Consider the following 286,570-nt stretch of genomic DNA (forward strand, 5'->3'; position numbering starts at 1 on the left):
TCACTGGATCGTCCATCTTCTGCCATCTGTAGGTGCGTAGTCCACAACAGTAGCAGACGACGGCATCGTGGTCTCCCGTGTAGAAGAAACCGGCCTTGGCGAGTTCCCTCGGTTTCTGGCGCAACTGTATGGGCCACCACCCAAACGTGCAGAGTCGTCTGTAGAATCTTCTCATTTCGGGTCGATGACAGAACAAGTAATGTCTCGAAAGACCATCGCCATCGGCGTCGTAGGCATCATCATCGTAGGGAGTCGAGTCCGTTTCTCGAGCAGCATCCGTCTGATCCATGGGTTCTTCGTCCACGATTTCGACGGGTTCACGGGTATCCGTGGGTTCTTCGTCCACAATTTCACCGGGTTCACGAGCAGCGTCCGCTTGATCATGTTTTTCTGGTTTGGTAACCACTCTTTTGCATTGGATCGTGTGTCTTGTGGAACATTTGCATACCAAGACATCACCGCTACAACTGCTGTTACTACTGCTGTCCATTCTCGAATATTCCGATGCCATGTCTGGAGCGCACATCTTCGCTCTGCAATGGTCGACTGACGAATGACAAACAGTTCTAAATCTAAGGTTTATATACACAATGTCTGAACATGTCCAAACACGTCCTCGTTTTTCCCGTGACGTCACCGAGCATGTCTGGACACGTCTAATATCTCGGATTGCATTCCGAACACTCTATGGCACCCGTCAGATTTTGATGATCTTCTCGTAAGTGGCACGGTATGACGTCTCTCAGTTCAGGCACAAAGTCGTAGATAGTGTCAAAACATTTCTGGAGCTCTTTCCACTGTTCGACAGTCAGTCGAACGCCGCGACGGGAGGGTTTCAGTTCTTGATCACAATACCACCACTGACGAATATCCATACCTTTGTAAATGGTCTCGACGTAGACGTTCCTACCAATATGCTGCGGTACACTCGATTCTCGTTTGAAGGTGGCCAGTTCTAACCACTGTTTCATCGTCAGAGAAACGCCTTTCTTGGTGGGAAAAAGTGTTCCACGGTCCTCGTCGAACTGACGAACGTGAATGGCAATGTCCCCCTTCGTAGCCACGACGTAGACGTTACCGCCGAGGTCTAGTTTGCATCTCCTTTCGTTTTCTTCGTTTTTGACACTGCCCTCTGTACTGCTTCTGTTATATCCCGATGCCATTTTCTTCTTTCCAAGTATAGCGCAATCAGACACAGGAACGTAAGTATCATCAACGGTATACGTCTTCTCTCTAGCAGTGTCGTTGAGCGAATGGCAAGCGTCCTGAATATGGGGGTTTTATAGGCCCCCCACGGTAGCGTCCCCACGCTATCTGGAAGTCAAGACGTGTCTGAACACGCTCTCTGGGGTGTCTCATGGCCAACGTCGTATATGGGCACGTTTCAAACCTTCCCCCGACATCTGGCAAAACCTTGGGGATTTTCCTCTGTAATTTTCCACTCCCCCGTTGACTGTTTCTCATTATGCAGAGACCCCCACTCATTATGCAGAGACCCCCACTCAAGACGTGTCTGAACACGTTCTGGGATGACTCATGGCGAACGCCTTATATGGACACGTTTCAAACCTTTCCCCGACATCTGGCAAAACCCCTGGAATTTTCCACTCCCCGTTGACTGGTTCTCCTTAATCAACCCACACCTGGCAAATCCATCTTGTCATCTTAACGACTTCCACACCATCTGTTTCCTGTACATCAAACGGCTGTCACAGTTAAATAAACACCCCATTATTCGGCACCACTCTACATTAACGACTTCCGCACCATCTGTTTCCTGTACATCAAAGGACCCCCGACGGTTAACACACCCATCAATCTTACCAACATCCGGTGTTTATTGACACAGAGAGGTCAGGTTCCCACAGCTGTCCAAGTCATTAACCCAGTAGCGTCCCCACGCTTAAAGGTCAGCCATCTGCACGACCCCGAGGTGCACTGACGTCATTAGGTCACTTAAAGGTCAGCCAATCGGAAGAGGCCACGTCCCTTAGAGGTCAACCAATCAGAGCGCAGGACAGGTCACGTGACCTAGCTCATTTGCATATTTTGGTACCCAACAGACGCACCTACTACTTCTAACGAACAAATGTACCGAGTTTCCTCTGAATACTACTATTAGCACAATTACCAAATGCTTGACATTCAATAGCCGATGAGTATCGTGCTCTAGTGGTGTCGTTAAACAAAACAAGCAATAATATTATCTTCTTTCTAATCACGACATCGCGTTATTGGAGTTATTAATCAGTGACAGAGTACGGCCTGTGTGAGCCAGTGTAATTGTCATGTGATCTGAGATAGCGCATTGCGAAATGTACACAACTCACACAAGAGGATTAAGTACTAGGCCCCCTATATAAAATGTGTTTTGCTTTGGTTTTCACTTCATATGACAGTGGATAGATTGGTTCAATGAGTGTTTACCGGATACCGTAAGTCATCTAGCTGGAATATTAATACACGTACAAAAGTTAGTTTGTTTTGTTTAACGACACCACTAGAACACATTTATTTATTTATTAATCATGTATCGGCTAGTGGATGACAAAAATTTGTTAATTCTGACATATAGGGTTCAGAGCAAACCCGCTTCATTTTTCCATAAGCAGCAAGGGATCTTTTATATGTACTTTCTCACATACCACGGCATTTGATATACCAGTCGTGCGGCACCCGTCGGGATACACGTACAAATTACTCTTAAACAGATTTGGGATGGGTTGTATTCTCTAGCAGAGCGCTCGTCTAAAGGTGAAATTAGTTGGATCAATCGCCACCTGTGTATCAGCCAGTTGTCTCTTCCCAGTTAATGCTCCACGACTGGTATATCAAGGTCCGTGGTATCTGCTGTCCTTCCTTGGAAAATGCAAATACAAGACCCGTTGTACGTGAAGCCTATGTGATAGCTACGGGTTTCCTCTTTCAATCTATAGTGGCCTAAAGTTATACACGAAGTAGTTGCAGGTTAAATTGTGCTAAGGTGTTAAACTTTTTTTCTTTATATTTTTGTATACCAGTTTATTTATATAGGCTGTTAAATATTGAATTGACGTCCGTATCTTCCTATTTGAACACGTACATTAGTGTTTATCAATTTTACATTGTCTGCAACAAACTGTTGTTGCTTGCTTTTTATTATTTATTTATTTATTTTTATTTATTTTAGTTTTTTCTGGGGGGTTTTGGTTTTGGGATTGCGTTTTCTTTTCTTGTCAATAATTTCAGTTTGGTTTGACGTAAAAAGAAAAGGAAATTTGTTTTAAAACTTAACAAAAATGTTCTATTTAATTTTTAAGTGCAGTTCGTAAAAAACATTGGTAAATATACAAATTAAATAGCAATACTTATCCATAGTGAATGTCTGAAATCTGAAATTATATTTACTCGCTTGTTTTATCATACATTCATAAGCCTACACAAATACTTCAAAAAGGACAATCATTTATTAAAGCGTAACAAAATAATAATCAAACAGAGAATTTAGCAGGACGAAGCCAATTGATAAAACAATCTCTCTCTCTCTCTCTCTCTCTCTCTCTCTCTCTCTCTCTCTCTCTCTCTCTCTCTCTCTCTCTCTCTCTCTCTCTCTCTCTCGCTCGCTCTTGCTCTCTTTCTCCCTCCCTCCCTCTCCCCCTCTCTCTCTGTCTGTCTGTCTGTCTGTCTCTCTCTCTCTCTCTCTCTCTCTCTCTCTCTCTCTCTCTCTCTCTCTCTCTCTCTCTCTCTCTCTCTCTCTCTCTCTCTCTCTCCACCTTTTTCTCTTCTTTTTGTTCATACCAGTATCCAAGATCAACCATGCTGACGTTTTTCTTGATGCTCATGACATGTCAAGTATTGTCAGCAGCACGATTTGACACCAGTGTCTACTCCGATCTACACGCCCGTGCTAGAAAGTACCTAACAGATAGAGGCAAAGAGGGCGGCAATGACATCACTCGTGATCTGACGTCTTCCCTCTCGCAGCTACAAGACGAATTTTCAGAAACCATTCCGCGAATACTGAATGGATTCCTCGATCAAGAAATTGTCAACGTGTCTTGGAAATGCGCCAATGACACCTTAACAGTGTTGGCTGGAGTGGAACAACAACAGACGTGGGCATTACGAAGTATATATCGACTTGCTTTATTTTATAATGCACCTACATGTATTACGTTCGTCGTGTTTATTCCTATGTTTATGTCCAACTAATGTGAAAGCATGCTGTCCTGGGTAACTAATACAACTTTGAGGCATCTTCTCATGCTAGTATACTTTTAAAGAGATTTGATGAATGCCAAAGGATAATACGCATACCACTGAGTAAAGCGTCACGTATTAAAAGGAAGGAAGGAAATGTTTTATTTAACGACGCACTCAACACATTTTATTTACGGTTGTACGGCGTCAGGCATATGGTTAAGGACCACACAGACATTGAGAGAGAAAACCCGCTGTCGCCATTTCATGGGCTACTCTTTTCGATTAGCAGTTAGGGATCTTTTATATGCACCATCCCACAAACGGGATAGTACATACCACGACCTTTATTATTCCAGTTGTGGAGCACTGGCTGGAACGAGAAATAGCCCAATGGGCCCACCGATGCGCATCGGGCGAGAGCTGTACCACTGAGCCACGTCCGGCCCCCGTATTAAAAGTGCACGCAGTTTCGGTCTGCACTAGTAGATTATGAATTAGTTAAGGCCATGTTTTATCATTTCGTTTTCTATCTTATAAATAAATAAAATGTAAGTATGTTTTTTTGACTGTTTATCCACTAGTTGAGACTCGACTTGAGTCAGGATGAAACCTTATTCTGTATGTCTTTAAAACAGTTACTTTGGTCTTAATGCTGTTTTCTTTATTTGTTGTTTTTTGTTGGGTTTTTTTTACTAATCTGGTTGTTTTCTTCAGTGTTGGATGCGATGGGCAAACCAGGAAGCGGTCTTCGTGATGGAAGTATTTTGTGGCTGGGATCTTATGACGAGTGTCTGAGCACGACTGCGGTGGACAAGGCACAGAGAACACTGTTTGACACTCGCTACTGCAGAATACAACTACTGCCAGACGCAGTGGCCAAACAGGTAGGTTCATAGCTGGTGATACTGCACTGAAAACCTATTTTATGTTCATAGCTGGTGATACTGCACTGAAAACCTATTTTATGTTCATAGCTGGTGATACTGCACTGAAAAGCTATGTTATGTTCATAGCTGGTGATACTGCATTGAAAACCTACGTTATGTTCATAGCTGGTGATACTGCATTGAAAACCTACGTTATGTTCATAGCTGGTAATACTGCATTGAAAACCTACGTTATGTTCATAGCTGGTGATACTTCACTGAAAACCTACGTTATGTTCATAGCTGGTGATACTGCATTGAAAACCTACGTTATGTTCAAAGCTGGTGATACTGCATTGAAAACCTATGTTATGTTCATAGCTGGTGATACTGCATTGAAAAGCTATGTTATGTTCATAGCTGGTGATACTGCATTGCAAACCTATGTTATGTTCATAGCTGGTGATACTGCATTGTAAACCTATGTTATGTTCATAGCTGGTGGTACTGCATTGAAAAGCTATGTTATGTTCATAGCTGATGGTACTCCATTGAAAAGTTATTTTATGATGATACTGCACTGAAAACCTATGTTATGTTCACAGCTGATGATACTGCATTGAAAAGCTGTGTTATGTTCATAGCTGGTGATACTGCATTGAAAAGCTGTTATGTTCATAGCTGGTGATACTGCATTGCAAACCTATGTTATGTTCATAGCTGGTGATACTGCATTGAAAACCTATGTTATGTTCATAGCTGGTGATACTGCATTGAAAGCCTATGTTATGTTCATAGCTGGTGATACTGCATTGAAAACCTATGTTATGTTCATAGCTGGTGAGTACTGCATTGCAAAACCTATGTTCATGTTCTAGCTGGTGATACTGCATTGGAAAACCCATGTTATGTTCATAGCTGGTAATACTGCAGATGAAAGCCTATGTTATGGTTCATAGCGGGTGATACTGCATTGAAAAACCGGTTGTTATGTTCATAGCTAGATGGGTAACTGCATTTTGAAAAAGTTATTTTGTACGGTTGATACTGCACTGGAAAACCTATGTTATGGTTCATAGTTGATGGTACGGTACTGAAAACTTGGTTCATAGTGATGGGACTGCACGGAAAAGCTGAGGTGATGTATTATAGCTGAGAATAACAGCTACCGAATGCTGTATAAAAGTATGGATTGGCAAAAGCTGAGGCAACTTGATACTCGGGGAAAGAAATTCGGTGGAAAAAATCTTTGTGGTAAGGTTGTTGAAAAAGTAATCCAGTTTTCTGCTCTCGTAACAGAAAATGAACCCCACAGACAGTTGCCAAGGACAGCATGTGGATGGTGGGCCAGACTAACGCCATCCGGTCGGTGCTCGCTCTCAGTCTCGTCCTCCGCATGATCTGTCTGACTATCTCTCGCTCTCTCGTCTGTCTCCGCGCGCTCTCTCTCTCTCTCTCTCCGTTAGTCAGAGATGGGGGCTTTCTTATTATATACAGTAATTATAGTCAAATATGTTTCATCGGTTCACTACTGAAACGCCACCCCCCACCCACCCCACCCACCCCCACCTCCAAAAATAACATGAACATTTCCCAGGGCAGGAGTTGGCAAAGGGACAGCAATGCCACCAGGCGCACTAACGCCAGCAATCTCTCTCTCTCTCTCTCTCTCTAATCTCTCTCTCTCTCTCTCTCTCTATCTCTCTCTCCCTCCCTCCCTAGTGTGGCCTCTCTCTCTCTCTCTCTCTCTCTCTCTCTCTCTCTCTCTCGCTCTCTCTCGCTCTCTCTCTCTCTCTCTCTCGTCTCTCTCTCTCTATCGGTAGTCAGAGATGGGGCCTTTCGAGGCAATACATTAATTATAGATCAAGATGTTTAATCGGTCACTCTGATAAAAACGCCAACCCCACCCCACCCCACCCACCCCACACCTCCAAAATAACATTTCCAGGCAAAATTCTTATAATCAGCTTTGGAATAATTGCTTATTTTAGGGAACGGACGGTTTTATGGGCCTGTTTCCTACTTTAGGACTATGTGTTCCAGATGCATGTGGTAACACTGATATAACGCTGGTGGCAAATGAATGTAAGTATATTCTAGTACTTTCATTCAGCAAATCTACACGAAAAAAAAAAATATTTAGTATATTGCCAACATGATATGTAAAATAGATCTTTATGAGATAATACTACTAACGCATGCGTAATGTTGCATATGATGTCGTGTATTAACGTAAAATACAAACACATCGTCAGCATGCGTGTATGTGTCAACAGGAACCTTCATGCGTTTAATATACACATATGTATTTGACATTGAAGTATGATATCATAATATGGGGAGCCGACATTGTAGTTTCATTCCGTGATGAGACAAGGGGCAAAATAAACATTTACTGAAACAGTTACTATTCCATTTTTCTTCTTTACAGTGCTGCTGCAATTGAAACTAAAAAATATCACCGCGCAGGTCATCTGCCAGGAGAGACAACTGCAACTAGACACCAAAGCTGTAGTGGCAATGTAAGTGAAAGGGCTGAAGTTTGTTTTGTTTAACGACACAAATAGAGCACATTGATTTATATAAATAGCCAGAAAACTAATCGATCCCACTCAGGCGCTTTCATAATTAACTCAAGAATATCAAAATTGTAATGTGCTGTTACTCGGTGTAAACAGTGGTTTCCTCGTGAATCCTTGGTGAAAACAAATATATAATATATTTAGAAAATATTAATTTTTTAGTCAATGTGGAGATGCAATTCAAATTCATGTGATTTTTTATAGGCCTGTAATTCAAGGTATAATTTTTACATTTCACAATAAAAATTAATAAAAATTGATTATGCATTTTTTGTATTACATTATGTACTGTTGAGAGAGCCCCTTTAACTAACAGGCATTCCTTTGATCTACAAAGAATCAGTGCACTGTTTAGGTTACAGGTTAGAATGTTCCATTACAGCTGCGTGTGCGTTATATTCGTTACGCTAATGGTTCTCGGGACAGTGTATGATGTGTGTATACAACAAAAGAAAGACGTCGTGTATCGGTCTAAGACCCCAACCGACAAAACTCCACTGCTGAATAAAGAAGAAGATTCGGAGAAGGTCACTATTAATGACGTTAATACCAGCATGTCTAGTACGAAGGTACACAGAAAACAGTTGCCAGTGACAGTTCCCCACGATGATGGAAAACCAGGTAAATCTTAGTTTGATGACACCACTACAGCACATTCATGAATTATTAATCATCGGCTATTGGATGTCAAACATTTGGTAATGTTGACTCTATAGTCTTAGAGAGGAAACCCACAACATTTTTGTTCCATTAGTAGCAAGGGATCTTTTATATGCACCATCCCACAGACAGGATAGCACATACCACGGTCTTTGATATACCAGTCGTGGTTCACTGGCTGGGACGATAAAAAGGCAATGGGCCCACCGACGGGGATCGATCCTAGACCTACCGCACACCAGGCGAGCGCTTTATTACTGGGCTACGTCCCGCACTCACCAGGGAAATGAGACAGACACAGATGGGGTGGGTCTCCCCGCACTCACCAGGGAAATGAGACAGACGCAGACGGGGTGGGTCTCCCCGCACTCACCAGGGAAATGAGACAGACGCAGACGGGGTGGGTCTCCCCGCACTCACCAGGGAAATGAGACAGACGCAGACCGGGTGGGTCTCCCCGCACTCACCAGGGAAATGAGACAGACGCAGACGGGGTGGGTCTCCCCGCACTCAACCAGGGAAATGAGACAGACGCAGACGGGGTGGGTCTCCCCGCACTCACCAGGGAAATGAGACAGACGCAGACGGGGGGGGTCTCCCCGCACGCACCAGGGAAATGAGACAGACGCAGACGGGGTGGGTCTCCCCGCACGCACCAGGGAAATGAGACAGACGCAGACGGGGTGGGTCTCCCCGCACGCACCAGGGAAATGAGACAGACGCAGACGGGGTGGGTCTCCCCGCACTCACCAGGGAAATGAGACAGACGCAGACGGGGTGGGTCTCCCCGCACGCACCAGGGAAATGAGAAAGACGCAGACGGGGTGGGTCTCCCCGCACGCACCAGGGAAATGAGACAGACGCAGACGGGGTGGGTCTACCCGCACGCACCAGGGAAATGAGACAGACGCAGACGGGGTGGGTCTCCCCAGTACTCACCAGGGAAATGAGACAGACACAGACGGGGTGGGTCTCCCCGCACTCACCAGGGAAATGAGACAGACACAGACGGGGTGGGTCTCCCCGCACTCACCAGGGAAATGAGACAGACACAGACGGGGTGGGTCTCCCCGCACTCACCAGGGAAATGAGACAGACACAGACGGGGTGGGTCTCCCCAGTACTCACCAGGGAAATGAGACAGACACAGACGGGGTGGGTCTCCCCGCACTCACCAGGGAAATGAGACAGACACAGACGGGGTGGGTCTCCCCAGTACTCACCAGGGAAATGAGACAGACACAGACGGGGTGGGTCTCCCCGCACTCACCAGGGAAATGAGACAGACACAGATGGGGTGGGTCTCCCCAGTACTCACATTCCACAGAATTTTCTTATTTTTTAATAATTTTACACATGTATTGCAAAAGAATTCATTGATCAGATTCTCAGGATTAAAGTTGAAGTGTGTTTTGTTTAACGACACCACTAGAGCACCTTGGTTTATTGATCATTGGCTATTGGATGTCAAACATTCGGTAATTTCCCAGGAATAAAGCAACTCTAATGAGTTTCTCACGACTGTAGTATTAATATCTAGAACAGCACTTGGTTTTTGCTTCATACTTGTTCGGTTTCTTGATTATGATATTTTAAAATTAACGGGAATCCTATGCAATATTAAGTTGTATGTATGAAAGTGGTCCTTACTTAAACCAAAGGGAACCATAGGCGTACGAACTCCCATTTTTGTAAGGGGGACAGGCTGGATTTTGCCCGAATTAAATGAAAATGCCCGAATCTGTATAACAACATTTATTCATATTAGCATTACTACCAGACAGCTATATAGGGTTACAAACGAATCATTACGCATTTTGACATGGATTACAACTAATTTTGAGAGTATAATGATGGAAATACATTGTTAAAATGATCTCAGATTAGCACATTTCCCCCGAATATCTCTATAATATTTGCCTTTGCCCGAATTTGAGGTTTTGCTCCAGCACTAGGGAGGCAGTTGCCCCTTGTCTCCCTGTCTCATACGCTTATAAAGGGAACAAAACTAGAAGTCATTACCAAGATTTTGAACAAATGGACAACCCAAACTTCTGAACGGTTACAAATATTTTCAGCAATTTGGCTTAAACTCCTTGGAGCCTTTTCCGTGTACACAAATGGCGCAAAACTTCTAAACACAGAGCAGCCGACCGGAAGTCTGACTGCCGTCCATGGCATACGATTCATGAGCATGACCTGGGTCGTCTTGGGTCACTCGTACTTCGTCGTGTTAAGTGTTTCAGGTAAGTAGTTTTCATTTTGTATAGGTTTAACATTGCTCAGACAATAAGGCTTAAAATAAATTAAAAGACATAGTGGTATACGATGAAAATCGAGTCGTAAGAGCGCTCAGACTAGCAACTTGACAGTCGTAAAAGTCGTGACAACAGAAAGTTGGACAACTCTGTGCTGGCAGTTGGTGATCTGAGAATAGTCTAACATTAGACGTATAGTTAATTATTAATCAGTCATCAAAACTCAAAACATTGCTCACCAAAAGAAATATTTATTAATTTATTAATTAAAATTCTTGAGTAAGTCGGCGGGAAAAAAGTTTAATTGAATTCAGTTTACGTCATGAAAGTTAAATGCCAACCTAATTGTAAGGGATGCTTATTACCTCTCTTGGCCAAAATTAAATATTAGTAAACTTAAATTTCTTTATTTAAAAGCATTATATAACAAAACGCACTTTTTAAATTTGTTTATTTACACTAGTTAGCAATTATAATATTTTAAGCATGCTATGATTATTATCATAATATTTATGAATACAACATAATATTATCATGGGGAGTACAATATATACATCGTGAGGTTTTAACATAAAACGTAAACAAGTATAATCTTTCTTTACATACATTTGATTTCAGGAAACTTACAACCATTTCTGAAAGAGTCTATATCAAACTGGACGTTCCACACTATACTGAATGCCTTGGTGGCCGTTGATACATTTTTCACAATGAGGTGATATTATCATTTCCTTTTTTCGTTTATTTCCAAGTTTATATCCACTTACGGTTCACGCACGATGTCCTTGGCACATTTGGTTATTTGGGATCCCTCCTCTGGACATTGTTAATAGTAATTTGTTAGTGGTTAGTAACAACGAAAAACAAAACCCACACAATCGGATATTACAAAATTGTATATTTGTCTTAATTCAAAAGTAAAAAACTAGATTTTTAAAATGTATGTATAAAGTAGCTGATCATGGTAACGTTTTTTGGTTTCACATAAACTCACGTTTGAGCCACTACAGACACTAAGACGACCAGTCGGTGAACATAATAATGTAATAACAGCAAAAGATTATAATTAATGTGTAAGAAAAGCAATACTTTGATAGCGGAAAATATTGCACGCTGTGTATATTTAACAAAGGTTAGTGCTTTAACAAGAGTTTCTGTGGACTGAAACGAGGTCTCTAATCTGCGTTTCAGTGGATTGTTGGTGGTGTATCTCATCATAACGGAAATGAAGAAATCAGAAGGTCGAGTCAACTGGGTCATGTTTTATTTCCATCGTTTCTGGAGGTGAGTATTCTGGTAGAAACCACCATACAATTTTTAATGCATATGTCGAGGCGCTACCCCTAGAAAGGTTTTCTTTGGTTGGTTTGTCTGGGTTTTTGTTGTTTTCTTTTGTTGTTTTTTGTTTGTTTTTTTGTTGGTGGGTTTTTTTAATTTGACATACAGATGTGAATTATGTGAATTATCATATACGAGTCCTTATCATGGTTTCAAAATTGTATTGTATTCTTTAACTATTTATACCCACACGTACTCGGCGTGTCTGTGAATATCGCAACAGTATTGGCCCCACGACCAAAACTGTAGGAATATTCACCGATATACCTTGCAAAGTTATAAATATTATATTAGTTTTCTTCCATTGTCACGCCATGATGATGACGATGATTATGATGATGATGCTGTTGATGTTATTATTAACGTATTATGATTACAGTTTAACTCCAGTGTATATGTGTGATGATGTTGATAATGATGATGATGACGATGATTATGATGATGATGATGTTGATGTTATTATTAACGTATTATGATTACAGTTTAACTCCAGTGTATATGTGTGATGATGTTGATAATGATGATGATGACGATGATTATGATGATGATGCTGTTGATGTTATTATTAACGTATTATGATTACAGTTTAACTCCAGTGTATATGTGTGATGATGTTGATAATGATGATGATGACGATGATTATGATGATGATGCTGTTGATGTTATTATTAACGTATTATGATTACAGTTTAACTCCAGTGTATATGTGTGATGATGTTGATAATGATGATTATGATGATGATTATGATGATGATGATGTTGATTTTATTATTAACGTATTATGATTACAGTTTAACTCCAGTGTATATGTGTGATGATGTTGATAATGATGATTATGATGATGATTATGTTGATTTTATTAATATATTATGATTAACGTATTATGATTACAGTGTTAACTCCAGTGTATATGTGTGATGATGTTGATAATGATGATTATGATGATGATTATGTTGATTTTATTAATATATTATGATTACAGACTAACTCCAGTGTGCATGTGTGTGTGTGATGATGATGATGTTGATGATGATAATGATGATGATGATGTTGATGGTAGTGTTGATGTTATATTGGTATATTATTATGATTACAGATTAACTCCAGTGTACGTGTATATGTATATGTGATGATGATGATGATGCTATGATGATGACTAACTCCAGTGTACATGTGTGTGATGATGATGATGTTATTAGTATACTATTATGATTACAGACTAACTCCAGTGTACATGTGTGTGATGATGATGATGTTATTAGTATACTATTATGATTACAGACTAACTCCAGTGTACATGTGTGTGATGATGATGGTGTTGATGATGATGTTGATGTTATTAGTATATTATTATGATTGAAGACTAACTCCAGTGTACATGTGTGTGTGATGATGATGATGATGTTGATGATGATGGTGTTGATGTTATTAGTATACTATTATGATTACAGACTAACGCCAGTGTACATGTGTGTGCTGATGATGATGTTGATGATGATGTTATTAGTATACTATTATGATTACAGACTAACGCCAGTGTACATGTGTGTGTGATGATGATGTTGATGATGATGTTATTAGTATACTATTATGATTACAGACTAACGCCAGTGTACATGTGTGTGCTGATGTTGGACGTCTGCCTGTTGCGCTATGTTTCTGATGGACCCATGTGGCCACAAGGAGGAATTGAACTAAACGCCTGCCGCGACACCTGGTGGACCAATCTGCTGTACATAAACAATTTGGTTAAGCGAGATAGCATGGTATGCACCCATATTTATTTATTTATTTATTTATTCTAAATGCGTCCAAATTTAAAACTATCAATTTGTAGCATATATATATACATAAAATTTACACTTCTTTCTTCCTCGTAACGTGCTTCTTTCCAGTATAAATCGAAACGACTTGCAGACCTATCTTGTATTAAAGTTGAAGCTAGTTTTGTTTAACGACACTACTAGAGCACATTGATGTATTAATCATCGGCTATCGGATGTCAAAACCTTGGTAATTTCGATATTGGGTTCAAGGCATCTTTTGTATGCACCACCCCACAAGCAGTAAAGGACATACCACGGCCTTTGATATATCCGTCTTGGTGCACTGGCTGGAAATAGAAATAACCCAATGGGCCCACCTCGCGTCAGACGAGCGCTTCACCACTGGGCTACGTCCCGCCTCATATGTTGTCTTAAGACAGTTGTATTAATAAGACAGCTAACGAAATCCGTCGATAAGGAAAACATACGAGTTTATTAAACCAGTAGCTACGTTTGTGTTTTTCATTAGTAAAGGATTTTATTGAGATGGACAATAGCCGATGATTAAAAATCAGTGTGCTCTAGAGGTGATGGGAAGCAGGGGCGGATCCAGGAAATACTGGGTGACTAAGGGGAAAAGAAGTAAGGAAGGAAATGTTTTATTTAACTACGCACTCAACACATTTTATTTACGGTTATATGGCGTCAGACATATGGTTAAGGACCATACGGATATTGAACGAGGAAACCCGTTGTCGCCACTTCACGGGTTAATTTTTTCGATTAGCAGCAAGGGATCTTTTATATGCACCATCCCACAGAGAGTGTAGTACATACCATGGCCTTTGTTATGCCAGTTGTGGTGCACTGGCTGGAACGAGAAATAGCCCAATGGGCCCATCGACGGGGATCGATCCCAGACCGACCGCGCATCGAGCGAGCGCTTTACCACTGGGCTACATCCCACCCCCTAAGGGGGAAAAGAGCACATGGACCAACTCGTGAAAAAGGGAAACCCAATGAATTGTTTTTATTTAAAAGCAAAAAAAAAAAAAAATAATAATAATAAAAATAAGAAAAAAGAAAAAAGAAGAAAAAAAACGTAGTCCATTACAATATAGTTGAGTGAGGGACGGACCCCGGATCCCTTCCTCCTTGCATCCGCCTCTGGGAAGCAGACGACATGTTAATGTATGTGTTGTATGTTGCAGTGTTTCGGATGGTCGTGGTATTTGGCAGACGACATGCAGTTCTACGTCCTCAGCCCACTCATCATTATACCACTGTTCTTGTAAGTACTGCTTTCAGGTGTCACATATAATTATGAAAATACGTCACAATATCCACGCGACAAAAATCACAACACACCATAAACATAAGTGTGCATGTAAACGTAAATCTACGACTAAACCACAATTCGTATTAAAACTAATATAGTTTGACGTATAGATCTTTCATTTTCTTTTGCCCTTAAAATGCTCCATATTTTGTAATGGTGTAAGTTTATGAGTCTAATAGAAAGAAAGAAAGAAAGAAAGAAAGAAATGTTTTATTTAACGACGCACTCAGCACATTTTATTTACGGTTATATGGCGCTTCCCACAGACAGGATAGCACAAACCATGGCCTTTGTTGAACCAGTTATGGATTACTGGTCGATGCAAGTGGTTTACACCTACCCATTGAGCCTTGCGGAGCACTCTAAATTACAGCAATCAATTCTTTATTCACCGTAAGCATAGCGGCTTATTGGTATGAACAAGCAACAATACTAGTAAACATACAATATCACATGTACATACAATTAGGATAATAAATAGAACACACACACACACACACACACACACACACACATGTACATATATATTCTCAATAAGGAGAATGTAAATTATAGTTTTAATAGGTAGAGTATTATATACAAATTGACATTCAAATGCAACATATTATATATCTTGATAATTCCAGTATATTTAGACTAAGGAAGTTCGAATTTTAAATGCTTTAAATATATATTTTCCCAATTTACACAATATATTTTTGTTTTTACTGGTCAGTAACTGTATAAACTTTAGCATAGATGGCCTATTCCAGTAGTATTTCTTTATATAATTTTCTCTTAAATCTCTGTACAATGTACATATTAATACAAAATGATATTCATCTTCTACATCTCCGCTATTACAATAAATGCATACTCTATTGGGACGACTTATTTTCTTATATCTACCAGTTTTTATTGCCAAAATATGTGAAGATAGCCTTAATTTCGTAATACATGTTTTATAAATATCAGGTATAGGTTTGACCAAGTATTGTTGAGTTTTTAAGTCTTCGACCAAGTATCTATACAAATTGCCGCATTTCACAGATGTATTTAGCTGATGGTAAAGATTCTGCAATGCTTGGTCAAAAATCCTTTGTTTAATTAGTGATAAATAATACATCGTACTTTCTACCAGATGATCCTGATTGTCCCAAATATAACCAAGCCCCAACTCTTGAAATGTTTTTTTAATAAAAAATACCCAGTTATTTGTATAGACGCAGCTAGATTTCATCTCACTATACATTGTACTCATTATACAATTATCAGTTTTGATCAGTTTGAACCAATATTTCATCATACGATAGGTACGTTCATGCACCAATGGATATCTACCTAATTCAAAATAAATCATAATATTGCTTGTACATCCTTTAACTTTTAGAACACTTTTACAAAAATCAAGGTGAATTTTTTCAATTAAATCTGCTTTTTGAAAACCCCAAATTTCACAACCATAGAACAGTACGCTAGCTACATACGTATCAAATAACGCCAACAATGAACTTTGGTTTAAAAACAAGGGCTTGGAACTTTTCTTCATTGCAAAACATGCTTTTCTTCCTTGTTCAGATATACATTTTATAGCATGTGAAAATTTGCAGGTAAAATGTAGGACAATACCAAGATAGTTAAATTGGTCTACTACTTCGACCGTGTCACCATCATAGGACCATTTTTCATCATCTAGTAATTTACCACGTTTTCTGAAAATCATAATTTTGGTTTTTGTTTTATTTACAGTTAAACCCCATTTGTTATTATAAAGGAACAATGTGTCAAGCATATGCTGGAATCCATATATACTTTCAGAGAAAATAACCATATCATCTGCAAAGAGTAACAGAAAAACACTGAGATCTTTAAACATAGTATCAGGGCAACCCTTAACAATAAATGCATTTTCTAGGTCATTTAGAAAGAGTGAAAAAAGTATCGGTGATAAAACTTCACCTTGCATTAGGCCAATGGTATTTTTAAAGAAATCAGATCTAAAACCATTTACATTTATGCAGGATCTAACACAGTTATACATAGATTTTAATACTTTTAACAGTTTGCCATTAATTCCGTACTTAAATAGTTTGGTCCACAGATTATATCGATTCACAGAGTCAAACGCTTTCTTATAATCCACAAAACAGCAATATAATTTACCATTATGTTCCAGAGATTTCATTATTATAGAATATAGCGAAAATATAGCATCAACAGTGCTAACTCCTTTTCGAAAACCAAATTGCGCATCTGTTATAATGTTGTATTCTTCTGACCACTGATATAACCTCTTGTTAAGCACACCGGTAAACAACTTAGCTAAACAGCTTACTCAGGGTTTGGAGTCGGCATCTGGATTAAAAAACCCATGCCTCGACTGGGATCCGAACCCATTACCTACCAGCCTGTAGACCGATGGCCTAACCACGACGCCACCGAGGCCGATGAGTCTAATAGATGCCAAACACATAAACGTACAAGTTAACTGCTAATTTTTAAACATAACTTTACGTGTGCGGTTAGCAATTGTATGTTTGTTACATTTCACACGGGAAATTACGTCAGTGTGGAAATAATTCCAGATCACAAAGGAAATAATTCCAGATCGAGAAATGTGACTGATTTTGCCAGGATCCGGTTTAGACAGGTTTCACTGTATATTGAGGGCCAACAACCACAACAGTCCCGTATTCAGAATGAATGAATGAATGAATGAATATTTAACGACACCCCAACATGAAAAATACATTGGCTATTGGGTGTCAAACTATGATAAAGTCAAAACATGAAGTGATGATCAACATCAATATAAAAATTCAATAGTCAAATAAAAACACAGTGTAAAGAACTGTGCAAAAATACAAATATCACAGATAGATAAAATTAAAATTTAGAGTAAAAGTCAGTATCACGTAAAAATTGTAAAACAAATTCTGGATGAAATCGAAATGATTCCATCACATTTCTCTGACCAAATACATCTTTCCGAGTTTCTTTCAAATACAAAATGTGGCGTACCGTCAGAGTACACGGACAGTGGTCACACTGAGGTGGAGGATCCTTCTTCAAGATAAATGAATGGGTTATGTAAGTACCCCTTATTCAGCGACAGGTAGCGACGCTAACGTTCACGAACAATTCGACTGCTCCCAGATGTTGTCACCGGGTTTAATGTGAAGAGCATTAAACTAGTCTAACGAACGTTTTTTTTCTTCCCCACCTTATGACCAAATTCTTTTAAAGGGACATTCCTGAGTTTGCCGCAATATTTAAGATGTTATCGACTAACAGAGACATTGTAACGATTGTAATTACATATCGAATATATTTGTTCTGCATAAAATATTAGTGGCTGTATATTAGACGTGTTTCTGATCGTTCTAATATTTCTACTAGGTTAAAATTTATTTTGTTTCCTAAAATATTGTTTTTTCGTACGTACGAAATTATTTGAAGACAAAATCCAGTTTGGGCTTCTTACAAATATTAAGACGGCCAGAAACACATTAAATATACAGACACTGATATTCTAAACAAGAAAATATATTTAACATGTAAGTTTAATCGTAGAAGTATTTTATTAGTCGGAAACATCTTACAATGCAGCAAACTCAGGAATATCCCTTTAAAAGGCAACCAAGAAGGCAAATTATTTATTTATTCAAATTATATAGCTTTGCATCATTTCTATTGATGTTAATCAAACGAGTTTGGTGATATAAATTGAAATATATTAATGGGTAATAAACAGGGCATTAAACGGGCTACCATTTCGTCCCTCGTGACATAAACATGATACGAAATGGAAGCTCGTTTAATATTCTTTAAGTATTATATAAATGTCCCACTGAAAAATAAATTTTTAAAAGAAAAGTATTCCAAAGAGTGGACTACTCTCATTTTTCGCAAGGATTAGACATAACCTGGTTGTCTACCCTTTGATGCGTTTTTGTGTGTTTCAGTCGTAAGTTGTTGGGGTTTGCAGTACTTGCGGTCTTTTTACTGGTCACCATAACATCAGCTGGGTTGGTAACCAGGTTGGTGGGTATTCCAGCGGGATTCGTGTATCAGACAAAAGGAGTGGTGTAAGTAGCTTAGTGTTCACTGTGTGTTTTATTAGATCAAAAATGCACGATGTGTCTAAGACTGTGAGAGTCAGAATTGTCACGAACTGTCGAACGACCAATTAAACTTTACCGTAGTCAGTTAGTACCTTAGAATGTTTATTTAATTTTTGTATGTCAACGTTAAAACTACAATATTTCGTAATTTTCACATTTATCTGTAATAGTTTATTACAAATTAATCGAGTCCACGCATAATCTTTCCATAATTAACTCTAGAATAATTATTTTAAAACGTCTTGCACTGGAAGAAAAGAGGTTTTTCCCGAATAATGTTTTGCTGAATACAGCATGGCCACTATCTTTGTTTATTTTGTCAGTTGACTGCAAAGAATTCTGAGTAAACTTAGTGTGCTGAATGTGAACGCATAAAACAGTGACGTCACTAGTTAATGCGTGTTACACACTCAAGATTTCTCTTTAAATATATATATATATATATATATATATATATATATATATATATATATATATATATATATTCTTTTTACAAGTAAATGGAATTATTTGGTTGTACTTTTTAAAAGCATATAGCTGAAGGTATAAACTTTATGTTTCAAAGTAAAAATTAATAAATATGTTTGGCAAAACCCCGCCATTATTGCAACTTTGACATGACACCTTTAATATTTTGTTTACCGGTAATGCATATTTAGTTTCAGACTGCTATCCTCGTTCAAACACACAATCTAAAAATGGGAATAAAACATATGACGGGGTGGTATTGAACGTTGGAGTTGGTGACGCATAACTGATGACAATTTAAACATTTTATTAAAATTATTTTCTCGACAGATTTGACCCATTAAAATTCAATGACTACTACTATACTCCCTATTGTCGGATGGGCCCCTATCTCGTGGGGATGGCAGCAGGCTACATTCTGGCAAAATCTAGCTGTAGAGTGAAAATGAACAAAGTAAGTATCATTATCCCTTTCGGTCTGTCATGATATGTATCATCGCGTTTTGCCAAAGGGCCACAATAAGCTAATCGAAAAAGCAATCAAAACCTATTTAGCCTAGTTAGAGACAAATATCTGTTCAGAGATAACGATACATGAGAGTTTTTGACAAATGAACCTGTCACGGGGATTCTATAATACCCGTAACTGAATAAAACACGATTGTCCAAAATCTCTCCTAACTGTATATCTATTAGATCTCTCTGTAACGGGCAGTTCAAAACCGCTTTGGCTCGTCTAGGTATGATCAGAGATACGATCTTATATAAAGTATATATTATTATAGCACGTTTAGTTCACTAGAAAACACAACAAAAACACAATACACTTTGGAATCTGTATTAACCTACGCTGACAAATGTACTGCCGCAGTAGTTAATTAATAACAACAATAATAACAACCCAGAACTGATCACTTAATTAGTTAATCTCTAGGTGTCTAGTTTACACAATATGCTAATCACTTCACCGTGACACAACACCCACACGTGTGATAATTGAGAAACGCTTCCAGGGGAACTTAATTAATAAAGGAATTACAACACTATTCCTAACTGGTTAATTTTTAATTAACCCTAACTACTCATTCAATAACCTTGTAATACAGACTTAATACTGGTACCTATCACAATAAAGACAATAACCTACAGTTTACCTAGGTCCTCTAGGATGACTGGCTAAGCTTTATATTACCAAATACTCGTATAATGTTAGAACAATAAGTCTACGATTTACTTCGTCAGATGACCGAAGACACTGTCTAAAGAATATTGGTATAATACAGTATTAAAATATTTAAAGTCACATCAATCACATCAAGGTTATACACAGAGCAGAAAATATATATTTACCAAAGTCCCGTCTGAACTAATATAGATCGTTCAGTGGACGACGTCCGTGATCCCCTGGAGCCTTCCTAGTTCTCCTCGATATATCTAAAACACTAGCTATTTATTATAAAATCAGAATATCGCCTGGGGGTACAAGGCGGTCCTCCCCCTATCAAGTGATATATCCCCAACTCCCAGAGACGCATTTTTCTCTTTGATCGCCAGACTTACTGACGCCTTGGTCGCCAAAATCACGGTCGTCGAAACCGCACTCGCAGAGGTATTACGTAACTACTCGCCACATGGCCTCCACATCTGCTCTGGGTGTGTATTAGGCGTACAGCTCGATGACCGTCGCGCAAAGGTATTACGTAACAATTTGCCCATCTGGGCTAAGTGCATTTGGAACTGCACACGGCCTTCTAAAACAATTAATATCGCCACAGGCGAAAACAAAATTAAGAGCATGTACCGTCACAGAACCTTATTTTTGTTTTTGGACAAACGTGTTTGAATACATGGCCGCTAATTCAGCATGTGTATACATTGACCTAAGCATTACGTTGTGTGGCAGCGCGTTTGATCACTTCCAGAGTGATTCCAATAGTAGTGGCAGAGCTTACCATGGTGTAGCCGACGCGTAGGCCTAATGCAGCAACACCAGCGCGTAGTCCAGTGGTAGACTACACTGGTCGATGACTTTGTCAGTGAGCCGGAGCGACATTGGCATTTTGTAGGTCATTTCAAAACAATCAGATTGGTAGTTGGAATGGCTCTGGAAGTGAATCAGTGCTCTAACACGTCACTTTTCCTGTCGTGGACGGGAAGTGCTGACGAAAGTCAGCACGTGTGTCCATGACAGGCGTGCGCTACAATTCCCTGCTCTGAACGTGCATGTTAAACACTTTGACCTTGACTTTGACTTGAACTGCCAATTAAGTCGCTTTGAAATTACCTACGTCTGCATATGCTAATGGTGCTTATACTCACTGCCTCAATGCCGAACTATGAGCTGCTAACATAAGACGCTGGACACTCACCTCATCTTATGTTAAGGAATGCGAGTGCTGGCCCGAATAACGTAAACCAAATTAAGATACGATAGCGTTTGCTGGGAAAAACTCATGTTGTTGGCGCGCGCTCGCCTTCTTCAACCCAATAGTGGTCTGTGACGGACCTAAGCCTCGTTTATCAGCAGAGGCGTGCGGGTTCCCATATTTGTAGGATTACAAACGAATCACTACGCACTTTTATATGGATTACAACTAATTTTGCGGGTAGAATGATGGAAATACACGATAAAAAGTTATCAGATTAGCACATTTTGCCCGAATACTCTATAGTGTTTGCCCGAATTTGAGGATTTGCTCCACGCTTATGTTTCGCCAGGTGGTGTCGCTGGGAGGTTGGTGTGTGGCCGCGGTGGCAGCGCTCGCTGTTCTGTACGGCCCGTACGAGTCGGCCAACGGGACGCCCATGACACCAGACGTTAATGCTTTCTACAACGCGGTGCACCGGACGGTGTGGGGGGCGGCCGTCTCATGGGTCATCTTCGCCTGCGCCACCGGCCACGGAGGTATGTCCAGTTTAGTGAAATAACTAATATGCATGCTCGCTCGCTCGCTCTCGCCCTCTTTTTAATTTTTAATCCAGATACCGACTCCAAACCTTGAGTGAATGCTCCGCAAGGCTCAATGGGTAGGTGTAAACCACTTGCACCGACCAGTGATCATCAACTGGTTCAACAAAGGCCATGGTTTGTGCTATCCTGCCTGTGGGCAGCGCAAATAAAAGATCCCTTGCTGCCTATCGTAAAAGAGTAGCCTATGTGGCGACAGCGGGTTTCCTCTAAAAAAAAGGTGTCAAAATTACCATACGTCTCTCTCTCTCTCTCTCTCTCTCTCTCTCTCTCTCTCTCTCTCTCTCTCTCTCTCTCTCTCTCTCTCTCTCTCTCTCTCTCTCTCTCTCTGTGTGTATGTTTCAGGGTTTGTAAACAAACTGCTGTATTTGTCTTGTGTTTCAGGGTTTGTAAACAAACTTCAGTACTTGTTCTGTTTCAGGGTTTGTAAACAAACTGCTGTGTTTGTTCTGTGTTTCAGGGTTTGTAAACAAGTTTCTGTCATGGAAAGGGTTCGTCCCTCTGAGCCGTCTCACGTACTCCGCCTACCTCGTCCACATGTTGTTACTGGTGACATTCGCCCTGTCCCAGCGAACACCCGTCTACATCAGTAATTTCAACATTGTACGTATTCGCACAGATTTACCTACATATGTTTTAGTGTTGTCTATGTGATTTAATGTGGTGGGGTGGGGGTGTTGGCCGTCTCCTGGATCATATTCTCCTGCGCAACCGGCCACGGAGGAATTTCCAGTTTGATATAGCATATGTCCACTGCACGCACGCACGCACGCTCTCTCTCTCACACACACACACACACACACACACACACACGGAAATATTTGTACACTTTGGTTGGGCGCAATTATTTTTCAAGCCTTTTAGTTACTCAACTACGAACTTGATCTTTCAGTTTGAGCGTATTATATATATTTAACGTATATCGATTTTGAGAACTTAATGGTGGGTAACTAGAACGCGAACTACACGATAGCATGGAAATTCGAATTCCAGTCTTTCTTTGGAAACGGGGTTGGTGACTAGAGGAAGGTACTTTGTAACAAGCCACGGCTCTATCAGTGTGGAATATGACCCTTGGCTTGCTAAATGCTCATTCGACTCTGTATTGTACAGAGATACGGCCCTTTAATCTGCAGTTCATTTTGTATCACAACTGATTACTTAAAATGTTCAGTTATCCATTGTTATTGTTAAAGGGACATTCCCGAGTTTGCTGCATTGTAAGATGTTTCCGACTAACAAAATATTTCTACGATTAAACTTTCATATTAAATATATTTTCTTGTTTAGAATACCAGTGTTTGTATATTCAATGTGTTTCTGATCGTCTTAGTATTTGTAAGACGCCCAAACTGGATTTCGTCTTTAAATAATTTCGTACGTACGAAAAAATATGTTTTAGGAAATAAAGTGAAATTTAACCTAGTACAAATATTAGAACGATCAGAAACACATTTAATATACAGCCACTAATATTTTATATGCAGAAAAATATATTTGATATGTAATTACACTCGTTAAAAAGTCTATGTTAGTCGATAACATCTTAAAACTTGCAGCAAACTTCTATTAATTACGTATATGTACATGTACCTGTATTGCCCGTCATCTTGTTTAGATGGACGTATCTGTTCTACATTTGTGGGGAAAGGTCCCAATATAGGCTTACGTCTGTCGACCAGTTCCTACCGTCATGTAAAATACGGAATAAATATTATTTAAAACAAATAATGATAGCCTTAATAATTCTGGAGAATCCGTTTACTCTAGCCATGGTCGTTGTGGATGCGACACACTTTCTCGCATACTCATTTATAAACAATCAGTTCTGTTGGATTCGTCGCCCGTTGTAATAGGTTCAAATTACCCCCCGGTTCAGGTTACCCCTAACCCTAACCCTTAACCCTAACCCTAAACCTAACCCTAACCCTAACCCTAAACCTAAACCTAACCCTAACCCTAACCCTAACCCCGGGGGTAATCTGAACCTAGGTTGAAACAACCCCCAGTAATCTAAAATTAGGTTCAAATTACCGGGGAGTAACTTGAATACGGGAGGAATTTGAAACTGGGACACCGTCCTCCTCTCCGTCCACATTTTACTAAGGGTGGAGGCTAATTTCCCCCCAAATTAAATGAAAATGCCCGAGTCTGAATAGCAACATTTATTCATGTTAACATCACTGCCAAACAGCTAAATAGGGTTGCAAACGAATTATTACGCATTTTTACATGGATTACTGTGGTAGGATGATGGAAATACATGGTAAAAAGGTTTCAGGCCAGCTCATTTTGTCCGAATGTCTCTGTCGTTTTTGCCCGAATTTGAAGATTTTCTCCAGCCTTTATGCACCTCTATATCCCCTCCACCCAAAACACACACACACACACACACACACACACACACACACACACACACACAATTTATCCCCCGTACGTATTAAAATGATAGAAAATTTAGATTTTAAATAATAACAAAAATAGCTTTGACATGCATGATAAGCTTGGGTTTTATTCGAATCTTGTTTTGTTTCTGCAGGCGTACCAGTTCTTTGGCCACTTAATAGCATCATATTCTGCCGCCTTCCTCGTCAGTCTTACCTTCGAATCACCCATGATGGGACTAGAAAGGGTTTTGTTCAAGAGGAAAACAAAATAATGAGCATTGTGTGTGAGACATTCGCAATCGGAAACTTCCGTCTCATTTATTTTTTTCTATTTTTTTGTGGGGTGTTTTCATAAGGCACATCGTCAAATATTACGGAAAGAAAGCAACTACGTATACGGGTCTGAATGATAGTAAGATGTGAGCGTGTTTATTGGTGCCAAAATATACTGTTCGCCATAGCCAATACATTTATCTACTTCTGTGCAATGTCAGGCGCGATTGTAGTAAATTGTGCAGAGGAGTCTAGACTGTGGTGGGTGAGGTTTAAGGAGGGGTCGGGACATGCTCCCTGGAAAATATAATACAGATTTTCTTAATTCGCATGGACCAGGGTGGGGTGTGGGTTGACCCCAATCCCCTTCCCTTGCACACACGCCTGAATGGACGCTGGATGTTGAAACCAGTATAGTCTACAATATACAACGCAACTACCAGTTCTGAAAGGTGTTGTTAATAATAACAATAATAGTAGTAGTAGTAGTAGTAGTAGTAGTGGTAGTAATAATTAAATCAGTTAAATGTCGCGGGACATACCTTTTCCCGCTAATTAAATGTAAGTTGTCATACGTTTTATGTTTGTACTATCTGGGTTAATTGTTTACATTATTTGTATCAGAAATGTTAACTATTTTTCCAATGGAATTTTAAAACTGGTACCGTATAAGATAACCTACTAGTATATATGCTATATTTACTATGTTAGTTAAAACGGTGAATAGTTTTAGTTGTTTTTACACTTTGAAAACAAAAGAAAAGAAGAAATGAGTGTAGCGCACGTTAGTAACCATTTGGCCTTCTTTTAATTATACATATTATTTTACAAGCTTGTTTGAGATAACTTCAAGTAGGTATTAAAAGCAGTGATACACACGTGTCAGCGGTTTGACGGCTTGTGGCCGTACACTTGAGAGGACTCGAAAACACAGCTTGGCTGGTAAATTCACTAATTGGCCATTGCCACCTTAGTGCTAATGTAACTTAATGAACGATAGTTTACAGACTGGAATAGTCCATTGCACACGATGGAGGTCGACTGTGGGGAAGTGTCACGAATTTGTTAATAGCTAACCTTTTTAAAAAGTTAATTATTATTACGATTGTCACGTTGTATGATTTTGGAAATATACTTTTTACTTTATTATTTTTCAACTTTTAAGTTTGTTCAATGGTTGCATGAAACACGATGGGAGTATCACCCCCCCCCCCCGTACACACACCTTTAACTCTGTAGCACATCCCGAAGGCTTACGCGGAACATTCTAATTAAGAAAGCTTTGTTTATTGGTTAATCGTTAACGCGGTCCTTTCTGATACAGTCGTCCATTACCAGAAGACAGAAGTCAGATTGACGGGCAATGGACGTATTATACCCATCTCTCTCTCTCTCTCTGACTGCATCTGTATGAACTTTCACGTGAGTTTTCCCATTTGTGAAATATAACCAATAACTCCACATTGGACAGTTATTATTTACCTGTGAGGTACGAGAGATATAGATCGGCTATGCCATGACGGAGATTACGGAAACTGTTCGAACATTCGAAAATGAGAGTGTGTTTCTGATCTCTTTGTTGGTCATGGTGGTTCTATCGCTAGTGGTTACAGGCTGTTTGTTCTGGGAGCTATGTGTTCGTAAACTGTACAGGAAACCCGCGCTGAGGTGTAACGCACGCGCATTAACATCACCAACAGACGTGAAGTCATCTCTAAGAAAGAAGAATAAGTGTAGGAAAGAACTGAGTGTGCGATTTAGCGATGAACTGGAATCGATATGCCTATCGGATATTTACGAGGACAGATCAATTACGGAGTCGGCGATATTTTTGTCGGATTCGTACGAAGGTAGATCGGTCACGGAGTCGGCTGGCTACAACGAGGACCAGGACCTTTCCGAGGTGTTCATGGTGCATGCGCAGGCCGCGTTCTCCCCGTATCACCTGACGTACACGACTCCTCGAAAGTCGACTGATCACGTGGACATCCCAAACCTGTTCAACTGTGAAATGTCTCCAGTCGACAACGAACCGGAGATCCACGAATCTCGACACTTTGACAACATCGACGAACACAAGGACAGTGGCCATTGCGTTGATGATGATGATGCTGATGATGACGATGACAACAATAGAACAGAAAACTGTGACGTCAAAATAGACCTATTTTTGAATACGTCATCAAAGTCCTCAACTTGTGACAACGCGTCTGATTGCGACAAAGGCATCGGTTCGCTGGAAACCAGTCCATGTTTCGTCACCATGGAACCTGCTACTGACGTCACGGCATGGCCGATAAATGTGGTAGAAAAACCTTCGCGTAGATTGTCGACGCCAAAACCGGAACTGGATGGATCATATGTAACACCGATTACACAAAAGGTGCGCGGCTCTGTGTCTTCGGTGTGTAGTCTGGAGTCCTCGTTGACGTGGGACAGTTACCCCTACCAGGAGAGAGTGAACACCTCCCTTTCGTGGGACAACTTCCCGCTAAATAGATCTAAGAACAGCAGTAACGTCGAAAATGTATGCAATTAAAAAAAAAATTTTCACTGGCATTTAAGTGCATTTATCCTAGTTCTTCTTTAGAAATGTATGGCTATGCGTATTAATGTAATAAATAACCTATTTGTAGCTGAAGTTTCGTGTGTACATATATTGACGTAAATAAAAACAATATTTATTTTGTACTTGTGTGACGTTTTGTCCATTATATATTAAGTCCAGTCAGTTTAAGGTTTAAAAAGGCCTAGCCTAGGGCAAATTGCAACATAATTTATTTTGTTGAAACGTATTCTCAAAGCAATCCTAGACAACATATTAAAAATGTACATTGATGTAAGGTCTCACTACACAGATGTCATTTGCCATTGAAACCCATGTTGAATTGCCCAACTTCAAATGAAGATTGCCAGTAGAACGGGTTCTCATTGGCACTAACAACACACACCATTGCGAACATACATTATGTAAGCATTTATTTTCAATCAAAAATTTAGAACATTTCCACCTCAGTTTTTTGCTATATGACCGCATCTGGTTGTAATACCGGTCTGAACAGGTGGTTCATTAACCGATTCACTCCGGCGGTCTGTTACAAATAATATTACAAAATAACATGGGCAAAATACAGCGAGAAGGCTTACCATTAAATATACATATTGTTTTAATTCTTCCCCAATTCCTAGAAGTGAATATGTGAACCACAACATGTGTCACAATTAGGAACTATAGTGGGCCGTGATCAATGAACTCTCACCCGGAGGTGATCTGTGTAGTGAGACCTAGGTCTGTATGTGTGTAGGGTGGGTTGGGGTCTGCTTATTTGGGTTACTGTCATTAGATGTACATGTACATGCATTTGGTGATTTCAGTTACTGTAGTTTAATCGTGGAATATTAAAGACGGATATTATTGATACATTTGATAACCACAATGTATAATTTACGTTAAGACAAAGGTGATTGTTCAGTGGTCTTATTTGTCGAAAGATGCCAGCAACTTGAGTGGGGTAGGAGGAGGGAGCGCAGGCCAGGAATTAATTAGCCTTTAGATAGAGTAAGAGACATCGCGAAATTGCTCACTTGCAGTTGAAAACCAGCGTTTGTAGAGCTTCGTAGAGCGACCGAACTTCAAACATAATGCATCTTCCATGACACCACTGACAAAATGAGTCTACATTCACAAAACGTGAAGACGAAAAATCACATCATTTATTCAATATACTTTTGGCATTCCATTCTTTACCACGTAAGTTAAAAATCTTTGCTTTCGGTGTCAAGATTTGAGCAGATGTGCACAATGTTTACACTCTACCAAAGAACCCATTTTAATCTGTAAACGTCTCTTCTTTCTTCTACGGGTATAATTGGCACTTCCAAAATGGCACAAAAAACATTTGAAACATCTGAAATAAAATATAGCACTGTTATCTGTAAGCTATTACGGCCTAAAAAAGTGGGTGTTTCAGGTTTTCCGACCTACCCTAATTTTATCTAGCGACCTTGAAATTTGTGAAGCAAAAAATATATTATAATAATAAATAAAATAATAATAATAATACTGATCCCTGATGTTTTGCAATCGGCCAACTAGATCGGGAAGACTTTGTGGATTGAAGATTATCCCGAAACCAATTTGTAAAGTAAAATATAGCCTTGCTGTTATTCAGCAAGTAGAGCGTATTCGTCTTACAAAAAATAAACGTGTGTTCGATATTAAAATTTAATAACTACACAACGTTTAAAATGTGCTGAACCAGCATTCCAATCCTTTTATGTTCTTACCTTTTCTAAACCGGAAGTCTTCCTCCCACTCTCCTGTTTCAGAGTCAAAGAATTCAGATGCATTTACTGACTGACCAGTTTCTAATGATTGTCCACCAATCACATGTATTCGCTTTCCTGGGGCACAAGAAAAAGACAACAAAATCAACAATAATAATAAGAAGAAAGCATATTAAAGCAATCGGAAATTAATTTTTGAAAATGATCCGAACCTTTTATTATGTTGCTAGACGTAGTCTAGTGGTAAAGTGCTCGCCTGATGCGCGGTCGAGATAGGATCGACTCCCGTATGTGGGCCCATTGGACTATTTCAGGCTCTAGCCAGTGCACCACAGCTGGTATATCAAAGGCCCGTCTGTGGGATGGTGCATATAAAAGATCCCTTGCTACCAATGGAAAGATGTAAGACTATATGTCAAAATTACCAAATGTTTGACATTCAATAACCGATGATTAATAAATCAATGTATTCTAGTGGTGTCAAACAAACTTTAACTGTAATCAAACTTATTTAAACAAACTCTTTGTAATTTATATATATATATATATATATATATATATATATATATATATATATAAAGGAAAATAACTTAAACTATGTTCTTGTGGTTTTATACAATTATGACAATGTTCTGTAATTAATGTGCACTACGTATTGTGTTCCATCCCATATTATAGCTTTAAGGCATTGTATCTTTTTCATTTGATTTTGTTCTTACATGCAGTTACGATTTAGGTACGCTATTCTTGGCATTTATCTTACTGTCTGGACTGTCTGCGGGTTAATGGTTAGTGCAGGGAAGGTTGGGGTAGTGGCCGTACACCTTTTTTTTATTGATCGGCCTTAAGGGTAGTAGGTACAGGGTTCGTATCCCGATACCGTGCATCCGTTTTTATTAGGTGGGGTTTGGGGGGGGGGGGGGTGTTTGTTGTTTTTTCTTGTTGTTTCTTTAGGGTTTTTTTAATTATTATTATTATAAAAAATATCATAAGGCAGACTTCCTAGTGAACCACTAACCTAAAACTACAACCCCGGCACTGTGTCGTGCGTAGATCATGGGCGGTAGTTTGAAGTTCCACGGAGTAACCAAGTCTTTGACGGTGCTCTCCAAAAAGGCGGAAACACGAGTACAAAACGAAAACACTTTTCTCCGAGTCGTGAACGATGGCTTCTCACTGGGATACGTCACTTTTGATTGAACTCCTGCAAAACAGATGTTAGCACAAACATATTAAATACAGCAGTCACACGGAAATAAATAAATAAATAAATAAAATAAATAAATAGTTTTAAGTACCGTGTCGTGAATGCATCAATGAGAATTAATATTTATTTATTATTTTTTTAAACGTTTTTGTTTTTGTCGGGGTGGGGTGGGGATGTAGGTTTTTTGTTTTGTTTTGTGTTTGTTTGTGTGTATGAACCTGTGTATGTTTGTTTCTCTCTTCTTTATTGATTTATAATTAAGTTCGCTTGTACACGGTACACATTCAGTGCCGGATCCAGAAAATCCTTCTTTTCTTTTTCCTTTTTTTTTTTTTTTTTTGGGGGGGGGGGGGGGGGGGCAGTGACATGAGACGGAATGCCATTGGAACTTTGGGGTAGGTTTGGAGGGGGGTGAAAATTAATATATAATAAAATTACAATGTCATTGTAAATCAAGATAATGATATAATCCTAGTGCAAGGCGCACATGAACCACACTTTCTATGTCCGTTTCGGACTAACATAATCCATAGTCCTTGTTCGCGTCAACATATTATAGTCGTATTAATGACGAAGTGACATTGCTGGTCCCAACCAGTGCCTTACGATTGCTATGTCAAATGCGGTGGTATGTACGGTTCTATGGAAATTGTATTTATCCATTACCGCTAATTGAAAAAGGTTGCGAGTTTCTTCTGAGGACAATGTGTAAGAATTAAATGTTTGTCTTCTAAAAACATGATTAATTTAATTAATGTGCTCTAATGGTGTCTTTAATTTAAAAAACAACCAAACAAATAAAAACCTTTAACTTTATTGCTAGTTCAGTTATGCATACCTCCAATGAAGTACAACACATTGTCCAGAATAGCGACGGCGAACCTGTCCATGGAACAGGGGAGGTGGTGGGGGTAATCTTCGTCCAGCTGACACCACTTGTGGTGTTCAAACACCCTGAAAGAAAAAATACATGTATACATTGCGTCTTGAATTGTCAGACTTGCCCAAGTCAAACCTGAAGGAAGAGAACTGTTAACGTATTCGAACTGGCATCTCAGTACAAGGTGGTGACTACTCCTACCAATAACTGTCAGGTTCTTCATCTATAGGAGGATAACCTTAAGTGCATAAGGTAGCCTTTTACATAAGGTAATTTTAGCGCTAAGATTACTCGTAAAACAGGAGAATACATCCTTGCTACTTCTACATTAGCAATGCCACTACCTAGCACGCTACATCCTTCTTACGTTATCTATAGGAGGACTGCCACTACCTACTTCTACATTGGGGCTGCCACTACTTAGCTCGCAACATCATTCCTACTTTATTTATAGGAGGACCGCCACTACCCATAATCTTGTTTCATTATATTGTAACTTTATCCAAATGTGTTACAATTTTGCAGATTAATCAAACTTTGTGTCCATTTTTACGAGTTGAAACTAAGGTCTGCGCCAAGTTGCCATTTCACACTCAATAACATTATTGCATTTAAAATATTCCAACAAATTAACAGGGTTTTTTTAACAACTCACTGGTAAGCCCGTGAGCATGCGTGAAGACGACGGGGAAAGGATAGGCACAAACATCTCAAATAAGCCACAGGAATGTTCCTCCACTCCTCCTGCAACGCCTGTGCAAGGTCAGCGACGTTACGCGGTGGTGGCTGGCGGTGACGTACATGACGTCCTAACTCGTTCCACATGTGTTCAATTGGGTTCAAATCCGTTGCAACGGTGGGCCAGTTCATAACGGTGATACCGGCTTGTTGCAGGAATGCCTGGGTAATTCTTGCAGTATGTGGACGGGCATTGTCTTGTTGAAACAGAAGGGGACCTCCTGGTCTTGGTGACGGCGCAAAAGTGGCTGAAGAACTGGTCTTAGAATAATGTCAACATAACGCTGGGCTGTAAGGGCATCGTAGACTGTAAGGGCATCGTGGACAATGATCAGATCAGAACAGAACAGAATTTATTTACACACTGGCCGTTCAGCAACGGCATAGGAGGGTTTCATATATATACATGAAGAATTTGGGATTTACAATATAAATGTATATATGTACACACATTCACTTCCTGAAATCACAGTTGATTGCCCCCCCCCCCCCCCCCCCATACCATCAGACAACCGCCGCCAAACCGATCACGTTCCCTCACACATCCGTCAGCGTACCGTTCATGGAGTCTCCTGTACACAAGTGCTCTTCCATCGGCAAAGGAGACAGTGAAACAGGACTCATCTGAGAAAACAATGCTCCGATAAAAGGCTGGTGGATGATTACTATTCTGGAGAGCAAATTGTAGTCTCGCAGCACGATGTCGCGGTGTCATGATGTTACCGTTGTACGGGCGTCTGCATCTGAGTCCAGCCGTTCTGAGTCGACGGATGACCGTCATCGGATGGATAGGCCTTTCATGACGTCCTGTCGTGTTGTTTGCGGTCATCGTCGCAGTTTTGAACCGGTCACAGAGGTAGTGTCATCGAATCTGCCGATCTTGGTGTGGGGTCGTAACGGGACGTTGACCAGGTCGAGGCCGATCACGGACACTTCCGGTCTGTTGATGACGTTCAACAAGTCGTCCAATAGTTGATGGATGGACTCTGAAGGTCCTAGCAACTTGGCTTTGCGAAGTCCCCCCTTGAACCATGCCCAGCGCTCGCTCCCTTTGTTCTTCTCTGAGTCGTGGCATTCTTAATGTGACAAGGAATATGACACCGTTACGTGAATTTTATGTGTCCACCTACTGGCATTTAACGTGCATTGCATGCAGCATGATTGAGCATGTAGTGAACACATTTCACACCATTTTGTGTGTTTCTGCTATTGTGTAACGAGAACAAAATCAGGCTTCCTCTCATAAATTGTTATTTAAGTTCAATAAATATATTTTTCATTAATCACAACAAAATATTGAAAAAAATCTGTTTGCGTTTTCATATATATATATATATATATATATATATATATATATATATATATATTTTTTTTTTTTTTTTTTTTTTAATTACCAGATATTATTGTGACTCCTGTCTCCATTATATCCCCCAGCACACATCAACTCGTTGTTGTAGACGACGGCGGCGTGGTTGGCCCGACCATCCACCAACATGCCGGCCTTGGACCACGTGTCGGTGGTGACGTCATACACCTCGCAGCGCGCCGTCACGCGCCCGTCGCCCTTCTCCCCGCCGGACACGTATATCTTGTCGTCTGTCGCGCAGACGCCGAACTTGGCGCGTGCCAGCATCATCGGACACACTTCAGTCCATAAACCAGTCACAGGGTCATATCTGAGAAAAGTCGAAACAAAAATATATATAATAGTAAACTATCAGAAAATTGTGTTAGAAAACGATGGAATTTCATCATCGATTCTCGGTCATAATCGTTTTCCACAAATCAATAAATTTTCGATTATGCAATCGGTTAGAAATATATAAACTATGAAATATTTGAATTATTAGGACCATGCATCATGGATAGACCCTATAAATCGTTATATTAATTTTATCTTTAACACCAGGGCCCCGTTTTATGTACTTAAGGTGATCTTAGCGTTAAAATTGCTTCGTAAAACGGGGCCCATTCAGTTTTCGTTTTATGTTCATTTCCATCATCTTTTTTTCCCGCGACAATCGATTATGATTATTTATAATTGATCATCACAATGGTAAAGCCCAAATGATCAGTTTTTCAGTATAATGGATCGCTGGAACCTCAATACCCGAGAATTCAGTATTGTGTAACTAATTCTTGTATACGTGTATTTTGGAGGTTCCTACGATCGAACCTCAATACCCGACAATTCACTATTGTGTAACTAATTCTTGTATACGTGTATTTCGGAGGTTACTACGATCGCTGGAACCTCACTACCCAAGAATTCAGTATTGTGTAACTAATTCTTGTATACGTGTATTTTGGAGGTTACTACGATCGCCGGAACCTCACTACCCGAGAATTCAGTATTGTGTAACGAATTCTTGTATACATGTATTTTGGAGGTTACTACGATCGCCGGAACTTCACTACCCAATAATTCACTATTATGTAACGAATTCTTGTATACGTGTATTTTGGAGGTTACTACGATCGCCGGAACCTCACTACCCGAGAATTCACTATTGTGTAACTAATTCTTGTATATGTGTATTTTGGAGGTTATTACGATCGCCGGAACCTCACTACCCGAGAATTCACTATTGTGTAACTAATTCTTGTATACGTGTATTTTGGAGGTTACTACGATCGCCGGAACCGCACTACCCGAGAATTCAGTATTGTGTAACTAATTCTTGTATACGTGTATTTTGGAGGTTACTACGATCGCTGGAACCTCACTACCCGAGAATTCAGTATTGTGTAACGAATTCTTGTATACGTGTATTTTGGAGGTTGCTAACATTTAAGACTTCACAAGCGTGACCTTGTCCCATGCTTATTAAATTCATTTCATTTCAACTTATTTTCGTGCTTATATCCAATTAAGGTTTAAGCACGCTGTCCTGGACAAATACCTCAGCTATCTCGGCTGTCTGTCTAGGACAGTGGGTTAGTCGTTAGTTGTTAGTGGTTAGTTAGAGAGAAGAGGGTATAGTGATCTTACCCACTGATTTGTTAAAACTCGCTCTGGGTGTCCGATGGCTTAACCACGACGCCACCGAGGCCGGTTTGCTTGTAAAACTAGATTCAAGACTTCAATAGAGTTTGAGACTTAACGTCATAGCAACGTCATGGCAACGTCATACCAATTGTATGCGAGTGACATCATTAGAGATTGAGTCCAGACTCTAAAACGTTTTAAAACCACGAACCCTTAACAGCTAGCGACTCTGACTTTAACCATGACCATGACCTTGGCACCGACGTAATATTAAGCGTCGTATTCCATTCACTGCCGTCTGCAGTCCCGTCAGAGATAAATATTGAATGCATGAGGGGCAGGAATTTCGTTAAGTGTAATCTGCGATATTCCAAATTAGTTTTTCAGTCATACTAAGAACAGAGTGCGGAAACGTGTGTGCTCATTCCCATATCTGCACCATAGTTCTACTTACTTTAAAACTGTGCGAAGGTGCTTGGCTTTGCTCTTATCGAACCCTCCAAGTACGTAGAGGTTGTTTTTCAACACGACAACTCCAAAGTGCGTCAAGTTCAACAGACGTTCCCAGACCGTTGAATGGATTTTATACGATTTCATCCGCGTGCGGTCTGGTGTCAGAAGTAAGTAGTGCACCTCCCCCGTCCCCGTCCTGTTGATGATGTAGAGCCGTTGCTCTATTCGGCCTGTATCCGAGCCTTGTCCGTCAACTGTCGGGTTGTCATCGTAAGACGAGTTACTCGATTCTGACACCCCTGGTGAGGTGCTGCTCACAATAACCTGTTGCGTCACAAATCCCGCCATTTTAACACGACCTGACCTGAATCCATAGCATATTCACAGTACCCATGTGTGTCTCTTAAATATCACTAGTGTTCCTGATAAAGCACTAACATCATATCTGGAAAGAAGAAAATTAAATGCGTTAATAAGAGAAAGAAAAGCAAAAAACCAAACAAAAAACTGTTTTACTGTTTATTTTTTAACTCGACCATTTTCTATAAAAGCAACCTGGATACATAATGTCCTGTGTTGGCATATCGGCAGGTCAGTATGGTTTGACATTTAATTTCTTTAGCGGGCGAGACGTAGCCCAGTGGTACAGCGCTCGCTTGATGCGCGATCGGTTTGGGATCGGTCCCCGTCAGTGGGCCCATTGCGCTATTTCTCGCTCCAGCCAGTTCACCACGACTGGTACATCAAAGGCCGTGGTATGTGTTATCCTGTCTATGGGATGGTGCATATAAAAGATCCCTTGCTGCTAATCGAAAAGAGTAGCCCATGATGTGGCGACAGCGGGTTTCCTTTCTCAATATATGTGTGGTCCTTAACCATATGTCTGACGCCATATAACCGTAAATAAAATGTGTTCAGTGCGTCGTTAAATAAAACATTTTTCATTTTATTTTTAAATGTCTTTCTTCTGATCTCTCTGACTGGGTAGGGGCGATACCTCAGTGGTAGATCTCTCGCCTGGTGAAAGATGAATAGCAGGATCGATCGGCTTCGGTGGCGCAGTGATTAAGGCATCGAATTATAGGCTGGTAGATACAGGGTTCGCAGCCCGGTACCGGCTCCAACCCAGAGCGAGTTCTTAGGGGCTTTATGGGTAGGTGTAAGACGACTACACCCTCTTTTCTCTCACTAACCACTAACCAACTAACAAGTAACCCACTGTCCTGGACAGACAGTCCAGATAGCTGAGGTGTGTGCCCAGGACAGCGTGTTTGAACCTTAATTGGATATAAGCACAAAAATAAGTTAAATGAAATGTGTGTCTTTTTGTTTTGTTTTGTTTGTGGGTTTATTTATTTAAGGATTCTTCTCAGGTCCCTGCCAGTGCCCCACACGTGGTACATCAAATACCTTGGCAATGGCGTAGCCAGAATTTTATATCGGGGGAGTGGTGGGGTGGTAGTAGGAGCCTATGTAGCATTAGTGCTCTCTCTCTCTCCCTCTCTCTCTCTCTCTCTCTCTCTCTCTCTCTCTCTCTCTCTCTCTCTCTCTCTCTCTCTCTCTCTCTCTCTCTCTCTCTCTCTCTCTCTCTCTCTCTCTCTCTCTCTCTCTCGTCGCAGCATTGTCAAACCGTCTGTTTGACTGTTTTCTGTAGAAAAACGAAATGTGATTGCGATAACGTTTCATTTTTAATAACCCTCAGTATACTTTGATTGTGATGCTTTATATATCCAGTTAAGGATCTGTTGGTACTGGGATGCGGACCCCAGTATATAATGTCACCTGAAGTCCATGTGTTTAAAACCACAGCGCCACACGACGGGTCAGCTGTGGCTACCGGTCACTTGATTATACACACATCTGTTACAGTTAGGGATCGTTACTCATAAATATATCATTTAAACGATCAGCTAGGAACAGTAGGATAAGTCTCCAGCAGACGGGAACTAAATCTTACTGAACTGAACCTATTTACTTTATAAAGCCTCTATTGTTAAATCTATGTGCGCCCTAATTTGTTTGTGCAAAAGTCAATCCAGGGACCCGTTCCACAAAGTTATCTTGGCCCTAAGATCACCTTAGGCGCATAACTAAGGTGATTTTAGCACTAAGATCGCTTCGTGGAACGGGCCCTAGAACTATTCCTGTCTCTAAACTTTGTTTAATAATTTATAGATTGTTAAATGTATTTATCACGCTGTTAAATAGTTCTATGTAAATGTTTTCAGTTGGATTAAGACATGGATTATTTGGGATATTTATTCAATACACGTTGAAAGAAATGCTCGAACAGGGCTAAATCTGAGTGATGCAATATATATGTTTGCAAGATTTAATAAATGTTGCAAACATTTAATAAACAAGTGTTAGCATTTAATAAATAGTCGGGGGCGGGTTGTAGCTCAGTGGTACTACGCTCGCTCAAGGCACCGTCAGTCTGGGATTGATCCCCGTCGGTGGGCCCATTGGGTTATTTCTCGTTCCAGCCAGTGCACCACGACTGATATCAAAGGCCGTGGTATGTACTACCCTGTCTGTGGGATGGTGTATATAAAAGAACCCTTGCTGCTAATCGAAAAGAGTAGCCCATGAAGTGGCGATAGCGGGTTTTCTCTCTCATTATCTGTGTGGTCTATAACCATGTTTGACACCATATAACCGTAAGTAAAATGTGTTGAGTGCGTCGTTAAATAAAACATTTCTTTCTTTCTTTCTTTAATAAATAGTGGATACATTTAATAAAATGTGTTGGAAAGTCTGTGATAACATTGCAGTAGTGGTAGCTTGTCGTTGTCACGACTCTTGACATAATTCTGACCTATAATATATTTCTTTTTTAAATCGAAGATACGTAGTAAGACAACAAATTTAAACTGTACGCCAGTTGAATTCTTTAAATAACCACCGATGGAAACCTCTTGTTATATTAAATAACATTTCTGCAAACATTTAATTAAAACAATAATAAAAATTTAAGTTTAAAATTTATTTGATTGGTGACATATATATTGAGTCTGTATTAATTGTGCTACACAACAATTACATCAATCAGTAGTTCATTTATAGACGCATTCAAATAAAATATGTACTTTAAATTGTTGTTTGAAAGTTTGTTATGTTTAACGACACCACTAGAGCACATTGATTTATTAATCATCGGCTATTGGATGTCAAACATTTGGTAATTTTAACATATAGTTTTAGAGAGGTAACCCGCTACATTTTTTCATTAGTAGCATGGGATCTTTTATATGTACCATCCCACAGACTGGATAACACATACCACGGCCTTTGATAGAATAATCGTGGTGCACTGGCTAGAACGAAAAATAGCCCAATGGGCTCACCGACGGGGATCGATCCCAAACTGACCGTGCATCAAGCGAGCGCTTTACCACTGGGCTACATCGTGTCCCTTCGTTGTTTGAAACGCGCCATGACGTTAATATTAAAAGACTAGCCTTGACCAGTGGAAAATAAAGAACAAACAAACCAAGACATCAATTAACTAATTAAGTTACTAAATATTTTAATTAATTAATTAACTAAATAATTAATTTGTTTATTTATTTGTTTATTTTTATTTGTTTGTTTTGTTTGTTTGTTTATTCGTTTGTATTTACACGCGGTTATGATAAATAACGTATGTATACTGACAACCGTTTTATAGGAGGGTTTTTTGTTGTTTTTTCACAGAAAAATGGATAGACCGAAAAACAGACATACATACATAGACATTCAGAACGACAGACAGAAATAAAGACAGACGGGATGACGGACGGACACATAGACAAACAGTCTGTAAGATAGTACGGTTCCTCAACAGAGAAACACAAATGGTTGTCCCATTTTTAAATGTAGGTCTTCATTATTAATCTGGGGTCAGGACGTAGCTCAGTGGTACGGCGCTCGCCTGATGCACGATCGATCTAGGATCGATTCCCGTCGGTGGGCCCATAGGACTATTTCTCGTTCCAGCCAGTGCACCACAACTAGTGTAACTAAGGCCGTGGTCTTTACTATCCTGTCTGTGGGATGATGTATATAAAAGATCCCTTGCTGCTAATCGAAAAGAGTAGCCCATGAAGTGGCGACAGCGGGTTTCCTCTCTCAATATCTGTGTGGTCCTTAACCATATGTCCGACACCATATAACCGTAAACAAAATGTGTTGAGTGCGTCGTCATTAAATAAAACATTTCCTTCATTATTAACTGTTAACTAACAATTAAATATCTATTTAACAAATTCCTAAACAACACAAAAACCGATAAGCGTGTCTTACCTGTAGGCTGCAGTGAGTCAACCACAGACTCGTTGGCAGGTATATAAATTTTTATTAATTGTGTTTATAGTTTCGTTTCGAAGTCGGGCAACAAATCATGGTCATCGAGAAGTTTCACTTTTCACGACACGGCTACGATTATAAGACAGTATATGTTACACACATTTAGAATCTACTTGCGACCAAATAGATATGAAGATATTATTTTTTATTTTTTTCGCTTGGCCGGCCAGGGATAAACAGAGAGATGGTTATATGTTCCACTTGAAACGCATTTAGTTTGTTATTAACTGTAGAAAATAATAAATTGTAATTGTTCAACGAAGATATGGAGTTAAAAATGAAGTCCCCCGAGTTTAATGATTAAGTTATTGCACCAGAAAAACACAATAACGGTTGACACAGTGGTGCAAAAGTGATAATCTATCTATCTATCTATCTATCTATCTATCTATCTATATATATATATATATATATATATATATATATATATATATATATATATATATAATTATGAATAAAATTAAAATAATAAAACAAACAAACAAACAAACAAACAAAAGCAAAAGCAAAAGCAAAAGCAAAAACTCAAACTCAAACTCAAACTCAAACCCAAACCCAAACCCAAAACCCAAACCCAAACCCAAACCCAAACCCCAAAACCAAAACCCAAAACCCAAATCCTAAACCCAAATCCAAAATTAAACGAAACAAAACGAAAACAAAAAGTAAACAAATTTAACAATTCGTTTTCAATTCGAATATTTTGTATATGGAAAGACAGACAGACGTTTTATTTTTAACGACACACTAAACCCATTTTATTTACGGTTATATAGCGTCGGACATATAGTTGAGGACCACACGGATAATGAAAGAGGAAAACCGCTGCCGCCACTCTTTCATGAGCAGCAAGGGATCTTTTATATATATCATCCCAAAGACAGGGTAGTACATACTAGTACCAAGGCCTTTCTTATACCAGTTGTTGAACACTGGTTGGTACGATAATAACCCAATGAGCCCATCGAAGTAGATCAATTTTAGATCGATCGTCTAGTCGTGTTGTAAAGCGCTCGCAGAATATGCGGTTTGTCTAGGATCGATCCCCGTCGGTGAGCCAATTTATAATTGCGCTATTTCTCGTTCCAGCCAATGCACCACGACTGGTATATCAAAGGCCGTAGTATGTGCTGGCCTGTCTGGGATGGTTCATATCAAAGATCCCTTGCTACTAATTAATGGGGAAATGTAGCGGGTTTCCTCACTAAGAATATTCGTCAATATTACCAAATATTTGACATTCAATAGTGGATGATTAATAAATCAATGCGCTCCAGTGGTGTCGTTAAACATAAACAAACTTTAACTTTAATGTCTTGCCTCTTTTTGTATATGGACATATACAATAGGTGAACGCAACAGTGTAAAACGTTTGATGATTTTAGCTTTTGAAATATTTTACTTTGAATCAAGGCCAGACGATATATAAAATAGATTAGCTTATTTCACAGTTATATTCGGGTGGTTCGCTCCATGTGGCCATACGGGTCTCATAAAACACTTTTATCTTTGTATGAAATAATCTCTTGAAATGGAAAACGTTGTATATCAGTTGTTAGTAAACAGTCGACGGTGTGTATTCATTGTACCCCGCTACCGCGCATTGACACAGCACATAAAGAAATAAAAAATGTTAGCGTTACAAGTCAATCGAATACAATACCACACCTTCTACGCGGGTGAATGCAGATGTTAGAACACACACAACTAACATGTTTGGTCAGTCATGGAATAACCATACCCAATTATTTTATATTTGATTCGTTTCGTTAAATGTTGAAAGGCTTTTTGACAGCTCGACTGCGCATGGTTGATTAACTCCATTGACCAATGGCTGCGACACATGTTGGACATACCTAAATCACGAACCTTTTATTCGTTCACGCAAATCCCAAGAGTTGCCACAGGTCTATATAACTTAGGTTTTGATTGAGATCAATAAAACATATAATAACTCAGTAATGAAAATCGTTAGTTTAATTTGGCTATGGACAGAGTAAAGGTAAAAATTAAAGTTTGTTTTGTTTAATAACACCGCTAGAGCATATTGATTTGTTAATCATCGGCTATTGGATGTCAAACATTGTGTAATTTTGACATATGATCTTAGAGAGGAAATCCGATACATTTTTCCATCAGTAGCAATCAAAGGATCTTTTGTATGAACCATCCCACAGACAGGACAGCGCATACCACAGTGGTGCACTGGCTGGAACGAGAAATAGCGCAATAGGCCCACAGACGGGTATCGATCCCAGACCGACCACGCACCAAGCAGAGTAGGATGCTCTCATATTACACATTAAAAAATTTTGTTTTTGTTTTAACGACTCCACTAGAGCACATTGAATAATTAATCATCGGCTATTGTATGCCAAATATATGGTAATTTTGACTAGTAGTCATCAGAGGAAACCCGCTACATGTTTTCATTAGCAGCAAGGGATCTTTTATATGCACTTTCACACAGACAGGAAAGCACATACCACGACTTTTGACAATTTGTGGTGATAACAGATTACTATCATGGTAAAAGATAAAGAAGAAGAAAGAAATGCTTTAATTAACGACGCGCTCGGCACGTTTTACTTATGGTTAGATAATTACAGAGGAACGCCATGCGCTACATTTTTTATTAGTAGCAACTGACAGCAAGGGATCTTTTATATTCTCAATCTTACAGACAAGATTGTACATACCACAGCCTTTGTTACACAAGTTATGGAACACTGGCTGAGCGAAGAAATAGTCCAATGGTCCCACCGTCGGGGATCGATCATAGACATATCGCACATCAGTGGAACGCTTTACCGCTGGGCTATTTTCCGCTTCCAGTAACATAATGTAGCGCAAGTGTTTTCATATGATGTAAATTGTAATTGTACAGGTTCTAAGATTCTTATCATTAGTAGTATTAGTATTAGTATTGTTCAATGCCTTTTTGAACTTGGTTCAAATTTCTCTGATTGATGAACCTAAAAGGTTACAGCTGTTAATGACACAACTAGAGCACATTGATTTATTAATCATCGGCTATTGGATGTCAAACAGTTGGTAATTTTGACTCATTGTCTTAAGGGTAAACCCAAAACTTTTTAGAATTCATTTTCTCCACAGACAGGACAGCATATAGCACGGCCTTTGATATACCAGTCGTGGAATACTGGTTAGAACGGGGGCAGGCAGTAATAAGAGAATGAGGTATGATTCTGCTATCAAAACACCTCATCCGAGCGATTTGCTGACTCAGTAAAATCACGCCCTTACTTTTTAAAATGGAACCTCGAGTACATTTTTGTTTTGTTTTTACAAACATTTAGAATAGATCACCATTTGCTGTTCCTTATGATGCGTCTACCGGCCTCGGTGGCGTCGTGGTTAGGCCATCGGTCAACAGGCTGGTAGGTGCTGGGTTCGGATCCCAGTCGAGGCATGGGATTTTTAATCTAGATACCGACTCCAAACCCTGAGTGAGTGCTCCGCAAGGCTCAATGGGTAGGTGTAAACCATTTGCACCGACCAGTGATCCATAACTGGTTCAACAAAGGCCATGCTTTGTGCTATCCTGCCTGTGGGAAGCGCAAATAAAAGATCCCTTGCTGCTAATCAGAAAGAGTAGCCCATGTAGTGGCGACAGCGGGTTTCCTCTCAAAATCTGTGTGGTCCTTAACCATATGTCTGACGCCATATAACCGTAAATAAAATGTGTTGAGTGCGTCGTTAAATAAAACAGTTCTTTCTTTTTTTATGATGCGTCGTTATTCTATTCCTCATCTTTGAATCTTTTATAGGAATGGCTTGCATGTTTGGCATAATGTGTTTACCAACAGATAGTTTTTAAAGTGCAAAACCTCATACCCAAAATATACCGTCAAATGATGTATAATACGCCCAAAATATACTGGGAAATGATGTATTAAATCCAGTGACTAAACAACCCAAACAAAAACAAAAACTGAAACAAAAAACAAAAAACAACAACAACAACAGTTTTAATCTACTGAGGAAAACATTGCTCATCAATTGTCCAATTTGTTCCTGCTGAAAGTGAAAGTGGAGACACGAAATGCATTATGACGTCTTATGAATTGTCTCGTCATGGTATGCCCTGTATTTCGAGAGTTAAGGGAAAACATTGCTCATCAATTGTCCAATTTGCTCCTTCTGTAAGTGAAAGTGGAGACACGAAATGCATTATGACGTCTTATGAATTGTCTCGTCATGGTATGCCCAGTATTTCCAGAGTTAAGGGAAAACATTGCTCATCAATTGTCCAATTTGCTCCTCCTGTAAGTGAAAGTGGAGACACGAAATGCATTATGACGTGTTATGAATTGTCTCGTCATGGTATGCCCAGTATTTCCAGAGTTAAGGGAAAACATTGCTCATCAATTGTCCAATTTGCTCCTGCTGTAAGTGAAAGTGGAGACACGAAATGCATTATGACGTGTTATGAATTGTCTCGTCATGGTATGCCCAGTATTTCCAGAGTTAAGGGAAAACATTGCTCATCAATTGTCCAATGTGTTCCTGCTGAAAGTGAAAGTGGAGACACGAAATGCATTATGACGTCTTATGAATTGTCTCGTCATGGTATGCCCAGTATTTCCAGAGTTAAGGGAAAACATTGCTCATCAATTGTCCAATGTGTTCCTGCTGAAAGTGAAAGTGGAGACACGAAATGCATTATGACGTCTTATGAATTGTCTCGTCATGGTATGCCCAGTATTTCCAGAGTTAAGGGAAAACATTGCTCATCAATTGTCCAATGTGTTCCTGCTGAAAGTGAAAGTGGAGACACGAAATTATGCATTATGACGTCTTATGAATTGTCTCGTCATGGTATGCCCAGTATTTCCAGAGTTAAGGGAAAACATTGCTCATCAATTGTCCAATGTGTTCCTGCTGAAAGTGAAAGTGGAGACACGAAATGCATTATGACGTCTTATGAATTGTCTCGTCATGGTATGCCCAGTATTTCCAGAGTTAAGGGAAAACATTGCTCATCAATTGTCCAATTTGTTCCTGCTGAAAGTGAAAGTGGAGACACGAAATGCATTATGACGTCTTATGAATTGTCTCGTCAATGCCCAGTATTTCCAGAGTTAAGGGAAAACATTGCTCATCAATTGTCCAATTTGAAAGTGAAAGTGGAGACACGAAATGCATTATGACGTCTTATGAATTGTCTCGTCATGGTATGCCCAGTATTTCCAGAGTTAAGGGAAAACATTGCTCATCAATTGTCCAATTTGTTCCTGCTGAAAGTGAAAGTGGAGACACGAAATGCATTATGACGTCTTATGAATTGTCTCGTCATGGTATGCCCAGTATTTCCAGAGTTAAGGGAAAACATTGCTCATCAATTGTCCAATTTGTTCTCCTGCTGAAAGTGAAAGTGAGTTAAGGGAAAACATTGCTCATCAATTGTCCAATTTGTTCCTGCTGAAAGTGAAAGTGGAGACACGAAATGCATTATGACGTCTTATGAATTGTCTCGTCATGGTATGCCCAGTATTTCCAGAGTTAAGGGAAAACATTGCTCATCAATTGTCCAATTTGTTCCTGCTGAAAGTGAAAGTGGAGACACGAAATGCATTATGACGTCTTATGAATTGTCTCGTCATGGTATGCCCAGTATTTCCAGAGTTAAGGGAAAACATTGCTCATCAATTGTCCAATTTGTTCCTGCTGAAAGTGAAAGTGGAGACACGAAATGCATTATGACGTCTTATGAATTGTCTCGTCATGGTATGCCCAGTATTTCCAGAGTTAAGGGAAAACATTGCTCATCAATTGTCCAATTTGCTCCTGCTGAAAGTGAAAGTGGAGACACGAAATGCATTATGACGTCTTATGAATTGTCTCGTCATGGTATGCCCAGTATTTCCAGAGTTAAGGGAAAACATTGCTCATCAATTGTCCAATTTGTTCCTGCTGAAAGTGAAAGTGGAGACACGAAATGCATTATGACGTCTTATGAATTGTCTCGTCATGGTATGCCCAGTATTTCCAGAGTTAAGGGAAAACATTGCTCATCAATTGTCCAATTTGTTCCTGCTGAAAGTGAAAGTGGAGACACGAAATGCATTATGACGTCTTATGAATTGTCTCGTCATGGTATGCCCAGTATTTCCAGAGTTAAGGGAAAACATTGCTCATCAATTGTCCAATTTGCTCCTGCTGAAAGTGAAAGTGGAGACACGAAATGCATTATGACGTCTTATGAATTGTCTCGTCATGGTATGCCCAGTATTTCCAGAGTTAAGGGAAAACATTGCTCATCAATTGTCCAATTTGTTCCTGCTGAAAGTGAAATTGGAGACACGAAATGCATTATGACGTCTTATGAATTGTCTCGTCATGGTATGCCCAGTATTTCCAGAGTTAAGGGAAAACATTGTTCATCAATTGTCCAATGTGTTCCTGCTGAAAGTGAAAGTGGAGACACGAAATGCATTATGACGTCTTATGAATTGTCTCGTCATGGTATGCCCAGTATTTCCAGAGTTAAGGGAAAACATTGCTCATCAATTGTCCAATTTGTTCCTGCTGAAAGTGAAAGTGGAGACACGAAATGCATTATGACGTCTTATGAATTGTCTCGTCATATTTCCAGAGTTAAGGGAAAACCATCATGAATTGTTCCTGCTGAAAGTGAAAGTGGAGACACGAAATGCATTATGACGTCTTATGAATTGTCTCGTCATGGTATGCCCAGTATTTCCAGAGTTAAGGGAAAACATTGCTCATCAATTGTCCAATTTGTTCCTGCTGAAAGTGAAAGTGGAGACACGAAATGCATTATGACGTCTTATGAATTGTCTCGTCATGGTATGCCCAGTATTTCCAGAGTTAAGGGAAAACATTGCTCATCAATTGTCCAATTTGTTCCTGCTGAAAGTGAAAGTGGAGACACGAAATGCATTATGACGTCTTATGAATTGTCTCGTCATGGTATGCCCAGTATTTCCAGAGTTAAGGGAAAACATTGTCTCATCAATTGTCTCGTCAATTTATTTCCAGAGTTAAGGGAAAACATTCCTGCTGAAAGTGAAAGTGGAGACACGAAATGCATTATGACGTCTTATGAATTGTCTCGTCATGGTATGCCCAGTATTTCCAGAGTTAAGGGAAAACATTGTTCATCAATTGTCCAATGTGTTCCTGCTGAAAGTGAAAGTGGAGACACGAAATGCATTATGACGTCTTATGAATTGTCTCGTCATGGTATGCCCAGTATTTCCAGAGTTAAGGGAAAACATTGCTCATCAATTGTCCAATTTGTTCCTGCTGAAAGTGAAAGTGGAGACACGAAATGCATTATGACGTCTTATGAATTGTTTCGTCATGGTATGCCCAGTATTTCGAGAGTTAAGGGAAAACATTGTTCATCAATTGTCCAATGTGTTCCTGCTGAAAGTGAAAGTGGAGACACGAAATGCATTATGACTTCTTATGAATTGTCTCGTCATGATATGACCAGTATTTCCAGAGTTAAGGGAAAACATTGTTCATCAATTGTCCAATGTGTTCCTGCTGAAAGTGAAAGTGGAGACACGAAATGCATTATGACGTGTTATGAATTGTCTCGTCATGGTATGCCCAGTATTTCCAGAGTTAAGGGAAAACATTGCTCATCATGTGTCCAATGTGTTCCTGCTGAAAGTGAAAGTGGAGACACGAAATGCATTATGACGTGTTATGAATTGTCTCGTCATGGTATGCCCAGTATTTCCAGAGTTAAGGGAAAACATTGCTCATCAATTGTCCAATGTGTTCCTGCTGAAAGTGAAAGTGGAGACACGAAATGCATTATGACGTCTTATGAATTGTCTCGTCATGGTATGCCCAGTATTTCCAGAGTTAAGGGAAAAATATATTAAGTTATACTACAGACGAAATCCTTCTGTTCTCAGATATATCCAGCTTATGTGTACTTAAAATACTAAAGATCTGATTAATTTGGGTATCGTAAATATATTTATTTTGCATACATATTAAGACAATCAGTTCTTGTTTAATATAATGGTAATAGTGATTTCCCTAGAAATTTGGCAAGGCGTGGCAGACCAAACACTTTTGGGGCATTTTCATCATTTTCGGGGCACTTGTATTTAATTAAAAATAGACAAAAATTAATTGAAATCAAATTTAAGGTAATAATATAATAAATTAATGTCAAAAGATATAAAAGGCATATTTTATTAATTAATAATACCTTTTTTGCTGTTTTATAAAGGCAATTTTAGAATTAATTACTGAAAAAGGCTTCTTTAATCTCAGGGCAGCGTGACGCTGATTAAGGCAAGATGGCACTAGACTATTGAGGCATGGTGCCGCACCATGCTAAAACAAGCTAGGGAAAACACTAGGTAATTACATTTCATATGTCTACTTGGCATACTAATTAATACATTCAATTTTGTGTAATGTAATAGTAACTACAATGCTTAAATCTGTTTGGCATACATAAGATATACACATTATATAATGTGATTATTAAATACCATAGGCATGTATTACAATTTATTATTATTATTATTATTATTATTATTATTATTATTATTGTTAGTGTTGTTGTTGTTGTTGTTGTTGCTGCTGCATTATACATATAAATCTTTTATTTGTTCTGGATTACCGAATGTATTATCGTTGTTATCTATACATATACATATGTATACCACTAATATACTGAACTTCAATGAAAATGCATCTCCCAATGATCAGTTGTTATTGCTTTATTGCTAAAAAAAAAACACCAAACAAACCCAACAATAACTTTAACCGTTATTTTCGATTCTGAGGTTATTTAACGCCTACAAGATAACATCTAGTTATATAAATAAAAAAACCCAGTTAAATGTACTATTATTTCTTGACTTATCGTTTTCTCAACGACATGACTTACTTACTTACTTAATAACTGGTTTAACGTGTCCATATACCACTAGGGTTTCGAACACGCCTATCCCGAGTCCGGCCTCCGATAGGATCGGGGGTCTGACTGGTAACAGGGATAACCTAACAAATAGGGGAAATTTTGAATTTTAACGCCAAAAGTATAAAAAGGGGAAAATTGGGGTTAAAACGTTTTGGTTGCGCCCTTAAAGGAAAATATCAACGTTCCTAACCTATATAAATTACTAATATAATATATTTTCGGCGCAAATTTAGATGGGCTGGTCTAAAATTAATACTAATTCTTAAACAATATTCATTAAGCCAATGGGAGGTTAAGAGGAAAGGGGCTGCCAGTCATATTTTAAACATTGGTGTGACGAGGTGAGGGTCGGGAGGAAGAGGAGGCCGGCCCTACACCAAACCTAAGGCCGAACCGCCTACGCATATAGCCCCAAAGAATGCCCTAACTCCCGGCATCCCATCACCCCCCCCCCCCACCCCCCACCGTGTCCAACCGCAGTTCAGTCCAATCCTGGCAGCCTACTAGTTGTTTAGGAAGTTATTATAACTTCCCAAACCGGCGTCACTCGAAGAGTGTCGCCAAACGGTTGTAAAAGTTTAATCGCTGGTGCCACAAGGGGAGTGGTGCAAAAAATCCAGCGATGGTTAATTTAATATTTCGTTTTAAATACCAAAACCACATGACTGGTGCGTTTTCACTGATGTTCTTTGTATATTATATTTGATATTTGATCGATGTAGAGTTTGACAATGGAATCCTCTTGTGTGTATTGTGTATTATATATTGTATGTGAATATCTCTTGTGCTGATAAGCGTGTAGCTTAAAGCAATAAAATAACTGAATTGTGTGCTCACTGCTAACATTTAAAACCTGTCCCGCACTTACAGTGCAGATTGATTTATTGTTCACTGTCTAGTTGATAACAAGCGAGCCAGTATGGCTTTGCTAGTGCAGGTTGATTGATGTTTCACTGTCTAGTTGATAACAAGCGAGCCAGCATGGCTTTGCTAGTGCAGGTTGATTGATGTTTCACCGTCTAGTTGATAACAAGCGTGCCAGCATGGCTTTGCTAGTGCAGGTTTTATTGCTATTTCATTTCAGCATTTTAAATGTGCGTGTTCATCTGGGTTATGGTTTTGGTTGTGCCTGTGTACTGATGTGTGGGCTTGTTTTGTAGGCTATTGTTTATTTGTTTATTTGGGAGCAGATTTGTTGTTACTAGGGTTTTCTTTGGGGGGAGGTAAAATTGTTGAGGGGGTTTTATTTTTAAAATATTAGGGTTTTTGTTTTGCCTACCACTTACGCATATAATCATGTATACAACAATTTTTTCATTTTAACATGTTGGGCATCTACCTACCTTAAATAATCGGCATTCAAGACTAACATAAATATGTTTACACAAATATTTTGATGTAAACAAAACAAGTACTCTTACTATAGGTAGATGTTTTTAGGTTAAATTATATATTTAGCTGTTATTACAGCACAATTTACACTTTATAATGCAATGTATATAGACTTAATTGATTTGCAGCAAACGAAATGTTTAGTCAAACAGGCGCGTGTGCAGGAAATTGTGTAGAGGAAGTCTAGACTGGCTAATCGTTTTTTTTATAATAAAATATGTGTTTGTCATATTATTTTATCATGTTATTTTTATACATAGGGACCATACATGGAATGTTCAACTTTTAACTGGGGATATTATCTTTTCATACTGAGTGTATGCAAACAGTTGTATGCAAACTGAGTGTAGGCAAAGTGGGTTGTAGGCAAAATGGGAGGACACCTTTTTAGGGAAGGGGTCGAGTCACTTGTCCCCGGAATTACATTGAAAAAAACAAAATAAAACATAATATAGCACGTGGGGAAGGGAACTGTTCTGATCGGAATATTACATATAATTTTTTTGTTTTTGTAAATAAATTAAGTTTGGTTTGACGTAAAAATAAAAATAAAAATGTTTTAGAAATAACAAAAATATACTATTTTTGTGTGTAATTTAGAAAACAAGCGGCTCAGAAATAAATAGCTTGTAGTAAATTCCATAGTATGAAAAAATGCGTTCCCCGTGGGACGCACTATAAGCATGTTTCTATTATCTATTACAACTGTGCTAGTGTCGCACACAATTCATTAAAACTGCAGGTGTGTTTGTATGTTTAAATGAAATTATGATAATTAATGTGAGGCGAGATTGCAGCTTTAAAATATATATATATATATATATATATATATATATATATATATATATATATATATATATATATATATATATCTCACATGAAGATTCACAAACAACTGTGGTCATCGACCATTCTAACTGTAACCGGAACGCGCCGGAAGTGGTTAGTGGTTAGGGGACGTAACTCTGCCTATTTTTTTTTTCTCTCGCGAATTTCTGCAATTGTAAAGTGTTCTTTAACAAATGTGTTGTATGTAACTCCGTATAAAATTAACATGCAATAAACCAACAGGGACGATTGCAGATGTTTTCTAGGGACGGGATGCAATATCCAAAAGGGCACCCTTAGTATTTCAAATTATTCTACAGAAGTTATCTAGGGCAGTTCGGGGGAGGGGTGCGCTCCCATGCACACACCCTTGGATCCACGCCTGAACAATAATAAATAAATAAATAATAAAAGAATATCAGTCTCGTCAGTATTTATTTTGCCCGCTGCTTTCACTTCTCAGAAGTTAGGACTGATAATAGGGTTGTTTTCTTCACGAATATTCTTAAATATAACTGAATCGTGTTCGAGTTCGTGTTCGCCCGCGCGTGCGTGCGTGTGTGTGCGTGCGTGCGTTTGTGTGTGCATGTGTCCGCGCGCACGTTTGTGCGTGTGTGAGAGAGAGAGAGAGAGAGAGAGAGAGAGAGAGAGAGAGAGAGAGAGAGAGAGAGAGAGAGAGAGAGAGAGAGAGAGAGAGAGAGAGAGAGAGAGAGAGAGAGAAAGAGAGATGTATCCGTGGAGAAAAATGCCAGGGGTTAAATGGTTGTGGTAATGGGGAATTGACCGGGGTAGGGTAGTTCTGTAATATCATCGAGACCCAAGAATGATATTCATGAACCAGGTGGGGAGGGAGTCCGTCCAGTAACACTATAATGGCTCTCAGATTGATTCGGATATAAATTCATATAATTCATTTTAAAGCCCACGACTTGGTAACAGATGCATGTGTTTATTCAAATAATGTAAAGACGTTGGTGGTTAAATTACTTTACGCTTACAACTAAAGGCGTGAGCCGGAATGTAAGACAACCTAACGACTGTCATAATACAGATATTTACATTTCTGTTCTTGAATCATTCTGATTTATAAATCGTAAAGAAATAGTCCAGCAGCGTAATTTGAGCAGGTTTTCTTCTCACGGTAAGAATATATCGATGCTTCTTAATAATGTTGTTATTGTTTAATATATATATATATATATATATATATATATATATATATATATATATATATATATATATATATATATATATATATATATATAAATAGATAGAGATAATAATTATGGTTCGAAGAGTTTTTCATTTTAAAGCAATTATCTAAATGTCAGCCAAATTTTGAAACAAAATAGTCAGGTCACTGCAGTGGGTATGTTTTATTTGTTTGTTTGTTTGTTTTGTTTGTTTTTGGGGATTGTTTTTTTTTCATCGTTCCAGTGAGTAATGATATAGAATTGCACACAAACAGGATAATAAAATATCCTCTTTTTTGTTATCAACTCTAGAGGCTACATTAAGAAAACATTTGAAGTGTTTTTAAATTATTTTTCAGAAAGTCATAAATCAGTTATAGTACCCATTACATATATATTGAAACAGACATACAGTACAGGTGCCACACATGACTATTTTATTAGTTCGTGGTTGGAAAAGCACGGCTTATAACCGTCATACAAAATCTGGAAACTAATTAAACACTTCTTCGTCCCGGTTCATTTGTTTTTCTACGACCAGCTGCTAACAAAAGGTGAACGTTTACCTCCTGGACCGATACCAATCGTCCAACATCCAGACACCAACAGTAGCTATAATAACTACTATCACAGAGATTTGCGGCAACGATGTCTTCAAGAATGACAAACAGAAATCTGCCCTGATCATAGGCGTACGAGGAGGGGAGGGTGGCGGTAAGGGGCGGGGGGGGGGGGGGGAATAACTATCTCGCTAGTGCTGGAGCAAATCCTCAAATTCGGGCAAAAGCGATCGAGATATTTGGCCAAAATATGCTAAACTGAAGCCTTTTTACCGTGTATTTCCATCATTCTGCTCGCAAAATTAGTTGTAATCCATGTTAAAATGCGTAGCAGTTTGTTTGCAACCTTATACAGCTGTTTGGCAGTAATGCTAACATGAACAAATGTTGGTGTGTGTGTGGGGGGTGGGGGGGGGGGGGGTGGGGGTGTTCAGATTCGGGCATTTTCGTTTAATTCGGGCAGAAAAAACAGTCTGCCCCCCCCCCCCCCCCCTACAAAAATGGGAGCCCGTAGGCCTATGGCCCTGGTACACACATTTTAGGACATAATCCTAAATCAGGTTGTGTAAAGGGTTTTTTAACAACAGTACTAGAGCACATTGATTAATTAATCATCGGTTATTTTTCTACATTTTTCCATTAGCAGCAAGGGATCTTTTATATGCACTTTGCCACAGACGAACCGGCCTCGGTGGCGTCGTGGCAGGCCATCGGTCTACAGGCTGGTAGGTACTGGGTTCGGATCCCAGTCGAGGCATGGGATTTTTAATCCAGATATAGACTCCAAACCCTGAGTGATTGCTCCGCAAGGCTCAATGGGTAGGTGTAAACCACTTGCACCGACCAGTGATCCATAACTGGTTCAACAAAGGCCATGGTTTATGCTATCCTGCCTGTGGGAAGCGAAATAAAAGATCCCTTGCTGCCTGTCGTAAAAGAGTAGCCTATGTGGCGACAGCGGGTTTCCTCTCAAAATCTGTGTGGTCCTTAACCATACGTCTGACGCCATATAACCGTAAATAAAATGTGTTGAGTGCGTCGTTAAATAAAACATTTCTTTCTTTGCCACAGACTGAAACGCACATACCACGACATTTGACCAGTTGTGGTGCACTGGTTGGACCGAGAAAACACCCAATCAGTTGAATAGACTCACCAAGGTGGTTCGATCCTGCGACGCAAGTAGCTCAAGCGAGCACTCGACCGACTGAGCTAAATCCCGCCCCCAAATTGCTATGGAAGGAAAGAAGGAAGGAAATGTTTTATTTAACACTCAACACATTTCAATTACGATTATATGGCGTCGGACATATGGTTAAGGACCACACAGATATTGAGAGAGGAAACCCGCTGTCGCTACTTCATGGGCTACTCTTTTTGATTAGCAGCGAGGGATCTTTTATATGCACCATCCCAGACAGGATAACACATACCACGGCCTTTGATATACCAGTCGTGTGGACTGGCTGTGGCGAGAAATAGCCTAATGGGTCCACCGACGGGGATCGATCCCAGATTGACCGCGCATCAAGCGAACGCTTTACCACTGGGCTACGTCCCGCCCCAAATTGCTATGGAGTCCTGCGTTTATTTTAGAAAGGGGCTTATAATGCAATGTCTTATAATTTGTCATCAAACTCTTTTATACAAAATTGCTTCTGACGCATATATACAGAACTAGTCCTTGAGTCTCAGTTTATCTCTTGATGGAACTGCCCAAAATATCACAGTGACTAATGTGTTACACTGGGTGGAAGGAAATGTTTTATTTAACGACGCACTCAACACATTTTATTTACGGTTATATGGTGTCGGACATATAGTCAAGGACGACCCAATCAGCTGAATGGATCCGTCGAGCTGGTTCGATCCTGCGATGCAAGCACCTCAAGCGAGCACTCAACAGACTGAGTTAAATCCCGCCCCACATGTATTTACAATGCTTAAATCTGAACGACAAGCCGTTATCCGTGATCACGGTCGTATCCCTGCACAAAGCAGAGTCGAATGGGTAATTGGCAAAATAGTGGTTGATTCTATGAATCTCTATCTAGTTCCTCGTCTACAGGAAGACAGCCACTTTCGAGGAGATTCTTTACTGGAAAATACATCCTTCTGACCGCCAAAAAGAGGACTTCCACTCCCAGACTAGTTTACTAAATCGAAACAGTACAGGACAGAATTCATTAGAATAAATACAGAGCGGACGACATGCACTCATGAATCATTGTCAAAACTACGATGATATCAGGTGTTCGCAAAAAGTGAGTATATCCTGCCCCGACGATGGCACACACCATGAGTACAACGACTATGTACAACTGTCAATCTGTCACTTCATCTAACACGAGGGATAACTAAATGCGCTAGAGTTTCACTAAACAGATAAAAGGTAACCACCTACAATTGAGAAAAACAGGCTCAGTAAATTCGTAACTTATTAATACATTTTTATTCTTCCTTTTCAGATCTTCTGGGTCCTTAGCAATGATGAAATGTCCACGAAATTATCAGCTATTATTACGATTATTCTTATGTGTGTATGTCGTTGGCACCTTCATTGCTGGTATACAGTTTCTGGTTAACAGAGTATCTTACATGACGCCACGTGTGCGACACATGTTGGGAATCTACCAACCGAATCCACAGAATGGTACGTTTTTGAAACGAGGCCCTTTTAGGGTTTTGCCACAAGCTATCATAATGAAGCTGTATTCTTCCAACAGAGAAATGTTTCTAGAAAAAGGCATAAGACAAATGTTGAATTTTACCATGAAAGCAGTATCAGTAAACACAACTATAAGTGGTTCAAAGAGGACGTCTTTCAGTCGCTTCCATTTAAACATTTCTGAGGACGAGTACTACAAACCACGACAATATGTGGTTAACCGCCATCAGTACACTTTCTTGCGGAATGGTAGTCATATCTGTGAACATACAGCCCACAGTGTGATCATCGTTATCTTTTCTACACCAACTCATCAAAAACTGCGTCAAGCTATTCGCAACACTTGGGCAGGAGCCATAAGTAATGGTAACTGGATGGGTAGCTCTTTGGGAAGTAGGGCTGCAAAAGTGGTGTTTTTGTTTGGCAAGTGTGTAAGTCATTCCCTGGAACAAATATTAGATTATGAAGAAAGACGGTACAACGATATCATACAGGTGGACGTCTTAGAAACTTACAAAAACATGACTAGAAAGTCACTAGCGGCGCTTCTCTGGGTTTTCACATTCTGCAAGTCATCCAGCTATTACCTAAAAACGGATGATGACGTATTTGTCCACATGACTCGACTTCTCGCATTTGTTAAGAGTCTTCCGAAAGAAAGCACCATATACGGACGCTGGAACACACGCATGAGAGTCGTTAGGCAGAAATCTAAATGGCACGTTTCTTTCGAGGAATACCCTTTCAGACAATATCCAAGTTACACATCAGGCGGTGGATACGTGATGCCGGTTAGTCTAGCACGGGTTCTGTTCAACCAGTCGCACTACTTCCCACATATTCCAATAGAAGACGTCTTTATCACGGGCGTCCTCAGACGAAGTCTGGGCTTCAGGATTGGAAAGATGCCCTGCAAGATCGAACGACGGACTCGGAACCACAGCGCCAGATGTGACATGGCCAAGAATACCAAACTGACACTTATCCATGCGTGTGATCCTAACACCATGGTCCTTGTCTGGGACGAACTGGCCAAAAATGGATCCAATTGCCCCCAGAATATATTTCTTTATAAACAAGGACAACTAATTAAAGATCTGAATTGAGCTTCATAATTAACGTTTATAAATATGTTCTGACTTATGTATGTAAATACTTATTAAATAAAACAAATTTAAGGACATCATTTAGACAATGCATCAATACCTCAGGTTCATTTTCTAGGCTTTATTTTGGATGTTCACAATAAAAGAAAATACGGAATATATATATATATATATATATACATATATATACACATATATATATATACATATATATAATGATGTTAACAATTTAATATGTACAATATATATTTACGGATAGTCATCAGAGTAACCAGACAGGATAACACATACCACGATCTTTCACCAGTTATGGTGCACTGGTTGGAACGAGAAACAACCAATCAGTTGAAATGGGTCCTTGATTAAGAATATTTCACATATTAATCACAAATACACACACACACTACAGAAACCAGTCGGCAACTATGTACTTAACCGAAACATTATTATAAAAGACGTTGCTGTCGGTTTTCTTCATGTAGTGTGTATTAGTGATTAATATGTGAAATTTTCTTAATCAAGGAACTCGAAAATGGTCGATGTAAAGGTATTTAACGTCAAACAAAGGATTGCTGTTGTATTAGAGCGTGAATCTTTGACTACCGTTTGGTAAGCAGAGATTGCGCAGAAGTTAAATAGATTGCATGGTATCTGAGAACGTTGATAACTACCCAAACGTCCGTCCAGCTCTCTTACCGTCAGAGTAATCGGGCTACATTACCTCTAACTGTATTTCAGAAGGCTTAAAAATAGATAAACCTTTACTTTGTGTAAACTGGTCACAGCATCCTATAAAGTTGCTTTTACTAAATTATTTTCATGGCTTGAGATTCAGCTGCGTCACAAAAAGTTCTTGTCTCTTGTTTACATTAAATACAGAGACTGCGTTGGAAATAATTTCATGTTATCAAACATTCCAATATACATTTAAAATCAGCCATATCAAAAAGGCCATTTAAATGCTAATGACCCTATTACTTTTCTTTGGCAAAAAATTAAAATAAAAACTCACACAATTCTAAAAGTTTTATTTAAAGGTAACAATATACAATAAAAGTACATAGTACGTATTACACCTGGTATTTTTCAATTTAGTAAAATATCACATATTTGTTAAACAATCGATTTATTTGTGAGCTTCTAACTAAGTTCGACCCCCATATAATGGTCATATATTGAATCTTAAAAACTGACGAATCTGATCAAAATATTACAAGATTTATAAATTAAAACATTCAATACTTGAGTAAAATGGAGTCTGGAATGAACTAGCTGGCATGTATATAAGAATATATCATAAATGACTATTTAAAAGTTGGTTAATGTTTCCACTTAAAACAGATTAAGGTTTTAAGTTTGTAACTTGCACATTTTTTTTTTTGTAGCCAAGTTAAAATAAAATTATTGTCAATATGTAAAATTAAAACAAATAAAAATAAATAAAGATACAGTAATAGTAATAGTTTGTTACAAATGGTGTACCTTGACATCAGACGTCATTTATTAAAATAGTCTTATGATCTTATGTAATAAGAATATATCTAAAACCAACTCTCATTAAAACATAGCTGGTCACAATTCTATTTTTAGAACTCATTAGAAAATAAAATGAATATGAAATTAGAAAAAATCACAACAACATTACCTCACCAACAAAACAGGAAATGGCAGAGAGAACAAATACAAAATAGTATATTTTTTAACAGATCAATTTCCGCAATTGGATATTCTTACATTTCAGATCATCAGCAAAGTGCACAGATAAAGATTGGCAATATTCCATTTTTTAATTTCAACATTTTGACAGTTATGATTAATGTTTCATCCATTTTAATTTCATTTTGATTTGATTTCCGTCCTTAAATTCAGTAAAAGTTCAAGCATGATATCCTGGACACGAGTTTAGTCTTTATATTTAGTAAAGGTTCAAGCATGATATCCTGGACACACCTCAGCTATCTGGGCTGTCTGTTCAGAACAGTGGGTTAGTTTGTGAGATGTTAGTGTAGTAGTCTCACTGAGCCATCAAAACAAACCTACCAATGTTGTCACGGCGCTTTTCGTAGTTTACATTTTAATAGCTTGTCTGATCCTGAATAATTTTCTTTGCATATGTAGTAAATGGCTGGTTAATTATTATTACATAAAACGGTTATCTTTGTGACATGACATACATGTACATGATTAGGACCCTGTTCCACGAAGCAATCTTAGTGCTAAGATCAACAAAGTGCATACAGTATTTATGCACTTATAATTAAGGTCAGCTTAGGGCTAAGATCGCTTAATATAACGGGGACCAGAATAACAAGAAAACAGCTGAAAATAAAATTAGTGCAACTCAGTTAAAATATATGTTATTAAGAAATGAGTGTGTGTGTGGGGGGTGGGGGGGGGGGGTTTCTGTGTGACTTAGTAAGAAATGAGTGGGGGTTTTTGGTTTGTGTGTGATTTTTAGTAAGAAATGAGTGGGGGGTTTTGGTTTGTGTGTGACTTTTAGTAAGAAATGAGTGGGGGGGGGGGGTGATTTGTGTGTGACTTTCAGTAAGAAATGAGTGGGGGGTTTTGGTTTGTGGGCGACTTTTAGTAAGAAATGGGTGGGGGGTTTTGGTTTGTGGGTGACATTTTAAAATCTGCTTGATAAGTTCATGTTTGAAGTGCTCTACTTGGACACTTCAGGCGCTGGAATCTTGAGGCAAACACTGCACATTAACATCAATGTAATTACAATTACTCCCCATGTGCTGATACATGTATATAGTTATCACATATTTACACACACAAAATATATGCCGTAGCAAATGTATTTATTATACGCCATTTAGGTTCTGCATGACACATTACAGCCATTTTATGCAAAGCCTGCTATTAAAAATATAATACTGACTGTATGTATGCAAAAGTAATTAAAATTAGCACCAACATTTTTAATTAATGTACCTAATATTAATTACAAAAACCTGAATGCTATGTCAATAATTGCTTTGATTAAAACAGAATGTTGCATAAAAAGTCATACATCAAGTCTAGACATACAATAATAGGTTGGTCTCAGTCTGTAACTCATTACATTTTTCTGCTTCTATTTTTTAACTTTTGACATTTGATATAATTTAACAGTGGCTCAATATGGCTAAAATATCTAAGCACCACTTGTATACATTGTATGTTGAGAATTATAAATAGCTCTATGAAACGATGAGACAGAAATCAAATAAAACATCGATGCTAGACCATTCACAGGCATCAAAACAGCAAATGAATATTTCCATCAAAGACGGTATCAGAGAAAAAACATTATGCTGAAGGCAAGTATATATACCGAAGAAAAGAAAATAGCTATTTAATATAAATATATTACAATATTAAAAAACATATCTAAAATATCAAAAGGAATACCACATATGACAACATATTGCAAGCAGATTACACAAAATATGTATATCAATGCACTAAAAAGCAAAGATTATTACATATCAATAAACACAATGTTTATGGCTGTACAGCAAAAGACAAAATATTTGTAGAATAGACTAGATTTTACTACAACACTACATGTGGTCAATCCACCTTGATGGAGCTATAGCACCACTAACAGTATGGGACTTTGGCATCAGTGCAACAAAACACTTGTTTTGAAATTAACAACAGTATAGAATATATTGTATTATGCCCAGAGAAATAATATCTGGAATGGGGTGACAACCTGTTGTAGCTGGGCCACAGTATCTAGTGGTGTGGTGGGTATTGGCACAATCCCTATTTTTATCTTTATTTATATAGGACAAAGAAACATCCACATACACATGTATATATTTTTGTCTTTATTTATATAGGACTAAAAAACATCCACATACACATGTATATATTTTTATCTTTATTTATATAGGACAAAGAAACATCCACATACACATGTATATATTTTTATCTTTATTTATATAGGACAGAGAAACATCCACATACACATGTATATATTTTTGTCTTTATTTATATAGGACAAAGAAACATCCACATACACATGTATATATTTTTGTCTTTATTTATATAGGACAAAGAAACATCCACATACACATGTATATATTTTTATCTTTATTTATATAGGACTAAAAAACATCCACATACACATGTATATATTTTTATCTTTATTTATATAGGACAGAGAAACATCCACATACACATGTATATATTTTTGTCTTTATTTATATAGGACTAAAAAACATCCACATACACATGTATATATTTTTGTCTTTATTTATATAGGACAAAGAAACATCCACATACACATGTATATATTTTTGTCTTTATTTATATAGGACAAAGAAACATCCACATACACATGTATATATTTTTGTCTTTATTTATATAGGACAAAGAAACATCCACATACACATGTATATATTTTTGTCTTTATTTATATAGGACAAAGAAACATCCACATACACATGTATATATTTTTGTCTTTATTTATATAGGACAAAGAAACATTCACATACACATGTATATATTTTTGTCTTTATTTATATAGGACAAAGAAACATCCACATACACATGTATATATTTTTGTCTTTATTTATATAGGACTAAAAACATCCACATACACATGTATATATTTTTGTCTTTATTTATATAGGACTAAAAAACATCCACATACACATGTATATATTTTTGTCTTTATTTATATAGGACAAAGAAACATCCACATACACATGTATATATTTTTGTCTTTATTTATATAGGACAAAAAAACATCCACATACACATGTATATATTGTTGTCATCAAGTGGGGCACAGGCTTGTGTATAGATATATGTGCCACACATTGTGATGTATGGTGTATTGATTCTAGTTCAATACTAATAAAGCAAAAAAAGGTCTACGGGGAACTTTAAATGCATTTTATTATGAGTTCCCTCTCCTTTATTTACATAAAAACTGCATGAATATCATGGTTTTCCTCGGACAAAATTATCACCAAAATTGTCCTGAGTTAGCTGCTATTGTGACACATTTCTGATTAACTGAGCATTTTTAATAACTAAATTACACCTGAAATACATTTTCTTCTTTAGAATACCAGCATCTGTTTATTCAAGATGTTTATGATCGCCTGATGTTTCTAGGAGCCAAGACTAAATTTTACCTACCAATTATTTTGTACATATGGAAAATATATTTGGAAGTCAAATAAAGTTTTTGCTACCACAAACACTGGGACAACACATTGAATATACAGACACTGAAAGTGGTATTCTAAACAAGAAAATGTATTTAAAGCCTAATTTTAAGTGTTAAAAAGGTTTACTTAGCCAAAAGCATCTTACAATTACAATGGCTGCCAACTGAGGACAGTGTATTTGAAACTGAAAAACAAAATCAACACTGTTTAATGAGTGACATATTTGGAATTTTCATCTCCAAGGATGAGATATTTGCTTTTTAAAAGACAAAAATAAAATAATAATAAAAAATGTATTTATCACAATTTCAGTATAACAAGGCATATATATGTATTTAAATTTAAAGCTTGATGCCAATGGAAGCTTCCATTATTTCAGTTTATAACACTGGTCCCCTTTAAATATATCAAACAAAAAAGTTAGCAAATGTTACAACACTTGCATTCGAATAAAAATATTCATTTATTACAGGCTTTCTGTCAGAAATTAATTTGAGGGTACATACTAAAAACAAAGCAGACCGTAAGTGCCCTTGATAGATGGTTATGCGTTTGTAATGTTTTGAAATTAACCATTGCATTTCATGCACTTTGACAAATTTTAAACAGCAGTTCTGTTACTATCATTTATCTGAAAATTAAAAAAAATATATTCATTAATTTCCTACATTTTAGAGTACATAATTTTACTCCATGTACCCTCTGGTAAAAAGCCTGTATTAATTTACTCCAAATACATTTTAAATAACAATATGTTAAAACAACATTAAAAAACCTGCACAAGACATGCATATCCGTTCTTTATCAAAGATTCAACCATTTTATGCTAAACTAATTTCGTTGAGTACGGTATATAACATAAAAACAACTAATGGCCCCTTTTTCACATCACAACAATTTCCTTTTCACATACACATAAAGATACACTACACAATATCTTCATACTATATGTAATAATCAGAATTAACAGTGTAAACAATAGCCACGGTAATTTTCCAAGGTTTTTTCGTGAATGTCTTTTCATTTGACTTGTACTCTGATGTAGCCATGACAACCTAAAGGTGACCCACTTCCTCTTACCTAACATGGGATCTCGTTCCTGATGCTGATGTCACCTGTAGGAAGAAAAACAAAACACAATGTCACAGCAAGGACAGACCCAGGAAATAATTTATGGAGGGGACCCAGGAAATAAGGGCAGATGGACTAACTCCATGAAAAGAGCCCTTCAGTGGAAATGGTTAATAAATTGTTTTAAAAAGGGGGTATTTTAACTGTTTTAGGGAGAGGCAGGTCCCCCTGGTCCCCTCCCTTGCACAGTAATATCAAAATCCTATCATCTACTAAAGCGGCCATATTGGATTAAACCGTAGAGCAGAGGCTTTTATCATTCTGTCTAAAATGCTTAACTAATCAAAATGCTTCAATTTACAGATTTTCAGACAAATATTTTTTTTTTTAAACTCTTATCCACCTACCTTTACAACCAGAAAACATTATCACTAACCCAGGTTTTCAACATGAATATGTAATGTTGAACCTACATTATTCAACCTCAAATTATAAAAAAACAACTAATTTAACAATATTTTGATGTGTGTCATAGTTTAGTGAGTCTAATTACCAAAATAAAATTTATAGAAGAATTTATTAATATTTTTTTTATAATGCTACAATCACTATCCATGACATCATTGTTTATAACAGTTTATTTTCACTTTCAATCGACAACGAGTAATCCATCCATCATCTATTTCAAAGTCTGTATTATCAGTTATTTTCAGTAAATACATCCTTTACAAATCTTCAGTTTTCATTAAATAATAATGTCCAACCTGTTTCAAAAGAAATAATTATACAAATACTATTTGAAATAGCAAGAAATCGAACCCATGTGCGCGTTACGTCATCAATAACATTTACATAAATTTCGACCATTTTTTGTTTTCTTTCCGATATTGCGATAACAATTTAAATACAAATACCAGTCAACAAAATGCACTCAATGTGTTCGATTGTCATTCTACTATATTCTAGTGTTCACAGAATCAAGATGGATAACTCCTGTGAATGTTGACAGCTGTGTTTACGAAGACCGGTCATGTTTTTACGTTAGTTTTGCCCATCTCAACTGTAGTCGAGAATGGGATGGAAAGAGTTTAAGGTAGAAAATAAATAAAATACCACACTTGTTTTCATTAGATATTATTTTTATTTATCTCACAAATGTTCCTTGTGTCTGACCTCACTTCTGTTTGGTTAGATACAATAAAAGTTAACTTTTTTCATAAAAAGTGTATCTAACAAAACCATGTGTCAATTTATAAAATTATATATTTGTGGTATTTCAGGAAATGTTCACATGATAGCTTAAACAATGATACATTATTTTTAAAAAAACCCCAATGGGATGCTATTGTTTACCTTTTCCATGATGATTTTCTCTGTAATATCAGACTGGTCTGATGCAAACAAAGTCACGTGAGCTGGACCATACAGCTGTTCCATCGTTCCTTTGTGAGTTGAAATCTTGGCCTTTGTCATTGGTTTCACTGACGTGCCAACCCTACAAAAACATAAAAGTAGATTAAGTAGATTTTTCTCACTCTTGGATAATAAAATAGAACGAAAAATCACAATAAAACCATTAGAGGTGCAGGCACTTGATTACCCATTATATTTCTACTCCATTTTATTTTGTCTTTAATTAAGTGGCTTAGATTAAAATTTACTAAGAAAGTGGGAGTTTTAGTGGACTACAAGAATCCAAAGGTGAGTTTACTTCTTGATACAGTGAAAAGGAAAGGAAAGGAAATGCTTTATTTAACGACGCACTCAACACATATGGTTAAGGACCACACAGATAATGAGAGGAGAAACCCACTGTCGCCACTTCATGAGGTACTCTTTTCGATTAGCAGCAAGGGATCTTTTATATGCACCATCCCACAGACAGGATGGCACATACCACGGCCTTTGATAAACCAGTCGTGGTGCACTGGCTGGAACGAGAAATAGCCCAATGAGCCCACCGACGCGGATCGATCCCAGACCAACCACACGGCAAGTGAGTGCTGTACCACTGGGCTACATCCCACCCCTCCTGATACAGTGGATGAGGGTTTTTGTTGCAGTTACTATTTGCTGTTACTCTTTATTTATTTCCATAAGTATACATATTCAAAGCATTTACAAACAAAATAATGCTACACTGCCCTAAAATACTAATAAATGATCATAGAGAAATTGAACAGGATGACCACTCTTGTATATATGACCTACCACACAATGTAGACAAACTTGACGGTGACGATGTCATCTACCGTATCGGTGACGCGGTACAGCCCATACATAACGGCATCGTCTCGTAAACACTGCTTCAATTCCTTGACGTCTCCCTCCCCACTCTTCTCAAACTCTATTGGACCGCTCGGATCGCAGTTGAAGTAACTTGACAACATCCAGCTGGTGGTGTCATCGTTGTTCTTCACAGCGGCGATCGTGTTGTAAACTTCCTCGGTGATTTCGATTTTGGCACCTTCCGTTGCTAGCGAGAATCCTGATTTTGACATGGGCCCTCGTTTGGGTAACTGTGATGCAGTGAAGCCACGCTGCTGTCTCCCCTGAACATCTTCGATGACTTTAGATTTCTTTCCTGATGTCTCTTCAAGCTGAAATCAAAGCAGATATCAAACTAACCATAAGACCTGATTGCCAGATTCATGAACTTTGGTACTTGTTAACTGTTTTATTGGCATTAAATGCTCAGATGCTAGTTTCAGCTTGTGAATATGTGAACTAAGTTTAGTTAATCTACAAATATGCAACACATTTGGAAAAGGTTTATAACAGAGATAAGCTAAAGTCTGTGATGTTTAAATGGTGAAGTATAGTCCGAAAAATAACTAAAGCTTGTCTCCATAACCATTATTTGTCAAATGAACATGTGTTCTTAGAATTATGAAAAATGCTTTTGAGGTATTACATAAACCTGGATGACCAGAACTACTCCAGGTGTACAAAAATTAATATTGTAAATAATAAAATATAAGTATTTCTAATTTAAATTATCAAAAATGGCTATAAAAAAATATATCTGTCTGTCACTTTAATAGAAAAAACATTTCTTTCTTAATGTAGCTTACTGCATAATTTTATTACTTTGTTACTTTGGTACATCAGCAATAAAATAACAATTTACATTATATACATTTGTATCTTATACCTCTGTATCATTTATGGGACATGAAAGACAACAGCTGTACACCAAATTCACACAAAATTACATCCTTATATCTCAGTAAAACAAATGTGGCCTCTTGTCATTTCAATTAAAAAAACATTTAAATCCATTAATTTAATATTACAAAATGTACAGTAATATCAAAGGGAAGCAACTCTCAGTGAAAAGTATACAGTTTCTTTTTACAAGTTGTTTCCCATCTGACTTTGTATTAGAACTATAATACAAATACTGAGATGGCATCAGACCAGTTATTATGCTACATGCTTCTACATAGCATTAGTGGCTATAGCATTTTTAATAATATCAGTAGGCCCTTGTATGCACCTTTGCCTGCCTGCCTGGGGGCAACATACCCTGAAGAGGACAGCCCCTGCTGTCCAGCTCTTTTTCCCTGGATATTGGTTTAACCAAACACGTCCACTAAACCTGGCCGGAGTACCCCATTTTACACAAAAAGTACTACATTTGCATAGGCTGGAAATACCACAAAGTTTTCAATTGTAACAAGTTACACATGTTTGCAAACTACATTCTCTCCCCTGTCAACTTCAATCTAATAGTTGCAACTTCGAAGCTGTCTGCGACAAAATAAAAAGTTAAAGTTAAACAGAGACTACTTGTGCAGACATATTTTCAGATTCTGGTCAACCAAATGGGAATATAACTAATCAGTGGCCAGATAAAATATTATTAAATCAGCACGAACCTGCTGTATAATTTTCTCTGGGTGGAAGTCTTCACGAGCACTCGTCTCCACAAACAAGTGGTATGGGTTGAAGTGCTGCTCTATACTGCTTGATACAACGCCGTAACGACCCTTCTTCACAAATGGAACCTGGTCGCCAATCCTATAAAAAATAGTCATATGTTGATATCAGGCGTTCTGCCAGAAAATATACTTTGAGGGTTCGTAATAAAAACAAAACTGATCATCAGTGTCCCAACTACTTGGTTATTGGTTTGTAATCCTTTCAAATTGGACACTGCATTTAATGTATTTTAACAACTTTTAAACAGCAGTTCTCTGAATATAATCATTCTAAAAATTATTTAAAATTATTTTTGGGTATATAATTTTACCCTTCGTACCCTCTGGCAACAAAACCTGGATATATATATCAGAGGACATTTGGTATTCACAATTTTGATTAGCAACTAGTGAAGTGAAAATTCATTAGCTTCTTCTGTACAATGTTTTATAATTGTGTAGTGATCTCTGAAACTGGCATAGCAAAATTTTCCCCTGTAATCATGTGGCAAGATTCACTGTACCTCACCAGTTGCGGGGTAAGAGGTGGAAGTGTTTGAGAGGTTATCCAGAATACCATGCCATATGAAGGATTTCAAATCATTTGCATAACTTATCCTTATAAAAAAGTGATTTGCTGCATTTTTATGGATAGATGGGTCAATGTATTAGTTGTGTTACAGCAAGGGTTGTTTTCAAGGTTGATCTAAACTATACAAGAATTTAACCAACAGTCTTACCATCGGAAGTAGACAAATTTGATTGTTTTTGACATGTCAAATATGCTTTCATATCTGGCGAGGGCGTACATCACTTGAGTATCATCCATCTGTTCTCCCAGTTCCTCTAAATCCTGGCCCACTTTCAACACACTGACGCGATTTGGGTCATTTTCAACATGGCCCACTACGAGATACTTGTCATCGGTGCTGTCATCACGGACCGACTTCACAGCTTCCTCAAAGTTCGCACCATCAATGAATTCAGCAATAGTACTCATTTTCACACACCACCAATGTTTGCTGGGAAACAGCAGATGAATGTAAGCACTGAAAACAATGATAATACTCAATAGGAGAGTATATATTTAGCAAAATGTGGATCTCACAAGGAAAGGAATATCTATAGTCTGTCCCATCCTCCTACAAAAAGGTTTTGTGTAATTACTTATGGTTTCGTTTGACACAAGAAAAAAAGAAAAAGTGTTTTGGAAATAACAACAACAAAAATATATTATTGTGTGCAATTTAGAAAACAATTGACTCAGAAATAAATAACTTGAAACATTTAGTAGTATACATGTAGCTTAGAACAAAAACTATCCAACACAAAACATTTCAGTGTTTTATAAAAACATGTATGTTGTTCAACAAAACATGTATTTATAATAATTTATAAAAATTATTTCAAATATTTAAGGCAAATTACAAAATGGAGTCCTCAAGAACCAATTATAACAGACAACATTTTAGGAAAACAAATATATAACAATTTTGATGTCTTGCAATCATATTATAAGTTGAGCAAATGAATGGTTTTAATGGTAAAATTGTTTGGTCAAAAACTACAAGAGCCTGCATTCTGAGTTTTAATAAATATATATTCAGAAAGATATTTATTTCAAAACATATAAGGACCATATATTTTTAGCAAGTATTTGTAAAGAGAGTTTTGCCAGCAGACACAGTGACAGTCATGTGACCTTAATAACTAGATAATGGTACAGTTGAGAACAGACAAAAATAGTTTTTAAAAATAAACTTTGTTTCAAATGACAGTTTTTGGAAATCATAGAAACAAGGTATCAAGAAATGTTCTGTGTTCAATCTTGCTTTCTTTGCTTGTTTTAACTTCATTTTTATGAACATGTCTGTGAATGTGAGACATTTGTTACTTTCCCCATGCAAAAGCAAGGGTGGCGCAGATGGTATGGTATGGCCGTAACGCCATACCACTTTTTTGTTCATATTTGTTGTATTTGTGAAAATGTCCTTCACAAGTGAATTTGAAAGGAGAATCTGGCAACCTTGAGCCGTACCACTATTTTTGACACTACGCCACCCCTGAAAAGTTAACATCATAAATCTTTAAATATGTTTACGTACTGTTGCGCAGAAACAATCAGTAATAGAGATATGCAGAATGTTTTACTAGTCCACCGGACAAATACATCTAGAAATCTACTTGTCTGCCAATATTTTCAGCTGTCCAAATATATGGTTTGTTTTATTCGAGTACAAGGATGATATTTTTGATTGCTCAAAATCAAACTGCATTGAACATTTTTACTTGTCCACTGGACAACCACTGACAGGGCTCAAAACTCGCCAAAATATATGACGGCCCCAAAAATAATAATGGATGTTGGCAAATTATGGTAAGAGAATCACAAGCATGATTTTTATGTGGAATACAAATATTAATAGTGGCTCATATGTTATAGCTCTAAAGAAGTTCACCCACATATTATTTGGGTGACTAACATCATTATTTTTTTAATATTTAAGTCGTTCAAATGAGACATTGGTCACATTTGGTGACCTGGCCAAAGGCCATTTCAAACCCTGCAATGAAGTGCATTTTGTTTGTTCGAGCAGATTTGTACTTGTCAGAACAGATGGACAAGTGCTTATTTCTAACACTGACGACACAACCACTGAAACAGGTCCCTCACCGACGACACATGTTTAATGACACCTTAGAATACCTTAAAGTTACGGTTATAAACTTCATGTCTAACATATATAATAATATATATGGTTATTTCGACAATTGAGAAATACTAGCGAAAATCTGATGCCCCCCTACATATTTAGGCTACTGATAAAACAACAAGGGATCTTTTATAATTATATGTATATATGCATTATCATATTTTATAAGCATTTTCTTAAGATAAGCCTACACTTTACTACCGAGCCATTAGTTCAGAATTTACGGTAATTATACCAATTTGTAACCGTTACTTCCGCATGTTATATCACTAAGTGTGACTTACCACAACCTGTAGTTCACGTGGGGTCAGCAAAATGTCATGTGTGATCATTAACAAAGCTTATTTTCAACCCATGTCGACATACAATGATACATGATATAAAAAAACATATTGATTATTAAGACTTGGCGACAGCTGAATAAAGTTAAAATACGAGAGAATCTAACATAAATCAAAGGGAGGAACGTTACATGTTATTCAAAATTGTCTTAAGACTACTGTTTTGATGTTACAGAACTAGTAAAATAACAGTTACCTTCCTCGCCGCCCGGATAATCAAGAGAAAACGTGTCCGTTGTTTTGCAGCTTCTGACACTGTCCACGCCCAAACAAACCGACAGCCGCTCCCAGGCGGAAGCAAAGAGCTCAGATAATTTCCTTTACCGTATTTGGTCAAATTATCGTCTACACTAAATAGATCTAGAGGCTTTTTGCCAGATAGGGTTGGGTTGGGTTGTTTTTTTTTTTTTTTTTTTTTTGTTTTTTTTTTTTTTTTTTTTTTTGGGGGGGGGGGGTTGTTTGTTTTTTGTCATTGACAGAACTCTCTGTCAAAGTCAGAGGTTGTGCCCACGACAGGCGTGCTTGAACAATTCTCTGATGGAAGCATTCCAAAAATTACCCCGCTCTCTCTCTCTCTCTCTCTCTCTCTCTCTCTCTCTCTCTCTCTCTCTCTCTCTCTCTCTCTCTCTCTCTCTCTCTCTCACACACACACAAATCATTTGTTCCACCACCAGGCGCAAGTGCATATGTGGAACGGAGAAGGGCGATTCTCCCTTTTCTTTTCATATTTACGGGGGAGCATAATCCAAAATCCTCAGCAACTTCGCTCGCCACCCTAATTATAGTCACCCTGCCTAAACAATTTCCTGCACTCACGCCTAACCACTGACTAAACTGATGTCTAATGTTATACCTTATATTTTGATCTTGTAGATGTATACTTTTTGGACAACGATTAAATAAAGACTGTGTTGGTAACGAATACCACGTGAAGTTTGGGCAGGATTTGCCCACCTTTCATGAACACCTGGCGTACTTCAGGAGAGCGAGCGATGGTTTTTGCGAATGATGAATGTTGTGTACGATGATGCATGGTGCCAATCAATTGTTCTCGAGTGTTCGGCCTCATGAACGGTGATTCGTGCATGAGTGCACGAGATGGTTTGTTTACGTAATTTGTCGTTTCTGATATTAAGTTAACCTAAATCCTTTCATTTGTTCATACCCTGAGGAAATAACCGGCATCTAAATTTTATTTTATGTAAATAAATAAATACTCAAATAGATAAATGTGTCTAATTACAACTAATAATTAAAACAAATATATTAAGCAATAACCCCACCCCACCCAACACCACACACCAAAAAAAAAAAAAAGAAGAAGAAAGGGAAAGACCCCCTTCCCCTCCGGAATAACAAGAGACAGTATCTTTTGAATGAGAAACTAGAGGTGTAGGCTCATGTGTACGAGTGTGCACCTCAGTTTATCTTTGAATTTCATATTATGTTGTTAAAACTTAAAACAAAAAACAAACAAAACAAACAAATTTTCAATGGTACTTCGATAGTTTCCGTATATTACGAACGTTGCCGGAAATTTAACGATTACGTCAACAATACGATGACGTTTCAATATGATTATGGACGCCAAAGATGCTGGACGTACATTTTTCTGAATTTAGTTTAATTCGGAAATATGTGAACGATATCACTATTTGACATACATGATAATATTTTATGTTTAAAAGAAAATATTAAATTATTTAGTATACATTTCATAATATATTGAAGATAGCGAAGCGCTCGCTGTGAGATGTTAGCTGTTTTTGCAACAATGAATATATACTTATGGACAAGACAGTTAGGTAAGTTATAATATAAATACATTTATTATGATGTCTTAGTAAAATGTCTTCTTTTATTAAACTTTTGTTGTTATTTTTGTTAAATTTTTTAATTTTGAAAACATTTTCACCAATTGCTACGGTACTCTAAAATTCTGCCCATTTCCAACTGACACCCCCCCCCCCCCCCCCCCCCCCCCACACACACACATATCTTTCTGTCACTGGCGAAGGCAGATATTGTGCCCGGGAGAGACGTGCTTGAAACATATTTATATATAGCCGTTAATATGTTATCCTATCCCATCCTTAAAATATTTATCAGTTACTAACATTTCATGGACGGTTACAGATTTTTTCTAGGGAGGGCAAGGAGGGGGGTGCAAAGTTTATAATTTTATGTATATATAATTATGCAAAGTTTATAATTTTATGTTATATAATTTTCTAGTTTCATTTTTAAAGGAATATATTTAGTAATAAAATTTGTTGATTATAATTTTACAAATGTGCAAAACAGTTTAAATGTATACAGTAATCCAGAAGTGTAAGAAAATTTGAAAAATACTCACATCGCAAAATGAGCTTTTTAAAAACAAAACATTTGGAACATCACTGTATTCATATAACCGCTATGATATTCCAGGAAAGTGAAAATAGAATGGCAACATCGAAACGAAAGAAAGATTCTTGAAGTATTCACAAAAAGACTTTTAACAAAAATTGTTTTTGTATTTTGTTTCATCTTTATATTATAAAAGTTTTATTTTATTTAGAAGTATTATAGTAAAATCCTGCACATTTTTTTGTATTGGGAATGAGACTAAACAAAATGCGTCAAATTATTATTGCGTCGATGTTTTCGTCGCATTATTCGCATTAATTACTTGCTCGCATTAATTTCATGATTTACAGTAGTTAGTGGTCAGTTAGAGAGCAGCATATAGTCGTATGGGCTCCCATTTGTGTGTGTGTGTGTGGGGGGGGGGGGGTCAGGCTGATTTTTGCCCGAATTAAACAAAAATGTCCGAATCTGATTAACATTTATTCACATTAGCATGGAGCACTGCCAATCAGCTATATATATAGGCCAGCTCATTTTACCCGAATACCCTGCTCTATCGATAGCACCCGTCATGTTAAGCTCGTCACTTCATGTAAAACGATGAATAAATAAATGTGCAAATAACCAGAGATGAAAAAGTATGCTCAATTTCAATTTATGGAATAACATCGGGCATAATTTCTGTCAGTGATGCATCGCATTTACTAGATATAGCCTCGAAATGTCAACCATAAAACGTTTTGAATATCCTCAGGAGTCCCTGGACATCACAACCAGAATGATATGGCGTTGTTTAAAATCTGCATACAATAAGCATGCCTTCTACGGACGCGAAAGAAATCACCGAATGTGAAAATAGTTCCATCGACAAAAACAGCAACTGTTATTTATTATCTCTGAAAATGTCTTCAATACGTCATTGTTGGAAAGATATATTAAAACACACACAAACACGCACGCACACACACACACACACTGTGTACTAATAGTTTGAATAGTTAATTTTATCTGTAGAAATATTTATTTAATATTTAATGTCACCTACTGTAAGACGCGTGTCACTTGTATATTATTAAAAGCTGTACGTGCGGGCGTGTGCCTAGGTGCATGATAGACAATTGTTTAACTTGATGTCATTTCACCCAAGTTAGAAGCAAGTCAAAAGGTTTCACGCACTGCATGAACAAACTTGACCTCTATTTAAAAACATAAACGTCACGACAAATTAACTGATCGTCCGACTGGCTATAAATGAGTCACTTATCTACCATATCCATGTATCAGTGATTAGGTGCAGTAATTTGGATCACATCAAACTTATATCTAATCTACCAACATGGTCTACATTCCATACACAACTCGGATGTCTACCTTCTTAAAGGGACAGTCCTGAGTTTACAACCACTGTAAAATGTTTTCGACAAATAGAGCCTTTTCAATGACGTAACATACAAATTAAATACATTTTCTTATTTTAAAGGGACAGTCCTGAGTTTACAACCACTGTAAAATGGTTTCTGACCAATAGAGCCTTTTCAATGACGTAACATACAAATTAAATACATTTTCTTATTTTAAAGGGACAGTCCTGAGTTTACAACCACTGTAAAATGGTTTCTGACCAATAGAGCCTTTTCAATGACGTAACATACAAATTAAATACATTTTCTTATTTAGAATATCAGTGTCTGTATTTACAACCATTGTAAAATGTTTCCGACTAACAGAGCCTTTTGATGAAGTAACATACAAATTTTTTTCAATATCAGTGTCTGTATTTACAACCATTGTAAAATGTTTCCGACTAACAAGCCTTTTGATGAAGTAACATACAAATTAAATACATTTTCTTATTTAGAATATCAGTCCTGAGTTTACAACCACTGTAAAATGTTTCCGACTAATATGAGTAACATACAAATTAAATACATTTTCTTATTTATGTGTCTGTATTTACAACCATTGTAAAATGTTTCACTAACAAGCCTTTTGATGAAGTAACATACAAATTAAATACATTTTCTTATTTTAAATATCAGTCCTGAGTTTACAACCATTGTAAAATGTTTCCGACTAACAGAGCCTTTTGATGAAGTAACATACAAATTAAATACATTTTCTTATTTAGAATATCAGTGTCTGTATTTACAACCATTGTCCTGATGTTTCCGACTGTACCGACTAATAGAGCCTTTTGATGAAGTAACATACAAATTAAATACATTTTCTTATTTAGAATACAGTGTCTGTATTTACAACCATTGTAAAATGTTTCCGACTAACAGTTTTGATGAAGTAACCGACTAACAGAGCCTTTTGATGAAGTAACATACAAATTAAATACATTTTCTTATTTAGAATATCAGTGTCTGTATTTACAACCATTGTAAAATGTTTCCGACTAACAGAGCCTTTTGACATACAAATTAAATACATTTTCTTATTAAAATGTAACATACTGTTTCTGTAAAATGTTTCCGACTAACAGAGCCTTTTGATGAAGTAACATACAAATTAAATACATTTTCTTATTTAGAATATCAGTGTCTGTATTTACAACCATTGTAAAATGTTTCCGACTAACAGAGCCTTTTGATGAAGTAACATACAAATTAAATACATTTTCTTATTTAGAATATCAGTGTCTGTATTTACAACCATTGTAAAATGTTTCCGACTAACAGAGCCTTTTGATGAAGTAACATACAAATTAAATACATTTTCTTATTTAGAATATCAGGTCTGTACAGTAAAATGTTTCCTAACAGAGCCTTTTGACATACAAATTAAATACACTTATAAATATGTGTCTGTATTTACAACCATTGTAAAATGTTTCCGACTAACAGAGCCTTTTGATGAAGTAACATACAAATTAAATACATTTTCTTATTTAGAATATCAGTGTCTGTATTTACAACCATTGTAAAATGTTTCCGACTAACAGAGCCTTTTGATGAAGTAACATACAAATTAAATACATTTTCTTATTTAGAATATCAGTGTCTGTATTTACAACCATTGTAAAATGTTTCCGACTAACAGAGCCTTTTGATGAAGTAACATACAAATTAAATACATTTTCTTATTTAGAATATCAGTGTCTGTATTTACAACCATTGTAAAATGTTTCCGACTAACAGAGCCTTTTGATGAAGTAACATACAAATTAAATACATTTTCTTATTTTAAAGGGACAGTCCTGAGTTTACAACCACTGTAAAATGTTTCCGACTAACAGAGCCTTTTCAATGACGTAACATACAAATTAAATACATTTTCTTATTTAGAAGGGACAGTCCTGAGTTTACAACCACTGTAAAATGGTTTCTGACCAATAGAGCCTTTTCAATGACGTAACATACAAATTAAATACATTTTCTTATTTTAAAGGGACAGTCCTGAGTTTACAACCACTGTAAAATGGTTTCTGACCAATAGAGCCTTTTCAATGACGTAACATACAAATTAAATACATTTTCTTATTTTAAAGGGACAGTCCTGAGTTTACAACCACTGTAAAATGGTTTCTGACCAATAGAGCCTTTTCAATGACGTAACATACAAATTAAATACATTTTCTTATTTTAAAGGGACAGTCCTGAGTTTACAACCACTGTAAAATGGTTTCTGACCAATAGAGCCTTTTCATGACGTAACATACAAATTAAATACATTTTCTTATTTTAAAGGGACAGTCCTGAGTTTACAACCATTGTAAAATGTTTCCGACTAATAGAGCCTTTTCAATGACGTAACATACAAATTAAATACATTTTCTTATTTAGAATATCAGTGTCTGTATTTACAACCATTGTAAAATGTTTCCGACCAACAGAGCCTTTTCATGACGTAACATACAAATTAAATACATTTTCTTATTTTAAAGGGACAGTCCTGAGTTTACAACCACTGTAAAATGGTTTCTGACCAATAGAGCCTTTTCAATGACGTAACATACAAATTAAATACATTTTCTTATTTTAAAGGGACAGTCCTGAGTTTACAACCACTGTAAAATGGTTTCTGACCAATAGAGCCTTTTCAATGACGTAACATACAAATTAAATACATTTTCTTATTTTAAAGGGACAGTCCTGAGTTTACAACCACTGTAAAATGGTTTCTGACCAATAGAGCCTTTTCAATGACGTAACATACAAATTAAATACATTTTCTTATTTTAAAGGGACAGTCCTGAGTTTACAACCACTGTAAAATGGTTTCTGACCAATAGAGCCTTTTCAATGACGTAACATACAAATTAAATACATTTTCTTATTTTAAAGGGACAGTCCTGAGTTTACAACCACTGTAAAATGGTTTCTGACCAATAGAGCCTTTTGACGTAACATACAAATTAAATACATTTTCTTATTTTAAAGGGACAGTCCTGAGTTTACAACCACTGTAAAATGGTTTCCGACCAATAGAGCCTTTTCAATGACGTAACATACAAATTAAATACATTTTCTTATTTTAAAGGGACAGTCCTGAGTTTACAACCACTGTAAAATGGTTTCTGACCAATAGAGCCTTTTCAATGATAACATACAAATTAAATACATTTTCTTATTTTAAAGGGACAGTCCTGAGTTTACAACCACTGTAAAATGGTTTCTGACCAATAGAGCCTTTTCAATGACGTAACATACAAATTAAATACATTTTCTTATTTTAAAGGGACAGTCCTGAGTTTACAACCACTGTAAAATGGTTTCTGACCAATAGAGCCTTTTCAATGACGTAACATACAAATTAAATACATTTTCTTATTTTAAAGGGACAGTCCTGAGTTTACAACCACTGTAAAATGGTTTCTGACCAATAGAGCCTTTTCAATGACGTAACATACAAATTAAATACATTTTCTTATTTTAAAGGGACAGTCCTGAGTTTACAACCACTGTAAAATGGTTTCTGACCAATAGAGCCTTTTCAATGACGTAACATACAAATTAAATACATTTTCTTATTTTAAAGGGACAGTCCTGAGTTTACAACCACTGTAAAATGGTTTCTGACCAATAGAGCCTTTTCAATGACGTAACATACAAATTAAATACATTTTCTTATTTTAAAGGGACAGTCCTGAGTTTACAACCACTGTAAAATGGTTTCTGACCAATAGAGCCTTTTCAATGACGTAACATACAAATTAAATACATTTTCTTATTTTAAAGGGACAGTCCTGAGTTTACAACCACTGTAAAATGGTTTCTGACCAATAGAGCCTTTTCAATGACGTAACATACAAATTAAATACATTTTCTTATTTTAAAGGGACAGTCCTGAGTTTACAACCACTGTAAAATGGTTTCTGACCAATAGAGCCTTTTCAATGACGTAACATACAAATTAAATACATTTTCTTATTTTAAAGGGACAGTCCTGAGTTTACAACCACTGTAAAATGTTTTCGACAAATAGAGCCTTTTCAATGACGTAACATACAAATTAAATACATTTTCTTATTTTAAAGGGACAGTCCTGAGTTTACAACCACTGTAAAATGGTTTCTGACCAATAGAGCCTTTTCAATGACGTAACATACAAATTAAATACATTTTCTTATTTTAAAGGGACAGTCCTGAGTTTACAACCACTGTAAAATGGTTTCTGACCAATAGAGCCTTTTCAATGACGTAACATACAAATTAAATACATTTTCTTATTTTAAAGGGACAGTCCTGAGTTTACAACCACTGTAAAATGGTTTCTGACCAATAGAGCCTTTTCAATGACGTAACATACAAATTAAATACATTTTCTTATTTTAAAGGGACAGTCCTGAGTTTACAACCACTGTAAAATGGTTTCTGACCAATAGAGCCTTTTCAATGACGTAACATACAAATTAAATACATTTTCTTATTTTAAAGGGACAGTCCTGAGTTTACAACCACTGTAAAATGGTTTCTGACCAATAGAGCCTTTTCAATGACGTAACATACAAATTAAATACATTTTCTTATTTTAAAGGGACAGTCCTGAGTTTACAACCACTGTAAAATGGTTTCTGACCAATAGAGCCTTTTCAATGACGTAACATACAAATTAAATACATTTTCTTATTTTAAAGGGACAGTCCTGAGTTTACAACCACTGTAAAATGGTTTCTGACCAATAGAGCCTTTTCAATGACGTAACATACAAATTAAATACATTTTCTTATTTTAAAGGGACAGTCCTGAGTTTACAACCACTGTAAAATGGTTTCTGACCAATAGAGCCTTTTCAATGACGTAACATACAAATTAAATACATTTTCTTATTTTAAAGGGACAGTCCTGAGTTTACAACCACTGTAAAATGGTTTCTGACCAATAGAGCCTTTTCAATGACGTAACATACAAATTAAATACATTTTCTTATTTTAAAGGGACAGTCCTGAGTTTACAACCACTGTAAAATGGTTTCTGACCAATAGAGCCTTTTCAATGACGTAACATACAAATTAAATACATTTTCTTATTTTAAAGGGACAGTCCTGAGTTTACAACCACTGTAAAATGGTTTCTGACCAATAGAGCCTTTTCAATGACGTAACATACAAATTAAATACATTTTCTTATTTTAAAGGGACAGTCCTGAGTTTACAACCACTGTAAAATGGTTTCTGACCAATAGAGCCTTTTCAATGACGTAACATACAAATTAAATACATTTTCTTATTTTAAAGGGACAGTCCTGAGTTTACAACCACTGTAAAATGGTTTCTGACCAATAGAGCCTTTTCAATGACGTAACATACAAATTAAATACATTTTCTTATTTTAAAGGGACAGTCCTGAGTTTACAACCACTGTAAAATGGTTTCTGACCAATAGAGCCTTTTCAATGACGTAACATACAAATTAAATACATTTTCTTATTTTAAAGGGACAGTCCTGAGTTTACAACCACTGTAAAATGGTTTCTGACCAATAGAGCCTTTTCATGACGTAACATACAAATTAAATATTTTCTTATTTTAAAGGGACAGTCCTGAGTTTACAACCACTGTAAAATGGTTTCTGACCAATAGAGCCTTTTCAATGACGTAACATACAAATTAAATACATTTTCTTATTTTAAAGGGACAGTCCTGAGTTTACAACCACTGTAAAATGGTTTCTGACCAATAGAGCCTTTTCAATGACGTAACATACAAATTAAATACATTTTCTTATTTTAAAGGGACAGTCCTGAGTTTACAACCACTGTAAAATGGTTTCTGACCAATAGAGCCTTTTCAATGACGTAACATACAAATTAAATACATTTTCTTATTTTAAAGGGACAGTCCTGAGTTTACAACCACTGTAAAATGGTTTCTGACCAATAGAGCCTTTTCAATGACGTAACATACAAATTAAATACATTTTCTTATTTTAAAGGGACAGTCCTGAGTTTACAACCACTGTAAAATGGTTTCTGACCAATAGAGCCTTTTCAATGACGTAACATACAAATTAAATACATTTTCTTATTTTAAAGGGACAGTCCTGAGTTTACAACCACTGTAAAATGGTTTCTGACCAATAGAGCCTTTTCAATGACGTAACATACAAATTAAATACATTTTCTTATTTTAAAGGGACAGTCCTGAGTTTACAACCACTGTAAAATGGTTTCTGACCAATAGAGCCTTTTCAATGACGTAACATACAAATTAAATACATTTTCTTATTTTAAAGGGACAGTCCTGAGTTTACAACCACTGTAAAATGGTTTCTGACCAATAGAGCCTTTTCAATGACGTAACATACAAATTAAATACATTTTCTTATTTTAAAGGGACAGTCCTGAGTTTACAACCACTGTAAAATGGTTTCTGACCAATAGAGCCTTTTCAATGACGTAACATACAAATTAAATACATTTTCTTATTTTAAAGGGACAGTCCTGAGTTTACAACCACTGTAAAATGGTTTCTGACCAATAGAGCCTTTTCAATGACGTAACATACAAATTAAATACATTTTCTTATTTTAAAGGGACAGTCCTGAGTTTACAACCACTGTAAAATGGTTTCTGACCAATAGAGCCTTTTCAATGACGTAACATACAAATTAAATACATTTTCTTATTTTAAAGGGACAGTCCTGAGTTTACAACCACTGTAAAATGGTTTCTGACCAATAGAGCCTTTTCAATGACGTAACATACAAATTAAATACATTTTCTTATTTTAAAGGGACAGTCCTGAGTTTACAACCACTGTAAAATGGTTTCTGACCAATAGAGCCTTTTCAATGACGTAACATACAAATTAAATACATTTTCTTATTTTAAAGGGACAGTCCTGAGTTTACAACCACTGTAAAATGGTTTCTGACCAATAGAGCCTTTTCAATGACGTAACATACAAATTAAATACATTTTCTTATTTTAAAGGGACAGTCCTGAGTTTACAACCACTGTAAAATGGTTTCTGACCAATAGAGCCTTTTCAATGACGTAACATACAAATTAAATACATTTTCTTATTTTAAAGGGACAGTCCTGAGTTTACAACCACTGTAAAATGGTTTCTGACCAATAGAGCCTTTTCAATGACGTAACATACAAATTAAATACATTTTCTTATTTTAAAGGGACAGTCCTGAGTTTACAACCACTGTAAAATGGTTTCTGACCAATAGAGCCTTTTCAATGACGTAACATACAAATTAAATACATTTTCTTATTTTAACATTTCAGTGTATGTATTTACAATGTGTTTGTTGTTGTCCTAATGCTTGTAGTAGCCCAAACCGGATTTTACCTGCCAATAATTGTACATATGAAAAAATATATATCACGAATTAAAGTAAAAACTGAGTGCCACAAAAATTAGTATACGACCGCAAACACATTCGATATACAGACAGTGGTATTCTAAACAAGAAAATGTATTTAGTATGAAACAGTATTCTCCAACAAGACTCTGTTATCGCAAACATCTTACAATGGCTGCACATTCAGGACAGTTCCTTTAATTAATACGTCTGGTTTTTTAAAACAATAAATTGTCCAATGTATGTAATGCCATTTTACATGAAATAAATTATTTGAACTGAATTAAATTGACTCAATATGCCCATGCATCGCGCACAACAAAATAATGTTATATTTAAACTACTCCTACGTGCGGGAGCATAAGAATAAAGATGTAGCACAAGCATAAAATAATAATCATGGTGCTTTCCTCGAGCCGCCTCATTGATCAATTGTGGAAAACGCCCTCAGGATCACATTTTAGTCTTGTATCGTCCTAGTGTATGTGATTAATAGAGGATACTAGTATTACACTGGCTTCACCTCTGCACCCAATGTATCACCTCCCCCCCCCCCCCCCCCCTACACACACACACACCATACACACAGGGTCAACAGTGTGGTAAGTAGGTCTACAACTCTGTGTGTTATCTGTATAACGAGAAAGATATTCAGTCTCGGTGTTGACCTTCAACCTCGACGCTCCAGAGACATTAGCCAGCTCTCTTAGGGCATCTACTCTGGAGGAGCGAGTTTATATTACGTATTTTTAAACCACATATTTTTTTAAACACAAACGTGTATTTATGGAGCAAAATATCCCTTAAATAACTTTGTTATTGTTGTTTTTAAAACTCAAACTGATATTATAAATGAAGTCGGTAGTGAGTTGAAATATGTACTACACAGTCTGCATCAGATACCATTACGTATAGTATAATAGTCACAAGAAGTCAAGGGCCACATGGGTAGCCCATTCGCTAGCTGTATCAGTGGTATGAAAATGCTCTTACAGTTAATGGATGATGGAATGGCTCACTTGCAGGCATCTCACTACCTGTCTTATGGATATGCTATCATTCAGTCATGGCAGGGCTCGACCACAGTTCAGAATGCTCAGTTTACGTTTTGGTGGCATGATTATCCGAAGCCAGACTGAAAACCAATTTATACCGTCCTAACCCTAATCAAACATGAAAAGTATGTAACCTACTTTTCATTACCTATTACCGTCCCCGATTTTGTTTTAAGTTTTGAAAACGTAAGGTAAAATATTATTCTGGCTCTTAACTGTTGTGACCAGTATATAATGCATTTCGTATTTGAAATGCAGTATACTATACTGAAAGGTACTTTGGCTTGCAAAACTGTGGTAACCAAATTACCTCAGTGAGGTAGAAACTTTTACTTATTACAGGTGATAAATGTTTTCATTTTATTAATACAAAATATTAAAGATCACTGTACTTCTTACAAAAAACAGAAGAAAAAAGACCAAGTTACACTGACAAATCATAATAAAAGTGGTTTAAATGTCCAGAATATTCTTTCATTTTAATTTATTTTTGTGCTTACATTCAATCATGGTCTGTCCTGAACACTCACCTCAGTGACTGGCATATCAAAGGTCATATTATGTGATGTCCGGTCTTGGGGAAAAATTAATATATAAAAGATCCCTTGCTACTGTGGAAAAATACAGTGGGTTTCTTCAGAATTACCAAATGTTTGACATCCAGTAGCTGATGATTAATAAATCAATGTGCTCTGGTGGCATCAGTAAAGAAAACAAACTTTATAACTCACCTCAACTATCTGGGCTGTCTGTCTGGGAGAGGGGTTAATGGTTAGTCAGTGTTGTGGCTTTACACCTACCCTGTTAGCCATTAAAACTCCCCTATTGAGGGAGCTGTTAGAAAATTACTAATTCAACCGAGTCCCATCTCGCCCAATTAATTACTCTCTCACCCCCGTCCTGGACGGAGGTGCCAGCGAGAGTCGATACCTGCGCCCATGACAGGTGTGCACTACAACAGCTTAATTTTGTTCTGAGTGCATGTTAAATCCTATGTCCTGTCCTGTCCTATCCTGTTCTGTCCACTCTCACCCAAACGCCAAACAAGCAAATGCAGTAATAAGATGTGGGCAGTGTTTTATCAAAAGTGAAATGAAATAACACGAAATACATACAGTACCATATGTTCCAAGAACATTTTTAATGTGTTAAAAAGTTTTATAATCAATGTAATGGTTATTTTAATCACAAACAATAACAAGTCCACAATATGCTGTGTTAGTTATTTACAGGTACAAATACCAAATAACAATTTTCAACAAATGGCACAAATAAAATTGTGTCTCTTGTAATTAAACAATTAATTATAAAATATCAATCACAAATGCAGACATGAAGAATGCCTGACAATGTCTTACTATAAAATAGTTTTTATGAGGTAAATAAAAATGTAAATGTTTCTGACAAATGAAATAAATAAACTATATGTACTTCCCACAGACAGGACAGCACATCTACCATGGTTTTTGATATGTCACATACATGTGGGGTACTAGTTGGGATTGAAAAAAACATATCAGGAGATCTTTCTCATAACTGTGCACTTACAGAGAGATTGGTCAAGGGTCAATCTACATGTATGGTATATATAACTAAAGTTTGACAAAGAAACCAAGATGCTACTAAAATCAAAAAGTGACTTCATTTAATGAAATGGATTAATACAAACTGTATCAATGATATTGGATCAACCTGAACAAAATAAAAATGAAACACATAGTCACAAACAGAATTTAAATATATGTAAATGGAAAACTAACTAAACGCATGACTGAAGTTAGTTCATCATAAATAAATGTCAACAATTAAACAAACAAATAACTGCAACACACTGTCATATCTGTACAAGAGAAAAACAGGGAGATAGTTTCCATATATAGTTTTTGTAATGCCAATAGATAATGTCATATCTGTACAAGAGAAAAACAAAGAGATAGTTTTCCAAATCTAGTTTGTGTGCTGCCCGCCCACAGATCCCAACAGATAGTGGCAGTGAGCAGGGATGAAAACGGAGATCAAGTATTGAGGTGACCATGACTCATCCTCTCTCAATGACAATTCTGTACCAAAAAAAATCATACCTTTTGTATTTGTATGCAAATTGAAACCTTTCAAAATCGGACCCTTTGTAAATCTAAATGACAAAACCATAATATATGGTCAGGGCCGTATCTCTGCACAATGCAGTTTAATGGGAATTTGGCAAAATAGTGGAAGAATCTATGAATCTCTATCTAGTGCCTCTTCTATAGAAAGATTTCATTCATCCCTTTTGCACCACCAGAAAGAACCAGAATTTACTAAAAATGGATGTTTTTCAGTCCTATTTTAATATGTGTAGAACACAACCTCTCTAAACTGGACAGCGCTTAAAACCGGACATGAAATGCATTGCTCATTGCACCACCTGCCCCTAACATAGAAGGGACCTCATACTATATTACAGTACAGTCCAACCAAAATATTACTAACCACTAATTGCACGATAAGAAAATTAATGTTTTCTGTAATCTTGGAGACTTCTGAATAACATACAAAAATATATACTGAAATATAATGAGTGGAAAATGTTTTATTTTCAGACAGAAAATACATACTTCGTTCTTACCCAGGGCTCTACAGTATTCAATATTTGTATTTTTGATGTTTAGTATGCTTGGTAACAATTTTAATTATTTGTTTCTGTTTTCACAATATATTTGCAAAAAATGGTACACAAGTAACCTTGAATGGTATTCCATAATATTCTATAGAATCTGCAATAGTACTGCTGACTTGTGCCGATAATGTTTTACTCATAAAATGAAGTTTATATGACAGGTAAAGCTCACTTCACCAGTACTGAGCAGATTAAGATCAACCCCTCCCATTGAATATTAAGTTTCTTTTGCTACAACTCAATTAAAAATTTGCATGAAAAATAATAAATTTACACATGATATAGCTTGTATGGTAGAATAAGAAACCTATTATGAAATATACATTATGCTGAATAACATTCTCACAAATAGTTTTTTAAAAATGTCACAAAATTATTTGTAAATGTATAGTTGTATATCAAAGTTTCACTAAAGGCCACAAAGAAAATATTTGAGTAAGCCCTGACAATTATTTCACAAAGCACAATAAACCGGAGTAAGTGTATCACTATAGATGTTATGAAACATGTAATTTCATTCTACTGTTTCCATCTCTCAATACAGATATTTTTTATATTCTAAAAACAACACACTTTCAAGAAATTCCAAAAAATAAAATGATATACATTTAACATGTATGTATGTTTACAAAATTGTAAGAGGCCCATTCATGCACAAAATAAACCCAAATAAAGTATGTTACAACCTTTTTCAAAAGTATCACAGAAAGATCGACAGGGGAGACAACTCATGTTAGTATATTGTGATTTGTTATTTTTTTTAATGAACCAATGGGTTTGAAATGCATTATCCCTAATAATTCCCCATCAGACTCATATATGCAGCTTGTTTTGGTTGGAGTAGAAGCAGACTATATATAACTCTATAAGACATTCATTATGGGTATTATATTTAAATGTATTTTCTGATTGGTGGCATCATATTTAATTTGATTATTGTGGGAGGTGAATATTGAAAAAAATGTCTTCTATCAATCTTCAACCATTTATAAAATGATTTTAGCAACACCTCTCAAAATAACTGTGATATTACAAGTTAAATACATTTATTGTATCACAATGAGGTAATGGTACATGTACATTGGAGAAAATAATATTTGTTTTAACTGTCACCAATTTTATTTCCAGTAAAACAAAACAACATTTCGATACAGCATTATAAAACAACAAACATAAAAAAAACACTTTAAGAACAAATAAATAAATTTACAATTCAACATATAGTTATGAACAAATATGAAAAAAAATATATTAAGAACAATAAAAACATAAAATGTATAATCAACCTTGTTAAAATACTGGCCACCTTGTTGGTGCAGAGATTTAGACACCGGCCTTGCAACTGGTAAATACTGGCCACCTTGTTGGTGCAGAGATCAAGACACCGGCCTTGTAACTGGTAAATACTGGCCACCTTGTTGGTGCAGTGATCAAGACACCGACCTTGTAACTGGTAAATACTGGCCACCTTGTTGGTGCAGTGATCAAGACACCGGCCTTGTAACTGGTATATACTGGCCACCTTGTTGGCGAGTGATCAAGACACCGGCCTTGTAACTGGTATATACTGGCCACCTTGTTGGTGCAGAGATCAAGACACCGGCCTTGTAACTGGTATATACTGGCCACCTTGTTGGTGCAGAGATCAAGACACCGGCCTTGTAACTGGTAAATACTGGCCACCTTGTTGGTGCAGAGATCAAGACACCGGCCTTGTAACTGGTATATACTGGCCACCTTGTTGGTGCAGTGATCAAGACACCGGCCTTGTAACTGGTATATACTGGCCACCTTGTTGGTGCAGAGATCAAGACACCGGCCTTGTAACTGGTATATACAGGCCACCTTGTTGGTGCAGTGATCAAGACACCGGCCTTGTAACTGGTAAATACTGGCCACCTTGTTGGTGCAGAGATCAAGACACCGGCCTTGTAACTGGTATATACTGGCCACCTTGTTGGTGCAGAGATCAAGACACCGGCCTTGTAACTGGTATATACTGGCCACCTTGTTGGTGCAGTGATCAAGACACCGGCCTTGTAACTGGAAAATACTGGCCACCTTGTTGGTGCAGAGATCAAGACACCGGCCTTGTAACTGGTATATACTGGCCACCTTGTTGGTGCAGAGATCAAGACACCGGCCTTGTAACTGGTATATACTGGCCACCTTGTTGGTGCAGTGATCAAGACAACGGCCTTGTAACTGGTATATACAGGCCACCTTGTTGGTGCAGAGACCAAAACACCAGCCTTGTAACTGGTATATGATGGGTTTCCTAGCTCTGTACTAGTTCAACCCAGTGACAGTTTAAAAAGGCTTACTGGGCTGTAAGACAACTATATGTACTTCCCACAGACAGGACAGCACATCTACCATGGTTTTTGATATGTCACATACATGTGGGGTACTAGTTGGGATTGAAAAAAACATATCAGGAGATCTTTCTCACAACTGTGCACTTACAGAGAGATTGGTCAAGGGTCAGACTGACCAAGTGTTCACTGTTACAAGATTAACACTGGGTTCGAATCCCAGTACTGGCTGCACTCATGTTAGTATCAATGGCTCAGTGATACCACTACACCAATTAACTTCATCTTTTCTAACTACCAAGAAGTAACCATGACACCGTCCAGGGGCCTTATTCACTAAACTCTTGCAACATTGTGATCTTGTAGTGCAATACAAAGATACTTGCAAGGATGACAGTGTTGTTTAAGAGAGCGTTGTGAATTACACCTCAAGTAGCTAAGATATGTTAGCACAAGAAATTATGCTTGAAGCTTAACTGAAATAAAGATGAAAATAAATAGAAAAACAAAATGCTGAAAAGGACACCATACAAGCACCTGTATTTCAAAGTTTCTGTATTTAGATCAGTGTCTTTCAGCCTTTAAATCTCTTCCTCACAAGAATTAAAGATTGTTTTGTTTAACGACACCACTAGAACACATTAATTTATTAATCATAAATTAGTGGATGTCAAACATTTGATACTTCTGACACACAAGACTTGAGAAATCCTGCTACAATTTTCCATTAGTAATAATAGATATTTTATATTATGCACTTTCATACAGACAGGACAGCATATACCATTGTCTTTGATATACCTGTTGTGGGGCATTAGTTGAGTTTCTTTAATTAAAATGTTGCAAGGAGTCAATAAAACAACATTTATTTTCCTTTACTGGTACCATGCACTTTGACCAAGAAACAGGTGGGATTTAGATCACAGATGCACAGTTGTCTTCAACAAAAGCATCACTGACAGCACTATAAATGTACAGTATGTGTAACTGAGGAAGGTAAAGCTACTTTGTAAATACAAATTCACCAACCTTCACTGCAATCTGAACAGAATACAGTATAAAAAGCATTCAATGAAAATTGTTTTTCATGACAAAAAAATATCATATATAATATGATATACATGTATTATGACAAAATTTAATACATGAAAAATTCTAAATATTTGTATTTTCATTAAACATTTTGTTCAGGTTTGCAGCGTGATTCCCTACACAAATTTCAAAAATAGCTATACAATTCTAAAACATTAAACAGTAGTTGCTAATCAATTTTCAATTACTAGAAGTGTTGCCAATCAAACGTTTGAAAACAAAATTTCACTTATCTTTATTATTTATCTTTCACCATTCCATAACAAACGATATGTTCATTTACCTTCAATGGAATCATCAGAGAATTTGAAGGAAAAAATATAGACAAGCAAGTAGGAAACCACACAGACCTATATTATTTGAGACATTGAAAATATGTTTATTTTTTTCTGTCAAAAAATGCATATGACCAGCAGTTTTAAGTTATTAATAAATTCGAAAGATAAAGTTCAGTATGGGAGACATCAATCAGATAGGATATGAAACATAAAGATAAAGTTCAGTATGGGAGACATCAATCAGATAGGATATGAAAGATAAAGTTCAGTATGGGAGACATCAGATAGGATATGAAAGATAAAGCATGAATGGGAACAGAACTCGTTGTAATGATAGGATTATAAGTCTTAAAATAAAATAAGAAATCAACAGCCAAGATAGTGGAAGTTACTTCCCCTACAAGAAGATCCTACGCCATTATGGGAGGAAACAGCAGCTATAATCGAAAAATTTTTTACCAATAAAAATAGATATGTTGCAGATTTAAAACAAGAAGAAGAAACAAGGCATTTTGTTCATTCAGACGTATGCCCCATTTTACAAAGTGATCTTAAAGCTGTCATCATCTTAGGTACATTAAGTAGTTATACACGTAAAATGTGGCCCTGGCTACATATTTTTAAAGATACGATGTCAAAACCATCATAGGCTATGATGTCACTACAACACATGCCATAGTGATGTCAGAGGCGGATCTAGCCCCCCCCCCCCGTAAATTTTGTGATAGATATAATTTTATTATATATATAAAAAAAAAATTTTTTTTTACAATCCCCATCCAAACCTCCCCCAAAGTTCCATTGGCATTCCACCTCATGTCACTGCCCCCCCTAAATGGATTTTCTGGAGCCGACATTGAATGTCATAGCCTTTAATGGTTTTACAATATCATAGGTGCAAAGATAGCTTTAAAAATATGGACCTTGGCCCTCATACTTATAAAATTGTAAAGTTTAGACTCAAGTCTCTAATAAGGTCTGGAGACTTTAATGCCATGACAACACATACAATGTGCATGTGTGTGACAACAGTAAACATTTAAGTCTAGACTAGTTTTATAAGCACAGGCTGCGTTCTTCTCCAAGAATAGAATCATTGCTACATGTAATAAGCTCAGATCTTGGATTAAAGCACAACATGTATGTCTATGAAATGTACAATATCTAAACTGCAACATTTTAAATTTTCAAAAATAATCCAATAAAAAATCTTGACTAATGATTTTATGATGCAGTTAATTAATATTTAACACAAAAATATTAAAATAATTATACCATATGTACATTATAGATACAACAAATATGAGAACACATTATTCATTCTGAAAGGAGCAATTAAAAAACCACTAATATGTAATCAATAGGCAAAGCAAGTTAAAGTCTATACGAGTCAGAAATGTGTTACTGGATATAATTTTAGAGTAACACTGTGTCTAATGTATTTTTAACACATGGTGACTGGTTGAAAAAGATATACTATGGTTTGATGATGTTATCTTCCTGGTAAGAAAACCTGTCTTCCACAATGACATCAAATTTACACACCCCAATGTTTTTTTTTATGGAGAAGCTGCCCATACTTCTATATATATCTTCTTAAATAAATATATGTTATACAGTACATGTGTCCACTTAGGTCTGCTTTCCATTAACACACAGAAATGTGCAAGCAGACGACTACAAATCATCGAAATGTATTTTTAACCCATTAATAAATACATATTGTTATGACATCACTATGTTGATAAAACTCGTGCACAGAAAAATAATTAATTGAAAGACTTTTTCTGAGAAGGCCGAATGCCATACAAATTACGTTAACGGAAAGTAGACCTTACTGTACATGGGTTGTAAACTGAAAAGTCTGATTCTCAACAATATGTCACATTTATTTCCTGGATGTTCATCTTTATAGACTGAACATCTCATTTGTTTTGTTTTATCAATTAAAGATATTTGTTACATACATCTGTACAAGAAAACCATAATACATGGTCAGGGCTGTAGCTCAAATGTGCATTTAGCTGGGATTTTCTTTAAGAAGAAGTGAAAAATTTGGTCTGATGATTTTTCATTGCTGTGGTCGGACATCTTGACTTAGCCAGTGATGTGACATCTACTTTCTGATAAAATGCTCCAACAGTGATATGGGTAGGGGGAAGATGATGGTGGAGTTCTTCTCAGATGATATGGAGTTGAGCGTCTGCAGGTACCGGAGCTGGAGGGCGGCGGGGGAGTCTGACATCACTTCTGCTGCTGCTTTCAGTGCAAACGAAGCCTTCTGTTCTCCCTCCGCAGCAATCACCTGCAAACAAACAATTAATTAACACTTGTAATTTCTGCAGAGAATTCTGTGTCACATTAATAATACTAGAGATTAGGGATCGGATGATTATTCGATGTTACCGAAAACCGTGGTTTTAGGCCCATGGGTCTGTGCACCATTTCCCAATTTCTGAGCCACGGTTCATTTCATTTCTTTTTTAAATGGTACATGTATAAACATATATCATCTGTATGGCATTGTCATGACGTTCACGTCTCAGACTCTATTAGAGTCTCGAATCTAGACTAAATTTTTTTTTATCGTGCAACCACTGTTTCTATGGACTGATTATGATGATAGATTAAAGCAAAGTCATAAACGTATACTAGCAGATTATGAATTTTGATGTCACATGCATAGCTACATTACAAAATTGATCATTTGACCTCTAGGTCATATTACAATGTGGCAGAAATAACAGAAATAATAGTTTTTCCCCTTAATTTTTATGGTCTGCAGGATAAAAATAATAACTAGTTACTTACGTTGGATATCTGCTTTATTCTGTTCAGGCCGAATGAGAAATTCCACGAGGCAGAGCTTCGCGGAATTACCCATTCTTACCGTCACAGAATAAAGCAGATATCTAACGTGAGCATGACCCTTGGGCTAAAATCCAACTTCTGGCTCGTGGAACTTACCTTGGCCTTTGCTTCCCTGGCAGCTTCAGCTTCTGCTGCCATTGCTCTCTGCAGTTGAACTGGCAGCCGCACGTCCTTACTGTAAGACACAGAAAATAGTTCATAATACATGTACAGTACACTCTGTCCAAACTGGCATTTGTGTCATCTGAATTTTTGTGTAAACCAACAGGATCTCAAAGACCCTATCATTGATAATAGCTTGGATTATATAACTAAAACATTATATAAATATATCATGGCATCACATCTTTTTGATAGGATAAGTGCAATAAATTAACAAATAGCGAAAATTACTGTCAAAAATTCAGAAAGATGTATATAATAAATATACCATTTCATAGTGTTTTTTTCAAATACAATTTTTATGTCAATTCGTGATGTGTGAAAATAGTAACAAGTTGTGAAAATATTGTTTTCACACATCACGAGTTGACATAAAATGTTTATTGAAACCCTATGAAAGAGCCTCTATATATACAGTTATACAATAAAATTGACATTATACTCACATTTCTACTCTCTCCACTCTGATTCCCCATCTATCTGTGGCTTCATCCAAAATTGTCTAAAATATAATAGAACACATTTAAAATTGAAATGTGCTGAATAGAAAAATATTTTAAGAAACTCCTCTTCAGGCCATAGGATTTCGAATTTCCTGTGAAAGACTTTGATGGTTCCATGTCTTGTGAACATGGGAACTCACAAGAAACTGTTTTTAAAAAATATAAAAAAATTTGTTGAATAGTCGTACTCAATGCTCAAATGCTATGATGTCACTGTGGAATCGCATATATGGAAAGCGGGTCTTATATTAAATGGACAGTTTAAAAAGTTGCATAATGATCAACAATATAAGTATATATTAAATTTTCTTGTAAAATGTAAAGATGGTACCGGGTACATGCAGACAAAAGACACATACAAATAATTTTATTTATAACTACATGCACATAGTGAAACCTCTATAAACTGGACCCTCTGTAAACCGGAATCTCCTCAAAACCAGATGTTTTTCAAGGTCCCTTTTTGAACATCTGTACAGAAGAGAACCTCTCTAAACCGGATACCTCTTAAAACCAAACTTTTCATTTGGTCCCAAAGGTGTCCGGTTGAGAGGAGTTTCACTGTACATGTTTTTAAAATTCATCATATTGCAAAATCTAACAAGGCTGATGGATAGGTTTAAAATGTGGTTTCTGATATTTATCATATTGCAAAATCTAACAAGGCTGATGGATAGGTTTAAAATGTGGTTTCTGATATTCTTGAGTTAATTAGGCCAACATTATATGTGGGATGGATTAATTTGCAATTAGTTACAGGAGTGTCGGAAGCAATTAAAAGTTGGTATGGCCATGAAAGCAATGCATATAATGAGATCTATACTTTGCGAGCACCATAGGACGAGAAAAACCATTCATGGCCCAAAAAGTGGTACGGCCATGGCCATAATGCTTCCGACACCCGATTTATCACAAATGTATGTAAAAAATGACAACTGTAACATTGAGAGTGCATCTTCAAATCTTATACATGTAGGTACTGACTCCCATCTAGACCTAGAGTTTTAACAGCAAAATGGATAGGTGAAAGGCGCACTGCATAATGATCAACAATATAAGTATATATTAAATTTTCTTGTAAAATGTAAAGATGGTACCGGGTACATGCAGACAAAAGTTACATACTTCTTTGTCCTTAAGCAATTAAAGGAAAGGAATATTTGTGTTGTGACACTTCAGCACACTTTTAAACTGTGGCCTTTGATTGATATGGCGATATATCCTACGACCCATTGTACTTCAGGTGAGCTCTCTACCAATAAGCTACATCCTGCTCCTTCTCATTAACCACCAACAGTTAACCATTATTATATTCCTGGACTAACAACACAGATAGCCACAGTGCTTATGTGTGTGTCCTGCAACGCATGCTTGAACCACAACTGAACAAAATACAAAAATCAAGTTAAAATAAATAGTAAATAACAGTTACAATAATTAACTATTATCCCCACTCATAGACAGACCATACAGCTAAGGTGTGTGCCCAAGACAGCATGCTTGAACCTTAATAGGATATAACCACCAAAAATCAAGTTAAAAAGAAATGAGTCAAACGGCTATATAAGTGCAATACACATACAGTCTCAAGGCACAATATGTAATTTGTTTACATAATGGAGACAAAGTTTGTTTGTGGTTAAGGACACCACTAGAGCACACCAATTTATTAATCTTCATCTACTGGATGTCATACATTTGATAATTCTGACATATGGTCTAAGAGGAAACCCACTGCATTTTTACATTAGCAGCAAGGGAATCTTAATTTTACATGCAGTTTCCTACAGACATGACAGCACATACCATGGCCTTTGATATACAGTCTATTCCACTGGTTGTAACGAGAACACGTGAAGTATGAGTCACAAGTCAACAAGGCATCACCTACTGTATACACAAGCATACCAAAGAAATATATACAGTGAAGTGACCTAAAACCCAGACCAATCAATAAATCACCTTGAGTAATGAGAATCTGCATCTCTGCTTTGTTTTACCCACTGACCGTTGAACTACCAGTGTCTTAATATGTCTCCCGCATATATCATACATTTACAGTGGTACTGGAACCTGCTGTGCATTACCAGACACAGTGCCATGGGACAGTGTGGAGCGTTCCGCCACGAAAACAACTCGATAAAATCATTATGCCTGGAAGTGATGTGAATGAGGAAATATGACCATTACTGTTTCATGTGAAGTAATTCTCCGTCCAAACTTGACTAGCGTAGTTATGTGCCAATTGATCTGCTAATAGCCACATCCATTTCAAACAAGCATTAGCCGCAGATTACCGTTTCAGCTTGCTTTGTCACCAAGCACTCGCAGAAGCCACTGTTTATCTATTCCTGCACTAATGGATGTGCAGCATTATCTCAAAATACCAATCTCATGTCATCAAGGAGAACAAACACACACAGTAAATTAGAAAAATCTTTACATTGTCCACAGAAAGTTTTTTGAATGAAAGAATTGTAAGGACTGCCAGTCACCGGAGAACAGGTTAAACAAAAAATAATTAGTGAAAATGTCAAACTAAAAAAAAAGAGAAAAAGGGCATAAATTTATTTAAATAAATTATGAGAGAGAAAAAAAGATTCAAATTACTGGAAAGGTCAGTTTTTTTTTTATCTAAGGCTATTAATGTGCAGCTGTGCTCATCTGGGATGGTGCATATAAAAGATCCCTTGCTGCTAATTGAAAAGAGTAGCTCATGAAGTGGCGACAGCGGGTTTCCTCTTTCTATATGTGTGTGGTCCTTAACCATATGTCTGACACCATATAACCATAAATAAAATGTGTTGAGTGCGTCTTTAAATAAAAGATTTCCTTCCTGTGCTCATCTTGTCAACAGCCAGATTAGCTAATAATGACTGCATGGCTCAGTCGTGTGTGGGTTAAAACATCTGATTTAAGGCTAGTAGGCAGTAGGTTCACATCCCGGTACTGGCTCGTGTGCATCATGATGGCTCAACGGGAAGGCCACCATCCCTCGATCACTCTCACTCTAACCTACTGACTTCAAAAGACAGCACAGATTGCTGAGGTGTTTGACCAGGACAAATGTGCTTGAACCAAAAAGCCAAATTATTATACTATTTGGCTTATAACATGTGGCACAAATGACTCACTTATTGGTAAGTTAAAAGCATTCCAGATTCCTAAACCTTGCTGATTTTGGTGCAAGTGCTGTGACAGTCTTATAACACCACTAACTACAAAACCATATTAACACATTCATACACACCAATTTCATTTTATCACAATCATAAAATCACTAAGTATAATCAGACACTTTGATGATCAAAAAGCAACAAGTAAAAATTGTTCACAGATCTCGACAAAGCCTGTTGCCGAAAGCAGTCACCAAATATTGCTATTTGTTTATTGATCCAATACCAAATTTACTGACTGCACATCTATCACATAAACTGATCTCACACTGTGTTTGGAAGTAATTGGTTCTTCATATCAAAGCCATTAACTTTGCCATGGAACATTCACAATGCAGATAACAAGCATGCATTTTTCACAAGTCCACAGATTTTTATATCAAATTTGTATAAAATTTTAAAGAATTTTGCTTAATTATGCTAGCACAATCTGGTTTGTTGAGGTAATAAATCGAACAACAAAGTCAGTATACATGTAGTCCTACCAGTTATTATGTGTGTGTATAGGTGTGTGCACATTTGTAGTGTAAAATTCATACATTAAAATAATTTTAAATAATGTTTCGTAAATAAGTAAATAAATAATAAATAAATAAATAAAATAAGATCTAATGCTTAACTGAATCCTATGAAAACCCACCTGCATGCTGTGACTTATGATATCTCGTTCCTGAAGAATTTCGGACAAATTCTTTGTGCCAAGAACATTTCTCAAGGTTGTTTGTGCCAGCAGTTGTGTGGAGTGTGAGGCGTTCTCGACATTCGCCACGGAAACCGTCGGGTTGTGTATTCTGTAGTATACTACAGCGTCTACAGACACGGTGACACTGTCTTTTGTTAACACCTGTAAATAAACAAAATGATAATAATTATCATTATGGTATTTAAAGTGACAAACAGCAATTTAAATTTTAAATATTCAAGTGTATGCACAATACAGTACTTATTGACTCAATGGCTGACTCGCTAACTTACTGACTCAATAACTGACTGACCGACTCACTCATTCACCCACTCATTGGCTGTCTGACTAACTTACTGACTCAATGACTGAGTGACTTACTCATTCAATGGCTGACTGACTCAACTTGTTGACTCAATGACTGACTGACTTACTCAATGGCTGACTGACCAACTTATTGACTCAATGGCTAGCTGACTGACTTACTAGCTCAATCACTTAATGGGTGACTGATTCGATGAGTGACCGACTGACTAACCCAGTGACTGACTCAGTGACACACTGCTAAATGATGGGTTCATAAATGTATATATCTAGCAAACAAAACATAGATGGTCATGATTAGGCATCAACAAGACGAAGTCCTGATGGTCTGTTGTTACTTAACCTTGATAATCACTGGGGAGAAAAAACGAACTTTAAGACCATACAGAGGCTGCAGCTGTTTTATATCCAAGACTGCAAGCTTCAGTAATTGGCAACCTAGCTTTCACATGAAAGAAGTACCATATCACACAAAAATAGACAATTTTCTCAAATAATCACATGCAGTATTGATTTTTTCTTAAAAACTTTGAGACTGATGAGTGTCAGAATGACTGATTACAGCACTGCATCACACTTAGTGACACAGATTGTTACACACAGGTTTAGGACAAACAATAATGAATGTTTAAAGTAAAGCAAGCAAACTGACAAGGGTTTGTGGACTGGCTGTCTTAGGTGTGATATTTTCCGTTCACAATTTTGTTGTGCGTAGAAAGATGACGAACAAAGCATTTAATCAAAATTCATGTTTGTTGTATGCAACCATTAGATTTTAAAAATATTTATCATCAGGGATTTTCAGCATATTATTTACAAGCCCAAATGTAAGCATATGTGTATAGTAATTCTAAAGGCTTTATTATGTCATAAGTGTAGGCCACATTAATGTTGTTGTTTGTTTGTTTTTTGTGGGGTTTTTTTTGCGACCTCAAACAAGCTGTAACCTGGAAATTAATACATGCATACATGCAATTAAACACACAATTTCTATCTGATTTATAGTAATTTGGACGGTTGTTCAAATGTAAATAAACAATATGTATATACATACATATATACATACATACATACATACATACATATCATACATACATATATCATACACACATATATCATACATACATACACCTACATACATATATATGAATTTAATCTGTATTTGCACAAAATGTGAATGTACAACATTGTGAGTGAGAATCTGCATTAATTTATGTAACATACTTTAAAATGAATGATAAACAACTTTAGGCGATGAAACTTTGGGGCCATTAAAGAAAATATTACATATTAATAATGTAATGGAGGGAAGGGGAGAGGATATCATAGGATGCATTCATAAAATGGGAGAAAATTACTAATCAAGATCGGAGGTGTACATGGAAGTGAGTGGGTGGTTTGAATATGAACCTAGCAGACCTTTTGTCTACCCTTTTTTTTTAATGAATATTACAGTTTCTCTTTACCCATATATTGGCATACTTTTCAGTATAAAAATAAGAGTAAGACCTTATGCTAAATTAATTATCATGTTATCTATACACCTAGCTATGTTTTACTCACCTCCTGTGGTGGAACATCAAAAGACACTGTTCTTAAATCCACCTTAGTGTACTGTTCAATGCATGGCAGAACAAAAAATATTCCTGAAATTTAAACAACATGAACTAAATATCAAGCAGTTTATGATCAACAACTTACTAAATGACCCCCCCCCCCCCCCCCCCCCCCCCCCCCCCCAAAAAAAAAAAAGAAAAAAAAAGTACATTACAAACAAGAATGCTGCAGAATTAAATACTGGGCTTGTTATAAACTGCTTTTCGTGTAAAAAAAAAAAAATATTATTTTTAAAAATTAAATTCATGATTAATCTAGTTCTATTAAAATAATAATAATAATAATAATAATACTAAGTCAACACAAACACCAGTCCCCCACATGCTATATCAGTGGCGGATTCAGAAAATCAAATTTGGGGGTGGGGACAACATTCATGAAGGGATTCCTCGGATTCTCAAACGTTTAAAAAAAACAAAAAAAACAAAAAAACAAAACAATTAGGGCCCCCTATAGATCTTCCACTGTATACATAGGGCTTCTTTTGTCATTGTCATTAAACAATGCTATTTTCTTTTCCATCAACAAAGGTTGATAATCATCCTCCTTCAATTGGAAAATGGATTGACCAGTATTTACTCAGGCTATGATCGATACAACAACTTTTAATAGAAAATGATGTTTGCTTTCCGATATCACTTGAACTGTGGTATATCAGGTACTGCATTATACCTTGCATAGGACAGGACTTAGCCCAGTGGTAATGCAATTGCTGTATATGTGGTTGATCTAGGATTGATCCCAGTTGGTGGGCCCATTGGCCTATTTCTTATTTCAGCCAGTTCACCACAATTGGTATACAAAAGGCCATGGTATGTGCTATCCTGTCTGTGGGATGATGCATGATCCCTTTATTGCCACAAATGGACAAAATGTACCAGGTGTTTTTCTCTAAGACTGTATATCAGAACTACCAAATGTTTGACATCCATTAGCTGATGATTAATAAATCAATGTGCTCTAGGGTGTTGTTAAACAAAACAAACTTTATACCTTACATTTTAAACATGAATAGCTCAGTGGTAGATTGCTCACCTGAGGTACAGTGGGTGGTAGGATCGATTGCCCGGTACCATCAATGGAATAGTGGATTTTCCTATCCCAAACAGTACCCCATAATTAGCACATCAAAGACCAAGGTATGTACCATCTTGTCTATAACAAAATGTATATATAAAAGATCCTGCCTATGCGAAAAAATATAAATAAAAGTAACCTATGTGGTAACAGCCAATTTGTTCTCTTTCACATCAATGAACTGACTGTTATCCTTGTCTTTCCCCTCTTTTTCAAAACTACACCTGTAAGATTACAATATATAGCAAAACAAATAAAAATTACCCCCCACTCCCAATACAACCCCAACAAACTGTAGGCATCCTACCTGGCCCCTTCGCCCCTCCACTCAAAAGACGACCTAATCTGAAAATGACTGCTCTTTCATACTCCTGGACAACCTGCAAGACATAATTAAATTTAATTTTTACATGCTATCTAGAACTTAAACGGACATTCCTGAGTTTGCTGCATTGTAAGATGTTTCCGACTAATAAAATATTTCTATGATTAAATATATTTTCTTGCTTAGAATATCAGTGTCTATATATTCAATGCGGTTTTGGTCGTCTTAATATTTGTAAGAAGCCTTAACTGGAATTTTTCTTCAAATAATTTTGTATGTACGAAAAAATTATATTTTAGGAAATAAAATGAAATTTAACCTGGTAAAATATTAGAACAATCAGAAACACAGCCAATAATTACCATCGTTAAAACGTCTGTTAGTCGATAACATCTTAAAAACTGCAGCAAACTCGGGAATTATATCCCTTTAAGCCATCTAATTCAAAATTTAATACTAATAAAAAATTATCATTTAAATCCTAGACAACCTGGAAGAGACAATTTTAAGATATTATATTTAACTAGCACTTAAGTTGGGCTGGGATTTAGCTCAGCTGGTTGAGTGCTTGTATTGCAGGATCGAACCACCTCGGAGGATCCATTCAACTGGTTGGGTTTTTTCTTATTCCATCCAGTGCACAACAATTGGTCAAAGGCCCCCTGCGCGTGCTGTAACCTCACCGTGGTGCAGGGGTGTAACATTCTCTTTGAGAATGGCGAATACAGCACAAATTGAAGTTTAGAGTAAAATTCGGTGTCCGTAAAATTCTGTGATATTTGTATTTGTATTTTTGCACAGTTCTTTACACTGTTTTTGTTTGAACCTTGAATTTTTATATTGATGTTGATCATCACTTTATTTATTTGCATTACCATAGTTTGACACCCAATAGCCGATGTATTTTTCGTGCTGGGGTGTCGTTAAACATTCATTCATTCATTCATTCATTCATTCATGGTCAATGGCTGTGGTATGTGCTTTCCTGTCTGTGGGAAAATGCATATAAAATATCCCTTGCTGCTAATGACAAAATGTAGTGGGTTTCATCTGATGAAGTCAGAAATACTAAATGTTTTGCATCCAATTGCTGATAATTAATCAATCAATGTGCTCTAGTGGTGTCATTGAACAAACCAAACTTTAACTTTAGAACTTAATTCATGTTACCCACTAGAAAAATATATCATTTACCGGGGTAAAGATTAACGTTATGACAATGAGCTAAGCAGTTTAAATCTATTTTACTGTACATGTAGTTTGTATTCCCAGTGTAATGAGTAAAACAATTGTATACTTGATAATTTTCAGTATGTATACTATATGGCTGCAGATGAAAACAATTAAATGAATTACATGTAGGTCACTATTCAAGGAAAATCAATATGCTCTAGTGGTGTCATTAAACAAAACACTTTCAACTTTTAACTATTCAAGGGAATTAAATCATAGTAATTTTTCCTTTTAGCCAACTAGTAATTTTAATGTAAGATTTTCAATAAATTAAAAGCAATTGAAACAGCCTTTATTGGAAATGAAAACACAAGTACTGTCTGCATCTCCTGATATTTGGCTACATGTCCAACTTGGTAACAAAAAATGTGTCTAATAATTATGGAGTCGATCCCAATTCTCTCAAGTGAATATTTCTGGGACAGTCCAGATAATTGTTACACACATGCATGTGCACTGCATGCACACACACACACACGCACACACACAGGCACTGAGACACACACACATCCACACAAACAGATACACATTTACACAAACACTAGGGTTGGATACTGCCAATCATTTTCTTATTGTTTCTTTTCACCCCATCCCAACCAGTGCCCTGTGACTATTAGAACACCAATGCCATGGAATGTACTGTCCTGTTTATAAGAAAATGCATATAAAAGATCCCTTGCTGTTTTATCTGTATGTGCAACCTATTGTGGTAGCTAATCAATTGTGGTAAGTGTAACATACAGTGTCAGCAGATTTGTTATCATTCTCCATCACTATTGACCAACTGTCGAAATAACTATATTATATTAGACACCAAACAGCCATCTCACTTCAGCCAGTGCACCACGACTGGTACATCAAAGGCCGTGGTATGTGCTATCCTGTCTATGCTAATTGAAAAGAGTTGCCCATGAAGTGGTGACAGTGGGTTTCCTCCCACAGTATCTGTGTGGTCCTTAAGGGTGTATACTACCAAATCAAATCCCATAGACGACAATAGTAACATATGCGGCTAAAACTCCTACCTGCAACGTATCAACCGACATAAACGCCACGGATATAAATACTACCACCCCTTACACTTAAAGTGAATCAGAAACAAATGGGGGTCAAGCTGCTCGTTTCTGAGATAACGGGTAGCGTCTATGACTACCCTAGTTTCGCACAAAATTTGAGTACTTTTTTTTACAGGTACCCCATACATGTTTCAAGCACAAGGCTACTTGACACATTGGTACTAGATGAAATAAAATTGCACATTTATTTTACCCAGATGAAACTATTATTTTTTACAACCAACACACTCACATTTATAACCAATCACAGGACTTGTGGTGTTCACTTCTCTATCAAAAGTTGGGTGCACCTCGAACTTTGACCCAGCCGGAAGTTATTTGGTATAGTACTACCTATACTGATAACATACATTTTTCAAAAAGTGTCCAGCTATGTGTCTTTATGACAACCAGGATCTGGTGTATTCTGACATAAACTGACAACCTCACTGAAAGTGTTGTTTCTACAGTGCAACCTAATATAATGTACACCTCAAAAAGCATATATATTGCATATAGTTTTTGTACAAATGCAATATGTCATATTAAACAACAAAATGTTTTAAAATAAAACTCCTGAAGATATTTACTTTCAGTTGGGTGTGTGTACTCAGGTATATATGTAGAGACAACAAAGATAGTCAGAGTACCTCTACCCCTTTAAAGAATGCCATTAAAACACATGCACTTGATTGACCCCTAGATTATGAAGACCTTAACAGGCACATCAAAGAAATATCAGTATTAAAAAAATACACTGTCTGAGGAAGGAAACACAAACATGACTGTACCTGTATGAAGTAATGACTTAATGTCCTGAACATTAGTGTTGGGAGGAAATCCTGTATGCTGGGTGTGGGTGTCTTCAAGTTACCAGGTGTGGGAATTTCAAATCCATCGGCCATGCTGATTTTCATAATGAACCATCAAAACCATTGGCAGCCACCAATATTCCTGACTATATTTTATTTATAGCCTACTGTAGTTGGAGGTTTTAATAGTTGTAATATCTGGAATAATCATGCAGCTTTAACACATTTATTTTTGATTAATTACTGAAAAAAACTATTTTTAAATGACAAAATTACCCGAACATCTATTTTCTTGCATTATTTTCTAATCCGGATGAATACAATATGTACATTAGATGTATTCCTACAATCTGTAATCCAGCATTTTATTTAGCTAGTAACATTAGGTAATACAGCTTTAACAATAAAATAAATTATCAACTTAATCCAAGGCAGATAATCAAATCTGAAAAAATTGGTTCTGAATCTAGTATAAACTCAAAATGCTTTTCATGAGATCTAACTAAGTGATTATTAAGAAACAAAAATGATCTGGAGATCTAAGTATATGTTTAACAACCTTATTGTTATGTACAAATAAGAACAGAAGGCACAATAGTGACAACAAATTTAATTATGTTTTTGGTAAAGTTTTTCTTCAAATTTACTTTAAATTTTGCATAAAACTACAAATTTGTCTAAAATATAACTTAGCACCCTATAAATATGTCAAAATGACAATAAAAATCAACTTCTTTACAAATTTGAGTTTTCAGAATTTCATACATAAAAAATTAACAATGTTAATGGAAACTAAAGACATTAACCCACTATTGGCACATGCTATTTTTAATATAAAAATAAATTGCTATTAAAATCTTAGTTCAGGTTGCCTATATATAATACCATATTTAAGAGCAGTTGTATATGGCAAGTCAAATACCATGTAAAAAGAAATTATTGAAATCTTTACAGTATGAATTATAGGCCAAAACCAACTTTTCTTCAGTGCTAACTTTGATTCAAACTCCATTCAGAGCCATGTACAGAGATTATTGTCAAGGTCAAGGTCATTGTGAACTTGCATGATCGAGTGATGGCTAATTAATCAACCAGTATAGTTTAATTAAATAAAATGACAAAATCATAATATTTTTTATTATGCACTGAATATGTGCTATAGGGTGTATACTACCAAATCAAATCCCATAGACGACAATAGTAACATATGCGGCTAAAACTCCTACCTGCAACGTATCAACCGACATAAACGCCACGGATATAAATACTACCACCACTTACACTTAAAGTGAATCAGAAAAAAATGGGGGTCAAGCTGCTCGTTTCTGAGATAACGGGTAGCGTCTATGACTACCCTAGTTCGCACAAAATTTGAGTACTTTTTTTTACAGGTACCCCATACATGTTTCAAGCACAAGGCTACTTGACACGTTGGTACTAGATGAAATAAAATTGCACATTTATTTTACCCAGATGAAACTATTATTTTTTACAACCAACACACTCACATTTATAACCAATCACAGGACTTGTGGTGTTCACTTCTCTATCAAAAGTTCGGTGCACCTCGAACTTTGACCCAGCCGGAAGTTATTTGGTATAGTACTACCTTAAGCATATGTCTGATGCCATATAACCGTAAATGAAATGAGTTGAGTGCGTCGTTAAATAAAACATTTCCAAACAGCCATCACTGTCAATGTGAGGAGGTGTTGTAAAACCAATATTCTGTTTCACGGAGGTGTGAATCCTATGTTCCAACAGATCCATACAAATTGTTTGTAAAACCCACAATGAACTCTGTGAATTAACCTAGGCAATACCGTAAACATATCACAGTTATTGAGAACTGTACGTGTTCATATAATCAGATATTGGTTATAGACAAATGGGCGCTTAACGACGAAAGTAATCATTTATACATTAATCATTCAAAGAATGGTAATTACACATTTGGTATTGTAAAAATGTTTTATTGTGCCAGTATGATCTAACACAAAGGGATATTGTTCAAAGCAATCCCATGATGTATTCTGATGGACAAACATCTCCATTTGGAAGTAGTTTGTTTTGTTTAATGGCACTATTAGAGCACACTGATTCATTTATCATCGGCTATCGCCAGCTACTGGATATCAAACATTTGGTCTTCAGAGGAAATCTGCTACATTTTTTCATGAGCATCATGGAATGTTTAATATGGACTTTCCCATGGACAGGACAGCACATACCACAACCAGTCATGGGGCACTGTTTGGGATGAAACCCCCCCCCCCCCCCCACAGTAGGTTCGCTGTGGGGTTTTCATCCTACAACCTAAGCTCTACTGACTGAGCTAAATTCTGCCCTATGCCATTTGTAAGTACATATAGCAGAATTAAAAGCCCTCCTGGTAATCATTCCAGGCAAAGAATTTGAAATTGAAAAGTAGTTCCACACATAAGACAATAGAAATTATAAGAACAAATTACAATTGACATAGACAGGGCCGGAAAAAATTATAGAACTTGAAGAAAATTATCTTTTTAGACTATTGACTACTCAGTTGCCCCCCCCCCCCCACCCCCCACCCCAACAAAAAATCATAGCTACAGCCCTGTCATTATATTAAACTGCAGCTTTAATTACATGTATTTTGAATTTACTGAAAAACCCCCTAAAATTCTAAAATTGAATGTTTCTCCATATGTTGTTTATAGATACAGGTGTTTAAAATGTTCAATGTTAAACTATATCAAATTTGTTAAAATTTTATATCAACATCAACTTTAATTTATTTTTTAATTAATAAAAATTCAAACCTTTTGAAATATCTCTCATTTTTATTTGTAGACTGCCCCAGAGAATCCCCATACCAAGTTTTAGAATGAGCCAATCAAACCACTTTGTAGAAAGTTGACCATAAAATTATCAATGTTGAAACATGTACATGTATATACACATCTCTATGTATTTGCTTGCAGACACCCCATAGAATATCAGAACCATCCAACCAAAAATCTAAGAGATAGATTTCATATATTCCAATGGTAAAACTTAAAATTATTTATTTTAAATTTAATAACAAATTTAATTCTAAACTTACGAAATATTTCTCTATAAATTTGTTTGTAAACAGATTTGTTCTGTTTCATGTACATCAGTAAATTCTGTTATAATTATTTAAAATTGTTTAAAATTGTTAGAATTAATACATGTATGACATGTTAGAATTACTGTATATCTTCGCCTATAAGTCGAATTTTTTTCACCCAAAAATTATTTTATAACTTGGGGGGTCGACTTATAAGAGGGTAAAAAAATTTCACCCAAAAATATTACCGTTTTGGGGATTAATTTACAAGTTTTATTGTTGAAGTATGCCCTGTATTTATACTCAAATATGTTAATTTGACACATTTATTTTTTATAACCTTTTTTTTTTTGGCATTAGAACGGTTTTGGTTATGCAAAAAGGCGTGCGATCTCACTCACATGCCAAGAGAACAGTCCACTTAGTTAAAATAACAGTCATCACTAATAGCAAAAATGTAAACAATACTAACTACTTGTTGCCTGAGTTTATTTTGAAATCTGGTCACTGGCATTAATGGTTGTTCAAACAACATTTTGTCGGTGATTAACTTCATGAATATTACTGAGCTTTCTCTTAAAACAACTTAGACTGATATCTGCAGTTCACTAGAGCAATACATAAAAACCAGTGTACTTTCGAAAGTTATCCTCCTTACATGTATTAATATGGCGGAAAAATGTGATTAAATGATACTTTCAGTTTTATTGTAGTGATCTGTTGTCAGTGTTTATAAATAAAGTTGTTGTCTGCACAAAACCATGCTGTACAATGCCATATGGTAACAGCCAAACTGCTTTCACTATCTACTAAGGGAATATTTTGTTTTGATGCTATGTTACTTGTTTGCGATGTACAAAACGTGAAAACCGAAGTTTGTAAAATAATTTTCTTTTGTTCAAATATTGTACATTATTGTTCTCATGTGCTGAAAATAAGAAATACTTCAGTATTTATAAGTTGTTTTTCATGGGTCGACTTATAAACGTGTCAATAAAAAAATACGTTTTCAGGGCTTGAAATTAGGGACTCGACTTATAGCCGAGATCGACTTACAGGCGAAGATATACGGTAATTCCCTCATTCAACTACTGACGGAAAAGCTGAAACTTCACAATGGGGATTCCCCTTAGTCCATATATTATTATTAATTTACTGAAGGAAAGAGTTTGATTGTTATTTCACAGTATTCTATATTGATGAAATGTTATACACTTGAAATTATAAAAAAAAAAACATGATAATTTTTGACATTCATGCAAGTCATGTATATTAACCACAGAATCACTTTACACACTGTATGAAATGTTGAAATTTGGTCCTAAATCAAAGCAGTTCAATGTGGGCACATACTCAGACCTGTGTTGGCACAGGTCCAAAACTTATTTTCGTGCTTATTTCAAATTAAGGTTCAAGCATGCCGTCCTGGGCACACACCTCAGCTATCTGGGCTGTCTGTTCAGGACAGTTGGTTAGTTGTTAGTGGTCAGTGGTTAGTGAGAAAGAAAGGGTGTAGTGGTCTTACACCTACCCATTGAGTCATTAAAACTCACCCAGGGTGGGAGCCAGTACTGGGCTGCGAACCAGGTACCTACCAGCCGTATGTCCAATAGCTTAACCACAACACCACCGAGGCCGGTGGAGTGAGTAACTGAAGAACTCACCTTTATACAGACACAGAGTGAGAGAGGAAACGTGAGCCCGACCAGGATGTAGGAGATGAGAATCAAGATGATAGCACATGGTCCAGTTTTGTCCTGGGAGTCCTCAGCTAGAAAAAATCAATTAAAACAATCTATAAGTAAGAGCTAGGTGGTATTGAAATTCCAGCTTCAGTATCGGTATCAGTATTTTGGGGGCGATTTACCTCGGTATCGATATGGTATTCGGTAATGACACAATACAGATATTGAGCGGTATTTTCGGTATATACTCTGCTTTAAATGCATGCCCAAGTTAAGGCTCATCTGCTAATTTTTTTTTCAAGTTCCAAGTTTATTTATTGCCTTAAGTTTTAAAACTCATCAGCATACATTATAAATACATATCTATATACAATATGTAGAGTAAAATGGTGGGGAGTGATTTTCACATAATATGGTAAATCATCTAAATAAAATTAAATTCCATACACGAGGCCCTCATCTCTCTGCTTTTCAGCTATTTTGCGTTTGTCCGATTTATTGTTAGTGCTATACTAAATGGTGGGAAACATTTTTCAATACCAAGATTTCTGTATTTTTGATATTTGCTTGGTACAGTAAATTGGTATTGACATGATACCGATACTGAATGGTATATACAGTATACTGCCCCCCCCCCCCCCACCCCTAATGTGGTTTGCTCCCCAATATAAAAAGTATAGTTAATTATTTTTCATGAATTTACACTCTGTTGTACTTTCTACATTACTGCATGTATTTACTAATTAGATGTTAATCACATTTACTAACTCATTCATTCATTTCAACTTATTTTCATGCTTATATCCAATTACGGTTCAAGCACGATGTCCTGGGCACACACCTCAGTTATCTGGGCTGTCTGTCCAAGACTGTGAGTACCCTTGCTTAAATTCCAATGGAACAATCTTTATTGGCAGCAACATTCAAAGCTTTAGATTGTACCAGCTATGGTGAAAAACATTGTATTCAAACTATGTATGCCCAAATTGACCTCAAAACATTTCATGTCAAAACCACTCAGGCCCATAGCCCGGGTCCCCCAAATAATTTAGGATTTAAAAAAAAAAAATTGATAACCTTTACATCTCGACCGAATGTAAAAGTTGTAGTGAGACTAATGGATCGAGATTAACAGCGAGAGTTACAGTAATGGGCAAATAACCTTTGAATCATGCCCCTGGACCCCCCCAAATAATGTCTACCATCTTACGGGCCTACCACTGAAATATGAACCTTTAATTACGTTAAAATAACCTGCAATGCATTTCTGATTATCTATAACTCTTCAGCAGCTGTTATAACAAAATTACTGTATTTACAAAGACCACTGTGTGCAAAGAACAGACAAAAACCTGTTGTGCTCATAAGCTCTGGACATTAAATGATTAATCTCCATTATTATGGACAGGATTAAACAAAGGTTATTAATGTGTGTTCTCGTTAAGTTCATACTACAGGCAGGTGCAGCAAGTCATGCATGCGAGCAATGCAGGTATTTTGTATTTGTTTATTGACTGTAAGCAGTTCAGCTCATAAGTACATAATTATTTAAGAATTGAACGTGAAAATATTATGGGAGTTAAATAGTTGAATGTATGTAAATACAGATGGATTTTTCCAAAAATATTTTTTGATATACAATGTTCTTAACCGATTATATAGTGGACAAATTAGTACAAAATGATATTCATCTTCAGTATCGTCGGTACAAATGAAACACACTCTTTTTGAATTATCTACATTTTGATATCTGCCAGTTTCGATGGCGAGATTGTGAGCTGATAGGCGGAATTTACTAATACATATTCTAAAATGGGTAGGTATATATTTACATAAGTAATACTGTAAACAGAACATTTCAATAAAATATTTATAATAGATACCTTTTGGAGACGCACATATCTGGCCTCTAATAACTTGCTTCGCTTGATCTAACAATCTTTGCTTAATAACTGGCAAGAAAGTGGTTTCAAGTTGTTGTTTAATCCATATGTCTCCAAATCCAAGCGTGTTAAGCACACTTTTAACCTGATAAGCCCAGTTATGTTCGTTATGAAGTTCGACAGTCGTATAAGTGACGATAGCAGTTCTTCAGAATGCAGTTGTCTGTGTTCAGGATTTTACACCAATATTTTATCATATTAAATAATCTAATATTTCGTAGTGGGACTCGACCGAGTTCTGCATAAGTAGTCTTTTGCAGAAATCGAGGTGGACTCTTTCGACAAAGTTTCCTTTGTGAAAACCCCACATCTCTGACGCATAACTAATAATACTGGTAATATAACTGTCAAACAATGATAAAAGTGTTGCATTATTCAGATATAAAGGTTTCGTTTTAGCCAATAATGCAAACAACGCCTTTTTGCCTTGATCCGCTAAATGTTTTTCAGCAGTTGTGAATTTATTATTATAGTAAAAAATAAATCCTAGATAACAAAATTTATAAACAAATTCTATAATTTTACCCTCGTAAACCACATCTCTGTTATTCTGAGCCCCCCCCCCCGTTTCTAAAAACCATTATTTTAGTTTTTTCAATATTAACTTCCATTCTCCATTGTTTTGAATAATCTAGTAAAGAATCTAACATGTTCTGTAAGCCGCTGACAGACTCCGAAAAAAGCACTAAATCATCTGCATACATTAATAGAAATAAGTTTAGGTCTCTACAGTCATAAGATATACAATCTTTTTCAATAAAGTTCATCTCAAAGTCATTGACATATAATGCGAACAAAATTGGTGACAATATTTCACCTTGCATTAAGCCAAGGTTGTTTGGGAAATATTCTGTTTGTTGACCATTTACGGTTACACAGCTCTGGACATTATGGTAAAGCAAACGAATGACTGATGCAAGTTTTCCTTTGATACCAACTTTAGCAAGTTTACACCATAAGTTCTGTCGGTCAATATAATCAAAAGCTTTTTTAAAGTCCACGAAAGCACAGTATAACCTTTTTTTAGTAGACAGAGTCTTAGTGATAATAGAATGTAATGCAAAAATTGCATCGGCTGTTCCTCGTGCTGGCTGGTAAAACATCCATGTCACAATACCTGGCTAATCAATTGTATAATACTACCCAAACTTTCTACAATTAAGGCATAAATAATAAAACTATACAGTGGCAGATCCTGAAAATCCATTGGGGGGGGGGGAGGGGGGGGCTCAATGAATGGATTCCTCGGATTCTCCAACATAAATATATACTCTTCAAAAGAAGAAACGCAAAACCACATTGTCGTAACATTTGGAGAATTGATTTAATTATTGAATGGTGAGTCCGATAATTACCAAATGTTGCAGGATTGTTCACAATTCACTCTAGTCCATTGTGAGTAAGTGATAGGACACACCACCAAGGTCAAGGTCATCTGGAGTCAATACCGGGTGTGGCCTCCGCGTGTGTTGACAACTGCCTGGCACCGCCTGCCCATTGAAGCAACCAGAGTACGGATGACGTCCCGGGGGATGGTGGCCCACTCGGCCTGCAAGGCTGCTGCCAGCTCGGGCAGGGTCTGGGGCTGTGGTTGTCGCTGTCGGAGGCGTCGGTCCAACTCGTCCCATAGATGCTCAATTGGGTTCAAATCCGGTGATATCTATGGCCAAGGAAGGACATTAATGTTGTTGTTCTGTAGGAAAGCCGTTGTGAGACGTGCTGTGTGAGGCCTGGCGTTGTCATGTTGGAACACTGCGTTGGCGTTGGCCATAACTGGAACGATGTGTGGCCGGAGGATCTGGTCAATGTAGCCCTGTGCATTCAGGTTGCCCTGCACGTGGACCAGGTCAGTTCTGCCAGTGTGTGAGATGGCTGCCCACACCATGACACTACCCCTGCCGAATCTGTCCACTTCCTGCACGCAGTTTGCCGCATAACGTTCACCACGACGCCTATACACGCGACATCTTCCATCATGACGTCGGAGCAGAAATAGGGACTCGTCACTGAACCACACTTGTCTCCATCGCAGTTGTGGCCATTGTCGATGAATCTGGCACCACTGCAGTCGGAGTCGACGGTGTTGTGGTGTTAAGATGACACCTCGAACTGGACGTCTGGCACGAATTCCTACCTCACGTAGGCGGTTCCGTACGGTCTGGTCGGATATCCTGCGCAAACCTGGTATTGCTGCGGCTGTGGAGGTGGCAGTAGTCAATCGTTCCCGAAGGTGGTGTACCCGGATGTAGCGGTCCTGCCCGGGGGTAGTGACCCGTGGTCGACCGGATCTAGGGAGGTCACGTGTTGATCCATGTTGCTGGTAACGGTCCCACAGTCTGGAGATGGTGCTTGGGGACACATGGAATGCCCTGGCAACGGCTGTTCTGGATTCGCCTGCGTCTAGTCGGCCGATGGCATTGTTTCTCTGCGGTTCACTGAGACGTGGCATGTCCTGGATTGTCAACTGTCGGCCAGATACAGAGGCCAGGCAAGCGAACACCCTGCACTTTTATACTGTCGGTGTTCATGTTGCACGTGCAGACAACGCACGTGCAGTGGTGACATGGTTTGCACGTGGCTGCGTTTTTGCGAATATTCACATTTTGGAACTTTATTGTACAGTAGCTGCGTTTTATCGAATGTAACCGTGGGAATGTGTTTGGGACATGCAATGACCGTATATTCACAAAGCATGAACAGGTAGGAAACATAAAATCGGAGTTATAACCCATTTGTACCCTTTTGCGTTTCTTTTTTTGAAGAGTATATATGAACAAAATAAGAAACTTCCGCTAACTTTGCTTAAACATAACTTGATGAAAACAAACCGGGGGAATAATTGTTATATATGCATTTAAAGAGTGTTCCATGATGAATCGTTTGGTGCAAAAATCATGGCCATAGGTCAACAGAAACTGGGAGAAATTTTGACAAAGTGTGGTAGGGGTTAAAAATAAAAACACCCACTTAATAACGGGTATGACCACCTTTTGAATTGACCACTGCAGTGCCTCGCAGGCGCATAGAATTGACAAAAGTGTTGATTTCTGCCTGTGGAATATTGTTCCATTCCTGAATGAGCGCTTGACGAAGTTCGTTGACGTTAGCGAGTGGGTTGGGACGACACCTCAATCGTCTATCCAGACCATCCCAAACATGCTCGATGGGTTTGAGATCAGGACTTTTAGCGGGCCAGTCATCAATGAAATCAATGTTATTTGTCCTAAGAAAATTTACAGTGTCTCTAGCTGTATAAGACGTGGCATTATCATGCTGAAAAATCGAGATGTTGGCGGTAACGTTGAGCATTTAAATTGCCATCAATGATGACTAGTGGTGAACGATAACCATGGGCAATGCCCATGACAGAACCCCCACCCCCGAAACAATCTCGTTCAAGAACACAACAGTCAGCATAGAGTTCATTTCTCCTACGGTAGACGCGCACCCTGCCATCACCACGTTGTAAAGAAAATCTGGATTCATCTGAAAAAAGAACAGTATTCCAGCGTCGCCGTATCCAACGAGTGTGTACACGTGCCCAATTTAGACGATGACGTTGCATTAAAACGCATCTGACGTAAGGACGTCGTGCATGTAAACCATTTTCCCACAGACGATTACAAACAGTTTGCCCACTGATTCGGTTATTATGAAGTCCAGGTGTGTTAGCAGCAGTAGCAGTGGCAGTTTGGAATCGATTGCGCAAATGCGTGTTCATGACGTGGCAAGTCGTTGGTGCTTCCTGTCGTTCGAAATCTTACGCGAAGATTTCGTATTGCTCGACTAGAACTCCCAACATGCCTTGCAACATCTTCTGTCGACATGCCAGTATCAAAGATGCCAATCGCCCGTTCGCATAAATTATTGGGTATTCTTGGCGTACTAAAAATGCTACAATGTAAAAAACTTTTTTTTTTTTTTTTTTTTTTTTTTTACAAATTTTGAAGTGTTTTCGTTCACTTGACAACAATGTCAGTAAGACAAGTAAAACACATTGACCGAATACTACACGGGACATGTCGAACCATACATGCACGTGCAAATTGAATTTCACGTTGTCAACGATTAACAGTGCAAAAATAATCAATAAAATTCATGAATCCTGATAATACAGCTCAAGGCTAATACTACCTATATAATTTCATTACACAATGAATTCTTTAACACAACAAATACTATATGTACAAATCGGAAGTTTCTTTTTTTGTTCAGTATATATATATATATATATATAAAAACTTTCAAAATTTAGGGGGAGGGGTGAGTCCCCCCTTAGATCTGCCACTGCTATATATGCCAAATCCAACACTATCACATAAGCAAGGAAGTAGATCATCAGGCCTGGCAGAAAAAAAAGGACAGGAAAATCTAATTAATAGCTTCTGTTACTGTTATACCCATAAACCTGATGGATTGGTTTTGGCATCATCATCATCTTGTGGAAATATTGCAGCTGGAGTTTGAACAGACATCTCCACCATTCAATCAAAATGGGAATGACACTAAAGTAAACAGTTCCCATTGACAAATGGTTATTCTTGTCGGTTATATTAATTACCTGGATCAACTACAGTGATGGACACTGACCTGATTTGCTTTAAAGGAAACATGACACGAGACCATATTATAGCTCATTTTAAAAGAAAAATAATATACAAATAATATACAAATAACTTTATAACAATAAAATACGTGTAGTTAACTTAAAATGAAGAAATTATGCTCATCAGTATCAAAGTACGATTTATGCATATTTCTTCGTGAGCGTTCGGAAAAAAAGGGAAGTGACGTCAGAGCCGCTGTACTCTTCCATTGTTGTTAACTGTTTATATATGGAGTAAGGGGCTTACGATCTTTTCAGTCCAACAGTACCCTCCTGCACCGGAGTTAGTCACTGGCGAAGTCAGAGGCTAAATCCGTGGTGGGCGTGCCTGAACCTTCGTGGATAGGGGCACGTAAAAAGAGTTTCCCAGTTCCCCAGTCCAACAGTGCCGTACTGCGCGGCCTTTGGGTGTAAAAATAAACAGTTTAAACGATCGGGATTGTCTTTTTATGGTTTTCCAAAGGATTGTATCCGAAGAAAGACGCGTGTATTTTATCGCAAAAGAAAAGATTGGACACCAACATCGCATAGTACTTTGGTGTCAGCCTATTTACAGCCCGGAGCCCGAACGTTACCCGGAGACAAAAACAGTACTCGGTTGCGAATGCCGAGGTGTACATTGTACATATTTGGCACAAAGATACACCTCAGCATGATGTATTTATATATGTTAAAACAAAAATGTAGAATTTTTTATTTATTTATTGGTTTGGAAAAAAAAAGATTTTTCATGTTAGGGCTGTAGGCCTACATAACAAAATCTGTATTCACCGTCCGAAGAAGGAAACGTCAATAAGTAATTAAATATGGCATATACAAACATGGGATTTGGCATGAGGATACATCTCAGTACGATGTATTTAAATATGTTTTTTAAAAACGTGTAGAAAACAATAATAATTTTAAATAATGTTTTTAATCTTCGGGCGGAATACGTCACAAAAACGTTCCTCATCGCCCGAAGCCCCAAAGCAACACGAAGTTCAATACAAAATAAACCACTACTGTCGGTGTCGAAATAACTATTATGTTTCATCCACGGGCTGACTTGAGAATCGGAGTGTTGTTTTAGTTAATTGGTCCTTTCTTTCCGTGGCCTGCACATGTGATTCCTGATTGGCAGGTGTATATTGCAGGGTATCGACCAGGTAAGTGATTACCACGGTCTAGACATACGTACAAAATACGTGCCAGTTTTTTTTAAGATCACAGGGTATTGTGGCGTAACCTGTCGCAACTATAGTACACTGTTAATGGACATTATCAGCCGCCCTGCTTCATTACTGTAAATAATGCTGTAAAACCCTTGATTAAGTAGGCTTTCCCCATCTAAAATTACAAAACTGACCAATTACGTAGTACCAAAGAAAACAAAATTATCACTTGGGTATCGTGAGTGGTCGTTTTTACTCTAACGCACCCTACCAATAGGCCTAATAATATGCTACTCTTTTTTTATGAGAGAAAAATACTATAACCCCATTTCGTTCTATTGATGCAAATAGAAATATATTTAGTTTAAAAGTTGATTATACTCTCAAGTCATTTATGTTGTTTTACAAGCCAGATTAATGAAAGTGAAGTGCCTTGTCGTAAATTAGAGCGTTTGTTTACACTGTGCATACAGATTTCATTATGTACAGCCCGAATATAAAAAATGCGATATTTTGTAAAAACAAACAAACCCAAAAATGTTTGTCCTACATTTATATTTTTTACATATTTAAATACATCATATCGAGGTGTATCTTTATGCTAAATATGAACAGTATACACCTCGGCATTAGCATCAGAGTTTTGGTTTTGTCTCCGGGTTACTTTCGGGCTCCGGGCTGTAAATTGGTCGACCGGTCTGGTCTGGCACCATCAGTTTCTCCACCCTCCGACTCGCTATCCGTTTTTTCTTCAGTATCACTGTTGTAAGTAAATGTGTGTCTTTCTTCATTTACTAACAGCTCATATTGATACGGCAAAACGTTTTGCGAACGAACACTCATTGTTTTGGTAAGCTGTGCAAGTCTTAGATTCTTTATGAGTGGTACGGACTAATGCTTTTAAGTGTAAGGCTTCAGATCAAGCGACGCGTCTCTGATGTCACGGACCTCATGATTGCCCTGCTCATTAAAGATCGGCAATTTCCGCTAAGAGCTCGTATCTGGGGTTCTTTTATGGAGATATTTTAAGTAATTTATTTTTTAGAATTATTTTTTTTAGGTGATTCAATTTATAATTAATTGTACATGGTTGGTGCCAAATATGGTTTACGTGACATGTTTCCTTCAATATAAAATAAGGTGCTGTGTAACCTGTGTTTAGCATGGGGAGGTTTAGATAGGGTCGGATGGCCTTACAATGGGCTTTCCCACTAAAATATGACCACCATGCAGATAGCCAGCCCTCATTAGCTGAGGCTATATACATGGCCACTGTGTATATAGCCACTTCTGTTAAGCAATAAAGATGGTGACATCCATTACAGTTGTATTTATGGAAATCATATTTGTACATATCTTGCACAATGTGTGTAAGTGCAAAAAGGTCCTTGCAAAATGCGGCATCGGGAAAGTACAAAAAAGATGGTCAGGACTCAGCAGTACAAATTAAAAGAGAAGTGGTCAGAACAATTAGAAACTGTTAAAATGGCCGTGTGTGTATTATATTATACATTGTTTGTTTGGACAAGAATCAGTTGCCAGTATGGTAATTTTACTTTATAAAACTCATGACTTGGGGTGGGTAAACAACATACACATACACCTGTTCGATTCCTATGGGCCCGAGAATGACTAGAAATATATTGCATATACAGGTATTTATATTCAAAGCAAGAATATGTAGCCCAAGAAATTTTAAGTTTAATGGTTAAGAGATTAGACTGCATAGCCATATCCGGTATGCAATTTGTATGACAGAAAAAATATTTAGGTGACATAACTTTAAATGTATAATTCACATATATCCATATGTACAAATAACATACAGTGAAACCCCTTTAAACCGGACACCCTTGGGAACAACATAAATGTCTGGTTTTAAGAGGGATCCGCTTTAGAGAGGTTAAGTTCTGTACTGGTTTTTAGAAAGGGACTCTGTAAAATGTCCGGCTTTGGCGGAATTCCAGTTTACAGAGGGTCCGGTCTTGAGAGCTTTTATTGTATATTAATTGTCCAAATATGGAAAAGAAAAAGTATAACCAATCAAAACGAAAACATATTGGTCTGTTTTGCACACAACATAATTTAGCCGAATAAATAAATAATGCCTCAAATTACAATCTGAATAAAACATAAAAGTCATATGTGCATGTACAACTTAAGCATACACAGGCACTGTAACAATAACAATACATTCACATTCATAGAACACATAGAATAATATACATTCACATTAATAAGACACATAGAATAATATACATTCACATTCATAGAATAATATACATTCACACTCATAAAACACATAGAATAATATACATTCACAGAACAATATACATTCACATTCATAGAACACAGAATAATATACATTCACATTCATAGAACACATAGAATAATATACATTTACATACAAAATCGATTACATATTTCATTCATTCATTTCAACTTATATCCAATTGAGGTTCAAGCACACTGTCCAGGGCACACACCTCAGCTATCTGGGCTGTCTATCCAGGGTTAGTTGTTAGTGGTTAGTAAGAGAGAAGAGGGTGTAGTGGTCTTACACCTACCCATTGAGTTGTTAAAACTCGCTCTGGGTGGGAGCCGACACCTGGCTGCGAACCCAGTACCTACCAGCCTTATGTCCAATGGCCTAACGATGACACCACCGAGGCCGGTTTCGCAATTAGAAGCCAGTCATATTACAAAGTACTTAGCTTGTGCCCGTGATTTATGCATACAGATTTGGCGTACACACTATAAGTCTTGTAAACTGCAGGTGGGCATGCAAGTAGCTCGTTTGAAGTAGGTATTGCTTCGATTTTACTCTTGAGTGAAAATGCTGTTGAGCGAAGTACAGCACTGTACTACAGGTATATGTAGTGAGCTTTGATAACTGAATTAGCCTTGTTTAACATCCTTCTCTGCACAGATAATAAAAGCCTGGCATTGAGACTTAATGCTATTTTATAGACACAGGAACATTAACACTGATTACTTTCGTGAAACTAAATGAAAATTTATATACAATGCATAAATACAGGTAGGCAGCAAGCCTGTAGGAATGACATCTGGAGGTGGGGGGGGGGGGAGAGACACAAAATCTATAGTGGTGTGAGCATGATTTCTAGTGGTATTTGTGTGTGTGTGTGTGTGGGGGGGGGGGGGGGCAACAAGTCAAAAACAAATCTTTATATATATAGTTACACAGGGAACATTTTGTTCAGTATCATGTCACAACTTGCTACACATGTTTTAGAGATCACTACACAATTTTAAAATGTTACACTAGTTGCTAATCAATTTTCAACTGACAAGAAATATAGCTATATAATCAAGATTTTAAAAAACAAAGTTTCCCCTTCAGTAGGACAAAAAAAAAACTAATACATTTTCATCTTCAAGTTGATGAGCATGGGCAGTCTTCCAAAAAAAAGAAGAAAGGGAGATTCTTCAAAGATCCCTTACCCGCCACTTCCCTTCTAAAGATCCTGGATTAAGAAGTGCACACATCACCATAATTAACGCAAGTTATTTCTGATAATCAGCTCTCATCTTTAACCTGACAATGATCTACACAAGTCTCTGACAGCAGAAAGCCATTAAACTTCTTGTTCAGACTAATTCCATCTGGTGATGTAAGGATTCCTGGTGGAGGAGTGAAAGTTCTAGCAAGCTCAGACAGGTGGAAACCATCAAACCACATGTACAGTGCCAGAAGAAATCAGCAGGTAGCTTAACATTCATTGTTTATTGTACCTGGTTCACACTCTCACAACAAGTACACAAAAACCAGGTAAATTCCAGGTAACACAATATCAGCTCCAGTCTTTGAGGAATAACGCCAGGTAAATTTCCTGTAACATGGTATCAGATTTAGTCTTCAAGGAATGTTTTGCCAAATAGTTTACAGACCCATTTCTTCACACTGTGTGATTCACACCTACATATCTCGTTATAGGACAATCATGCTAATTATAACAACAGACTAATGTACATTTAACTAGCTGAGCACTGTATCTTAGCTACAAAGAAACTATAGTGACTTACTGATAGTTCTTACAGTTTGACTTAATGTGAAAAAAGGTGCTTGCCTGATGCATGGTCAGTGTATATAGGATCGATTCCCATCGGCGGGCCCATTGGGTTATTTCTTGTTCCAGCCAGTGTACCAAGTCTGGTAATACAGTGGTATATCAAAGGTTGTGGTATGTGCTATCCTGTCTGTGGGATGATGCACATAAAAGATTCCTTGATACTAACTGAAAAATTTAGCAGGTTTCCTCTCTAAGACTATATGTCAAAATTACCAAATGTCTGACATCCAATAGCCGATGATTAATAAATCAATGTGCTCTAGTAGTAGTGATGTTGTTAAACAAAACAAACTTTTTAATGTGAAAAAATAATAATACAATGCCTGATAGCTTTAAAAATCTAAATTAAAAAAGTACAGATTCAATATCATTGTTCTAAAAATAATGTTCTAAGAGCTTCAAAAAGATAGGGTCAGGATATATACATCATAACAGGCATGTTGTTATGGTTACATGTACATGTGGCTATATTATTATACTTCTGAATGAATTCGGGGGGGGGGGGGGGGGGGGGGGGGGGGGGGGGGGGGGGGGGGGGGGGGGGGGGATTTAGCTCAGTTGGTGGAGTGCTCACTTTAGGTGCTGGTGTCACCTCAGTGGATCCATTCAGCTGATTGGGTTTGTTCTCATTCCAACCAGTGCACCACAACTGGTCAAAGGCTGTGGTATTTGTTTACCTGTCTGTGGGAAAGTGCATATAATTATAAAAGATCCCTTGCTGTATTAGGAACAATGCAGTGGGTTTCCTCTGATGACTACCTGTCAGAATGACAAAATGTTTGACATCCAATACCTGATGTTAATTAATCAATGTGCTCTAGTGGTGTCGTTAAACAAAACAAACAAATTGAATGAATTCTAGAAGAATAAAAACCCAAAGTGAGTGTAAATTTGTACATGTCATAAACCCATTTGATATTTTAGTTATTAACTCAGTTAACATAGGCCTACATATTCAAGTTATTGAGAATAAAGTAATTTAGAGCATTATTTTACAAATAAGTTTTTATTTGATTTATAATGCTAATGACAGTTAGTCATCAAACAAATACTAATTATTAAACTAATGAAAAAAATTACAATACAAAACATAAATTTAAAAAATAATAATAATAATAATCCGATACACCTGTCGTTAAATTGAAATATCAGACTTTGATGTGTAAAATGTGTTGATAATTTTCTCATTAAAAACAAACCTATCTTACTCTTGCAAGCACTCCGCCAAATTTTTGAACACAACGCAAGTGCATCGTAAATATAAGCACGTGCAACAACAAACCAACCCCTCGGCACGATTACTAAAACCTCACACTTGTAATCTTTACAAGTTTCGGTTATTTAGTATATATTTACGTACGTATGGTTAATACAAACACATATTCATATAATGATATATGCTAATAAATTATTTACCTCCAAACACAAAATTGGCGTCGTTTACGTCGGAATTGTGTCGCTTAAAGGTTTCTTCAGCCATTTTCGATAACAACTTGTCTTCCAAAACTAACCGTTACAACTTACACGGAAACATTTACAGTCTCGCTGTCTTCGTGAAACGATAATGACGAACCCCGTATGGAAAACGGTGTTGACCAATCAAATGATGCGTTCTACGAAGCCATTTTTGCTCTCATTGCAGATTGCGCAAGATCGATTTTTCTGTGTTAAAACGTTTTGGGCAGCGTTTCCAATAAATAAAACATGAAGCGATCGCCAGTAGCCTTCCATCATTTGTTTAAGTAACGCCAATGACAAATTATTATGTACTGATTGGATTATTAAATGTCAAACAGGCGCTCAATGTTGTATTGTCTGGGGCATGCGCAGGAAATTTTGCAGGGGTGAGGAGGGTCGAGGTGTTTGGCGAAGCCCGTGGCGGGGGTCTGGGGGGGGGGGGGGGGGGGCACTCTCCCCGAAAAATTTGAAAAAAAAATGACCCCTTCTAGGGCTATTCTGAGGTGTTTTCTGCTGGCTAGCCGAGCTTCTTTCTGACCACATTCATAGGAATGTAAAAAATCGTGATATAAAAAAAAAATTCGCCTTGGAGAGGGAGGGGGGGGGGGGGGGGAGGGTTCGACCCCCAACACCCCCCGCACGCGCCTGATTCCAGAAGGATTATTTGAAAGTAAACACGTATAATATTATCGGAGTGTTCCATTTAAATAACTATTTGCAATGAACGTATTTATATTTAAAACATAAAGCGATATATACTTGTATTTTATAAATGCAATTTATATACGGTACAGACGCGTGGACAGCAATCGTAGCAGTGGAGGGTCTAGACTGGCGAATGAAGATTCGAGACATGCTATCCCGAAAAATGTATTTAAAAAAAGAGAAAAAAATTGGCTTGAGCAGGGACGGGTGTCAACACTGCGACTGCGGTATCAATTGTATATACTCCTATTTGAGGATTAAAACGTTTGAATATATATATATATATATATATATATATATCTGTATGTGTATGTGTGTGTGTGTGTGTGTGTGTGTGTGTGTGTGTGTGTGTGTGTGTATGTGTATATGTATATGTATATGTATATGTATATAAAATAAAATTTAAAAAATAATAAAAAAATAAAATCACCTCAAAACCTTACAAACTTAAAAATACCTTACCCCTACCCAGCCCCATGCCAGGAACAATAGACACTAACAGCATACAATCCAGAAATATTCAGATATTATAAGATAAAATAATTATTATACCTTCGCGTTTCATTAGCGTCAATAACTGATATAATTATTACATTTTTGGAACCACCACCAAAAAAAAAAAAAAAAAAAAAAAAAAAAAAAAAGTGTGCAGGGCCACCGAAATGTGGTTAAAAGTGTGTGTGTGTGGGGGGGGGGGGGGGGCGCACTATCACTAACCGATGATGGGGTGGAGGAGATTCAGGATATGCTACACAGAGAAACGTTTGAATTTCTGGTATTCAAATACGGCATTTCCAGGATTCTGAGTATGCAGTATCCTTTTCAGAAGCTCGTATAATACATGTATGGATATTAGCGACACTGAAACACTCTAGCAATAACCTGTGTATGTTAATTATACCCTGTAGATTAAGGAAGCAGGCACGACTTTCCAAAACATCTTTCGACTCTACATTGTGCAGACCTGATTTCGAATCTGATAATCGTTTTGTCGATCAGGACGTCGAAAAACATTAATTCCCTGATGGCTTAGTGAATAAATGCCATTACCTTAAACGTTTTAGGTCATCTCAGGGTATTACTTCATTTCATGTAACAACTGAAATGCGTCTTCTTATTGAAAGAAAGAATGAAATGTTTTATTTAACGACACACTCAACACATTTTATTTACGGTTATATGGCGTCAGACATATGGTTAAGGCCCACACAGATATTTTAGAGAGGAAACTCGTTGTCGCCACTTCATGGGCTACTCTTTTAGATTAGCAGCAAGGGATATTTTATATGCACCATCCCACAGACAGGGTAGTACATGCTACGGCCTTTGATATACCAGTCGTGGTGCACTGGCTGGAACAAGAAATAGCCCAATTAACCCACAGACGGAGATCGATCCCAGATGATTAATAAATCGATGTGCTCTAATGGCGTCGTTAAACAAAACACATTTTAGTCATAAAGTAACTATTGTAGTCAATGGGCGCAGGTAACGACCAACAACTACTGGTCCAAAAGGTCAAACTTTCATATGTTTTTCGTACGTACGTTGGAAATCAAATCCAGTTTGGGATACTTACAAATATTAAGACGATCAGAAACGCATTGAACATACAGACACTAATATTTACTATATTACAGTCATACATATGTTACAGTCAATCTGTGAAACCAGTCATTACGCGTAATGCCTAAACAAAACAGTCATTTCGCGAAGTGCCTGTGACCACCAGACAATACACAAAACGACTGAAAATTCCAGGCATTTCACGAAATGACTGAAAATCATGGCCAGCCATTACGCAAAATGACTAAGGTGCTATCTATAATACCACACCACTCAAGTCCTAATGTAACGCTTTATTTAAACTCAAATCAAATCATTTCAGAAGTTGTACATGAAGATGAAGTTGAATGTTACCAAGTAGTCAGTGTCAAATCATGAAAGTAACATATTGGTATAGAAAGGTCACTTGTTTTTGCACACAAGGCTATTATGACAACGGCTGGAACATTGAATTTTGTTTTTTGGAATTAACACTTTTCTACAAACTTCATACTTTTTGTAAAGCTCAGTTTTAAATTTATCTTCATAGGACTCTGCCATCATGTACTGGTTGTAAAAGAAGAACTTATGAGTAAACCCCAGAAACATGTTTAGTTTTACAGAGATGAAAGTCATATGGTGCTGTAATCACAGATTTGTACTAAGGGATTAGAAGAAGCCACTGAAAGTAGCCATGTCTTAATCCATTTGCTTATATAAACACAAGCAAGGCTAGGTTTGAGAATAAACCAGCGAACCATTACAACTAATCAGGGATGAAAAGAAGCTCCTAGCTAACAAGACATCAATAATATAGCAGATTCTGTATTGTTTGTTTAAGAATAAACCAGAGAAACATTAATTACCAGAACCTTTTGTTAGTAATATTCAAGTTTTATTAAGCATATTTTCTATACGATTTGTTAATCTGAAACTATAGCAAAAGTTGAATATTAAGTTATTGTATAATAATACATAATTAATATTAAGTAGTATTTTAAATCGTATAATCAATATACTTATCCTTGTTTGTTCTTAAAATGTGATTTTATCAATATTTAAGACCAAAAGCCTGTATACAAGTGTCAACAATAAGACTTGAATCACTTTAGTCATTTTGCGTAATGGCTGTGGTCACAGGTACTTCGCGAAATGACTGTTTTGTTTAGGCATTACGCGTAATGACTGGTTTCACAGATTGACTGTAACACACACACACACACACACACACACACACACACACACACACACACACACACACACATATATATATATATATATATATATATATATATATATATAATATGTAATTTCAGTCGCTGAAAGATTTTATTTGTCGGGAACATTTTACAACGCAGCAGACTCAGGATAGTCCCTTTTAAAAACATCGGAACCTTCCATTTTTTATTTTCTTACAATGACCCAATCTCCAGCAAGATTTGACTAAACCTCCAGGTCCAAACAAGACCAAGCAATAGTTACATGCTCCTGGCCATTCAGTGTCCAGGCAGCAAACAGGTAGAACGCTCTTGTCAAGCAGAATAACCTCGGCACGTTTGTTTGCTAGGACCTTGGCGGCAATGTATATATATATATATAGATTTGCAATCTGAAATATTTACTAAAGGACAAAAGTATATTTAGGCCTAATTGTGGGTATCGGAGAGCATGTTGTTGAGCATACAGTAAAAAACCAGTCATAGAACATCACCATGGTAATACTAGTACCACTGGTACCACACGTTTTATGAGTCTGCAACAAATGACTGTAAAATAAGTAAAGGTTTTATACAGTTATGTACATGTATGCAAAAACATCAGTCATTACTCCATTATCCTTCTCGCTTATTATAGATTATAGTCGTAATTTAGAATCGGCTAAATATTAATCAGCTGAAACGTTTGTAATGAAGCCAAGAGAATGCGGCGCTGCTACTCATAGACAAAACATTCAAAGAAAAACTATTATTTCCTAGATATCACAATAGCCAGAAATAAAAGGAAAATCAATACTAAGCATTAACTGTAGATATATATCTGTGGCCTGTTCGGGGTGGGGTGTGTGTGTGGGGGGCAGCGATCGTATAGCCTGGTTTTGCGGTCCATCGCTACATACATGTGCAGGCATCGAAATAAGTCGAGAACGGTCGTTCAGGTTACCGGGAGGTTACCACATGTTAGAAAAGTCAAGAACGGTGTTTCGTTCTCGACAAAAATTTCAACGAACGGTAGTTTCGTTTCCGAACGTAAACCAGGCAATGCATTCAGGACTTCTGCGTTTCATTATCTCGTCAGGAATTGCATTGATGTTCGCGTGCAAGTCACTCCGCGTTTAAGCAGCGTCCACTAGATGAATTTATGTCCGCGTTTTGTTTTCTCGTACAAAATTGCACCGATGTTCGTGCGCACTTGTGCAATTGCAAAGCAATTTTGGCAATCCGCGTTTAACCAGCGCCCACTAGATAAATTTACTTCCGGATTTCGTTTCTCGTACCGAAGTTCGCGCGCACCGTTACAATTTCAGAACGACCGCGTCGTAGTAACAGGAATTCAATTCTAAATTTCATATAGTTGTGAAAACCTATAGGTTACCAGACTATATTTTGTGGTAACCTGTAAATGGGTTACCAGACACAATGCTTATTTCGATGCCTGAATGTGATATGATAGAAGACGATGGAGCCAGTCAAATTATACTGCGAGCGCTCAACCTCCTGAATACGCAACTCGTTTTATTATAATGGTGAGGAGTGGGGTGGGTTCGTTTAAGAACATATGGCTTTAGATGGGCGCACACGTACAATCACGGAATTAATGCACTAAAATGTGATGTTAAATTTTTTTTTTTTTACAGAAAAGGAGAGGAGCATTTGTTCGACGACATCTCAGCCCATTTTAAACTACGACCATCCGGTGTTCAACATACGGTTATTTAGGAATTATGTCGATATAGAGAAAGAGAGAAAACCCTCTAGCGCCATATATATATACTCCTAACGCCTGCTCCTAAGGCAGCAACAAGTAGGACAGAACATACCACGACATTTGATGTACCAGTCGTGAAACACTGGTTGGGACTCGAACAAACCTGAGGCCACTGAGGGAGATCGATCCCGCGATCCATCGCACCTTAGACGAGCGCTCTACCACTGAGCCAGATCCCGCCCAAAAATAACCCATGGATATCTGTCCCAAAATAACTCATGGACATCCGTCCCAAAATAATCCATGGATATCCGTCACAAAATAACCCATGAATATCCGTCCCAAAATAACCCATGGATATCTGTGTCAAAATAACCTAAGGGTATCCGTTTCAGTACAGTGTTAACAGTCGTTGCAAATTGGGAAATTCGATGAGGAGTGTTCAGTGGGAAAGGAGGACGTGAAATCGAGTCCACACTACGGTCAGAGATATGTCAGTTGTAGAGCAATGACTACTTGCAGACAGTCGCTCTATTTACACCCAGTAAAAAGACATCACGCTGCATCGACACAGATTAAGAAAGATCCCTTGCTGCTAATCTAAAAGAGTAGCCCAATGAGTGGCGACAGCGGGTTTCCTTTCATTATCTGCGTGGCCCTTAACCATAATATTTTCTTCGCCATATAAACTTAATTAAAATGTGATGAGTATAAAATATATTTCTTCCTCCTTCCTTGTACATAGGTTCATATATACATAGGAGTGATGTTAGAATCCACTATTGCAAAAACTCGAATGTAAGTATATGGCAGGTCCGTGACGCATTATTTTGCAATCACAAGGTCACATGTTTGAATAATTATTTCACAATCACGAGGTAGTGCTTGAATAATTATTTCACAATTATAAGGTAGTGCTCGAATGATTATTTCGCAATCTTTGAGTACGTATTTAATGACGGGTTTTAACACCCCCCCCCGCCCCCCCCCTCCCACACACACACACTATTTTGTAAGAGCTTTTCTTTGTACCTGTATTATTATACCAAAGGACAATATTTCTGAATGCACGATTAAAGGCCAAAGTGTGCTATAATCAATGTCCGTAGGGCTGCCACGCAAACACGCCGGGATGGGTAAATAAACACTACGTATTTGTTCATAGCCTTCAACATACCCGGGCACAATCGATGTATTCATGTTTGTATATATCAGATATTACACTGGTGACATCGTCACAGACTTTTGGCGATAACAACTTGATGTCGTTACAGTTCTGTAACTACTAGCTAATGGTATGTGTAAATAATAGAGTATGATAATTCGTCCCAGGCCTTTCTAATATTCCATTACTAAAACCATTTCACAACCCTGCCATTAAGAAAATGTCTACGAAAAAAAGCCTTTGAAAGAAAAATCGAATATAGTCCACAGCAAAAGAAACAAAAAGGGGTCATGGAGTATTAAAACCTCCACGGCAGTATCCACGGCATTGCTGATTGCCGTGGGCAATTGCAAGGGTTGTATCATTATATTAATATAACTGTAGGTGAAATGTTTCAAAGAAATGTGTTTCCCATCAACAACAATGCATATGATCTTTAGTTTATTTATAAATTAAATTGTGTGTCGTCGATATTATAATAACTGTACTACCACCCCAGAAAAAATTCTTAAAAACGTTCATGGGGAGCGGATTTTTACTGGAGAAAAAATCCTAAAACTAATAATGAATTGATATCGAATTATAACTAAAGGTACATCAATAACACATGCAACAATGAATATACGGCCATGGGGAGCGGATTTTTACTAGAGAAAAAATCCTAAAACTAATAATGAATTGATATCGAATTATGACTAAAGGTACATCAATAACACATGCAACAATGAATATACGGCCATGGGGAGCGGATTTTTACTGGAGAAAAAATCCTAAAACTAATAATGAATTTATATCGAATTATGACTAAAGGTACATCAATAACACATGCAACAATGAATATACGGCCATGGGGAGCGGATTTTTACTGGAGAAAAAATCCTAAAACTAATAATGAATTTATATCGAATTATGACTAAAGGTACATCAATAACAGATGCAACAATGAATATACGGCCATGGGGAGCGGATTTTTACTGGAGAAAAAATCCTAAAACTAATAATGAATTTATATCGAATTATGACTAAAGGTACATCAATAACACATGCAACAATGAATATACGGCCATGGGGAGCGGATTTTTACTGGAGAAAAAATCCTAAAACTAATAATGAATTTATATCGAATTATGACTAAAGGTACATCAATAACACATGCAACAATGGCAAACTTAACAATTGTGTAAAAAAAAAGAAAAAAAAAGTAATAATAATATTCTTTTAATAATTATAACACGTAGACTTATAATGACCGTTGATATTCAATTTTAAGCCGTTTATTGATTATTGATTAGAATAGCGCCAACAAAAAAACAAAGCAAACAAAACGTAACAAGCAAACACAATTACTTACTGATATTGTCGCTTTTTTTTCGTTTCACGGTATGTAATACAAAAATAGGAGAGAGAGAGAGAGAGAGAGAGAGAGAGAGAGAGAGAGAGAGAGAGAGAGAGAGAGATGAAAGGTAATAAGGATTGAAAAGGTCTATTCGACAGAAAAATGCGTCTAACAGCACTTCACTGTAACAGTGGTATTGCAAATAAATAAAATAAATTACCAAACAACCAAAACAACACCAGGCGGTTATTTTGTTATGATTTAGAAACCTATATTTGTTCGTAAATCGTTAAAAAAAAAAACCCACACATTTTCTAGGCAACTATAATAATATAACATTACCTGTGTGGCTAGGTTATAGTGGTGTAACAATACATCGAACTATCGATATGTTGCGATAGTCAGTGCCTCTATAGCAATACATCGATAGCTAATTCAACTACTGATAACTATTGCAACTGTTTGCTCAACTATTGTTTGCTCAGCTATCGATAATTTCGATAGTCTGCATAGTGAAATATGGTCTACGACCAACGCACAATTTCACTACCTAGTGACATTATTACAAATAATTAAGTACAAACACAGACAGACATACAAACACAAACATACACACATACTCACACAGACAAACACATACCTAGCTACCTACCTACCTATATAATACATACTCACACAGACAAACACATACCTAGCTACCTACCTACCTATATAACACATACTCACACAGACAAACACATACCTAGCTACCTACCTACCTACCTATATAACACATACTCACACAGACAAACACATACCTAGCTACCTACCTACCTACCTATATAACACATACTCACACAGACAAACACATACCTAGCTACCTACCTACCTATATAACACATACTTACACAGACAAACACATACCTAGCTACCTATATAACACATACTCACACAGACACACACATACCTAGCTACCTATATAACACATACTCACACAAACACATACCTAGCTACCTACCTACCTATATAATACATACTCATTTTTCTTCTTTTTTTAAAGACCCCACTGGAGCACATTTATTATTAAACATCGGCTATTGGATGTGAAACATTTGGCAACTCCGACACACAGTCATCAGAGGAAACCCGACGCAGCAAGGGATCCCCCATATTCACCACCATCCCACAGACTTTGATAGACCAGTCGTGGTGCTCTGGCTGGAACGAGAATTAGCCTAATGGGCCTACCAACGGGGATCGATCCCAAACCGACCGCGCATCAAGCGAGCGTTTTACCACTAGGCTACGCCCCGCCCCCTTCATATATACATATACATACATACATGTTAGGTCTGCCCGCTGTTTCATGCACGTAATCGGGAACGACAGCGTAACTTGTAGGCCTCATGCATATGGCCGAGTTCAAGAACATCTTTTTTTATGCATGCCTCAATAGCTCAGAAGGTATCGTGGTAAGTTTGCAATTTGCGGATGAGTTCCAGCAACGGCACGGGACAACTTGTGAAGTCAGAAAGGATTTAATTATCCCCTGCGCCAGTGCGTTAATATCTACGTGTGTAACAGTCATCCACGACATACATACAATATATATATATTCATATATCAATACATACATACATACATACATACATCAATACATACATACATACATATTGGAAGAATGAGGTAAATAGTTCTGCGAAATATCTATTCATATTACTGTTATCAAGCGATTTAAGAATTCACGATACTATTGCAATACTATCACAGCAGTAACTTAACTATCGCAATACTATTGCAATAGTAAAACTGATCACAATAGCCACCCTTACTAGGTTATCCATAAAATATCGACCAATTTACTCTTTCCGCCTTTACCCAGTGGTTATTCCCCTTACATCGCATAGCCCAGTCTCACAAAGTTCAAAACATAATTATCAAAATATAGCATACAACAACAATCAAACGCTAACAGACACTTTGCAATTCAACGAATATGATTACGATTACGGCTATCTGCTAATAAGCGTAGGACACACACACACACACACACACACACACACACACACAACACAACACGCACACGCACACACACACCACCACCACCACCACCACAAACACCAGTGCCGGAACAAATCTTCAAATTCGGGCTAAAACGATGCAGACATTCAGGGAAAATAAGTTGGCCTGAAACCTTTTCACCATGAATTTCCATCATCCTACTCACAATATTATATTTATTAGTTATTAGTTGTAATTCATGTAAAATTGCATAATTATTAATTTGCGACCTAATTGATAGTAATGCTAATATGAATAAACAATTATTGGTATCCAGATTTGTGCATTTTCGTTTAATTCGGGCAAAAATCAGCCTGTCCCTCGACACAAACGGGAGCCCGTACGCCTGTGTATCTATTCTTAATTGTACCCGACGGATGTCATACAAATACACTAACAACACGTCCATAAATGATCATTTAGTGTAGCGCCAACAGAAATTACTACACCAAGAGGCCGTTGGACATTATTTAGCTTATATTACTACGCGTTGTTTCAAAATGTATCTCTTGAGCAATTGTTTTTTGTTTGTTTTTTTTAAATCAGGATTTGAAGTGCAAAATATTAAAAGTTTTAAGCCATTCGGAAGATACCAATATATATTCCTGCCATCGCTGGAAGTGTCAGGGACTCGATGTTGACTCGATGGCAACAATAATCCTATGTTTCACGTTAAATACCTTTACATTGGTAATTTTCGCCTACGTATTTAACGGAAACAAATTGTTGAAAGGGGTGATAACGAAAATGGTCAATGTAATGGTATTTAACATCAAACATTGGATTATTGTTGTATTATAACGGGAATATAGGCACGTGTGCGGGGGCAGGGGTGTTTGGGTGTTGAAACCTTGCTCAAGCAAATTATTTTCTTTCTTTTTTCAAAACATTTTCTGGGGAAGTATGACTTCACCCACCATAAATCTAGACATCCCTCTCCCGACGGCCTACTGGTATAAAAAGTTATCAGGTCAGGTCATAGGGTTTTCGTGCACATTCAGAGCAAGCTGTTGTATCACACGCCTGCCATGGACACAGGTGCCGGTCTTTGCCGGCTCCACTGTCCAGGACAGGGAAGGGGTTGGGTGGGTGACAGAGGGGACCGCCCGCACTGGCAGGTGTAAGAGAGCACCAGCAACCCGACCAAGGTCGGTAGCTGGCGGGAACAAGAGTTCTCTGACGGTGCTGATTACAACCAGAGGCGGGGCGTAGCCCAGTGGTACAGCGCTCACTCGATGCGCGGTCGGTCTGGGATCGATCCCTGTCGGTGGGCCCATTGGGCTATTTCTCGTTGCAGCCAGTGCACCACGATTGGTATATCAAAGGCCGTGGTATGTACCACCTTGTCTGCGGGATGGTGCATATAAAAGATTCCTTGTTCCTAATAAAAAAAGATTAGCTCATGAAGTGGCGACAGCGGGTTTCCTCTCTCAATATCTGTGTGGTCCTTAACCATATGTCTGACACCATATAACCGTAAATAAAATGTGTTGAATGCGTCGTTAAATAAAACCTTTCTTTCTTTCTTTTTTTTTTTTTGTTTTGATTACAACCGTCCAAATATTCGTCTAGCTCTCGAGGAGGCGGGATGTACCTCAGCAGGTAGAGTGGTCACCTGAGGTGCTTGCGTCGCTGCATCGAACCACCTCGGTGGATCTATTCAACTGACTGAGTTTTTCAACAACAACAAAAACAAAAATCGAAAAAGGTAGCGGGTTTCCTCCGATGACTACCTGTCAGAATTACCAAACGTGTGACATTCAATAGCCGATGATTAATAAATCAATGTGCTCTAGTGGTGTCGTTAAACAAAACAAACTTTTTCTATATCTCGAACGGCAGAGTATTCGATGTGTGCTTGGTATCAGATTGTATCCTAGCGTTGATATCAGTAAAAGATATAATTTTACATTTCCGATTGGAAAATGTTGGACAATTTTAATCATTTGGCATTGCTAGGATTCAGTTATAAAAATGTGTGAGAATGAGAGAGAGAGAGAGAGAGAGAGAGAGAGAGAGAGAGAGAGAGAGAGAGAGAGAGAGAGAGAGAGAGAGAGAGAGAGAGAGAGAGAGAGAGAGAGAGAGAGACGTAGACAGAAATATCATGATGTTAACAAACACTACCTCTGTTGATATATTATCATCATTAATAGTCATGTGCTTGACACGGTCATAATTAAGGTTGCCTTGCTCCAAATCAAGAACTTCCGGGTCATAGATGTAGGTGCAGCGTCAAATATTTACGAATTAAAAAACAACTGATTCTCTAATCGGTATTAATATATGACAGCGTTTATTTTTGTTAATACTATTACTATTCCGTTCCTAATAGAAAAACACACTTTTATTATAATATGCAATACTCTTTTGCAATATAACACTATCGGTAATGGGAACTGATCTGGTGTAACAAAACCATAACTGTTACTAACCATTGCATGAACACTGAAACCCCGTGATGTCTGCAAACAGATCACAACAGCTAAGCACCGAAATCAATATGGATGAAAACTACACAAAATTTGGTAAGCGTTGACTATTTGCTAAAACTGGACAGAGTCGGGACAGGGGTGGGGCGTGGTGGTAACTAAGGTGGGTGTACGTGTCCAAGGTCCATACGAGTGATTTCTATTAAACCGACTACTGAGTACAAATAAACTTACAATGTCTGATAATGTTCCTTAGTTAGTCTAGAGTAATTTAATGATTGTAGGCGTATTAATAATTTATTCCCCCCCCCCCCCTCTCTCTCTCTCTCTCTCTCTCTCTCTCTCTCTCTCTCTCTCTCTCTCTCTCTCTCTCTCCACCACGGCAAAATTATTATCTCTAGTGGGTCTCTACTAGGCCTACATTAATTGTAATAAACAGTCCAAATATAATTATTATAGATATTTTCTTTAATTTCAAGGTGTTGAATTATTATATTCGTTTGAAATCATGTAGCCTGGTTAACCGGATGTCCATGATTAAAGATTACTTCCCTATTTGAAGTCACGATGTATTCACTTGAGAAGGGCTTATATTAAAACTAGAGGAACCAGTTATTAAATTTGAGGACACACACACACACACACACACGCACGCACGCACACACAGACACACACGCAGATACACACACACACACAGACACACACACACACGCATACATACACACACACAGAGACACACACACACAGAGACAGACAGACAGACAGACACACACACATACCAGGGGTTTCCCTAGAGCGATAAGCCGACACGGCCCGTGCTCCCTTAGCCAGCCAAGTAAGCGCCTTCGTGTCTGGTAAGCGCCTTAACTGCAGGACCGTGTAGGCTTAATTTGTAACATGTATACAAAACAATGGAGCTGTGATCCGTAACGTCATGTTCTATCTTCTGATGTGAACAAACGGTTACATAATCTATTCGACACCTCAAACATAATAATACCAAATATTCAATTAGCATAATAGCGATCTGGCGACCGGTAACGAGAAACGGTGTTATCCAGAATACAGCGTATGCCTTATGATGTTTGCTAATTTTAATAATCATGGTTATTTAATTTTAACGCATGCATTCGACATGTATGACAGCAATGTGACGGCGATTCAATGTCTGGAAGATATGTAACTTGCTATTTTAATTTTGTAAAGTCTTTGAACCAAAGTAATAAAAACAAACCGACAATGCATATCAATTTGAATACACATGCCAGTTCAGGGCCGAACGACATGTCGGCTATTCCAAGGGCTGAGTTCAGCCAGACCGAGCGGAAACAAAACGTTCGCTACACTGTTTTGTGCGCTTCACGTTAAACCAAATGGACACGACGGACACCAATCAAGTAGTTCGCGAACGTTAGGAAAAACGTTTGTTGGCTGAACTGAGGAAAGCTCTCGGCGTAATATACGTCACGCTTCAGAGTCAGCTGACACCCACGTGTCAAGAGATATCGTTGCGGACATGAACAATACGATTACACAGGAGTAAATCTTGATGTAAATGTGTAGAAAAACAATAGTTGTTTGCATCAATGAATACCTAACTGCAGTTTCGTTATTTCCTTTGTTTTTGTTAATTTTGTACCTATGGTCGAGAGCACGCACTGAGATCGCGATCGCGGGAAATGTGCATGCAGTATTTATACAAATTGCAGTTAAACGTGCACTGAATTAGTTTACAATAATCATATTTGTTAGATAATGCTAGATATATATTTGTTAAACTGTGAGATGACATTTAATAAGTTAGCTGGATTTTTTTTTTAAAGTAAAATTTTATTTTATTAACGTTTTGGGGGTTTTTTGGTAGTTTTTTTTATAAATGGAATATACTGTGAAGTCAGCATTCTTAGCTTAAGTATTTTACAAGCAGAAATCACAACAAGCATTTAACACGACGCTGAAATCAACAACAACAACATGACGCAAATTATGAAGTTGTTGGGGGTGGGGAATTGATGGGTTTTTTTTTTTTTTTTTAAAGCCCCCCCCCCCCCCCCCCCCCCCCCTCCTCTCACACAAAAACAACCCCAACATGATTTGATGGATTGAAGACAAACACTTAACTGTTTTCAACTCACTACCCCACTTCTTTTGGCTTGATTTTTGTGTTATAATGATGCTAAATATGTAAGCGCCTTAAAAAAATTCTGGGGAAAGGCCTGCATACACAGACACACACACACACACACAGACACAGACACAGACACACATACACAGACACACACACACAGACACACAGACACATACACACACACACACACACACAGACACACATACACACACATACACAGACACACACACACACAGAGACACACATACACACACACACACACACACAGACACACACACACACAGACACACAGACACACACACAGACAGACACACACACAGTCACACACACACACACACACACACACACACACACACACACACACACACACACACACATATTCGAATCCATATTCAGATTGCCGTTCAACATACAGTGAAACTCGTCTAAACCTGACACGCTTGGGACCAAGTAATAAGTCAGGTTTTAAGAGGTATTCGGTTTAGAGAGGTTCTCTTCTGGACAGATATTTAAACAAGGACCATGAAAAACGTCCGGTTTTTTTTAATAGAGAATTCCGGTTTACAGAGCGTCCTGTTTCGATAGGTTTCACTGTACATGGTTACAAATCTGCCATTAGCATATTAATCACCGTACCCCTGCACAAGACTGATTCCAAAAAGTATTTATGATAGTCGTGGTGTCATAATTAAGGTATGCAGCCGTGACTCATTATCAGGTGTGACCGGCCTCGATGGCGTCGTGGTTAGGCCATCGGTCTACAAGCTGGTAGGTACTGGGTTCGGATCCCAGTCGAGGCATGGGATTTTTAATCCAGATACCGACTCCAAATCCCGAGTGAGTGCTCCGCAAGGCTCAATGGGTAGGTGTAAACCACTTGCACCGACCAGTGATCCATAACTGGTTCAACAAAGGCCATGGTTTGTGCTACCCTGCCTGTGGGAAGCGCAATTAAAAGATCCCTTGCTGCTAATCAGAAAGAGTAGCCATGTAGTGGCGACAGCGGGTTTCCTCTCAAAATCTGTGTGGTCCTTAACCATATGTTTGACGCCATATAACCGTAAATAAAAAGTGTTGAGTGGTGCGTCGTTAAATAAAACATTTCTCTCTTTCATTATCAGGTGGTTTACCTGGTTGTAACTCCGTCTATAAGAAGACTGCCGCTTTATAGCGCAAGCTAGTATAAATACAGCTTCAGTAAAGCGAATTACCTTTATTACCGTATCAGTGTGATCATTTGCAGATGGCACTACATAATATCATCAAAGACCTTTCACGTGACTAGTTTACAACTCTCCTGAAAGATACTGAAGGATGACTTGTCACGGGGAGAAAACTAATGTGGTTGATCTAAATGTCTAAAAATAGAACTCTACTTGAGGTTGCAGCTTCAACAGTTCTGGAAAGTAATCTCAACAGAAGTCGTTGACAAGCCAGTTTGACAAACAGAGAACCGTACATGAGTGGCCAGCGAAAGAGATTAAAATTTTGTTTTCTTTAACAACAATACTAGAGCACATTGCTTTATTAATCATCGGCTATTGGATGTCAAACATTTGATAATTTTGACATATAGTCTTAGAGAGGAAACCCGCTACATTTTCCATTCAAGGTCAAGGTCAAAGGGTTTTACGTGCACGTTCAGAGCAAGCTGTTGTAGCGCACGCCTGTCGTGGGCACAGTTGCCGGCCTCTCTGTCCAAGACAGGAAAGGTGGGGGGGGGGGGGGGGGGAGGAGAAGGGACCGTCTGCACTGGCAGGTGCAAGGGAGCACCAGCAGTCCGATTGAATCGGTAGCAGGCGGATGGGTTTTGGGGGCTATGGAATTTTGAGTGGAGCGATTTATCAAAAGAGAAAAGGTGCGCAGTTTTGTTGAGTGATTAGGCGCAATTTTGAACGGTCGGTCGAAAGGTAAAATGAGCTAGTATAGATTTTGGAATTCGAGTGTAACTCGTTAGTGGTTCGAGAGTAGCTCGTTATTTATAGACCTTCATGTTGCTGGTTGTCTCTCTAGGCTGTCCATGGGGTCCTTAGAAGGACCTGACCTACTCAGGTCGTGGCATGACAGCCCAGAGGAGACTCGTGCAATTGTGTAGACACTGGTAGGCAAGGCAGTTGTTCCGGGGTGGTAGAAGCGCAGGTGTTGATTTGGTCTTCAGTTTGCTCCTCAGTGACACCAAGTACATTCCAGCAGCGAGTATTTTGGTTTATTGGGGTGGGGGCGGCCGGTATTCTTTTGTTCGGCCTACCCCGGGTGTTTGCAATTGATTTTCCATTAGTTGAAAGGAGTCTTTTATATGCACCATCTCACAGACAGGATAGCACATATCACGGCCTTTGGTAAACCAGTCGTGGTGCACTGGCTGGAACGAGAAATAGCTCAATGGGTCCGCCGACGAGGATCGATCCCAAACCGACCTCGCATCAAGCGGGCGCTTTAGCATTGGGCTAGATCCCGCCACTGACAGCGATGTGGATACATTTTGAAACAACGATATGTAAGATAAACAGTATATAAAGCACACGAGTGTGGTATTCTGTCTCAAACCCACCCCCCCCCCCCCCCAAAAAAAAAAAAAAAACCCAAAAAAACCCCAAACAAACGAAACAAAAAACCCCAAAACAAAACAAAAACCAACAAGACACCCCCCCCCAAAAAAAAAAAAAAACAAAAAAAAAAAAAACCCCAACCCCACAACAATTTTACACGTTTTTAAAAATTAAAACTTATTTGGGCTACAGAACAATCTGTTTCATTATTGTTAATTTCATTGGTCGGTATAACTTTGGCATTCGGGTCTACGCTGTTGAGTGGCCAATCGATATCTCTACCACAAATACCACAGCTACTGTTGTTCGGGTAGGTAAGAAAGAAAGAAAGAAAGAAATGTTTTATTTAACGACGCACTCAACACATTTTAATTACGGTTATATGGCGTCAGACATATGGTTAAGGACCACATAGATTTTGAGAGGAAACCCGCTGTCGCCACATAGGCTACTCTTTTAAGACAGGCAGCAAGGGGTCTTTTATTTGCGCTTCCCACAGGCAGGATAGCACAAACCATGGCCTTTGTTGAACCAGTTATGGATCACTGGTCGGTGAAAGTGGTTTACACCTACCCATTGAGCCTTGCGGAGCACTCACTCAGGGTTTGGAGTCGGTATCTGGATTAAAAATCCCATGCCTCGACTGGGATCCGAACCCAGTACCTACCAGCCTGTAGACCGATGGCCTGCCACGACGCCACCGAGGCCGGTGGGTAGGTAAGAAGACCACGTAAGCCAAACTTATTTTCAAAAACAAATGGTATAAAAGCCTAATCTGTATTTTGGCATAAACTATGTCAACGAAACGCTGGTGTCTTCGTATACTGCTGACAAACAATGGGAAATCGAAAACATTACACAAACAAAAAATTGCTGGATCTACCAAACAAATAATTACACAATCAACAGAAAGACAAAACATAACTTTTTATTATTTATCCAGGACTATAAATGCACGCTTCGTTTTGTGATGGGTATTACGTTGACATTTCAATCAAAATGGACTTTCCAACAAACATTGTGTTGTCACACGTTTTCCGATAATAGATTCAATCTTTTGATCGACACATTACCGGTTTTACTATCCAACATCTAGTTCCAACAAACCGTTTCCGTAACAATGAAAGTAAAGTACCTAGTGTTTGCAACACAATCGATTTATTATTATTATTCATATTCACATTCCTCACACAAAAGCGACAAAATAAAACAGTATACTTTTCTGACACATGGTTCGAACTCATAGGCCGAATCCTGTTTTAATGAAACGCAGATGTTTTATAAAGCATAGTAAATGTACGTAGTTAAACGCAGATGTTTTATAAAGCGTAGTAAATGTATGTAGTTAAACGCGTATAAACACGTAAACAGGCTTTATAAATACGGCCCACGTTGTTAAATGGGATTAATTGATAATCAGGCATCTGTAATTTGTTTAGTTTTTAATATTAATACATTACAAATAATAATAATAATAATAAAGGAAATAAGAGATGTGTGAAAACCATGAAATAATTTTGTTATTTTGTACGATTTGGTGAAACAATATACAAGCTATGTGAATTTAAGCGTTCATCTTTCAAAATATTGTTAACCAATCATTTAAAATAATATATTGGTTTTTCATTTGGCATCTTGTAGAATAATAAAATGTAACATTTTAAATATATGGACGTGGTTTATACAGCTCGGGTTTGTTTGAGGGATTTTTTTTGGGTTTTTTAATGGCCTCCACTATCTCGCATCATCGCTTACAAATCCTTTAGTTGTGACAGGATAATGTAGATGACGAGTTTTATTAACGTGTGGAATTAGTATTTACAGGTTGCTGTAAATGACGAGTTTTATTAACGTGTGGAATTAGTATTTACAGGCTGATGTAGATGACGAGTTTTGTTAACGTGTGGCATTAGTACTTACAGGTTGCTGTAGATGACGAGTTTTGTTAACGTGTGGAATTAGTATTTACAGGCTGCTGTAGATGACGAGTTTTGTTAACGTGTGGCATTAGTATTTACAGGCTGGTGTAGATGACGAGTTTTGTTAACGTGTGGCATTAGTATAGACCTTGGAACTGACAGTCCTCCTATAGACGATGTGGGACCGATGTATTGTCCTGGAAACTAGCAGTCCTCATATAGACGATGTGGGAACGATGTATCGTCCTGGCAGTCATCATATAGACGACGTGGGAACGATGTATTGTCCTGGGAACTGGCAGTCCTCATATAGACGATGTGGGAACAATGTATCGTCCTGGGAACTGGCAGGCCTCATACAGACGATGTGGGAACGATGTATCGTCATGGGGACTGGCAGTCCTCGTATAGACGATGTGGGAACGATGTATCGTCATGGGGACTGGCAGTCCTCATATAAACGATGTGGGAACGATGTATCGTCCTGGGAACTGGCAGCCCTCGTATAGACGATGTGGGAACGATGTATCGTCATGGGGACTGGCAGTCCTCATATAGACGATGTGGGAACGATGTATCGTCATGGGGACCGGCAGGCCTCATACAGATGATGTGGGAACGATGTATGGTCCTGGCAGTCCTCATACAGACGATGTGGGAACGATGTATGGTCCTGGCAGTCCTCATACAGACGATGTGGGAACGATGTATTGTCCTCATACAGACGATGTGGGAACGATGTATCGTCCTGGCAGTCCTCATACAGACGATGTGGGAGCGATGTATGGTCCTGGCAGTCCTCATACAGACGATGTGGGAACGATGTATGGTCCTGGCAGTCCTCATACAGACGATGTGGGAACGATGTATCGTCCTGGGAACTGACAGTCCTCCCAACCATTGAAATTGCCCACGGCAATCGGCAATGCCGTGGAGTTTTAAATTCTCCACAGCATTTTTTTTGCCTTGGACTATATTCAGATTTTTTCTTACTTGCCAGAGTTGCCTCCTATTTCCGAAACACTTTGAATTGGGAGCTTTAAAGGCATACTGTCACGGATTTAAGGACCGTATTTCTCTAAAAATGGATAATAACTAAAAATTACATTAATTGTTGGAAACCAAATCTAGCTATTGCATTACCTTAACTGAACCATGATGGAGTGAAATCCATGTCAACCCTCTCTGCAATTTTAGTTTCTGAATTATGGACCATTGCCATAATTAAATTATTTTTACAAAATATCATTAATAAATGGAGCATGGTGGTTATGAACATGGTTGAATAAAGTACATTTAGGGACAAATCAAATGATTTTTGTTCAGGTAATACTTTGTTTGACTATTAAATAGGTCAGTGATCTGTGACAATATGCCTTTAAAGCATCCTTTTCACAGTATCTCTGTACCCTGTGCAGAGATGTGATTTGAAAATGCTAATATTTCTGTCGTTTCGATTATGTAACATATATCGCTTGAACATGCTTGCAATATGAATGCGCTCATTTTGCCATTTTAATAATGGTATTTGTAGTCTTTTCCAGAATCACTGAACAAATGCATTTGGGCCGGCACGCTAGCCCGCAATCCCTGGACAAATCCAGAACGGAATACTGATTTCCGTTACAGCCTTGTCCTTCGTAGTGGACAATCGCCATTAGTTTTGTGTTTGCGACAACTACCTGTAACAGCTTTGACCTTGAACAAGTGCCCGCAATTCATTCGAATGCATGTTTTATTTGTTGGTATAGCTAGGATTTTATATTGGGGCAATGTCTATGAATCATGTTCTGGGGCGACAGGCAAATAAAAAAGGTAGTGGATAAAAAGAAGTGTAATTAGGTGTGTGTGTGTTTGGGGGGGGGGGGGGGGGGGGTATGCCACCAAAGACGCCCTGGCTACGCCAGTGGTTTGAAATCAATTGTTGTTTATTTATTTAATGCCCTTCCCATCTCTTTGGCACGACCTTCTTAATTCCACCTCCCAGTAGTAGAACATGTACGATAAACAGGTTACTGAAATATGTACAATACTAAATGGATCTTACAAGAAACAACAAATTGGATATGTTTTAAATGTGTTGTAGGCTACTTTTAAAGGGACATTCCTGAGTTTGCTGCAATTTTTAAGGTGTTATCGACTAACAGACTTTTTGACGACCAGAAACACATTGAATATAAAGACACTGATATTCTAAACAAGAAAATATATTTAATATGTACGTTTAATCGTAGAACTTTTTTATTAGTCGGAAACATCTTACAATGCAGCAAACTCAGGAATGTCCCTTTAACGCCTTATCCAGGCCTAAGACAATTGAGAGAACAATAATTTCGATCGATTAAGTCCTATTTTGCTAAACACATTTTTCGTTGGCGCATTACATTTATGACATTAATTACATATGGTCATGTCGGGTTCTGTAAAAAAGAAATGGGTTATCTGAATTTGTTTTTGCGTAATCCATAAATGGTTTACACGCATATTTCAATTCTCGGAAGCGCGTTATTTGCCGGTTTAACTATAGATTATGTGCTATTATGTTCTTTATGCATCTGTCGCCACATCCACTACAGTAATTCGCCATAGACACAACACATCACGATCTGTGAACCTACGGTTTCCAAGTAGGTAACGTTTAACTGCACATACCATACCAGTCAGGCAAATGGCGACGAAGAACGAAAATGCATACATTGAAGCTTCCAATGGTAAGTTGATTTTTCAAGTGTCATACCATTTGTCATGGCTATATGGTAAGAAATTATATAACATGACAAATTGTCTCCCCCGTCTCTCTCAACAGAGGCACTATTTGTTGACACCATGACCTCTCTCTCTCTCTCTCTCTGTCTCTCTCTGTGTCTCTCTCTCTCTCTGTCTCTCCCTCCCTCTGTCTCTCCCCCTCTCCCCCCCCCCCCCTCTCTCTCTCTCTCTCTCTCTCTCTCTCTCTCTCTCTCTCTCTCTCTCTGTATGTATGCTCGTACACATTCCTTGCTATGCTACTACTAATTCGTCTGGTCTAACCAATTCTCCGTAGCTGTTCTCCTCCACAAAATCCGGACCCCAGAAATAATTAAAATTATCGCACCTCTAATATCTTATGCCTATAAGGCAACAATGTTAAAGACCCACAGGCAAAATGAAACCTATGGGCATTGGCCTAACGAGCCTTAAATTAGATTGAAAAGATAAACTAAAAACTATTCATGATTCTGCAAATAGTTTTATGGTAAAATAAAAATCATATAATCTAAATGGATTTTTGCACAAGGTCGAGTGACAATTATATTTTGACTAGGTCACGACTACTGCCGCGAATCTATGTAAATCTCCCTTCTGAGCTCATGGTCATATCGATACGCACCTGATATTCCAGCTTACTTTGTTTATGATTATTTTTTTTGGGTGGGTGAGTGTTGTTTTTTGTTCCTTTATTTGTGTATTTACTTTGTGTGTGTATGTGTGTGAGTGAGTGAGTTATCCCAGACCGGTTATTAATAGTAGTATAAGGAGGCCCTTATACTACTATTAATCATTGGTGCAGTCCACTTTTATCATAAGGTGATAAGAAATCATTCATGGGAGAAAATCACGCAGGCAGCTACCTTAGGCAAAATGAACAGAAAACGATAGCAATATTAATATTCGATCTAGAATACAACTGGCTAGTGGGTATTTAGACTGCAAAATACCAAACATTTTGCTGGATTTTTATTTATTTTTATTTTTTTTTTTTTTTATATGTTCATTTTTGTTATATTTATTGGATAGGTCGGGTGGTCATCAATTATTGGTACTAAATATGAGTGAGTGACAAAAAGGTCATTATTTTTCATTCCAGTAGGCCCCTACTTCCTTTCACTTTTCTTTTCCTCCTTTGAATTTAATCTCGGAGCGGGATTTAGCTGTCGGCTGAGCGCTCGCATCACAGGATCGAACCGATCTATCAGCTCCGCTTATCTTCAACTTTATTACATAATTATATTTTTTATAAGAATAAACTTTTATGTTGTTATTATTTTAACTTTTAGTTTCTTATAATAATATATTTATTTTTGTGCTAAATTTCATTTTTTCTTGCTTGTTTATTTTATTGTGTAGTAAATACGCTTTTATGTATTTATTATATTTGTTCACCTTTATATCATGTTTGTTTCACTGTTTTGATATACTTTTGTTGTCCACATCCACCTCTCAATCCTTGTTTCTCCAACCTCGTGCAGTGGCGGACCCAAGAGGGAGGGGTAGAGTGCTCTCCTTCAGCTGCTAAATTGAAAGAACGAGTCTACCTCACCCCGCACCAAAACATGGCCTTTACTTGCTGGATGTACCCAGTACAATATTATAACAGTCACAAGTGTGCTTGATATTTTGTCTGTGTATGTTTTGTTGGTGTTATAACAACTGCTACATTTTGACAGCCTATATATAACTTATTAAATTTACTCCATTGTCAAAAAAACAAAAAAAACAAAAACAACTTAGATCCGCCCCTAGCGTATACACTGCTGGTAGAGTGCACTTTGCCACACACACACACACACACAAAAGGAGAATGGCGGTACTGGGTCGGATGTAGAAAAACAGATTGACCCCTCCCCGTAATAGGCCTATAACGAACGTTTTATATAGCGTGATCCATTCCATCACAGAGAGTGACAAGATTACTGAAGGGCCCCTAGATAAGATGGATTCGACGCAGGCACGGCGGAAGCAAGTAGACATCGTGTGTGTGTGTGTGTGTGTGTGTGTGTGTGTGTGTGTGATTAAGAAGCAAAGAAAAGTTTCTAGGGGTTCGAGGGTATGCTCTCCCGTAAAAATTTGAAAACTTGATGTCCTGAAATGCCATTTCCTGCATTCTACAAGTGCACTTCATCTCTGCTTTAAAAGTTACTAACAATGTTTTTGATTCAGAATTATTGGGGTGGGGGGTAGAGCCCCCCCCCCATGCTCCGCCGTCCCTGGGATGGGGCACTATGGTACCTGTATCTTAAAAAGTATAATATTTTAAGTGATTCTTTCTTTAAATGGAGGGCGGCGGGTGCAACTGCGGACACTCATTTTTTTTATAAAACCAGTAACGGAAAAAAACCCAAACCAAACACACCTACCTCCAAAGACAAAGTCTGCACTATTTGATTTCGCCGTCGAAGGTCTTTGATCCATTTCGATTACTGGTGTTTGATTTCTGTCGTTCTCTAGGGCACCCCTATAACTAGTGTCGGTTTGGTGAGTGTACTCCTCTATGCTGCCCGCCTTCTGATTGTCAATAAGTAAGTTTATGTCTGGCTGCGGAGACACTCTGTTGGACATAATAATGTTGACTGATGTCTCCTTAACATGCACCAACTACAGTGGTCGATAGTAATCGTAAACATATAAACAGCTGGCGGCACCTAAAAAATTTAAAATGTCAATGCTAAGTGCAAAGGGTATTAATAAATGTTATGTTTCGTTAAGAGTTGAAATATCTTGCAGCGGTGGCTTCATTGGTGTAACTGAATCAGTTAATTGTTTGTCAATATGCGCGTGGTATGTGAAAATCGTGTCACGTCTCTTTGATAAACACGTTCCTTTGCTTACCTTAGATACAGTAGTCAAAATATGTAATGCTTCGTTCATTCAACTTACACAAATTTGGACCAACACTATTCATAACAAAATATAAACAAGGGCAACTACTCTAACAGAAATATATTTACACTTCATGAATATTCAGTGTACTATTTTCATCCGAAAGGTCATGTAGGGGTACCTGTCAATGACGTCACTGTGGGGTATCTGCAAAGTGGCAGATACTAATAAACAATAAATGATTTAAAATCCGACATTTTTACCATATAACATTTATTACGTTATAAATGCATATATTTATTTTATCTGGAATATAGCATGACGTGCTGATACTTGAGCGATACTATTGGGAAACCCATCTAGCTGTGCCGAGTATTGAGCAATCGAATACGGAATAGGTCTCGTGATTGTGACCCACTTTACAACGTAAAAACATCGGCGCTGAGTGGTGAAAGTTACACAGTCGTTCGTTTTGATCTTTTATAAATAGTAGTTCGTTTTTCATTCGATGGCAACCAGTAAGCCAGACCAAGAATTTTACAGAGTTGAAATGGAATCAGGTAGGTAGTATTGTCATAATATTCCGTTGCGTGGAGTGATGTCGGTACTGGAACATATTTTTAAAAACCAGATGACTGCCGTTTCATGATTATACACAGCAGCCGAGTAGACCCTGGCCTAGGTTATCATGGTTACGCATACTTCCCGTAAATTTGATTTTGATAATTATTGTAAGACACAATATAAAACGGAAGATAATATTACAGTAAAGAAAGGGCACGTAATTCTGAATGGCAAGCAGTTACTGAGTAGTGTAGTTTAGAAGATCATAAAATGATTTATCAATGGTCTCGCCCTATTGTGGTCATGAATCAATCATGTGTTCATTTTAAAGCTGTAATATCTTCTACTGAACAGAAATTTTAATAAAATCAGGTGTTTTCATTATCAACGAAATGATGTTGTCAATTGCCATTTATAAATATAACTCACTAATCTAGTGGCCATTTTTAATACATTTTTTATAATCACTAAGGTTTATATTAGGACAGTCCCCACCATGTTTTTGTATGAGTGCTTAGAGTACCGCTGGTAGTAGGTAAAGAAAAAAGTTGGTGTAGTGCTAAGAAGGAAAGGAAGGAAATGTTTTATTTATCGATGCACTCAGCACATTTTATTTACGGTTATATGGCATCGGACATATGGTTAAGGACCACACAGATATTGAGAGCAAACCCGCTGTCGCCACTTCATGGGCTACTGATCTTTTCGATTAGCAGCATGGGATCATTTATCTGCACTATCCCACAGACAGGATAACACATACCACGAGCAAGAAATAGCCCAATGGGCCCACCGACGGGATCGATCCCAGACCGACCATGCATCAGTAGTGCCGAGAGACCCTGGTTCATATCCTGTTGGTGAAGGTTGACTAATATATAGGGTTTGAAATATCAATTCAGGGCCCAGTTGATCCATAAGATTAATCAAGTTAGGGGCCAAGTAGGAAACAATGGGCCCGCCAACAGGGATTGATCCAAAACCGATTTCGCATTGAGTGATCGCTAAATTTACCACTGGGTTACGTCCCGCCTTTATAGTCATTGTAATACCAAATTATGTTTTAGTATGCAACATGGTCATGTTGTGCCATTGTAGAGCTGCATATAATTCATACATACATATATCTAGATGAATATCACCTCTGATGCATTCGTTTTATAAGGATAATGGCATGCATATTATTTATTGGTAAATTCATGAATGTTTCATGACACCCCAGCACAAAAATACTTGTCAGTCTTTTTTTGACACCCAATGACCAATGTGTTTGTTACATGAGGTGTCATTACCTTTCTATAAAAATTTTCATTCGTTCTTTCATTCTACCACGACTGGTATATCAAAGGCCTGGTATGTGCTATCCTGTCTGTGGGATGGTGCATATAAAAGATCCAATTGCTGCCAATCGTAAAGAGTAGCCCATGAAGTGGCGACAGCAGGTTTCCTCTCTCAATATCTGTGTGGTCCATAACCATATGTCTGATGCCATATAACCTTAAATGAAATGTGTTGAATGCGTCGTTAAATAAAACATTTCCTTCGTTTTTTCATTCATTCATTCATTAGTAGAACATTCGTTTGAGATATATGATGAACTATTAATATAAACACATTTGTTTTTCTCCCGTTCCAGCCGTTCCTTCATCACTGGTATTGGTATATTAAGGCTGTGACATGCTATATATGATTTGACAGAAGTTTAACTTAATTTTGTGGTGGATTATATTTGTTGAATATTTGTACCAAACCTACAATAACTGAGGGTAGATTAGAAAAAAGACTCATGTGTGCTATATACAGTATGCTTAGCAGGCCCTCACATTTCATGGAAATAATCGTTTCTGGTATTCTATTGGTACAATCATGGAACCGAAATTTAATTTCCCATGATTATTATATGGAGTACGACTATTCAACAAAAATAATATATATATAATTATGTGTTTAAAAACAGTTTCCGATGGGTTCCCATGATCACAAAGGCACAGAACCGAAAAAGTGTTTCCCATGAAATTTGAAATCATATGGGCTGCTTAGCAGAGCTCTGGTATGTAGGACCGTGTCAAATTGTCGTCAAAATACACATATTATAGTGCCTGCATGGTACAGCTAGTCCATGTACATGCAAGTATCATAAATTATGGGCTTTCTATATAGGTTACCGATATGAAACATTTATGAAGTTTACCATTACCCTTAACATTCCTTCACAAACACTGATACTTTCATAAACATTTAGATGGTAGTGGGGTTTTTCTTAACATTTTCTGGAGAAAGAGTTCTGTTCTTGACATTCTTGGCATGGTAATCTCCTGGTACCCTGAAACAAGTGTTCGCGACTTATTTCGGTGCCTCCTGCATGAAAACAAAGCACGTTTTTCAAACTGAAAGAGTGTATTTTTTGGTGGGGTGATTGAGATAGCTGCCTCCCACTCCAGACTAGTTATATGGGTCTGTATACTAAACAATTATATACATGTATGTAGCATTATGTCATGTCATGTCATAGAGTTTTACGTGCACATTCAGAACAAGCTGTTGTAGCGCACGCCTGTCATGGGCACAAGAGCCGGCCTTGGCTGGCTCCTCCGTCCATGACAGGAAAGGTGGGGGGATGGAAGAGGAGGGACCGCCTGCACTGGCAGGTGCAAGGGAGCACCAGCAGCCCGATCAGTCGGCAGCAGGTGGGTGGGGGTGGTGGTGGTGCTATGGAATTTGAATGGAGCAGTTAAATGCCGAAGAGATTTTGATTGAGGGAATTTGGCGCAATTGTGAATGGTCGGTCGAAAGGTAAATGGCCGAGCTAATATAGGTTTTGATATTAGTGAATCGAGAGTAGCTCGTTAATTTTAGACCTTTACGATGCTGTGGTGTCTCCCTATGTTGCCCATAAGGCCCTTATAAGGGCCTGACCGCTTCTGGTCGAGGCATCACCAAGTACCAAGTTATTACCAGCAGCAAGTATTGGGGGTTTGGGTGGGGAAGGCCGATATTCTTTTGTTCAGCTTCCCCCGGGTGCATTGCAGTTGTGTACTCGGAACGGTATTCTTTTGTCCGGTTCCTTATTAGAGTACGTGCTGGGCCATTAAATGGGGGCGGGTGCATTGTTATTATTAGTCAATGCACCCTGTGTACTGATGCAGTGAGCGTGTAGTCTGTGTGTGAATCCTAGTTTTGTGTTACGGTTGTACCTATTGTCTTAAGTCAGAAATACTACCTATGAGTATGAGTCGGGTTATTGTGCGACAGGAAATTATAAACAGTGATTGGTGGTGGTTGTGGGGGGGGGTGGTTGTGGGGGGGAGGGGTATGGGGGCCACACAAGTGACATGTAGTGCAGTTTCTGCCAGAGAGTACGAAGGGAAAGGGTAAAATTACGTATGTACCCTAAAATCTGAGAAATTAATAGATATATTTTAATAATTTTTAGAAAGTTTATGGTAAGAAAACTGCTAATTAAACTTTGTAAAAGTACTTTAAGTGAAACGTCCTATTTCTAAAGATTTCAAACCCATAACCACCTAGTAGGAGCACTTATGATCTGGTTTAAAAAAAATTATATAGCCTCTAATTATTTTCTGGCAGAAAGCCTATATAGTGGTAATATTACAATGGATGGAATCAAAAGTCTACGAGGAAATATTTTGTTAAAAAAAATCTTGATTAGTGATATTTCTAGTCAATTGAAATTACTGTTTAATGTTTTAAAATTGTGTAGCTATCTCTGAAACTTGCATATCGAATCACGGCATGATACTTAACAAAATGTTCCCTGTCTACCCATTGGAAATGTTTTATTTAATGACACACTGTCTGCCCATTGGTGACATACATGTACATGTAGCAGATGTCATCACTTAAAAGAAGCGATCACTTTGGCTCAATCCTCCTCATTCCCCTGAGACTAGTTTAAAGAGAGTCATTTTGAGCTTGAAACAGGAAGTAAAATATGGTCGCCTGTTGGAAGTATGACAGCACATGGTGACGGGTGGGTTTAAAATAGACTAGTTTGTGAAAAAGTAAATCTCTGAGATAATCGTACATGTACACAAGACCTGATAGCCTCTTGAGAAAGTAACCTATGATTTTTTATGGTTTTGTAGCAGCTGAATTTCTATTCCACCTGCTACATCTAAAAAAAATGGACTGCTTTTTGCTTTTTGCAATCTCAATATTTCAAGCCTTGCTACGTTGCGTGTGATTAAAAAAAACAAAGTACTAGAAAAAGATTAAATTGTGTGTGGTAATATCTTAAATGGCTCCTTATAATCCAAGTTATGGGAGCAATTGATCACTTGATGGGCTTTGATGTACCTTAAATAAACCACATGTTTGTTTGTCCAGACAAATGAATATCTGCTCGGACAAGCAAAATGCATCTCGGTGGTTATCCGGTGGACAAGTAAAAACAATTTACAAATTGTTTTATTTCAAGCAATTGTAAGTGTTTTTTGGACAAGTGAAAATTTAAATATTGATGAATATGTAGAATGTTTATTATTTTTTTTTTTTTCTTGTTTGGAGGGCTAGTGAAATAGTCTGTTATTTTTATCACTGACTATATAAATTACAATACTGCCAGAAATAATAATTTTTGTGTAATCCAGAGGCTTGTTCAGGATATGTCATTCATGTATAAATTGAAACATTAAAAAGCAAGTTTTTGAGAGGAGCAGACTTATTCATTTGGAAATAATTAAAAGTGGGAAATTTAAGGTGAGAGCAGTACATTCTGCAGTCTGAAACTAAAACTCGTAACAACTCAATTGTCTAAATACATAGCTGCATGTAGCTGAGATTTTAAGATTTATTTGACAAACTGTCACATTGTAGCATTTTGTACCTTTGTTTGATGCTCAATAACCATGTGTATTTTTGTGCTGGGGTGTCGTTAAAAATTAATTTCTACATTATTATTAATTTTTACTGACATTAACAGAACTGTCATTTGACACATAATAGAATCATCATTTTGGCACATAACAGAACTGTCATTTGACACATAATAGAATCGTCATTTTGACACGACAGAACTGTCATTTGACACATAATAGAATCGTCATTTGACACATATCAGAATCATCATTTGACACATAAGAGAATCGTCATTTGACACATACACATAATATAATTCATCTCGCTCAAAACATTATTCAGTGAAACATTCACGTTTTCGGTTGAACAATGACTATGAATAATTTTGTAACAGCTGCATGAGTATACACATATATATTCAAATACGGCATAATTTTCAGCATTCTGAGCACAATAACAGGAAAATGTGCAGAGGGGGTGGGGGCATATGGTGTCTATTATAGTCTATGTCCTTTCCACAGCCCTTGTGATCAGTTTTAGAACAGCTCTTGGTGATAAGTTTTTAACCATAATTAATTGTGACATTTAACTTACTTTTAGAACTCCTCCAGGTTTTGAACTTAAAAGATTATTTATATATATATATATATATATATATATATATATATATATATATATATATATATATATATATATATATGTGTGTGTGTGTGTGTGTGTGTGTGTGTGTGTGTGTGTGTGTGTGTGTGTGTATGTATGTATATATATATATATATATATATATATATATATATATATATATATGTATGCAGGGTACCTTTTGGTTAACAATATTTCTAGTCAATTGAAAATTGATTAGCAACTACTGTTTAATGAGTAGCGATTTGAAAGTTGCATAGCGAATCGTGACGTGATAGTGAACAAAAGTTTTCCTGACATATGTGTCTAATTAAACCCCTGTTTACCCCAACCCACAGGGTCTAGCTCTAGATGTGCACTTAACACTGACTTGGACCCACTGTGCGTGGAATACGCACCCAGTATGTACTGGCCCTATAGGCGATGTGAACCATATTGCCATCAAGGTGGGTGATATGTGACGATATTACACCCCATGTTGTAAGTGGTAATGTTGCTAAACACAGGTCTGGCACGATGATGGAAAATCAATGGTTTGTAATGGTGTATTGATTGACGATTCCCTCGAGACGGTAGGACTATTACTATACAATAGGCAGCCTCTGCTGCACAGTGTGTTTCCAAATATTGCTGTTTGCTTACAGTACTCGCTCACTCAACGTACCTTTATTCTTTAAATTGTTCTATGCAAATTTTATATCGTCCCTGTTAATTTCTCATTTGAATAACAGTTATTTTGTGCAATTCATGCACTTGCAACTTGGTGGTTTATAATGCTGCTAGCGGTTAATTAATTGCTATTGAATTTCAGTTGCACATGTCACATGATGTGTATAGCTTTGCCGATAGGTGATGGTGTATGTACATGTATGTATACATGTGTGGTGAAGTGATGAACAAACCTGTTCAGTGTATGCATGACCACTTCTGTTTGGAATTGGACAACATTTCGTCATTGATCATGAAGTTCCAGCAGCAGAGATTGATTAATAATTAGTTAAAGGGCGGGACATAGCCCAGTGGCAAAGCTCTTGTTTGATGTGTGGGCAGTTTAGGATCGATCCCCGTTGGTGGGCCCTTTGTGCTATTTCTCGTTCCATGACTGGTATATCAAAGGTTGTGGTATGTGCTATCCTGTTTGTGGGATGGTGCATATAAAAGATTCCTATTTTATGGAAAAATATAGCGGGTGTCTTCTCTGAGACCATATGTCAAAACTTCAAATGTTTGACATCCAATAGCTATGATTAATATATCAATGTGCTCTAGTTGTGCCGTTAAACAAAACAAACTAACTTTAATCAAGTTAAATGTACAGTTGTGCTTTTGGGAACATAACTGTTTGGTACATGTACCTTTTGGCAGACACTTGAAGTCACTTCTAAATCTGCAAAGAGAGTGAATGTTTTCTTTATTAAAACTTAAATATTTAATAAATAAAAGATATGAAGGTGAAATGATATTAAAAAAGCTTTTAAGTAATAAATAAAAGATACAATAGTTTAAATGATAAATGAGTGATATAAAAGTTTAAATAATACATAAAACTATTGCAACTTGAACATTGTCATAATTTAAGTCTTGGAACCATAAAATTTGTACCATGCAAGGCTCAAAATTAATGACGTGCGGCAAGTGGTAAATTACCGTAATGCCCTAGTTATATGCACCAATGTCCTAACAATTAAACAAAGTCTCACAGCCAATGTGTGACCGGTCTTGGTGGCTCAGTGGTTAGCCATCTGACTACAGGCTGGTAGGAACAGGGTTCGCAGCTCGGCACCGGCTCCAACCCAGAGCAAGTTCTTAAGGGCTCAATGGGTAGGTGTAAGGCCACTACACACTCTTCTCTCTCACTAACCACTAACCAACTAACAGCTAACCCACTGTCCTAGACAGACAGCCCAGATAGCTGAGGTATGTGCCCAAGACAGCGTGCTTGAACCTTAATTGGATATTTAAGAACGAAAATAAGTTGAAATGAAATGAACAGCCAATGTGCCTTATTTCCAGTGTTAGTAATTGGTAGGGCTGTTATTTAGTAAAGTTAAAAAATGGCAAAAATTCAGTTGTTTTCCAACAAAATATAAATCATTGCATGCATTTTGTTTTTCACGAAATTAGAATTATATTAAAATTTGCAGTTGGTGAATTTGGCGAGTGGCAATGCTATTATTCTGAATGGATGGTGTTGTGTTATATTAAGACATTTGTAACTTGCTCAGCATGCATACTCACATACCGGCCTCGGTGGTGTCGTGGTTAAGCCATCATTCTACAGGCTGGTAGGTACTAGGATCGCATCCCAGTCGAGGCATGGGATTTTTAATCCAGATACCGACTCCAAACCCTAAGTGAGTGCTCCGCAAGGCTCAATGGGTAGGTGTAAACCACTTGCACCGACCAGTGAGCCATAACTGGTTCAGCAAAGGCCATGGTTTGTGCTATCCTGCCTGTGGGAAGCGCAAATAAATGATCCCTTGTTGCCTGATGTAAAAGAGTAGCCTATGTGGTGACAACGGGTTTCCTGTAAAAAACGGTGTCAGAATGACCATATGTTTGACGTCCAATAGCCGATGATAAGATAAAAAATCAATGTGCTCTAGTGGCGTCGTTAAATAAAACAAACTTTACTTTTTTTGCATACTCAAATGTGAATCCTGGAAGTTGTTTTATTACAGAAACAAAACAATTCACACTTAATTATTCTGAATGGATGCTGTTGTATTATATTGAGATACTTGCATCTTGGTCAACATACACAAACGTGAATCCTTGAAGTTGTTTTATTACAAAAAACATAAAACAATTCACACTTAATTATTGTGAATGGATGCTGTTGTATTATATTGAGACATTTGTTCAACTTTATCTTAATTTGTTACCCTGCCTTCTGGCCAAATGCCAAATTTGAGGCCTAGCTGTTGCATTACTCCCAAACCCAGGTATTAGACCCTAGCTATTGTGAAGGTGAACCTCATTTTTTACTCCTAAATGTTTTTATTGTGACCGGGTTTTGTTTTGTTTTGTTTGTTTGTTTTTTTGGTGTGTGTTTTTTTGAGATAATCTTTAGTTACACACCTCCATGTTGGAGTAGAAATTTTGTAATGATAGGAAAAAACCTTAAGTGTTGTTTGAACAAGTTTAAGTCACTATGGAAAGTTCCTGTTGAATCATTATTGCTTAATATTCACCAGGATGTGGTTGTGGAATGTATTGCGACATGTTACAGTGAATGTATCCATCCTACATACATATAATACATTATAGCGGGGAACTTTTTAATTGATATATTTCATCATAAAATATGACAGGTGTATTTTCCTTTATATACTACTCAAAAGAATTTAAGGGTCAAACATTTATAACCAAATAAGTTTCAGAGTGTATTAGATTGATGATGTAAACTACACCAAAAATTTAATTTATTGTTCCATATTTACAAAAAACCCACAAATAAACGTCACTGTATACAAGAAAGTCACATGACATGCTGTCAAAGTTGAAGGTTGTCAAACATGGATTTTACACATTAGAACATTAGTTTAATAGTGTGTGAATCCACCCCTGGCGCAAATACACTCGACACATCGTTGCCTCATGCTGTTGATCAGACGTCTGAAGAACTCTTGGGGAATGGCCTGCCACTCTGCCATAAGAAGTTGACCCAGATCATGAAGATTGGCCGGAGGGGCATGGTTATCCCGAACTCTCCTGCCTAATTCATCCCAGGCATGCTCTATTGGGGCCAAGTCAGGCGAATATGCTGGCCAATCCATCCTGGCGATACCTTGTTGTCTGAGAAAGTCCGTTACCACCCTGGCGCGGTGGGGTCTGGCATTGTCATCCTGCAGAACTACCCCGCCGCCAATCTGCTGAAGGCCTGGGAGAACCAACGGCCGGATAATCTCATTCAGATAGTGGATTCCATTCAGATTGCCATCCACCACATAGAGGGGGGTCCTGTGGTTGATAGAGATGCCGTCCCACACCATGACGCTGCCACCACCGAACCGGTGACGTTGTCTAACGTTAACATCAGCGAAGCGCTCCCCAGGACGTCTGTAGACACGAACCCGACCGTCGTTGAACTGGAGACTAAACCTGGACTCATCAGTGAACATCACTCGACCCCACTGAACACGTTGCCACCGCAGATGAAGCGTGCACCAGTGACGTCTGGCCGTTCTGTGACGTAGTAGGAGTGGTGGTCGAACAGCCTGGCGACGGCAGCGTAGATTATTGGCTCTCAGACGATTGCGTATGGTTTGATCAGACACTCGATTTCCAGTCGCAGACCGCAGATTGTCACGTAATCGGCGTGCAGTGGTTGTGCATTGACGTAGAGCCATATTGGTGATGTAGCGGTCCTCTCTATTTGTAGCGCTTCGGGGTCTTCCCGAACGTGGACGATTTCGAACAGAATTCGTTGCTTGTTACCGTTGCCACAGTCGGCCAACGACATTCTGACTGACACCAAGTCTCAGAGCAACATTTCTTTGCGTATTGCCATCCTGAAGCCAAGCAATAGCCCTTCCTCGATCTTCGATAGTCAGTTGAAGTTGTACCATTGTCGAATTTGGAGTGTGCACCGTACACGAACGCAAGCTCCAATTATACGGAAATTCAGCATTGGGAACATGGAATACACGTGCAAAGCGTGCAAATGAAGCCCTTTGTGAAAAAGCAAGTTATGGGCACTTAGCAGACCTTTCGCTTTCGCCCTAATTTACGTGCAAATGTAAGCATGTTTTCGCCATTAGAACTAGTCGACAGTGTCAATGACAGTGGATTTTAATTCATTTATGGGTTGCTTAGACCCACTTTCGTCAAAATGGAACAATACCATGCGTGACATTATGGTCTAGCTAATATAATTGACATTCAGAAAATAATGTCGAAAATATCGTCTGACCCTTAAATTCTTTTAAGTAGTATATAATGTCACAAACTGTCTAAATGTAGGACATGTTCACAGTGACAGTCAGTATAAAACATTTATATTTCAATTAGGGCCTGCATTCTGCATATGCCCGGGTACGTTGGTGCATATAATGTAGATAGAGATATTAAGCAAGCTTACATGTGTGTCGTACTAATTTTACAAAACAAGTGTCAGGATTCTTGTTTTGCCACAACGAATCATGACACAAGTTTTGTAAAATCAGTACGACTCACGTGTGAGTGTAATAATCCTTTATTATTCATATTATAATTTTTTATGAATAATAAGATTGTGTCAAAACATTTCAAACATAACTAGAAGGAGCCGACAAAATGACATCATTTTCAGACCAACCAGTGATAAAACATAATCAAGTTAAATGAATGCTATTTCACTAATGAAATCTAAAATTTAATTACAAATTTCATGTACACAGAGCTAATTAAGACTGGGGAAACAATGTCATATTATGACGTCACTTCCTAAAAATATGTGATTACTTGCTATTACATGTGTGCTTCGTATGATTATTATTAACTCTGTTATTTTGAACCATGTGGATAATAAAGTACACATTGTTCAAATGATGGATGGCTTGCTCCTTTGTTTATACGAATATAAGAATTGCCAAATGTTTAACATCCAATAGCCAATGAATAATTAATTGATGTGCTCTAGTGGTGTTGTTAAACAAAAGAGACATTTTGTTATATATACAGCTGTACATACTGATGAATGTCATAGTTTTAAATTTAAATTTTGCTTCTTATGCATGGAAATGTAAAAAGATTGACATTACATTTAAGATATATTTCTGGGAGCAAAGCTGTTTATCAGTGCATCGGTCAGGTATGGAATTTCATATTTCTCACTGCTATGTCTTGTTTTGATGGCTTTGTATTGTCCACAATGGTGCCAATCGTTTTACCAAATCTATAGTCTATACAATATGAATCAACATACAAACTTGGCAAAAATAGTTTTCTGTGTTGATTTGATAAAAGACCAAATACCTAGATGTATACCACAAAGGGATATTTTCAATCCACCCATGCATCACAGTGAATGTGATCAGTGTTCCGTAAAGACCTGTATATGTGTCTGAGATGTATAGGTTGGCCTTGGCCACCTCCTATGGATTACTTGCTTGAATTAAGTCAGGTGCTCTAGCTGCTACACACAACATTACTCGCATGAATTAAGTCATGGGTTAGCTGGTGTAAACAAACATTTCTTACTGTGACCATTTATTAAGCTGGATTGATACATGCCCAAAATAATGATAAAACAGTTGCTTTGACAAGTTTCATTGGTATATTTCCTCTGGAGCTTTCTCGGTCTCTGTCTATCTCTGCATGTCTCTCTGTCTCTGTCTCTCTGTCTTTTTCTCTCTTTCTGTCTCTGTCTCTGTCTGTCTGTCTGTCTGTCTCTCTCTCTCTCTCTCTCTCTCTCTCTCTCTCTCTCTCTCTCTCTCTCTCTCTCTCTCTCTCTCTCTCTCTCTCTCTCTCTCTCTCTCTCTCTCTCTCTCTCTAAGGGTGGGATGTATGGCTAAGTATATAGTACTGTGCTCACTTTATGAACTGTTGATCTAGGATCAGTCTGCATTGGTGGACCCTTTAATTGGGCTATTTCTCGTTTCAGTTGATGTAACAAAGTCTGTGGTATGTGAAATTCTGTTTGTGGGATGGTGCATATAAATTATATCTTGCTACTAATCAAAAAGAGTAGCCCATGGCATGGCAACATCAGGTTTCCTCTTTAATGTCTGATGCCATATACTAGTAACCATATATAATTAAAATGTGTTGAAAGCATAATTTGATTTGTATTGCCTACCACCTTCTTTGTACTTACCTATGTCACACTTCACAGGGATCTTTTTGTGTTCAGGTCCAGTCAACTATCATACACACTTCATGCTAAATATTACAAAGATGAATTCCAAAAATACAATCTAAATACGCTGCCACCTTTGTCACTTAACTAACTTGAAGTGGCTACCTACATGGCAGCTGTGTATATACAGTGAAACCCCTCTAAACCGGACACCCTCGGGACCAAGTAAAATGTCCAGTTTTAAGAGGTATCCCGTTTAGAGAGATTTTTTCTGCACAGATATTTAAAAAGGGACCATGAAAAATGTCTGGTTTTGAGAGAATTCTGGTTTATAGAGGGTCCGGTTTTGAGAGGTTTCACTGTATAAGCTTGGCTGATGAGGGCTGGCTATATCTACGCAGTGGTAATATTTTGGAGGCAATGTCCAATGTACGGTGACCACACCCCATCTAAATTTTCTTGTTTAATGACACCACTAGAGCACATTTATTTATTAATCATCAGATATTGGATGTCGGACATTTGGTAATTTTCAGGGGAAACCCGCTACATTTTTCCATTAGCAGCAAGGAATCTTTTATATGCAAATTCCCCACTGACAGGACAGCACATACCACAGCCTTTGATTGTACTATTTGTGGCCGGGGCACCAATTGACATGGGGGAAAACCCCAATCAGAGAATGGATTCACCAAGGAGGTTCGATCCTGCGGCCATTGAAGCACCTGAGGCGAGCACTCTACCGACTGAGCTAGACCCTGCCCATGTTAGGTAGGACGTCGGACAGGGATCGTATTTCACGGTCCACGAATATAGAGATTGATTGAATTGATTTGTTTCATCAGTTTGCTGGCGTGCAGCTTAACGTAGCAAATATTAAAGTCTTTTTGATGGTTTGTTCATTTGTTACAGTGTGTGGTTGGGGTAAACATCACATTTGTTTGACCATCAACTGATGTCTGTTGTCAATGGGTTCTGTATAGCCAGATATGCATCAGTTTGATACTAGTATTGATTTGTTAATATTGCCTTCTCATGTTATATATATATGGCTGTTCTGTGTACATACAGTGAAACCCCTCGAAACTGGACACCCAGCCATCAGGCTGTCTGCCAGAAAATAATTCGAGAGTATATTAGGGAACATTTTGTTCAGTATGGCCGTGCCGCGATTCGCTACGCAAGTTCCCGATATCACTACACAAATTTAAAACATTAAAACAGTAGTTGCTAATCAAAAGTTTAAAAACAAAATGTTGCCTGTATGTAATAAAAGTTAAACAGATCATAAATAGAGGATTTGTCACCAGTATTTTTTAATATGGAAAATATCAACTGAGTCTATGTTAGAGCCTTAACAAATACTGATTAACTAGACGAGGTTGATATTTTTCATATTAAAAAACATGAGTAGCGAATTCTATTTATTCTATAACACTTTTAAAATAACATTTGAGTTAAATTTTCAGTAAATCAGTTCTAATCAGTAATATGATGTCATAACAATAAGCACAAATTGGTTAAATGTCACGCATATAAACTAAATCTTTGAAAACGTTATGCTCAGGTATACAGGTCTTGTTGGCTTGTAAGCAAAGGGTGTAGGGATTTAGCTCAGTCGGTTGAGTGCTCGCTTGAGGTGCTTGCATCGCAGGATCGAATCACCTCAGTGGATTTGTTCAACTGATTGGATTTTTACTTGTTCCAACCAGTGCACCACAACTGGTCAAAGGCCATGGTATGTGCTTTCCTGTCTGGGAAAGTGCATATAAACGATCCCTTTCTGCATTAAGGAAATGTAGTGGGTTTCCTCTGTTAATTGACTATGAGTCAGCATTACCAAATGTTTGACATCCAATAACCGATGATTAATATATCAATGTGCTCTAGTGGTGTTGTTAAACAAAACAAACTTTGTAAGCAAAGTACCTATCTACAGCAACACATTACCTAGAGACCTTGCAAATTTGCGTACCATTATTACACGGGTTTATGACATGGATATCATGGGTAAGTTATGGGACAAATTCCTTAACTAGATGGTTATAGATTTGAAATGTTTCGAAACTTGACACTAAATTGCATGTGCTTTGTAAAATTTTAGAAAGCAGTTCTCTTAATTAATATATAATCTGTCAAAAGAAATAAAAATACAATATTTGTATATCCATTAATTTCAATGATTTTAGGGTTTGTAATTTTACTCTCTGTACACTGACGCAGAAAAAAAAAAAATAATTATTTAACGACACACGTCAACACATTTTATTTTCGGTTATATGGCGTTAGACATATGGTTACGGACCACACAGAAATTGAGAGAGGAAACCCACTGTCACCACTTCATGGGTTATTCTTTTTGATTAGCAGCAAAGGATCTTTTATATGCACCATCCCAGACTGGATAGTACATACCATGGCCTTTTTTACACCAGTTGTGGAGCACTGGCTGGAACGAGAAATAGCAAAATGGATCCACCAACAGGGACTGATCCTGGACCAATCGTGCATCAAGCGAATGCTTTACCCTTGGGCTACATCCCACCCCTCTGATGCAGAAAGCCTTCCATTAGATGGCCCATGAGACCAAGTAAACAGTCTGCTTTTAGGGGATCTGCTTTACCACTGGGCTACGTCCCACCCATCTGATGCAGAAAGCCTTCCATTAGATGGCCCATGAGACCAAGTAAACAGTCTGCTTTTAGGGGGATCTGCTTTACCACTGGGCTACGTCCCACCCATCTGATGCAGAAAGCCTTCCATTAGATGGCCCATGAGACCAAGTAAACAGTCTGCTTTTAGGGGGATCTGCTTTACCACTGGGCTACGTCCCACCCATCTGATGCAGAAAGCCTTCCATTAGATGGCCCATGAGACCAAGTAAACAGTCTGCTTTTAGGGGATCTGCTTTACCACTGGGCTACATCCCACCCATCTGATGCAGAAAGCCTTCCATTAGATGGCCCATGAGACCAAGTAAACAGTCTGCTTTTAGGGGATCTGCTTTACCACTGGGCTACGTCCCACCCATCTGATGCAGAAAGCCTTCCATTAGATGGCCCATGAGACCAAGTAAACAGTCTGCTTTTAGGGGGATCTGCTTTACCACTGGGCTACGTCCCACCCATCTGATGCAGAAAGCCTTCCATTAGATGGCCCATGAGACCAAGTAAACAGTCTGCTTTTAGGGGGATCTGCTTTACCACTGGGCTACGTCCCACCCATCTGATGCAGAAAGCCTTCCATTAGATGGCCCATGAGACCAAGTAAACAGTCTGCTTTTAGGGGGATCTGCTTTACCACTGGGCTACGTCCCACCCATCTGATGCAGAAAGCCTTCCATTAGATGGCCCATGAGACCAAGTAAACAGTCTGCTTTTAGGGGGATCTGCTTTACCACTGGGCTACGTCCCACCCATCTGATGCAGAAAGCCTTCCATTAGATGGCCCATGATACCAAGTAAACAGTCTGCTTTTAGGGGGATCTGCTTTACCACTGGGCTACGTCCCACCCATCTGATGCAGAAAGCCTTCCATTAGATGGCCCATGAGACCAAGTAAACAGTCTGCTTTTAGGGGGATCTGCTTTACCACTGGGCTACGTCCCACCCATCTGATGCAGAAAGCCTTCCATTAGATGGCCCATGAGACCAAGTAAACAGTCTGCTTTTAGGGGGATCTGCTTTACCACTGGGCTACGTCCCACCCATCTGATGCAGAAAGCCTTCCATTAGATGGCCCATGAGACCAAGTAAACAGTCTGCTTTTAGGGGGATCTGCTTTACCACTGGGCTACATCCCACCCATCTGATGCAGAAAGCCTTCCATTAGATGGCCCATGAGACCAAGTAAACAGTCTGCTTTTAGGGGGATCTGCTTTACCACTGGGCTACGTCCCACCCATCTGATACAGAAAGCCTTCCATTAGATGGCCCATGGTACCAAGTAAACAGTCTGCTTTTAGGGGGATCTGCTTTACCACTGGGCTACGTCCCACCCCTCTGATACAGAAAGCCTTCCATTAGATGGCCCATGGTACCAAGTAAACAGTCTGCTTTTAGGGGGATCTGCTTTACCCTTGGGCTACGTCCCACCCCTCTGATACAGAAAGCCTTCCATTAGATGGCCCATGGTACCAAGTAAACAGTCTGCTTTTAGGGGGATCTGCTTTACCACTGGGCTACGTCCCACCCCTCTGATACAGAAAGCCTTCCATTAGATGGCCCATGGTACCAAGTAAACAGTCTGCTTTTAGGGGGATCTGCTTTACCACTGGGCTACGTCCCACCCATCTGATACAGAAAGCCTTCCATTAGATGGCCCATGAGACCAAGTAAACAGTCTGCTTTTAGGGGGATCTGCTTTACCACTGGGCTACGTCCCACCCCTCTGATACAGAAAGCCTTCCATTAGATGGCCCATGAGACCAAGTACACAGTCTGCTTTTAGGGGGATCTGCTTTACCACTGGGCTACGTCCCACCCCTCTGATACAGAAAGCCTTCCATTAGATGGCCCATGGTACCAAGTACACAGTCTGCTTTTAGGGGGATCTGCTTTACCACTGGGCTACGTCCCACCCCTCTGATACAGAAAGCCTTCCATTAGATGGCCCATGGTACCAAGTAAACAGTCTGCTTTTAGGGGGATCTGCTTTACCACTGGGCTACGTCCCACCCATCTGATACAGAAAGCCTTCCATTAGATGGCCCATGATACCAAGTAAAAGCCTTCCATTAGATGGCCCATGAGACCAAGTAAACAGTCTGCTTTTAGGGGCCCATGAGACCAAGTGCTTTACCCTTGGGCTACGTCCCACCCCTCTGATACAGAAAGCCTTCCATTAGATGGCCCATGGTACCAAGTAAACAGTCTGCTTTTAGGGGGATCTGCTTTACCACTGGGCTACGTCCCACCCCTCTGATACAGAAAGCCTTCCATTAGATGGCCCATGATACCAAGTAAACAGTGGCTGCTTTGCTTTTAGGGGGATCTGCTTTACCACTACCCCACTGGGCTACGAAAGCCTTCCATTAGATGGCCCCCAAGTCTGATACAGAAAGCCTTCCATTAGATGGCCCATGAGTACCAAGTAAACAGTCTGCTTTTAGGGGGATCTGCTTCCATTACCACTGGGCTAAAAGCGTGGCCCATGAGACCCTCTGATATGATACCAGAAAGCCTTCCATTAGATGGCCCATGAGACCAAGTACACAGTTCTGCTTTTCCATTAGGGGCCCATCTGCCTTCCATTAGATATTCTAATCTGTATTGAAAAGCCTTCATTAGATGGCCAAGTAAAAGCCTATTTAAAAAGTACACAGGATTGTCCAAATTTTCCAGTTTTCCAGTTTTGAAGGAATTCCGGTTTACTGAAGGTTTCTTTTTACAGGGTTTTCACTGTATCACATTACACATTTCTTGTAGGTTTGTCAGTTATGCTTAAAAAAAAGTTTGTTTTGTAACGACACCACTAAAGTACATTAATTAATTATTGGCTATTGGGTGTCAAACATTTGGTAATTCTGATACATAGTCATCAGAGGAAACCTGCTACATTTTATCTAATGCAGCGAGAGATCTTTTATATGCACTATCCCACAGACAGGAAAAGCACACACCACGGCCTTTGACCAGATGTGGTGTACTGGTTGGAACGGGGAAAAACCCCAGTCAGTTTAATGGATCCACTGAGGTGGTTCGATCCTGCGATGCAAGCACCTCAAGCCAGTGCTCATCTGACAGCTAAATCCCGCCCGTCAATTATGCATGCATGCATGCTTAAAATAACGTGCTGCATGGAGGGAAGTCATGTTTTTGTCTGTTAATTATGAACAGGTCTACATTGAGCAGTTGCACACATGCTAATGACCCCTGAATACAGTGATTAAGTGGTAATTATTTTGTTTAGGTGTCAGTTATATTTGTGACATTTATTCAAGAGTTAATTAGGTTGCTTCTTGTGAAGGACTTTTCATGAGCATCACTTATTTGTTACACACCAGCCTGGTGGTGTTGTGGTTATGCCATCGAGCAAAAGGAGTAGGTACAGGGTTCGCAGCCCAGTACCGCTCCCACCCAGAGTGAGTTTTATTGACTCAGTGGGTAGGTGTAAGACCACTACACCCTCTTCTCTCTCACTAACCACTAACAACTAACCCACTGTCCAGACAGACAGTCAACATAGCTGACATATGTACCCAGGACAGCGTGCTTGACCCTTAATTGGATATAAGTGCGAAAATATGTTGAAATGAAATGAAATATTTGTTACGTCATGCAGTCATGGAGCTCTGGTAGCAATGGGAAATAACCTAATGAGTGCATTCACCACAGAGGTTCGATCCTGTGACCAACAACACACCAGTCAGGCACTCCTGCTTAGCTTGTTTCTTAATGAGTTCAAGTTTGTTTCCTTTCAGTGAATTCATGAGTGCATGTAAAGCATATTTCAGCAATCATCGGTTGCTTGGTAACCACTTATTTAACATGAAATATGTTCAGAAACTAATGCATATCATATGCTAGTTGGCTGAACTACATTGTATATTATATCATCTAAATAACACTATCAGTAATTACTTCTTTTTTCTTTGATATACATGTAGATGGTCAGCAGAATATTTGTTATTCTTTTTTTTAAATCTTCAGTTATTGCATACTGTATATTTTCATTTATTCAGTGTTTTACTTTGTGATATTGGCAGATCTGAGAATGTGCATGTTAGCAGTATGTCCCTGAAACACTTGAGAACAAAACACGTTTTAAACAAAATGTCTTATCGGTGGCAGTGATGACTACAATGATATGTATATATTTATATATGTGTGGCCCATTAAGTAAACAGTTGTTAATGTTCCACGTACCACAGTGTCTAGTTGATCATGGTGATGGGATTTAGCCCATTAAGTAAACAGTTGTTAATGTTCCACGTACCACAGTGTCTAGTTGATCATGGTGATGGGGGCGGGATTTAGCCCATTGAGTAAACAGTTAATGTTCCATGTACCACAGTGTCTAGTTGATCATGGTGATGGGGGCGGGATTTAGCCCATTGAGTAAACAGTTGTTAATGTTCCACGTACCACAGTGTCTAGTTGATCATGGTGATGGGGGCGGGATTTAGCCCATTGAGTAAACAGTTGTTAATGTTCCACGTACCACAGTGTCTAGTTGATCATGGTGATGGGGGCGGGATTTAGCCCATTGAGTAAACAGTTGTTAATGTTCCACGTACCACAGTGTCTAGTTGATCATGGTGATGGGGGCGGGATTTAGCCCATTGAGTAAACAGTTGTTAATGTTCCACGTACCACAGTGTCTAGTTGATCATGGTGATGGGATTTAGCCCATTGAGTAAACAGTTGTTAATGTTCCACGTACCACAGTGTCTAGTTGATCATGGTGATGGGGGCGGGATTTAGCCCATTGAGTAAACAGTTGTTAATGTTCCACGTACCACAGTGTCTAGTTGATCATGGTGATGGGGGTGGGATTTAGCCCATTGAGTAAACAGTTGTTAATGTTCCACGTACCACAGTGTCTAGTTGATCATGGTGATGGGGATGGGATTCAGCCCATTGAGTAAACAGTTGTTAATGTTCCACATACCACAGTGTCTAGTTGATCATGGTGATGGGGACGGGATTTAGCCCATTGAGTAAACAGTTGTTAATGTTCCACGTACCACAGTGTCTAGTTGATCATGGTGATGGGATTTAGCCCATTAAGTAAACAGTTGTTAATGTTCCACGTACCACAGTGTCTAGTTGATCATGGTGATGGGGGCGGGATTTAGCCCATTGAGTAAACAGTTGTTAATGTTCCACATACCACAGTGTCTAGTTGATCATGGTGATGGGATTTAGCCCATTGAGTAAACAGTTGTTAATGTTCCACATACCACAGTGTCTAGTTGATCATGGTGATGGGGGCGGGATTTAGCCCATTGAGTAAACAGTTGTTAATGTTCCACGTACCACAGTGTCTAGTTGATCATGGTGATGGGATTTAGCCCATTAAGTAAACAGTTGTTAATGTTCCACGTACCACAGTGTCTAGTTGATCATGGTGATGGGGGTGGGATTTAGCCCATTGAGTAAACAGTTGTTAATGTTCCACATACCACAGTGTCTAGTTGATCATGGTGATGGGGACGGGATTTAGCCCATTGAGTAAACAGTTGTTAATGTTCCACGTACTACAGTGTCTAGTTGATCATGGTGATGGGGGCGGGATTTAGCCCATTGAGTAAACAGTTGTTAATGTTCCACGTACCACAGTGTCTAGTTGATCATGGTGATGGGGACAGGATTTAGCCCATTGAGTAAACAGTTGTTAATGTTCCACGTACCACAGTGTCTAGTTGATCATGGTGATGGGATTTAGCCCATTGAGTAAACAGTTGTTAATGTTCCACGTACCACAGTGTCTAGTTGATCATGGTGATGGGGGCGGGATTTAGCCCATTGAGTAAACAGTTGTTAATGTTCCACGTACCACAGTGTCTAGTTGATCATGGTGATGGGATTGAGTAAACAGTTGTTAATGTTCCACGTACCACAGTGTCTAGTTGATCATGGTGATGGGGGCAGGATTTAGCCCATTGAGTAAACAGTTGTTAATGTTCCACGTACCACAGTGTCTAGTTGATCATGGTGATGGGGACGGGATTTAGCTCAGTTGGTTGAGTGCTCGCTTGAGGGGTTTGCATCGCAGGATCGAACCACCTCGCTGGATCTATGCAACTAATTGTGTTATTTTCTCGTTCCAACCAGTGCATCACAACTAGTCGAAGGCTGTGGTATGTACTTTTCTGTCTGTGGGAAAGTGCATATAAAAAATCCCTTGCTGCATTAAGGAAAATGTAGCAGGTTTCCTCTGATGACTACATGTCAGAATTACGAAATGTTTGACATCCAATAGTCCATGATTAATTAATCAATGTGCTCTAGTGGTGTTGTTAAACTCAACAAACTTTAACATGGTGTAGTCCTTAGGACTCTTGTATGACAACCACATGTCTATAAAGACCACTTGAAATAACCTGAATGCATGTATATGTACATTAGTGTGGGTGGGACGACCAGGGACATAGCCCAGTGGTAAAGCACTCGCTTGAATTGTGGTCGGTTTAGGATCGATCCCTGCTGGTCGGCCCAACGGGTTATTTCTCATTCCAGCTAGTGCACCATGACCAGTATATCAAAGACCTTGGTATGTGCTATCCTGGCTGTGGAATGGTGCATATAAAATATTCTTTGCTACTAATGGAAAAATGTACCAGGTTTCCTCTGTAAGACTACATGTCAAAATTTACCAAATGTATAATCAGCCGATAATTAATAAATCAATGTGCTTTAGTGGTTTCAGTAAACAAAACAAACTTTGGTGGTGTGTTGTATACCATAATTACATTGTAGGTCAATTGACCTATTTTTCATGGATTAAAAATTGCTGTACAGACCCGTAGCCAGGATTTTGAGAAGGGGGTGTCATTTAGGCTTATGGTGAGGCACAAAGTGCCTGACACGAGGGCGCAAAATGCCCGAGTTGCCACCGGTTTGGGGGGGGGGGGTGTCGACCGACCCCAACGACCCTCCATTGGCTACGAGCCTGTGTACATTAAAGGAAATCCTTGTGTTGTGAACCATTAACCAACATATTACTTAAACATTTTGTTTAAATTCTACATTTTGTCAAATCTGGCCAATTTCTGACTACCCTGCTCTTGTATTCATATCTCAGACACTAAGCAGTTACAAGTATATGTAGCTCTGCATGGGTCAATAGAAAATTGAATTATTTTAAGCTTCAGAAATTGCATAGACCAAGATATTTTTGTAACAAAATATCAATTTTTATATAAAATTATTTCGCCAAGTTAAAATAAAATTCGCCAGAGCTAGCCCGGCTACGGTCAATGACTTTAATATACAATATGTACATAAGTACATACGTGTAGTCTGCAGTGATCCGCGGCCAGTTAATGAAGTGATTAGCCACCAAGCTGATATATATATATAGCTGGTTATATAAGATGAAATTGGACATATAGAAACTCACAGAAGATTGATATACAGTGAAACCCGTCTGAACTAGCCACCCACGGGACCAAGTACCAGTCCAGTTTAGAGAGATTATGTTAATTAGTGATTGGTGAATTAAACCAACATTGAAATAGTACAGGTAGGTGCCAAGTGTTAAAAAATATATATATATATTACAGACATTTTTTTTTTTGCTATGTTAATTTAAATATTGTATACCATAGTCACATTTATTAAATGTTTAATATTTGATTTATTATATAATTTCATTTATCTGAAAAGTTAAATGAGAATATATAAAACAAATTGAGAACCACTATGTCCTATGTTATGATATTTTACTTAATTCTTATTGAGGAAAACAAATGCTACACATATATTACTGTTTTTAATGTGAGGTTTTTTTTACGGGTTGGCCAATGGGTATTATGTTGTTGGATTTGTTTTTGGTGTTATTTTTACCCAGTTACCTTGAATGTGTATTTAATTATAAACTGATACATAATTCATCTTAAGATCTGGACGTACTATTTTATCGATCATTCTCTGCTGTGGCATAATTGTATTTGTATTGATTTGGCCAGATGAGAAGATAATCTTTTGTACAAGATTTACCTGTGAAATGGGCTTATTGCCTTTTGTGCTGCAGACCTACCTGTAGCTGCATGTACGTATGTGATTTTCACCTGCAGACGACATTGACAAGCTGGGTGGCTTTGTTGATCAAGCTGGATTCATCAAGCTGAAGACACTAACTAACAGCCACTCAACCCACGACTTCATTTCAATACAGTCAAGAAGCTCAGGCTATTGTGTGTCATTTTCATTAAGCAACACATTTGTTTTCCAACCAGGGTGTACAGTGTACAGTGTACAGGTTATTTGTTGTTTTTTTCCAATACAAGGTGTTTCAGCAGTTCTCTTTTCTCATATCGGGTGATGGTCAACTGTTGATTTTGTTACCTAGACTGAAACAGTACTGAAGATAAGTCAGGAAAATTGCGTTATATCCGAAAGTTCATAGAATCCTTTTCTTTGTGCAGCTGCAAAAATGCCAAATGAAATTATTGTCACCGAAAAAGGTAAGTAGTTGGTTTTTGTGTAAACAACAGTTCACTGCATTAATGATAGTTTGAGTGTGTAGTCTTGTTTTGATGATAAAATTAATTCTTGCCATGCATTAAATATTACATAGGAAATTAATGAACTGGCATGGTTTTAGATGTTTAAAGTCTTAAAATAATAATTACTCTGCATGCATTTTAAAAATAGTTTGTTATTTTGTGTGCAGGTTTTTCAACAATAATAATAGCATGTATAAACATGGGAAGATCAACAAGACTTCCTTAACCACTACCACCCTCCCCCACCCCCACCCCCCACCCCACTCTGACCCTGACCCTAGCATGTATAAACATGGGAAGATCAACAAGACTTCCTTAACCACTCTACCACCCTCCCCCCCCCCCACCCAACTCTGACCCTGAGCCCTGCCTCGAAACATAGAATAATTCAAACCCATACATACTATGTTTTTTTAAATTTGATTTGTTTGTGCAAACTAAAGTTTAGTAAATAATGATTGATACATGCTGAACTTGCCACAGATTCTCGGCACCATGCATGCAGTACTGTGAAATTACTTTTATGCATGGTGGTCTAATTCTCGTATAATTTGTGCACTGGTGCATGCAGTCAGCAAATTTAAGAACACAAAGATATATTACATAATTTTTTACACACCCTTTGGTGAGAACATTCGTTATTTTTGATAACACATACTTGTTAACACATTCATACGTGTGTTAACATTTTAAAGACATATGAACCATCCAATGAAAAAACAAAACGGTCGAATCGATCGCTCATGACGTAAAAGATAAACTGAAATGGACTCGTCTGTGATGCACAATTTAACTATAAGCGCAAGGGCTGTCCGTATAAATAGGTTTTTCATTGGAAAAGGTATTTAAATTTATTTTTAAAATGTTTTTTCAGGATATGTAAGAAATAGAATACAACATTGGTGTCCGTTAGATACCATTTACCGTATAACCTTTATTTAAAAATGTATACAACTCACTTCCATTTGTTAGATACGTTTTTTTAATCAGCTTGTTTTAAGATAGATGGTATTTAACGGCCAGTCATGTAGTATTCTCTACATACATACACAATGAAACCTAGCTGTTTAAACCCGGAATCGGAACAAACAAACATAAATGGACAAATTTTATGGTCCCGAATTTTCACAATTTTAAAAAGCAGGGCTAGCTCTAGGTCATCAGAAAATTTCGCCAAATTATCTATTAAACTTCAAAAATTGTAGAAAGCCAGTTCTTTTGTATCAAAATATCAATTATATTATGAAATTATTTCGCCAAATAAAAATAAAATTCGCCAGTTGTTTTTGAAATTCGCAATTTGTGAATTTGGCGGGTGCCAGAGCTAGCTCAGAAATGCAACCCTTGTAAACACCGGATCCTGTCAAAATCAGATAAATATTACGTCCCCGGCATGATCAAGTTTAGACGGGTTTTACTGTATAATGCGAATTTGTTTTAAACGATGTTTATTCCTTATATTACATGGTGGTTTATGGATTGGTGGACAGGCATTAGCCTAATACAAATTTATAACGCTATACCTTTTCAATCCATGAATTTACATGTAAGTACCCAACTAAATGTGTTTTATAGCAAAATGGGAAAACCATTAAATTTAAGACCACAAAGATAAGGAATTTCACAGTCATTATTTTGCAGAAAAGAGAAACATTACATGTACATTATATTTTATCTACATACAAATTCCCTGACATTGATTCTGTATTGGACAAAAACCAAATGGCTCTTTAAAGCAGAAATAAGGAATATTTTCAGGAATATATAAAGCATAAATTAATGTTTCTTAAAGAAAAAACTCCCACTTCACTATGTTTAAAAAACAAAACCATTATCAGCAAAGTTACATACAGAATGATAGCAGCCATGGTGGTCATGGCATTTATTGTATGTAATATATCTGTGATAATTTTATCTTTGTGTTACTATAGATTTAGACATGCATGTCTTATTTATTACGTTAAACGACCTCCATGCAGTCCCTAAACAATTAGTTTTTCCCCCAGATTATTAGTAAAATACAGAAAGTATATATTCTAATTAATTAAAACATTATTCAAAGATTAACAAATTGCGACATGTATTGAAATAATAGTCAATATTTATCGAGTATATATACCATTTTACAATCTTTAAAAATCAAACTTACACATTTCTTTGCAAGTTTATGATCAGTTTGTCAACAAATATATATATAGTTTTAAAGTGTTGTTTTGTTTAACAACGCCACTAGAGCACATTGATTTATTAATCATCAGCTATTCGATGTCAAACATTTTGTAAATTCGACATATAATCTTAGAAAGGAAATCCACTACATATTTCTATTAAATTAGTAGAAAGGGATCTTTTATATGCACCATTCCACAGACAGGATAGCACATACCACTGCCTTTGATATACCAGTCCTGGTGCACTGGATGAAGCAAGAAATAGCCCAACAGGCCCATCGACAGGGATCGATCCCAGACCAACTGTGCATCTAGCGAATGCTTTACCACTGGGCCATGTTCTGCCCTTAATTTGTCAACAAATTCATAATGAAAATTACAAATACTATAGCTTGTGATTTATGGGTAAAATTACAAATACTATAGCTTGTGATTTATGGGTAAAATTACAAATACTGTAGCTTGTGATTTATGGGTAAAATTACAAATACTGTAGCTTGTGATTTATGGGTAAAATTACAAATACTATAGCTTGTGATTTATGGGTAAAATTACAAATACTATAGCTTGTGATTTATGGGTAAAATTATTAAAAATAGTGAGATCCTGTCATAGCAATTGTAATAAAGAAAAATGAGTCTACATATTTTATATGGCACTAGAATGGAACGCCACAAGTTCTAGGAAAGATCTCTGTCCAGATCCCTCCAGGTAATAGTGTTACATGATTATCTAAATTAAAACATTTGAAACAGTAATTTGTGTGCGTCTGTGTGTATATATATTTATCCTATAACTTACCCATGATATCCATGTCATAAACCCATGTGATAATTTACTTTATTAACCCGGTTAATAATGGTATGCAAATCTGCAAGGTCTCTAGGTAATTTGTTGCTGTGGATGGGTAATTTGCTTACAAGCCAACAAGACCCGTGTACCTGAGCATAATGTTTTCAAATTTTTGTTTAAAATGCATGATGTCAAACTAATCTGTGCTAAACGTGATGATGTCATATTATCGATGGCTGCGACTTTAGTACTGTGATTTACTAAAAAAGTAATTAGAATGTTCTTTTAGAAGTGTTATAGGATAAATAGAATTCGCTACTCGTGTTTTTAATATGTAAAATATCAACCTCATCTAGTTAATTGGTATTTGTCTCGGCACAGCCTCGACAAATACCGATTAACATAGACTCGGTGGATACTCTGTGTGTGTGTGTGTGTGTGTGTGTGTGTGTGTGTGTGTGTCTCTCTCTCTCTCTCTCTCTCTCTCTCTCTCTCTCTCTCTCTCTCTCTCTCTCTCTCTCTCTCTCTCTATATATATATATATATATATATATATATATATATATATATATATATATATATATATATATATATATATGTGTGGACAAAACTACATATATGTGGATTTCTGTATTCCACGAGTGTATTTCCTGCAGGAAACCCCGATGCCGCAGGCAGAGGGGTTGCCGGCAGGAAATACACGAGTGGAATACAGAAATCAGAAAACCACATACATGTAGTTTTGTATTTATTACATGTATCCTAAATTGGATTTTTTTTTCCAAATAATAATTAACACTGCTAGTGCTAGCTAATGACGGGGATTTCTAAATTTACACAACTAGGTCAGCTACTACGCGGACCGAAGGACCACCAATTATTACACGTAGGAATATAGTTCTATTTAAACAATAAACAGAAATAAGAAAAGAACGAGTGAAAAGTTACCTATAATTTTAATGATATTGTTTGAAATGCCTTTTAAAAACAATGTAATAGCTAAAATTCACGAACAATATAATATTTAATTTGCTCGTAATACATCAGAAAACCTTCAGCGTGCCAGTTTTATCAAGGAAGAAAAATGTCAAGAATTGTTCACTCAGTGTCTGAGTCGTCATCGGTGTGTTTTCTTTTATTGATGTTCATGGAATTATTCTTGCTGAAAAGTTTAAGTTTATATTAAATGTGCCTCCATAAACCATCACTCCACTGAATAATCCGGTTGACAGTTCATTCAAGTTTTCTACGTGAGGAGACGGTGCATGCGATGGCATTGTTGCAAAAGTCGACGACAGTCACTTTTCGCACCCTTGTTTTGGCTTCGTACACAATAAATATAGCATATCTTACCGTAATTTCACTAGAAATCCATATTTCGTAAAAGGTACAATTTTTTAATCACAAGATTTTGTTCAAACACATCCAGGTGCATTAGTAATGTTAAAAAAAAAAATAAAAAAAATTCAATAGCAATTTTACATTGGAATTTTTCCAAAAAGAAAACGTCATGTACCCAGTTTATGGTTATTGTAAGGAGATGCAAAGTGACGTCATTGGAATACTGTCTATGGGATGGTGCATATAAAAGATCCCTTGCTGCTAATTGAAAAGAGTAGCCCATGAAGTGGCAACAGCGGGTTTCCTCTCTCAATATCTGTGTGGTTAACAATATGTCTGACGCCATATAACCGTAAATAAAATGTGTTGAGTGCATCGTTAAATAAAACATTTCCTTCCGTTAAATAAAACATTTCCTTTGCCCATCCAATCTTCCTGATCTGGCAGCTTCTTCAAACTTTCAACTTCTTTTTCTGTTGGGAATGGGGGTGGGTGGAGGGGATTTTGCTCAGTTGATTGAGTGCTTGCTTAATTGAGGTGCTTGTATCGCAGGATCGAACCACCATGGATCTGATTAGATTTTTCTCGTTCCAACCAGTGCATCACAACTGGACAAAGGCCATAGTATGTGCTTTCCTGTCTGTGGGAAAGTGCATATAAAAGATCCCTTGCTTCATTAGGAAAAATGTAGCGGGTTTCCTCTGATGACTATGAGTCAGAATTACCAAATATTTGACATCCAATAGCCAATGATTAATTAATCAATGTGCTCCAGTGGTGTCGTTAAACAAAACAAACTTTTAACATGGGTATACACAATTTCTGCTCTGCCATAGAATTTCACCACACCTGACTGAATTAAGTGAGCAAAACGTTGATGTTCCCTGGGGTAAGATTACTGTGTTTATTGTTACGATGCTGTATCAGGATCGATCTAATTGCATGAAACTAAGGTGTTGATTATCACAAGTCTTGTGCAAACAAACTGACTGGCAGAAAGTTAAAAGTTAAGAGTTTGTTTTGTTTAATGACACCACTAGAGCACATTGATTTATTAATTATCAGCTACTGGATGTCACACATTTGGTAATTTTTACATTTTCCATTATAGCAAGGGATGTTTTATATGCACCATCCCACAGACAGGATAGCACATGGCACAGCCTGGCCAGAAACGAGAAATGGCCTAATGGGTCCACCGATTGGGGACTGATCCAAGACTGACTGTGCATCAAGCGACTTCTTTACTCGGTTCACGCCCTCATGTGAGGCATTTCATGCCTCACCATAAGCCTAAACGACACCCCCCTCTCAAAATCCTGGCTACGGACCTGCTGTAGACATGCTTATATGTGTGGATTTATACATACTTGATGAGGAATTTTATCTCGTGATTTATATATGTCACCGAGGCCTACATGTAAACGCACAGTGTCCTTGACCTTTTTTTTTGTTATTCAGAATTTGTTCTACTTTGCCACAGGTGGCTTAACGACCAGGTATAGTAATACCTGACTTAACCACCCAGGTACAGTGAAACATGCCCAAGGACCACCTCTAATAAGCAACCACCTTAAAAGTTGCCATCTGTTAAAATCCAAATTTGTACAGTTCTCTAAAACCATCTTGTGTAGTAAAAATCACCTGTATTAGCACCCAGTTGTCTAGAAATAACCTTTTCATATACCAGTATAGCCTTCGACAACAGCTTAACACTGGTCACCTGACTATATAATAAGTAGTATAGAAAAGAGCTTTTCAGATAACCTTTTTTTAAATGCATATATGCTCAATGGACTGTAACTTTAAATCTGGTTTATTCAGCGGACATATAATACAAAAAGTGTTATCATTTTTACCTCTGAACCAGATAGATTTTCCTTTCAAGATGAAGCTGTATTTTTGAGTTAACATATTTAGATGTTATTGACATACATGAACAACCACATGTCCATCACAATGTGTTGACATTGTGAGGCCACCACATACACAAATAAACAAAAGTGTTTACTGAGTAATACTGTGACATACTTCACGTAAGTGTATCAATAGATCTGTTAGAACGTTCTGATTTCTTTGAACACCTATCAGCTGCATACATTTTGTTACCATACTCAATGGATTTGGAGAAACACGTGCATTCTGGACAAAGGGCTCATGTCAGCTACCCTGCCTTCCAACAGGGGGGTGTGATGTATCAGGGCGGGGATGAAGAATATCGGGGGAGAGGGGAAAGACATCAGATGGAGGAGTACCACAATAATCTTGATAGCCTGGACGTTCAGTACGAAGACTCGTCACCATGTACACACACAGAACATACAACTTCAACAGATTCGAGACAACCTAAATTTGATTCTCTTATTGATACTGGTTTGTATATATGTCATTTCAGTGTTCATTAATAGTAGACAGGTTGCAATTTTTGGCAGCTATGGCTGCTACCAATGCTGCCTACTTTTCATGTTTATTGATATATACATCACGTGTACCTCCCTGCATTCAGCAAATAAATATGGCTGCCTACTTTTCATGTTTATGGTCATATACCTCACTGCATTCAGCAGATAAATATGGCTGCCTACTTTTCATGTTTATGGTCATATACCTCGCTGCATTCAGCAGATAAATATGACTGCCTACTTTTCATGTTTATGGTTATATACCTTGCTGCATTCAGCAGATAAATATGGCTGCCTACTTTTCATGTTTATGGTCATATATACCTCACTGCATTCAGCAGATAAAAATGGCTGCCTACTTTTCATGTTTATGGTTATATACCTCACTGCATTCAGCAGATAAATATGACTGCCTACTTTTCATGTTTATGGTTATATACCTCACTGCATTCAGCGGATAAATATGGCTGCCTACTTTACTAAGACAGCCTGCTACTTTGAATGGTAATGAATATCCTGCGATTGAACTAATTTAAGTTAAAATGTATATATATCTTTTGCCATGTAGCCTTCAATCATTTTCGTTCCAGCCAGTGCTTCACAACTAGTGTAACAAAGGCTGGGGTATGTACTATCCTGTCTGTGGGTTGTTGCATATAAAAGATCTCTTGCTGCTAATCGAAATGAGTGTGATCCTTAATAATATGTCTGACGCCATATAACCATAAATAAAATGTGTTGAGTGCGTCGTTAAAATTAAAACATTTCCTTCCTTCAATGATTTTGTCATTTATTTCAGTTTGTCTTGACATATAAAATTAAGAAAAGGATTAGTGTTTTGAACATGTTCTATTTTTATGTGAAATTTGTGGAGAAAACATTGGTCAGTATATAAATAAAATGTCAATACTCGCCCATAGCACAGAATGTTGTCTTCTCCTGGAGTTTAAAATTAAATTCTCTTGATTAATTTTTATTGATCCAGTTTGTTTGTGGGACTATTCAAATATTACATAATAACTTTTTTGGTCAAAATTAGACATCTTCCCTCCCCCTGTACCGTTCTATAACACAATCTTATACCCCCCAAAATATTACGTAACACTTGGAGAGACCCCCCCCCCCCCCCCTAAATATTCACAAATAAGTCATGCAATGTGTATAATATACTTTTAATATTCTGTTTTGCGATTTGGGGAAGCGCAGATCTACAGGTACAGGTATATACGCATTTACAACTTGATTTATAATCCTTATTGTGTGATATATGCTTAGTTATAACTACGTTAACCACTGTGGCTGTGATAGAGCGTTTTTGAATAAAACAAAGAAAGAAAAGACTTTTGTAATAAAAAAAACCATTGTGTTACATAACACTGTTAAACACCCCCCCCCCCCCCCAACACATATGTTTGGACCTACACACACACCCCTTGAGTGTTATATAATATTTGAATGGCTCCTGCATGTTACAGTGTATATGTACAGTAAGGCAATGAAATGCTATTGACATTACTTTTGCCTGCTCTTTATTTTGCTATATGAATAGTTTTAAAACAAAATCCAATTCAAACAAGAGGAAGACAGTTGTTTTGTTGATCCTGGAAGCAAAGGATATCAAAGCTGTCATTTGAAATCTTTAATAGCTTAATAGTTATTTTCCAACCATACCCAGTCATATGTAATGGTGATTACACATCTAATGTGTAACCTGAGCATGTGCATATTGTACTAGCGATGTTCACAGCACTTGAGGTAATCCATGACTGCCAGAATACAATCACTTAACCCGATTACTTAACCGGCAGTGTACATAGCACAACAATGAAGTCACTGATCAAAAATAAAGATTCCGAGACCAATTTTTCAAGCAACAGCGATTGTGGTGAATTTTCAATAAAAAGACCGTTTGTGGGTGATATCATATATATACTGCAGTCAATTCAGTTTGAGCCTGTCTTTTCAGCTGCTGAGATAAAAACTAGAAAAACCCCAAACAAGTAAACTTGTGAGTAACAAGGAGATGATAAATCCCAGTTGGTCCGAAGAAAACCCAGTGTGTGTGTTACAGATGATGGTAGTGTACATAGTGAGACAGCCAGTATAAGTAGCTAGCTCTGCCACTCGACAAATTCGCAATTTTAAACACAACTGGTGAATATTTTGTTTCAATTTGGTGAAAGATTTTCATATAATGGTTGATGTTTTGTTGAAAATAATGGTGGGTTTCTGCAATATTTGGAGTTTAATAGATAATTTGGCAAATTTTTCTACACACTCAAAGCTATAGCCTGGAATACCAGTTGGTGTTTATGTTGCCACTGTGCCTTTTTGAAGTATCAAATCAAACGTCAGAAAAACATGAGGTACCAAACTATACTGGCCATAGTCTTTGACTGGCTGTGACCAGGTCTCTGCATGATGTCACAGAACTAATGCACTGACCAGTCACTAGGTGGCGTTAATTATTAACGGCTACAACAATGGCTGCATGTGTCTACTAAATAGCGAATGTGTCTGTAATTTAATCGCTATTTAATTAAATATGCAATTTTTAAAAATTGTTATGAAAGTATGTAGCTGTTATAAAGCCTTAATTTAGCCTTTCTTTAAAAATAGTGACCTACCCTCTGTATAGTGAACCCTGCATTATGCTGCCACCTTGAGGAATATTATAGACTGGCCATATAGGCAGTGTAACAGTATGACATACTGCCAACCACTTTCTAAGTAGTGAACATACACTTGAGCATGGATTGATCTGTATATCTTTTCTTCTATACTTTTTGTAGATGTTTTATTATAAAATAATTAAATGCATAGATAATTTGTGCTTTATATTTTAAGAAGTAGACTTATTAATTAGTACATTTTGACCATTTTGTCAAAGCTGAAATGTGCCATGCATGTCTACCTTTTTGTTTTTATAACTTTGGTATGGTAATATTTATTACTGGTACTGTTATTATTAAAACTGTTTTATTCCATTAACACACCCCCCCCCCCCCCCCCCCCCCCCCCCCCCCCCCCCCCGTAGCATGTACGGTACTCATTTATATAATTTTACTGAATAAAACAGTATGTTGAGTATGTTGCAGGGCATTTTCCCATTATTTTTGTTAATTTTATCAGGACCATTTATTGGTGCCACAAATATAAACACCAAGGATTGGGGTTTTTTTGCATTCAGTTATTAATCACAGATATAGTATTTGATGTCACAACAGTGAAAATTTGGTTGTGTTCAGTACTATAATGGCATTATTTGGTGAAATGCACTTATATATTATAAAATATATTTACTGACACTTAACTTTCCACTATAATCAGCTTTCTACCAGAAAATAATTTGAGGGTACATAATAAAAATATAAGTTAAAGGATCATAATTATTAGGTGGTTATGTCTAGTTCAACACCTTTGTCAACCATGACGATAAGCTGGAATGCCACAGTTTACCAACCGATGAAGAGATCTGTTTGGCAATAGTACCGCATCCAACTCCAACCCCCGACGTATCTGATGACAGTGAAGATGATGACGACGACTATATCATCCCAGTAATGGCAAGCGAAGTAAGATCCCATTTTCAACGAATCCGTAGGTACTTTGAAGAAAACAGCTGCGACGACTTCAGCCTTTTGTATAACTTAGAAGATCAGTTTGACAAGGTAGCAGCCACAAACCAACGGCAACGAAAGATCACTGAATTCATAAACTGGATCCCATGATTTAATTGAACTTAATGACTGATATAGTGTTGCTATTAATTTGTTTGGTTTTATTTAATTATTTTGAAGAATAGCTCAATGACGATTTGATATATTGTTGCTATTAAATTGTGTTTTGTTGCCCTACGGCCTACAGTATGTTTTTATTTATTAATTTTGTTGTAAATTGCTGTATTTGAATGACATGTCATCATTTCTTAAATTACATAAATAAATAAATACATGTATGTTACTACTTGTTTCAAATTGAATATGCGTTTGTTTTTGTGTTTTTCCTTCTGTTACATTGAATAACGGCCTTTCACTTATTTGACTTTGGCCAGTCTAGTTTACCTGTCAAATCAGTGTACAAATGCACACAGATAATAGTCAAATAGACGTCCTGGTAAAATACAGAACATGGAAATGACTACTTATTCAAGATTATATTGGGTGGTGGGGGTGGGGTCTTGTTGCATTTGATTTACAAATGTACAAAGAAGTTAATAACGGCCGTTTAATTATTAAGAAGTTAATAACGGCCTTTTAATTATTTGACTGTGGCCAGTCTAATTGAGCTTCCGGTGGTTTTATCTGGGTCATTAAATGTTTAGTCACTTCTACTTTTAGGCGTACAAACGGCATTAACTGTTGCCTCTTGTATTTATCAAGTTTATAGACAAACTTGATAATGATAACAGAGTCACAATATGGAACTTGGAATCGGTATTTTATTAACACAAAATACTTAACGGTTTCTGACGAAAATTCCACATGTCATGAGGCCCAAATTGGGAGAATCGTAATTAGGGTTTGCATAAATCAACAAGAGGTCTTAATTGGGTATATCGTATGTCGAAATTGTACCTTCGGTTTATTGAATATGCCGCTTATTTGAATATATTTTTGTTGCACGAGGCACATCCAAATAAGCGGATTTGACTGTATATCTTTTGAAATTGGACACTGAATTTCATGTACTTTCAAACATTTTGACTCTTACTGTGATTTTCCAAATAAAAAAAAAAATGTATCCATTAACATTCAGGATTTTATGATACATATTTTTGCCAATCGTACCTTCTGGCAGAAACCCTGGTAATATACTTGAACCACAGATGAGAAAAAGGGCCTTAATGCATATCCTTAACCTTTTTATGTCTTTCTTGCTTTATAATAACGTCTATTAATGTATACATATATATATACCTGTATAACGTTACAGAATTGTACATACATGTATGTGGCATAAGTGAATAAAATCATGGATGAGAATTCCATATCTGTATGCATTTCCATTTGTATCAGCTTTGTAGATGACATTAAGAAACCTAGTGTCATTAATTTTTGTTAAAGCTTACATTTTCGTAGCGTACAGTTAATGGAAACAAAAAGATACACGGAAACTATGGCAACAGCTCATGTCATATTGATGTATAGCAAGTCGCATATTAAGTAGTTTTTCCCATCAACCAATTACTAATTGACCTTATGTACACTGACTGGCGGTGTCCTTTATTCAGTTTGTTTGATGATAACTAATACTTGTTGAATGCATTATAGATGAAATCAGGAAAGTGAGGAAGGTACATGTTCATGAAAATACATCATTTTGTTTGATAAATGCTTGTTGAATGCATTATATAGTTTAAATCAAGAAAGTGAGGCAGGTACATGCTCATGAAAATACATCATTTTGTTTGATAAATGCTTGTTGCATACATTATATATTATGGTTTAAATCAGGAAAGTGAGACAGGTACATATTCATGAAAATACAGCAGATAAAAGAAGAAATGAAATATTATAGAGTTAATCCACAAACTCATTTTAAAACATAACTATTTGGTGGACCATTCATTGATTGGATATTTTCTCATCCCAAACAGTGCTCCATGACTGGTATATCAAAGGCTGAGGTATGTGCTGTCCTGCCTTTAGAACAGTGCATATAAAAAATCCCCTGGTATTAATGGAAAACTAAGACTCTTAATAATATTATGTTTGACAGAATACAGATGATTAATAAATCATTGTGCTTTAGTGGTTAAATAACTTGTTTATTTGATAATGCAGATGTCTGGCCTTGTGAACCAAAGCATTTTACACAAATGTACTTGTTTACACTAGTGTACAAATTCTGTCAGTAGTGAGTTCAAATCCCTGACCTGAACACACAAAGAGTTCAAATTGCATTGTTTCACAGGTGTTGATTCTTTATAAATAATCTTCACCTAGAGCAATAGTCAGAATAACCAAATGTTTGACATCCAATAACCGATGATGAATGAATGAAAGAAAGAAATGTTTTATTTAACGACGCACTCAACACATTTTATTTTCGGTTATATGGTGTCAGACATATGGTTAAGGACCACACAGATTTTGAGAGGAAACCCGCTGTAGCCACTACATGGGCTACTCTTCCGATTAGCAGCAAGGGATCTTTTATTTGCGCTTCCCACAGGCAGAATAGCACAAACCATGGCCTTTGTTGAACCAGTTATGGATCACTGGTCGGTGCAAGTGGTTTACACCTACCCATTGAGCCTTGCGGAGCACTCACTCAGGGGTTGGAGTCGGTATCTGGATTAAAAATCCCATGCCTTGACTGGGATCTGAACCCAGTACCTACCAGCCTGTAGACCGATGGCCTACCAGGACGCCACCAAGGCCGGTTATGAATGAATGAATGAACTGTGATGTTGTTAATCAATAACAGTGGTACTTGCATGCAGGCGTCTTCACCATTGTAATGTCAGCTAGTTTTCAATGCTGTCTTCTGGACAAGATTGTTGATTTAATAAAGAAAACTCTTCTTGGATCAGGACCATTATAAACATCATGTAAACATTCATCCCCCTGGCTGTACATGTGGGTTTGATCAAAGTAAATCTGCACTTAAAAGTTCTTCAAGTATATACATGTATACAATGTGTATTAATTGTCTGTTGTCTGTTTCTGTATAGTATGGATTGTTTGATGCATTGAAATTGAATGGTATACTTAGTATGCCAGAGGATATACGCAAAGTAAAAATTACTAACTCTAAACTCTTATGTATATATTTTTATAATTTTTAAATAAATGATTGTAAAAACCCTGCTTTTTAAAATGTTTTTAAGTGCATGTAATATCCATTTTCAAACAATTTCAAACCCATAACCACCTAGTAGGGACAATTATGATCATTTTCTGTAACAAACCCTGAGGAGATATGATTCACGGCATCAAACAATCCATCCTGCATTTATAAAGTCTTTTGTGTTTTCAGTGTACATTTTGTAGCTAAAGTCGAAAAAAGAAGGGTTAAAATTGGTTTTGTTTAATGACACAACCCCTGCAATTGTCCACAGCAATCAGTAATGCCGTGGAGTTTTTAATTCTCCATGACACTTTTTACCTTGGACTATATTCAATTTTTGTTCAGTGGCATGTGTTTTTTGCCTGGACATTTTGTTAATTGCAGAGGTTGATGACACCACTAGAGCACATTCATTTATTAATCATTAGCTATTGGATGTCAGATGTGGTAATTTTGACATATAGTCTTAGAGAGGAAACCCGCTACATTTTTCCATTAGTAGCAAGGGATCTTTTATATGCATCATCCCACAGATAGGACAGCACATACCACAACATTTGATATACCAGTCAGTGTGCACTGCATGGCTGGAATGAGAAATAGCTCAATAGGGTGACAGGGATCGATCCTAGACTGACCCATTTGTAGCATTCCAGTTTGTGTAAATCTAATGTGGTCACTTATCAGAATAATATAACAAGAATAACAATTCCTCATATGTGTATTATATGTTTGACGCCATATAACTAAATAAAGTGTGTTGAGTGCGTAGTTAAATAAAACATTTCTTTCGTATGTGTATTATTATTATTATTATTAATTATATGTGTGCTGGGATGTCACTAAATATCCATCTATTCCTTGATAGTTTATTCATTATGAGTCGTTTATGAGATTTTCATGTGTGTACTTGTAGGTTCTCAGCGAGACAATGGCAGCAACATCGGGTGCTGTGGATACATCCTGTACGCACTGTCCATCATCATGATCGGCCTCACGCTGCCCTTCTCACTATGTCTTTGTATGAAGGTTTGTAAATCACTGTATTATCCACATAGTTCAAGATATAGAGGCACATATAACCGATATGACACACGTATATGTCATAGTTCAAAACATAGAGGCAGATATGACCAATATGACACACATGTGTCATAGTTCAAGACATAGAGGCAGATATAACCAGTATGACACGCGTGTGTCATAGTTCAAGACATAGAGGCAGATATGACCAATATGACACACACGTGTCATAGTTCAAGATATAGAGGCACATATAACCAGTATGACACGTGTGTCATAGTTCAAGATATAGAGGCAGATATAACCAATATGACACGTGTGTGTCATAGTTCAAGATATAGAGGCACATATAACCAATATGACACACGTGTCATAGTTCAAGATATAGAGGCAGATATAACCAATATTTCACACGTGTGTCATAGTTCAAGATATAGAGGCAGATATAACCAATATGACACGCGTGTCAAGTTCAAGATATAGAGGCACATATAACCAGTATGACACGCGTGTGTCATAGTTCAAGATATAGAGGCAGATATAACCAATATGACACACGTGTCATAGTTCAAGATATAGAGGCAGATATAACCAATATGACACACGTGTGTCATAGTTCAAGATATAGAGGCACATATGACCAATATGACACGCGCGTGTCATAGTTCAAGATATAGAGGCACATATGACCAATATGACACGCGTGTGTCATAGTTCAAGATATAGAGGCACATATGACCAATATGACACGTGTGTCATAGTTCAAGATATAATAGAGGCAGAAATGACCAACATGACACACGTGTGTCATGATTTCACATGCACAATGAATGATGTCATTTTGGGAAGTAATGTCGTAACATAGTGTGACTAGCTTCCTCAATCTTGGCTCTGTATAATCGCTAACCAAAATGATGTTTTGTCATCGTCTTCTTCTGGTTATGTTTAAAATGTTTTGATACGGTCCTTCTAGGGCTATTCATAAAACATTATATTATGGAATATATGGATAATAAAGTAATTATTACATTTGCATATGAATCATACTGCATAATTTTACAAAACTCATGTCAGGATTCATGTATTAGCCATAGTCTCATTTTATAATTTAATCAGTACGACACACAAGCTCATATACCGGTAATAATCTCTATGTCATCGGGGTTTCTGCAAGAAGATACGAAGGGTAAAATTTATTTACTCAAAAATCTTGGTAATTAATGAATACGGTTTAATGATTTATAGAAAGATTATAGTAAAAGAGCTAGTAGCTGTTTAAAATGTGTCATTGTACATGAAATGCAGCATCCAATTTCAAAAGATGTCAAACTCATAACCACCTAGATGTCATGGGGCATGTATGATCGGTTTTCTTTTTATTACATACCATTTAATTATTTTCTGGCAGAAAGCCTGACCGTGAATCAGTGTAATTGTATCTGAATGTTGACTTTTATATAAATCATGTGATAATGTGATTAAAAAGTCAGGCCCAGATGCACAAAGCATGGTTACGATTTAAACAGAACAGCCTCCACGTACTGACACCTACTTTTCAATTAACTGTCTCTAGAATATTATACTTGTTTAAGCATTCAGAATAGATAATTTGCATGATTTTTCTTCCTGTAAATAATAAGTTAAATATCTGCTTTGATACAAGGGTAATGGCAACTGATGGAACAGCCAAATTAAAGTATATGTGGTGTACTGCTTATTATTTTATTAATAAATTACTAATACCAATTCAGGTGCAAAATTACTTTAGCTGTTTCAGCATTTGCCATCATCTCTCAGTTAAAAATACAGTTTAATCTACATGTATACAAACTGATGGTAAACTATGAAACATTTTTAAAAATTATTATTGACAATGATAAAAACAGACCTGTCATCCCTCCCGGATTCCGCAGGTCAGGTCAGGTCATAGGGTTTTATGTGCACATTCCGAACAAGCTGTTGTAGCGCACGCTTGTTGTGGGCACAAGACAAGAAAGGTGTGGGGAGGGAAGAGGAGAGACCGCCTGCACTGGCAGGTGCAAGGGAGCACCAGCAGCCCGATCAAATCGGTAGCAGGCGGGTGGGGGTGGTGGTGGTGCTATGGAATTTGAATGGAGCAGTTAAATGCCAAAGAGAAAAGGGTGCGCAATTTTGAACGGTCGGTCGAAAGGTAAATGGCCGAGCTAATATAGGTTTTGATATTAGTGAATCGAGAGTAGCTTGTTAATTTTAGACCTCTACGATGCTGTGGTGTCTCCCTAGGTTGCCCATAGGGCCCTTATAAAGGGCCTGACCGCTTCTGGTCGTGGCATCACCAAGTACAGATTCCGCGGGAGACTCCAGGTATTTGATCAAGTCTCCCGCGGGAAATCGTTATTTTCTAAGCATAAAAAAAATTCAAGCTACTGTGGCTGTGTATTGACATTCAGTGTTGCCATATATAAAACTATCCAATTTAGTCCTAATAACACCTTGGACTGTAAAATGTCTTTCCACTGGATTACATAACGCAAAGTTCTATGGCTGGAAGTGCTAGAGTAGACAGTGAACGCATGCATCAATACACACAATGTCAAAATCACATGTCAAAGCAAGACAACAGAAAGACCAATTAGCTGTATAAACAATACTTGTATCAATTAGATTTGTAGGTTTGTGCAGTAAAATATTAGTAACGAGTACATGTAATCAAGGGATTATTTTCCTACGATTAATAAATATTGTGTTTGACATAACGTTACTCATGAAAATAGGTATAATTCCAGTATATTTCACACAATGTCAGTAATGAGCTTTTACGTATGATTAGTAGAAATGATTAGTGGAAATACAATGTTTATTGCATGGTTATGGTGATTTTAAATAAGTACCACACCACTGTACCTTATTGTAGTAAAAACTGAATATTAATTTATAAGATTTAGGCCTATATAAATTTGTCTTGGGTCTACTTTTTACGAAACACAAATAACGATGATGCAACCTGTAAGTGTAATACCGTAAATGTACTAGAGTCGAGTCGGGTAATTCCGTACGGTCGGCCAACTCCGTACACCCAAATGAAACACGTTATACATTCTACGACTTTGTGTTTTCATTACCCAGTATATTGTTACGTAATTTTAAAATAATTTCCGGGGCATTTCCAGCTATTTATATCCATATTTACAATTAGCTGGAGGTGTTGCACACTGATTGGCTGATCGTTCTTCCCGCGACACAGCTGAACAACCCACCCTTGACAAGAAAGGCACCAAAGTTGATATCCACTACACCGGTTATTATGTGTAATACACGTATCCTGAATAAATCGTGAATATCGAGTATTATGATATTAAACATTAATAATATTTTTGAAGTTAATAAATGTTATACATGTTCAATTGTTGTTATAAAAACAAACAAATTTTACACATAAAAAGTGTACGGAGTTCGCCTCCATCATTTTATGACACCTTTACAGCTGCGGAAAATTCCGTACAGATACCCAAAAACCAAAATTATGCTCACATAGGTGAATAGCCTATCTGTTAATATGTGGGTTTTTTTTAGAATAATTTTTTTTTTTTTAGTTAAACTGTTTCTCTCCGTGTAGTAAATATACTACTGTTAAAGCCAATTGTAGTCTTATTTATTAAACTATACCAAGGTGCGGAACCAGGGTTTAGAGGGGGTCTGGACTCCCGACAAAACGTTTTTGTTTTTGTTTTTCCATTTATTTTAAAGGGCCCAACAACAGTCCTCGGTCGTTCCAAGGCTGCAATGTTCAGTTCCCTTCGAGCACCACAGCTATAGAAAGCATATGTAAATTTAGGAACCCTCTTCCAATCGAACAACCTCAAATTACAAACAAATCAAAGCCTGTCCTAGTAAAAACAGAAAACAACAACAACAAAAATCAAAAATAAACTAAACGAATTACTGTCTGCAGACAATGTTTTTTTTTTTTTTATTCCTTTACTATGACAAAGCTTGACCCACGTATACCCTACAATTGCATTACCAGCAGGAACTCCCAACACCACACATACCTTCCATATCTACAATACCCGAAAGGAACCACAACAACTCCCAAAAGACCGAAAACCATGTTATTAGGCCCGTTATTAAAGTTCTAATGTGCAAGCTTTTGCCATGTATATAGCCAATCCTCCTGCCAAAAAAAAATCCTGGATCTGAGCCTGAAACCATACATCTGTCATTATCAAATGCATTCCAAATATATATCGACCTGGTGAGATTTTATTCATAGCTACCCAACTACGATCTTACTCAATATGATGTACGAAATTACCCGCCTGGTGTACGACATTACCCGCTTCCAACATTAGACGGTAAACCGTTTGTAAACAATTTTGAAACAGAGCATACTCAAAACATTCAACATTTTACACATCACAAAAGGGAGATCACTGAATATTAGTATTGTTCAGGCATGCCATCTGTCTGCAGTGTGCTGTACACAAACTTCCATCCAAACCTGTACGGAATTACCCAACTCGACTCTAATTAATGTTTAAATGTTAGTGTTAAGATTTTTGGATAAAAGAGTTATTTTTAAAAATATGTATTAAATTATAATAATATTTAAAAATAATTAAAACAAAATTTAATATATATATATATATACTGTAAATCATGAAATTAATGCGAGCAAATAATTAATGCGAAAAATGCGGCGAACACATCGACGCAATAATAACGACGCATTTTGTTTAGGCTCATTCCCAATACAAAAAATGTGCAGGATTTTACTATAATACTTCTAAATAAAATCAAACTTTTATAATATAAAGATGAAACAAAATACAAAAACAATTTTTGTTAAATGTCGTTTTGTGAATACTTCAAGAATCTTTCTTTCGTTTCGATGTTGCCATTCTATTTTCACTTTCTTGGAATATCATAGCGGTTATATAATACAGTGATGTTCCAAATGTTTTGTTTTTAAAAAGTTCATTTTGCAATGTGAGTATTTAAAAAAAAATTATATATATATATATATATATACATGTATATATATATATATATATATATATATATATTTTTTTTTTTAATGCCAATAACTAAGGTTGACAAGTATACATGACATTACATGTATGTAGTGTTCATATAACTTATTGTAGTACTTTTTAAAAAGTTGCGTTAAATCGTGTGCAGTTAAAAAATCTCCTGTTTTTTGACAAAATCTCCTGCTTTTTCAACACACACCTCCTGCTTTCTCTTGACGAAAGGTTGACAGGTCTGTAAAAAGAGAAGAATATTACAGGGAACATTTAGTTTTTAAAATTTTGATTAGGGACATATCTGGCCAATTGAAAATTGATTAGCAACTACTGGTTAATGTTTTAAAATTGTGTCATGATCTCTGAAACTTGTGTTATTACAAATCACGATACTGAACAAAAATGTTCCCTGTGTTACAGTTAGTTTGGGTATTTAATTTAATAACATGTTTTAATAGAAGTTTTAGCATTTATTCATTATCAAATCTGATCGATCCTTCTCAGTAGACCCATTTGCAGTTTGGGCTATATTCCGTTCCAACCAGTGGTCTACAACTGGTTCATCAAAGGCCGTGGTATGTGCTGTCCTGTCTGTGGGAAAATGCATATAAAAGACCATTGCTGCTTATCGGAAAGAGTAGCCTATATGGCGGCATTGGGTTTTCTCTAAAGAAATATGTCAGAATTACCATATGTTTGACGTCCAATAGCCGATGATAAGATAAAAATCAATGTGCTCTAGAGGTATCGTTAAATAAAACAAACTTTTTTTAATTCATTATCAAGCTAAATGTTAATTTATAGCTTTCCTTTTGATACAGATAAAAGCAATTATATATTTGTTTTTTGTTGATCAGTCATGTGATTGTAATAGGTATCACACCCAGGAGTGAACTCTTATGCAAACAGTACCATTAAGACATGTAATTGTTTTTATTATTTAAAACATAAAAAGTCCACAATCTATTGGAATTCATTTCAGTGTTCAGAAAAATATTACTCCAGTGCATATGTGACCATAACACTAAATATATGACCATGAATTGAAAGATATTCAGCACAATTCACTCGAAGAACAAATCAGCAATCTGCGTCATCTAGAAATTATCTCCAAAGCCGACTGATTTTCTACGCCGAGACTTGATTGTAATAGTTTTATCTATAGCTTTGTGTCAAAAGCAGCCCTTTTTATCAGTCCCATGTCGATCTGGGTTTGACAGTCCATTACAGAAAATTATTATTTCTGTTTTCGGTTGAGTGTTGCTGGAATCGATTCCTGATTTGTACAACACAGTGTGTCAGTTTGAATCACAGGGCCAGCGAACAATCTGTCCTGCTTATTCTCACTCTGATAGATGTAGCAGTGAATTGTTGAGGCATCAAGCCTCCCGAGACTTTCCATCATTTCACACCAGTAATAAGGTAACGCTGTATATCATTTAACAACTCTTTGTCTCAAGTCACGATTTACAAAGTATCAAAAGGAAAGAGTGGTCTCCCCATTTGGTTGTTCAAAAATCCTGAAATACATGCAATAAAATGTAATATTGTTGTGATGTGTTTCTTGGTTTGCCGTCGTTAAATAAAACAAACTTTACTTTTTTTTCTTGGTTTGCATATTGCTTTGAATTGAAAGTTATATCATATTAGGTCATCTTACAGATGCATTGTATAAATGAGCAGACTTTCAGTTATTATACACATGGGTGTTATATGCAAAGGGCACACTATAAGTTATATCCTACAGATGGGTCACCATGATGTATGTTCAATGGCTACACTTTAGGTCATCCTGCAAATGGGATTTATACATGCATTGGCCACAGTTTTGATTATCCTACATATGTATGTTGTAGTTTGTAGATAAAGTAGCCAAATTTTGTAATCCTATAGATTGGTGTTATACATTGAATAGACTTTATATTAGGTTATCCCACAGATGGTTGTGTGCAATATGCATACATTAGGTCATCCTACAGATGGGTGTTGTACAATAAACAGACATTAGGTCATCCTACAGTTGGGTGTTGTACAATAGACAGACATTAGGTCATCCTACAGATGGGTGTTGTACAATAGACAGACATTAGGTCATCCTACAGATGGGTGTTGTACAACAGACGGACATTAGGCCATCCTACAGATGGTTGTTGTACAACGGACAGATATTAGGCCATCCCACAGATGGTTGTACAATGGACAGACATTAGGTCATCCTACAGATGGTTGTTGTACAATAGACAGACATTAGTTCATCCTACAGATGGTTGTTGTACAGTATACAGACATTAGGTCATCCTACAGATGGGTGTTGTACATTGGACAGACATTAGGTCATCCTACAGATGGTTGTACAATAGACAGACATTAGGCTATCCTGCAGATGGTTGTACAATAAGACAGACATTAGGTCATCCTTCAGTGGGGTGTTGTACAATAGACAAACTTTAGGTCATCCTACAGATGGGTGTTGTATAATAGTCAGACATTAGGCCATCCTACAGTTGGGTGTTGTACAATAGACAGACATTAGGTCATCCTACAGATGGGTGTTGTACAATAGACAGACATTAGGCCATCCTACAGATGGGTGTTGTACAAAAGACAGACATTAGGCAATCCTACAGATGGGTGTTGTACAATAGATATACATTAGGTCATCCTACAGATGGGTATTGTATGATAGACAGACATTAGGTCATCCTACAGATGGGTCTTGTACAATAAAGAGACATTAAGTCATCCTACAGATGGGTGTTGTACAGTATACAGACATTAGGTCATCCTACAGATGGGTGTTGTACATTGGACAGACATTAGGTCATCCTACATATGGTTGTACAATAGACAGACATTAGGCTATCCTGCAGATGGTTGTACAATAGACAGACATTAGGTCATCCTACATATGGGTGTTGTACAATAGACAGACATTAGGTCATCCTACAGATGGGTGTTGTACAATAGATAAAGATTAGGTCATCCTACAGATGGGTGTTGTACAATAGACAGACATTAGGTCATCCTACAGATGGGTGTTGTACAATAGACAGACATTAGGTCATACTACAGATGGGTATGGTACAATAGACAGACATTAGGTCATCCTACAGATGGGTGTTGTACAATAGACAGACTTTAGGTCAGACTGTCTGTCACACCAAAATACTTGTGGTACCTGATTAAAGCTACATTTTGACATCCCTATCCTATAGTAGATTTTACTGGATGGAAGAAGGAATGAATGTTAACGATTCCCCAGCACAAAAATACACATGGCTGTTGGCTGTCAAACAAAGATAAGAACGGTTTATTGATCAATGCAAAATAAAGTAGAATCACAGTTTTAATATAAATACATGTATATATGATCTTGCTTGTCAGTGGAAATTGTCAACTGCCTATCTGCAAGAAATAGTCACATCACAATTTTATCTCCAACAGCATACCAGTTGATTTGTAAACTTGCCAGTTGATTTTGTAATGGATATAGATATGTTACATATATTAATAAAGAAAGGTGTTTCTCAAGAGGCTGGGAAGTATGATTCAGGAGAGATGTTCTACATGTGATACACAATTTTGTTACATGAGACTTTCAGCGGGGAGTCAGATACATACAGCTACATGTCATTTCACTAAATCTGCCTAGATTACAGAAATGTAATATGTAAATGAAATTGGAAAATGACAGGTGCATGGAAAACATAATGATTAATTATTGATATTATGCTGGCTCTGAATCTGATTCTGTTTTTTAATGTGGCTGTGTATTCACTGTAAGGGCAAGCATGTCTATAACGGGCGTACATATTTGTAATATTGCCAGTGTTTGTAAGGGCAATCATGTCTATAACAGGCTTACATATTTGTAATATTGCCAGTGTTTGTAAGGGCAATCATGTCTATAACGGGCGTACATATTTGTAATATTGCCAGTGTTTGTAAGGGCAATCATGTCTATAACGGGCGTACATATTTGTAATATTGCCAGTGTTTGTAAGGGCAATCATGTCTATAACGGGCATACATATTTGTAATATTGCCAGTGTTTGTAAGGACAATCATGTCTATCACGGGCTTAAATATTTGTAATATTGCCAGTGTTTGTAAGGGCAATCATGTCTATAACGGGCGTACATATTTGTAATATTGCCAGTGTTTGTAAGGGCAATCATGTCTATAACGGGCGTACATATTTGTAATATTGCCAGTGTTTGTAAGGACAAGCATGTCTATAACAGGCTTACATATTTGTAATATTGCCAGTGTTTGTAAGGGCAAGCATGTCTATCACGGGCTTAAATATTTGTAATATTGCCAGTGTTTGTAAGGGCAATCATGTCTATAACGGGCGTACATATTTGTAATATTGCCAGTGTTTGTAAAGGCAATCATGTTTATAACGGGCGTACATATTTGTAATATTGCCAGTGTTTATAAGGGCAATCATGTCTATAACAGGCTTACATATTTGTAATATTGCCAGTGTTTGTAAGGGCAAGCATGTCTATCACGGGCTTAAGTATTTGTAATATTGCCAGTGTTTGTAAGGGCAATCATGTCTATAACGGGCTTACATATTTGTAATATTGCCAGTGTTTGTAAGGGCAAGCATGTCTATAACAGGCTTACATATTTGTAATATTGCCAGTGTTTGTTAGGGCAAGCATATCTATAACAGGCTTACATATTTGTAATATTGCCAGTGTTTGTAAGGGCAAGCATGTCTATCACGGGCTTAAGTATTTGTAATATTGCCAGTGTTTGTAAGGGCAATCATGTCTATAACGGGCATACAGATTTTTAATATTGCCAGTGTTTGTAAGGGCAATCATGTCTATAACGGGCTTACATATTTGTAATATTGCCAGTGTTTGTAAGGGCAATCATGTCTATAACGGGCGTACATATTTGTAATATTGCCAGTGTTTGTAAGGGCAAGCATGTCTATAACAGGCTTACATATTTGTAATATTGCCAGTGTTTGTAAGGGCAATCATGTCTATAACGGGCTTACATATTTGTAATATTGCCAGTGTTTGTAAGGGCAATCATGTCTATAACGGGCTTACATATTTTTAATATTGCCAGTGTTTGTAAGGGCAATCATGTCTATAACGGGCATACAGATTTTTAATATTGCCAGTGTTTGTAAGGGCAATCATGTCTATAACGGGCTTACATATTTGTAATATTGCCAGTGTTTGTAAGGGCAATCATGTCTATAACGGGCGTACATATTTGTAATATTGCCAGTGTTTGTAAGGGCAAGCATGTCTATAACAGGCTTACATATTTGTAATATTGCCAGTGTTTGTTAGGGCAAGCATGTCTATAACAGGTGTACATATTTGTAATATTGCCAGTGTTTGTTAGGGCAAGTATGTCTATAACAGGCATACATATTTTTAATATTGCCAGTGTTTGTAAGGGCAAGCATGTCTATCTCAGGCTTAAATATTTGTAATATTGCCAGTGTTTGTAAGGGCAATCATGTCTAAAATGGGTGTACATATTTGTAATATTGCCAGTGTTTGTAAGGGAAGCATGTCTGTCACGGGCTTACACATTTTTAATATTGCCAGTGTTTGTAAGGGAAGCATGTCTGTCACGGGCTTACACATTTTTAATATTGCCAGTGTTTGTAAGGGAAGCATGTCTGTCATGGGCGTACATATTTTTAATATTGCCAGTGTTTGTAAGGGCAATCATGTCTATAACAGGCTTACATATTTTTAATATTGCCAGTGTTTGTAAGGGCAAGCATGTCTATCACGGGCATGCATATTTTTAATATTATCAGTGTTTGTTTGTGGGAGAGAGACCCCCCCCCCCCCCACATGTACACTGTATATGGCAGCCTTAAAAGATATCAAGGATGTTTTTAAATAAGCATTAGGTTCCATTAAAAAATTAAAAATAAGTTTACTGTGCATACATTTGTAGACTGATACAATGTATGCCTTTACTTAAATTTTTTGTTTGTTTTTTAAATTACATGTATATAGTAAAGAAAATAATTTATTAATGATGGGTATAATTTAACAAAACCTGTTTAGGGTTAGGGTTATGGTTAGTGTTAAGGGTAGTAGTAGTAGTAGTGGTAGAGGTAGTTGGAAATATTCAGGTTATGCAAACTTAAGGACATTCAGAAATGTCATGTCACCTTTTAATCTTGCATATTTGTGTATAATATGTAACTATATATCACACTTTAGGTTTACATATGTTAGATACATTGTATATCTATTATCTTAGAACTTTGCCCTGTCATACTTGAAGCTAGACTGAGGTAAAAGATACACCGTACATGGTTCTTTGAAAACATTGTACAATACACATGTATGTTTCATTGATTCGTACAGTCTTTCGCTTATGAATAGAATTCCTTTCTGCATATCTGGTGTATTCCTTGTCCTGAGAAAGCTATAGAAAGAAGCTCATAAACAGTGTCTTGCTGTCAGATTTCGTTGTGTAGTACATGTGCCAGAATATTTTAAGAATGACCATCATGCAATTTTGCAAGTTGACCCATGTATCTTTAAATGAGGGGCGGGATGTAACCCAGTGGTAATGCTCTCACTTGATGCGTGGTCCGTTTGGTATTGATTTCCGTCAGTGGGCCCATTGGGCTATTTCTCGTCACAGCAAGTGCACCATGACTGGTATATCAAAGGCTGTGGTATGTGCTATCCTGTCTGCGGGATGGTGCATATAAAAGATCCCTTGCTATTAATGGAAAAATGTAGTGGGTTTCCTCTCTATGACTGTCAAAATGACCATATGTTTGACATCCAATAGCCAGTGATTAATAATCAATGTGCTCTAGTGGTGTCGTTAAACAAAACAAACTTAAAATGATCTTGGTAGATATTTCTTGTAGTTAATTTTCTCATTTCAGCATAGGGGCAGGATTTTGTGCTTGAACCTGCTGGGATGTCTTTAGTAAATTGTTCATTCCATGTGCTTGGACCAAAATTAAAAAAAGAAAGAAGTTTGTTTTGTTTAATAACACCACGAGAGCACATTGATTTATTATTAATCATCGGCCAGTATTGGATGTCAAACATTTGCTAATTCTAACATTTTGTCTTAGAGACGAAACCTATATTTTCCCATTATTAGCAAGGGATCTTTTATATGCATTTTCCCACAGACAGGATAGCACATACCACAGCCTTTGATGTACCAATCTTGGTGTACTGGTTGTGACTTGGGGGGGAAAACCCTATCAGAGAATGGGTCCACTGAGGTGATTCCATCCTGAGACGTGAGCACCTCAGACGAGCACTCTACTGACTAAGCTATAGATCCCACCCCACAAAAAGTTATAACATCAACATCATCGTCATACAGAATTAGATAAAGCTTTAATCATGCTGATTGACTAATTGATTTCTTACAGTGTGTGTAACCAAGCATCTTCTCATTATTATCGGTAAATAACTGAAAATGAACAATGGATATATTCCGTCTGCTAATGATGTTTTTCACGAGAGCCATTCCAGGATATTATTGATGGTCGGACAATAACACTTCATACTGACTAATGTAAACATCATGTGTTCACTGTCTCAGAAATTCACGTCACAATTACAAAGATATTTTCTGGCACACACTGGGTTTTTTTGACATCATGAAATGTAAAACTTTTGTATACCTTGTTAACTTTTTTTCAGTATTAAGAAATTAAGGGTGCTTGGTGTAATTACAGTAGAATCTCGTTGGCTCGACCTCAGAAGGGTCGTACACACCGCAACGCTCGAACCAAAAACGAAGTCCTGAGTTCTTTGTTCGGTAAACACTTATATTAACTGATGATGGGTCGAACATGTCCAGGGTCGACTATACGCCTTCGCTCAAACTAAATTATCGGTCCTGTCTGTGTTATTAGCTATATTTCCCTCGAACTGGTGATCCATCAAATATCAAATGGAAATCCACCGAAAAGAATCAACAATTGCTGCACTTGCACACTTAGGTTTCTAAATTAAAGTGGTGCCAGCGTCTGATGAATGGCATAACGTTCTGTTTCTCCAGGATTATGGAGAGGCGCCCCTGGACTTGGAATCGCCAGGATACGTTTTTATATTGCCAGACTCACCAGACGCTTAACTTTCCCTGTTTAAATACTTTTTTTAATTTTTTTTATTTATTATTATTATTATTTATTATTTTTTATTTTTCCTTCTCTGGTAGAATCGTTGGCCCTTGGGCCTAATTTTTTATGGGGGCACCGAGACTGGAGGGCACAACGGTTGGGTTGGCCGGGGGGGTGCTGGGTGGGTGGGGGATACTCCACCGGAAGATGGTTAGGGCGGTAGGCGTAGGCGGTTTTGGTCGTAAGAGTTGTTAGGTTTGTCCGGGGGACTGCCCCCCCCCCCCCCCCCCGGAACCTTCCCCGGTTTCGGCCACACCGAAGTCCCCAATACGATGGGTGCCCCTAAGGATGGGGGCACCGAGACTGGAGGGCACGACGATTGGGTTGGCCGGGGGGGGTGCTGGGTGGGTGGGGGATACTCCACCGGAAGATGGTTAGGGCGGTAGGCGTAGGCGGTTTTGGCCGTAAGGGGTGTTAGGTTTGTCCGAGAGACTCCCCCCCCCCCCCCCCCCCCCGGAGCCTTCCCCGGTTTCGGCCACACCGAAGTCCCCAATACGATGGGTGCCCCTAAGTAAAACATATTTCCCTATTAAAAAAACCTTTTTGTGGCTGAAGCCTAACCTCTTAGTCACCTGCCACCCCTATTTTGAGGGCTAATTAATATATACTCTTCAAAAAAAAGAAACGCAAAAGGGTACAAATGGGTTATAACTCCGATTTTATGTTTCCTACCGGTTCATGCTTTGTGAATATAAGGTCATTGCATGTCCCAAACACATTCCCACGGTTACATTCGATAAAACGCAGCTACTGTACAATAAAGTTCCAAAATGTGAATATTCGCAAAAACGCAGCCACGTGCAAACCATGTCACCACTGCACGTGCGTTGTCTGCACGTGCAACATGAACACCGACAGTATAAAAGTGCAGGGTGTTCGCTTGCCTGGCCTCTGTATCTGGCCGACAGTTGACAATCCAGGACATGCCACATCTCAGTGAACCGCAGAGAAACAATGCCACCGGCCGACTAGACGCATGCGAATCCAGAACGGCCGTTGCCAGGGCATTCCATGTGTCCCCAAGCACCATCTCCAGACTGTGGGACCGTTACCAGCAACATGGATCAACACGTGACCTCCCTAGATCCGGTCGACCACGGGTCACTACCCCCGGGCAGGACCGCTACATCCGGGTACGCCACCTTCGGGAACGATTGACTACTGCCACCTCCACAGCCGCAGCAATACCAGGTTTGCGCAGGATATCCGACCAGACCGTACGGAACCGCCTACATGAGGTAGGAATTCGTGCCAGACGTCCAGTTCGAGGTGTCATCTTAACACCACAACACCGTCGACTCCGACTGCAGTGGTGCCAGATTCATCGACAATGGCCTCAACTGCGATGGAGACAGGTGTGGTTCAGTGACGAGTCCCGATTTCTGCTCCGACGTCATGATGGAAGATGTCGCGTGTATAGGCGTCGTGGTGAACGTTATGCGGCAAACTGCGTGCAGGAAGTGGACAGATTCAGTGGGGGTAGTGTCGTGGTGTGGGCAGCCATCTCACACACTGGCAGAACTGACCTGGTCCACGTGCAGGGCAACCTGAATGCACAGGGCTACATTGACCAGATCCTCCGGCCACACATCGTTCCAGTTATGGCCAACGCCAACGCAGTGTTCCAACATGACAACGCCAGGCCTCACACAGCACGTCTCACAACGGCTTTCCTACAGAACAACAACATTAATGTCCTTCCTTGGCCATCGATATCACCGGATTTGAACCCAATTGAGCATCTATGGGACGAGTTGGACCGACGCCTCCGACAGCGACAACCACAGCCCCAGACCCTGCCCGAGCTGGCAGCAGCCTTGCAGGCCGAGTGGGCCACCATCCCCCGGGACGTCATCCGTACTCTGGTTGCTTCAATGGGCAGGCGGTGCCAGGCAGTTGTCAACACACGCGGAGGCCACACCCGGTATTGACTCCAGATGACCTTGACCTTGGTGGTGTGTCCTATCACTTACTCACAATGGACTAGAGTGAATTGTGAACAATCCTGCAACATTTGGTAATTATCGGACTCACCATTCAATAATTAAATCAATTCTCCAAATGTTACGACAATGTGGTTTTGCGTTTCTTCTTTTGAAGAGTATATTTAAAAAATCATTTTAAAATATATTTATATTTAGGACTGCCCGATCTAAATTTGCGTTACAAATTGTTAGTTGTTTGCTGTATATTAAATATTGTTTGGGAAAATAATGCACAAAATTATTTATTGTAAAGTCCTTTTTCCCTGTTTGTTTAAATGTCAAAATTGCCCCAGTAATTGTTCTGTCCCAGGTTGGACTACTGGCATCCAGTGGCCGAACCTGGGATAGACATGCTCGAAACCTTCGTGGTATAGGAGCATGTAAATATTTTATTGATTGATTGACTTGCACACTTAGTATAAATTACAACTTCCGGATTAATTATTTAGGCGGAACGAGCTATAGATGAATTGGAGAATCGCAACAATAGCTATGCAATCCTTTCTTTGCCATACTTGTCATGTTGTTTGTTAAGCGGCTTTCGGTAACGATCTTTCAAGTACAGCTAGTGAAACCAATCAAACAGTTAGTGCACAAAATGGCGTGAAGTGTTACTTTGAACACGTCTACAAGACCAATTTTAAATGAAACAATGGGCAAGTTAATCAGCTGTCATCACTTCAGCAACCACACATTTAATTAATACCGTCAAGGGCTTCTGCATCACACAATCGGCGTAATTTCTAATAAATTCTTTCACTAAGATATTTTGCTATATAACACATTGATGAAATTTTTAAGTTTGCAGTTACCAAAATAATATGTATCTAATTCAGTACTTCAACTTTCTAACTGATGTTACGGAAATAGCTGATGTTGACTGAATGGTTGGGTTGAACACTTTCTCGAGCACCGACGGGGTTCGAGCCAACGAGATTCAACTGTATATAGTTCCTGCAAATTAGTAATTAATTATTTCAATTAGGCAGTTTAGCATTCCAATGTGATTTATCTCATATAAAATATGAATGCTTAAAGTATATGTATTTAGCAGATTGTATTTTGGTTCTTCAAAAATTGTTTTTATTATTTTTATTATTTTTAAATTGGAGGGGTGTGGAGTATACAAAATGTCCAGAAAATAAAATGTTTGTAATCATGTAGCTTAAATTTAAATTTTGATTCTTAATTTTTGTAAAAATTATTATTTCATATTTAAAACATTGGGAGGGGGGGGGGGGAGGGGGGGGGGAATCGATAAAGAATACAAAATGTCCATAAATAATAAATGTTTGTAATCCTGTAGCTTAATTTACCTGTGTGTCTTGGAAAGCTTCCCAGTTTAACCATATGTTCTATAAACCATTGTGTGCAGTCAGTGGGCAGTTTATACTGTTGGTTGAGGTTTTCGTTAATGTAAAGTTTTGAACACTCTCTCTCTCTCTCTCTCATCTCTCTCATCTCTCTCTCTTTTTTACCCAGCCTGTTCTGTAAGACTGGGGAAATGATGTTACAATAAACACAGGTTAGATCATTATTATGGCTACAAATAAACTGAAAACAGATGTACAAATCTCAGAGACTAAACTTATTGTATGTACATAGTGAACAGGCAGGATCTAGCTCAGTGGGTATAGATGGATGGAAATGTTTTATTTAACAACGCACTCAACACATTTTATTTATGGTTATATGGCGTCGGACATATGGTTAATGACCACACAGATATTGAGGGAGGAAACCTGCTGTCGCCACTTTATGGGCTACTCTTTTCGATTAGCAGCAAGGGATCTTTTAAATGCACCATCCCACAGACAGGATAACAGCCTTTGATATACCAATCATGGTGCACAGGCTGGGGCGAGAAATAGTCACTAGGCTTTCTGCCAAAAAATAATTTGAGGGTATGTAATAACATTTAACAGACCATAAATGCCTCTACTAGTCCGTCCCACAGGGAAAGCATTTGTTTTTTTTACATGCTATGGAATTTACTACAAGTTATTTATTTCTGAGCTGATTGTTTTCTAAATTGCATGCAAAAATAGGTTTGGTTTTTGTTATTTCCAAAACACTTTTCCTTTTCTCCTTACATCAAATAAAACTGAAATTATTTACAAAAGACATTTTTGTAGGAGGATGGAACGGACAACATGTATAGGTAGTTATGGGTTTCATACTGGACACTGTAGTTCATGTGCTCTGACAAATTTTAAACAGCAATTCTTTTATTATCATCTATCGAAAAATTAAAAATATATATCCATTCATTTCCAAGAAATCTTTTAGGGTACATAATTTTACCTGTTGTACCCTATTGGCACAAACCTTGTAGTGGTGTTGTTTAACAAAACAAACTTTAATATGTTTAACTGTATAGCCATGTAACAACCCTTTCCATAAGAAAATAGCATGCTAATATTTAGTATGTGTTGTTGTAGTGATTATTTTTTCAATCCCCTACCAGTCCAACTGCAGGTGCTATAGGTTTTGTCACTATCCTACCTGTCTGTCTGTCTGTCTGTCCGTCTGTCCCACATACAGTTTTCCAGACATTTAGTCCCTAATGCCCCAAGATATACATGTAGCTTTATGTAGCTTTAATCAAGTTTAACTTTTATGGTGATTTACCCAATTTTGGCAGAGTTATGTCCCTTGAAAATAGGAGATATGAAAATTAGTTTTCCGGACCTTTTCTTCACAGTGCCTCCAGATAGTGAGCTGAAATTGTGTGTATGGCGATTTACTAATTTCTCACAGAGTTATGGTCCTTGAACTTAGAAGATTCAAACATGTGTTGGCCTAGTAGAGGACATATTGCTTCAGCAGTACGCACTCTCAGAAGATTCAAACATGTGTTGGCCTAGTAGAGGACATATTGCTTCAGCAGTACGCACTCTCAGAAGATTCAAACATGTGTTGGCCTAGTAGAGGACATATTGCTTCAGCAGTACGCACTCTCAGAAGATTCAAACATGTGTTGGCCTAGTAGAGGACATATTGCTTCAGCAGTACGCACTCTCAGAAGATTCAAACATGTGTTGGCCTAGTAGAGGACATATTGCTTCAGCAGTACGCACTCTCAGAAGATTCAAACATGTGTTGGCCTAGTAGAGGACATATTGCTTCAGCAGTACGCACTCTCAGAAGATTCAAACATGTGTTGGCCTAGTAGAGGACATATTGCTTCAGCAGTACGCACTCTCAGAAGATTCAAACATGTGTTGGCCTAGTAGAGGACATATTGCTTCAGCAGTACGCACTCTCAGAAGATTCAAACATGTGTTGGCCTAGTAGAGGACATATTGCTTCAGCAGTACGCACTCTCAGAAGATTCAAACATGTGTTGGCCTAGTAGAGGACATATTGCTTCAGCAGTACGCACTCTCAGAAGATTCAAACATGTGTTGGCCTAGTAGAGGACATATTGCTTCAGCAGTACGCACTCTCAGAAGATTCAAACATGTGTTGGCCTAGTAGAGGACATATTGCTTCAGCAGTACGCACTCTCAGAAGATTCAAACATGTGTTGGCCTAGTAGAGGACATATTTTGGCCTAGTAGAGGACATATTGCTTCAGCAGTACGCACTCTCAGAAGATTCAAACATCTGTTGGCCTAGTAGAGGACATATTGCTTCAGCAGTACATACTCTCAGAAGGGCGGGATATAGCCCAGTGGTAAAGCGTTCACTTGATGCACGGTCGATCTAGTATTGATCCCCATTGGGCTATTTCTTATTAAAGCCAGTACACCACAACTGGTATATCAAAGGTCGTGGTTTGTGCTATCCTGTCTGTGGGATGGTGCACAAAAAGATACCCTGTTACTAATGGCAAAATGTAGTGTGTTTCCTCTCTAAGACTCAAAATGTCCATATGTTTGACATCCAATAGCCGATGATTAATAAATCAATGTGCTCTACTGATGTTGTTAAACCAAACAAACACACTTTTTACTCTAAGAATGCTTGTTTGAATGTGTGAAACAGTTCTTATTTGAGATTTCTTAACTGGAATTAAAAAAGTTTCTATTGTTTAACAACAACACAACATTGATTAATTAATCATCGGCTATTGGATGTCAAATATTTGGTACTTCTGACATGTAGTCATCAGAGGAAACCTGCTACATTTTATCTAATGCAGCAAGGGATCTTTTTATGTACACACTTTCCCACAGGCAGAATAGCACATATCACAGCCTTTGATATACCAGTCGTGGTGCACTGGCTGGGATGAAAAATAACCTATTGGGCCCACCGATTGGGATCGATCCTAAACTGTCCATGTGAGCGCCTTACCACTGGGTTATATTCCGCTCCTTCTTGACTGTTATTATCATCAGGAGAACAATGGTTCTTGTGGTATCTCCAGATGGAGAGGTCTGTGTAACACTCCGAGGTTGTGGTTCTTGTGGTATCTCCAGATGGAGAGGTCTGTGTAACACTCCGAGGTTGTGGTTCTTGTGGTATCTCCCGATGGAGAGGTCTGTGTAACACTCCGAGGTTGTGGTTCTTGTGGTATCTCCAGATGGAGAGGTCTGTGTAACACTCCGAGGTTGTGGTTCTTGTGGTATCTCCAGATGGAGAGGTCTGTGTAACACTCCGAGGTTGTGGTTCTTGTGGTATCTCCAGATGGAGAGGTCTGTGTAACACTCCGAGGTTGTGGTTCTTGTGGTATCTCCAGATGGAGAGGTCTGTGTAACACTCCGAGGTTGCAGTCTCTACAGTTTGTCTCAGTGATAACTAGAAGCCAAGGGCAGTGTGCGTTCACAGTTACCTGCTAGACACCGTGAAATAGACATTTGTTTTCTTTAACATCACCACTAGCGCACATTGATTTATTAATCATCAGCTATTGGATGTCGTACATTTGGTGATTTTTTACCTCTAGTCTTGTTTTTCCTAGGGATTCATACATGTACCTCATTAGATAGCTTTGTTACAGGCCTAAAATATTTATATTAGTGATTGTGGTATGTGCTGTCCTGTATGTCACAAAGAGATGTAGCTCAATGGTAGAATGCTTGCGATGGGTCATAGAATTGATCGGCATAGATGGATCCATTGTTTGGGTTTTTTCTGGGGATGCATACATTCATGCCTCATTAGATAGCTTTTCACAGGCCTAATTAGTGCATTCAAATTTATTGACGAAATTCTCCATTACAGTCTACAGACTGTAACATCAGCCACTGTTAGCAATACAATAAAGATAACCTATATTTGTGCAATTCAGTCAGGATCATGTTACAACCTCTTGTTGCTGCCATTAATATCGGAATCGCTGGGCATATTTACTCTGATTCAGCAGATGGGATAAAGCAACATTTAATGAAAAATCATAGTGTTGAGCTATATTAGTTACCAGTATGGCTCGTTGGTAGCCTGACTGGTTGGTGGTGGGTTTTACAACACAGCAAGAGTCGTGCTGTTTACAGTAAGTGGTCTTTGGAGCATGATACAAGTCGAACCCAAACTAGGCTATCTGTTGTGAGAATTTTCACATTAACAGTAAAGAATCAATACATTTTCCACCACATTCCGTTTATTTTCCGCTTGATAATCTTATCCTGTTGAGATAGTTTTTGGACATGTTTTCTTTCTTTTTTTCTCTTTTTTTTTCTCTTTTTTAAACATGTATGGTTAATCTGAAAATTTAATATAAAATTAAAACATGCTGTTTACATGAAAATAATTGTATAATTGTCCATGTGCTTTCCATGCTGAATATTTTGTTAGGAATGCAAATTAAGTTATATATATACTGTACACATATATGACAGTGTCTGCAAAAAAGACTACAGGAAGAACTGTTTTATTTAATGACACACGTAACACAATTTTAGTTATGGTTATACCTGTAAGGCATCAGGCATATGGTTAAGGACCACGCCATGCCATGGGCTAGTCTTCAATTAGCAGCAAGGGATTGTTTATATGTACCATCCCACAGACAGGGTATTACATACCATGACCTTTCTTACACCAGTTGTAGAGCACTGACTGGAATGAGAAATAGCGCACTTTCACTGTGAATATTGATGTACTTAGCTTTTTTTGACAGCTATTTTTGTGCTGGGGTGTCATTAAACATTCATTCTTTCATTAATTTTTTACACTGTGACTATTAAAACTGAGAAAACTCCTATCAATAGTACCTGTTTCAAGATTTCAGTCATCACATACGGTATATTAATTTATAATAATTAATTATATCTTTGAGGTGAAATAGGTGGACATAAGTATGACTACTGGGGATGAATAAATGTCAACAACAACAAAACAGTTATATTTTGCCAAATCTGCAGATGTAGCTGTACTCATTTTGCAAATGCAGTATATAATTTTAAGGATGTCAAGACTTGGCTTAAACATGTATCAATATATCTTCTTTTTTTCTTTTTTTTTAAATTTCAAACATTTTTATACATATGCTTTTCAAAGTGTTGAATGGCATGTATATAGCTCATTGTGTGTGTGTAATTTGAGTATTGTCATATATGATGATCACAAGAGTGATTACCTCGTTGTCCTATCACTCATGGCAAGTTAATAAATTTTTATGTGACCTACGTTAACAATTGCATCCAAAGGATGGCACATCACGTGAACAAAAGTAATGTGAATGATCTATCCTTAATAATTAAATAATAGAAATCTTCTTGAAACTGCACCTTTAGTTTGTTATCAACATGCATGTACATAAACATGCAGTGGGTTCTTTAGTAGGTGGCAAGCAGTGAAATTTAGGTAGAACTGATTTTTGGTGGTGGCTGCTCGGTAAAAATAGTAGCTTTTCTCAAACGGCCTCTTGCTTTCAATGATAATCAACACCCTGTTTGTATGTAACACATTAAATATTATTGTTTTTGTTTTCTCACACAGGTAGTCCAGGAGTATGAAAGAGCAGTCATATTTCGACTTGGTCGACTGTTATCGGGTGGAGCCAAAGGACCTGGTAAATTGTTAATTTCTTAATTCTTTGATGTGCTGGCTAGGTCATTAAATGGTTTTAAATTGATTTTAAATTTGAACATCATGGCCATGGTCACTTAAATAATGTTTTATCATCTGGTATGTCTCTTAATAACCAGTAGGTTGACTCATGAAATACCAATTATTCATACATTATTGATTAAATGTTAAAAATCCTTATCATCATATCTCCATGTAGACTAAAATTCATCATAATTATCTCCCCTTTCAGTTGAACCTGTGTTTTCAATAATGGCCTTACACCATATATATTTTTATTTGATGATTATTAAACATATTTGATAATGTGCAAAATTGGTCCAACTCCACTTTGTAAAGTTGGTTTATCATATACAGATTATGGTTATACTTGAGAAATAGCCCGGGTGGTAGTGTGTAGGATCGATCCTCATCAGTGGGCCCATTGGGCTATTTCTCGTTCCAGCCAGTACACCACGACTGGTATATCAAAGGCTGTTGTATGTACTACCCTGTCTGTGGGATGGTGCATATAAAAGATCCCTTGCTGCTAATCGAAAAGAGTAGCTCATGAAGTCGCATTCCTCTCTCAGTATCTGTGGTCCTTAACCATGTATGTCTGATGCCATATAACCGTAAATAAAATGTGTTGAGTGCGTCGTTAAATAAAACATTTCTTTCTTTCTTTCCCTTATTGAATTGATTATTATGTGTATACATCTTGGAGGACGTGGCTTCTATTCAAAAGAGGCCAGCTTTGTCAGGAGTAACCTGTTGGGACTAGCTCTTACACTTGCTAAATTTGCCAATTGCAAATCTTTTAAAAACAAATGGCAAATATTATTTTTAATTGGCGAAATAATTTCATGTATTAATTGATATTTTGTTAGAAAATAACTGATTCTGCAATTTTTGAAGATTTAGTAGATATAATTTGGCGAAATGTTCTGCTCACCCAAAACTAGCCCTGTCTGTTATGTCGCTGCCTAGATGAATAGAGGTATTTCGCATTCCTATTGCGCATGCGCGCGAAGAGTAACGTCCCTTGACAAAATAGACTGAAACTAGTCTATTTACAAATTGGGGGGCGTGACAGACAGGTTGTTATGGGTGACTTGAGTAGCTTCGTAGGAGACTTTTAAACTTTGGCAACTAACATGTACATATTTCGAATTAGATGGTATAATGGCCGTAGAAAACGGTCCGCTGAAATTTACAGCGGAATGGTTCAAATTAAAGGGACATTCCTGAGTTTGCTGCATTGTAAGATGTTTCCGACTAATAAAATATTTCTACGATTAAGTTTACATATTAAATATATTTTCTTGTTTAGAATACCAGTGTCTGTATATTCAATGTGTTTCTGATCGTCTTAATATTTGTAAGAAGCCCAGACTGGATTTTGTCTTCAAATAACTTCGTACATAAGAAAAAACAATATTTTAGGAAATAAGATGAAATTTAACATAGTACAAATATTAGAACGATCAGAAACACGTTTAATATACAGCCACTGATATTTTATGCAGAAAAATATATTTGATATGTAATTACAATCGTTAAAAAGTCTGTTAGTCGATAACATCTTAAAAATTGCAGCAAACTCGGGAATGTCCCTTTAAAAAGCAGTGCAACAACTTGGACAAAGTCTCTGCGACTCGTACCCGAGGGTTTTGATAACGCCAGATTAAAAGACTATCTCGTAAAAAGTATAAACAAAACAGTTGACTGATTCCATAGGTTATGGCATCGACAGGTTATGGCATCGATCGATATATATATTTGAGAGAGAGAGAGAGAGAGAGACAGAGAGAGACAGAGAGAGAGAGAGAGAGAGAGTATACACACACACACACACACACACACACACATATATATATATATATATATATATATATATACACACACAGTCAAACCTGTCTTAAGCGGCCACACAAGGGAGTAGATAAACGTGGCCGATTAAGACAGGTGGCCACTGAGTACAGGTTGCCACATATATAGTCTTTAAAACATTTGTTGTTGTTTCTTGTTTTACCGTCTGTACTGCTAATAGTGCTTCATAGTGGACTATAAATCAACTTTTGACATGTTGTCTCCTTCAGAAATAATGCAAATAGAATATATTAAATTAACCGTTCTCCACAATTTTGTTTTCTTTTTCCATTTAATTATTTAATTCCGACTTCATGCGATGTATTGTTATAGTAAGTGAATCTACAAATGTCAAGCGTAGCCTGCCCAGAGGCAATTAGATGCATGTCAAATTCATACTTCCTTAATTGATACACAGTGGAGATGTCGGGACTGAATGGGTACTAGTATTCCTGAAGGTGTGAAGATCAGTTATTTGCTGCACCTTATCGCTGTTGTTAAAAATCCCTTTTATATAATAGTAAAACTTTACTGTGGCCGCTTAATGCAGGTATTTTAGCGATTTGGGATCCAATTTAGGTGGCCGCTGGCCGCGTTAGACAGGTGACCGCTTATTACAGGTGCATTTACATTATAAATCGTTTGGGAGGAAAAAAGTGGCCGCTTAAGGCAGGTGACCGCTGGGTACAGGTGGCCGCTAGGACAGGTTTGACTATATATATATATATATATATATATATATATCAGAAGGTGTTTTGTTGCATTTTTCTTAGTGTCTATCTAATTGGGAAAAGTTAAAAAAAGGAATTGATTTTATGCTGTTACATGTATATCCATAAAGTGGGAATTTAAAAAAGGGGGGATTTGAGGGGATGGGGGGGGGTTGAAGGTAGGTGCCGTTCTGTTTACCCATACACACATTTTTATACAGTGTCAACATGAACGCATTGGGTATTATACAAAATATATTTATTTTCTTTACTGTTAATGTGTTTTCCACCATATCTAAGTATATAAAATACTAGACGGACCTGTGTAGGAACGTCCTGTACACAGCCGTCATCACTCTATATATATTCATATATCATTATTATTATTATTATTATTATTTAAGGAGTGTCTGTTATTTCTTTTACGTTCATCGGGGTATGAACAAAATAAATCATCCGTAAATTGTGTGAATCAGCGAAGCCGTTCTCACCAGGGGTGGGGAAAAATAAAATTGTCAATCGGTCCCGCTTGATGTCTTCATTAACGGGGAGGGGGGGGGGGGGGGTGGTGAGAGGGGGATAAAGAAAGGAATAAAAAAATAACATTTTTTTTATCACATCAGTGGGAAAAAAACACCCCACAAATTGTATATATTTTACATTAATGGAATAAATAATATAAAAAAGGAATAAAAGTTATGAATTTAAATCCCATATATGTATAAAAAGTACGAGTATTCGTACGGTGTCCTGAAAATTCATAAAAGATCGCACCGTTGAAGCGTTTGACAGCCTGAGCTGGCACATGTTTAGACAAAGAGATTAATAACGTCATCACTGATTGGATGAAATCTGACCTCTACTGGCTCTTGAGATAACCAGTACATGTAGCTGTTCTGCTTACTCCCACTTGTTAACAAGAAAGTGGAAACCTTCTGTTAATTTTAAAATCCTTTATAATTATTGGATAGACTACATTGAACAGTCAACAATAAATACATTTATTGATTATTTCAGTATATTTTATGCTATTTCAAGCAGTTTGTATTGCACAAAAGTCTCTTGCTTCCGACAGGGACACTCGACCCGACAAAGCTCCGTACATAGGTGTTGACAGGTGTTGATTGTAACCAGTTGCAAACTCTGGGTCCTTTGTTTTAATTGGAGTGTAATACCTTGATGGCTCTCTCACCAAGAATGGTGTTATTGTTAACGTCTGTTTTATCTCTTGACTGGCTCAGCAACTTTGACAAAATTAATGTTTAGCCTAGTGGCTGTGGATTGACACTACTGTAGGTCCGACTTCAGTGAATGACGATATATACTTAGGCAGACTTTAAAATCACAGACGTCTGAAACACAAGCTATACTGACCACTATTATTTTAAATCATGCATGAGATACCGATGTCTGGGCAGGCCGGTCCACTTGACTGATAAGAAATTGTTCCAATAATAGAAATGGACAGGTGGTTCGGACCGACAAGAATGACAAAAGTGGGACCGGCAAACACACGTTTTAAAAAAATAATTTCGGTCTCAGAGATCGAGAATCGGTCCCAGACCGGCAGAAAAGGGCTTTTCCCCACCCCTGGTTCTCACATAAGTTTGCGGATGATTTTTTTGTTCATACCTAGATGAACGTAAAAGTAATAACAGACAATACTTATAATTAAATTTGAAACACACTGAGTAATAATAACATTAAAAGTTCATATATATATATATATATATATATATATATATATATATATATATATATATTCTGTTGAGTATTGTCCGAAATATACATATATTTTCTGTATATACAAAATATATATTTATTTATTTTATTTACTGTTTACTACCATATCTAAGTAGAGAATACTAAACCGCTCTGTATAGGAACGTTCTGTACATAGCTGTCCTGACTACATCTATTTTTTATATATTTACACATGCCACGTTATATATTTTATTGAGTATAATTCGAAATATACATATATTTTCTTTATATACAAAATATATATTTATTTTCTTTACTGTTAATGTGTTTTCCACCATATCTAAGTATACTAGACTGACCTGTGTAGGAACGTCCTGTACAGAACCGGTAAGGTTTTGGTCCCTTATGCATTCACTGGCTTCCCTCCTACAAAATGTACCGAACAAACCGTCATACTTAGAGTAACATTAAAATCGTTTTCTATGTGAAACGATTACCCACAAACGTTTCCGATATCCATTGGCTGGATATCGATGGAAGGATAACGAATTTCCCGGACATATGCGATTGGAACAGTTAATAATTGAACAATGGTCGTGGCCTCCCATTGCTTTTGCCCCCCAATTTGCAGATAGGTCTATTTTGGCGAGATCTCGCGGTTTGCGTCCTCGAGTAACTCCGCAACGGGCACATGCGCAGTGGAATGAGAAAGAGGTCTATTAAATGTCAAAATCACCATGCTAGTCTCTAGAGAGCTGTGTAATAAAATGTGCTCAAGTGTTATTAAACAAGTATTCCTTTTCTGTCCTCTTATCTTGTCTGTTCTCTTGTCTTGTCTGTTCTCTTATCTTGTCTGTTCTCTTGTCTTGTCTGTTCTCTTGTCTTAAGAATGATGGTTGCATGATTCTTTATTTCAGGTTTGTTCTTCATTATTCCCTGCATGGACCAATACACAAAAGTTGACATGAGGACCGTGTCATTTGATGTACCGCCTCAAGAGGTACGATATATATATACCAGACATTCCTGCATATTGAAGCCATTTTATGTTTTAAAGCTGCAGTCCCTGGAATATTTTTATTATTTAGGCATTTAGAATAGATAATCCAGTTCTGTTTGATACATGAAAGGTCCACCACATCGCTATAATTTTGCAGTGCTCACTTATCTACATTATCTAGGTCAACTGCAAACCCAATGGCCAGCTTGTTTTTCTTCATTTAGCAGAACGCCAGTAAAACTGGGACTTTACGTGATTTGCACAGACGCTGAGCTTCTCACGTGATTTTGAACAAATTTAACTGTCTTGATTGATGGGTCGTCTCATATCTCCAAAACATATTTATATCCATAGATGTATGGTACAACACCTTTCCAGGGGTTGGTGGAGGATTTGCCTTGACATTTTGACAGTGGCCAGCGGTTGGCATATGCGTTACATGTAAGGGGGTGTTACTAATTATGTAATGCTCTAGGGGTAGAGGAAGAGGGTGTTGTGTTCGATTTACGTAATGTTTATCAAGACTATATATTATTTCTATTCATTACTTAGACCTAAAAAGATGTTTTTTGGAAATGCGCGGTCAGTCTAGGATCGATTCCCATCGGCGGGCTCGTTCCAGCCAGTGCGCCATGACCGGTATATAAAAGGCCATGGTAGAGAGAGAGAGACAGAAAGACAGACTCGAAATATATATCTTTTATTAATTGAACAAATGATTGGACAAAATTACATCTCTTATCTACAATATGCTATAATTATATCTATAAATGTTTACAGTAATATGTGTACTTAATTTGTACTACACATGTATGCAAAACATGTATTAAGTAGTCAAAGATCAAGGGGCCCATTTGGCTAATGGGCTGTTTCTCATTCCAGACTCTGCATGGTCCACAATGGGTATAACAAGGCTGTGGTATGTACTATCCTGTTTGTGGGATGTTGCTAACTAAAGATACCTTACTTTGATTATACAGTAAAAGTATGTCGCTATTTTTATCTGCCAGGTGCTGACGAAGGATTCTGTGACTGTTGCCGTAGATGCTGTTGTGTACTACCGCGTTCAGAATGCAACAATGTCAATCACCAACGTGGAGGACTCGAACCGGTCCACGCGGCTCCTGTCTGCCACGACCTTGAGAAATGTCCTGGGAACAAAGAATCTGGCCGAGATCCTCTCCGAGAGAGAATCCATCAGCCATTTAATGCAGGTACGTGTGGGTTTTTTTGTGGGTTTTTAACTGCCACAAACAGTTAACACTGAGACGAATATATTTTTGTGTTTTTGGACATTACCTACAGGTTGTTAATGAAATTTCTTACACATCCAATAAAGAGAACACATTGTTCTCTATGGTGATGACCTAGACGTCATAGTCACATTATCCACTGAAATGAACACTGCTGAAACGGATTGTTACATGTACCTACTGAAATATGAATTGCACATTAATATATATCTTGAAACAACTCGTAAATGTCTACTCCTGTAGTATGGTGTTCTCTGTAGATCCTCCAACCTCGTAAATGGAAATGACTGTCTACTCCTGTAGTATGGTGTTCTCTGTAGATCCTCCAACCTCGTAACTGGAAATGACTGTCTACTCCTGTAGTATGGTGTTTTCTGTAGACCCTCCAGCCTCGTAAATGGTAATGACTGTCTACTCCTGTAGTATGGTGTTCTCTGTAGATCCTCCAAGCTCATAAATGAAAATGACTGTCTATAGTACTCCTGTAGTATGGTATTCTCTGTAGATCCTCCAAGCTCGTAAATGGAAATGACTGTCTACTCCTGTAGTATGGAGTTCTCTGTAGATCCTCCAACCTCGTAAATGGAAATGACTGTCTACTCCTGTAGTATGGTATTCTCTGTAGACCCTCCAACCTCGTAAATGGTAATGACTGTCTACTCCTGTAGTATGGTGTTCTCTGTAGATCCTCCAAGCTCATAACTGGAAATGACTGTCTATAGTACTCCTGTAGTATGGTATTCTCTGTAGATCCTCCAAGCTCGTAAATGGAAATGACTGTCTACTCCTGTAGTATGGTGTTCTCTGTAGATCCTCCAACCTCGTAAATAGACTGTCTACTCCTGTAGTATGGTGTTCTCTGTAGATCCTCCAACCTCATAAATGGTAACGACTGTCTACTCCTGTAGTATGGTATTCTCTGTAGTTCCTCCCAACTTGTTGGTAAGAGTTACCTACCCATTGCATCTTAATTTTGTGAAAATCCTGCACTGACATTTCAGAGATGATATTGTTTATCCTTTCCAACCACTATCTCTAACACAGACTCCTGTACATGTAGCTGGTTGGTGTGGGCTGGAGGTTCATCAGCATCAGATGTCAGTGTTAGTTACAGTCACTGAAACCCAGTTATTACGATTCATAATTCCAGGTCATACAGCTGAATTAATGATTGGAGTTTGTGTTTTTGGAAGCACACCCTCCAAGTTGGCTGAAGAAATGTGCCTGAAACAGAGGAATCCTAGCTAATTACAGCTATCATGTTTAGAATAGAAATACAGAATATTATTAGATTATTATTAGTAGTAAAATTGAGAAGAATATAATTTTGTTTGTGACACTTCTGAATTAAGTAATTTTGAGATGATTTAGAAGGCCATCAATAATTAAAGTACAGTGCTGTTAATGATATTAGTAGTTAGTTAAATGGCTCTATAGTTAGAGAGATATCAAAGGCTGTGGTGAAATGCAGTATGATATGAGCCATGTTAATGATACTATTACCGTAGTTAGTTGACTATAAACTGGTGAAATGCAGTATGATATGAGCCATGTTAATGGTACTATTACCATAGTTAGTTGACTAGAAACTGTGGTGAAATGCAGTACTATAGGAGCCATGTTAATGATATTATTACCGAAGTTAGTTGACTATAAACTGTGGTGAAATGCTGGCCTGTTACAGAGTTCTCTTGATGAGTGCACTGAGCCGTGGGGTATTTGTGTTGAGCGTGTTGAGATGTAAGTACCGGTAACCACGACGACACGCAACTTATCTCGCATGGCGTTGTGCTGGCTAGATCACCTGGCATGGTACATCCACACAAATTCACAGACAAAAAGTCTTCTGTGGTTTTCCACAATTCCAGGGCCCATGGTTATACAACTTTTAGACGTTCCTGTCTCAGACTCTATTAGTCTCGAGTCTAGACTGTAAACGCTTTATAAGCGCCAGGCCACATTGAAGAACTATATATAACGTTTTCCTAGCCTTGTTCTTTGAGGAAAAGCTTACAGGAATTTTTCAAGACCCATCAGAATGTTCCACATTATTTGTCAATATTATTTATCTCTGAAACTGAAAATGTTTTCAAACCACTTGTTTCGGAGCATCATGTCTTTTTGACAACTGTTTCAACTACATCAACAATAAAATTAAACAAATTGCAGAAAATGTTATTTTCTTTCTTGCAATTGTGCAATTACATAATTCTAGTAAAAAAAAATTGAATATAAAATTGTTTTGTAAAGTCACTGTGACTGTTTTTAATTTTAAGCTAAGATCTTATCATGACAATCAACAATTTTTGTCAAGGCTTTTAGAAACAATTGGAGAAATGGTTGAAGAAAAACCTAACATTTCTTTTGCATGGGGATTGAGCTAGGTTATATTGCTTTACAAGAACCTGTTGGAGTACCATGCCTGGGTCTGTGTGTTTGGTTTTGACATAAAACTATATCATTTGGTGTAGCTGTTTTCTTTTCTTCCTTATTGTCTATAAATTGGCTCCTGGTTTTCAAACTAGTTCTTTACTTTCCCTTTAGTTTTGTGTCTTGTTGAGCTGACAATGTTTATAATCTCCAGCCATTTGTTTTGTTATATTTGAAAACAATATATTAATAATTATACAGTGAACAACATTCTTCAGACTGTTATATTTCTGAACAGTTTGGTTTTGGATAAATATATAGTAATTGTACACAGGGATATTTTCCTGCTTTGCTTAAAGATGCTGGTAGGAATTCTAAACTTGTAAGAGAATTTATAAAGACTAATAAAATATGTATATATTTACAGGGGGGGGGGGGGGGGATGATTCTTGATCCAAGCAGACATTTCTTAACCTTGGAAGTAGCTTAAAACCCATTTAACATGGCTTCCATTAGCAATAATTTACCAAATAATTTGAATTATTTTTGCCATCTGTTTGCTATTAAAATGTTCACCCAAAATTTACAGAATTTCTACCACACTGCATCTTTAACTAAGTAGTAAAATAGATTTTGCGACTGTAGAACCAAAATTATTTTCTGTAAGTTTTTGTAATAAATAATTTAAAAGAAGTTGAAGAATAAAACAAAACTGTGGCTTGAGATTGCTACGAATGGCATGACGATGATGGTGTTGATATAACTTTTCCCCTATCCTCTTTAGACGTCTCTTGACGAAGCGACCGACCCGTGGGGTGTAAAGGTGGAGCGTGTAGAAGTGTGAGTATCACCTAGCAGCTTGCTGTACTTTCTGTCTTCTTGACACTCATTCACCGTCATCTCATCCAGTATATACAGGACATCTTTGCAGTGGCATAGCAAGGGGGTGGGGCCAAGGGGGCCCGCCCCCCAATCAAACCTTTATTCTAAAACTATACATACATACATATACATGTATAGTGTGAGTTGCCCCACCCAATATGGGTTGGTCCCCACAATACTGGTTGTCTACGCCAGTGCGTCTTTGGTAACAACAACTTAAAGGAACCACATCCTTGGTTTGCTGTCATTTATGAACATTAATAAATGACTGTAATATTCAAATCCTGTAGATTGTATTTGTTCTGATTAAATACTAGTAGTTTAATTTTTCTTAAATATTATAAACATGCTTACATGTATTAATGTCTTAATGCAATAAATGGATGGCTTACCATAAATTAATTACTTTCCTATCCAAACTAAATTAGCCTGCATGGTTTTCTCACATTCTTGATTTAAAAACAGGTTGGTGGGGCGGGGGGGGGGGTGGTTGCGGATTTTAGATTTTTTTTTTTTTTTTTATATATAGAAAAGCACTTCCCTTATATAGTAATTTTCAAGAGCAAAAAGTAAGTTGCAGGACTCATGTCAAACCCCACACAGTGTGCATTTAATGGCGCTTCTTGGCATGTGAAAATAAAGACAGGCAATGGAAAACCCCATATATTCTGTTGCCTGGTCAATGTCGAACATTCTGAACATTATTAGCTCATATTAACCTCAACCTTATTGATTGTAAAGCCATTAGGACTTTTTTCATGAAAGTTTAATGGTTACGTGTTACGTATGTATATCTATTCACACTGGTAGCGGTCCCAAGAGAGACCACCTCGTCATGCAGTCTCTCACACATTTATAGTAATCGTAATTTATCAGTGATTTCCACATTACAAATCATTCAGCACATGAAATATGTAAAAAGCTGGGAAGTTGTCATTACAATTTATAGAAACATTTAAGCAGATTTCAGTTAATGGCTGGCATCATAATTCTGAAAGCTGGACGAAAAATTGGTTAATGAAGACAAAATGACCTTCTAAAAGCCCTTATGGAGAATTATATGGGAAAAAGTTTTTTTTCTTTTTTTGTTTTTGTTTTTTGTTTGTTTCACAAGTACTTTGTATACATACAAAAGCATGTAAAAAACCGAATTATTTAAAACAGCTTTTCTTACTAGAAGTGTTTTTTCCAGTAATGAAATGTGAATTTGTGAAGAGAATTATTTTGATGTAGAATTTAGCCATTGATTAACATGCATGTGCTTTGTCTTGAAATATTATTTTTTAAGTATAGAAATTACTTATAGTTTAATTTGTATGCTGTGGTAAATGCTTAATATTATATAAGCACTGTATGGCATATTATAGTCTCAGGTGTTAACGATGGTCATGATAAATATTTTAAGTAGTGGTATAAATCAACTAAAACCCTGGTATTCAGTTGTGTAATGTGTTAAAGGTGCTGTCACACCCTTTTGTTGAATATGAAAAATTAACATTTACAGAATGTACATTTCCTAAAACGTATGTGATTTTAACTGATAGTTCTATTCATATCTGATAATCTGTATTGATCATGTTAAGAATATAATGTCTTTAACATTTAATATACCGGCCTCGGTGGCGTCGTGGCAGGCCATCGGTCTACAGGCTGGTAGGTACTGGGTTCGGATCCCAGTCGAGGCATTGGATTTTTAATCTAGATACCGACTCCAAACCCTGAGTGAGTGCTCTGCAAGGCTCAATGGGTAGGTGTAAACCACTTGCACTGACCAGTGATCCATGACTGGTTCAACAAAGGCCATGTTTTGTGCTATCCTGCCTGTGGGAAGCGCAAATAAAAAATCCCTTGCTGCTAATCGGAAGAGTAGCCCATGTAGTGGCGACAGCGGGTTTCCTCTTAGAATCTGTGTGGTCCTTAGCCATATGTCTGACGCCATATAACCACCGTAAATAAAATGTGTTGAGTGCATCGTTAAATAAAACATTTCTTTCTTTCTTTAACATTTAATAAGTAAATTATTTTTCAAGAATGTTTGTAAAAAAAAATCTACATTTTGATTCAGATTTGTTCCATTGAAGGAGTTATTGCCCTTTGTCATGTGATGAAGTACTTCTATAGTTGTCAAAATAAAATTTTAAAATTATCTAGAATTATTTTCCTTAAGTCACTTATAGTATGAATTGTGTTTTAATATTATAATATTAATTTCATTCCCACTTCATTTTCATGCTAATTTACAATTAAGGTTCAAGTATGCCATACACAACCAGCATCGCTGCTATTTTGGCAGTCTGCCCTGAACAAAAAGTTAGTTTGTTTGCTTAACGACACCACTAGGGCACACAATCATCGGCTATTGGTTGTCAAACATTTGGTAATTTTGACATATAGTCTTAGGCAGGAAACCTGCTATATTTTTCCATAAGTAGCAAGTGATCTTTTATATGCACCATCCCACAAACAGGATAATACATACCATGACCTTTGATATACCAGTTCTTATGCACTAGCTGAAACGAGAAATAGCCCAATGGGCCCACCGACAGAGATTAATCCTAGACCGACCATGCATCAGGCGAATGCTTTACCACTGGGCTACGTCCCACCCCTTGCCCTGAACATGTTAGTTATTTTGGCTATCTGACTAGAACATACATCTCTGTTATCTTGGCTGTCTGACTAGAACATACATCTCTGTTATCTTGGCTGTCTGTCCACGACATTGGTTAATGGATATTGATAAAAAAAAAGTTAGTGACCTTGACCCCCACCCCACCCACCTTTTTCCAATAAAATTCACTCGGGGTAGAAGTCTGTACCTGCCAGTTTTAAATCTGATAGTTACAAAATTGTCAGAGACCCACATAATTGATTCTAGTTGTAATATTTTGTGTTTTTCTTTCTCCCGACAGTAAGGATGTGCGTCTGCCGGTCCAACTCCAGAGAGCCATGGCAGCAGAAGCTGAGGCCACCCGGGAGGCAAGAGCCAAGGTATGAAGTATGGTAGTTCTTCTCAAGAACTGTTTGTCAATTGGGATGAGTTATCCATATAGGACAGCTACATAATAACATATGTAACAAATAGTACAAAATCTCTTAGTCCCAGGCTCAGTTCATGCATTTTATTATTGCAAAAATTCCTCAACGTTTTAAAGATGTTTTCTAGTACCTCTCTTTTTTTTTAGCTTTAAGGATTTTTGTTTTACAATAATATAGTTATCAAGGAATTTCTATTTTCTCTTTTAGTTTTACTTTAAGGATTTTGCTATAATTAGTCATCAAGGAATTTCTACTTTCTATGATCCAACTCTAGAAAAATATTTCTAAATTACATGACATTCCAGACATCGTGTGTAGATGATAGCATATCTTATTGGAAACTAGGCTCGTGTAAGTTGGTAAATAAAGTTTATCATATGCAGGTGATGGCATATTTCAACTGGAAATAGGGTCATGTAATTTTCAAATTACTAAATAACTTTTTCATCTGCAGATGATAGCAAATTGCAATTGGTAACTAGGTTGATATAAATTTCAAATTACTAAATAATGTTTTGTCGTCTGCAGATGATAGCATATTTCATTGAAAAATAGTCATGTAACTGTCAAATTACTAGTCTGGGATCGATCCCCGTCAGGGTGTGCCCATTGAGCTATTTCTCACTCCAGCCAGTGCACCACGACTGGTATATCAAAGGCCATGGTATGTGTTATCCTGTCTGTTGGATGGTGCATATAAAAGATCCCTTGCTGCTAATTGAAAAGAGTAGCCCATGAAGTGGCGATAGCGGGTTTCCTCTCTCAATATCTGTGTGGTCCTTAACCATATGTCCGACACCATGTATCCGTAAATAAAATGTGTTGAGTGCGTCGTTAAATAAAACATTTCCTTCCTTTTCTTCAAATTACTAAATATTTTGTTGTCGTCTGTAGGTGTTAGCACATCTCGTTTGAAACTAAGGTCATATAACTTTCAAATTACTAAATATTTTTTGTCACTTGCAGGTATAGCATATTTCAACTGGAAATAGGGTCATATAACTTTCAAATTACTAAATATATCTGCAGGTGATGGCATATCTCGTTTGAAACTAGTGTCATATAACTTTCAAATTACTAAATATTTTGTCGTCTGTAGGTGATAGCACATCTCGTTTGAAACTTAAGGTCATATGACTTTCAAATTACTAAATATTTTGTTGTCGTCTGCAGGTGACAGCATATATCGTTTTGAAACTTTGGTCACATAACTTTCAAATTACTAAACTCCTGTTTGTTATGTGCAGGTGATAGCAGCCGAGGGAGAACAGAAGGCGTCGCGTGCGCTGAAGGAAGCGGCCGACGTGCTCTCAGAGTCGCCTGCGGCCCTCCAGCTCCGGTACCTCCAGACGCTGAACACCATATCGGCGGAGAAGAACTCCACCATCATCTTCCCCCTGCCCATCGACTTGCTGCAGTCCTTCGTGAAGAAGGAACAGAAGACAGCCTTCTAGACTACCAACACACAACTCGAGCTAATTTGCCTTATCAGTGTCATAACATTCACATGCTAAACGGTGTAATACACCGAGTATCTACCGGAGGCAGGACGTCGGCCATTTATAGTTTGTCAGATGTATTTTGATGTTTTTAATTGTAAATATCATGGAATTTGAGAAACAAATGTGGCATGTTTGATATTCATTAAATCAAAATCAAAAATATGCAGCTGGAAAAGTGGTTCAATTTTTTTTTATCCATTAGTTTGTTTTTTCCCCCATTCAGAACCAAATCTTTTTAATTTTGGTGTTTTAATGTATGAATTTAATTGGCAAATATACCTTTTTTTTATACATTGAATTACAAAAAAAAAAACCCACCCTTTTTCTATTACAATTTATTTCTGTTTTGGACATAAATTTTAACAGAAAAAGAGAACATGTTTTTTGTATCTTTTGGTTCATACAGTCAAGAATTGAACAATTATAGTGGTTAACTGGCTAACATGTGAATTTCTTGTTGGATAGATGTTTGCATTGCTCAATAATGTCATACTACAGTGTAACCCCTCTAAACTGGACACCCTTGGGACCAAGACAAATGTCCGGTAATAAGAGGGATCCAGTTTAGAGAGGTTAAGTTCTGTCCTGGTTTTTAAAAAGGGATTCTGTAAAATGTCCGGTTTACAAAGGGTCCGGTCTTGAAAGGTTTCACTGTACCTATTTATAAAACAACCTGTTAAACTTCTTTTTTTTAATCAGCAAACTCACCAACTTCATCTTGGTAACTTTAAAATTATACATACTTGATTAATTTACATACATGGTTCATTTTGCAAATTTTAAAATTGATATCACTATGGTTGTATATTGTTATTGTATATATTATGTATAGTATACTTTTGTATGTCATGTTTTATATTGTTACTGAAATATATTCCTACTTGTAATTGCGAAAGGAACAGAAAACAATTGTGCATCACAAGGTTTCAAAACTAAATGTACTAATATTTATATTACTCTTAATAGCATGAATTGCTAATGCCACTAATTAACTGCTAATAAGATAATTTTAATCATGAAAAACAGTAAAGAAAGTGTATTAAAGAGGATATTTTATGTTCAGAGTAGTCTTGAGGTCAGATAAACTGTAGGTATAAAGTGAAAATAAAGTAGGTAGTATATAACGGGGTATCCAAAAATATTTATGCAATTTCTGTAGGTGTTGTTTTTACATAATCGATATAAAAGAACTACAATTTAAATTTTGTTTAGCTAATATTGAAATGTTGATTTTTGACTTTTAAACTTCTAATACATTGGGTTCATATAAAAAAAATAGCTGTGTAACATTTACTCAGTAACAAATGACCAAATGTCTTAAAATGTTATACTTGTGCAACTTTTTTTTATATTATGCAAGAGTGAAGTTATTTTGGGCGGTTTTTGGCTCTTTTTATACTGGCCATTTTGACATAATAGGGTAATTGTGCCCATTAATATTTTATTAATTATGTGACTGATTTATGCCAGTCATTAAAACTGAAATTAGCTCAATCTTACATATTGCTGCTGAATAATCAACCTTAGTTTTAATTACCTTCTACCTCTTAATTAGCATAATTTTGTTTACACTAGAGAGCCATTGGCTCTTTTCTTATTACAATGACATTAATTTTCATCTCCAATTACTTTTAATTTCTCCAAACCATATTACTATTCAGTGTACAGAACACATACAATACAAAGTTATATTAAGCTACGTTTCCATACGTAAGTTTTTCCTGTCTGTTTTTCTGTGAATAATTGAAATGTTTTTCCATGCCATTCACAAACCGTGCATGATCAGTGTATGTGAATTTGGAATGGCTTTGTGAGCGATTTTTCATGGATTCACAAAAACAATACAAAGTTATATTAAGCTACATTTCCATATGTGCGGGGTTTTTTTTGTCCCTTTTCCATGAATAATTACAATAATATGTCTTCATGCTATCTGCAGACCGTGCATGATCAGTGTACAGAAAGTTAGAATTGCTTAACAAGCAATTTTTCATGGATTCACGGATCACGGAAATGTGAAATCCCACAGCTATGACGTTCTTACCATGTCCCTTCGAAATTAATTTCTGTCATTATGTCTTCACAGATGGATATGGAAATGATCAACAGGGACATAGAATCGTAGCCGTGTGTATATAAAGCCTTCTGTTTAGTTCCATGCAGTTCCTTTCGTAAAAGGCAGTGGTTTTAAATATCGGCATGGCATTTGTGTTTTAATGTGATTCAGTTAAGACATGTAGTTTTATACATTAATGTGTTATTTAGTGAAAGCTGGTACCCAACAAGTGTTGAAGATTTAGTGAATTGTGTTTAAAGTGTATAACTAGCTCTTTCCCCACCACACCCCGATAAACAAAATGCAATTACCTAATATAGACTTCATAAACAGGTGAATTCTCAAATCAGCTTTTTCATTCATTTAGCTTCAAGTAAAAATGCTCAAGTCGTCTTCCATTCATATTTGGTAAATGAAGTTAAAGTTTGTTTTTGTTTAATGACACCACTAGAGCACAGTGATTTATTAATCGTTGGCTATTGGATGTCAAACATTAGGTAAATGAAAGCTTGAAGCGTGGGAATATGACAAAGCAAGAAAACTTTTGATAGATAAACAAGTCTGTTTTTAAAGCTGTCTTAGCGCTACAGTATTGTAAAACCATCGTAGGCTATGACATCAGTATGATGTATGTTGTAGTGGCATCATAGCCTGCTATAGTTTACAATATTGTAACACCATCGTAGGCTATGACATCAGTATGATGTATGTTGTAGTGGCATCATAGCCTGCTATAGTTTACAATATTGTAACACCATCGTAGGCTATGACATCAGTATGATGTATGTTGTAGTGGCATCATAGCCTGCTATAGTTTACAATATTGTAACACCATCATAGGCTATGACATCAGTATGATGTATGTTGTAGTGGCATCATAGCCTACTATAGTTTACGATAGCTTTGAAAATCTGTAGCCTGGTCTCTAGTCTCCATACATCATTATCCTAAATGGTATGATTCAAGCTGTGAAACATCCAGTTTCATATTACAGATATCTAATAGGATTTTCAAGTGTGCAATTTATTTCAAATACTTCATTGCTTTAATGGATTCTGCCCATTATTCTGGAAAGTGGCATCTCGTGTATGGTAGCCAAATTGTGTAAATACAAAGCATTTAAATTTTATTTAAAAAAAAAAAGCAACCATTGTTTTGGCGTATTAAAAATACCATGGAATTTCCTTAGTACTAAGAGAATTACATATGTAATGTGCTTTTCTTTTTTTTCCCCTGTACATTTAATCATCATGGCATTCATTGTACTGTGACTTGTTTACGGGGTATCGTAATCCGAGCTCACTTGCAGATAATGCGAAATAGCTCAACATTTTCTTATTGTTCACTTTCAGTTTGATATTTAAATAAAAAATATATCTTATATATTGTGTTTTCGTGGTCAATTCTTAATGATTTTAGTAGTGTAAATGTGTACGTCACTCTAACAATCATTAGATTATTACTAGTTATGTACAAGTTATGTAGAATTAACAGTGGTGCTCTGTAGTAGAGCATCCACCTCGCATGCCTTAATTGTTCTGACATCATTCGTACCTCAAGTGCAATTCATAGGGAACTTTTGTTAAAGTTTGTTTTGTTTAATGACACCACTCAAGCACATTGATTAATTAATCATCGGCTACTGGATGTCAACCATTTGAAACCGGCTATATTCTCCCATTAGCAGTAAGGATCTTTTATATGCACATTCCCCACAGACCACAACCTTTGACTAGTTGGACTGATTCTTTTTGTTCCAATCAGTTGAATGGATCCACTGAGGTGGTTCAGTCCTGCGATGCAAACACTTGACCAACACGGCCAGAGAACTTTTGTTTATCAATTTGTCTGTCAGGCTTTACTGTTATTTTAATTCAAGTAATAACAATATGCCTCATTTCTTGAAACAGTGTTAGGCTCAGACTATCAAATGTCACCACAAAGTTGGCAAACTCTATAATTGCATTGTAATTTTCCCAATTCCCGGCTTATGATGGGCTTATGACTCATAACTAAACAGTCGTAAAAGTTGTATACGATGAGAATCGAGTTGTAAGAGTGCCCAGACTGGACAGTCGAGAGATTGGCGAGTTGACCAAATAAGGAGATTCAAAGATATTATTCTGTAACAACTAGCATATTTTGTACAATATTGGTGGAATGTGCAACTAAAGTTTACTCCAAGTTGATCGAATATTTCTCCAACACTTGCAAGCCATTCAAGGATTCCTTTTCCATTAAAATATGTAGACTATACCAAACTAATCACTTTTAGGTAAAAGTTAATGCCATACACTGATTTTAACATCAATTTTAATTTCAAAGCCAAGTCCATCATGATTTCTTATGTCAACTCATTGGTAAATATAATCATCTTGGTTTCATACGTCAAACCCAATGGTAAGTAGAATCATGATTTCAACCCAAACACACTGGTAAATATAATCATCATGGTTTCAGATGTCAAACTCATTGGTTGCACATGCTGGGCTCCGAAAACTAAAAGTTGATAAACTATTAATGGGATAAGCTAAAACAGGTAACCCAATGCATTTTGCATATCCCACTACAGCCAAGTATATGAGGTCTTGTATGTAATGTGTGGATGAACAATTTGGTAACACAAAACTAGACTTTTACAAGTCCTGTATGCAAGATATGGTCCGGATAAGAAAAAGTTAACACGGATGGACAACGCCATACCATAATACGAACCATCATACATGGGCGTATAAAAAAAAAAAAAAAAAAATGATTAAAGAACAACAACAACAATGGGAGAGGTATAATAGATTGTACTATAAGTTTGTTTGACACTTTAACTCCACTTCATAATTACAGAATCCACTCCAACAAATTAATAAAATATGTTATTTATACAGTGCTCATTGGAGTATCTTGGATGTAATAAAATGAAATATAAAAACATACTATATCACAAGATTTAGATGGCAAAACAGAACACGTGCTACATCATGGATGGGAGAAAAAAAAAGAGAAGAGAAAAGTATAATAAAAATAAACTCAACCCTACCCTACCAAACACACTACTGGATAGAAGAAGTAATTATACAAGTAAATTGATCATTGTTGACTGCATGTTTGTAATATATTAAGCAAAATAAAACATTCTGCAATATATACAATATGACTAAGAAAATTGAAAAACGATCATGATCAATCACAAACACCTAACCGTAACTTCATGACATTAATCACTTTCACCTTGAACTTTAACCCTAGTGTATACTTGTACATTAATCTCAACTTTTATGCAGTCATCTGTGTCTTTTTGTAATTCTGTGTGTGCAAAAATCTAATGTCAAAACAACTTCATAATGTATTAAAGAAAAATACACCAGAAACAAGTATACACAAAATGTCTGGTAACAATACCATCATTCTGCCTTTCACAGAAAAACAGTTCAATACAGTGCAACATTCTAGCTTGGTTTCTGTATTCACATTTGCAAAAAAAGTTAAAGATTGTTTTGTACAACAACACTACTAGAGCACATTGATTTCTATTCAATTGATTTATATTGATTTCTATTCAATTGATTTATATTGGATGTCCAACATTTGGTAATTCCGACATATAGTCTTAAGAGAGAAAACCAACTACATTTTTCTATTGATAGCAAGGGATCTTTTATATGCACCATCCCACACAGGATAGCACATACCACAGCCTTTTATGAACCAGTCATGGTGCACTGACTTGACTGTTGCAAGGTTTTATTAAATGAGCTAGTCCAACATGCTAATTGTCAGGTCGATGTGTCGTATTAACACAAAACAGAAAATAATACAAGGCAGCTGTAGTGTACACATAATACATAGATTTATTAACATTAATGTGATGAAGAATTCTAAATATACAATTTATATAAGACATACAGTGAAACCACTCAAAACCAGACGCACTGGAACTGGAATCCCCCAAAGCTGAATGTTATTCATGGTCCCTTTCAAAAAAGTTAAAAGTTTGTTTGGTTTCACAACAACATTAGAGCACATTGATTTATTAATCATCTGCTACATTTGATATTCATAAGTTTGACATATAATCTCAGAGAGGAAATCCACTACATTTTTTCACTAGTAGCAAAGAATTTTTTACATGCACTTTCCCACAGACAAGACAGCACATTCCATGGCCTTTGATTATACCAGTTTTAGTGCAATGGCTTGAACGAGAAATAGCCCAATGGACCCACCAACAGGGGACTGATCCTAGAATGACCATGTATCAAGTAAGCGCTTTACCACTGGGCTACGTCCTGTCTTCGGTCCCTTTTTAAATATCAGTACAGAAAATAACATCTCAAAATCAGATATCCCTTAAAAGCCAGACTTTGTTCTTCTTTCTGTGGGTGTCCAGTTTAATGGGGTTTCACTCATATTTAAATAAAAAGAATAAACCAAAGAGAGAGCCTTGTAACTGTAATGGATGCTCAATGACAAATACACCAAAGGCTGTGATATGTGCTGTCCTGTCTGTGAATGTGCTAATAAAACTAAAAAGATGTCTCTGCAAACTGGTCACTGCGTGTTTCTTTTTTAATACTGCATACACAATTATGTCCCGACACATGATGATTGCTGCTAAACTTAAGCTGATGTGTTATGACACAAACATCAATACAATTGAGTATCAGAAGATCACAAAATACTGAACCAATCACACATGAACAACTCTAATCCCTGTAACAAAAACTGTCTAGAAACTAAAACAAGAATAAAGAAGGTTCAACTATTGACAATCGTTTTACTGATTGGAACTGAAATGTGATTCTTTCTGAACGTTTTATTACTACCCATATGGCTAAACATATCTTGGTTTATATGAAAGTGCTGATCCCACTAGAACATCAAGTGGGATGCAACACTTCCATGTCATATGATGACATCATCATTTGGCACACTACAACCTTACCATAACGTGAACTAAACGAGTTCATTCGTACAAATTAGAATCAATTATGGGTAATAAACAGGATATTCAATTAGCTATCATTTAGTACCAAGTTTATAACCCTGGTAGAATAATTTGTAATTGTCATTCGTTAAAGCTCATGATAACTGAAAATTATTTCATTCCGGACATAAACATGATACGAAATGGAAGCTTGATTAATATTGTATAATTATTTAACATGTGTATTTGTTGTAACGGATAGATGTGGAAAACAATTCTTTTAGTTGTGTGGACAAGTGAAAAGTAGTTACAGACATGTCTAAGAAGATATAACAAGATGTGATAAGAGTAATGTTAAAATCTGTATCAAATTAATATGTATGAATAACCGCAACGGACTAATATCATATGTCATTAAACTGCACACATTTTTCATGCAAATACATATAACAAATATATATTTTTATATCATGTATTAAGCATCATAGTGTAGCTGAAAGATTAACAGATTTAAGATCGTGGTTTTCATAGGTTGAATACAGTGGTGGTAACGTGTCAACCCAAATGACAGGACTTTTTTTTAAAAGTTGTTTGACCAAAGATTGGAAGAAAATTTTCATATGGCCAAATGTAGTTTTAAGAAATATATAATACTTCTATAATAATAATGCTATAATAATGTAGCAAGCATTCAAAACCTGGAGACCGATAAAACATTATTGTGTGTTGCAATGGAGCCCTGTGTTAAGACAAACACTAGTGCAGTCTTATTTAACAACAGTAAGCAACTGAGAATTGTTTTTCAATGAGGATGAAAACTCTACTCTGTATTGAATCTGGTCTTCTGCATATCCCATGTCACATACACTGACATTACTTACACCGTGTATACAGATGGAATAAAATCCCAACACAGATGGAACCTGAAACTAATTAATAGTTCACTTCTTTTTACAAATATGTTTTTAATTTTTCTGCGTTATCACTAATATCAGTTATCACATCACTGGATGAATTGTACTTTGTGATGCATGTTATAGTTAATATTGGAACCCCCTATTATCAATGTTGACAGTAAAATGCTGAACAGCTTGTGATTTCAACACACATTCCTTCATATAAACAAAGACTACTGAATACCCGATACATACCGAGGTTCACAGCTGAGATCATTCTTTACGAGTGTCAGACTCCACAACAGTCTAACAAACAACATTACAGTACACTGTGTCAAAACCCCAATCATTCTAAATAGCACAAACCTGTCTAAACTGGAAACCTGTCTAAAAACCAGACAATTGTCTAAATTGAAAATTTTCTAAAAGACAGACAATTGTCTAATCTGGAAACCTGTCTGAACTGGAAATTTTCTAAAAGACAGACAATTGTCTAAACTGGAAACCTGTGTACAAAGCAGAGCTAGAAACCTGTCTAAAATGTGTCAACCTATCTAAATCAGAAACTTGTTGAAACTAGCATTTGCTTAACCTTTCCGTGTCCGTGCTGGAAAATTACAATCATGGACAGTCTTTTCATAACGTCAAATTAATAGCAGCATGCAGCATATCATCACATCTACAACGTAATTAAACCGATGCTGTAACACGTGCCATCAAGCTATAAAAGGCTTCAACAAGAAATGTCCTTTAAGACCGATTTGTTTGGTCCCAAATTGGTAATTAACTGCAGCACATTGCATAAAACACTTAAAACACTAGAACTACACAAAGGGGTCATATTACTAATAAACACAACATTCAAATTGGCGTACGGTGATACAAAAATACAACTCATAATAAACAAAATAATATATAATAATTTTCTCTCGTTTTATCTTTAGATATTTAGTTATAAATACTGCCCAACTGATTGCCTATAAACATTGTATAAGAGGTTGTGTTTGTAAACTTAAAATATAGTGTTGTACACATTTCATGTGATTCATTGATTACTAAATACTGTAAATAACAGAGAGAATGCTGGTAAAACAAATATAGCGGTACTTTGTTTGATTTCCATTTCATGCTGAAAAGAAAGTTATTTGGAAATAATGGTGAGCGTACGGTCATGGTACCGGTGAATGTAGGCTTTAAAAGTATTTTAGAAAAAAGATTGTTGGAGATAATTGAGTTTGTAAGTACATACTAATCATGGTATTTGTCAAATATTTTCTCCATGGTTTTATTCTGAAAATAACCCAATCATTCATTCCATTCCAATGCATTAGAAAGAAACCCATTGTAAAAACATTCAAAACCATACTGAGGAATCATTACATATTCATGTGTTCTATTCTCGGCACTCATGATAAAAGGAGCCTCTGTCATTCAACAAAGTAATTATCTACCAATAGCAAACTTGAAAATAGGTATGATGGTAAATCTCTAGTATTAAAGTTACACATTCTGTGACTTGAAGACACATGCCAGAGACAGTGGATATCATAATGAATATAAAAAATAAAAAAACTGAAACAGAATACAGAATACAGAAATCAATACATACATCAATCGCACAGAGCTATAGTCCGTCCCACAGGTAACGCCTTTTTCATGCTATGGAATTTACTACAAGTTATTCATTTCTGAGCCAACTGTTTTCTAAATTGGTCACAAAAATAGTATTTTTTGTCATTTGTAAAACACTTTTACTTTTCTTCTTACGTCAAACCAAACTAAAATTATTTACAAAAAACATTTTTGTACGAGGATGGGATGGACTATAGGTATTAGTATTATAATTTACGTGACACAATCAGTTACTGTTAATTTTTTTAAGTTACGTCCACATTATATATGAATTTAGTAATTATTTCATGCAATTATTTTATCTTGGTTACAATAATGTAAATGTAATATGTTTGATAACTGTGTTCATGTGCTAAGAACAATACCTAAGACATACAAGGTATTGTTCAAACTAATAATTAAGAAGGAATGTCTTCTATACCCAGTATTATCGTAGTATTGTAGTTACACAGAACTGTGCACTTAAGATATACATGTATTATGTACATTAATTTGTGGGAAATAACCCAATTTCAGGACATTTCATATAAAAATGTATTTACTTGGAATATGCATGCAGGGACTTTAAATTCCGTTAGGCAAAGTATAAAATTAATAAACAATTTTCACTTGGCATCAGATGCAAGGTAGGCATTCATTTTAATCATAGCAGTTCTTCACAAATGTAAGCTTATACGTGTTGTTTTCATTCAACACAATTCTGTTGTAGATAGAACTTGTTGGGGAAAATCAGACAGGCTTGCTTGAAGAGTTTTCTGATGAAAGCATGCCAAAAATTACCCATACCCAGTCAACTTACTTACTTAGGCACCAACTATTCATTGCTTACAACTTGTTTTTTTTGGTGGTATTTTTCTATTGTCATGAAATACTTTATGCAATAAACTTGTATTTCCTAAATTTCATAGTGAAATCATAGCCAACTCAATATACCTCGTTACATCATTTTCTAAACTGAAATACCTGAAGCAACCTATCTATATCAATATATATTTAAATACTATTATCCTACTGTCTTACTGTAACCACTGACATTGGCAAAAAGGCAAAAAACAGCTACCAAACCAAGCACTGAAAATAAAACTAAATATTACATTTTATGATAAACTCCAAGAAAGGATTTTTGTTTTGTTTTAGAAATACGATAGAACAGACAACTGTAAAATTTCAAAACAGCCAGTATACACTACTTAACTGAAACATCACTTCTGGCTGACGAAATATGTGTAAATGTGTTAAGAGGTATCACACCCCAGTTAATAATTACCTTGCATGAAAGCAGATCAACACTGTAGGCTAGTCATAATTATGTTTGCTGAAAATGCTGGGTATTAAAATAATTTGAGAAATGTGTAAAATATTTTTAAGTACTAAGCTTATTTTTAAATTGTCACTTGTCCATAAACTGGAACCAGGGAACTGTTGCTTACACTAGTTACAGACCATGCCAAAAATCATATCTTAAATCTTTCCATAAATATAAAGTAAAGATTTCACATGTTTTGACTATAATTTTATAAGTCCTGTTTTATCAATGGTCAGTTCTGTAATCATTATTATAAAAATTGTAATTTTTTACACTGCATATTCCAGTATTTAGTTACCAGCTTAGTATTAAAATGCCAGGACCCATATTCACAAAAAGGTGTAAATTTACGTCTACGACTAGCACTTACGTCTGCCGTAGATTTACGTTTACGTGCAAGAAGCACCTTACTCTCAAAGACGGTCGTAAATGTAAACGTAAATTAGTTGGACGTAAATCTACAATTTAACACTCTCACTGAAGAAATAAAAAAAAACCCACATTAGAAACGATGGCTATCGGGTAAATAACAAATGCGCAAAATGCAATTTCGTTTGTTGTCTGCTAACAATAACATCGCGAACGGCACAACATGACATTTTGGTATTGATGAGGATCTGCGTTTTGGTACAAACTTGAGGATATTTCTTAAAAAGGAAAAGATAACTCAGGAGAAATTGGCCGAGTCGAAAACATCCGTTCGATCACCAACAAAAATATGTTAAATCCGTTGGCGTTTGCCATCGCAAACTGCTTCAATTATTGGAAATGCTGCCAGTTTCCGTAAATAATAGTAAATAACGGCGATCATGCTTGATTTATTATATGTACATGACTTACATGCAGCGTTAGTTGTAACCGGAGGCACTCTTATATTTACGTCCAACTTTACACGTAACTTACGTTTTCGTTGTTTCGTGAATAGCTCTTCAGTCGTAGATTTATGTTTACGTGTAAAACTAGGTTTACGATGTTTTGTGAATATGGGTCCAGTTGTCCATAAACTGTAGCCCGCATACTGTTGCATAAAGTCTAGTATGTAACAACTCATAATTTAAATCTCTTCATACATATAAAGTCACAATTTGACCTGTTCTGACTAGATTCTACAAGTTCTGCTTTATTAATAACTATTATTTTAATTTTTTTACACTGCATAATCTATTATCAGAATAAATACTAAAAAACAAATAATTTACTACAGTGAAGCAACAAATAGTAACTAGAATAATGCATGTGTATTTGCAAAGAAATAATAACAATACATTAGGACTGTTTTATGACAGTGGCTAACTTTAATGTACAAAAATCTATGGTCCCACATGAATTTTTTCGATCCCTGTTTTACATCACCTTGGCTTACTATAAGCCAAAAATGCCCTGAATACCACTTCAAAATATTCAAAAATAATTCACAGCACCTCAATAATTAATATATAACAGCAATTAAATTAGTTCCTCTCTAATATCTACATCCCTATTCGGAATAGTCCATAGTCTTAATGAATTCGACGGCCGAGGCAAACTGCATCCACCAGTACTGCTCCTCGCCCCCGAGCCTGTTTTCGTAGAAGCTGTTCACGTACTGGATGGTGGACAGCAGACATGGGGGGTTGGCCTTGATGATGACAAAGATGAGGACGGGCATGAAGTCATCGGCCGCCGGTACCGACTTCTCGTTGGCCATGCTCAGTAGATTCATGATGGTCATCGAGCAGCGCAGAACACACTGGAGCTTGTCCTTGGGAGTCTGTGTCGACGGGAAAACAGAGGAAACAATCAGTACAGCGTTCAGAGGGAATACAAAAATGCATGAGTCAATTAATGTTTAACACAAAAACAATATCGGTTATTGGGTGTCAAACAAAGGTACGTGATGAACAACATCAATTTAAAATTCCAAAATTAATAAAAAAAAGCGTGTAGACAGCCATAAAATAGACACACAGTGAAGTATATTAATATTAAATATGAAAAAGACAAAAACAAAATCCATGGTCAGACCATGAAAACTGGAAAACAAACCAATACTGCATAGAATTACCAACATAAAACGAAGAAATAAATTTGAAAATATCATCATAGTTAAACAGTTAGTTTGACACCACTAGAGGCCATTGATTTATTAATCATCATCTATTGCATGTCAAATATTTGGTAATTCGGACATATAGTCTTAGAGAGGAAACCAGCTAAATGTTTTCCTTTAGTAGCAAGGGATTTTTTATATGTACCATCCTCAAAGACAGGATAACACATACCATGGTATTTTGACATTTGTTATTGGGTGTCAAACAACATTAAATGAAAAACTATATGCACACTCCTTACTTGCTGTTATGCCAAAATAAAATTGGACATTATCGATGTGAAGAAAAATGCAGTGGTTTACTACCAAGCTCTTCCCATTCAAGAGGTTTATGGGGAGGACCTGGGTTCAAACCTCAACAGTGAATGCAGGTCTCAGTGAGGATGTGCAAGGACACTAAGCACTAAGCTTGATGCTCGACAGACAGATAAACAATGTGTTCCTAGCATTACTGAACAAAATGTTCCCTGCCTTGGACAAAGTGCTATAACATTAATAGAATGCAAGCTTAAAATCACACCTTATACGCATTGATCATGTATATCTCGCGCTGTGCTGCCGGCCAGGGACACTCAAAGTGGTACATGCGAAGGATTCCCAGGTCTTTGTGAACTGGCGTGATCACTACAGACAGTTTCTTGATGTGCTGGTGAATGATTCTGAAAACAGACACAGTTTGTAATTATGCTGGTCAATGATTCTGAAACAGACAGTTTCTTAATGTGCTGGTAAATGATTCTAAAAACAGAGACAGTTTCTTAATCTGCTGGTAAATGATTCTAAAACAGAGACAGTTTCTTAATGTGCTGGTGAATGATTCTAAAACAGAGACAGTTTCTTAATGTGCTGGTAAATGATTCTAAAACACAGTTTCTTAATGTGCTGGTAAATGATTCTAAAACAGAGACAGTTTCTTAATGTGCTGGTGAATAAATCTAAAACAGAGACAGTTTCTTAATGTGCTGGTGAATGATTCTGAAAACAGAGAGTTTCTAGATGAATGATGCTGAAAAAAGAGACAGTTTCTTGATGTGTTGGTAAATGATTCTGAAAACAGAGACAGTTTCTTGATGTGCTGGTAAATGATTCTGAAAACAGAAAGAAATGTTTTATTTAACGACGCACTCAACACATTTTATTTACGGTTATATGGCGTCAGACATATGGTTAAGGACCACACAGATTTTGAGAGGAAACCCGCTGTCGCCACTACATGGACTACTCTTTCCGATTAGCAGCAAGGGATCTCTTATTTGCACTTCCCACAGGCAGGATAACACAAACCATGGCCTTTGTTGAACCAGTTATGGATCACTGGTCGGTGCAAGTGGTTTACACCTACCCAATGAGCCTTGCGGAGCACTCACTCAGGGTTTGGAGTCGGTATCTGGATTAAAAATCCCATGCCTCGACTGGGATCAGAACCCAGTACCTACCAGCCTGTAGACCGATGGCCTAACCACTATACGCCACAGAGGCCGGTCCATTCTGAAAACAGAGACAGTTTCTTAATGTGCTGGTGAATGATTCTGAAAACAGAGACAGTTTCTTAATGTGCTGGTGAATGATTCTGAAAACAGAGACAGTTTCTTAATGTGCTGGTAAATGATTCTGAAAACAGAGACAGTTTCTTAATGTGCTGGTAAATGATTCTAAAACAGAGACAGTTTCTTAATCTGCTGGTGAATGATTCTAAAACAGAGGCAGTTTCTTAATCTGCTGGTGAATGATTCTAAAACAGAGGCAGTTTCTTAATCTGCTGGTAAATGATTCTAAAACAGAGACAATGTCATAAATACTTCCATGAACCATGACAGTACAGTAAATGATTCTGAAAACAGAGACAATGTTATAAATACTTCCATCAACCATGACAGTACAGTAAATGAAACAGGCATTAAACATTGTAGACATTGTTTGATGTATGACTTTTTGGCATTTCTGTGTGTATCTGTCTCAACACAAAAACATCATGATGCATAACTTCCCTGATTTACAGCAGCTGCAGAAATTAGATAAAACCTTACTGATGGTCATAAGCATAGGAGTCTAGGGGCCAGTCTAGTGATGGAGCAAATCCTCAAATTTGGATAAAAACAATAGAGATATTCGGGCACAATACTCTATTTAACATGTATTTCCATCATTTTACCAGCAAAATTAGATGTAATCCATGTAAAATTGCATAGTGATTAGTTTGCATACCTATATAGCTGTTTCGCAATAAATGTTGTGATCTAGATTCTGCCATTTTTTTTTAATTTGAGCAAAAACCAGGCTGCCCTGCTACAAAAATGGAAGCCTATGCTGATGGTAACTGATTAACAAAACTGTAGTCAACATTACTGAGAAACAAGATCTTCAAACCATATTGGGAGAGAATAACTGCTACTGCTAAGGTTGTGAGAACATGATCTCATTGCTGCACAAGGACTTGATGTCACAGACAGGCAAGTATTGGTCACCGACAGGCAAGTATGGGTCACCGACAGGCAGGTATTGGTCACTGACAGGCAGGTATTGGTCACCGACAGGCAAGTAATGGTCACCAACAGGCAAGTATTGGTCACCGACAGGCAAGTATGTGCCGACGACAGGCAAGTATTGGTATTCGACAGGCAAGTATTGGTCACCGACAGACAAGTATGGGTCACTGACAGGCAAGTATTGGTCACTGACAGGCAGGTATGGGTCACTGACAGGCGCAAGTATTGGTCACTGACAGGCACAGGTATTGGTCACGGACAGGCGCAGGTATTGGTCACTGACAGGCAGGTATGGGTCACTGACAGGCAGATATTGGTCACTGACAGGCAGGTATGGGTCACTGGCAGGCAGGTATGGGTCACTGACAGACAAGTATTGGTCACTGGATGCTAGAGCAGCGCTGGCCACTAATATCACGAGGACTACACTCAGTACTTACTGGTCTCGCATGAAGTCTCCGTCACCATTCGGGAACATGGCGTGGGTGTAGATCCGACTCATCAGCAGTCGCTCAATGGCGAGACGGGCGTCATCCATCTGCTCCTGGGTCGCAGCTGGGGAAAATACACACATTGTATTCATTCAATTCTAATGTGAAATAAAGACTGAGATATCATGTTCAATAAATTCTAATGTCAAATAAGAACCGAGATATCTTGTTCATCAAATTCTGATGTCAAATAAGAACTGAGATATCTTGTTCATCAAATTCTTATGTCTAATAAAAACAGAAAAGTTTGTTCAATTATTTCTAATGCCAAATAAAAAATTGTATTTATCTTGTTCAATAAATTCTAATGCTAATTAAAAAATGGCACATATATTGTTCACTGAATTCTAAAGTCAAAAATAAAAACTGACATATCTTGGTCATTAAATTCTAATGTCAAATAAAAACTTTAGTCTAGACTCGAATCTCTAATGACGTCACACTCATGCAATTTGTATGGTGTTGCCATGGCACTAAAATATCACTCTATTAACATTGAGTCTAGACTCTAAACATTTTACAAGTACCAGTCTAGTTCTTTCATTGGTTATGCTAACTTAAAGGTAATTAGGCAACAGACTTGTAACTGAGATGTAAGCCAAAGAAATATTGTGCTGTGTTTACTAAACAGAAAATATGTCATGTTATGTTATGTTAACAAATGTATATTACATGAAGGCTGAGGAAAGCAAAATTATTGTAATACAAAGATCATTTAATAATCTTCAGGTACAGTATGCATGACAAATTACAATTCATCCACTAATTTTGTTGGTTTTATGACATTACTTATATTAGTGATAATAAATGCAACACAAGATATTTATGAAAGTGAAAATGTATTTAGTTACCCTTCCATATTGCATCCTGTTCCATTTCTTTATACAGTAACTGCAGAAACCTTTCAACAAGGTCGGTCTAAAAAATAAATTGGAAAATATTATTTTAATAGAAAATTAAACAATAACATACACAACAAATAATGTATATAATCTTAAAAATAACTGAATATATTCACACACACACACACACACACTGACACAAACACCGACACACACACACACACAAACACCGACACACACACACAAACACAAACACCGACACACACACACAGACACAAACACCGACACACACACACAAACACACACAGATACACACAAACACAGACACACACAGATACACACAAACAAACACAGACACACACAGAGTTAAAGAATGAAGCATTCATAATAAAATCTCTGATTTAATGATATGGTCAATTTCCTGAGAATTTAGATATTTATTACCGTATTTTCCAGCTTATTACACGCACTGGTGTATAAACCGCACCCCTTGTTTTTAGACCAAGTTCCGACCTTTGTTCGTACATAAACCGCACCTTTAAATAAGCCGCAGTTAAAATAAAGCCACAGTCTTAATTACAGTTAATTATTGTTTGTATTTAATAATAATAAAGAGATCCATTCTCCCTTAAATTCAAACAATAAATAATTGTTGATTGTGTTGCTTTCAGTTTCATTTCACCTAATGGGAAAGTTTCGTAAACAAAACACCGTTGACAAACCCCGCTATTTTTATGAAAATATGAACAAGAACTTGATAATGCTAATTTCGTAATCTTGCATTAGTTGCATTAGTTGCATTAGTTGCAAAGAAAAAACAACAACATGATAATATTTTATTTGTCCCAGTATGATTACAAAGCATGGACCCCCCTAAAAGAGGCACAAGTGAAAATTATTAATAGATCTACTCACTTGATTGCAAAAAAGGCGTTTCTCTGTAACCTAACTAGCGTGCCGTGTACAAAAATTACATATTCAAACGAGGTTGGGTCAAGCTGAAGTGGCAGTGAACCGAAACTAAGCACAGTCCTATCGATCGTTTACAGTTTCGACATTATTTTCTAACTTTTAAACAACGGCCTTTAAAATATATATACATATATATATATATATATATATATATATATTTGCCGAGAATTATATATGTATAATTACATGTAATATAACGAAATACATTACAACAACGTTATGCTCTGTATAAATTAGCCGGCTAATTAGATTGGAAATGTCGACATTTAATACAAACATTACAGGTACTCCGATTATGTGATTTTAATTCGCAAGCTTCGTACTAAACTTAAATTTTGATATATTAATTAAAAACATTACAAACAGGTTAGAAACAGTGGCGTTAAAGATATTAAGAAACTCTTTTGATGGCCTTGTTACGGTCCGGCTTTTGCAATTGGCCATAAATGGCCATGACATTGTAATTGTATCACGTGACATTGTTCAGGCTGCCACTGGCTTTTTATCTGCAATATCGAACATGCAAGTTGGGTGTGTTTACTACAAAGTATAACAACACTACTTTGTATAATATGAGGAAAGTTACTTCATTTTAGAACATCTGACAAACACATCTGATGCACTACTAACAATAAATGTTACAGAAATCAAACTAAGAAAGTTCGTGGACAAGTCCATTTTTGAAACTGTAAGTATAACAATACACAAGTGATGTATTGTTTCTAGCCTGACTAGACTATTAATAAAGAGCCATTCCATTGTAATACTTCAGTCCCAGTCATTTGGTATGCTATATTATTATTATTATTATGAGAATGAAAAAAAAGAGTTCTGGTTTATATGCACAGAGGTTACCGTAAAATTCATAAATAAAGCGCACCGTTTTATAAACCGCACCTTGCAATTCACAGTAAAAAAGTAGCGGCTTATATGCCGAAAAATATGGTAAGTAACAGAGTTTTTAATGAAACAGCAGTATATATACTCTTCAAAAGAAGAAACGCAAAACCACATTGTCGTAACATTTGGAGAATTGATTTAATTATTGAATGGTGAGTCCGATAATTACCAAATGTTGCAGGATTGTTCACAATTCACTCTAGTCCATTGTGAGTAAGTGATAGGACACACCACCAAGGTCAAGGTCATCTGGAGTCAATACCGGGTGTGGCCTCCGCGTGTGTTGACAACTGCCTGGCACCGCCTGCCCATTGAAGCAACCAGAGTACGGATGACGTCCCGGGGGATGGTGGCCCACTCGGCCTGCAAGGCTGCTGCCAGCTCGGGCAGGGTCTGGGGCTGTGGTTGTCGCTGTCGGAGGCGTCGGTCCAACTCGTCCCATAGATGCTCAATTGGGTTCAAATCCGGTGATATCGATGGCCAAGGAAGGACATTAATGTTGTTGTTCTGTAGGAAAGCCGTTGTGAGACGTGCTGTGTGAGGCCTGGCGTTGTCATGTTGGAACACCGCGTTGGCGTTGGCCATAACTGGAACGATGTGTGGCCGGATGATCTGGTCAATGTAGCCCTGTGCATTCAGGTTGCCCTGCACGTGGACCAGGTCAGTTCTGCCAGTGTGTGAGATGGCTGCCCACACCATGACACTACCCCCGCCGAATCTGTCCACTTCCTGCACGCAGTTTGCCGCATAACGTTCACCACGACGCCTATACACGCGACATCTTCCATCATGACGTCGGAGCAGAAATCGGGACTCGTCACTGAACCACACCTGTCTCCATCGCAGTTGAGGCCATTGTCGATGAATCTGGCACCACTGCAGTCGGAGTCGACGGTGTTGTGGTGTTAAGATGACACCTCGAACTGGACGTCTGGCACGAATTCCTACCTCATGTAGGCGGTTCCGTACGGTCTGGTCGGATATCCTGCGCAAACCTGATATTGCTGCGGCTGTGGAGGTGGCAGTAGTCAATCGTTCCCGAAGGTGGCGTACCCGGATGTAGCGGTCCTGCCCGGGGGTAGTGACCCGTGGTCGACCGGATCTAGGGAGGTCACGTGTTGATCCATGTTGCTGGTAACGGTCCCACAGTCTGGAGATGGTGCTTGGGGACACATGGAATGCCCTGGCAACGGCCGTTCTGGATTCGCCTGCGTCTAGTCGGCCAATGGCATTGTTTCTCTGCGGTTCACTGAGACGTGGCATGTCCTGGATTGTCAACTGTCGGCCAGATACAGAGGCCAGGCAAGCGAACACCCTGCACTTTTATACTGTCGGTGTTCATGTTGCACGTGCAGACAATGCACGTGCAGTGGTGACATGGTTTGTACGTGGCTGCGTTTTTGCGAATATTCACATTTTGGAACTTTATTGTACAGTAGCTGCGTTTTATCGAATGTAACCGTGGGAATGTGTTTGGGACATGCAATGACCTTATATTCACAAAGCATGAACCGGTAGGAAACATAAAATCGGAGTTATAACCCATTTGTACCCTTTTGCGTTTCTTTTTTTGAAGAGTATATTATATATTTTATACTAATATTTTATATGTAACACAGAATTATTGGTTATAAATATGATAGTGCATTTTATACAATTTATATTATCAAACATGTATTAATAACAAAACAAACAAGTTCATATTTTTTTTTTTTTCTTCTTGAACAGCAACACTCAATAATACAAAGGAGTAGTATAAAGTGACAACATCAGATATGATGTTTTCTAATGACATTATTTTTACGTGTATGCAGAATACACAAAATCGTGTTGCTATGGTTAGACCAATGGCATGCCTTTAAACTGTAATTATGTTTGTAAGAGAATGTTAATGATTATCCTGAACAAAAAGAAATGTGACCCACTTTTTCATCAGACACAGTCAGCTTCTGGAAGTCCGATATGAAGTAGAGAACTTGTTTCTCCCGGTGCTCAATAAACAGTCGAACACAGACATTCACCATGTGTTTATTGCATATCTCCTTGTCCCTACAATCACAATTTTTGTCAATCTCAGGAAACAACAGATATCAAAATAAATTCAACTGATGATGACAGATTTAAATATTTAAGATATTTAAACATTTTCATTACATTACATTTACTATTATATAAAAACAATCATTTTAAATTAATTTTTGACAGAAGACAAACTCAAAATTTTAGCATAAAATTTGAAAAAGTGAAAAAAATACTCCATTAAACCATTAAAAAAAAAAAGAGGTAACTTTATTTTTTTAAGGATTTAAACTACAAAGAAATTTAATGAGCTAATATCGGTATCAAATGCATATTATATCAATGGTATTGCTTCTAAATCATAATACAAATGACTGTATATGTACACACAGTGAACTGTATCTTCTTCATATCAATTTGTCCATGTGGCTGAATAAACATAACAAATGTTCCTGTTGTCTTGTCTATGGAGAAAAACATGATTGTTTATGTCAGGCAATGGTATTTAAATATGTACTCACCTCTGGGCTCGATTCAGCAGTTGTTGCAGATGAGACAAAGACATGAGGAGGCCTTGCCGACAGCGTACCAGGTACGAGATGTATGCCGATCTATTGCGGTATTCCTCTCGTAAAGCTTTCACCAGTTTCTTACACCTACAGAACAAAATATAACACCAATAACTACACGGGTGAATTAAACACCAGGTACAAGATATATGCCGATCTATTGTGATATTCCTCTCATAAAGCTCGCACCAGTTTCTTACACCTACATAATAAAATATAACACCAATAAATAGGATGGAATAAGCAAACTGTTTCCGACAGTAGCAAGCAAAACAAAAAGATGAAATCTTGGGTTAAGACACATTCATTAAGCGAAGACAAAACAAGACAAGAAAAAAATGTTTTTATCAGTATTATGCAGGAACAAGACACTTTAGGACCTCAAAATGCAATGCTTTGACCTATTATATATTAAATAAAATCTGAAAACAGTTATCCAAAACACTGGTATTTTTATACAAAATCACATTTTTAGTCCATCCAAAGAAAACACTTTGCTACAGAGCATGTCCACACACATTTATAAAAGTCTTGTGCACTCTTCCCACTTCAGCTGTCATCTGGGCCTGATATGATGCAAAATCTAAATTTTGTATGATGATAGAGTGCTATTGTTTAAACAATGACTGCAAGGAAAACTGGCTCCTCTCTTTATACCACCTTGGCTATGATACGTAAGACTTCATGGCTTTTTGTTTGTCAAAGAACCACTTACCCCAGAGTTCGACAAATCCACTAGCCCTCGGTCCCGGCTAGAGAATTTGTGGTCAGCTATACATATTACTATAATACAGAGAGCACTAGCCAACGTTTCTATGAAGGCCAGTAACTTTCTCAAATATATGTCAAACACTGCTTACCCATCATTGTCGAACTGTAAAATAAAGCAGATCACTCATGCAGCTGTGACACCAAGACTTCATTGTCAAACTGTCAAATACAGCAGATCACTTACCCATTATTGTCGAACTGTCGAATACAGCGGATCACTTACTCATCATTGTTGAACTGTAAAATAAAGCGGATCATTTCGTGCAGCTGACACCAAGACTTCATTGTCGAACTGTCGAATACAGCAGATCACTTACCCATCATTGTCGAATACAGCAGATCACTTACCCATCATTGTCGAACTGTCAATACAGCGGATCACTTACCCATCATTGTCGAATACAGCGGATCACTTACCCATCATTGTCGAATACAGCGGATCACTTACCCATCATTGTTTAACTGTTGAATACAGTGGATCACTTGCCCATCATTGTCGAACTGTCGAATACAGCGGATCACTACTGTCGAACTATTGAATACAGCGGATCACTTACCCATCATTGTTGAATTGTTGAATACAGCGGATCACTTACCCATCATTGTCAAACTGTCGATACAGCGGATCACTACTGTCGAACTGTCGAATACAGCGGATCACTTATCCATCATTGTCGAATACAGCGGATCACTTACCCATCATTGCTAAACTGTTGAATACAGTGGATCACTTGCCCATCATTGTCGAACTGTCGAATACAGCGGATCACTTACCCGTCATTGTTGAACTGTCAAATACAGCAGATCACTTCATGCAGCTGTGACACAAAGACTTCATGGCTGTTGTTTGTAAAATCACCACTTACCCATCATTGTCGAACTGTCGAATACAGCGGGTCACTTACCCATCATTGTCAAACTGTCGAATACAGCGGATCACTTACCCATCATCATTGTCAAACTGTCGAATACAGAAAATCACTTACCCATCATTGTCGTCCTGTCGAATACAGCGGATCACTTACCCATCATTGTCGAACTGTCGAATACAGCGAATCACTTCATGAAGCTGAGCGACCGTGTCCTTGTTCTGGAGGTTGATGGCCTCAGCCAGCTGTGCACGGAGCAACGTGATCAGTTCGTTGTCTTTCCTCAGCCCCGTCACCACCCCACCCCCTTCCCGCGGACTCTCGGCCTGGTCCGTGAGGAGGTGGTGCAGCGGGTTTATGCCCTGCTGGAAGTCAGCTGTGCTGAGCACCATCCGCAGCTTGCGCTTGGCGTCCTGGAAGGCGAAGCAAGTCTCAAGGTTGGCCGGGTCGTAGAAGGGGGGCATGTCCTCCTCGTCCCGCGACGCCAGCTTGTCCTCCTTGCTCTGACTCTGGTACGCCGAGTCAGTCAGGTCGGAACTCTCCTCCAGCATCGGATCGCTCGATGCCTTCTTACGGTACTTGTCCAGGATGTCATCGGATGTCTCTGTAAACAGTGATGGTATTGTATTATAGAAATATATTAGATGTCTCTGTAAATGGTGAAGATATTGACGTTATAGAAATATATTAGATGTCTCTGTAAATGATTAAGATATTGGTATTATAAAAATATATTAGATGTCTCTGTAAATGGTGAAGATACTGGTATTATAAAAAATATATTAGATGTCTCTGTAAATGGTGAAGGTATTGGTATTATAAAAATATATTAGATGTCTCTGTAAATGGTGAAGGTATTGGTATTATAGAAATATATTAGATGTCTGGAGCTGTAAACAGTGATGGTATTGGTATTATAGAAATATATTAGATGTCTCTGTAAATGGTGAAGGTATTGGTATTATAGAAATATATTAGATGTCTGGAGCTGTAAACAGTGATGGTATTGGTATTATAGAAATATATTAGATGTCTCTGTAAATGGTGAAGGTATTGGTATTATAGAAATATATTAGATGTCTGGAGCTGTAAACAGTGATGGTATTGGTATTATAGAAATATATTAGATGTCTGGAGCTGTAAACAGTGATGGTATTGGTATTATAGAAATATATTAGATGTCTCTGTAAATGGTGAAGGTATTGGTATTATAGAAATATATTAGATGTCTGGAGCTGTAAACAGTGATGGTATTGGTATTATAGAAATATATTAGATGTCTCTGTAAATGGTGAAGGTATTGATATTATAGACATATATTAGATGTCTGGAGCTGTAAACAGTGATGGTATTGGTATTATAGAAATATATTAGATGTCTCTGTAAATGGTGAAGGTATTGGTATTATAGAAATATATTAGATGTCTCTGTAAATGGTGAAGGTATTGATATTATAGACATATATTAGATGTATGGAGCTGTAAACAGTGATGGTATTGATATTATAGGCATATACTAGATGTCTCAAGCTGTAAATGGTGAAGGTATTGGTATTATAGACATATATTAGATGTCTCTGTAAATGATGGTGGTATTGGCATTATAGAAATATACTACCATAGATGTCTCTGTAAACAGTGATGGCATTGGTATTATAGAAATATATACTAGATGTCTCTGTCAATGGTGAAGGTATTGGCATTATAGAAATATATACTAGATGTCTGTAAATGGTGAAGGAATTGGCATTATAGAAATATATACTAGATGTCTGTAAATGGTGAAGGTATTGACATTATAGAAATATATACTAGATGTGTCTGTAAATATATTGTTGAAGAAACTTCCATTAAAAATACATGTATGCTAGATGTCTTTGCAAATAAGTGTACATAGTGAAGATACTGTAGAAAGACAATTCTGATAATTAAAATTTATTACATATTTTGGATGTATTTAATTATATTTTTTAGCATTGAATGTTTGTGTGTTATTGGCCGTTTGCATATAAATGTCACCGATACTTGTGTTGCACTGGAATACAAAGGTACATTGAAACATTTGTGTTATTGGCTTGTTGGACAATTTGTGACGACACTGACAAATCCCAATTCTTAATTACAACAAAGATCACAGATTCAACCAGTTTAAAAATTAAAAACAAGACAAAGTAATTAACTTAATTAAATGTTAGATGAACTAAAAGACAAACATGAACCAATGTTTACAAATAAAAATACAAGTCTGCTTTTTAATCAAACAAATTAACATTAATTTAGAAATCATTGTTACTGAACAAATCAATTTGGAAAGGAACCATCTTATAGCCCATCCCAGCCTCCACTAAAGTGTTTTTCCGATAAAAGTTAAAGTTTGTTACATTTTTTGACACCACTGAAGTCATCAGCTATTAGATGTCAAACATTTGGTAATTTTGACATATACCTGGTAGTCTTAGAGAGGAAAACTTCTACAATTTTTTTTTGGTAGCAAGGGATCTTCTATATGCACCATCCCAAATACAGGATGGCACATACCATGCCCTTTGATATACCAGTCATGAAGCACTGGCTGGAACGAGAAATAACCCAATGGGCCCACCAGCAGGGATTGATCCTAGACTGACCATGCATCAGGTGAACACTTTACCACTGGGGCTAGATCCTAGACTGACCATGCATCAGGTGAACACTTTACCACTGGGCTAGATCCTAGACTGACCATGCATCAGGTGAACACTTTACCACTGGGCTAGATCCTAGACTGACCATGCATCAGGTGAACACTTTACCACTGGGCTAGATCCTAGACTGACCATGCATCAGGTGAACACTTTACCACTGGGCTAGATCCTAGACTGACCATGCATCAGGTGAACACTTTACCACTGGGCTAGATCCTAGACTGACCATGCATCAGGTGAACACTTTACCACTGGGCTAGATCCTAGACTGACCATGCATCAGGTGAACACTTTACCACTGGGCTAGATCCTAGACTGACCATGCATCAGGTGAACACTTTACCACTGGGCTAGATCCTAGACTGACCATGCATCAGGTGAACACTTTACCACTGGGCTAGATCCTAGACTGACCATGCATCAGGTGAACACTTTACCACTGGGCTAGATCCCACCCATTTCCCAATAATTGTACCTTGACTTGAGTTAAAGAGAATTTTTTTTTTTAAATAATAAAAATTGCAACAAAATGATTGATATTTTAACTTTATGAAGCCAAAACAAGTGCGGAAATGTACTGTAGTCAACTTGAGCATGTATATTGTTTCCTAAAGGATCAGACTATTTGCAGAAAAGTAGTGCGAGTGGGGTGGGAGGAGGCATGGGTTAATTTGTTTTTGTTCATTCAGATATGAATGTAAAAATCCAGCACTGTTACACCAGCCAGATTGCGAGAAATTTTAAAATTAAATTCTTATAAATATGTCATGCAGCATACACAAATACAGACTATTGCACTGCATTCTTCCTTCCTGGTGGGTGGGACACAGCCCAGTGGTAAAGTACTCGCTTGATGTGCAGTCGGTTTCGGATCAATCCCGGTCGGTGGGCCCATTGCGTTATTTCTCCTTCCAACCAGTGCACCATAACTGGTATATCAAAGGCCATGGTATGGTGCATATAAAAGATCCCTTGCTACTAATGTAAAAATATAGCGAGTTTCCTCTTTAAGACTATATGTCAAAATTGCCAAATGTTTAACATCCGATAATAAATTAATTGATGTGCCTAGGGGTGTCATTAAACAAAACAAACTTCTTGTTTAGTTTGTTTGATTTTGTATTCTATGTGGCACCTGTAGCTAGCTTTTTTTTGTAATTTCAAACGTACTATGGATGAACTGTGGTGAATATGAGTGCTATCGATGAAATGAGTGATGTCTACATCTATGTATATTTACCTGGTCGGCAGGTATCTACGTCTACCCCATCACTTGGCGAAATAGCCGAACCATGGATGTATCTACCATATACACCATCAGTACCTGCAGAAGCCAAACCCACGCGACACAGTTAGCACAGCTTACAAATACAGCACAGATTTAAGCTGGCATTCATCAAAGTACAATATATTTTATTTTCATCACTAATTTGACAAAAAGCAAATTAAAAAAACTTAGATCTACATGTACCACCATTTTGACTGGTTCTCTATTTATTTTGTTTGTATGTTCATAACTCATTAGGACATCCTCGGAAGCATCCATACCTAAAATGACGTTATCAATTAGAGCGCTCTGCAATTTGTTTTGTTACCTCCCATGATAAATTTGTCAATAAGCCAAGGTGTACAGATTATATTTCTTTAACCTTCACACTACTGCAGGTGAGATATCTCTCTCAACGTCATGTAGAAAATTAAAAATTTAAGTGAAAATATGTGAGTAAAAGTTATAAATTTATATCCCCTCAATGTTGTTTTTGTCAAAAATTAATCCAGTAGTAGGAAGGTTAAAGAATCTTAATTTTGTTAAACTAATTCAATGTAGTACAATGTAGTAACATTTTCTGACCAAATTAGCCAAGTTTCTAATATATTTTGTCATCCAGCTTAAATTGTGCATCAGGTCTTTAAATAACATACCACACTAAATGCTCCATTTCCACTACCAAAATACTATTCTATTTGACACATACCATTTAGCATTAACACGCTGTATCGCATATCTACATACATGCATACACTAAAAGCATTAATTAACCAACTCCTGTGAACCCAGACCAACATACACATATTGGGCCCAATTTACGAAGTCTGTTTTTATTACACGCATGTATTTAAGCAGTGTGCATGTATATAGTTACACGGTGTGCATGTACGTAGTTACACATGTGTTTAAGCGGTGTGCATGTACGTAGTTACACATGTGTTTAAGCGGTGTGCATGTACGTAGTTACACATGTGTTTAAGCGGTGTGCATGTACGTAGTTACACATGTGTTTAAGCGGTGTGCATGTACGTAGTTACACATGTGTTTAAGCGGTGTGCATGTACGTAGTTACACATGTGTTTAAGCGGTGTGCATGTACGTAGTTACACATGTGTTTAAGCGGTGTGCATGTACGTAGTTACACATGTGTTTAAGCGGTGTGCATGTACGTAGTTACACATGTGTTTAAGCGGTGTGCATGTATGTAGTTGCACGTGTTTAAGCGGTGTGCATGTATGTAGTTACACAGTGTGCATGTATGTAGTTACGCATGTGTTTAAGCAGTGTGCATGTACGTAGTTATGCATGTGTTTAAGCGGTGTGCATGTACGTAGTTACGCATGTGTTTAAGCAGTGTGCATGTACGTAGTTATGCATGTGTTTAAGCGGTGTGCATGTACGTAGATACACATGTGTAAATCAAAAACAGGCTTTGTAAACTCCATTGTCTTTAATAATTTCAGTATAGATAGCAAATCAAATGCACCAGCAATGTTTAAATAAAGGAAAGCAAATTATGTAAGATTTAATACTCGATTGTGCTTTTAAATATGTCCACAAGTTTTTATATACATAACACTGTCAAGGTTAATCCAAGGCCTTGTTCAACACTGTGTGTACTAGGTCTTTTGGCTGTTGAGATTAATGTACCTCTGCATTTTGTGATGTACAAGACTCCAGAATATTTATTAGTAGGCAGCTACTATTCATACTTACAAATTATACACCTCATTGTGTTCAGTGAAAGAAAGTCACCTACTTGTCACACAAACAATTATACATTTTACTACGGTCAGTAGAAATAGCTGCCTACTTGTCACACGAACAATTTTACGTTTCACTACGGTCAGTAGAAATAGCCACTAACTTGTCATACAAACAATTATACATCTCACTGTGTTCAGTGAAAAAACGTCACCTATTTGTCCTGAATACAAACAATTTTACATTTCACTGGTATCAGTAGAAATAGCTGGCATGTTTTCTCAAACAGCCTCCAACTTTAAAAGATCACGAACACAGGCATCGATATAAGCAAGGTGTCTGGAAACCCATGTAGAGGTGATCACAAAATACAGACCCAGTATATAGGTTACCATACATTTGTATTACCATTATTAATATTATAATTATAAAATCCATTCCAAAACACACTGATACTGTGTTACTCATTCAATTCACTGTTCTCACTGCACTGGTACTGTGTTACTCATTCAATTCACTGTTCTCACTGCACTGATACTGTTACTCATTCAATTCACTGTTCTCACTGCACTGATATTGTGTTATACATTCAATTCACTGTTCTCACTGTTCTGATACTGTGTTACTCATTTAATTCACTGTTCTCACTGTTCTGATACTGTGTTACTCATTCAATTCACTGTACGGATATTGTGTTATTAATTCAATTCACTGTTCTCACTGCACTGGTACTGTGTTACTGATTCAATTCTGTTCTCACTGCACTGGTACTGTGTTACTCATTCAATTCACTGTTCTCACTGTTCTGATACTGTGTTACTCATGCAATTCACTGTACTCACTGTACTGATACTGTTACTCATTCAATTCACTGTTCTCACTGTTCTGAAACTGTGTTACTCATTCAATTCACTGTTCCTACTGCACTGATACTGTTACTCATTTAATTCACTGTTCTCACTGCACTGGTACTGTGTTACTCATTCAATTCACTGTTCTGACTCATTCAATTCACTGTTCTGGTATTGTGTTACTCATTCAATTCACTGTTCTCACTGTTCTGGTACTGTGTTACTCATTCAATTCACTGTTCTCACTGTACTGATACTGTGTTACCCATTCAATTCACTGTTCTCACTGCACTGATTATGTGTTACTCATTCAATTCACTGTTCTGATACTGTGTTACTCATGCAATTCACTGTTCTCACTGTACTGATACTGTTACTCATTCAATTCACTGTTCTCACTGCACTGGTACTGTGTTACTCATTCAATTCACTGTTCTCACTGCACCGATACTGTGTTACTCATTCAATTCACTGTTCTCACTCTACTGATACGGTGTTACTCATTCAATTCACTATTCTCACTGCACTGATATTGTGTTATACATTCAATTCACTGTTCTTACTGTTCTGATACTGTGTTACTCATTTAATTCACTGTTCTCACTGTACTGATACTGTGTTACTCATTCAATTCACTGTTCTCACTGCACTAATACTGTGTTACTCATTCAATTCACTGTTCTCACTGTTCTGATACTGTGTTACTCATGCAATTCACTGTTCTCACTGTACTGATACTGTTACTCATTCAATTCACTGTTCAGATATTGTGTTACTCATGCAATTCACTGTTCTCACTGTTCTGGTACTGTGTTACTCATTCAATTCACTGTTCTGACACTGTTACTCATTCAATTCACTGTTCTCACTGTTCTGATACTGTATTACTCATTCAATTCACTGTTCTCACTGCACTGATAGTTACTCATTCAATTCACTGTTCTCACTGCACTGATATTGTGTTATACATTTAATTCAGTTCTCACTGCACTGATACTGTGTTACTCATTCAATTCACTGTTCTCACTGCACTGGTACTGTGTTACTCTTTCAATTCACTGTTCTCACTGCACCGATACTGTGTTGCTCATTCAATTCACTGTTCTCACTCTACTGATACGGTGTTACTCATTCAATTCACTGTTCTCACTGCACTGATACTGTATGTGTATCTAAATAACACTTAACTAATCAACATTTTGGTGTATTATTTTTAATTTAATAAGATTTTGTGAGAACTAAGTACCATTCTTGACTTTCTTGACACATGGTAACCTCCTGGTAACCTGGGGCCTAATTCAGTAAACTCTCGCCACTTTGTGATCCCACAGTGCAATGTTAAAATACTTGCAAAGAGGATGCTTTGTTGTCTAGCAGAGCCTAAGAGAACTTTGTGAATTATGCCCTGAACAACTGTTCTCGACTTATTTTGACGCCTGTGAACACACTGAGGCTCTAGGCCTTGTTCCTCAAGTTACATGCCAGAGGGACGACCCAACACATGCCAGTCAAAGCCCTGATCATCAAAGCTACACTAAGCACCAAGCAAGGACTCACCTGTTAGGTCTGATTCATTCTTAATTGTTCTTCTCTTTATACCTGCAAAACATATGAACCAGATAAACTGATAGAATACTAGGAAAGACAAAAAGTGTTGGTGAATGTTCAAGACAGAAAGGTATTATAAAATCATGACAGAATTTGAAAAACAATTTATAGTGTGATAAAACATTTGTAACAGATCTTCATTTAGACTGAAACGTGAAAAACTGTCCGATGCTATACGTGTACATACTTGTTAATAAAAGATGTTGAGTGTTTGTCATTATTTAGACTGAAATGTGAAAAACTGTCCGATGCTATACGTGTACATACTTGTTAATAAAAGATGTTGAGGGTTTGTCATTATTTAGACTGAAATGTGAAAAACTGTCCGATGCTATACGTGTACATACTTGTTAATAAAAGACGTTGAGTGTTTGTCATTATTTAGACTGAAATGTGAAAAACTGTCCGATGCTATACGTGTACATACTTGTTAATAAAAGACGTTGAGTGTTTGTCATTAAATGAAACATTTCTTTCTTTCTAGCTTGAAAAACTAAGACATACATTTCCTTTTTTAACTATAACATCATTCTCCACATTTATGGAACTAATTCAGATGCATGGGATCAACCAAAGTCAAATATGTTCATACTTGATATTTTAAGCTATGTCCACAATATTCAGTACTTTTTACTAGGCCTAATGTATCATAAAATAATTAATATTTTCTATTAGATCTTATTATCTGACAATTCACTGTTATAAAGTAATTTGCTAATGTGTAAACAACAATTAATTACAAACCTTTGTTGATCTTGTCTCGGACGCTCTTGAAAAATCCTTTCTTTCCACTTTTCCCATTTGACCGTTCATCATTTTCAGAAAACTCCTAGTCATATATAAAAGTCACTGTTTAATATTCCCTAAATGAAAAGACAGTACTAACATCCTAAGTGGCCACAAGAACTAGGCCCTATATTTTTGAAGCTATCTTAATGCTATGATATCATAAAACCATCACAGCCCCAACAGTTTTACGTTATGCTAGCACAAAGATGGCTTTGAAAATACATGTATGCTGCCAGACTAGTATTTAATTCATAATTGTGACAAATATTGTAACAACGAGTACAAGTTTTTTTTAGATTTTGCTTCATCTTCAAAATATTGTTTAATAAGAATAACGCATGTCAAATTCAAATATATAACTGATATTGAACACCGAGCTGGTAAGTTCACTTTAAGTTGGAATTTTTATTGCATTGCAAACCCTGCACCTATTGGTCACTCCATGACTTAATAATTACACCACCTTGCTGTTCTACCACAAACTAATTCCCACTCAAGTTTACCATAACAAGTCTGCCGTACCTTCTCATCTGACTTCATGGATACACTGTCACCGCTGGACTTCTGCGAGACATTATCTCCACTGGAATCCTTGGTAACCCCGTCATTGAGATGTAACGATGAGGCCGAGTGGCTGCTGTCAGAACTGTCCCTTCTCAGACTGGAGGCATGCAGTGTCTCAATGGTGATGTCAGGGTGACTCTTACGGACAAAACTCTGGACATCCTCGGACTTGGATATGGAAATGAGTATCTCACTCTTTGTTCGTTGTGCGGGATCGTTCGACTCAGAGAAGAGGCGGGTCGGGGTGAGGGCTGGTGTTGTCGTCATTGTTGAAAGTCTGGGAGCCTGGCCACCGACAGTCAGGGGAGGAACCTCGTTCATCTCGGGAGACAGTGGGTCAAACATGCTCAGAGCTGCTGACAATCTCACCTGACCCAGATTGGTGTTCTGTTGCTCGGTTACCTTCAGTGACTCTATTCCCTCGGTGACTGACTCCACATCAACCGACATGACAATCCCTTCATCGGTGTCGCTCTCCTTGGAGACCTCCCCTGTGTTGACGATCTCAGTCTGGGAAACGTGGAAATCATCCTTGGCACTGTCATCGGTGTCAATACTATTCATATCGGCTAAATCACTGGTGGCCGGAACATCAGGTCCATTAGTCCTGGCCCACGCAGCTACCTTGTCTGCACTGTAGCCGCGATGGTGCTTTATGTACTTTGGTTTCCTTACAAACTCCTTCGGTCGTGCACCCACATTTTTAACTTCCTTTGGCAAGCGCAGATTGTCTCCCTTGTTATGCTCTTCTGTACTGTGAGGGTCAAGAGTTAACAGAACAGACTTAACTCGGCCCTCTGCAGCTTTCAGTGAGTCCGACAAGTGTCTTTCCTGGAGAGAAGATGGGCTGATTTGCTGAAAGTTCTCTATGATGGAGCTAACACATCTCTCGTGTGGTTCATCGGTAAAAACCTCTTCTTCGTCTGGGCCGAGGGAGTTATCACTCTTGAGTTTGGTTAATTCCATGCAGCGCACACATTCAGCACCACGTCCACCTTCTGCGCCCAGACCCTCCATGTCTCGGTCACCTGTCGGGCTGTGGCCACCTACAGACAACAGTCAAATACATACATTCAGTCAGAGGGAAATACTGGAAAACTACATTAGTTAGTTCACACACAAAAATACTGGAAAACCACATTAGTTAGTTCACACAGAAAAATCTATAAGAAAATTATACTGTATTTAAATAATGTTAAATTATTTGTTTCAACAAATGCTTGAAATGTTTAAAATGAGCTAGGATTTTTTTTCTGTCCCCTCTGTAGATCACATACAAAAATTAACTGTGCTGGCAAAAGCCCGTTTTTCCCCCCAGGAGTTAGGTTTACAGCAAGCATTCAAATCAAGCTCCCAAAGGGCTTGATTAGTTATGGACAACCTTCTTGACAAAAATATATATGTTAAAACAATAAACAATTATTTGTCCTCAAAGCATTCTGGGTGGAAATTGTGCGTGCATTAACCATAACATTGTGCACTTAAATTGTCAGTTACCCTCTAAAATTTTTCCAGTAATTTAGTTTTTCAGTCTGCTAGTAAATTAAATTATTTTGTTGTGATTTATTTTATAGGTGTGTTGTTCAAACTGTAATCTTTATATTTGGAAACAAAAATTGATAAATAATTTGGGCCATTATGCAACTTTGATACAGCCCCTTTAAAAGGGAAAACAAAATTAAATGGTCAAGTTGTTGGCTCACCCACCTGATGCTAATGGGGTTTCTTCCATACTGTCCAAATCTGACCTCTCCATAATGTTAGTCATTTCCTCCTGAAAGTTAACACAATTCAGTATTGTAAAAAGTCAGCAATAACAAGCAGACTTGAAAACACAATAAAAAAACAAATTAGCATTAGCTAATTAGATATTACAAACAAAAGAACAGACACATTTAAAACTTGTTGATTCAACATAATATTAACAAGCACAGATTCTACTTTTTAACCATTGTAAACTATTTTGTCAAATGAAGCTTACATTACTTAAATTTCATCTTTGGAAATCAAATTTCTACTCATCAAATCTGGAAATGGTAATTAATTAAAAACTTGGAGAAGAAATAAGAGTTTAAATGCATTTCTCTATATAACTATAGATTTATTTATTTTTAAACTGGCTTAATTTTGGTCCATTTGGATTCCACACTTCCCATCCATTGTGCTGGGGGGGGGGGGGGGGGGGGGGGGGGGGAGGAGGGGGGTCAGAATTTGTTTCTTGTGTGCCAAGGAAGCTTCCCACAAAATTTGGTTGGAATTGGTGTAAAGTAGTTTTAGATATGAATTTGAAAATGTGAAATGCATGGGTGATGGACGGCCCACAACAATGAATGTAAAATGGATCAGGCCTGGTGCTTATAAGCCTTTTAGAGTCTAGACTGGAGACTCTATTAGAGTCTGAGACAGTAATGTCATGACAACATATTGTATGCGTGTGATGTCATTAGAGATTGAGTCTGTACTCTAGTTTTATAAGCACAGGCCTTGGTGACGTAAAACCAACGAAGTGCGAACCTGTTCCAAGTCGGTGAGTAACTCGGACTGCTTGTCATCCGTGTCACTGGCCAGAACGTCGGTGCTCCACGCAGACTCACTGGCCGTTTCTGAGATCTCAGACACGGGTCCAGGCTGAAACACACAAAACACACATCACAGTCTATAGATATGCACAGAATTACTGCCATGCTAAAGCAAAATTAAGTAAATAATATTGTCATTCCTCATCCTTAGTTTCAATTACTTCTGTTAACTTCTCTCTCCATAGCTGTGGAAAAGGAAGGTACTCATTAAATTCTATTACACTGAGGTTATCCATGTATTTCATGGTTTAAATAATAGGCATCCTCAAAATACTGCTATCTATACTATACTATAATATGTACCTGATACAGGGTATCAAAACCACTGTATTTCACAATACAATCATTCTCCATCTCCATCACTCAGTGTACAAAAAGAGAGGTTGAAACAAACAAAACTGCTGTTGCTCAGTTATTTCTCTAAAACGTTCTCTGACCAGCAGAAAAGTTCTGACAGAGTTAAATCAGCAATCACTTACAAAAGGGTTTTCTTCAAGTGGTCTGCTGACAAGTACTAAGTAAATACGGTTGTACAATATCTTTATCTAAGAGTTAAATTAGAAAACAAAAACAGGTTTTTCCCCCAGTGCTTCTCCGACAAGTAAAAAGTCTCAAAATATCTGTATCTAAGGATTAAATCTGCAATCGTTCCCCCCCCCCCCCCCCCCCCTCCCCCCCCCCCACCCCCCCCACCCCCCCCCCCCCCACCCCCGAGATATTCCCTGACAGGTAGATATGGTTTCAAAACATCATACCTACGGATTAACTCAGTAAACACTTACAAAAGGGTTTTCTCCCAGTGGTTCTCTCACAAGCAGAAACGGTCTGACGATGTCTTCAGCCACCTCTTCGAGTCGTTCCAGCTGGTTTTGTTCCGGAGGTTCCGAGTCGCTCGCCAGAACGTCGGTACTCCACGTGTCGCTGACTGTCGACTTGGTGTCATCCTCTGTACAATAACAACTCCAATGAGTTCTGAGCTCTTTATGGCATTACAATAATATAGTCCAGGGCCCTGATTTACAAAACTAGCTTTGCACTAAAATTACCTTAAGTGCCTAAGATAGCTTAGGTATTTAAAGTGACTTTAGCATTAAGATTGCTTCGCAAAACGGGAGCTGATGTTTTTTTATGATATTATTTGAAGTACATGTATTTGATTTTAATGGGGAAAAATGGATTTACAAACAAAACAAAAAAGGGCTATTTGTACGGCAAGATTTTATTAAAGTCTTATGTGTAGATTTTAAAGTTTTTTAAGCACATCTTTTTAACAAATATTTGAAGGTTTAATTAAATCTATTAACCTATATAATAAACAAACAGACCGGCCGAATTACAGTACAAACAGAAGCTGGGTGAAATAACCTCCTACATACTTAGCATATTTTCTAATTCGGCTTTGATCTCGAACTTTCCAAATCGCTCTGTGACATCCTCCCTGTTTTGTTTCCTCACGGTCTCCGGTACGGGCACGGGCAGTTCAGTGGGGGGTCTCTCCTCCACACTGCCCACCTGAGACAGGGGTGTGTCACGCCCACTGATGCTCGGGGAACCACGACCACTCACGTTGGCAGACATCATGTCAGAGAAGTTATCATTGATGTCATTCTCCAAGTCGTTGTCCTGGTCGAACGAATGACTTGAAGCTGCTTCTGAAATCGCTTCCTGGTAATCACTGGTATTACCTAAAAATGTTAAAAGTGTCTTTAGTAACACAACCACTGCAATTGCCCTATTACTCCTACAACAACTGCCATCTAATGAGCAAATCAATTTCACTAAGAGTATGTTAACATTAAACAATGATGAAACTGAAATATTTTAAAACTACAGACAAAAGTAGATGACTGAAACATTGTCAGAAGGCAGCTGGAAAACAAAAGTCCTGGAAAACAAGAGCTACCTTCTAACAGACTTCCCCTGCGTGTGCTGTAACCTCACCGTGGTGCAGGGGTGTAACATTCTCTTTGAGAATGGCCAATACAGCATAAAATTGAAGTTTTGAGTAAAATTCAGTGATATTTGTGTTTTTGCACAGTTCTTTACACTGTTTTTTTGTTTTGTTTAAGTCTTGAATTTTTATATTGATGTTGATCATCACTTTATTTATTTGCATTACCATAGTTTGACACCCAATAGCCGATGTATTTTTCGTGCTGGGGTGTCGTTAAACATTCATTCATTCATTCTAACAGACTTCTAAATAAAACCAAAATATTTAAAAACTACAGTCAAAGGTGAATGAGAGAGATGTTAAACATGGTTTCTGAGAACCTATGTGATGTGTTATCGAGAGACTCCTGGTCGTGTGACAGTGAGAAGGTGAATGAGAGAGATGTTAAACATGGTTTCTGAGGACCTATGTGAAGTGTTACCGAGAGACTCCTGGTCGTGTGACAATGAGAAGGTGAATGAGAGAGATGTTAAACATGGTTTCTGAGGACCTATGTACTGTGTTACCGAGAAACTCCTGGTCGTGTGACAATGAGAAGGTGAATGAGAGAGATGTTAAACATGGTTTCTGAGAACCTATGTGATGTGTTACCGAGAGACTCCTGGTCGTGTGACAATGAGAAGGTGAATGAGAGAGATGTTAAACATGGTTTCTGAGGACCTATGTGATGTGTTACCGAGAGACTCCTGGTCGTGTGACAGTGAGAAGGTGAATGAGAGAGATGTTAAACATGGTTTCTGAGAACCTATGTGATGTGTTATCGAGAGACTCCTGGTCGTATGACAATGAGAAGGTGAATGAGAGAGATGTTAAACATGGTTTCTGAGAACCTATGTGATGTGTTACCGAGAGACTCCTGGTCGTGTGACAGTGAGAAGGTGAATGAGAGAGATGTTACACATGGTTTCTGAGGACCTATGTGATGTGTTACTGAGAGACTCCTGGTCGTGTGACAATGAGAAGGTGAATGAGAGAGATGTTAAACATGGTTTCTGAAGACCTATGTACTGTGTTACCAAGAGACTCCTGGTCGTGTGACAATGAGAACGTGAATGAGAGAGATGTTAAACATGGTTTCTGAAGACCTATGTGCTGTGTTACCAAGAGACTCCTGGTCGTGTGACAATGAGAAGGTGAATGAGAGAGATGTTAAACATGGTTTCTGAGAACCTATGTGATGTGTTATCGAGAGACTCCTGGTCGTATGACAGTGAGAAGGTGAATGAGAGAGATGTTAAACATGGTTTCTGAGGACCTATGTGCTGTGTTACCGAGAGACTCCTGGTCGTGTGACAGTGAGAAAGTGAATGAGAGAGATGTTAAACATGGTTTCTGAGAACCTATGTGATGTGTTACCGAGAGACTCCTGGTCGTGTGACAGTGAGAAGGTGAATGAGAGAGATGTTAAACATGGTTTCTGAGGACCTATGTGCTGAGTTACCGGGAGACTCCTGGTCGTGTGACAGTGAGAAGGTGAATGAGAGAGATGTTAAACATGGTTTCTGAGAACCTATGTGATGTGTTACCGGGAGACTCCTGGTCGTGTGACAGTGAGGTGAATGATAGAGATGTTAAACATGTTTTCTGAGAACCTATGTGCTGTGTTACCGAGCGACTCCTGGTCGTGTGACAGCGAGAAGCGTGTCCTCTTCTCCTGTATCTCGACCCCGACCACATGCACACTGTTATCAGTCTGTAACACCGGGTTGTATTTCACACGTCGACGCCGGTTTTCCTGCTCCCACGATAAAATCTGAAATAGACAAAAGATTAGAAATAATTAAAATAACTACAATAATATTCTGCCCACATTGGTCGCTGCTGGTCAGGGTTGACTTGCACATTGAAGTTCCAACCAACATTGTTGTTGCCGATCATCACTTGTAATACTATGACAAAATAACACAGTAATCAACTTGACACTATCAGACCTGTCAACCCTCCCGGATTCCGCGGGAGTCTCCCGGTATTTGATCAAATATCCTGTCTCCTGTTAAATGACATTTTTGTAAGCATAAACAAAATTCGACCCAGTTTCGCCAAAAATAACATAAGGGAAGTAATTCTGCCTTTTTTTTTCATTCGGAAAACTTCGGCTAATTTCGGTTTCCGACAATGTACAAGGCCGAATTGTCCCGACTGTTTAACGTTTCCGAAGTGAGACTTGTGGAATATATTGTTGTAAAAACACATGGAGTTTATAAAATGGTGTGACAAATACTGGCTGCGTCTGGGAAAACTGACTGTGATGGATGGGTCTCTCAGATTTAAAGAACTTTCGACACTGGAGCTCATGCTGTCTACTATTCAAAATTCTAATGCTGACAGAGAGAGAATATTCTCCACTGTTAGGAAAATCAAGACAGAAAGGCGTTCAGAATTGGACAATTCCACGTTGTGCGGTCTTCTCAGCTGTAAAGTAAACAGCACAAGCCGTTGCTATGAATCAACATTTAGTGAAAAAACATTAGCATCTGCTAAATCGGCTACAAAACAATAAAATGATACGCATTTGTAAACAGGACACTCAGAACAGTGATGTATATAAAGCTGTAAAAAGAAAAACATGAAACATTGTTGGAAATATTGTCTTTTTATGAAAACCTATTAAATTGTTATTGATTTCTGGTCTACATTTTAAGTATGTACTTGTAAAAGAAACACATGGCTGTAAGATGTTATTTAATTTGTATGTTGTATGTTGCAATAAACTTGGGTTTTGTATGTTGGAAAAATTCTGTATTTCTATGTGCTTGTAAAAAAACATTGCTGTATGTTGCTATAAAATTGGGTGTTTATATGTGAAACAATGTTTTACGTCTTTATTTATTGAGTACTGTGAATCTCCTGTTTTTTGGGCAAATCTCCTGGGTTTTTTTTTTATCCCAGTCTCCTGTCAAGCCAGAGTCCAAGGTTGACAGGTCTGCACTATACAACGTACACTCTCAACAGTTCAACCCTTCTTAACTGGAACCCATGTGACCAAGTTTTAAGAAATATCCAGTTTAGAGAGGTTTGTTCTGTACCAATGTTTAAAAAGGGATTGTGGAAAATCTCTGGTTTTAGGGTGTATACTACCAAACAGTTGGGTGTGTGTACTCAGGTATATATATAGAGACAACAAAGATAGTCAGAGTACCTCTACCCCTTTAAAGAATTCCATTAAAACACATGCACATGATTGACCCCTAGATTATGAAGACCTTAACAGGCACATCAAAGAAATATCAGTATTAAAAAAATACACTGTCTGAGGAAGGAAACACAAACATGACTGTACCTGTATGAAGTAATGACTTAATGTCCTGAACATTAGTGTTGGGAGGAAATCCTGTATGCTGGGTGTGGGTGTCTTCAAGTTACCAGGTGTGGGAATTTCAAATCCATCGGCCATGCTGATTTTCATAATGAACCATGAAAACCATTGGCAGCCACCAATATTCCTGACTATGTTTTATTTATAGCCTACTGTAGTTGGAGGTTTTAATAGTTTTGATATCTGGAATTATCATGCAGCTTTCACACATTTATTTTTGATTAATTACCGAAAAAAAACTATTTTTAAATGACAAAATTACCCGAACATCTATTTTCTTGCATTATTTTCTAATCCGGATGAATACAATATGTATATTAGATGTATTCCTACAATCTGTAATCCAGCATTTTATTTAGCTAGTAACATTAGGTAATACAGCTTTAACAATAAAATAAAGTATCAACTTAATCCAAGGCAGATAATCAAATCTGAAAAAATTGGTTCTGAATCTAGTATAAACTCAAAATGCTTTTCATGAGAGCTAACTAAGTGATTATTAAGAAAGAAAAAAATGATCTGGAGATCTAAGTATATGTTTAACAACCTTATTGTTATGTACAAATAAGAATAGAAGGCACAATAGTGACAACAAATTTAATTATGTTTTTGGTAAAGTTTTTCTTCAAATTTACTTAAATTTTTTCATAAAACTACTATTTTGTCTAAAATATAACTTAGCATCCTATAAATATGACAAAATGACAATAAAAATCAAGTTCTTTACAAATTTGAGTTTTTAGAATTTCATACATAAAAAATTAACAATGTTAATGGAAACTAAAGACATTAACCCACTATTGGCACATGCTATTTTTAATATAAAAATAAATTGCTATTAAAATCTTAGTTCAGGTTGCCTATATATAATACCATATTTAAGAGCAGTTGCATATGGCAAGTCAAATATCATGTAAAAAGAAATTATTGAAATCTTTACAGTATGAATTATAGGCCAAAACCAACTTTTCTTCAGTGCTAACTTTGATTCAAACTATTTTCAGAGCCATGTACAGAGATTATTGTCAAGGTCAAGGTCATTGTGAACTTGCATGGTCGAGTGATGGCTAATTAATCAACCAGTATAGTTTAATTAAATAAAATGACAAAATCATAATATTTTTTATTATGCACTGAATATGTGCTATAGGGTGTATACTACCAAATCAAATCCCATAGACGACAATAGTAACATATGTGGCTAAAAATCCTACCTGCAACGTATCAACCGACATAAACGCCACGGATATAAATACTACCACCCCTCACACTTAAAGTGAATCAGAAAAAAATGTGGGTCAAGCTGCTCGTTTCTGAGATAACGGGTAGCGTCTATGACTACCCTAGTTCCGCACAAAATTCGAGTACTTTTTTTTACAGGTACCCCATACATGTTTCAAGCACAAGGCTACTTGACACATTGGTACTAGATGAAATAAAATTGCATTTTTTTTAAACCCAGATAAAACTATTATTTTTGACAACCAACACACTCACATTTATAACCAATCACAGGACTTGTGGTGTTCACTTCTCTATCAAAAGTTCGGTGCACCTCGAACTTTGACCCAGCCGGAAGTTATTTGGTCTAGTACTACCTTTAACAGAATTCGCTTATTAAGGATCAGGTTTCGAGGGGTTTCACTGTATAACAGGTCTAGCCACCACTGCCTGTCAGCATTTATAGTAGATGCGTAAACAGTTAAAGTTTGTTTTGTTTTAACAACACCACTAGAGCACATGGATTTATTTATCATCGACTACTGGATGTCAAATATTTGGTAATTTAGACATATAGTCTTAGAGAGGAAACCTGTTACATATTTCCATTAGTAGCAAGGGATCTTTTATATGTACCATTCCACAGCCGTTGATATACCAATCGTGGTGCACTGGCTGGAATGAGAAATAGCTCAATGGGACAATCCCAGACTGACTGCGCATAAAGTGAATGCATTACCACTGGGCCACCTCCCATTCCCTGGTCAGACTAAACTAACAGCTAAAGTTGATGGGTTAATGGCAAGTGCGTGGCATTGATAGCCACAAGAGACAAACACCTGTTGAGTTTGAGAGACAAGAACTGGAATGTGGAGGTGGACAGTGAAAGAAGTTGAAAGATAGGAGTTGCCAGATCAAGAAGAAATGAGATGGAATTCAAAGGAGAGAAAGGAAAGGGCAGTGGGATATAAAAAACCCACCTACCATGCTTTGCCAAATGTGTATGGAAAACCCTGCACGTACTGTGAGTACCTGTGTACCTACCTTACTCGACAGCATCCCCGGACACTCGGTGGGAACTCCGAACAACCCCGCACGTACTGTGAGTACCTGTGTACCTACCTTACTCTCAGACAGCATCCCCGGACACTCGGTGGGAACTCCGAACGACAAGACGAGCACCTCATCAACCTGCCTGTTCTTCCCATCACCGTCGGCAACATCGCCCTCCTTGTTCATTTCTTCAGGCAAGAGAATGTTCGACAGAGAGTTCTTCTTCTTTATATCTAAATAACACGTACAAGGCAATAGATTTATAAACAGTAAGGCAACAGATTTATAAACAACAATAGATTTATAAACAGTAAGGCAATAGATTTATAAACAGTAACACAATAGATTTATAAACAGTAACACAATAGATTCATAAACAGTAAGACAATAGATTCATAAACAGTAAAACAATAGATTTCTAAACAGTAAGACAATAGATTCATAAACAGTATGGCAATAGATTTCTAAACAGTAAGACAATAGATTCATAAACAGTAAAACAATAGATTTATAAACAGTAAGACAATAGATTCATAAACAGTAAGACAACAGATTTATAAACAGTAAGACAATAGAGTTATAAACAGTAAAACAATAGATTTATAAACAGAATAACTGAAAAAAAATTGCTGTTTGTTTCATGCATACATTTTGTGAATATGTCATGTCATAGTACAAATTAGAATCTGGTAAAATTTAATATTCTACCAGTAGAGAAAGAAATTCCAACTTCCACAATATTGAATAAGAAAGAGAATAAGAAAACACAATTATGCATTAGCATTACTCAAATACTTATTCACTATTCATCTTGATCCAAAAAGGATTTTAAAAAACCCATTTAAATTAAAAACAATCATACTACATCGCAGTATTCAATCAGTAATTCTGAACTGAACACATCTGAGAAAATAGACTGATATTGTGGTTAAGTAATGTAAATAGACTGATATTGTGGTTAAGTAATGAAAATTGGCCTTAGCCTACATGTACATATAGTTCATAGTCCACTAGATTTACATGTAAGCTGCTGATTGTTGAGAAAAATTAAATTTGACATATATTTTGTTACATTTTGTTTGGCATAGCAAACAGAATTTCAATTATTTGGTCTCATATTTTCTAGGAAAATTTAATAATTAATAATATACAGGTATTCTATCCAGCTTAAGCCATGCTTGAAATATATGAGAATGTCTCATGATTTTTTCGGTCTTGACTTAATGACATACATGTATAAAACTTGTTCAAAACAAGTTGACAAACATATCCAGTAACAGATACCAAGCTGAAAATGAAGGAAATGTCAGCCAAAACAATCAAGACAAAACATTTAATTGAAATTAACATGCTTAAAAAGTAAATGAATAAGCACAATTTTATTTTAAATGTTTAAAAGCTAAAAGGATGTGTTATTTCTTGTTGATCCTACAGATACATATTTCTAACAGAACCGAGTATAATGAAGGTTGACACACCAGTATGAATGAAAATAGGATAAAACAAATGGGGGGGGGGGGGGGGGGGGAGATGTAAGGAGGCGTGGTTTGATTAAAATAGTGAAGATGCAAACTACATGTATAGTCACATAAAATATATCAGTTTCTTAAAACTTATGAAACTGAAAACTAACGATTATAGTAACTAACAAAATAGCTAATAACAGTTTTACATTTCACTAATATCCAGTTGATATATTTTATGCACAAAAAAAAAAAAAGCAAATCATTGTAAATATAGATAGATAGAAAAGAACTTGAAAATTTTGTTTACAAATAATTTTGATGCTAAATCTTCATAGCTTTACATGGCATGCATATATAATTTTAAGCAATATCCTTTATTTAAATGTAATTAGCAATGAACATACATAGAGGTTATTACCAGTGTGTTTTTCAGTATCGTCAATATCATATATACTACTCAAAAGAATTTAAGGGTAAAAAATTTATAACCAAATAAGTTTCAGAGTGTATTAGATTCATGATGTAAACTACACCAAATTTTTTATTTATTGTTCCATATTTACAAAAAAACCACAAATAAACGTCACTGTATACAAGAAAGTCACATGACATGCTGTCAAAGTTGAAGGTTGTCAAACATGGATTTTACACATTAGAACATTCATTTAATAGTGTGTGAATCCACCCCTGGCGCGAATACACTCGACACATCGTTGCCTCATGCTGTTGATCAGACGTCTGAAGAACTCTTGGGGAATGGCCTGCCACTCTGCCATAAGAAGTTGACCCAGATCATGAAGGTTGGCCGGAGGGGCATGGTTATCCTGAACTCTCCTGCCTAATTCGTCCCAGGCGTTCTCTATTGGGGCCAAGTCAGGCGAATATGCTGGCCAATCCATCCTGGCGATACCTTGTTGTCTGAGAAAGTCCGTTACCACCCTGGCGCGGTGGGGTCTGGCATTGTCATCCTGCAGGGTGTACACTACCAAATCAAATCCCATAGACGACAATAGTAACATATGCGGCTAAAACTCCTACCTGCAACGTATCAACCGACATAAACGCCACGGATATAAATACTACCATCCCTTACACTTAAAGTGAATCAGAAAAAAATGGGGGTCAAGCTGCTCATTTCTGAGATAACGGGTAGCGTCTATGACTACCCTAGTTTCGCACAAAATTCGAGTACTTTTTTTTACAGGTACCCCATACATGTTTCAAGCACAAGGCTACTTGACACATTGGTACTAGATGAAATAAAATTGCACATTTATTTTACCCAGATGAAACTATTATTTTTTACAGCCAACACACTCACATTTATAACCAATCACAGGACTTGTGGTGTTCACTTCTCTATCAAAAGTTCGGTGCACCTCGAACTTTGACCCAGCCGGAAGTTATTTGGTATTGTACTACCTATACTGATAACATACATTTTTCAAAAAGTGTCCAGCTATGTGTCTTTATGACAACCAGGATCTGGTATATTCTAACATAAACTGACAACCTCACTGAAACTGTTGTTTCTACAGTGCAACCTAATATAATGTACCCCTCAAAAAGCATATATATTGCATATAGTTCTGTACAAATGCAATATGTCATATTAAACAACAAAATGTTTTAAAATAAAACTCCTGAAGATATTTACTTTCAGTTGGGTGTGTGTACTCAGGTATATATGTAGAGACAACAAAGATAGTCAGAGTACCTCTACCCCTTTAAAGAATTCCATTAAAACACATGCACTTGATTGACCCCTAGATTATGAAGACCTTAACAGGCACATCAAAGAAATATCAGTAATAAAAAAATACACTGTCTGAGGAAGGAAACACAAACATGACTGTACCTGTATGAAGTAATGACTTAATGTCCTGAACATTAGTGTTGGGAGGAAATCCTGTATGCTGGGTGTGGGTGTCTTCAAGTTACCAGCTGTGGGAATTTCAAATCCACCGGCCATGCTGATTTTCATAATGAACCATCAAAACCAATGGCAGCCACCAATATTCCTGACTATATTTATTTATAGCCTACTGTAGTTGGAGGTTTTAATAGTTTTGTGATATCTGAATAATCATGCAGCTTTAACACATTTATTTTTTATTAATTACCGAAAAAAAACTATTTTTAAATGGCAAAATTACCCGAACATCTATTTTCTTGCATTATTTTCTAATCCGGATGAATACAATATGTACATTAGATGTATTCCTACAATCTGTAATCCAGCATTTTATTTAGCTAGTAACATTAGGTAATACAGCTTTAACAATAAAATAAATTATCAACTTAATCCAAGGCAGATAATCAAATCTGAAAAAATTGGTTCTGAATCTAGTATAAACTCAAAATGCTTTTCATGAGAGCTAATTAAGTGATTATTAAGAAACAAAAATGATGTGGAGATCTAAGTATATGTTTAACAACCTTATTGTTATGTACAAATAAGAACAGAAGGCACAATAGTGACAACAAATTTAATTATGTTTTTGGTAAAGTTTTTCTTCAAATTTACTTTAAATTTTGCATAAAACTACAAATTTGTTTAAAATATAACTTAGCACCCTATAAATATGTCAAAATTACAATAAAAATCAACTTCTTTACAAATTTGAGTTTTCAGAATTTCATACATAAAAAATTAACAATGTTAATGGAAACTAAAGACATTAACCCACTATTGGCACATGTTATTTTTAATATAAAAATAAATTGCTATTAAAATCTTAGTTCAGGTTGCCTATATATAATACCATATTTAAGAGCAGTTGTATATGGCAAGTCAAATACCATGTAAAAAGAAATTATTGAAATCTTTACAGTATGAATTATAGGCCAAAACCAACTTTTCTTCAGTGCTAACTTTGATTCAAACTCCATTCAGAGCCATGTACAGAGATTATTGTCAAGGTCAAGGTCATTGTGAACTTGCATGATCGAGTGATGGCTAATTAATCAACCAGTATAGTTTAATTAAATAAAATGACAAAATCATAATATTTTTTATTATGCACTGAATATGTGCTATAGGGTGTACACTACCAAATCAAATCCCATAGACGACAATAGTAACATATGCGGCTAAAACTCCTACCTGCAACGTATCAACCGACATAAACGCCACGGATATAAATACTACCATCCCTTACACTTAAAGTGAATCAGAAAAAAATGGGGGTCAAGCTGCTCGTTTCTGAGATAACGGGTAGCGTCTATGACTACCCTAGTTTCGCACAAAATTCGAGTACTTTTTTTTACAGGTACCCCATACATGTTTCAAGCACAAGGCTACTTGACACATTGGTACTAGATGAAATAAAATTGCACATTTATTTTACCCAGATGAAACTATTATTTTTTACAGCCAACACACTCACATTTATAACCAATCACAGGACTTGTGGTGTTCACTTCTCTATCAAAAGTTCGGTGCACCTCGAACTTTGACCCAGCCGGAAGTTATTTGGTATTGTACTACCTGCAGAACTGCCCCGCCGCCAATCTGCTGAAGGCCTGGGAGAACCAACGGCCGGATAATCTCATTCAGATAGCGGATTCCATTCAGATTGCCATCCACCACATAGAGGGGGGTCCTGTGGTGGATAGAGATGCCGCCCCACACCATGACGCTGCCACCACCGAACCGGTGACGTTGTCTAACGTTAACGTCAGCGAAGCGCTCCCCAGGACTTCTGTAGACACGAACCCGACCTTCATTGAACTGGAGACTAAACCTGGACTCATCAGTGAACATCACTCGACCCCACTGAACACGTTGCCACCGCAGATGAAGCGTGCACCAGTGACGTCTGGCCGTTCTGTGATGTGGTAGGAGTGGTGGTCGAACAGCCTGGCGACGGCAGCGTAGATTATTGGCTCTCAGACGATTGCGTATGGTTTGATCAGACACTCGAGTTCCAGTCGCAGTCCGCAGATTGTCACGTAATCGGCGTGCAGTGGTTGTGCGTTGACGTAGAGCCATATTGGTAATGTAGCGGTCCTCTCTAATTGTAGTGCTTCGGGGTCTTTCTGAACGTGGACGATTTCGAACAGAATTCGTTGCTTGGTACCGTTGCCAGTCGGCCAACGACACTCTGACTGACACCAAGTCTCAGAGCAACATTTCTTTGCGTATTGCCATCCTGAAGCCAAGCAATAACCCTTCCTCGATCTTCGATAGTCAGTTGAAGTCGTACCATTGTCGAATTTGGAGTGTGCACCGTACACGAACGCAAGCTCCAATTATACAGAAATTCAGCATTGGAAACATGGAATACACGTGCAAAGCGTGCAAATGAAGCGCTTTGTGAAAAAGCAAGTTATGGGCACTTAGCAGACCTTTCGCTTTCGCCCTAATTTACGTGCAAATGTAAGCATATTTTCGCCATTAGAACTAGTCGACAGTGTCAATGACAGTGGATTTTAATTCATTTATGGGTTGCTTAGACCCACTTTCGTCAAAATGGACAATACCATGCGTGACATTATGGTCTAGCTAATATAATTGACATTCAGAAAATAATGTTGAAAATATCGTCTGACCCTTAAATTCTTTTGAGTAGTATATATTAGGAATAAAAATTACATAATACATTATTTTTATTCCTAATATATGATATTGACGATACCGAAATACATGAGGGTAATAAACTCTTTATCATATAATTTCAAGCTGTACACACAACTTTAATTCCAGTCTGCCATTACTAGATATTCAAATGACATAAGAATATGTAGAATATGTGGCCCATTGTCTTTTTAGATGGAACTGATGTCAAACTCGAATGACGTCATTTTGGGTGTCCTTACATCAAAATAAATTACGGTAGTGCATAACGTTTTTTTGTTTTCTGAACGCTGGACAGCTTTAAGTGTAAAGTTGCTATTGAAATGTTTTTATTTGATGACTATGAATGCATACGTCAATTATGGAGTGTCACCCTAGTACGTTTGCTTAAATGTCAATAAACCTAGTGCCGTGACCTTGATTAATTTACATCTAATTGGCAAAGTTATCAAATTCTTAAAGTATGTGATCTGAAAAATATCACATACTTTGATTGCACTGAAAATGTAAGGTATTATATAATAAAATATAATATTATATAAAATTTGTTTTGCACATGATCCAGTTTTGTTAACTGATGTTTAGGAAGAAGGAAATGTTTTATTTAACGACCCACTTAACACATTTTATTTATGGTTATATGGCGTCAGACATAAGGTTAAGTACCACATAGATATTGAGAGGGAATGCGCTGTCCCCACTTCATGGGCTACTCTTTTCGATTAGCAGCAAGTGATCTTTTGTATGCACTATCCCACAGACAGGGTAGTACATACCACGGCCTTTGATATACCAGCCATGGTGCACTGGCTGGAACGAGAAGTAACCCAATGGGTCCATTGACGGGGATCAATCCCAGACCGACCTTGCATCGAGTGAGCACTTTACCACTGGGCTACATCCTAATTGTTGTGTAGATGATCACACAAAGAAGTGGAGAAATATCTACCACTTGCTATGCCTTTCAGAATAAAAAAATAACGAAAAAAAAGAAGTTTTATTTGAACTTTCTGAAATCTCAGTATACATGTAATTAAAAGAGCTAATTTTGGTTCCTTGCAATTCCTTAACACCAAACCGACATTATAATTTCTGGATATCTTAGTAGTTTTAACTAATGTAGATGACGATGTAACATGCTTACAGGAACAGACTGAGTTTCAATCATTAAGAGAAATGAATTTCACACTTTACAGAAGTTATTCATTGTGTTACGTATATATAAATAAATGCGTATACATTAATATGCCTACATGTAAAACAGTAATGCATTGCAGTTATGTGTAAATATAATGTCATTGTGCACCTTACAGGATAGGGTATAGGACAGTTATCACACAACACGAAATACAAGTGTAGGTACACTATACACGTACATATATAAACTATATATATAAAGGGCTCATTTTGATGGGAATACACAAATCTGACATCCTACACCCATGCACGCAACATCTATCAGAACACATTCTTTTCATGTTCAAGTACTAATTTTATTACATACGCATTTCATCTTACTATTATAGTAATAAAGAAAAGTCTTACTGTACAATAAAAAAATATATTTTATTGAACATATGCATATGCATGATGTTATGTCCCTAGCCAGGAATGATGCCATGTCCCTAGCCAGGAATAACGCCATGTCCCTAGCCATGAATGACACCATGTCCCTAGCCATGAATGATGTCACGTCCCTAGCCATGAATGACACCACGTCCCTAGCCAGGAATGACGCCATGTCCCTAGCCAGGAATGATGTCATGTCCCTAGCCAGGAATGACGCCACATCCCTAGCCAGGAATGACGCCATGTTCTTAGCCAGGATGCTCAGAGTTATGTCAATAAAATTCGACAAACTTACCAGACAAAGTAAGTTGTGTTATTTAATTAAACTTTTCTTAATTATAAAAGAAAGGTGGTACATGTAATAAATACAGAACACTATAGCAGTTGTTTTTCCATGTTATTTACTGCACTCGTTTATAGTGTGCAAGATTTATACCACTCAATCGATATGCAGTCTCCTGGTATATCATTCCTGTGCACTATAAACTTGTGCAATAAATAACATGGGGAAAACAACTGGTAGGTGGTTCTGTCTACATATATTATTTAATAGCATCAAACTCTGAATTTATACATCAGTCAGCACACTTAAACAATCCACATAAAAATGGGATTCTCATGACAAAAAGCTGCAGGGATGAAAATTCATTTTGGAAGGAACTGATGAAAAATTAGGTCTATGTCTGTCAAATATACCAGTATAAATACATGTATACCTAGTCATAACAAAGATACCAAATGCTATTTCAGTGTATATGAATGTGCTAAAATAGTATAGAACAAGACAAGCATACAAATGTGGTTGCAGTATACATTGACACATACAGTCTTGAGATATACATACATGAATGAATGTTTTCTGCATAAAGGCCAGAACACACATAACAACCAAAAAAACCTACTCTTATACTTCTTCTTTGACATTCCTGGTGTACCAGTGACAGCAGATTGATCAATGGGGACAGCTCCTTCTGATATAAACCCTGACAACAAGTTCACACACATGCACAACACAAATTAATACTGTTACATAGTGGTGCAGTTAACGGAGACATAAAAACAAATATATGTGAACAAACATGTATATGAAGATACCATTTTAGATAAGATAATTAGCCACGGTCAGCATAAAGGTCAGGCTTTCTACCATAAAGGTCAGGCTTTCTACCATAAAATAATATGAGGGTATGGTAAATAATAAAAACAAAATGCCTCCATGTACTTTGACAAATCTCAAACAGCAGTTCTCTTACTATTATCTATTTAAAAATTATCAAAATATATCTGTTAACTTCCAACATTTTAGGGTACATAATTTTACCCTCCACAGCCACCATAGAGGATATTCGTACTGATTAAACTACATAAAAAAAAAAAAAATTCGTGAGCATTCTTGTCGACCACCCACCTAAAAATGTCCTACCCATTTGTTTTAAAACATGTATTTTGAAGTTGTGTCCCACTGCTATGACCAATGTCATGCTTTAAGAACTAGGGGCAATGAAGAATATTGCTGAAAATGGCATTTCTCCTATATTACATTTGAATTTTAACCATCCTCAAATATCACATTTGAATTTTAACCATCCTCAAATATCACATTGAAAACCATCCTCAAATATCACATTTGAAAACCATCCTCAAATATTAATTTGAAAACCATCCTCAAATATCACATTTCAAAAGCATACTAAAATATCACATTTCTAAACCATTGACCATTATAACTATTGGAAAAAACCTTTTGTGGTGAAGTTCTTGCCGTGTAGAGTATATTCCAGTTTGTTTTATAAATAAATAAAACAAAAAACACTAAATAAACAAAAAACTACACTAGGTCTTTTCAAAGCACTTCCAGCGTGAAGAATCTACACACGTCATGTTCAGACATGTATATCAGTGGTGGGGCACTGGAAATGTTTAAAGTATCAAGTGTTTTCAGACACTCATACATCCAAGTACTAATCAAACCCAGCAGTCCTTCAAACTTACATCCAACAATAACAAGTGTTTTAATGTGTTACAGCTAGTGTTAATAAAGTACGAGAAGCAAGAACACATTTTTTAAAAACTACCATCTAAAAAGCAATCTCAAATAGGTGAAATACATGTACATCCATGTAAGTACATGTATGAGGTGAGACACCAAACATATTGTATATAGTTAATAAAATTATTATTTACATTATAATGTGACTCGGCAGTGTGAATAATATTCCAGTAAAAAACAGTAACCATTAATACTTTACTTTTGAACAGTTTTCTCTGGCTGCCTGGAGTCCCGGGAGGGGTATGTCCCAGAGGGGGTGTTGCTGGGGTGGTCAGGGTATCAATGCCACCAGAAAGGGAAATCTTCTTGGTAGGTATCTCCATCAACATGTCGTCCAACATCTTTTTCCCATCGATCTTTTCGTCTATTTGCTGACTGCCATTCTTCAGGAACACCACCTGCAATTAATGCCATGTGATACCTGTGATAGTGTGTCTTTAACTGTTAAATATACACAAGAAAAACAAGCATTCTGAGACTACTGATAAAGCAATACACATGTACATGTCCCACTACCGGGCCCAAACGTTTTTCTTATCTCCCAAGTTCAAGGGCCATAACTGTGTGAAAAATGGGTAAATAACAATAAAAGACAGTACATGGTAAAGCTATACACCAAATTTCAACAAATTATCACGAGGTATTGCCAAAAAAAATATCTGAAAACACACTTTCTTATCTCCCAAGTTCCAAAGATACCACTCTGTGAAAGATGGGAAAATTGCCATGAAAGTCGAACTTGATCTGTAACAGTACATAGTAAATTTATACACCAAATTTCATCTCAATATCTCAAGGCATTGTGAAAAAAACATCTGGGGAAAATATTTGTGGGACAGACTGACGGACAGAGATAAAACCTATTGTCCCCTTGGGTTGAACCGATAGGGGACTAAAAATCAGGTAACCAACAATGACCAGGCAACAGATTTTCGAAGCTATCTTAGTGGTATGATATCATAAAACCATGATATGATATCACAACAATGCATGCCATAGCTTACGAGGGATTTACGATATCGTAGTGCTAAGATGCATGTAAATTTGAAAATATGGGCCAAGTGTTTTTTTTTTTTTTTTTTTTTACTGTTATCAGTTGATCATAAGTTGGATGTTAAGCTGTCATTTGTCAAACTGCCAAACGTAAATTCTAGTTTAATTCACACATCACTAGTGCAAATCTAATTTGAATAACATTTTTATTGTTAGCAAGGACATTAAATTTAGGGAATCATTTACATAACCATGATCAAAATGGATCACTTGAATTTGTTTTTGTTTACCGCATTAGAAATAGAATTTGAATTTGTAATTTGAATTTGGCATTAAATCTCAAAGAAGCCAATTTCAAAACCTCATGCCATTAGTAGATCTACCAAATAACTGTGAATCATAAGACATATTTAACTGAACTACAGCCAAATACATGTGACTTCCAATATTATGTGCACATAAAGTCAAACATACAAATTCTGTGAAACTGTCTCATGTAATGCAGGGACATTGAACTGTTCCCAATAGTTACCAAATCGTCCAGTTCTGGCCTGGTTAGCAACATTATGGAGCGGGAGGCGTTCTGAAGCTGGTTGCTGCTCGGGACTGGTATTTCATCCACCACCCCGTCCACGAGGGCATCGAGGAAGGAAGACATGCAGCCCTGGTGAAACAACAATACATTACAAATAACGCAAAAACCTTCAAACATCACAGCTGAGAATTTATACAAAGAATTAATCTCAGTATTTCACTAAAGACACATGGCTAAGGTTTGTTTATTTCAAGCTCAACACATCTGTAACTTCAACAAACTACATCATGTAGTCTGGGACTGAAACCATCTTTTTTTTCTTTCTTTTTTATTTATAATATATAATCTAGTCCTAAATGATTGCACCTTGTGATACTTTGTTCCAAAAAGCAACCAAGTTTAAGCCATACCTATAAACTGCATACACATATGTGAAATGTAAAATGAAATTTCAAAAACAAGAAACATTACTACATTTATAATAATAATAATAATAATAATAATAAATTCTTTATTTAGTGAGGGTAACACAGTTAGCAAAAGCTAATCTTCCCTGAGCTACACTTTGAAAATCCCTACTTCACTAAACAATAAATTCAGAGTGTTATCATTATCAGTAAATATACGTTGATATTAATGATAATTAATACAAAATTCTAAATACATTTTTTTACAAAAAAGAAGCAACAGCAAAGGAGAAATTTAAAATTTTACAGTGCCGATATAATTAACTACTTGAAGATACCTTTTCAAACCTGCCATAGTGATATAATTAACTACTTGAAGATACCTTTTCAAACCTGCCATAGTGATATAATTAGCTACTTGAAGATACCTTTTCAAACCTGCCATAGCGATATAATTAACTACTTGAAGATACCTTTTCAAACCTGCCATAGAGATCTCGAGTTTTGGGGTCGATTTCTTCTGGATGTGATATCGCCAGCACCTGGATGATCTGGGCCATCTGCATAAGGTTGTGTCGTGCGATGTGACTGATGGGCACATCCGAGGTTATCCCGTACGGCTCTGGATCACAGATGGCGGGACAGATGAACATGGCAAACACAAGATCTGCACATGTGGCTCTCGCTTCACCCGACGACACTTTGGTTGATTTTGTCAGCGACTGAAAGACCTGCCCGACAAGCCAGCTCAAGCTTGACGGGAATGACTGAAGATTCACTTTAATGGAGCTGATGAATCGATTGCTTAACAGGACCAGTTTATCGACGATAAACTTTCGGTAGTTTTGAAGTTTGGTTTTGTAGTCTTCCGTTCCGGGTTCTCCGAACCGACGCAGCCTCTCTTTTGCTGGAAAACGAACTAGAGCTTTCGTGGGGTCGATGTCGTAGAACCATTCGTCTTCCATCAAAAGCCTCATAACCGGGTCATGCAGTGCGGCTGTGAGAAAGAGACGTGTCGAGAACAAGGAATCGCTCAACTGCTTGAAGATGACGCTGAAAGCAGAGTTTCCACGTCGGACCACCCTCCTAGGGTTGTCACTACTTCCCAGTCCCAATTCAATTAAAATCTTCAGGAGCTGTAAGACATAAATTTCATCCTCCTGCAAGACGCAGTTTCCATATATTGCCGAAATGATCACGTTGATAGATTTAAGTGTGTTCGGAACATTCTGCTTTTCACTAGCACAAATTAAATGTGAAAGTAAGAAAGGATTTTCTCTTAGAAACTTGAACAATTCCCCAAATTTGGCATCATGATGACTCAACTGCTTATAGCTATCAATGAAACTGACCCTCTCTAGCTGGTTATTTTTAGCACATATCTCCTCGGAAGGCAACTCATGTCCCAACAGAACCAGGGTGTTGAGGTTGACCTTCTGTTCTCTTGCAATCCATGACACATGACAGAGTTCGTCCCCAACCTTGCGTACGTTCTCGTACAAGCCCTGCAGCTGTTCGCGCTCGGCGTTAGCGAAGAGCCGCTCCTGCCGCAGGTGTTGGCCAAGCTCTATGAGATCAACAAACAGGCTCATGGTGTAGCATTTCCGTACAAGGCAAGCCTACAGACCACACGAACCAGCAAGATGACGTTCAACTGAAATCCTCCAGGAACCAGTTCAGTCCTCCATGATGCAAGTTCAGATTGTCTACCACCAGCTGAGGGGAAAAAAATGCTAAATTAAATTTGATGTATTTATCTGGAGTGGCAAATTGATCAAAGGCTGTGGTATGTGCTTTCCTGTCTGTAGGAAAGTGCATATAAAAGATCCCTTGCTGCATTAGGGAAAAAATCCAGCTGGTTTTCTCTGATGACTACATGTCAAAATTACCTTGAAGTGTTTGACATCCAATAGCTGATGATTAATTAATCAATGTGCTCTAGTGGTGTTGTTAAACGAAATAAACTTTTTGTTTTATTTGGAGTAGCGAAGCACAATATCTAGTACAGGGGCCCAAACCATATTTTTATCTTTATTTACAAAAATGTATATAGAGTTAAGACAAAAAAACTTAAATTTCCATTAGAGCTGGGCGGTATTGAAATTTGAGGATCGGTATCGATATCGGTATTTTTCGGGTTGATTTACCTCGGTATCGGTATGGTATTCGGTATTGACACGATACCGATATCGAGCGCTATTTTCGGTATACTCGGCTTTGAATGCATGCCTGTGTTGAGGCTCACCCGTTAATTTCATATAAATACAATTAAATTAAATACACAAGGCTCTCGTCTGATTTATACCAACCCATTTTGTGTTCGTCAGGTATATTATTAGTGCTTTCCGGAAAATATTTTTCAATACCGAAATTTCGGTATTTTGGAATTTGCTCGGTACGGTAAATCGGTATTGACATAATACCGATACCGAACGGTATATACGGTATACCGCCCAGCTCTAATTTCCATCCACAAGTACACAATTTTGGGTGCAATTTATTAACTGAAAAACCTTTCTGATTCTTACTTGGACCAACAATGCAAAAAAAAATCTGCTGATCCCCACTCAGTGAATGAAGAAATGTAACTCTACTGATCTATATGATATTGTTTTTTCAAGCACATAGATGTCATAAAAAAATAAAATGTATCTGCATGGTTAATTATATAGATCATGAAGCAATCAATAGAAAAGGAACTGTTCCATCAATTATTTTTGTTATAGATTCAGCGGTCTACAGATTATGCATGGTTCTTAAAATACTGCTTTCAAGATAAGTGACCAGTAAGAATGTGTTTTATGGGTTTTCAAACAGTTTAGGTGATTTTTATTTTTATTTTGATTTTAAAAAATCATTAAATACTTATTGGAATGAAATACTGAATATAAATACATTGTAGTAATTTAGTCAATTCTAATGTAAACTTAAAACAGATGTACATCCTTTTTTGTCTTTAAGTTTTCAAATCCTTACAGTATTTGTTTGGAACCATAGATAAAATGACCGACATGTGACCTCACACTGTAGTGCATGGGGCACATTAAGTCTAATACTTTTCTTAACGTGCACAGCAAGTTGCTTCCTTCTATTTATCAAATTTAAAATGGTGCAGAAACTTTTTATGTTGTTGTTGGAAGATTTATTTTGTTAATAATGATGCAAGTTCTTCAATCGGGATTTAGCCAGTACGATAGGTTATATATTTTTCGTTTGTGTGTCACTCCATTTGTTGCACTATTTCGCTTGAGAAATGGTTAAAATATGGTGCCACAAGTTTTGAATACAAGCTATATATAGGGTATGTTACAGTCTGGCTTGGTTTGTGTGGGGGAAAAAATCAGTTTGAAGGTAAACTACTAAATCTAAAAACTAACACATTTCAATCCGCACTTGTAGCTGTGATACTGGGTACACAAATGATAGAAGGTGTACTGGTTTCATAAAAAAAAAAGGGGGGGGGGGGGGGAGAACCCAAATGCACCAAGTCCGCTGTCGTTCAAGAGGTAGACTGATATTTGGGAACCGATATTCGTACGGTTATGATTGCTATCTCAGTCAAAGGTTATTCTACAGTGAAAATGTAGTCGACCATTCAGTGTTTTCACTAACGAGTAACCTCTGACTGAGAGAGTAATCATAACCAAACAAATGTTCATCTAGGTCTTGAGTAGCAGAGTACTCGAGCTATCAGCGAGTATACAATTTTAACTACAATAATCTCAGCTAAATCTGATAATAATACAACACCATGCAGCATGCCACATATTACATAACACCATTAACAAATTACAACGTAAGTAATATACTATATTTTCCATTGCAACTATGATCCAACACTGCTATGAATATTCAAGGACAAGATAAATGTCTTTTTTCAGTCTTGCATAACCTTTATTTTTGGTACGATAGACAGATAGTAAAAAGAAAAGTGGGAGGGTTACAGGGAAAGCCAAAATTTGTAGGCTATCCAATTTGACCTTATAAAATTTAAAAAAATGATCACAATAAAGACAACCATGGAATAATTGAGGAAATAAAATAACACAAGTTTAACATTGGATAACAGCTAAGACTGTTTCATCTGCAAACTCGCAAAGAAATGACGTACAGTTTACATTTTTAAAAGTCCCATCTTGACAGCATCTAATATCGTTCAAGTCCTCTATATTTACTTCTCAATGCGCATGTGCGTTATATAGGGATACTAAATTATTTTAGAAAATGTTAAGTCTTAATATGGAGAAACAAACAATCCAAATGTTATGTATTGTTAGATTTTATGTCATTTATATTTTCAGCTCTGTAATTGTTCATATATTCGGTTTTATTTTATCTTGTTTTATTCGAACACATTTCTAATAATTGAACAATGAACTCCCACTGTAGGGTGATATTATCCATCATATCTGATTCTTGATCCATCAAGCTTCATAAGCATTAGGTCAGTCGCGATATATACTTCGTTGAGTTCGGTTTTATCATTCAATATTATTTTATAACATAACCAGTATTTCATAGCCTAACTGGCGTAGATGAGGGGCAGTACGGATTCCATCCCCTCAATCAGAACAGTTTGTCCCTACTACATTCTATACTTTCCTGACGCTCCATAACACGACACAAAAACAGTGTATATATATAGTTGCACCACCACCACCCTACCACCACATTAATATATGGCCACAATATAAACTCCTGGCTACTCCAAGCATAACCTAATCGATTAAATAATAAATCAAATAAAATAACAAATCAAATAAAATAACTCAACCCGAATAAGTCAAATTGAAAAGGACTGAATAAAAAAACAGTCCATTAATTAATTATCTCACACAGGTCAAAATGATATCAGCAATGCGTGGGCGTCACTAGGAAGTTTTGAAAGTCTCTCTCTCTCTCTCTCTCTCTCTCTCTCTCTCTCTCTCTCTCTCTCTCTCTCTCTCTCTCTCTCTCTCTCTCTCTCTCTCTCTCTCTCTCTCTCTCTCTCTCTCTCTCTCTAAATATGTATTCATAGAACCTCTGTTTACATTTGTTATCTGTCCCAACCACTGGATTGAAGTGACAGTTACAATACAGAATTATACATTACCCTTTTGGTATACAGATCGACATTTTCATTCAGTATTTACAATAGTTATTATCAAGAGGTTATACATATATGTATGAATATTAGTAATACAGATAGAAAAACGATTGTATAGTATGTAACCTATGTTATCATCGCTTATAATTTTGGACTAGACATGTAAATTAATTTAAACAAAAATTAACTATACAAAATGGGTTCTGCGAGATATTTTCTATTATATATTGTATCTACTTATACACTCATCCCCACCCAACCCCTCCAACCATCCCCCAAAGAAACACCCCCCACCCCCACCCCCCACCCCACACACACAAATCACTCAAATATACATACATAACTACGCATACGCACACAGACACACACGTAAAAGTGTTTCATGAAATAAATGATATAAACAAGATACATCATATGACTTCACAAATGAAGTATTATTATTTTATAAAACACATATGAATTATTTGACTATGACTGGCATGGCTGTCTGTCGTAAAATATTACTAGACATGTATATAACACCAAAGTAAACAACAGTTACAAGTTGCATAATTTGTTCAGCAGTAATTCTGACTATGTCTTTCACCCGTAACGCTAGCTTATTCCATTAAAACGTTGTGAAATTCTATCTTTTTATATATTCATCCAATACACTTCATTCTAATAACTTTGCTATGTATACTTAGAAGTGTAATCGTGCCACAATGTCTAAAAGGGAGAGAAAGTCGATATTACAAGACGAAATGGAAACAAGTCCTTTGATCGGGAACTCGTTACGAGTGAGGGGCGCTTATTCCATTAAAACGTTGTGAAATTCTATCTTTTTACATATTCATCCGATACACTTCATTCTAATAACTTATATATATATATATATATATATATATATATATATCCGATTCGATATTTCTCTCTCTCTCTCTCTCTCTCTCTCTCTCTCTCTCTCTCTCTCTCTCTCTCTCTCTCTCTCTCTCTCTCTCTCTCTCTCTCTCTCTCTCTCTCTCTCTCTCTCTCTCTCTCTCTCTCTCTCTCTAGGGCAACAAATAATAATATTACGGAATTCTACTAAAGCACTCGATGGTCATGTGATCGTGCGGCCGGAATGACCAGGCCTAATTGGAGACACTTAATTACAATCGACTATTTAAACACAGAGGAAAGGCTACCGGTATATAATTAATAAATTCTAAAAGAGTAAGTGGAAATATCACAAGACATTATAAAGGCGTGCCGTACGTATTTGTCTAACAAAACAAAATGTTAAATTACACGTCTCGGCGTTTGTCGCGGGTGACGGCTGTGGTTTGTTAAATTAATATCGCCATAGTGTTCTGTTGCTGGACGTGGGAATCGTCACACCGTGGGACCTTTGAAGTTGTAGTGTGAGAACCGTCAGGCCCTTGAGAAATGTTAGAAGTACGTTATTGCACGGAGTATTACTTTGTGCGGAGTACTATTATAATTAATATAAAATCATCCAATTTTGTTTACACTCATATATACAGTAACAGTGACAGATGCGGTTGTATGTTTAGAATTATGCCTTGAGTCAGGGATGGGTATGGTTTAATTATATGGATATGTAGATTTTGCAAACATATTTTGGAATTTTAGCACTAATCATGGTATCAATACGAAATACATGTCGAAACAGTTTATAAACACGACGCCAAGTTTAATTTAATTAGAGAAATTTTTTTTTGTAAAAAGTTGTATGTGTTTCTTTAGTTTGAAAACATATCTGGGCCTTTATGATATGTCAGCTGCTGGTACTAATAAATCAACTGAGCCTGAATGTCCATAGCATTTAACCATAATCAATACAGACTATCTATTTATGTTTTCGTTTCTTATTCACACCGAAATTTTGCCACATGGCTATTAAAATAATGACTAATGCTCTGTTGATAAAATGTTCACTTAGACTGTGCACTCAAGCCAGATAAAATAATCTACATAAACACTGATAAATAACATTGATAATGACAAATATAACACGAAAAACGTTTAAAAAACAAAGAAGAAAAAAAAAGAAAAAAGAAGAGCACTTCTCACGGTTGAAGTAAAGAATACTGCGCATGCCTATATAATTGTTCCAAATGCAATTACAGGGCGATTCTACAAAAAAAGAGAGGTATTATAGACATGTATCTATGGGTGAAAAAAAGAGTATCCTTTTTTAAAATGATTCATATATATGTATTCAAAGGTCTTTGGTTATTTACTGTAAAAGTAACATCGGCAAAAACGTTTTGTTATTTAGTTTCATAATAGGGAAGTCTTCACCGCTACGTGTGTTACGTGATTCTCATTAATACTGCACATTGTTAAGACTTTATAAAACTGATGACGTTTCACTTAAATGTCTGCGCAAACAAAATATAATTTAGTTCTAAAATAATGTTAAAAAGGATGGTTTACTAACTGTGTAACAGATAAACATAACCAACCACCCCCTTACCATTACTCGCTCTTAGAAATGCATTGACATTCCCTCTATACAAGTGAAAACGCCTCATTAAGTTGAATATTACTAAAAGGCATTCAGTGCACGTGAGTTGACCCATGTCCATAGCTAAACATGAATCATATAAAAACAAAAAAAAACGGAAAATAACAAGTGTTTTTCTCTTGGAACACGAACAGAGGGAGTTTTCTAATCAACAAAAGTAGCAGAATTTGTCAAATAAGGTACGTGTTCTAGTAAATTTACACATAACAGGGATGTAGAAATTAAAAATATTTTAAGAGTTAGCCAGAACAATACTAGCAACAAAAGTCCACACAATGTAATAATGCTATAATTCTAGCTTCAGATGATCCTTCATTGAAACTAAAGTCTTTGAAACCTCCTTTTAATTGCAGCTTAATTTTGTTTTCTTATATTGACATTAATTATAAATGGATGAAAAGTGATTAATGAATAAAAAGAATAAAAAGCCAAAGTCGTACGTCAGAGAGGTGGTTATATATTTTAAAACTCTTCTGCCCGAATTTTCACTCTCATTTTTGTCAGCAGGGTAGTCATTTCTGCAGCCCTGCACAATAATTCAGCATAATTATAAAAACTAAATAAAAACGATAAGTATATTATTATCCATGTCAACATGCATGTATATATCAGTGACCCGAGAATAATAGGGTTCTGACACATTATTCGCCTTTTTGAGATAAATATTTTGAAATTCCAATCTATTGTACACTCATGCACATAAGGGATGTGAATTAATAAGAACGTTAATTTATAAAGCTACTTATTAATACTTTGTTACAATGGCTTTGGGTGCTAGTAATGGAATTAAGACAATTTGGTAGTATCAGAATTACCTCGATGGGTTAAGTGGAATTGGAATTAAAAACAATTGACAGCTGTGGTGTGGACATAGAAATAGACATGGTTTATATTAATAGTTAAAATAAGACTAAGAATTTTAAGTTAAAATGACAAGTAACAAACGTTTCATTAACCGATGGTCGGGAATAAATACGGGGGAAAATGAGACATCTAATATTGTCTAGAGAGATTGTCAACGATGCTATGCATAAAAGAATCCAGCTGTGGTGTGGGCCTAATTTAATTGCATGCGAAATACTAGGTCCCGATTATTTGTTCAGAGTATGGTTAGTGCAAGCCCGTAGTGATGATATGTGAAGTCGAGTGGGGAGAGAGAGAGAGAGAGAGAGAGAGAGAGAGAGAGAGAGAGAGAGAGAGAGAGAGACGCTATGGTGTGAGGGGGGATAATGTTTTAGAAGAAAAAGGTTTTGGGCCTCAAGTGTGAGTGGCGTCCGGTCCCCGCCCCCGGTTCCTAAGGGGTGAGGTTAAGGTTAGGATTACGGTTAGGATTAGTTTTTAGTCTTAGCATATTCTTGGATATACCGCGCAGCGGAACATGTGTTCAGGCGTACTCAACATATTAAACATAACTAGTTTAATGCAAATTTTTATTTCATTCGTCTGAACTTCATTTTCGTGCTTATGTTCAATTAATGTTCTGGGCACATTATTTTGACAGACAATTTTGTTGTCTGTTGTTACAAGTTAGGTTCAGTAGGTTGTTAAATAGTGGTTAGTGAATTAAAAATCGGTATAGTGTCCTTTCTCGTCCCACTTAACCATTTTAGAAGACTGTGGGAGCTGGTACAGCAATTCGTACTCAATACCTATACATCCGAAGCTGGTGGCGTACGAGATGTCTTCCCATTTATTCATTAACAGCAAATAATCACATAGGTAGTGCATTCGTACACCGCTAGTCGATCTCTTCCTCGTTACTAAGTAGGCTAGTATTAATTAACTGTCAAACAAGTTAGCGAGTAAACGAAGCGTGACTGACAATGACACATTCGGAGAAAGCGTTGATTTATTGCACCAAGAAGTGTTTACTAGAGGGCGTTCGCGTACAGAATGACTGGATCCAATCCGAGTTTAATTTACGTAATGTGATTCCAAATTCATTTTTAAATGCTGGGCTGGAACTCGAACAAATAGCCTTTGGCCGTTACTTACTAGAATGCACGCATCGTCAAACAAACGTGCATTTTAAAGTTTTTATTAACTATGACCGGATTTGATTCCTTTGAAATAAAAAAAGAGAAAATATTATCCCACGGATGTAGTTCCAGAGCTTGTCTCATATTCATGATACTTGCGATTACGACTGTAAAGAATTGTTTGATTAGACTGTTATGTACTGTTGCTCATTGTAAGGAATTAACTGACTGGAATCACCCAGTTGATACATGATTGTGGAGTTTATTCTCTAAATAGTCCACATACTTCTCAATTAATAAATCTTCAGGTCCATTCTCTAGGAATGTTTTTATAACGTACTTCCACCACCACCACTACTACTACTGCTGCTGCTGCTACTACTACAACTACATGTACTACTACTACTGCTGCTGTTACTACTACGACTACTACAACTACTACTACTACCACCACCACTACTACCACTACTACTACTACAACATGTACTACTACTACTACTACTACTACTACTACTACATGTACTACTACTACTACTACTACTACAACTACTACTACTGTTACTACTACTGTTACTACTACCACCACTACTACTACTACTACTACAACATGTACTACTACTACTACTACTACTACAAATACTACTACTGCTGGTACTACTACTACTACTACAACACCAACTACTACTACTGCTGCTACTACTATTACTAATACAACTGCTACAGCTACTGCTACTACTACTACTGCTGCTGCTACTACTACTACAACAACTACTACTACTACTACTACAAACTGCTACTACTACAACTACTACAACTACAACAACTACTACTACTACTGCTGCTGCTGCTACTGCTACTACAACTACAACAACAACTACTACTACTACTGCTACTACTACTACTGCTACTACTACTACTACTACTGCTACTACTACTACAGCTACTACTGCTACTACTATTACTGCTGCTGCTACTACTACTACAACAACTACTACTACTATTACTACTGCTGCTGCTACTACTACTACTACTACAGCTACAGGTACAGCTACTACTACTACAACAACTACTACTACTACTAATACTAATGCTGCTGCTGCTATTAATAATGCTGCTGCTGCTATTAATACTGCTGCTGCTATTAATAATGCTGCTGCTACTACTAATGCTGCTGCTGCTACTACTAATACTGCTGCTGCTGCTACTAATACTGCTGCTGCTACTAATACTGCTACTGCTACTACTAATACTGCTGCTGCTACTACTAATGCTGCTGCTACTACTAATGCTGCTGCTGCTACTACTAATGCTGCTGCTGCTACTAATACTGCTACTGCTACTACTAATACTGCTGCTGCTACTACTAATGCTGCTGCTACTACTAATGCTGCTGCTGCTACTACTAATGCTGCTGCTGCTACTAATACTACTGCTGCTACTACTAATGCTGCTGCTGCTACTAATACTGATGCTGCTACTACTGCTGCTACTTCTACCGTTACTGCTGCTACTACTAATACTGCTGCTGCTACTACTGCTGCTACTTCTACCGTTACTGCTGCTACTACTAATACTGCTGCTGCTACTACTAATGCTGCTGCTGCTACTAATACTGCTGCTGCTACTACTAATGCTGCTGCTGCTATTAATACTGCTGCTGCTACTACTAATGCTGCTGCTGCTACTAATACTGCTGCTGCTACTACTAATACTGCTGCTGCTACTACTGCTGCTACTTCTACCGTTACTGCTGCTACTACTAATACTGCTGCTGCTACTACTAATGCTGCTGCTACTACTAATACTGCTGCTGCTACTACTAATGCTGCTGCTGCTACTAATACTGCTGCTGCTACTACTAATGCTGCTGCTGCTACTAATACTGCTGCTGCTACTACTAATGCTGCTGCTGCTACTAATACTGCTGCTGCTACTACTAATGCTGCTGCTGCTACTAATACTGCTACTGCTACTACTAATGCTGCTGCTGCTACTAATACTGCTGCTGCTACTACTGCTGCTACTTCTACCGTTACTGCTGCTACTACTAATACTGCTGCTGCTACTACTGCTGCTACTTCTACCGTTACTGCTGCTACTACTAATACTGCTGCTGCTACTACTAATGCTGCTGCTGCTACTAATACTGCTGCTGCTACTACTAATGCTGCTGCTGCTACTAATACTGCTGCTGCTACTACTAATGCTGCTGCTGCTACTAATACTGCTGCTGCTACAACTGCTGCTACTTCTACCGTTACTGCTGCTACTACTAATACTGCTGCTGCTACTACTGCTGCTACTTCTACCGTTACTGCTGCTACTACTAATACTGCTGCTGCTACTACTAATGCTGCTGCTGCTACTAATACTGCTGCTGCTACTACTAATGCTGCTGCTGCTACTAATACTGCTGCTGCTACTACTAATGCTGCTGCTGCTACTAATACTGCTGCTGCTACTACTGCTGCTACTTCTACCGTTACTGCTGCTACTACTAATACTGCTGCTGCTACTACTAATGCTGCTGCTGCTACTAATACTGCTGCTGCTACTACTAATGCTGCTGCTGCTACTAATACTGCTGCTGCTACTACTAATGCTGCTGCTGCTACTAATACTGCTGCTGCTACTACTGCTGCTACTTCTACCGTTACTGCTGCTACTACTAATACTGCTGCTGCTACTACTAATGCTGCTGCTGCTACTAATACTGCTGCTGCTACTACTAATGCTGCTGCTGCTACTAATACTGCTGCTGCTACTACTAATGCTGCTGCTGCTACTAATACTGCTACTGCTACTACTAATGCTGCTGCTGCTACTAATACTGCTGCTGCTACTACTGCTGCTACTTCTACCGTTACTGCTGCTACTACTAATACTGCTGCTGCTACTACTGCTGCTACTTCTACCGTTACTGCTGCTACTACTAATACTGCTGCTGCTACTACTAATGCTGCTGCTGCTACTAATACTGCTGCTGCTACTACTAATGCTGCTGCTGCTACTAATACTGCTGCTGCTGCTACTAATGCTGCTGCTGCTACTACTAATGCTGCTGCTGCTACTAATACTTCTGCTGCTACTACTAATGCTGCTGCTGCTACTAATACTGCTGCTGCTACTACTAATGCTGCTGCTGCTACTAATACTGCTGCTGCTGCTGCTACTTCTACCGTTACTGCTGCTACTACTAATACTGCTGCTGCTACTACTAATGCTGCTGCTGCTACTAATACTGCTGCTGCTACTACTAATGCTGCTGCTGCTACTAATACTGCTGCTGCTACTACTAATGCTGCTGCTGCTACTAATACTGCTGCTGCTGCTACTTCTACCGTTACTGCT

General features: G+C 37.3%; 7 protein-coding genes across 12 annotated transcripts; 3 read left to right on the plus strand and 4 right to left on the minus strand.

Annotated features, from left to right (window-relative positions):
* The first annotated feature begins 3,789 nt into the window (after positions 1–3,789).
* Positions 3,790–27,879, plus strand: LOC121382746 (nose resistant to fluoxetine protein 6-like). The gene is made up of 15 exons (XM_041512318.1): positions 3,790–4,108; positions 4,897–5,066; positions 7,040–7,133; positions 7,480–7,570; positions 8,013–8,251; positions 10,369–10,536; positions 11,167–11,263; positions 11,740–11,832; positions 13,487–13,652; positions 14,864–14,943; positions 18,936–19,058; positions 19,893–20,016; positions 22,281–22,467; positions 22,991–23,133; positions 25,070–27,879. The coding sequence occupies exons 1-15, from the start codon at positions 3,796–3,798 to the stop codon at positions 25,187–25,189; spliced, it is 2,208 nt and encodes a 735-aa protein (XP_041368252.1). The 5' UTR covers positions 3,790–3,795; the 3' UTR covers positions 25,190–27,879.
* Positions 27,880–28,896: 1,017 nt separating this feature from the next.
* LOC121382748 (kelch-like protein 1) lies at positions 28,897–36,153 on the minus strand. The gene is made up of 6 exons (XM_041512321.1): positions 35,746–36,153; positions 33,697–33,978; positions 31,523–31,638; positions 30,496–30,681; positions 29,478–29,594; positions 28,897–29,098 (listed from the first exon to the last, which is right to left on the minus strand). The coding sequence occupies exons 1-6, from the start codon at positions 36,090–36,092 to the stop codon at positions 29,004–29,006; spliced, it is 1,143 nt and encodes a 380-aa protein (XP_041368255.1). The 5' UTR covers positions 36,093–36,153; the 3' UTR covers positions 28,897–29,003.
* A 19,298-nt stretch (positions 36,154–55,451) lies between these two features.
* LOC121382747 (beta-1,3-galactosyltransferase 5-like) lies at positions 55,452–56,831 on the plus strand. The gene has a single exon (XM_041512319.1). The coding sequence runs from the start codon at positions 55,496–55,498 to the stop codon at positions 56,780–56,782; it is 1,287 nt and encodes a 428-aa protein (XP_041368253.1). The 5' UTR covers positions 55,452–55,495; the 3' UTR covers positions 56,783–56,831.
* Positions 56,832–61,493: 4,662 nt separating this feature from the next.
* Positions 61,494–70,448, minus strand: LOC121382750. Its single transcript, XM_041512324.1, has 6 exons — positions 70,205–70,448; positions 67,694–68,002; positions 66,912–67,053; positions 65,242–65,630; positions 64,384–64,525; positions 61,494–63,074 (listed from the first exon to the last, which is right to left on the minus strand). Exons 2-6 carry the CDS (start codon positions 67,951–67,953, stop codon positions 63,036–63,038), a joined length of 972 nt encoding a protein of 323 aa, XP_041368258.1. The 5' UTR covers positions 67,954–68,002; positions 70,205–70,448; the 3' UTR covers positions 61,494–63,035.
* An 18,802-nt stretch (positions 70,449–89,250) lies between these two features.
* LOC121382749 (band 7 protein AGAP004871-like) lies at positions 89,251–144,572 on the minus strand. 2 transcript variants are annotated; one of them, XM_041512322.1, is made up of 8 exons: positions 144,224–144,572; positions 107,093–107,199; positions 99,238–99,310; positions 97,800–97,882; positions 95,871–96,074; positions 91,998–92,053; positions 91,486–91,564; positions 89,251–90,823 (listed from the first exon to the last, which is right to left on the minus strand). In XM_041512322.1, the coding sequence occupies exons 1-8, from the start codon at positions 144,423–144,425 to the stop codon at positions 90,635–90,637; spliced, it is 993 nt and encodes a 330-aa protein (XP_041368256.1). In that variant the 5' UTR covers positions 144,426–144,572; the 3' UTR covers positions 89,251–90,634. The 2 variants fall into 2 exon arrangements, with proteins under 2 accessions (XP_041368256.1, XP_041368257.1); XM_041512323.1 differs by lacking the exon at positions 144,224–144,572 and adding an exon at positions 120,327–120,658.
* LOC121382751 (mechanosensory protein 2-like) lies at positions 132,570–223,069 on the plus strand. Of its 5 annotated transcripts, none has more exons than XM_041512325.1 (8): positions 132,570–132,609; positions 183,079–183,191; positions 205,229–205,301; positions 210,501–210,583; positions 211,594–211,797; positions 214,991–215,046; positions 218,004–218,082; positions 219,378–223,069. In XM_041512325.1, the coding sequence occupies exons 1-8, from the start codon at positions 132,585–132,587 to the stop codon at positions 219,582–219,584; spliced, it is 840 nt and encodes a 279-aa protein (XP_041368259.1). In that variant the 5' UTR covers positions 132,570–132,584; the 3' UTR covers positions 219,585–223,069. The 5 variants fall into 5 exon arrangements, with proteins under 5 accessions (XP_041368259.1, XP_041368261.1, XP_041368260.1 ...); XM_041512327.1 differs by lacking the exon at positions 132,570–132,609 and adding an exon at positions 141,673–141,820; XM_041512326.1 differs by lacking the exon at positions 132,570–132,609 and adding an exon at positions 144,911–145,246.
* Positions 223,070–231,714: 8,645 nt separating this feature from the next.
* LOC121384198 (GTPase-activating protein and VPS9 domain-containing protein 1-like) lies at positions 231,715–277,816 on the minus strand. Its single transcript, XM_041514472.1, has 21 exons — positions 277,754–277,816; positions 274,116–275,358; positions 273,233–273,364; positions 271,907–272,105; positions 262,113–262,276; positions 258,062–258,206; positions 255,876–256,184; positions 255,282–255,445; positions 254,435–254,548; positions 253,628–253,694; positions 251,879–252,966; positions 251,312–251,396; positions 250,517–250,558; positions 246,375–246,458; positions 242,608–243,055; positions 240,764–240,898; positions 240,149–240,272; positions 236,361–236,427; positions 235,459–235,573; positions 233,053–233,191; positions 231,715–232,193 (listed from the first exon to the last, which is right to left on the minus strand). The coding sequence occupies exons 2-21, from the start codon at positions 275,232–275,234 to the stop codon at positions 231,921–231,923; spliced, it is 5,013 nt and encodes a 1,670-aa protein (XP_041370406.1). The 5' UTR covers positions 275,235–275,358; positions 277,754–277,816; the 3' UTR covers positions 231,715–231,920.
* Between the last annotated feature and the right edge of the window lie 8,754 nt (positions 277,817–286,570).

This window comes from Gigantopelta aegis, chromosome 10, assembly GCF_016097555.1.
Source record: "Gigantopelta aegis isolate Gae_Host chromosome 10, Gae_host_genome, whole genome shotgun sequence".
Taxonomy (NCBI): domain Eukaryota; kingdom Metazoa; phylum Mollusca; class Gastropoda; order Neomphalida; family Peltospiridae; genus Gigantopelta; species Gigantopelta aegis.

Coding starts and splice junctions, on each gene's coding strand:
- LOC121384198 (XM_041514472.1), bottom strand. CDS start 275,234: ATGAGCCTGTTTGTTGATCTCATAGAGCTTGGCCAACACCTGCGGCAG. Junction 254,549..255,281: donor CACTGGGAGAAAACCCTTTT/GTAAGTGTTTAC, acceptor TGTGTGTTTCAG/CCTGGACCCGTGTCTGAGAT. Junction 240,273..240,763: donor CTGCTGAATCGAGCCCAGAG/GTGAGTACATAT, acceptor TTGTGATTGTAG/GGACAAGGAGATATGCAATA.
- LOC121382751 (XM_041512326.1), top strand. CDS start 145,195: ATGGCAACCAGTAAGCCAGACCAAGAATTTTACAGAGTTGAAATGGAA. Junction 145,247..183,078: donor CAGAGTTGAAATGGAATCAG/GTAGGTAGTATT, acceptor GTGTACTTGTAG/GTTCTCAGCGAGACAATGGC. Junction 183,192..205,228: donor CACTATGTCTTTGTATGAAG/GTTTGTAAATCA, acceptor TTTCTCACACAG/GTAGTCCAGGAGTATGAAAG.
- LOC121382748 (XM_041512321.1), bottom strand. CDS start 36,092: ATGGCGGGATTTGTGACGCAACAGGTTATTGTGAGCAGCACCTCACCA. Junction 30,682..31,522: donor TGTGTTGTACTTCATTGGAG/GTATGCATAACT, acceptor TCTGTTTTGCAG/GAGTTCAATCAAAAGTGACG. Junction 29,099..29,477: donor AGACTTCCGGTTTAGAAAAG/GTAAGAACATAA, acceptor ATTTTATTTCAG/ATGTTTCAAATGTTTTTTGT.
- LOC121382749 (XM_041512322.1), bottom strand. CDS start 144,425: ATGTCCAACAGAGTGTCTCCGCAGCCAGACATAAACTTACTTATTGAC. Junction 96,075..97,799: donor TTGATGTTCCACCACAGGAG/GTGAGTAAAACA, acceptor GTTTATTTACAG/GTGTTAACAAAAGACAGTGT. Junction 91,565..91,997: donor AGAGTGGAGAGAGTAGAAAT/GTGAGTATAATG, acceptor TGTGTCTTACAG/TAAGGACGTGCGGCTGCCAG.
- LOC121382750 (XM_041512324.1), bottom strand. CDS start 67,953: ATGAGTACTATTGCTGAATTCATTGATGGTGCGAACTTTGAGGAAGCT. Junction 67,054..67,693: donor AAATTTGTCTACTTCCGATG/GTAAGACTGTTG, acceptor TATTTTTTATAG/GATTGGCGACCAGGTTCCAT. Junction 65,631..66,911: donor CAGAGAAAATTATACAGCAG/GTTCGTGCTGAT, acceptor CTTTGATTTCAG/CTTGAAGAGACATCAGGAAA.
- LOC121382747 (XM_041512319.1), top strand. CDS start 55,496: ATGATGAAATGTCCACGAAATTATCAGCTATTATTACGATTATTCTTA.
- LOC121382746 (XM_041512318.1), top strand. CDS start 3,796: ATGCTGACGTTTTTCTTGATGCTCATGACATGTCAAGTATTGTCAGCA. Junction 13,653..14,863: donor TGGTTAAGCGAGATAGCATG/GTATGCACCCAT, acceptor TGTATGTTGCAG/TGTTTCGGATGGTCGTGGTA. Junction 23,134..25,069: donor ACATCAGTAATTTCAACATT/GTACGTATTCGC, acceptor TTGTTTCTGCAG/GCGTACCAGTTCTTTGGCCA.